Source organism: Paralichthys olivaceus, chromosome 19 (assembly GCF_024713975.1).
Source record: "Paralichthys olivaceus isolate ysfri-2021 chromosome 19, ASM2471397v2, whole genome shotgun sequence".
NCBI lineage: Eukaryota > Metazoa > Chordata > Actinopteri > Pleuronectiformes > Paralichthyidae > Paralichthys > Paralichthys olivaceus.
Genome location: NC_091111.1, coordinates 16,323,964 through 16,612,321, shown reverse-complemented (window position 1 = coordinate 16,612,321; position 288,358 = coordinate 16,323,964). Strand labels below are relative to the sequence as shown.

Sequence of the window (288,358 nt, the reverse complement as noted above, 5' to 3'; positions counted from 1 at the left end):
GGCATGTTTAAGGAGCTGAAGAGCCTCGGTGTGGTGGTGAAGGAGCTTTCCAATGAGCTCCGACAGCTGGTAAGAAGGAAACCCACCAGACAGTCTTCCTGTCTGTCTGTCTGTCTGTCTGAGTGTGTGTGTGTGTGTGTGTGTGTGTGTGTGTGTGTGTGTGTGTGTGTGTGTGTGTGTGTGTGGTTTCTGGATTGGCTCCAGCAAAGTAACAATAGAGAATTTGTACCATATATTATATTTTGGCATGATCCAGGTAGAGTGGTATTCACCAAGAAAAAAAACTTATGTCTCAACATCTGTGTTTTCTGTGTTTCTCTCTGACATCGCTCCCCAGACGGATGAAAACAAACTGATAAAATCCCACATCGACATTCACAGTGGCGTCTGCATCCACAACGGCATCGTGCACAAGAACAAAGACGAGTGGACCGTCGACGACTGCACCGAGTGCACTTGTCAGGTGAGATCTCCAGACTGCGCTTCTACCAGCTCGGCTATATTGTGCCTTAAGTTCTTCAACACACGTGTGAGGAGATGAACTGTTGTGCTCCGACTTGTCTGTGCAGGCACACACGCACTCACACACACACACACGCACGACACCACTCGACTGATCTGGTCAGTAATGAGTAGTGTGAAGGCCTGGCAGGAGACCAGCAGCCTTTAGTGCGGTAATGAGAGGTCTGTTGTCAGAAGTTAATCTCAAGTGTGGCCTAGAGGTACTTAACCACACTTAAAGTGATGCATTGCAAGTAATTAACAACAAGACCTTGGCTCTGACAATCGGAAAGAGAGGATGGACTCAAGTGCAAAATACCTGGCATGGAGGATCCAAGCATTTCACTGATAAGCTTTATTTCTTGATTTTCTCTTCTACTGAGACACTGACTGTGTTTGAAATCACCCACTCATTCACTAACCCCTATTTCACTATACAGGGACTTCTATATAGAGAAATATATAGTGAGCGCTTCAGCAAAAAAAAAAAAAAAGAAGCACGACAGCCCCAGGAATGTGAACATTACCCAGCATGCTTAGAGTCAGTTCCCAGAGTCATTCACAGTGCACCAACACAGGTTGCACTGGCATGCTGGTCTTATTTATTTGGGGCTCAGTGCCCAGTTCAGCTTCACAGTGAATCCGACTTCCATTATAATAAGACTCTGGCTTCATCCCCACCCTCCCCTGACCCAGTGGGCAGGTGGTTGTCTGCAGGGGTCTCCCTTCTCGGCCAGAACTCTGCTTTTTAGTTTTCCTGGCATGGTTTATCTGTGGAAACTCAGATGTTGAGCGAAGGATTTAATGAGTTGGTTGCACGGATATGGACTAAGACTTGGATAAAGCTTTACCACGCAGGGCTCACTAATTTAAATAGGTTCACGCAACAATCTCTGTAACAGCGCTCTGTCGTGTCTGGGGATTTAACTCAACACCTCAACAGAATTTGGAAGAAAACTGCCTCTCATCCATATATTTGAGCTCATGTTTAACAATGAATGTAATCTCCACGTTTGTGCAGAACTCTGCTACTGTGTGCCGCAAGATCTCCTGCCCCCTGATCTCCTGTGCCAACGCTACTATTCCTGATGGAGAGTGCTGCCCCCGCTGTGGAACACGTAAGCATTTCTGCTCTCTACAGCTTCCAGTTCAAATCTGCACACTTATAGGAAAGTGTGTTGTGATTGCAGTAATGTAAACCTGCATAAATGTCCCCTGTAGGATAGAGTGTACACGTTTCAACTAACAGAGAGATCATTCAAACACTGCCCCATTCACTGAGCGAGCCGCTTCTGGGTTATTTGCCATATAAAACAAAAGAGCCACAAATATTTCCCTTGATGTTAAGGTTTATATGCAAGAGAAAACATGTCAATTTTAGAGATGATTTAACTGCACTAACATCCGAGTAAATGAAAGGGTGCTTATGTGTTTGGAACACGGGCGCTTTGTGCTCCACAACATCTTTGAATCTTCAAGTTGAAATGGCTGCAATTTGCTAAATTGGTTAAAGCGCGATGGAAAATTGGTCGGCTGTTTAGTGGAGCCCATCCTCTATATGAGGAAAAGGGACATGCTCTTCATACCTATGCAAACTTGGCTGCAGTGCCTCCCTTTAACCTAAATAAACAAGGGCAGCCGCATTCATCCTGACCTCAGCCACTTGTTGAAGTCATTACATACCCAGAGCAAATCTGTTTCCTCTTCAGGAAAACACAAGTCGATGGGTCATCCCTACGTATCCCAGGGACAGTGGCTCTTTCTGTTTCCCGAGCTTCTCTCAGTGTGTTAGTCTGTGGCCTCCCTCTCTAAATCCTCACTATTAGTCCTCTGCTTTTAGAGCTTTTTCTCCTCATTTAGGCTTGGGGGTGTTTGCGTGGGGGTGCTGCCTCCCTGGAATAGCTCTTTTATTGTCTCCCTCTTCCCCTCTCACTCATATTCTCTCCCTCCTACTCAGCGAGTGACTATGCAGAGGACGGCTGGTCGCCGTGGTCTGAATGGACCCATTGTTCCGTGTCATGTGGGCGGGGCATCCAGCAGCGTGGGCGCTCCTGCGACCGTATCAATAACAACTGTGAGGGCACCTCAGTGCAGACCCGTGACTGCTACCTCCAGGAGTGTGACAAACGCTGTGAGTTAACACAACAAACCCTTAACCACACACAAACAAATAAGCAGATCCTGTGCAGCAGCCAGCCTGAGCCAAATGTATTAATCGGAGTGATTTTCTAGCCCGTCATCGTCTGTGTGACATAATGTGGGTGCCAACGATTTGTTTGCCTGATAGCTGACCTCTGACCTGTCTTTGTGGCCTTCAGTCAAGCAGGACGGTGGTTGGAGCCACTGGTCACCCTGGTCTTCCTGCTCCGTCACCTGTGGTTCTGGTGTAATCACCCACATCCGCCTCTGCAACTCCCCCAACCCTCAACTTGGCGGCAAGGACTGCGTGGGAGAGGGCCGACAAACAGAGAAATGTCAGATGGATCCGTGCCCCAGTAAGTCCCACCATGTGATGTTCACTGCCTGGTAGCATTTATGTGTTCTGTACAGCAGGGGTAGGAATTTATCATGTTTTCTTCTTGTCTCCTGCAGTCAATGGCAACTGGGGGCCGTGGTCACCATGGGACACATGCAGTCTTACCTGTGGAGGTGGTGTCCAGACTCGTAAACGCCTGTGCAATGACCCTGCACCAAAGTACGGTGGCAAAGAGTGTGTTGGTGAAGCCAAAGTCACCCAGATATGCAACAAGAAAGCCTGCCCCATCGGTGAGAGCTTCAACATATTACCTATGTCTGTACTTTATTCATTTGTTTTTTTACCGAGCATTAATACACTGCAATATTTTTGTTTTAATACTTAGCTGTACTTTAATACTATATTAGATCTCCTTTCACAAAAGGGTCAGAACTTAAATGGGATTTACCTGATTAAAAAAGGCTGCATGTGAATGACACTGAGCAGAGGATGTGATGATAATGAGACAGCGTTGTTGGTTTTAGATGGGTGTCTGTCCAATCCCTGCTTTGCTGGAGCAAAATGCACCAGTTTCCCTGATGGTTCTTGGAAATGTGGCAAGTGTCCAGCTGGTTACAGCGGCAACGGTATCAAGTGCAAAGATGTCGATGAGGTAAAAATAAATTAGCCCTCATGCTGTAATTTTTTCATCAGCTACAAATGTTTAGCGACTATTAAGTGTCTAGCTTAGTGATCACAAATTTTCTTTTTATCCGAAAAACAGTGCCAAGAGGTGCCAGACGCTTGCTTTGAGTTTAATGGTGTCCATCGCTGTGAGAATACAGAACCAGGCTACAACTGTCTGCCCTGCCCTCCTCGCTACTCAGGACCCCAGCCCTTTGGCAGAGGTGTGGAGCATGCTGCAGCTCACAAACAGGCAAGTAGAATCTTGAGTAAAAAGCAAAAGCTCTGACAGGAAGAGATACAAGTTGATGAATTGTATGATAAATAAATACTGATAACAAGAATGGTTGTGTAAGGTAAAACTTGCAGTGCTTCAGGGCAGGACCAGGCTAATTGACTGTGATGAATGCCTGCCTTTATGAGAACAGAATGCTATGAATTTGGACTATGCAAAGCCAGTTTGATTTAAACCTATTGTTCAAACTGTGGTCTCCTACAGGTGTGCACACCCCGTAATCCCTGCCTCGATGGAAGCCATGACTGTAATAAAAACGCCCGCTGCAACTACCTTGGACACTTCGCCGATCCCATGTACCGCTGCGAGTGTAGGCCCGGTTATGCTGGCAATGGCCATATCTGTGGAGAGGACACGGACCTCGATGGGTGGCCCAACGCTGACTTGGTTTGTGTGGAGAATGCCACCTACCACTGCAAAAAGGTAAGGTTGTGGTGAAGCAGTAAGGCTCTACAATCATCATGACTTATGCCTGTAGCATACGCCACTTACAGGTTAAATGTATATTTGTTCTATACTCTGAGTGCCTGACCATGTTATCTGTTATTCAGGACAACTGCCCCAACCTCCCCAACTCTGGGCAGGAAGATTACGATAAGGACGGCATTGGAGATGCTTGTGACAATGATGATGACAATGATGGCATTCCTGACGATAGGGTGAGTGAAACCTCTACAGATGTGGCCTCAACAATGAACAAGGGACTGTGTGTGGGATTTTTGCATTCATCATTCATGCTGTCTAATAAAAGGGCAGGTGGAGAGGGGGAAGGGGTGTGGAGGCTCAGCAGGAAAGCAAATGTTTCTCCCCGTGCCTGAGCCAAAACCTCAAATTCCATTAAATTCCAACACTGAGGTAGCGCTCTGAAGGAGCTGCACTGTGTGTTTGCTAAGACCAACATTAGATGTGGGACAGGGCCTAAAAATAAAGCAGCCTTTCATTCTGCACCACTTCATCCCTGTAAATAGATCCACTCACACTAAGACAGCAAATGACCACTGTTTCTCTTTCTTTCACTTTTTGAAACAGGACAACTGTCCATTCATCTTCAACCCCAGGCAGTACGATTATGATCGTGATGATGTGGGTGACCGCTGTGATAACTGCCCCTATGACAGTAATCCAGACCAGACAGACACAGACAACAATGGAGAGGGAGATGCCTGTGCTGTGGACATCGATGGAGATGGTGAGTACTGGAAACTATATTCACTGGGACGTCTACATCATTATGATTTTTTAAGAAATGTATTCTGAACTTCTGAATTGGTTTTTCATATTTCCTAAATGTTTCCATCTATTCCCTAGGTATATTAAATGAGAAGGACAACTGTCCCTATGTGTACAACGTCGACCAAAGAGACACAGATCTGGACGGAGTTGGAGACATGTGTGATAACTGCCCGCTGGAACATAATCCTGATCAGGTGTGTGGACGCTCACATATACACACCACCCTTCCCCATTTCCTTCCACTTCACCAACCAACAATACTCCACATTCATCTCCCTGCTGTTCTCTATAGCTCAGCATATATCTCTCTTTCAGTTGAGAGAGAGCCTCAGTGATTAGCTGTCTAAGCTTTATCACGCCATGTAAAGGTGGAGCAAATCCTGTGTGCAGCTCAAGGGCACATCAGTTAAATAAGGCGTGGTGGGGGGCTAGGGGTCCTTTCAATGGCCCAATGACGTTATCAGGCTAATGTGAAGGAAGAGGCCCTAGACTGGATATTACTGAGGAATGGCCCTGGGCTGTGTCCACGCTCTGTCGGTGCACCACGGCCCTGCTCAGTCCACCTGTGCCATGCTACACTGAGAAATAGGAATGTGTTCAACAACAAAATGCAGAAGGATGGGGGAAGCTGGGGAGCGTCCAAGTCCACACTGATGTGGTTTTTAAAGAGAGAATTGCACATTGCAATAAAAAGCCAACAGGGACAAGTCAAGACATGGGCCGCGCAATGCTTTCTGCTTTTACAGAGTACAAAACTACATAAAGATGCCCTCCTCAGAGTTTATGGTCTTAATGAGATCTTCAACAGCAGAACTTGCTTTCTATTAACCCCTCTGCCCCATTATTTCTTAGTGCTGCAAGGTGTGTCTAGTTCTGCCAAGTAGGGCTTACATTACTGTACCTTTCCTTGCAGATGGTGGTAATCAACAAGCAAATCAGAGTAGGAAGCGAGACAGGGTCCTTAATAGTGATGTTTGAATGTCAGCAGATAAAAAACTGCCAACAGAGCTTAGACAAATTGTGGTGGGAGGAAATATATACATGTTGGAATGTTATCACTAATGTTAGCATGCTAATACTTCACAGTCCCCTTAAGCTATACATTCAGTCATAACTAATGCCAAAACGTTGCAGGTGGATTCAGACGATGACCGTGTGGGAGACAAGTGTGACAGCAACCAGGACATTGATGAGGACGGACATCAGAACAATCTAGACAACTGCCCGTACATCCCCAATGCCAATCAGGCTGACCATGACAAAGACGGCAAGGGAGACGCCTGTGACCACGATGACGACAATGATGGCATCCCTGATGATAAGGACAACTGCAGACTGGCCTTCAACCCTGACCAACTGGACACTGATGGTGAGCAAAATGGTTAACCTTTCATACCAGCTGGGTAGCGATATGTTAAAACACAGCAAACAGAATATATAGGTCTTCATAACTAATGATTATTTAACATTTTTCAGGTGATGGCCGTGGTGATGCTTGCAAAGATGACTTCGACCAAGACAACGTGCCTGACATCTATGACGTGTGTCCCGAAAACTTTGGCATCAGCGAGACAGACTTCCGCCAGTTCCAGATGGTTCCTTTGGATCCCAAAGGCACCTCCCAGATTGATCCTAATTGGGTTGTGCGCCATCAGGGCAAAGAGCTCGTCCAGACCGTCAACTGCGACCCTGGCATTGCTGTTGGTGAGCAAAACGTGTGATTGTTAATTCAATGTACATCATTTTCTAGGCGTTTGTTAACAGTCCCCTCACTTGATTGTTCTTCTTCATCAGGGTACCATGAGTTTAATGCAGTGGACTTCAGTGGGACCTTCTTCATCAACACAGAGAGGGATGATGATTATGCCGGCTTTGTGTTTGGCTACCAGTCCAGTTCCAGGTTTTATGTGGTGATGTGGAAGCAGATTACGCAGACCTACTGGTCAAATAAACCCACCAAGGCCCAGGGGTACTCCGGCCTGTCCATTAAAGTGGTTAATTCCACTACTGGTCCTGGAGAGCACCTCAGAAACGCCCTCTGGCACACCGGGAATACCCCTGGACAGGTGAGATAAAGGGGGTCTCATCTCCTAGTCAATGTTTTTGTTATGATATTAGGGATGCGTGAAACGATAATCAAATGACTGTTTCCCTGTATTATTTGCTTTAGGTCCGCACCCTATGGCATGACCCAAAGAATGTTGGATGGAAAGACTTCACTGCTTACAGATGGCATCTGATCCACAGACCAAGAACAGGACATATTAGGTGGGTACATGATATTAAATAGTCCACAGAGAAGTATATCAGTGTCTTATGGGTTTGATGTTGAAATCCAAACTTTAATTTTTTCATTTTCCCACAGAGTTGTGATGTACGAGGGCAAGAAGATCATGGCAGATACTGGTAGCATCTATGACAAGACATACGCAGGTGGCAGGCTAGGTCTTTTTGTCTTCTCACAAGAGATGGTATACTTTTCAGACCTCAAGTATGAATGCAGAGGTAAGGATTTATTTGAATTTAAGGTGTAAGCATTTGAATTCCTAATCCTAAAATCCACATCCTTTAAATGACTGTATTCAACTCCTTATGTTGTGTCTCTCTCATTCAACAGATGCATAAATGGGTGGCGCAGGAAGTTCTGAGGAATGCACCTTTTTGTATAAAGTATGAACTTATGTATTCTGATGCAAAGTCCGGGGACCGATCTATTTCTGCGACTCTTTCTTCAGCGGCACGCACACTTGGACGGGGCAAAGGGCATGTGGTCAGCCTCAGGGTAACTTGAAGCTGGTTTGGGCAGAGCACCAACCGGCTGACTGCCAGTTGAGGATCAGAGAGCCCCCTTCTCCTCCACCCTTAGCATCCACGAGCGCAGGGAGAGCTGGGGGGAAAAGAAAGCAAGCTCTCTAGCTATACCAGTAGGACACCAACACCGTTCTATCCCAGCTCTGCCGGCCTTCTTGCTCTCTGAAAGATCTCATTCATCTCTTTGCGGGAGCAGCTCCCCATAGACAACTATGCACTTCCAAGCCTTTACATCTCTCTGTCTTTCTAGCTCACTTTACCAACCTGTGTGCCTTTCTGTTTTACCCTCTGGATGGACAGCCCAAAGAAAAAACACTGATGAAATATCCCCATTTGCTTTACCAGATCTGCCAGGATGTAGATTCTGAATGGTTCAACTTTTGAGGACTCGAAGGAGGAAGACAGCAATAATCTTTGTTGTTACGGACTTTTGGGAGTCAAGTTAGAAATAAGGGCAAGATGTTGATGTCGATGTTTGTGTTCATGCGTGTTCTGTATGTGGAAGATTGGTCATGAATGGAACAAGAAAGTGGTTTTACCCATCTACCCAAGAAGCTCTGTAGAGAGGAACTATAGAGAGGAGTAATACAAAATTTAGTTTAGGTCTTTTGAACATACAAATACGATGGGTTTTGTTGATTTTGTCTGGTTGAACAAACAACTCTCAGGGTGAGATGGAAGTGACAGTCTTCCCATATTAAACCAGTAAGAAAAAATAAAGAGGACAACATTTTACAAAGAATTCGCTCGAGCCAGTGAACTCAGCCAATATTTCCAAAGTTCTCCCTATCTCAAATTAAACCCTGGGTTACTGAAGCGATTGATCTCCCTCCATTTTAGAGGATTTCAAATTGAAATTATGTAAATATGTGTAATTTATTGACTCTTGTCTACAATGTAGGCAGCAAAGGAAATTTGAATACTTTGAAAAAGTAAAAAAAAAAATCATCCAATACCGCTATAAAAGCTGAAATCAGGGACAGTCAGATGTCAAACGCAGAATGCATGATCTTGTCAGTGTCTTATCATCTCCCGCTGCACAAAGTGAATTAGGTGTTCTTCAGATTGGTCCATTAGCATGAAGTGTTTGTGACTTGTGTGCCTTTTCTTCAGAGAGAGATGAAAACAAACAAAATCTTTGATGTACAAATATTACCTCATTGCTGTTGTATAATTTGATCGAGCAGAAACAACCTTATTCCTTTGACACGATGGACATCTTAGTGCTACTGTAGCATGAGCTGTAAATAGTTCGAAATTTCATATTAATAAAAGAACGCAACCGAGCTCCCGAACCCACGATCTACCCCAGTGAAAATGGGAGGTTTCTTTTTTATAAATAATTTTGCTTTATCATGTATGTCCAATGCTGTTCTTAGCAGATAAATTATTGCTCTGTTTTGTCCTAGCTGTTTGTGAGAGATTGATATGTATGTGTTTGTGCGATTGTGCGTACGCGTGTGTGTAGATAAATGCTATTTAAATAATTTATCAGGATTTGTTGCCTTACAAAATGGCACGTCCATCTGTATAAACGGTTTGCACACTGACGTGAGGATGTTCTGTTCTTTATGGTTTTTACCTTTATTTTGTTATTGTGTATCAATGTTACCATTATTTTTGTACAATTAGTTTGCTTGTCCGGAAACATTTTCTTAGTTGTAAAAAGCAAAAATGCTGTTTTTATTCATAGCGACTATTTTGTTACATACTTCAAGACAATAAATAGTTGTTAAAATTCTCAAGCCTGTCGATGCTTTTGTTTTTGTCAGAGTTTAAAAGTTTTTGATCAAGTGTAGAACAAAATGAAATGACGTGGAAATGCAAAGACATATTTTACATTAAACTGGTGGATGAGACTTACTATTGGCCTCAAACTGGGTTTGATTTGGTCAACACCCGACACTTGAACACACTCAGAGTCAAAGTGATCGCTCGGTTCCCCTGAGGCACAAACTGAGTTGTACTTTCAGGCCTTTCTCTCTGCAGACAGACTCACATCGTCTCTGTGATGAAGGCCACATGAGGAATGTGACACAAATGTCTGCTCCTCGGCCTGATGTGCCCGACCTCTGTGTGATCTGCACTGACCTCTTCAAAAGGTTAAACAACACAGAGAGCAAATATTAGGATGACACAAACCTTGACATTGGCTCAATAGCTTCAGAAGACACTAAAATAGCCAACTAGTGGATGAAATAACAGGGACACAACTAACTTTACTTGGCACTATAACTGGTTTTAATAAACGCCAGTCTGACAATCTTCTCTACCCAAGCAAACTTGTTATAGCAGCAGACAGCCTTCCTCGTGTCTGGTCCTGTATACTTGGAACCAAGTGAGCCTGTAATGACCTCTAATCGCTCATCTAACAGCGTGTGGTGCCTTCAAACATAGACAGAGTTTAAGTCACCTCTTTTGTTGTAGAAAGCCGTGTTGGTTACATCTCTGCTTATGCAAAAAACCCATGATAATCATTAGTTTATTATAGAAAATTATAAAATGTGAGATATTCTGTTCTTCAGACAGGTTCAATAGGAAATCTTAATGAACTGGGTGTATGATGACTCACTGTTATTCTGCAGCAATTTAAATTTAATAAATCTTTAGCCTTTTTTCATCCAGTAAGTCAGTTACATAAACTCATTCGTGATGACAGCCGAACATGAATTATCATGGATTATTAAAGTGTGGCAAACACTGACGGCCAGGCATCTTAACACCAGCTGCAGTTCTCACACGTCTATGCGAGCGGTCTGCAAACACCCACATGTTTACTCTCAGACCCTTTTTTAGGCTGCGTGTGAGGATGTGAGAGCTGCTGCATCGGTTTTAACACCATTTCCTTTTTGTTCTTCTTCCTATATTTAGTAAATTAAAATAAGGAGGAAACAAATAGCAAGAGGAAGCCATAGTTGCTGATATTCTGCCAAACGTCCAAATGATGAACAGACAACTGTTTTGAATTGCGGAGATTCTCGTCGCCTTTCCAATGTGACATATTCTTCTGCGTCCTTTATATTATAATATTTAGGGTAATCACAGTTTGTCTTGTTGCCCATCCTTTTCCCAGCAACACGATCAGGACTTCAACCTCGCAGCCCCCCCCGGTCACGACTCACGCTTACTAACCACGCACACACACTCTCAAATAATGACAGACCAAAGCTTTAAGGACCCGCTCAATTACCTCCAGCGCCTTTAATGGCTCCTCAAAAAGCACCTTTTGCAGTAAAATGATACAGACAACAGTCTTGAAGTGAGGTGACTAATGCAAAGTGCTGATGAATAGAACAAAGACCCTCCAACCTGGATTTATTTAGCTCCTGTAATCCACCCGGGGGGGGGGAGTGGAGAGGCTGCGATCCATTTGCAGAAGCCGCTGCCAAAATCGGCCTCAAACCTCAAACCTGCGACACTACATTTGATCTGGCCTCCCTCCTCCCTGTCATTCGACGCCTTTATGGTTTAACGCTGCTGTGTCTCGAGGTGTTGATGTGCCAGGTTAAGATGGAAGACCCCCCACTGAATACTGCGGCGTTTAACCACCGTCCGCCTCGGAAGCTGGAGGACGCCACCTGTACATACAGTGTGTGAGACTTAAATAGGGATAAAATAACATTTTCTTTAACAATAAAGAGTTGGTGGAAATAAGTCTGGAATGTGGTTTAGTCATGGCATTCCTGTCCATTATGGTATTAGCTGGGTGTGGAGGGTGTGATCGAGAATAAAACCTCAGTTTTATCACCTGCGCTCGATTGTTCCCAGGAGAAGCAGCTGAAGGCGTTTTGAGTTGTGAGAATCGTCTCTTTAATCGTTCGAGTTGTTACGTAACATCGAGAGTCATCTGTGCTCTTCTGTTATAGAGATCTGAAGATTAGAGGATTTGAAATTAAGATGTGGGAACTATTGATATGTCTCTCCGCCTCCTCCATGTTAGCGGATGGAACACGGACCAAACAAAAACGTCAAATGCATGTTTCTGTTATTTTAGGTAGTTTTTATCAGGTCCTGACATCTACATTACAATGTAGAGAGAAAATAGGTTTAGCATTTTAAACAATATGAAATAAGTTATTTGATCATTACTCATGTATAAAATGTCATGAAATTATCTATGTCTATCACAATTTCCCAGACCCAAGATAACTTTTTTATGTTTGTAGAAAACCCAAAAGTTCCCAGTTTGCAATTACATAAAACAGAACAGCAGCAAATCCTCATATTCAAATTTTTACTTCAGTGAAATAATCTGTTATAAAAAACTTCTGTGGACAGAGATATGTTTCACAGACTCGTTAGAGTTAATCTATCTTAGCAGAGAGGCAGAGAATTCAAACTGCTCTCCTCTCTGTCAAACTGCTAAACTGTGCAGCGGTTCATTCTTTTGAAATAAAAATATGTCAAACAGCTGGATGTTGTTGCTCTGAACGAGTTGTCAAAATATAATTACACATTTCGAGACACTTGTGTGAACACAATTGTGTGAACATAGCACTTGTCAAACCAGAGGCCTCACATCAGCCGCAAAACACAACTCGAGGTCACTCGTGGCGTCAGTCAACTCATTGTCATCTCTCAATGATGTCAGGATTGAAAACAAACAGCCACAACCACATAAAAAACTATTTTTCTATGATTTCCCTGTGTACGCTCTTATAAAATAATTCCCCATAGAGAACAGTACAGTTCCTGTGATTGTTGGCGGCTGTGATGGGATTCCTGACGAGGACGTGCTCTGACCTCTGACCCCAGGGCCTCACTGCACCTGGAGACCTCAAACAGGCAGCGATGGAAAAAGGTGACATTTATCACTTTTGATTAACAGCGACAGGTAAAGAAAAACAACCACGTCCCTCAACGTGATTATGAGGATGTCATAAATCCTCTCTCTCATGTTGGTATGTCTCCTGGGCAATAACACGACAGGTTATGAAAAGCAATTTCACAATTTAAAAACAATGCGGTGGAAAATGGTTGACGGTGCTCAAGTGTCTGGTATGAGAACCACGCATTGAGAGGAGATCACTGACATTATTTCTGGAGGTGCAGACTGAGACGTTGGCTCCCGAACCACGACACATCTGCCTGGTGTGATCTTTGCACATTACTGCTGTTTGTTTTTCCTCCGTCCTCTTCTGGACACAAGTGAGGCGGAGAGACGTTCTGAATAGAGAAAAGACAAATGTTCCAAAACAGCCCAAAGAAGAGCACGTTGGTGACGCCCGTTGTGCGACAGGAATTCCATGATGGATTCAATTCGTTTTTCTTCCCCGTTTTACAGCTTTAGAGAACAAACGCCAAACGCCTGCTCCGACTCTGCAGTGTGGAAACACCAAGTCCTGCGCTGTCCAGGTCAACCACAATGAGACAGAACCGTTTTTCATGTGTGGCTTATTAATGGTTTGTTGATTTATTAAAGTGGATCATAAAGAGCAGTCGCACAGGTTTCCGTGTCCTGCACCCATGGGTCAGAAAGTAGGATTTTCTTTCCTTTTACTCTTCAATTCAAAATAAGTGACCTAGAATTCTGCCATTACTTTATATTTTCCTAACTTTTTCCAAAATATTTTAAAACTTACTTCGACGGCTTAAATGTGTCTCAGTGATTTCAAAAACAAAAAGATTTTTATGCATATTCTAATTCTTACACTTTTCAACAGGTCTGATTTCCTTCATGGTGTAATGTAGTAGCAACACTGAAAGTATGAAGGTCACTGTCTTCTACAGACGACAGCAGAAAGAGAAAGACCCCAGACACCATAGTGTGCTATTCATTGACTGAACTGGCAGCAGATGAGACAGAGGATGGGGGAGACTGAAGGAAGAGGCAATGGCTTATAATTTCCTGAAGGGAGCACGCCCTGCTACTGCCCTACAACTCCTGTTTATCTGATGGCCTGTAATTCCTCCTGGCCTCGGCCTCATGTCAAGTTACAGACGGGGCTTCAAACACACGACATCGCTGCCACAGTGTGCCCAAAACAACATTCCTCTGCTATCTGTACCAGCACGACTCAGCTGCACATTAACATCACGGCAGTAATGGTAATGATAGGCTAAGTCTGTATCGGACTGTCCACCGCTCACAGTGTTGTTCTTTTTGTTAAAGCTTGTGCGTTCATGTGGTCTTGCAATATCATCAACATTTTAAATTAAGCCTTTCTTTTTTTTTACTCTTTGTTATCACGTAGTTATTGGAGAAATGTCAAGGTGTTGCTTAAATGCTCTTAAAGCATCTGAACAACATTTTATTTGCAGCCTTGTGTTGTTTCCACTTTCCCACTGCAGAGCACATAAACACACCGTAGTCGGAACAACGACTTCACAACTCAGGAAATGGGAGAACACACACACACTTGCAGTTCTTTTTGGTGTTGAGGTGGAGGTACAGTACATCCTATAGCCGCATCTAATAATCCGCACGTCTGAGATATGAGCAGTAGTTCAGGGCCGAGCATCAAACTTGGCTGCGGGACACAGAACAGACAGAATTCAGACATGATGTCTTCTCTTTGAACGTTCACAGCCATGACTACCGAGAGGAAGTCAAGGATCCTGTGTGTTGTTGACCACAAATCGTCCGCCCCTGCTCTCCGCACGGACGTGTGAAATATTAGAGATAGCTGTGGCAGACGGGTTTCCACACAGACACTAAACCTCCCCACAGCCCGGCGTTGCGTGAGAAACGGAGACGTAAACAGTCGAGATAGAGACACCTGTGTTTCGTTTATGTGTCGCTGCGAGGATGGATGATAGTTGAGGCTTATTTGAACGGACATATGTTATGATGGTGGAATATGGGTCACTGGCTTTTATATAAAGTGGGTCATGAGACACAGGAATGGGGCTGGATTAAATGAATCTCAATTTGTATTTTCATTTTTAAGATAAATCTTTACTTTTGCTCCGTCTCTCACTCGTCAGATATTATTGTTTATGTTGTGGTTACTTGTTGTAAGTGGATGAATGAATTATCTTTATTATCCTTGAGCTGCAATTTGGCTCAAAGTGTGGTCAACACCACGATGGTGCAGATGATAGCTGGGTATATGTTTCATTCATTCAGACCTGCTGTCGTGACTCTGGATGTTTTGTTGACTCTCAGGACACATACTGAAAAAAAACCTGCAGCCTGACCTGAATTCTCTGTTTGTGTTTGTTATCATCATCTCTGGCCTCAAGATGTGAGGCCGTGTAAATCGAGTGAACGTTTTCCGTCTGTCGCTGCTGACAACTCTGTCCCTCTGTCGCTGTCTGCCGACATCTCACTGACAGAAGCAGAGCAGATGAATAAGTGAGCCGACTTTCAGTTTCTGTCCCGTCTGAGTGATCATTAAAGTTTATGACTGTTCTCAGCTAAAGCATCTACAACACGTGCAGCTGTATGGATAGCATGTTGTCTTTAAATATGCGTCATGATGACAGACTTGTAAGAAATGCAGGTTTTTATGATTCTTGCTTTGCAAATATAGATTTTATGTTTAAGGCATTTTGAGGTGACAAGGAAAATAAATCCTCGGTGACAGTTTATCACAATCAAGAAATGTGTTTACAATTCAGCCATAGTGTGCATTTTATTTTCAAGGAAATAAGTGAAGACTTTATTTATAATAGGAAATTCTTTGCCAGCTTGCAAACCTCCCGTCTCGAGTTCCTGCCGATGCTACGACAAGGTGTACAGAGGAGTGTTATGTGAGCTGCAGGGCCAAAGCCAGCTGAGGTTTCCACTCAAGGTGCAAAAGCCTCTCGTGGGTCTGTTCCAAACTGGGGGACAGTTGAAAGTGGGGAAAGAAACACAGTGTAAATGAGTCAGACTGACAAGTGGGTGTGTGTCAGTCAGCGGGCATCACAGCAGGAAAAACAGAGACCTGAGAGATGTTTTCTGGAGCCATCGGGTCGAGGAATTTGAACAGTGAATATTCTCACACGAAGAATCACACATGCACCGATTCCAAAGTTCAGATTTGGTACCACACATATCTGATGGCAAATCTGTGTTTACCGGCAACATTCCTTCACCAAAAAAAGCTCCAGTTACGAAGCCGGGGCTGCGACTGGCCTCGGTGATATTCTGGTCCAGTGCTTTCAGAAGAGAGCTACTCAAGTGAGGGACATTCTGCTCACATTACTGGGTCGGTGGCATTGCTTTACTGCGAAGACCACCTGGGACAGTTTCAAGTGTAAGCGGGGAAATACCTATTTAAAGGTTACGGGGAAATGGTAGCGCTGTTATATCAGCTGAATGCTGATTGTTCTTGGATTAGCACGCATTTATAAAAGCAGGAATACCCACTTTTGTTTTATGAAAAAGATGCAAAGAAAACATGAAAAGTTTGAGCTTGTTTCTGTCTTTCTTTGTGAAAACTAGTTCGCCCTTTTTTTTCCCGTCTCGATGAGAAACGTGAGGTTGCGGTGTCAGGTTCCCTCCAGACCCATTTTGTGTCCTCGATCGGTGGCGCGAGACAAAAGCGCCACAGAAACCAGAGCTTGAGGTAGAGCTGCACTTTTGCCGTGAGTCAGGAGGGGGGTAGAAGAATGGAGTCTTTTCTCTGTCCGGCCCGGCTAACTGTACTGTACACCTCGGAGAAGCACTCAGAATGGAGAGAAGATGGGTTGGCTTGATAATGAACACACACACACGCACACACACACACGCACACGCCCCCTCAGCTCTGAGAGGGTTTGAGGCGTTTAGAGCTGGTGTGAATTCACCCGCTCGCTCGCTGAGTCACGACAATCACATTCGTCTGGTGGAAGCACAAACTCTGAGAGTGAGAAAAAGCAGCGTCCTCGTCTCATCTGACACTCCGGCCTTTTGTGTAAAAAGAATGAGAAGTAAACTGGCACAAAACCGGCGCTCCGAGCTGATGTAGCTATTGAGAGCAGACTCGTTTCTCTCCTCTCTTTTCTCACATGAACACAATAAAGCGCTGAGACGCAACATTCGGGAGGGAAAGCTGTGCAGACTTGAGTGAAGATCCCCAGGATCTAAACAAACGGCCCGTGCGTCAAAGAAGCTTGTAATCAGCGGAAAATGAAAATGACAAATGGCTTCAGCCTGGAGGACGATGACTCAGGTATCCAGAAGATATCCTGAGGGAATTAACTAGTTTCAAACTATCTAACCGCACACATACTTCTACTGTCAAGCAATACATCCACTAGAGGGCAGCGCAGCATCAACAGTTTTTGACAAACATCAAAAGTGGCGATGATGTTGGAGGTTCGATCAACCTATTATAATAATAATGAGCAAAAACGAAGGGAAACACAGTTAACTGTTCACTGATTCGAAATGAGGCAAAACCAAATGCAGTTAGAAGCTGATGAAATCCAAAAGCTATAAAATACTAAAAACAACATATGAAATAAGATAAAATAAAATAATAATAGTTTTGCAATAGTGTAGCTCTCGCCAAAAGGTTCCACCATCATTGGAATTTCTTCCTTGTGCCAGATACGGTCGTCTCACTTGAACTATTGGCTACGCTGCCCCCCCGCCCCGCATGATTCCTGGTGGCACTGTTCCGTTTCATCCGATTCATCCGTATCCGTAAGCTTTTAGAAAACGTGCACAGATACGGACATAATGAAAGGCAGAGTGAGAACACATCAACTCCTTTCATTTCCCTATGTGCATCTAACTTAGAGCATAAATGAGCCTTTAGGCTTCAGCAGGATTTAAAGGACACTGTCCACAGGTTTACGTTCAGTCGACTCAACTGCAGTGATGGTGTGTTTACAGGTTTATCTAAAAATCAGACAACTGCAGATTACTGAAAACTCCCAACACCAAGAAAGTGACTCATATCACTCTTCTCAGATCTTTGCTCTCTCTCAACAAATTGATGTCTAAACATTTCTGATCTACTGCGACACCATGAGCCATCCAGACCTATCAGATCATCTGGAACAGGTCTGCTTCCTGTAAACAAGGAGAAGTGGCATTCAGTTTCTCCACATATTTGAAACAGGTTCCCAGAGAACTTCTACTCTGTCCTTTTGTTCATCCACTCTGTATTTAACACCTTCATTTCTTTCTATAAGCGTCGTTCTTGGTATTTACGATTTTTCATTTCTTTTATATCTGACCACTTTGAATTGCCTTGCGTTTTAAAATATGCTGCATTAATAAACTTGCTTGGCCCATCAAGGCTTCTGTAGGATTTTTTGATTTCATGTGCACATTCCTGGCTCCGTCCAGCTCAACCTAAGCGCTGGAAGATGTAGGATTGCCTGGATCTGAAGATCCTTATCCGACGGTATGATTGAATTGCTTACGTAACCGGGAATGTGAGGAATGTTCAAATATTTTATCAAGATTTATGTGTACCTGTTGAAAGAAGACACGAGTAAAGAGCCATTGACTTCTTCACTACTCATCTCAGTTGCTGTTTTCTGTTTTTCTAGCATTAACTTTAAGACTCGATCATTACTTGTTGATTAGTTCACTGCTTGTTTGAGTTACCAATTTAAATATATATTTACTTAATACAATTATTGTCAATCCATTAAAAGCTGCAGCAACAAGTCAATTAATCTGTCTTTAATTTACGACAGTTTTAGTGGCACTAAGCAATGTCCTGATGCTAAGCTACATGCTAATGGCTGTTAGGAACAGATGCCTACTGTTCTAAACAGTATTGATGCAGCATATAGACTTCCTTTATGAGACATGGGAATCTCACTTATTACACTGTAGATAATGGCATCTGCTATATATCTCAAATTGCGTCTAGTCAACTGATGGCAGAGTATTTTTAAACTTTGGCTATGAATTTAAAATACACCATAATATGAGCCTTTTATTTCTGAATTGAGGAAACAAATTAAGCCAAATAAGTGTAATGGCTGATGTAGACCACAGGTTAACAAGAAACATTTCAAGGGCTGTGTAGCTTTAATATCCACTGAATGGTTTGGTTGCCTCAGACTCTGAACACATTTAGCAGCAAATTTATGTCTTAAATATTTACAATCTTCAATACTGATTCATAATGTTTCTATCCACCGCTAAATACTGTAACTGGTAGCTATGATGTTTGCTTTAGGGTCACAATGGAAGCAGCCCCTCAGAAAGCCGAAGCAGCGCAGACAGAGGACTTTCACACAGCGATAAAGTCTGTTTTCCTGCAGATTTCCTAAAGCTTGTGATTACTGAGCTAATTACTAACATTCCTCGGAGAACTTACAGGCTACTGCTCAGAACGTGGCGGCTTAAGAGAACAGTGGGCTCCTTATGCGCTACTGTAGCCAGACATATGCACACAGACAATATGCTGTTCTGTCTTATAAAACGTACCTTAACGAAGCCTGTATGGTTTATAAAAGAAAGAATGTAGCACAAAGAAACTCAGTTCAGGGACTGAGAGCAACATGAAGCAAGATCTTTACGTGCAAATACACCTGTCTTAACCTAAATCATGTTCTGAGGCTGCAGAGGAGAAATAAATGCTACAGATACATACAAATCAGCATTGTCAAAACTTGCCTTTCCGATAAATACTGCATTTAGATGACGTGAGGCAAATGAAAAAGCTTTTCCTATGGTTGTTTACAGTTTTACAGATCACTTTTCTAACGGGCCAGATCCAGGTGTATTTTATACACCCATGGACTATTTTTAAAAATGGCCATATAAAGATACAAATGATACATGATTTCTCGGTGCTGGTGTTCAGAGTTGTCAGTTTTAACTTTTGAACTTGCTCTGAACGGTGTAAGATCCTAATATGATCCCGATGCTGGTGAAACAGTTTTTAGCCTCAACGATTACAGCCGTTAGTTTGAGAAAGTAAAGACGATTTGAGGGGACGCAAACTATTTTATAACCATCATGCATTTCATTACAAACCCAGAGTTATGTTGCCAGTTGGAAATCAGACACCACTTCTTTCTGTAGATTGCTCTTGAAGGGATGTTTAACCAATAATATCAAATGATGAATTGCTCCAAAAATGACAGAGAAGAATCGCTGAGGCCAGTGAAGCTTCTGGCTTCCTGTCCCTCAGTTGACTGCAGCCATCACAGTTTTCTGGATGAAGAAAAACCATTGACGACTGGCTAAGCTGACCGGCTTCATCTAAAAGGTCGGGAAGTGTAAATGGTTGTGACAGAAAAATGTAACCGCTGTAAAAACATTAGCCAATCGTCTCCATCAAATGTGAATTCAGGATCGTTAGATTTCACTGTTCTGAGACTTAAGCAGTTTAAGTGACTAGACTTGGGTTTGTGGTAAAAATGTTCGCAACACGGTTCCAATACATACAGACAGTTTTATCTCAATCTCCCCCTGGGTGGTTAGCCACATAGTGGGTATATAAACCATGCCTCCTCCATGTTAGCAGATGGGACATGGATCAAACTAAAAAGTCAAAGTACACGTCAAATACATTTTTCTCAATGATTGATTTTTTAAATCTTTCCAGTAAGTTTGGTATCAGTTATTTGATGAAATATTAAGTTTGAAATGTCATGATTGATATCTGAGCATGTGTATTAGCGGGAGCTCGACACCGCAGCATGATCGAAGTGTGTGATTGCGGCGCTCGTATCCATTTATGAAGATGTGTCGTCCATCTTTATATACATTCTATGGTCCAACACAATCTAAAACACTGGCTCCAACACTTGGTCCCATTCAAGGGGGATAAACACCGTGACCTAATTTGCTACCGTCAGGTTGGCAGAATCTGAAAATGACAGGGTGACATCGGTAACAAACCTAAGACGGGTTGTAACGTTAGAATCCCGGCTGGCGTCTTTCATCTACTGTACTCTTTGGTGTTTGTGCCATCAAACGGAGGAAAAACAATCTCTGACCCTTTAAAGAAGCACTAAACTGTTTCAGCTGTCACCTGCTGGAGTGAGACACCCCTGATAATTACACGGAGGCTCTGAGGGTTTATGGCCACGTGAGGGGGGCAAGGTCGTGTCACGGCACGTCTGTTGTCATGCCAGTGGCTAAACCGAACTGTCAGTAGTTTGTCTTTAACAAATTTTAATCATGATGAATTGCAGTCCAAACTGTCTGAACATGCAATTAATCAGTCACTGTAATCGATCAATTAATTAATGACAGGGTTACATGCATTAGGTAATTTATTAAGGGGAATACTGGGGTGATAATTCATCAACCATAAACTGTATTGGCCTCAGATTACAATCAGTGGTCTAGAGAGAGAGAAGGGCAAATATTACCTGAAGTAGGTAACAGGCATCATTACACACATAAACAATGTTTTACACAGAAAATTAAGTTAATTATGAATCAACTAATAGCTGATAACTACTGATAAACATATTCATTAAGTCAAAATGTAGTTTTTGAACACAGAACATTTTATTTTCTTCCTTCCTGATCGACCAAAACAAGCAAACCAAAGCGATAACAATCAAGCTCTGGGAAACGTTTTAGAAAATGATTTGATAGTTTGAAAAATCAAAGACAAATTAAACGTCTCCTGTAATCCAATCAAACTGCATGAAATTTCACACACACACACACACACATATATGCATTAAAACGCACTCAAACGTAAGTAGATAAGATAAAATTGGCGAAGATAAGAATGTAAGAAATGTTCTGATAGTGGAAATCCTCAGTTGCAGCCCTTATCAAGGAAAAGCTGTTTGCGTGAGTATAAAATGTCTTCACTCGCTCCAATGATTGGACTTAAAAGCATTTGTTATTTTTATCTCTCATCGTTTAACATTTAACGTGTTACTCACTTAGCGGACCATGTGTTCGTGGTGTTATCTACATGGTCATTTAGGAATTAAAGAGGCCGACCACAAAAAAGAATTGCTCTAATTTTTCCATCACCTCAAAGCATGTGGGCTGCTTTCGCACGAAAACTGTGACCAAAGAGTAAACGTTGGTTTCAAACGGGTTGGTTACACAGCAACCCCGTCCCCACCCACCCCTCTAATGAAGCCATTTAAAGCACAAGGCCTGAGGAGGGTGTGTCCGCTGTAACCATCACGTCTGTAAACTTGTCCAAAGAATTTAGACTCAAACGTTTACACAGTCTTAACGAAACCGAGGAATTAGACGTAATCTACCGCAGCGATCTCGGTTTGTGATTATCCGCGTGGAAATGATCCATTTAAACGCGTAGCTGGTTCGTTCGTGTGAGGTTTGCCCCGACCTGAGCGGACCAATTTGGCGAGGGGGAGTGGGCGAACCACAAATGAGCTTGACAGGGTTTGTAAGAGCTAAAATCAAAACAGCTGTCGGTCAGAGGTGTGTGGTCCCAGCCGGCAGACAAACACGAGAGACAGTAGGTAGACTAACAAAAATATATCTTAACTACCACCCCCAAAATTCTTTAACTTTTAAATTGGTTTTATTTTTAACGCAAGTCGGTCTCAGTGGTCGATCAAGACACTTCACTCAAAACCAAACTTAGAAGAAAAATTCACTGTGCTAAGAACTACCTAAATATAAATTAAACTATCAACACATCAGTAAACGTTAATATCCTCTTCACCCCTGGAAAGAGTTAATAGATATCTGCTTGTTTGACATGTTTCGGTCTGCACACGACACCGCAGTGCGTCAGTCAACACTGCCCTCTGCACGGGGTCACCACGCTACATCAGCTTCTACTTATCTCCACTTCCACTGACATGCCCCGTTGTCGTCCCCCCCGTGTGCCTCAGCGCACAGCGGACAATGCCCCCGTCCCACGTCTCGTTCTTTTATCTTCACACTGATGGGAATTGATCAGATGCCAAAGATGTCATTAATTATCTCTTGAAATTCAATATGTGGATTAGTGTTGGTCTCATGTGTTCGAAAGGAAGGTCGGAAGGAAAAGAAATAAACAGAAGATGGGATGGAGAGTGGAAATTAGGATGGGAGACAAGGACAGATGAGGTGGGAAGCGCGGATTAAAGGATGCAACTTCACTGAACGGTGCAATACTCATGTCTTGTATGTTCAAGCCTTTTAAACGCTGTCTCTTCTCTTTCAAGTCTTTATATCATTGCTGTTTTTAAATATCGCTTTGTGTTTATATTGCACATTTATCTATTACTTTTTCAGTGATGTTTTTCTTTACTATCCACTTGGCTGCAGTAACAGCAAACTTGCCCAAAGTACAACTAATAAAGGATTATCTTATTTTATGCTGGTGCAGTCGGAAACATGGGAGAGAAAAGTAGAGGAGCCAGTAAAGGAAAACTTGAAGTAATAAAGGAAATATCTGATATGGAAGAGCAAAGGAAAGACGGAAAATGAAACTGTCCACATTAAATGAAAACTCTCACCTATACAAAGTTGTCTTTACTAAACTATACACATATATAACTACTAAGCTTTGAGTTAAAAAGGCAACGTGTTCAAGGTTTGTTCTAGATTAAAACGTCCTCACCACTAACTCTCGATTCTCCAAAGTCCTGCATATGAATATATGTGAGATTGTCCTTATTGCTCTTCAGGTAAAGTGAATTCATCAGCTCCCACTATGAAAAGGAAAACCTTGTCTCAGCACATTTAAGTTCAGCAGGTTCACCCAACAATAGTAATGCTCCACTTTAAATGAAAAGTAAGATCCGACTTGACAGCTGTTAAAGAGAAATATCCCCTGAAGACCTCCTCTTCTGCTCGCTGTCAGAGTCACGCAGACATTTACTTTTTACTGTGAGTGCATCAGTCTGTGTGTGTGTGTGTGTGTGTGAGTGTGTGTGTGTGTGTGTGTGTGTGTTCGAGGATCAAACCTGTGTATATAACAGCATTTGTGTTATTCCCCTGTGCCATTCGTATTAGTTTGCCTTTAATGGAACTGCTGCTGTCGGGCCAACTCTCTGGACGTGTCTGAGGAAACCCCTCTCCGCCAGCTACTGGACGGCCTGGATGCAATTACTGTCCAATATGAGAGAGAGAGCGAGGGGCAAGTATAACCAGGTTGTGGCTGCCGTCGCCAGATGTGAGCCAGCTCGCCCCGCTCCAGGTCTGGAGAAAACCACTTGGCTATGAATGGGATGGGAACGCCGCAAGCTCCAGGGTGTTCCAGGTGGTAAAGGGGTGCTAATAGAAATCAGAGCGACCACACCCCCCTCAAAACAAAGGTTAACCCGATTGGTTCCACACATTGAAAAACATACTACATATATATATATATATATATATACATACATACTTCTATACACAAATCTGAGGCTAAACATGGAGTAAAATATACCTTAACCCTGTGTAAACAGTGGTGAGTTTCAAACCTCAATACAATAATATGCCCACAGCACAGACAACCAGTAACTGCTCTAAATTTATCTGTGCCAGGTTTTGTAACATAAACTCCTCCTGTGATCGACTTCTACTACGGTTTAAATAACGGTTCTGCACATTTGAAAATATTATGTTTTGGCACAACTCTCCATAGTATATTTTGATTTAAAACACTGCGACTATAAAATACCAAGCTATTTGAAAACATTCAGGAAATATATTTTCAATCACGTTGTCAGAGCGATTTGTACTTTTTTACCAAATGTTTTTTATTATATGAACTAACAACAACATTCATTGATATATTCAGTTTCATTGACTTGTGCAATAACTTGTTGCCTTTTGACAGTTTTGGCTCCATACTTAAACAAGATTTGTTGTTCTTTTGTTTACTTTTTATTCTTTTTTTTAAAGATGTAATAAAAGTATAGCACTGGAAGATTTATTCAAATATTCTACATAATACCTAGCTCAAGAAGTTTGTCTATACAGCTGCTACCTGGGAAACTGTGCTACTTAAGTGAAATAAGTACTTCCCATCAGATCCTAGAAATTATTACAAATTATATTGAGAAAGCTTTGAGACTGCACTGGCTAATCCTGGATTTTAGCACACTGCCATCCATAGAGTGCTTTACGAGAATGAATCCAAACCCCTGATCTTCAGCCGGAAATGAGCAGGTTTTGGTTCGTCTGAAAAATATCCCTCTTTGTTTGTAGATTAAGGATTTAGTTTCAGGCTGCACTCGCACAGAGGCTCTCATTTTGCTAAAGAAAAAGCAGAATAAACTCCTAATTGCAGAATGCACGTCATATTAAAGGGTCCGATCGGATCCAGGCAAGACTTGACCAAATGCGGTCTCCATCGCTTCATTACACAGACCCAAGTTCACCATTAGAAGTCCGGTGGAGATTAACGATGGGATCAACTGGCTTAGCTACTGTGGTAACACAAGTAAATCTGATTGGATCCGTGGAGCGAGTAAACAAATTCATTTTTCTAAACAATTTTGAAAATACCAGTATTCATCCCTTCAACAAGAACCTCATGTAGAGAAGGAACAGGATCTACACAACTTCATTGGCATTTCAGCCTTGTTACATAAAGCGATCATCTGCTATTTAAAGCGTGGAATGCATTTCCTGATTGCATATAACCATGGAAAGGTTTAGCACGACACCTGCAGTACAGATCGTGTTGAGTTCAGAGTAGCTGGTATCTCAGTGTGACATATCATTCGTGCTTTAATTTATTTTAGTTGTCTCCACCGAGGAGGTTGTTTTGACCCCTGTCCATTTGTTGGTTGGTTGGTTGGTTGGTTGGTTTGTTTGACAGCAGGATTGAGCAAAAATAAATAAATTGATTTGAAAGAAACTTGGTGGAACGATGGGGCATGGGCCAAGAAAGGAATCATTACAATTTGGGGCGGATCTGGAAGAATCCCGCTGTGGATTTAAATGTGGTTTCATTACACAGAGACTTAACATCCACCAATGTGTTGCTGAGATAATGTGGATTCAGCTGAGTATTAACAGTTTGAAAGGACTGTTGGGCCTCGGAGGTGGTATGTCTTCTACTGAGTGAATCATTTCATGGGAACCAAGACCCAGCAGGGCTTGGAATTGGGTTACAAGTATGTTCAGTAGCATTATGGGCATATTGTTATGGCCACACCATCTGGATCGCATTAAGTTGGGCCTGGTTAGTAGTTGGATGGAAGACTTCACTGTAAATAGAGCTCAAGGTTTGAGTTTGGGAAGTAGAAAATATACGATTAATTGCAAAACTTAGATGTTAAGATGTTAACACCAGTCTTTAAGGCGAAAAGGAATCCAAACGTATCCAGCTACTTTCTCTAGTGTGCGAGATTGAGACAAAAATTTCACGAGTTTCAACAACATCCATTGTTGTCGTGTCTGAAAGACGACCTTCGGTACTCTTTGTGAAATCCAAACCAACCTCAATGCCAAGAATTCCCACACAACACATGAAAACTCACAAATGTCAGCATATGGAGAAATCAGGCCACTAATCGTCCATTGTCACCCGGCGACATTCCTGATGTTTGCCCCTGGCAACCAGGACTTAGGGAAGCGCAGAGATTTTGTTTGACAGCCGTGTCACCGAGCTTAGTGCTTCTCGGGGCGGGGCTGACCGCCTCTCATGGGGGACCCCCTATGGACTGTGTTTGGGTGAGGGGTGGAGGGGAGCATCACAACACAATGTCATCCAGCCAGAGACTCAAACATAGTTATTCTGCAAGACATCGAAAACAAGCTTAAAACTAATGAAGCTGATTTTTTTGTATCCACTTTTAAGCCAATGTTGACTGTCACATTTACGACGTGATGCCACAACACAATCAGAATATGTTCCTCACTGGAAGAACTCTTTAAAGTTTTCACATTCAAGTTCAGGAGCAGCTTTTCACTGGAGATTTGTGAGAGAGGACATGTTTTGATTTAATTTGGCTGAGGAGGTTATGTTCTCACCTCTGTCCATTGGTCTGTTGGTTGATTGATTTGTTTTTCAGGATTATGCAAAAACTTCTGAACAGATCTCCCTGAAACTCGGTGGAAAGATGGAGCATGGGCCAAAAAAGAAATTCTCTTTCTTTAACATTGTGAGATGAAAGTTGTTTTTTGACATTTTCACCAATTTCCCTGAGAATAACGCATGGACCTCATTTAAAAAGATATTTAGCGTATTTATGGGAGCTTGTGCAATTTGCTGTGAATCCAAATGAAAATCCGGAAGTAGCGGATTTTAAACTGTTTTTGTTATGAAAACACAAATCTAAATCTAATATTATAGATTCCAGATATGTTTGATTTAATTCTCAACTGGAAACAACTGCGTTGTGGTGAAATTGCTTCTAAAATGAAAAGTGTCCATTGAAAATGTGAAACTGAAAATCAAAGTACATACAGTCTTGCTGTGGTGTTCAGCTTTGATCGACTGCTGATAAATACAAAAATGTAAACTGCTGGACGACCTCTGAAAAAGCTCAAAGTTGAATGTCGACCACGCAATTTGTTTTATGACTAAATATGAAAAATATCTTGTCAGCACGTTTTCATAAAAGATTGCACAGCTGTGCTGAAAATCCTGCTGTATCAACAAGTCACTGAAAAACACGCTGAGGTCCTTGATGCCGTTTTTACAAAGTTGGTTCTGTAATTGGCAATTTTCAGAATAAAGTGGTTTTGATCCGTTGATTAGAGACGGGGTCGGTTGAAAAGCGTCTAAACTGAGCGCAGAGGTTCCTGACCCAAAATAGCTGAGTCTAACTCCAGCTCGGCTCTGACCAGCAGAGGGCTGTTTCATGTTATCCTGCCACTGGCTATTCCTGTCACATCTCCACAGGGTTCAGATAAACACTTCCACTCCACAATCCCAAAGACATAGTTAAGAGACCGCGATTATAGCCTTGGGAGTGTCGTATAAATATCTCCATTGGGAGGGAGGGGGATTCTGACAGCCACTGTTTCTCTTTCCCATTTCTGTTTAGCATGTTTCTAACAACTTTCCTCTCTGCAGCTTGTTGACCTGTAAGGTGAACCGTTTCTGCACGTGCAGAGTTTCCTTTGGACTAAAAGTAGGTCTGCAGACAGCCTGGCTCCCTGTCTGTGCCTCGGCCTCGTAATTTTAAGAGCAAAGCAGCTTTATTTATGATTGATTTGATTTATGTGTGATTGTTATATGCAACCTCTGGTATTTCTGCATCTGTTGGGATGAGACTGACAGTTTGCGTGCACCACGTACACTGTGAGAATCGAGGTAAACATCATGAAGCAGGTCCATTTTATACCCTGTGGCCTACAGCGCGGTCCGACCTTGAATCAGTATCACAGTTTGACACATTGAAGCTCGCTGTGAGCTTTAATCCAACATTATATGGTGTAACAGGGGACAAATTGTGTGAAGAAATACGACCAGAACCCCCACTGCAGCTGCCAGGTCAGAGTCTGAAACCGCGGTTGCCAGGTCCTGGAGGGAAAAACAATAGGAAGCGGCTGAGCAGTGAATGTGGTCGGCGGCAGAGAAGCCGCCGCTGTCTTTTAATGTGGCTCCTAGCTGTCTCACTGGTCGCCAGCTCCTTGCTGATTTACACCACAGCGGCAATTCACAACCCAAACAAACCCCAGACAACTAATTATGTCAGGTTGACTCTGTCAGCTTATCGTGGACGAAAAACAGAAGAGAAACTGTTGACCACAGAGGCCGACATCTCTGGAGCGTAGCTCCAGACAATGTGATGGTGCCGTCTGTTGTGGCCGGCATGGGTCTACTACTACGGAGCGTAAGCCCAGGGAGGTTTGAGGGAACTTTCATGAGGAGGGAAAGAGAGGCCCGCAGGGTAATTCACAACTCTAAGAATGTTTGTAGTATTTCAAATCATAATGGTTTTGTACATAAATTACTCAAAGTCACAGAGGAATCACCAGCTTAGAAGTCAGTGTGAAACCCAAATGCAGCTACAGTCTTATAACTCACACACTTTCTGTTGTATAGTTTCCTGAAAAGTACATGAAGTCTGGTGATACCGTGTGTGACATTCTGCATATTTAAAATCCAAAATGTTGAAATGATGCGGCTGCATTACAAAGATGAACAATATCAAGAATTAAGTGATTCTGATTGCTTTGTCTTGGGTTGAAGCTCAACTCGCTACAGTTATAAATAGCAAAGCTTTGGTCAAACAAAAAAAACAATTTACATAAAGAAATGACAACCCATCATTACCGCTGTCTAGACAAGATGCTAATTCAACATAATGACTTAAATCTTATTTAATAATCCAGTCATTTTTCACCAGAATGACTGTATTTAACGTGGCCGTCATTATGTGGTGCAGCACTCAATGTATCTGTCACACTTTTAAGGGACATTTTGATATTTTCTTTCAAGGTACATCAAGTCATATCTTTTGTACAGTAACAGCTTTCTCCAAAAAAAAAAACAGTTGGAACGAATTTTACTTGACACCCAAGTTATTCAAATACCACCACGGCTTTGCTTGATAGCTTCCTCCGTTTTTAACAGCAAAGGACGTAACATTACTGGCTCACTTTACCGATAGGTCAAGAGGTCATGCAATCAAGCTGACAATGTGCGCCCTCTACTGGATTACTGGGCAAATTACTTAATTGCAGTTCTCCCCACATTCAAATAAATGTTTGCATTTTGATTAAAATGTGACAGTTTATCTTCAACTGAAAACCTTAAAAGGTTCACTGCCGACCCCTCAATTTTAAAACTCGACTTGCAAACCTAAAGCTGTTTTATATCCACTTGAATTAGGAAACGTAGTTAAACAGGATCATAGTTTCTCTGAGGTCAAGTTCTTGGACGTTCTTCTGTCTGAGCTTTAAATCAAAAGTCCAGTCGACTGGAAGCCCCAGCCTGGTCTGCATGTATTCAGCTGTTCAGGAGCCTGACTCCCAGAGTCCTCGTGTCTGGCTCTGTATCCTCCCTGCATCTGTTTGACCCTCGTTCAATCCACCTCTCCCGCCTGTTATAAAGGCTCTTTTTTACTGCATACTTTCCTACACACTCCTCGCCACGAGGTTTACAAGTTTCCCCGTCTTAATGGCACCACCGAGGTACTTTTGGAGTCTCCAATTTTCTTTCCTCTTTAAATGGTCTCAATGAGAATTAAAAAGGTATGAGGGAGGATTTTGAGCAGATCAGAAGACTGTTCATCTCAGAACGCCTGGTTATCATCATGGCTGCAGAATATGACACATCATTTCATCCCTACGCTGGTTGATGCTCATCTCAACGTGTTGTTTTCCAAATGAAACTGGAAACACAGCACTGCAGTTCAGTGACACTCAAATACTAAAGGCACACTTGGCATTTAACAAGATCTCCACCGCAGGAACTTCGGGCATTTCCTTTGCCTCCTGCTGCCATGAAAGCAGAATTGATGATCTTCCGTCCTCTGCTTGTCCCGAAAACCAGAACAAGGACAGGCGGACCGAGGTCCTTTAGCATTAAAACTAACTGCGCTCAGTAGAGCACATACCTCCGCCAAGGCCAAACAGTTCCCTTAAATTCAATCAAGCTGCACCAAACCACATGCACTCATTTTCATCACACTTTTGCATAAAGGTCAGTGCATCACTCTCTGAGAAGTCAGAAGCAAACACAGAAGCATAAACATTGTTTTCAGAAACTTGAGAACAGGCAATGTTGGTTCCCTCAAGTCCTAAACAACCTCGCATACACAAACACTGCGTCAGTGTTTTACAGGCTGCAGACTTTGACTTGTCTTCACAATCTAGAGCACGATGAAAGGGCATGCTTGAAATGTTTTGGTTTTTATTTCGTCATGGATATCTTCGCTATGGCCTAAAATAAACTGAGGGCTTTTGTTTGTGCGGTGAAGCCTCACTGTGCCGACAGAGCAGAGAGGATGAGGATGATAACGTCACAAGTTACAGTCAAACAGTGACAGGAATACTATTGCATAAAACACATTCCCATTTACACAACATTCGGAAGTCACACAAAAAAAAGAAGAAAGTCAATTCCAAATAAACTTATGCCTGCAGAACAGATTATATTATATATCAATGAATTAGCACAGTAAATAAACTTTTTTCCTCTTCCTCCAGATAACTGACTTAGTTTCTAAGTTTCATACATTAACAGCCATCTCAATCTTTGCACATCATCCATATTTACAAATCAATTTCCTTTTTTATCTTCTAAAACAGATTTCTGAAAAAATAAATTACTGTATTTGAAATTACAGTCCCAGTCAGAAATTCCAATTTTGGAGGATTTGCCTTTTGTTAGTTTAAACCCAACATATTTCTATATGTCAGGTATATATTGCCTGCTTTGTAAACAACAGACTGTCCTGTTAAAGTTAGGGAATGTTCTGCCCTAAATCTGCTTTGCATTGGGCGAGGCTGTAAATCTCTGCGTACAGAGAAGATGTGGACGTGGTGTAAATCTTTCCCTCCCCTTTGCCCCATGGCCTCCTTCTGTGAATGGAGTCCGCTGTTCCAGTCACACCTGCTCACCTTTCGTGGTTGAGCGGAGAGGGCTGGGATGAGGAGGAGCAGGAGGAGAGGGCTGACCCTGCATACCCCGAGAAGTCACGGTAATACCACGCTCTGTACTTTGTGAGCCGCCGGTTGAAGGTTTTAGGTCATGTGCGAGGGCGCCGTCACGTGGTTAGGAAAGATTCATGACCGGTGCAGTGAAGTAGTGAATGCTGGCACACTTTGAACATGCAGTTTGCAACGGTTTAAATAAACACAGTGTACAGTGTGCAGGAGTCCTGCAGAGTGCTTTCATAAATGTGCTGCCATGTGACTGGAATGTCACTTACTCTGACATCCGAGGAAAAAGTGCCTTGTGTGCTTAAAACCACTAACAATCTCTCTCAGTGTGCAGCTATATGTACACACAACTCACTCGTTGTATTAGCCACAACATTAGCAAACAGCTCCAAAACTCCCTGAGCGCCACGTGCGGGTATTTAGGGAACTCTCAGAAAACCTGCGAAGGGAAAGGAGGATGAAAAGTTCTGTGAGAGACTGAAGTTCGGCGATAACAGAGTTGTACGAAACTGACTTTAGTTTAACGCAGAGACTCTAAAGTGTTGTTTTATGTGTCGCCAGATGCAAAGCCAAAAAGAGAAGCTACTCATTTGCCAATAGAAATAAAACAACGACACTGGAGAGCGTCCGTGACCATTAACACAGTCACACAACCTGAGCGTCTGTGACCTGGGCTCAATCAAAGCTTCTCCTCTTAATGTGAAATCCAATTCTAGAACAAGATGTGCTGAGATTTATTCTGGCTTTTAAACTTTGAAAAAATATTGGAATAATTTTGCTTATTCTGTTCTGGCCTCTTTACATTTTTATTCTTCCAGCCAGCTTTCTGAACCTACATGCAATAATTAAATCAACAATATCAAGAAACCGAACTTCACATTTCAACATTTGAGCCTGTAAATGTGTAATTTGTCTCCTTCTGTCTCTTTACGACCACAGAGCGTTTGCAGCATATTCTCCTGGTATTGCAAATTAATATATCATAACTACTGGAGGTGAGAAAAGGGCTGAAATGTTTTGAAGCATGCTCAGACTGTGAGAATATGGAAGTATGTTGAGAAGTGCAGACGATTGGCTTCACTAATGCTAACCAGGCAGTGAGAGTGGTGGGCAGAGTCCTGCTTTTCATTAGCACCAGCTCACTAACTGGCAAGTGCAGCCGGCCGAGACTTTCCAGATGCGCGTGTCCTTGTATGATCCTCCGCTGCGTTCTGAGATCTCACCTCGGGGCTGGAAAATGAGACGAGGAAACATGCGCAGCGAGGGAGCGCGCTGGGCGAGCCAGACTTGACAGAGATACTGTACGAATGCAGGAAGCTGCACAGACTGATGCCACGTTAACAACACATCGCAGCAGTGGGTGACTGGCATCACTGTCTGAAAGGATGCCAGGTTGTTTTTTTGTTTTTTTTATCCCCCTCATTTACTTAGTGAAAAAACAGGAAACAACAAGAGAAAGGATCAAGAGAAAACATTATCCCAGCAGGAGAGCTCTTCTGCTTTAAACTACCTGTTCCCATCACTACACAGTTTGAGCTGAATCAATTTTCCAAAAATGAACTTATAATTAAAATTACATTCCTGATAACAGGTTGTTCACCTGCATAAAAAACACATTCAGTTTGAATAAAAGGATTTAACAAATTCACTTTTTGAGCGAGTTAGGTTTGAGTTCTGATGGCCTTAATATTTGCACTGTCCTCTCTTGAATCGAATTGAATGCATGGATCTACCTGGGGTTGACACACACTCTCTGAACAAACATATTTAAAAGCTTGGCCGAAGCTGAATTATGGCGTGGTGCCTCCTCTTTACTGACAGAGAATGTGAGCAGTGAGCGTTCTCTTGCACTTCAGACAAAATAAAGTAATATTTTTTTGGCTCAGGCATCACAGGAGCTTATTTTTAACCCTGAACAATGTGGACAAAAAAATGTATTATTAAGTGGAGCATGTATGAACTTAAAAAGCTGTTATTCGGAATCATTAGAAGCTTTTAGAGCATCCCAGTATCCATAGCAACCAAAGTGACCTCTTATCAGCTCTGTTCCACAACAACAATGGCCAAGGTTCATGGGTATTGTAGTATTTTCAGCCATCTGCTGTAAAATAAAATAAAATGAAATAAACCATAAATCTCCAGTGTTTTTATGTTGAGGAGAATTGAGGAGTGCATTGATTTGTGAGGGAGGAAAATACTTTACACAACAGCAGTTCATCCTACATCATAACTCCATCGCCTGTCATCAGATACAGATTGAGGCTTTTGTTCTAACCGACCTCAGGTGATAGTACCTCAGAGATTCCTTTGCACATGAACTGGGGAGGTTTCACCTCATGTGCCTTCAGGTTTGCCCTCGGTTCAGTTGTCAGATATCAACATCTGCTTCTCTGTTCCCGCTGACTTTGTGGATCGTCACTGATCACTGATTTTGGATTGTTCTCATGCCAGAGAAAACAAATGCAAAGTGTTTTCTAAAGGAGACTGAAAGAAAGAAGAATTTCTTTCTCAAAGCAACATTCCCGTAACTGCTGTTAAAGTCTTAGTCTTAAACCATTCAAGCTGATTTTCGCGCTAATTGCAGATACAAATTTACATGAATTGGAAATAGCGTAAAAGAAAGAACAGATTAACACCTCGGATTTCTTACTTGACCTCATTCCTCAATCTGCGGGACTGTATGAACCGACTGTGTCCTCGCCAGCTAACTTTTTGAGAAACACCAGACGTGGATGCTGTTGTCATCCACTCCCCACTTCTATTTAGGACCACACAAACCAACCAGCCATTATCAGATGTCTCCGTGAAATCACATCCTGCTCGGATTCCCCTTGTGCCTCAGGGGGGCGGCGATCGTACCACTTTATTACACGGCACATATCCCAAAATGTTCAAAAAGGCTCTTAGTGGCACAGACAAACTGACTCACATGAGACCACACAAACACAACCAGCGAGGGACCTGTTTAAATCTGCAGGGAGATGCCAAATTCAAAGTGAAAGGAAATGGACACTGATATCACACTGAAAATAATCACAGCAGCTCCTCATACAGATGAGGGTCAAAAACATGTATCATATATATAAAAGTACAAAGTTTTGCCTTCATGCTCGGAATGAGCTGCACATCCTAAACTTAGAATCGTTACCTTCTGTGTGTGTGATTTGTCCCTGCTTGTATTTATAGTTGAAACTTTTTCTTACTTCATTGCTGCCCATCCTGACAGAAGAGGCATTGTGTTTCCACACGACCTCACTGGTTAAATAAAGGATAAATTAAATAAATACATAAAAGTTTTAGTATGAAAAGAACCAGATGTAACCAAACAAGTCCTGCTCCAAAAACACATTTCTGCTACTTTGGCATTCAGCACATGTGATAAATGGTGATAATGATCTGTTTAAACGTGTCACTGAAAGGCATCGAATATCCAGATTGTAGATATGAACTTAAACCAGCTACATTTTTCCCTGCTAGTTACGCAAGTCTGCACTTTGTCCCGATCGCGTCACATCCTCCGCTCATTGAGTCCAAAAACAAACAAAAAAGGATTGTGAAGCCGTCGGACCAAACTGAAAGCAGACAGGTGGTGTGGACTTCCCTCCATCCACGAATAAAGTATATCTAATCTAATCTAATCATCCCAGAGAAGTGGAGTTCTTGAGTTCTGCTGGAGAACTGTGAATTGATGTCCATGCTGTCACTTATCTGCCCCAACAGAGAACATCAAACATTCCTCGGTTTAATGTCATATCATCACAAAGTCCCTAGGTTGTATTAAAAAGGTCCAGGTGGTTCTTAACCCAGCTGAGCCCGACGGGGCCTTTCCCGCTAATTAAACATCATATCAGACGGAGGGCGTGCAACGCGACTGTGACGAGCGGTGAATAACAGGGCTCGCTGTCTGTGTGGGTCACTGTGGGGTTTGGGGTGGGAATGTTGAGAAGAAGCGGAGGGCTCGTCTGTCGTTCCGTCAGCCAGGCCACAGCTGGCCAGATTACAAGAGTCTGGATTAGAGGCCAGGGGCTGGGCTGGGGATGTGGTTTCTACTGATGTATAGAAACTCAAACTCACAGGCCGCACATTATTAAAGCATCAGTGTCAAGACGTCAGCTCCAAACCGTCAGAGCATCAAATTATATATATTATAAAAGGAATACAAGCTGTACAGAAAACCCTAAACACAAGAAAATGTCTCTGTTCTTAATATTGAACACCATGTCTCCATTCCTAAGATACACCTCAAACAACAGTGTCAAACAGTGGGAGACTGGAGTTCAGCAGATTAGACTCTTATGTTCTAATCTCAACGTTTGAAGAGAAAAGTGTGACTGACTTGATGCAGAGGCAAAGCTGAAGGTCTCACAGAGTCACTGTTGAATGATTCCCAGGATGTGAATCAACTCGCTGTCAACACGACAACACAAAGCTAGCAGAAGAAGCTGAAGCCACAAACATGACCGTCGGGATTCACTTCCCCACAGAGAAACGACGTTCACTCACCTGGAGCTCCGTTTGTCCCAGAGAGGATCCCGTCCACCAGGTGACGTCAGGACAGACAAACCTCTTCCTCATCTGAAAATGGCGCTTGAAGACGACAGGTGTTGTGATTGACAGCTAGTGACGACAGGTGCGCAGAAACAACGCTGCGTGCGTCAGACGTCCGCTAAGCCCCGCCCCCTGGGTACAGTTGCTAAGCTACAGCCTTTTAAAGGGGGGGGGGGGGGGGGGGGGGTTTATACATGCTGTGTACTTGTACATACGATTTTATACATAAGATTTATGTATGAATTAAGTCCCTCTAATGGTGTTATAAGAGAGATTAAATACACAAAGCAAAACTAACACAATTTCATTTTTTCATCTGACGTGCTGACAAAAACACTTTTATATCTCAGACCAGGGCTCGAGAAGCAAATTTGGTGATGTGCAGGGAAATGAAATTATCAAAATGATCTGGACGGCCAAATATTGTCGACCACTGTCTCAGACGCTGGTGTGACCTGCGATCTACCTTGGCTTTAAGTCCCTTTTATTCCAAACCAACAAGCTCTCATATTGTTTTTTTCCTCTCTTAGTCCGTCCACTGATATTTCATTGACAGGCGAGTGATTCTGAGCAGATGCTATCTTCATCTGGCTCCTCCAAGAATCTGACAGAGAAAATTAATTCATTTTCACAGGCTGGAGTCGAACTGTCCGTTCAGCAGCAATTCAATTTGCACTTGAACACGGAATGAAGGATTAGATTCACCACAACTGAGATTGCTTGAGTAAGATGCCATACAGGAAAGACAGGTGAGGAGCAGAACACATGACAGATTTTATTTTCCCTTCTTCTCGGGCTTACGGTTCTATCAACTGCTTTCTCCATGAATAATATTTTCCATGATAGCTCTATCAAACCAACATGTTATTACCTACACATCAGTGATCTGGACTGATCAACTCACAATCTGATAGAATTCATAACTAATCAATGAACGAGTGGACACCGCCAATGATTGTATTTGATGACAATGTTGATCTGAGAGGAAGGAATGCATCAGATCAAGATCACTGGATTAATCACTTGAGGGGACGTCCGTGTTTTTCATTTTTAAATTTCCAAAACATCACATGCATGCCTATAAAATCAGACTTATTCTGTGTAGTCGGGCCAGATTTGGGTTTTATCTTGAGGAGATGTGAAGCAACAAATAGACAACGAAGAGAAAACAGTGTTGGAGTCAGTGTAAAAATACATGTACGATAAAATAAATAACAAATTAAAAAACATCTGTATTGTCGTACATTGGTGTTTGGCACTTGTTAGAGATGGATAAACAGTTTGAGGCAAAATGTTTGACCAATTCACATTACAAGCTACAATTCAGTGCTGATTATAAAATTACACTAATTGGTTTATAACGTCAACAACTTGGCAACTCATGTGCAAAATTTTTCACGTTTCTGCTTCGAGGTGAGAGGACGTTCACGGGAATTTTCCCAATTTTTTTTACGACCCCACGTGGGAAGAACGAGCTAAACGGGGACGAGGAAAATACACATTCCATCCTGGCGCCTGGTTAACGAACCAGATATTAAGGCAAAGCCTCATAAACCCAACAACTTAATCCAGCGAAGAACCAGTATTTGCTTAAAATTAGTAAATTGAGTTTAGCATCGCTGCACTCTCTTCTTGTTTGTTGTGTTTCTATGATGGTTTAAAGTTCGGACCCGTCATTATGGTCAGCTGGAGCCAGGTCTTCTAACCGGGATCTGCCAAACCGTGGCCTCCCCACACAACCCAACCACCCAGCGGGTAACTGTGACTTCATCAACCACATTCTAAAAAATGCAGTCGGGAAAAAAGAAAACATCAACAAGGTTTTTACTTGTTTATTGGAAATTCCCAAAGGTTAGCGCTTGTCATGATGCAGTTCATAAATTCAAACGTGAACCCAGGGACGTGACTCACATTGACCGCAGGGTTGTGTTTACGCCACGTGACTTCTTTCTTTCCCACAACGCTTGAGGTTATTCGACTTTTAAGCTCCTTCGGGCATGAGTTTGTATGAATACCTCTTTTATATCAGCTGAAATCATTCAGTTGAAGTGTAGTTTAGAGGATCGTCAACTCGCCGCTGCTGCTGCTGTGATGTATCAGTCACGGCCGCTGGCAGAGCTCATTGTGAGAATAACACTGCGGGGAGAGCCATGTTTCCAATACTCGTCAATTGATCTTTGATATTCATGAACTTTTTATTCCATTCTAGTTTGGCCGCAATCTTATTTACTCATCATAGAGAATAACTCAGGAGCAGGTCGTCCAGTGACCAGAGGGTCGACGGTTCGATCCCAGTATAAACACAGACCACTTACAATTACAAAGTGTCGCAGCTATTTCCCTGTGTTTAGACAGTCGACCTGAAATGTGTTGATGTTTAGAAGTCAGTCTCAGCTGTCAATCATGACCTTTGACCCTTGGATAATCATCTGTGTGATAACAGCTAGCTAAAATGACAGAAACCACATTTTTGACATTAATTTTGGTCAATGTCCCATATATTGACACGGAGGAGGTATGGTTTGTCTTCGAGGAGCCGCCATGTCGTCCACCTCTATGTGCACATGCAGCTCTCTGCATCTCTGCCCATCTTTTACTTTTTTCCTTGCCAGAGATTTTCCCATCTGGGCACGGCCAAGTTTTCCAAAATAGACGTCGCAGTGCACCGCCCACAGCCAGCGTCTGTCGTCTCTGTGTCTTTCCCTTTATTGTACAGACGTTGCCCCCTGGCTCGACAAGCGGGCGGCGGCACGGTGTGTGTTTAACCGTCAGTGGGCAGGAATAGTGATTTGTTGAATTTAGGACAAGATGGGAAATGTGGTTTCCTGGAGCTGGAGAAAGGAGCAATAACAGTCATATAGTTTTATTTATATTTTCACAGTTGCACGGAACGGTTTACAACTGGTTTCAGTTTTCTTTTTTCTTTTTTTAATCTTCCAGTGGGAGCAGGAATCATGTCTCATGAGAAATGCAGAAGAACTTTGACTCCAGCAACATGATACAGAATGATCAGAGGCTCTGATGTTACAGACGTGGATGTCCTCTCTGTCGCAGGAATCTCTCACATTACATATGACCATGAATTCCTCTTATTAACCTCTGATCAGAGACAAGGACATGTGAGAGATTGATGAAAGCATCAGAGTGCTTCAAGAAATTCTTGATTTTTTATACCGTCATAGCTCTTATATGGCTGGGATGCAGAAAGTACTTACGGTATTGGGACAATTATTTTCTTGTTTCAGAAAATACTTGTTTCCCCAAACATGTACATTTGCCTGCAGGTGGAAACACATACAGCGAGCGTGGCCTTTCCATTTCATACACAGACACCACTTGCCTCCTATGGATTTGTTTTGGTAATAGGAGCAGGGCCGACAGAGGTTAATATGGCGCGTACCAGCGTGAAGCTGTTGTAGAAGGTCTCTGCAGTCAAGGCCCCCGCACCGGCGTCTGCGGAGAGAGGCCACGAGCTGCTCCGTGTTGTTACTGCAGCTGCAGCCAGACGTTTCCTGGACGTTCGGCACGTGCATCGGAAAAACACATCGCTGACCGCTTCCAATGTGAAATCCACTGCCTTTCACCAGTCCACCGAAGAATGAGAGTGACACATTGAGATCAACAGACAGACATACCTGACAGAGAATGGAAAAGCAATAACACAACGAGGACAAGTAGGATCTGGAAGATGTTTTCAGTTTCGAGAGTTGGTCACGTGACGGCCACTATGGAAAAATAAGACTCTTCTATTTTCTTTTTAGATGGAACACCTGGTCGAATGACTAATAATAAAACCATACATGGACAGTGTCACAGTGAATATGTTCAGATGCACAATGTTTTCAGTCTGAAACCAAAATGTCTTATTTTCAAGATAAATTGAATCAACATGCAAACTTTATGAAATATTCTTTGCACATTTTTTGGAGTCTAATATCTAAATATGTTTACGGCACGTTCATTTCTGTTTATCTGAACTGCTCAGGCATTTTTATCTGGTGGGGGAACCAAACCACACCACACCAGGAATATCAGTCCATATTTTTGATCGGGTGCCAAGCAGCTGGTGATGTTATCCCAGCGTTGGCTCAAGCTTCTGGCCGAGCACAGGCCCACCACATGGGTTCCCTTTAGTCAGAAATGTCCCTTCGCCCCTGACCTCTGCTGGTGATGTGGCTAATGTAACCTAATGTACCCCCCCCCCTCCCCGTCCCCTGTTTTTGAAGGCTGTCCAGAAAAACTCTTTGACCTTGAGGAGACATATTGAAGCTGTTTCTGCTCTGCAAGGTATTTTTCCTGAAACATAATCTCACAGAGAGCCTGGTGCATATGAAGGGCACTGGGAGGCACCATGTGGCACAGTGGCACAAGTGACTCTTTGTTGTGTTGTGGGTCTTACATCATCTCCAGACTTCGGTTCCTGGACCAAACGGCTGCAGGGTTTGATGGCAGCTCCCCGTGGTACGCTCGACCCTGCGTTGAACCCCGCAGCTTTTTTACGTTTCTCACAGAAGCTGACGTTAACGAGATCATAACCTGACATGTTCCCTGGCAAGATTTCCCGAACTGCTGTCAGGCCTCTCTGCTGCAATCGCACCTCCTTGTCCTGTGTCGGTGGGAGAGCTGTGTTGGATCAGGAGCGGAGGCAATGCAAGCTGGCGGGTCAAGTGGCCACAGTGTTAAAACCGCTGCTGGGCTGCACTATGGCTGCCTCTGCTGCTCCTTCTCACCCTGCCTGCCTGAGCTCAGCTTTTCCAGCCTTAAGTCATTCCCGCTAATTAGAGCAAGAGCGCTCGCCGCTCTGCGAGGGAACCACTTTCACATGGGAAGCCCTTTCTTTTAGTTTCCACCCCCCTGGTCCCCGAGCACGAGTCAGCGGTGTTTCGAGAGAAGGCTCCAACACAGACAAGAGTAATCCTCCAGCTCTTCTCTGAGGTCGCCCTCACTTTGCTGGTTCCCCTCACGTGAGCTCTGCTCGGCCAAACGCATCAACGTGAACAATGAATGGAAACAGTTGTGAGCTGCTCATCCTTCGTCCAAAAGACATGTTAACATGATCTAACCTGACACAGAAAGACTGCCAAGTGAATTATTTTCCTAAACCACAAAGTTCTACTGATGAAAACATGATGACTGTGACTTTAACGACTCATCACATCCAAACCTTTTTGCAGTTGGTCACAGTTGTGTTGTTGTAAAGTATTTGTTGGTTCATGTTCAGGTAATTTTGTTTTTCCTTTTTCACGTACAACAAAACTCACTTAGACGTGCAGCTGATTTATTGTTAATGGATTGTGATTTAACACAACAAGAGTGTATGGAGTTTATGGTATTTGAGTGTCGCAGTTTTGAGATCTTGTTTTTTTGTATTAATGTTAAATAAATGAATAAAATACAGTAAAATAATTGAATTTTGAAATATTGTAATAGCAATAATGAAATCATGACTCTAAAATAAGTATAGAGATTATCATTCAGTAAAATATTCCAGCTTTAATCAAAATTGTGTGAACAACAACAACAATAAGTTCGTCAACCCTCGTCTTTATTTCCAGCTGATAAAACCTTGGTAGCAAAAACACTGAGCCCCGAGAGCGAGACTCTGAGAGCCATGTTTTTATACGAGACACAGTGAAGTTGGTTTGTGGCAGAGAGGTGGAAATAACAAGATGGACTGATCCACTGTGAGGAGACAATGATCTGCAGCAGAAGAAGAGGAAAGAAAGAAGAAGTCGTTGTGCAGCCGTAGACGAGAAACACCATAAAACCTGGAACACAAAGAGTCTGTGCACGGTAGAAATGAAGAGGAGCATCTGTAAACAGCAGACTCCCTGCTGAGCTGCCTGCTGTTAAACGTTGTTCTCCCAGGCAACACAGTTGAGAGAGTTTAAATAAAGTTTGCAGTATTAAATCGTAGTTATCTCTGGCTGCTCCGCCCTGAAATATTCCATTTTTATTAAATAATATTCAACATGTGTACAGAGGATAATGATTATCATGCTAATGAAACAGACATTTTATGAAAAGAGTTCATGTTGACGTAAAGTCTCGTCTGACTCTTCTTGTCTCCTTTTCTAAAAACAGCTCTTGGCACACAGGAGGTGTTTCTGGCACCAGGGTGACACAGTCTATAGAGTCGGACCCTTTTTCTCTGCTGGTTGCAAACGGCCATTTGGCTCTCGACCCCCAGAATAACACATTTTCTTAAAACAGACTTCTCCCCCTGAAGCTACGCACTCGTAAATCTCCCGTACGGCTCATGGAGAGAATCCATAAATCAGCATCATGCAGCTCCGAGCCAGTGCATGTGACAGAACAACACGTGTGAAGAAGCTAACGCAGTTCAAAAGTCAAAATGTTGTTTTCAACCCACATTGAATTCTGTCACTGCACAACTCAGATGAAGTGCTTTATCATGTTTTGTCCAGCAGATGGGGTCAGAGCTCCAACCACAGGGGAGTCCTTCTGGTTGAAATGAGTTTATTCTTAATCATTCACACCAAAGTACTATTATTATTATTATTATTATTATTATTATTATTATTATTATTATTATTATTATTATTATTATTGTTTGATTTCAATTCTCCTCACCTCTCCTGTTTCCTTCCCTGTTTCCTCTCCTCTTCCTCCCCTCTCCTGTTTCCTTTCCTGGTTCCTCTACTCTTCTCTCCTGTTTCCTTCCCTGGTTCCTCTCCTCTCTGTAAATTATTAAGCCATCAGTGGAGCTGCAGACATCAGTGTGAAATGAAGATGATTGCAGAGCACGAGCCGCCCACAGATCCTGTGCTAATGAGCTCCCACTTGGACGTGACTGATCAGAACCTTCATTCATAAATTAGCAGCGAGTCCTGATGGAAGCTGCTGCTGCTCTGCTGCTGCAGGGTAAAGGTCACGCCTGCAGTTTGTGTGAATTCAAACAGTTTAAGTAGAAATAGGTTGATGGAGTTGATGATCCAGACACTTTGGCTTCACTTTTGGGAGCCGTCATCACAGCCTGATGTGTCCCTCACTCACAGAAACATCAAATCTGACCCAGATTACGTTCCTCCATGTGTCGCCTTGACCCAGGACGTATTTAAGAAGTTTGTCTTTCTGTCTCTGTGTTAATTCTAAAGTTTTTCAGTATGGGAATATGAGAGGATGAAAGAAAAAGTGGGACATGTCTGTGTGTGGCACTACTGCCCCCTATTGGCACAACAGACAGAACAGTTTTAGTTTTTGTCTATACAACTACACGAGCAGATGCATTTTATTAAATGTAATATAAATAATACAATACACACGACACATATGACCGTGTAAATCCTGCCAAAACAACAACAACACAACAATTAGATAACGAATCAACAAACAGGAGTGAGTCAGTAAATGTGCTATTTCATTTTATCTAGATTTTCTTCCTCATAAAAAACAAGTTCCCATTCAAAGATATAATATTTAAAATATAATAATACTAATAATACTTTTCTATATGTTTTTTAAGCAATTTTGTGTGTATAGTGTTTCAGAAGGTGTAGTAGAAGTAATCTACTAGTTAAAAGTCATGTTAAAGTTCACAGTGGATCGGTGGCGTGTTCGAGGACCAGGCTGTGAGCAGAATTACAGACGTGTTCGGGACCAAATGTCTGGAGCTGGAGAATAAAGAGAGAGTAAAAATATCTTATGAGCCACATTCAGATGTGATGATGAAAGTGTGACAGTGAACAGAACTGGCTCCTTCCTGTGCTAATTACTACTACAGGCAAAGCAGGAAGAAGATGGATCATCAGGTAATTGAGGAAATCAGGTAACTGTGAAGATTGATGCAGAATGTGAAGTATATCAAACAAACCCTCCTTCATAAACTACCTGCATTTGTTTGTTAATGTGAAAACAACATGTGTCCACAGCGTCAGCTTCCCTTTTGTCAACATCTTCCCTGAGAGACTGGAAAACACGTTTCTGTCCATGTTGGCTCTACATGCACACCATTTATTTGACATTCATAAATGAAAAATTTGGAAATTTCGGCGTGGTTTCATCGTGGGTAGTGGAAAATGAAAATTAACATGTTGAGTATCATGATATAAAAATAAAAATACAGCGTTTGATTGACAGGTGAAGTCTCCAGGAGAGACAGTGGAGAAATACATCGAGCGTCTCCACAGTAAATTCAGCCTGACCTCAGTCTGCTGACACTAATGATCATTGATTCTTCTCCTCATGAATTCATTACCTGAAGCTGGCAGCTTGTCTTGCTGTGAGGCCTCCAGACCTCCCGTGGACCTCAGGAGGTATTTCAACGTGGCCATTTCTTGAATTGCCACCCGACACGAACCTTGCACGAGTCCCGGAGAGCAGGAGGCGCCCGGGGCAAACATCGGCCTCCCAGAGCGATGACGCTCTGTTGCCTAAACCCCTCTGACAGGCAGAGGTCAGGTTCCTGCCCTGCGCTTCCTCCTCAGCAGAGGTCTGGACATCTGCAAGTCACCTTTCACCAGGTCTTTCTCTCATGTCATCGTTATACTTATTCTATTATGAGAGGCTGAGGTGGATGAGGGTCAGTAACTGGAGTCCCAGCTCAGCTCTGACACAACGAGAATAAGCCAAAATCTGAAAATTAAATTATTTCATTCATGTCTCAGGTTTGAGAGTTTTATTCAAGCTCAACAACAAAGTTCTGTGTGGACGACAAAAATAACACCGTTGTATGAATGTCACACTTTCACAGATGTGGTCGAGCTCCAGAGTCAAGGCGACCTGACACTGTTAATGATCACACCTGCTACACACACACACATATATTCACACCTTCACTGTTAGAGCGCGCGCACACACACACACACACTCAAACTGTAATGTCACACATTACTGTGTAAGTGGGCTTTGTTCTTTTGTGATTTGCAGATCCAGTATCGAGACTGTAATTGGGATCCAAAGTGCAGCGTAACACCCGGAGTTCAGAGGTCAGACAGATGTGTCACTTCACATCCACTCTTTCCCCCGACTGCTGCTGGCCTCATCAATTGTTAGCATGCTAACCTGCTAAACTGAGATGGTGTACATGGTTACTATCTCACGTATCAAACACTAGCCCGTTAGCATGGTCACTGTCAAGATTTTAATATACGAATTCAATATAGCCGACAGATTGCATATAAAAATTCGACCACTGCGCAAAAGTGGAGCCAAGACATCTGGATTGCCCCCTGTTGGCTGGCTGAGGTATATGTCGTAAACCTTATAGGTCATTAAAAAGAAGTTTGATTGAAATTATTTATTTGATGCTAGGAAAGCGGAGTGATACATCAAGTTTCACCGCTGAGACTCGTGATGAGACAACCTCTGAACGGTTAAATAACAATCAGTCAATTTGTGAGAAATCATTTTTGATTTTAAAATAAATTCACTTATTTCAAGTAACTGCCTAAACAGGGGAGAGAGGTTGAATGATCTTGAATTCCCTCTCCTCTGGGGTGCTTGAAATGAATTGACAGGACTTTGCTTCCATTCCCAGCGTCTCTTCACATGAACACAATCACGCCATACAATTTCCTCACACTGCACTGCCCCTCCACCCTGTGCTTGAAGTCAGCAGCGAGGGAAACAGAGAGACGCTGGACGATGGAGGCTGCTGCACAGCATCTGGGTTACCTGCTGCCTAGCAACCACGCTAATCACATCACTCTGTTCATCCAGTTATTACAAGAAGGCTAATGACTACCAAAGCAATTAAAGTCTCTAATAATTCCCTCATGCTGCATGTATTTGTAAGTCCAGTGAGTGGATTTGTTTTGAATGCATGTGTCCATTCGTCCATAATGGGTCCGTCAACCGCTTGGTGATTGATTTTGTCTAATGAAAATAAGCTCCGACTGCTGCACGATAAGAGGGAGCACGGTGAACTGTCAGATGAATGAGCCGGTCACATAATAATGTTGTTCTCAGTGAGTCTCTGTTAGTTCACAGCCTTCGAACAGCCGCAGCTGAGAGCAACATTTCATGTCATTGATTATGCACAATGCAGTTTTCATCTATGACACACCTGACCAGTCTTCAACCATTCCTCAAAAATGTAATATCCATCATGTCCTTCCTCCTACACGCTGACCTCGTCCCTCGCCTGAACGTTCCAGACATTTTCCTGCTGTTGCAAACACATCCGACCTGGACCATCTCCTTCTGCGTCCTTCATATGTGAAAGGGAAACTGTTTTCTGGACATTTTCCAGAGTCTGTGTCTGATTTGCAAAGAATATATGTAAAAACCAGTGAGAGCGATGTCTTGTGTGTCTGATACACAGAAGTTAGTCTGACCCAGCCTGCAAACAAGGGGATGTGTGAATATGAAATCATTCTCATATAAAATATATTCAAGGCCACTGTTTTTTTCAAATCGTGGTACAATTGCACGTGTCCCAGGGATTTTCCATCTTTCCCTATTTGTTTGCAGTGAGGTGACTTTCTTTCTTTCTTTCTTTCTTTTTTGTTACTGATCGAGTCCCATGATTTTGCACCACATCATTAAAATACCACTTTGCGTTGTGGACTTTTTTTCCGTAACTATAAAGACCGGAGGCGGAGTGAGGGGCAACAATGACGACACCAGTGACGACAATTCCTGCTGGGATAACAATAAACCACAGCTGATAACAAAAAGAGCCTTTGTTCTGCTGTTTTTGTTCCTCACAAAGCTCCTCATGTGCTTCTTCTTACACGGACTGAAAAGAAGATTAAACTCTATGTTTGTAGTCGGGATTTTAGCAGCTTTAATTTGTTAACATTTGTTAATATGGTGCAAATGTGATTTCTTCTGCTCGAGTCAGTTTCAGGCTGACGAAAGATGGTTTAAAAGAGAAATGTGAAATTGGGGTTTTGTTCTCACCGTGTTAGACGTTGGGTTTCACCAAGTTTCGTTTAGTGTAAGCGGTAAGCCTCTGATCTCTCATTAACATGTCTAGACGTCCACTGCCCCATCATTCGTAAACACACCACCGTTGAAACTATGGTGAAGCTATTGCTTTCTCTGAAAAGGAAAAATATCAGACCTACACACAGTAACTCTGAGTCTTTGTGTGTCAATACAATGGGGCTGTAACAAGGTGTTGACATTTAACTATAGATTTGACTTAAAAAAATGATGATAATAATAATAGAGTCTTAAAAACCGATATCAGCAGATGAGGTTGGGCCAGATGGATGTTCAAAGTTACAATTTTCCCAAACATTTGAACCTCTCACACATTTCTGGTTTAAAAAAGATTTTTATTCTTGAGCTTAGAAAAAGATACTGAAGCTGAAAAAGCTTTGCAACAGGAACTAAATGTATGAGAAGCCTGGAACTGGGAGTCTTTGTGTGGAGTCGGCATTTTCTCCCTGTGTAGGTAATGGATGGACGGATGGATCTTCTCAAAAAGATTTTTATTTGAATCAGCCTTGAATGAAGCCAGGTGAGAAATATGGGCAACGGCCAGTTTTTTCTTAAACACTCACACCAGGAAAATCAATCATCTTCCTGTTTCATGTGACACTTTAAATTTCCTACATCACTTAGGTTCGGTGTTTCGTCTGTGATGCAGATTTACCAAAGCAACCACTGTGTACCTGTCAAATAAAGTCAATACTACAGTCGTTATTTAGAACAGACGTAGAAAAACAAACTCATCAAGTTGTAGAAGTGGATGCTGTTTCCAGTCAGGCGTGACTGCTCAATTTCCTGATAAAAGCATGAGAGGGATACGGCATAGATTCAGCTTCTTTGTGGACATTGCAGGGGATTGTGGGTAGCCCCAAAGGGAGTTACAGCTTGACAAATATTTGAAGTGCAGCCCAGCTCTGTTTACCTCAGCCAAAGCCGTCAGGTTGAGGCTGCTGCTATTGAATTATGCATCACAAAGAAAACAGAGCGGACAGTGTGAGAGTGAAAAAGATAAACAAAAATGAAACTGAACATCATCTCATTGAGTCTCCAAGGATATAAAATGTCTTTCTGCCGTCATTTTCTTTATTTTACAAAGTGACTGAGCAATTGATTTTCAGGAAACCAGCAAGGAATCATTTAAAATCGATCAATTGGGTCTAAAAGATCCACGTTCTTTGTTTAAAGAAGCTCTAAACATATTTTATAACGTGTATTTGCATACTGTACATCTGCATTGTTTTATCAAATCCACTTACATTTAAAATACAAATGACGACAATGACATCTACCACATTAGAAGAAATGCAAATATTCCAAAAGTGACAATTCAGAATAAAAATTAATCCCAAATACTGAAGATAATCTTTTTGTTTTTACAGAGTGCAATCACAGCGTGTACCCATTTTACAAAATGTTGTGCTAGGAGAGTCAATATCCTCAATTATTGTCACATTATATTATCCAGTATCAGTGCATCTCTCAGCATAATTGGATTCTACACTGTCTTCATTGAACCACTGATGCCAGCTCTAATCAAAAGAGGGGGATTGAAAACAGTATCTGCTCTCAATCACGCCTTCATTGTAGAGGTCCTTAACTACGGAGCTGACTCTGCCCGGGTGCTAGGGAAGTCGGACTGTGTTGTAAATGTTTAATGTCAAATTGATTTTTGTTCCAAGAAGAAAACTGCAGGGCCTCGGGCGTCTAGATTTTGTGCAGTGAAGTGGAGACTTCTACAATGACGACTGCATCTGAGAATAAAATCGAAACAAGTCAAAAGGTTGAAATCACCCGAATGAAACTGAGCATCTCACCGAGCAGCTCCAAAGAGAGACGTCCTGTCGAGACCTGATTGACCCGTGAGGTGTCGCAGGTCGGAGGTCAGCAGGGATTCACTGGTCCACAGTGGAGATGGTGCTGACCTTATTGTTTCTGCTGATTCTCCGCTCAGGCCGAGGTCTGGGTAGTTTGGTCTGGATCAGCTCCTCGGGTGTGTTACCCAGCGGAGGCAGCAGCCTCTTCTTACTGTTCCTGGTCTCAGGTAACCACTGAGGAGGGAGCTCAAATGGTCCAAAACCAAACTGTGAAGAGTCCTCAGCGTCTGTCGGCGTCGCTGGCGCCACCTGCGATGAAGAGGTGTAAGCACACGTGTGGACCGGAGAGCTCCGTGGTGCTATGATTGCAGGAGAGCCCTCTTTGGTGATGACCAGTCCACCCCCTGTGCCCTGCAGAGGGTCCTTTTTGGTGATCACCTCCCCTCTGAGGCTACCTAGTCTCAACTGGCTCTTGAGGTCCTCTTGTGGCCCAGAGCAGTTTCCTGATCCTTGAGAAGGAATCTCGTACCCCGCATCCTCCTCTTCCTCAGAGGGTCTGAAGATCTGCTGCTGGCCAATGTTGAACATCTCCAGAAGTTGGCTCCCAGAGCGGCCGGCTGTCTCAAGTCCCACTGGCTCCCCGATCACGCCCTCTGCTGATAAAGAGGCCAGACCCCCGGAGCCGACCACGTTACGACGGCTGTAACGTCTGTGAATCCTGGCCAGCAGCTCCATCCAGCTGTGACGAGCTGAGCGGTTAACAGTCAGGAACAAGAGAGGGTTGGTGAGCAGAGACACCTTGGGGAGCCAGAGGGCCGTTAGATACAGTGAGATGGGCAGCTCCTTGGTGTCTGCCAAAATGGTGCGATAAACCACCAGGGCCCCATAGGGGGCGCTGCAGGCGAAGAAGGCTAGCACCACAGCCAGCAGAGTGGCGTGTAGCTCAGCCTCTCGCTGGGACACGTACGGGATGGAGATGCTGTTCTGTGGAGTCCGCAGTGCCGCGATGATCACCTTCTTCTTCTGGCTGGCACTGAGCGCTCTGCGGATCAGCAGCATGAAGAGGAAGACCAGGGCGAGAGGGAGGATCACCGTGGTGACGTTGTAGATCAACACGTACACCATGTGACCCAGCGAGCGGGCGTGGTCATCTGAGCAGGATGAGGTGACGTACACATCTGTCACGTTGGTCACTGCAAACACAGGGAGGCTCGCCACCACCGCATGGACCCAGATGTAGATGACCAGATCTCTGGACCTTGCATCTGAGATCTTCCTCTCCAACGGGTACAGCACAGAGTAATATCTACAGACAGAAGAACGTTTATTTCAGCATGAAGGTGACACAAAGGAGGACATTTAAGACTTCGAAGTCCAGGTCCCACCCCCTGACAAGAAGGAGGCAGAATTTAGGAGCTATAAGCAGACAAGCCTGCAGGGGGCGATCAAGATGCTTTCCAGAAGCATCGTCTTTCTTCACAGTCTATGGTTTATTTCCTGTCCTGATGTTGCTCCACTTGTGTCGTAGATATTTGTGTTTCCAAGCGTACATCTTTTGGAAACAGAATAACTTCCGCTGACTGAGATCGGCGATATATTAACGAACTGATCAGATGATCGTTTTAAACCATCCACTTCTCTCAAGTGATATTTCTAAATCCAGTGAAGTGAGTGGGATGTGCCCACAAACCTTTTATTCAAAGACAGCGGTTCTGAGCTGAAATAAAATCATCACTCATCCTACTCAGGGACAGTGAGCTCTTGTTTTCCCACTGTTTCAAGTGAAAACCACAATTATTGATCAGTTAAAAAGTATTGTCTCTGTAAAGCGTGTTTCCTGAACTGACCTGTCGAGTGCGATGGCGCTGAAGCTGAGCACGGTGGCGGAGCAGAAGAGTTTCTGGAGGAACTTGACGGCCTTGCAGAGCAGCAGCGTGTGAAGCCACCAGCAGCAGCGGGGGCTGGCTCCGAGTGCCACGTCAAAGGGAATGCACACCAGGCCGGCACAGATACCTGAGCATGCCAGGTTCTTGATGAAGCGATTGGTCACGGATTTGAAGACGCTTGTGCAGCAGGTGCACCACAACACCGTGGCGTTTCCTGAGGAGAGGGAAGAGATTCAAGAGTTTTTTATGACGTACATATCTTTCTCTGACATAAGATTAAAAGTGTTTTCTTTATTGATACGCTATTGATGCTAAACTCTTCATTGGGCACCTTGAATTTAACTGCAGGCCTGTTGTTAGACTCAACTAAAACCCATTTTTAATTTGAAAGAACATCCCCACAGTCTTATGGTTGAAGGGACAGAGGGAAGTAGAGGGAGAAGATACAGCAAGAAAATAAAAAGGAGGGAGAGAAGGATTAAATAAAACAAATACATAAAAATCACAGGGGATGATTAGTAATGAAAATACAACACGTTATTTTTATCTTTACAATATCATAAGAGGCATTCAGTCATTCAGGATTTAATGACATTATTTTCATTTCGTTTTTTAAAGTACAGATTTTGACAGGAGCTGTGTGAGTCCGACAACAAGTGAAGGTGCAATGCTGCAATGTCACACTTTCCCAGCAGTGGAAATACAAGTGACGTAGGTGGGAATCACAGTTTCTACACCATATTTAGAATTAGAAAAACATGTTGTATTACATATTTTACACCTAAACAAAGACCCAGGATGAAAAGGGACTTTGTTAGAGTCTTTACAAATGCATCGCATCATAAATGAGCATGATTGTTGATTATCCAACGTGCAATTATGATAAATGTGTCACGTCTACATAAACAAGAACACAAGTGGTTTTTGAAGGTATTATCTTTGTCTGTTTGTGCAAGTCATAGCTGTGACTGATAAATAATACACGTGTCCTCGTAAGTGTCTCCATGCAGACATCGAGACCAGGACTTTTTTTATAGTCAGAGCTTGTATTGTCTATAAAAATCACTTTGTCCTTTTGTGCCTGAAATACTCACCTGGCACTTGAGGAACACCTTGGCAACCACACACGGGAGCCAATGGGGAGAAAGAGCAAACACTAAACACGATTGCTTTTCCCACTTAACAAATGTTTGTAGCAGCATGAAAAAAACCCACAATACTTGTAATTTTTTAAAAGCTTGTCTGCTTCATGCAAATGAGAGCAAGCTGTGACGTCTCTCTGCTAATAAGCTGCAGAGAGACTCCCTCATGGTGTCGAAACACACGAGCTGTTAGAATCTAAAGTGTGAAACATCCTGAACACGCTTAGCGGCTTCATTGTTACTTTTATAGATGCTATCCTGCTTTATGAATGGTAACCCTGCAGAGGAGCACCACGTAGTTCACATAATTCCTCACAGACCCGATTACAGTTGTTGGCGAAATTAGCGTGTGCCCTGCACAGTGTGGTACATTAATCCGATTTACAGTCAAACTCTGATCTGTGCTTTATCAGAAATAATGGATAATACCCTCTTCTTAATACTGGGAATTTTATAAACTTCGGTATTTTCAGAAATACGTGTATTTGGTTTTTGCAGGAGAATTGGATGAGAGTGTGCAATAAGTATAGAGGGGACGGTAGATAAGCAAAGAGGCAGGAGAACAGTTCCCCTCATCAGCACCTCTAAAGCTCTGTAGTTTACCCACTCTATTTCTTTTGTTTTGATTGGTTATTTAATCCTGGAAAACTGTGTAACATCGTGATGTTTTTATCGGTTGGACTCATAATCCTGCCATTCACAGACACTGGTTGTTGCCAGAGTGAGACCTTTAATGTGAATGTGTGAATGACACGAGGGACGTTTCTGTTTATCTCTCTGCGTCATGGACGGGGAGCGAAGGAAAAAAGGGGAAACACAAAGAATTTATTTAGAACCGGTCACTAGTTTTTTTATGTCCATGCATCGTTTTCACATTTTTGGGACATTATTCAGCCACTCGCACAGACGGAAAGTAATCAAGACAACAAAACACAGAACAAAAACCTTTCTGATATCTCATAAATAACTCAAATCGTAATTTTTGTGTGTGAAATGATTGTATAATGATTCACTGACAATATTTTTCCATTCGACAACCCGAACAGTCTGTATCACTGGAGATGTAAAGTTCAAGTTCTCTCCTGAGACACTTATCTTATTAGCAAAGCTCAGCTTTTCCCTCAGTGATGAAGGATTGTGACTGTGTTCCTCACAGGACTTATCTACACCCCATTTTCTGGATTTCACTTGTTTTTTTCCAGTGGTTCGGTTATGTAAAGTGAAAGACCTCTGGCTCCAGCATAGCAGCCTTTAAAAATAGTAATGTGCTGTTTGAGCTCCGCTTCCCTGACCGTGGAACATCTCACTGCACAGCAGGAGGTGGTACTACGCTGCTTCCTCTGGCATCAGCAAGAAAATGCCCCTCAGACTCTCGAGGTGTTTGTTAAATAAGTGAAACTAGCTAAGCAGCACTTTCTGTACCAGCTACTCCTGATTCCATCACACCGAATAATTCATATTTGTAAGAAGACTCTAAATACGCATTATGTGTTTTTACAAATGTCCATGATTGCTTTCCGCATGTTTTCTAGGCTCCTTCTTGTGATGTCATATATACAAATTATTCACCACATAATCTCGGAGCCCATCAGCTATCGCCTCATGATGAATTAGCATCTGGGGCCAATATTTTGGAACTTCCAGCTCCAAAATCTTGTCCCTCGCTACAGATTCTGCTGATTCTGTTTATCGAGCTTAGCTTCAAACAGAACACAATTCTGACCAGGATTAAATGCACTTGGAGTTGGCTTCCAGTTAACTAAGTCATATAGTTCTCGATTCAGGTCAACTAATGACCGAGGTAGAGAGAAAGAATCACTCGCTAGGGTTTAGCACCAATAATGCCCTGGCTGGGAAATGTGCTTTAGAAACCTAGCTTAACTTTAGAGGGATAAGGAGCTCATAGAGTTTTTAACTGTTTCCTACATGTGCAGTATATAGTGTATGTACGTTTCCTTCTTGAATGGTGCAGCACAACCTCACTTCCCTATTAACCTCATGAGTGCATCCACACAAACAGCGAGGTGATAACATTACCAAAGAACTGGAGCATGTCTTCACCTCTCTATAAATTCAAAAATAACAAAAGGGCGTGCAGTGCATGCTGACTCTGACCCGTTACCTCCTAAACCATAGAAACCATTATCTAAGGGAGTGTTTACCACCTGCAGTGGGCACACAGAGGTGAGAAAGAAAGACCCCGTCCAGCAGCGCTGTGATAAATACACACCCTCCCCGTGTCGGGTAAAGTCTCAGATATTAACTCCAGTGTCACGATGACACTGTAAATAAAGATGGAAGACACATCCTGACTTTAACAGAAAAATGACCAACTTTCTACATTTTGCATGAACCATCACAGACGTCATCCTGCTGCTTCCTATGTTCACCTCATTCAGGCTCTGATGGTTGTTTGTTGGTTATTAGTTCCCTAATAACCTTCTGATTCCTTCTACCTTAAACTACTGACAAAATCTGACCTTCAAATTTGTACAAATTCCATTATTATCAAGACTCTGATATTTTCACATTTTGCAATAACCATCACAAATCTGCTGCTTGACCCAGAGGTTCATACTTTTGGAAGACGTGTTTGTTGTTTTAATCCCTACTGAGTCATTTTACCATAAAATATTTATGAGCTTGACAAACAGACCTACATGCATGTGTCTATTAAGAAAGATAATCTAAATTATTCAGTTCAATGCTTATTAAAACACTGATCTTTTCACATTTTGCTAAGAATATCACACAAACACCATCCTGCTGCTGCCTGTTCACCCAGATACGGATGATATCTATACTTCTGGAGGACTTGTTGTTGTTGTTGTTGTTGTTGTTTTTAGACCAAATGTTTTCAACAAGTTCCCCAAAAAAACTGAGCAAAGATTCATGGAAATATTGAATCACATGTGGGTTTTGTCGTGTTTTGATCCTACTTTGTTTAGACTATGCACAGACTCACCGAGCAGCGAACCTATGAGGATGAACACCTGGATGGTGGTGGTGAAGTCCCGGTAGCTTTGCTCCCGGACGAGCCGCTGCTGCTGCTCGTCCAGCCCGCCGCCCTGGGGCTCGGCGGCCGGGCTGCTGCCGCTGTCCCACCGGCCCGAAGCGTTCAGCAGATCCAGCCAGAGGTTGGCTGCCGTGACATTGGCTGCGCCGTCCCCGACCGTCGCAGCCCGGCTCCCGCTGTCCATGACGGCTCAGCCCGAGATCCAGATGTTTGTTGAGGAGGGAGGCAGGATGACAGAAGCCATCACTGGAGAGGCATCTCTGCACTTGTGATGATGGTGATGATGATGATGATGCTTTGCAAAGAAAACTACAGATCACTGAAAATATGCAGAATCACATGGATAATAGCACACCAGGGACACGCCGAGCCCAGGCTGGAGGCTCCATCATCCCTCAATGCGGATGCATGGTAGAGATCAGCCCGTGAGATCCGTGAGCAGCGAAGGGTTGGCGGCTGGATGCTGCTCTCTGATACCCGCTGCACCCGAAAACCTCACCGGCCTGCGAAATGTCCATTCCGGGAATAACGCAGTCCTGCAGAACCGAGGACCGCACGACCATCACCTGTCCTCGTCCACACACACACTGTGTCTGACAGGCTGTTTCCCTTTGTGCAGCTGCCAGTCGTGCAGTCACAGGCTGATCATTGAAAGACTGGAGCATGAGAGAGAAAACCTCACAGCGTGAGGTGAGAGACTGGAGAGGAGAAACACCCCCCCTCCTCCAACAGCACCGAGACACTCCACTCTGTCTTCTATGAATGACAAGCAGTGTGCAGGGAGAGGCCAAATCACACAGCGAGCAGTGATGGGGAATATTATATTATTATTACATTATATTATTTAATCACTACACAACAACAAATTACAAAACACAACAAATATGGGAACAATGGCAAATAAGAAAACACAACAGAAAATATGGAAACACAATCACACAACTCAGCTTTGTTTCTATACCTTTGTTCAGTTTTTTTTTTGAATTTCTGCTGTTGCATTTTCCCATCTGACATTGTTCTGCACCTCAGGGCCACCATGAAAAAAGGGATTAGAAGATTATTGTTTCAGATGTTTTTGGGTGAATGCAAGAATTTTCATTTTCAAAAAACTTAAAAATGTGAAGCAACATGTTGCAGTAACTTGACCTGATCGTCTCTTTCACATTCCTTCTGCGGCTGTTGTCTTGTTCAGTCTGTTCTCTCACAGGAGCTTGTGACATTCCTCATCGGTTTGCTGAAAATACCAAAAATAGGGCAGAGCATATCTCCATGAATCAAAGAAAAAACAAAACCCTCAGCATTTCATTATTTACTTTGTCTTAAATTACTGACAGTGAATCTGGGTTCTCTTGTGTGTCATTCACGGACCAGAATCAAGAAGTACAATTACAAAAAAATTAAAGAATGAATGGGATCACAGACTGTTTACTTTCTTTTTATGTGGAAACATCACAAGAAAAATCGTATCTCTAGACTCGCTAGATACACACAAGCATGCAGAATATATTTTATAATAATACAGCAAAAAGATAAATTACATCCCATGTTTCAATTAAGCATTCCTGTTCAGTTTAGATATGAGATCATTTATTTCAACAAAGAGGACAATTAACTTCACAAATCAGCAGTTTTATCATATTAATGATTATTTTTATATTTAAAAAAAAAACAGGAATTAACAATCTACACTTCTACAACATCTTCATGGCTTCATTTAAAAACCATTTGATTAGTGTACTGAGGCAGAATGATGAAAATTGTGTCACCGTCCAAATAGTTATGGTCTCGACAACAGTTTCTTTTTCCCACAACAGCACAAAGTGTGTTATGTTATTTTCGCAAGAGCACAATCGTGACGGCTGTGATCTATTTAGATGTGTTAGTGTAATAATTAAACAGAAAACCAAAAATACCCATTTAACTTTCGTTAAAGCCACGTTGAGTTGGCAATGTTTGTTAAATTCATTAGAAATTCCACACAAGGTGAGCATAGCTAAGGATGACCACTCTGGGATGCTTGACAAGCTTGACTCAACACTCCTTGCTAACAAGTGCTCTACTTGTCCAAGTGGCTCTTGAAGAACGCCTGGACTCGTTCCCACAGGTCCAGCTGAGCCTCAGAGTGAGCTTTTGGCTCGCCACCAAACACCACGGTGTTCCTCACTACAGCGTGAAAGCCAGACGGACAGAAAGGCATGTGAGGGACCTCCAGAAAGTGTCCCGCTTTAGGGTAAGTCACCACCTGACATGATTCTTCTTTGCCATGATTTCTCAGCGTTGCAGCAGCGTGTTGTGCAAACAAAGCACTGTTCCAGTTTTGGTCATCTTCAGAGACAGCGAACAGGAAGTGGCTGCTTGCGCGTTCAATCGGGATCAAAGATGCTTGGTTCTTCTCCAAGGTCGGGCCTGGTATGAAGTCGTGTATACAGAAAAGCCCAGAGTCAGTTATTTTAACATTCTTGGTGACAGCAGGGAGCGGAGGTATCACAATGTCTTTATAATGGAGGGGGAAAGCAGTGTTTCCAATGCAGCCATTAATACAGACGGTTGCTGTGATCCCATTTAGGAAAGAGGACATTGACAAAGCCAAAGCTCCACTGTGAGAGATGGAGATGATGCCGACCCCAGGACCTTTGACCTGTGGTGAGAGGTATAATATTAATCAGCAGATGTACCACTGATAATACGTCATATGAAATAAGATTTGATTAAATTAAATTATGCTTCAATTCTATCATAACGTATTAGTTTTCTTACTTTATCTTACTTCATTGTTTATTCTAATAAATGTTTAGTTATAACGTTGCCATCAGAAGCCATCAGATGGCGACATTGTGACTACATATCTATATATTTTACGTTCTCATTTTATTTGCTGTGAACAAATTGGACACAAACCAGTAAAGTAAATATCCAAATAAGGGAATAACATGGAGAGTATGATTATCTTTACTTTTAATCGTCAGTACTAACCTCTGGCTGGTTCTTCAGAAATGTTACAGCTTCTTCAAAGTATTCCAAATCCAGCTTTGAGGGCATTTTCGGTAAATCCTGGTAGCCATAATAAGCCAGTGCCAAAACGGCAAAGCCTTTATTTGCCAGGAGGCTTGCTCTGGGTTCACTGAGACCTCCACCCAGAGTGTACAAATCCACTATTCCAGGGAAAGGACCCTTTCCTGTCAAAAGAATGTATATGTAATGTTTAGTTTACGTAATGTACATTTATCAAGGCTACCTCAAGTTAAACACAACTAACCTGGAGGAATGAAGAGGACTCCTCGTATCCTGCCCTCTTGCACCGGAACTCTCCTCATCCCTTCTGTCATGAATCCTCGCTCCACAGTTTCAGAGATCAGCAGCTCACCAGTCTCCTGACTTACTGCTGCTATCTCCACCAGAATCGGGCTGAGCACATTCTTCTTCAGCAGTTTACTGTGCGAAGTGTCTGGAGACATGGCCCAAAACAGACCCATGGGCTCCACTCCGGTGTAGCTTCCTCCCAGTGAAGGTGCGCGGGAAACATCCACCCGGCCGGTCTCATCTGCTTTGTACGAGGCGGAAGCCTTGAAAATCATCCCTCTGTCGTCAACCAACTTCGACCTCAGTTCTACTGGTTTGAAAGGAGCAAGTCCGTCTACTTTCACCTGCACCAGTTTGTCAAAGAGACAGCGAACACTGGGGAGAATTTTCAGTCGGATCTGTGAGTGAGCCATGTCAGGACTAAGAGAGACAGTTCCTCCGAAAGGACTTTATTTCCGTCTTCTTGAGATGTCTCTGTTGTCCCCGAACCTGTTAACACGACAAACAATCAAATAAACACCAAATCTTCGACAAAGAAAAATTATACAATGACAAATATCATGCTATCAGTAAGACACATGCGGAGAATACTACCAGAACAGTGTCACACAGAAACACCTGTCGTTGGATGAAGGCCCTCCAGCTCTGAGTCACGGCCCCTGAACACACCTCTGGGGCAGTGAAACACCTGTCTTTGTTTACATAGAGCTCTTCCATGTTTGCGAGCCTAACTGGGACATGTTAGTGTGACTGGGTGAAAGGTCGTGAGACACAACTCACTGTTCTGCAGATTAAAACACTTGGCCAGCATCTTGCTGAGCAGCTACAACACCACAACCATCTTTAGTCCACTTTGCACATGAACTGGTGAGCTAGTCCTCGTTAGCATGTTTCATCGTTTCTAAAAGTTTGAGACAAACGACTACAGCTGTTATCACTTCGTCCCCCAGCAGCCAGAAAGTGACTCAAACGTATTCCTGTGCATCGGTTGCGCATTAATTGATGCGACATTCACCAAGCAGGAAGCGACAGGGAGCAACCATCTTGCCGGAAACCAGGAAGTAGGTGTGTTTCATGTTTCTCATCCGCCGCCAATTGAAAATATACTTTAAATATATTTATCTACATATTCACTGCTTTCAAATGAAAATGAATCACATGCAGTTTAAATAAAATTATAATTATTAACAATGTCCCAACTATATAAAGAACTAAAATGATGTGCGTATATAAGTAGGAAGGCAACGCCTCCACTAGAGGTCACCAGAGAGCTTTGTCACAGCGGCCATGTGCTCGTGAACACTAGTGTTACTGATCCACGTGATTAAGATTGATCACGTGATTAAGATTGATCCATTAGAAATTAATTAGAAATGAATCGAACCACTATTCAATGTATTTCATATGTATCGTCTAACGCAGTATTCGGTGTGTTCGTCGTTGTTGAGAAACAATGTGTTGAACTTCTTTTGCACCACAGTATTTATCAGCATTAATTAGCATTACAATTATTTTCATCATTACTTGGAATAGTAATATTTATCAACATAACTTGCACCACAACTATTACTTTTCAAAAAATAGAGCTTAAGTTTAAAAAGGCCCATGCCTTTTTTTAAACTGAAAACCCAGCTCTTAATTTGTATTGGCGGTGACATTGAAGCAAAAGAAAAATTCCATCTATTCTTCTTAATGGGAAAAAAAATCTGACATGTTGCTGCTTCATCTCTCAATGGAGTGACCCTTTTTTTTCAGTCTTTTCACACTGCACATTCTAGCCCTGGGCTGAGCAGAATGTAGAATAACAAACTTTTGTGGTATTGCCTGCAGAGCAATCCCACCAGTCACTGCTCGGCCAGTGCCATGACTTTAAAACACATTTTATCACCAAGGATTCTTCTGGGAGAGGAGGGGAGGGGGGGGGGTTTGATATACAAAGAGGTGAAATCAAGGCGGGGGTGTAAGAAGAGATCAGGCAGCGAGCTACATTTAACTGGAACTGGAGAAAATAAGTGGATAAATACGTGGATTAACAAGTATGTGGAATCAACATCCTGTCAACACCTCACAATCGTGTTTGTGCGGATGAAAAGAAATGTTGTGTTCTCTAAATTTTACATGTGGAGAAATATCTCCAGTTATTGTTCAGATATGAACTTCCTTCCTACTGAGCAACCTGCGTGGAGTGGACCTTTGCACCATTTACTAAATACAATAACATCACAACACGTACTGAGAAAGATTATTTGGCCTAACATATAAAGGACAATGCAGAACATATATAAAAGTAGAAGGAAAACATTGACAAAGCTGTAAATACACATATTAATGTACCAAATATTAATATCCGTGTAGTTTCTGAGAGGCTCTCTGAGCTCCACACAGCACAACGCACACAGAGGATCAAGGACAGATTACTGTATGATATGGATTATATTATTCCCACATTAAAGTCAAATCCGGTTTATCCTCCAACATTATTCTATAATAGAATCTTATTTTGATGCCATAGCTGCCCTCTATATTTCATGGATCTAGAAAATCAATAACCCATTTGTTTCTTCATAGAGCAGCTGCTCTCTGTATCTAGTGTTTGGTTTTATGACGGAGATACTTGCATTTGTGTGAACTTCTTTAGAATGTAGGAAGTGGGGGGGGGGGCTTTACAAAAAGGTGACTGCCTCTTTTGATGTTGAGTCACTGAGACACATGGTGTTCTGCGTGTGCAGAGTAACTGGAGTTGGTCTGTTGAGAGTCTTGACTTGTTTTCCCCCTGGAGTCAATTCCAGTAAATATTCCACCCACTCGTTCTTGTCTGTCTTAAATTTGCAAGTGCACTGTGTTAATAAAGCACTATACTGTTATACAATGGAATGTTCTCATTCTGTTTATTCACAAAAATAATATGTGACAATAAATGACCACCCTTCGGGTCTCATAAGGACTTGAGTGTAAATCTAATACATATGCACACTGGGTTATGTTTAGTATTCACCAGTCGTAACAGCTACAAAGAATAACCACATCAAATGATCAAAATAAAATGTTTCTTGTAAAAGCAACCACCAAACCTCTGTGTGAACCGAGAGGATTAAACAAACGCCTGAATTCTTTCCGTCTTTGTCCCTGGTGTTTATTCACACAGTCCAACATTGTCCAATATCGATGTCAAGAATTATTTATAGCTTTAAAAAAAAGGTAGAAATTTTGAATTACATGAGCAAAGATATTTAAATGAGACTTTTCTTAAACGTTAATGCACAGTTACGTTTTAGTTGATAGATTCTAAATAGGGGGGAATAATTGTATTGGCAGAAGTTCGGGTTCCTAACTGTTTGAGTACTAAGTAACCCCCCCTTTGCCAGATATAACAGCTTGCAAACGCTTTTAATAGCCACAAGCCTTTCTATTCCAGATTTAGGAATTTTCACCCACTCTCCCAACAGATCACTCCTAGTGCACAGATATTTTTAGTCGTCTTGCAGACACAGCAAGTTCTCACAGATTTTCAATGATGTTCAAGCCAGAGGCTCCCGCAGGCCACATTCCAAAAACTTCAGCTTTCGTTTCTTGAAGTGAATTTCATGGTGGAGTCAGAGGTTTGCTTTGGAACATTGTCCTGTTGTAGAAGCCAGCCTCATTTCATTTTCAGTTACTTGATGGAGTGCAGGATATTTGCACTCAGAGTTGGCTTATATTCTGTGGAATCTGCTCTTTCTCCATGTGTTTGCACACTATGTCTATGTGTTTCGTAAACCACTGGCTGCCACACAACTCCAATGTTGAATAATGCGATGAGATCAGATTCCAAAGCTCAGACGTAGACAGAGATAACTAATAAGGGTTTAAGTCAGGTTGGGTTCAGCATCATAAAAGGAGCCATGGATGCCAACATGATATTTCCACCTCATACCTCACAGTGCCCAAACTGTTGCATGCCATTACTCTTTAGTTTTTATGATATGGCACTTAAACCAGATAAGCAGAGCCCAACTGAAATGGATTTGGGGACTATCAGATGCCGCCCACATTGCCTCATGTTCTGCTGGAAGTTTTCTTCCAGTTAATGAGGGATTTTCTTCTCTCCACAGAAGCCAAAGGGCTTCTTCATTATTGGAACAGTTGGGTTTCTCTGTAATTTTTTACGGTCTTGACCTTCTATGTAAAGAGTCCTGAGATTATGATTTTGGTGCTATGTATCTAGTGTCTAGGAGATACTGGCATTTGTGTGAACTTCTTTCGAATGTAGGAGGTAGGGGGGGGCGAGTTTACAAAAATATGACTTTCTCTTTTGATGTTGATTCACTGGGACACATTGTGTTTTAACAGATGGACTCTCCCTGTCCCACTGTCTAGGTGCCCCTGAGCAAGGCACCTTACTCCCACCTTACATCTGCTCCCCGGGCGCTTTCAGTAGCTGCCCCACTGCTCCGTGTGGACGGGTTAAAGGCAGTGACTTAATTTCCCCCCATGTTGCATGTAGTTGTGTGTTGCATGATTTGTGGGACCAATTAAGGTTCATAAATCTTATTATTATTATCATAATTATATTTTCACAAAATCAACAACACGTGTTATTTAATGTGGTTGCCTCGATAGGGAACGTGTCTAGAATACAGTTGAGCGGCTTCCATTGTTTTTGTTTTAGTCTTAAATCGATAGATTCTTTTGTCTCTCCACCGAATCCCGGTGCTCTTATTTTGAAGCCTGGTCGTCGAGGCGGCGTGTGGGCCGTCACCGGACAGATCTTCGGACCCGCCCCTTTCCAGGGGTAGCCATGGAGACCGCGCGAGAGCGAGGCAGCTGGTGGAGCCGAGTGTTTCCGCTCAGCGAGACTCAAAGATCCCGAGGAGCCGAGCAGCGAGGAGCGAGGAGCGAGGAAGCACTCTCACGTTCTCCTGCCGTGTCTCACCCCCTTCTCCCCCTGGGTGTCCCCGGCGAAAACAAGCGTTCATGTCCCGAATGTGAGCGACGGAGAGGAGCTGGTCACCTTCGCGTTGGTGAGTGTTGTTGTTGTGTTTCTCTCTTTTTTCAGGCTAATCTCACACAGGCCACTACTCTCTCCCCCCCTCTCTCTCTCTCTCTCCCCCCCTCTCTCTTCACCTCCTCTTCCCTAGTTTCTTCGTAACGCGATCGCCAACAACAACAACAACAACAACCAAAATGTCGCCGACGCTCAGCTATGGCGACGCTGGACAACTCACAAGGGAAACAGGAGCGAGTTGTCAGTTCTGTGCGTTAGCGTGTAAAGTGTGTCGTTGAGCTAAGAGTACGTCTGCTGCCCTGCTGCACAAAAGAGCATAGCCTAGCTTGACACAAAGTGCTAACCATGACAGTGTAAGAGGTAAACCGGCTCCAGCAGCTAGTCGGTGCCTTTCCAGTCGCGAACAGCTGTAATGTTACATTAGGGTCACGAGAACAATAATGGTAGCTAAGAGGTTAGCTATTAAAAAAATAGAAAAGACGCATCAAATCCACGTCATTAATTGTGTATACACATCAGCCTCCAGTAGTTGTGTGTGTGTGTGTCACTTTGTTATAATGGAGTCGCTTTGTTTTTGTCTGTGTGTGTGTGTGTGTGTTGGCACCCCCCCCCCCACACACTCTTTGTTTAAATAGCTCGCAGTACAGTTGCACGTGTCGAAGCGTGTGACTCTCCCTCACTGCTGCTGTGAAGACTCCAGTAGTCCACGTTTGTGTTGCAGGGATGTATGTACCGATGAGTTGGTTTTAAGGGGTCGCACACACACACACACACTCACTCTCTCTGGCTTTTTTTTGGGTTCCAAGGGAAAGTTTGACTCGTTGGCTGTTTGTTTGGTGAAACACGTGACAGTTGCAATAGAGGAAGGGGGGCAGGGGAAGTGTAAAAGTGAGCTGATGCTTTCTCATGAAAAATTACAGTTTTGTGTAACACAGGATATCTCTGAGTGATCTCAGCTGAGCCGTGTCTCCTGTCAGGATGTGACCAATGTGTTCATCAAGTGTTGTGTACCACATGTCCGGGGTGGAGAACATAATACGTCTGCCAGCTTTTCACATTTCGCATCATTTACGTCATGGTAACAATCAATTTTATGTGGTGTCCTTTACTGTAACTACCAATTATTTTCATTATCGATTAAGCTGCAAGTTATTGTCTTGACTTATTGATCACTCGGTCTGGCCCACATCAGAAGATTTATTACACCCAAGAGTACAAGGTGATGTCATGATCAAGTTATTCCTGTGTACTTTAGTGTACATGCGTACTTGTGGCTTTGTGTAGTACCTCTGTGTTGCGTATATTGTTTTCACAATGGTTTTTATTTTGTTAGTGTATGAGGACGGTCATTTTGCTTGTTTTACATTTAAGAACTGGATCAGGACAACAGATGGAAATTAGCCTATACAGCTAACTCTGGCTCATGTATATTGCCTGTTGATCAGTGAGGACTGTCTCTTCCAAATAAAAAATTACATAAAATGCCCTGTTTTGCCCCTAAAATATGTAAATTATTTATATGTAAAATGAAGAATAACATCAAAAGTATTTTCCTTGGCATAAAATATAATGAATACAGTTAATAAATAATATATTTATGATAGACTAATCAATTAATTGTTGAATCTCTAGTTGTTCTTCCCTTTATGTAGCTTCTTACTCCATAGTTACTGTAGATTCTAGTTTCAACACAATGACCAAACAGTGTTCTGTTTACACCGAGTCATTGCTCCACTTTAAAGTGGTTTTACGTGGTGTGATGACGCTGTTTCTATTATTTCCTGGTGTTGTAATCCTATCATCTAACACCTTTGAGCTTATGATACTAATATATTAGGCCATCAACAATACCTCTTAGGTAGATGCCTTTATTTTGTAACTCACACACATTTGACTCCCTTTGTTCAAATTGCCTTCTTCAGTTTTTACATGTTGTGCATGTCCTGCTTTTCACCAGCAGCTTTCATGGTTCTCAGTTGAAAGTACATTGTGTAGTTTCATTGAAAGTTTTATGATTCCCGGTTCAGCAGGCTTTTCTGTTTAACAACGTAGCTCAGAGAAAACATCTTGTGAGTAAAGATAAGAACCTTGTTTGGCCTCAGTCCTATTTAAAAATTTTCCTACATTTCACCATTGTCAACATAAGATAGGCCTGTGTTTTCTCTCATTTTTAGTGTTCCCTTTTTTTTCGTGTCTCTCATCGTATCCTCTTTTTGCTCGTCTCCATTTTCTGTCTGTTTCTGTCCCCTTCCTTGAGGCAGTGCAGAGGGATGCTCAGGCCCTGTGGGGCTTAACACTACAAAATACTTGACAACAAAGGGTCTTTTCTGTGCTGCCATGCAGAGCCCCATCTCTGGGCTCCCTCCGCAGGCCCAGACGGGCTCTACCAGCAGGAGTAGCATTGGGGCCTATCGGGTGGAAATCTCCTCTCGGCTGTTTCTTTGGCACACTGAGCGCTCTCTGTTCCCGGACAGATGCCTCTGCTGCTGCTCTCCTTGGCTCCCTTTGCATTCCAGGAGCCCGGGGCAGCTGACAAACTGCAGTAACAGCCTGCTGGCTGGCTGGTCGTCTCAGTGCTGTCTGAAGTGCAGAGTTGCAGAGTTCTTTTCCCTTAAGTAGACAAAACCTACTAAGTATTTGTGCTGTAAAAATACAACTTAATTTCTTTCATGCAGTGGATTGAAACAGGACCAAACAACTGATAAATAACATTGCTTTTTATTGCTGCAACTCATGACAATCACAATGTTTATGGTGACCCATTAATGTTTATGATGCCCCTCATCACTGACAGGAAGTCTTCGTGTAATGTATAGGGAAGTTGTGTTGAAACAAATATCACACATGACAGTAATTGCATGTAGGATAGTCAGACACACACAGGGCTGTATTTAATGTGAAAAGGGAATGTCACATGTTTTGAATTGAGTCTTCTGGTTCATGCCTCTCTTGGATCTGTTTGCATGTGTTGGTGTATTTTATGTCTCTACATGTTTTTGTTCAATCGGTTCAATCGCTTTTTCTGTTAGAGTCCCCATTATAATGCTACTAAATATAATTAAAGTATGCAGCAATCTCAAATGACTTCGTAATGGCACTGATGGCTATTTAAACATGCACACTGATTGAACATACTGTTACCTGCACATAACTGTAAGTTGGGGAAGCTGGTGTTTGCTTCATGCATCTGCAGGCAGGAAGTGTTTGTATGTGTGGTTGGATGCAAAATCATGTTCCAGGAAACAGAGGCTAAGTCTCTTGAAGTTTAAAATAGCAGCACAGTCTCTAATGTTGGTGACACCTGACAAGAAACTCACTAAAGTTAACTTTAAGACTTGGAAGCATGTCTGTGCTTTTGCTGTGGAACTGCCGGCTGTGTTATTAATCAATACAATGCAGGAACATTAAGTCAGCACATCATAAGATCCGCAAAAGAATCCTTCAAGCCTCGGAGCTGTCTTGTTCTAACTAATTGGAACACTGTATTTTGTGGTACCTAAGCACGGAGTTAATGACTTTCTCGTTTCTCCGATGATATTGCTTGAAAGCAATTAAGCTAATTCTGCTTAAGTTTTCAGTTCTCAAACATACTGGCCATTCAGTACTCTGCCCTCAGCTCCCTCAGGAGGTCAGTGCTGCATTATAAATGCCATCCCAAGTGGTTATTTACATCCCAACAAGTGCCTTTGAAAAAAAACACGTGTTCCTTCTTGTCCTGCCGTTGACTTCTGTTTGTCCTTGTTTTGTCCCTAAGACGAGTTAATGTAAAGCCTCTCGCTAACCCAGGCCTTAGCTGCATCGCTCTGATCCCAACATGAACAAATGACAAAGCGCCTATGGGTCAAATGGCTGGCACAGGTCCCCTGCATGTGTTTCCGACTGGCTGCCCTTTGGCTCAATGCAGTAACCGAACTGTCCAGCCAAAACAGACTTGCGTCACTCTCTCCCACTGGTCTGCGCCACATGCGAGTACCATTCTCCATCCTATTGGCTCTTCGTGACACCAGAAAGGTGGCAGGCAGTATGGGACCCCTGCTGTTTGTGTCCTGGAAATCTTCTGCCAAATTAGATTGTCGTGATCTCCTGTTTTTTGAAATCTAGCCTGGTGCCGGTCACTCAAATGTGGAAGTACCAGAAATAGAATAAAATTTCTAATGGTTCCTTGTACAGAGAGTAGACATACACAATGAGTCTTACACAATTCTTACACCGCAAAATGGTCATCGGTTTATTCCAGCTTGATACTAGTACTTTCTTGTTTCTATAATTTAAAATCTGTATGCACGGAACACACTGGGGTAATTTCGTGTCCAGTGGACCCCCCCCAGAAGCTTGTGGTACTATTTGCCATCTGTGTGTGTTTGTTTACTTCCCTCAACACGGCAGATCTGCAATCAAATTTGTGTCTGTCTTAAGTGCAGCCATGCCATTACTGTAGCCATTAGCTAAGCAGCCTTGTGTGGCTGTAATGGGCCCTCGGCTGCTGCCTGCCAGTCGGCGAGTTCCCTGCAGAATGCAGCTACCGCTGCTTCATCCCAATGTCTCTGAAGCAACATAACCAATGCTGCCTGCACCTGCATCTCATTTAGGTAATGATATTGCACGTCTGGTTGTATCCTCCAATCAAACGACAAATGTGCTGAGGAAGTTAGTGAAGTCTGTGTCGTGGAGAAAGGATGTGTTCCTTCCTTCCACTGTTGTTGTTTAAAGTGTTTCACCATTGATATTGGCTATAAATTATAGTTAAGGTTTATCAACATCTCATACAGTATGTTTGGCCATGTGAGTGGTGGGGAAAAAAATAAAGGGATTTTTTCAGAAAGGGGCACCTGATCAAGTTATTATTCCATAATTTGTCCATCAAACATTATTACGGACGTGCAGCATATGGCAGAGAAGCACCACAGCTGAGCCGACCATGGAACAGCATCTGCTTTTCATTCAGCTGTAAAAATAGCGTGTCCTCCTCAGCATCACTCTTCAATAACTACATTTGGGGAATCCCTGCTTAATAAGTGTTTGTTTGTGCGCTTTTATACATTTTGAACAGATAATAGATTAACTTCTAATAATGTTTTGCTGATGAGCGACACTGGCCAAACAGTAGGGATTAGTTCCTTCCCTCACCAACAGGGTTTTCATTAAAGCTGCAGCTGTAATCACTGTTTTGTTTTTTTGCTGACTCTCCCTTGCACGCTTTTAAGCCGTCCTCCCTCTAACATTGGTACCTCATCTGCTGCAGGGATAAGGTTTCCCCGTTACATCATCTAACGGCTGATTTATTTAGTTCGATTCTGAGGCAGAGTGATGATTGAAGATTAAGGGGAAATCAAGAGAAACCCTCTGCTTGTTTTTACGTTTTGTTTGAAGATGGTATAAATAGTAGGATGCAGTTTTCAAGGAACACATGAGAAGAGGAAGTGCACCCAGTCATCCATTCAGTTATTGTTATCAACTGCAAAACAAGTGTATGACATGCAGAGACGGCCTGTGTTCAGTTTGGCTTCCTGTCTTTACACTGTGGCTCGCTCTCTATCCCCTCCTGTTTCTCTGTGTTGCTTTTGGTTACGTAATCCTCACTGAATGTTGATAGTAATCTGTGTCCTTCCTCCCCCCTCCCTCTCTATCCCCTACTCTCTATGTGGCCCTGACAGGTTAAGCCGTAGAGGACTCTCGCTGGTCGCCGGAGGAAAAGATGTGCGATGGAATGGTAGCGTTTCAGACGAGAGCCCCATCCTCCTCTTCTTCCTCCACCTCCTGCTCCTCTCGAGCCCACAGGCTGGCTGCCTCCGCGCTTCTCCTCCTCTTCACCCTGCTCCCTCATGGTCACGCATCAGGTAAGACATAGACGCTCTTTCTCTGTCTCTGTGCCCACGTGATACAAATCGACTAAACGGCCATCTTTGCCTTCTCTTGTAAATTGATTGAGTTTTTTTTTTTTTACTCGCCATGCAGGTCAGCTAGATTGAATTGATCTCCTTTACCCTCGGGTCGATCAGGTTGCTCTGCCTCCGTTAGGCAGCCGAGTGTTCAGGTGCTCCCACCCACTCTGTGAATCCATTCACTGTCATAATGAGTCAAGACAGTTTTCCTCCGCTCTTCAGTGGAAGAGAGATGATGTTGTCTGTGGTCACATTGCTGTCATAAGGTTTTAATCAGCCGTGACATTTTGTGTCCTCTGAGAGCTTTTAGCACGGCTAGCCAGCTTTGGTTATTACCCCACAACAGCCGCCACAACAGATCAGGTTTTTATTCCAGCCTGAAAATGTTAGATTATTATCTTTGAATGTGACGTTTCGGACTTAAATATTGAACTGTGGTTCACTGATAGAAGTTTCAGTAAACAGAGCTGATAACACGTATTTATCGATACCTGCAGCACAGATAAAGCCTGTGTCTTGTTTCCTTCTCAGGCACACAATGCCAGTGGCTTGTACTCGCTGAACCCCTTCACTTCTGCCAGCTTTCCTTTCACTTTAGCCCTCCGATATTCCAGTCCCCTCCCCCCACGCAAACACACTCTACCTCCACACATGCGCTACCCAGATACACCGAGACACACACACACACACACACACACACACACACACACACACACACACTCCCCACACATCGGCAGCTTGTGAAATGTGCCAGATGTCCTTGCCACAGAGAAAAGGCAGATTGTGTATGTATGAATGAGTAAATTTGTGTGTGTGTGTGTGTGTGTTGGGGGGGGGGGGGGAGTGGAACAGTTATTGGTTTGAGGGCAAATTCAAATTCACTGTAAAATTTTAGTGATTACTGTTTGAAATTTGAATTTGATTGCAGCGCTTTGAAACAATACTGTCCAGCATCAATCCGAGCAGGTGCAGAATACAACGTGGGTTTGTTTTGCATCAATGAAAACATGGCGGAAGGCAGCGCTGCATGATAGTTTTGGTTCCTGTAAACATTTAATTGATTTTCTTTTTCTTTTAAAGCCTAAACCAATAATGGATGTGTTTGTGAGGGTGAGGAACAAGAGGAGAGAAGCGAGAGAGAGAGAGAGATGGGCGGATGGGCAAGAGGGAGGGCACGGCTGATCCCATGTGTATCCTCTCTCTCTCTGTTTTTCTCTTATGTAACACACATGATTCATGTTGAGCCCAGAGGGGCTGGTATCATGCTCACGTTTTAAATCCAACACACTCACATTCACTGCCTACCAATACCAAGGAAATGTCCTCGGATGCCCACGTGCTGTCAGAGCTGTGAATGTGTGTGGATGTTGTACATAGAATAATATATGACGCTGCCCCCAGAAATCCTTTGTGTCACTATACCAAATAGCAAACCCTGCATCGACCGCGTCTGTGACAGTCGTTGAATTACACAGGGACAAATGTTCACCCAAGAATATTTTTTCAGTACCCACGATGCAACGCCAGTCGGTTGATGTAAATGGACAGATAGTTCACCACTTGGACACATTTCTGCTTTTTAAATAGACTTCATGAGTTATGAGCTAGAAAACTTTTCAGACTTGCCATCTAGTCAGCTTCAATCAAGCTATTATTAAAACACTTCTTCATGGATTCTTTTGTTTTCATCTGGGTACTGTCATTTTTATCACCATTGACCCAGTTTTCATGCAGGTGATGGAACATTCTACACCTGAGGGAACACACAGAACAAAGGTTATCTTTGGCTGCCGTCATACAGTACCTCTGTATTTTTGACATTACTTCCTTATACAGCACGGGGTGGTAGCTTGTGCTTAGTCACAGTTCATGAGTTGTAGCTCTTTAAAATAATATATTTACTAATATTTTTCTCTCTTGTATTTATAGATTATAAAATAGAATATATTTAATAATTTTAAGGTAAAATTTCATAGAATAAATACATTTCCCATAAGCTGTTAATGATGTGTGAGTGTAATATTTCATATGTCAACCAAGACGTGAGTGGCAGCATTTACTGTTTAAAAGTATGAAATTAATTCTTGATTATATACAAATTACCATTAAGGCTATGCACTCGTTTTGAGGCTTTAACATTCGACATGTTATTGCTTCTCCTCTTCTCTGGCCTCTCTCCATCTCAACATACATAATTCACATAGGTAATCCCTCGACGTGTTCCAGGATGGAGATTGCTCAGGAACTTTTCATGAATATGAAATTACATCACTGCTGACAGGCTTATTCCAGACTCTTACAAATAGCAGTGAGTTGCACGAATAGAAATGGATACTAAAAAAATACAGTGTGCAGCATTTGCATACTAGAGCTTCAGCTCCGGATACCAGAGAACAGCACAGAGCAGCGTCAAACCTCTATTTCTGCTCTGTGGAGGTTTGTGTTGCTATCAGTCTTATGTGGATATTAGTCAGTAAACTTTTATTTCATGTCAGTAGAGGGAAATTAGCTGTAAACACAGGGCGATGAACTGTGAAGGTTGAGAGTCTTTGCTCTTTCATTTGCTTCCTTTAACATAGAAAGGAAAAGCTTAAACCTCGGTATCAGTGGTTTTGTGCTCTTTGTAGAAAGGTCAGGGCAACAATTTATTTTACCTGTTATACGCTCTGATAGGACGTTGTTATAAAACCTTCCGGAGCTGAGGTATTTTTAGAACCAATCACAGTCCAGGTCGTGTCTTTTTATCTGACGTTCAGCTGTTCATTGTAAACAAGATTACCAGCAGGGTTATCGCTGGGATAATGTCAATGGCTCCCTCAACTTTGTGTTTGCGATTACTGTGTGTGATTACAAACGTGTTCATGATTCAGGACACTTTATTTTCCAAAAGTAGCAACAAGCTCAACAAAGCACCCTCTGCATTCAAGCCGAGTGTCGGTAAACACACGCACACACACACACACACACAGCTACAAAGCAGCACCTCAGTGTTTGTGTACTCAGAGGATAAATGGCATCAGTCTGGAGGATTTTCACTTGTTTCATGTCTTTTCTGAGTCTATCTGACATCCCACTGATGTTGGCTGCAAAGAGCACAGTTCCTAATGTGATGTCAGTTCTTCACAGTGAGTCTTTGTGGTTTGTTTCAGAGGAAGTTGGCCCAGACATTGAGTCAGATTGAAAAAGTAAAGATGGGAACTCCGACTGCTTTAGGGTCTATTCACATGATCATATGTGTCATATGTCAGGGGAGAAAAAACACTAACCATCCTTGTAGGTTGAGTTAAATAGATATGTGATGCACACTGAAAACCCATTGTCCTCTGTAGTTGAGTTAAAGCTGTGCATGAAAGGCGTCGGCGAGGACCAGAAGTCTCCCACAAACAAGCCTGCTGTGTGCTCTGTGAGGGAGTGACGTTTATGCATGAACATGTGTGAGAACGGGAAATAGCTTTCCCTGTGCCTGGAAGAAAAAGTGGAGTCATAGGGTAAAGAAAAAGAGCGGAGGGAAAGGGGAGGAGAGCAAGTATGGGAGCAGAGAGCTGCCTCTCTAATTTCCTTTGAGATTTTTGTTTGTTTTTGACAATCGATTGTCTATTCTTGGCTCGAGTTGAATACATCCTTCTCTGTCGGAAAAAAGGTCTATTGCAGACAGAGCCCATTGTTTTTGGCTGTTCTTGAATCAGTGTGTGTAACCAATTCAAGGATGTTTCCTAGAGTTGAGTTGCTTAAGAAAAAAAAGACTACTTCCCTTTTCTCTTTAATGATATAGGAGACTCTAGTGGCTAGCATAGCGTCACTGCTCTTACCACAGAGGAAAATATCTGAATGAGCCATTCCCTACTTCTGGCATCTTCAAACTGCTGTGGTCCTTGAAACTTGTTGCTTGCTTAGATCAGGGGGTTTCAAAGTCTGAGACTGATGGCCTCTCCTTAGACAAGGTATAGAAAAGGGTGCCCCATCATCCCACCGTAGTTAACGTATATATTTCCCTCTTGTTCTGTTAAAATATCGTTTGAATCCGACGTATTCACAACAACAATGTCCGGAACACTCAGGCGACGGGTGGTGCCTGGGTAGAGCAGCAGGAGGCAGAATACGATGTATACATTCAGCTGTGGTACTCACATGTTTTTGCCTTATCACCAAAAACTCTCAAGTTCTTCTTGTCTTTCCAAGTTGACATCTTGACATCCTTCAACATGGTTCCTCTTTTTCATCCTGAGCTATTTGTTTTCTCTGTTGCACATTAGAAACATCATCAACACGCCCACTCGCGTTGGCTGTGAATTTTCCAGACATTTTCCTGCTGTATTCTCAAATTGACTAACCTGGACATTTTACAAGGGAGTTGGCAGGAAGGTTCTGACAACTGTCTTGGACACAGCCACTGCAGAACATTTCAGGGACATGTATGGATTTCAGTGCCAAACAAAGAGCTTAAGGAAGCTGTGACATAATTTCAGACTAATCCAAATATATGAATGCATGCACAATGCATTCAGGCTTTTTCCTAAGATCTTCCTCTGATAACTAATCAGTTCTGTTCACTGAGCCTCCCCTGAAACACTTTGAAGCCTTCTCCCACTGTAAAAACCTCTCCTGTAGCCAAACAAAATGGAGCGTGCCAACAAAAAGTGACGGTGCACGAGTTGGCCTGCTCACTGTTGTGTTCCTGTTCTTACAGAAAGTTTGCTAGAAAGGCTGGGTTTACAAACAGTGAAATCCAGTGGGGATGGGGGTCCTGTGCAATTAACTATTCAGAACAGTCCCCCGAAGGCCTGTTAGCAAGGCGTTTAGAAGGCAGGGGTAAAGCAACACATTGGCTACTGGCTCGTCTCTGAAACGTGAGAACAAAGAGGGCTTTTAGGGGCAGCGTTGGAAGCCACAGACCAAACCACAGCAAGCTGCAGCTCCACTAGATCACCAGTCTGCAATTAGGACTGCTAACTCACTCTCTCTCTCTCTCTCTCTGTGCGTGTGTGTGGCTTGGTATATTGAGCACAGCACAGCCCCATTTCTATGATGTCTCTGTCCTCCCCCCTTCTCTCTCTGGCTCTCACAACCCCCCCCCCCCCCCCCCCCCCCCCCCCCCCCCTCTCTCATCGTCTTTCTTTAAGCCTCCAGTCATCATCCAGGTGCAACTGGAGCCCATTAGCGTCAGTCTGCTCCAATCGGCCGGCCTCTCTTTTTCATTACCTGCGTGTTTATCACTCGAGCCGTCACTCTCTGCTCTCTCTCTGTGTCATCAAAACTGCTCTCCCAACCAATCAAGCCCTAAAGGGAGACTTCTTTATTTTTTGAACGCCTAACCTTACAAAGAAATGCTCCATCCAAGTGGATTCTGCAGTGCAATCAGGCGATGCAAGACAATTTCTCTGACTCTGAACAGTTGACCAGACAGTTTCATTACTTTGAGAAGATCCCAGATGGCCAGGATTACAGTTATCTTCACATCGCTCCCACCTGCCTGCAAACACTAAGCTCATCGTGTGATTTTCTTTTTTTTAAATCCCTTTCAATGTTACTGCTCATTGATTTTACTGATTTTTAACATTTTCTCCTGCTACGTGCAGTGTGTGTAGTATTCTGGGCCACACGCTGATACATGTCCACTGGTGACAGGCGCTGTGTTCAAGGTTAATGAATGTCAGAGCAGGGAGTGGTGGCACTGACGGAATATTTCACACCAGCAGCCAAATCTGATAACGCACAAAACTAGAGTGGCACTCAGTAAAGCACATACCACTGCCAAGGCCCAACAGTCTCCTTGAATTCAATCAAGCTGCACCAAATTGCACAGACTCATATCAGTCCCCTAAATACACCTGACGTTTTACATCAAGTTCCATGAAGGATTCTGGGAAAACGTCTGTTAAAGAAAGTGATTTAAATAATCATGGATTCTTCCCTGACCCATACTGCGTCCTTCCACAAGTTTCCAGTTCCGTGCTAATCTGTACCAGGCTCTTACTGCTTATTTTTCATGCTCATGCCACAAATGTAATGTTAAAAGTAGTCATGTCACTTGGAGTAGTTCAGAGCTTTGTTTATTGGGGCCTGTCAACAATCTGAGGATTATTTTGAAGCTACATTAAGGCTGGGGAGAGGAGAGGCAGTTTGTAAATTATTTTCCAGTGAAATGTGTGTGGTTGTCTGAAGCAGCAGGCAGTCATACTGATTTCCAACGGGCCTCATCGGAGGGACCAGCCTGCTGAGTAGAGGACATCTCTGACTAATGAGCTGCTAAATATATCCCCCGGTCTCTCCTGTCTTCTGTTGCCTCTTCTTCTGTCCTTTCTTTCACTCTTTTATTCATATTTGCAGTATTTATCTTCCATTCTTTTTCTGTTTTATTTACCTGCGTTGTGCTGTACTTTTTTGAATTTGCAGTGTCAAGCTGCTTGTTCAGAATCTTGTCTCAATTACTGTCATTTTTTGTCTTTTTAAAAAAAATTATATTCTGTCCCAGTCTCTTCTGTCTCTGTGCCCCCCCCCCCCCCCCCCCTCCTCTCTCACTTCTTTGGTGTGTTTTTCAGGCCCACTGAAACAGTGTGGGCTGATGTCTTCGTCACACCGTTAGTCAACAGCAGCATCATGTTCAAACATGTTCATCAGCTTACACATGAGGCACACAGAGCATCCTACACACATGCTGGATTTGCCAATTGTTGAGACATCCACGCCGTGCCAGACGGTGAGCAACCACGATCATAACTCACAGAACAGTCTTGTCGTACCACATGAATTCTAGCTTCAATGATAGAGCAGCATGGTATAAGACTTATACCCTCTTATACTATAAGTGATAAACAAGTGCAGACTGATCCTTCGACGCAAAGTGCACAAAAACAACGACAAAAAAGAAAGCTCCATTTCTCAAGACTTTTGAAAACATAAACATGCTTTTTCGTTAGCTGCCTGCATGATACTGATAAGTTTAGCACAACGTCAGTTTTGCAATTTTGTCTATCAGCAAGCATGGTTATCAGCTGCTTCACTGGAGTGTAAACACATATTTTCATGACTCGACATTTCAAAGCTGTATGGAGACGGTAGAAATTTGGGGAATATTGCACTGCATCGCATAGAAGTCCTTAATCTGTAGATTCAGCTTTTACCCTTAATGCAACTTTAGCTTCATCACAAACTTGTGAAAAGATGTGCTAGTTTACTTGTTAAACAAGTTTCACAAAGTGAATGTAGGCTACTCAACCACAGCAAAAATTAAAGTTAACTACATGTACTGACAGATATGCTAACATTGAGATATGGGGAAGGGCTTTGCGATCCTGACACACTTGTGTGTCTTGTTGTCATGGGTGGAGGCGATGTGCAGCTGTTTCTCTTTAACTGACTGCAATTCTGCAGAAATGGCTCCACAACTGCTGTCTTGTTTTTTGAGGGCCATTTCAAGTTCGATAGATGCTTAGTGGAGATTTTGAATCAGGAGAAGAGAGGGGATGACATACCACAGTTCATGATTCATTCCTGATTCACCTCCAGAGAGAAGTCAGGGCATATAGTTGGATTCAGAAAAGCACCCCTGGAGGGGAGGGATTAAACGCCTCGCTAAAAGATACTTCGTTATTGTCTGATTTATAGGCCTCAACCTGGGTCCACACCAAAAGAGTCTGGCTTCCCTAAAGTCGACACAACTCATTTCATATGGCTATAATTCAGTTTTAACTGCCATTGTGTTGCACATGTCATATGGTTTAATTTTCCTGCAAGATTTTCTAAATAACACTTATTGTATCGTCTTTGTTGTCTATAGTCTCATCCCTCAAACTATCCATTCCGTTAAATGGAGTTTTGAGATGTTTAGTGGCCAGTTGGCTTATCTCCACTCAAGTTCCCTCTGTCCGTTGTACAGGCTTCACTGGCGTCCATTTGGATAATTGTGTCAGGGTTTATGAAAAGTGTGCATGTCTCTGTGTGTCTTATCTGTATTTATTCGCATATTTTTCTGTACAGTAGAGTGGAATTATACATTAATCCTTTTATTTGTATTCAGTTAAAAAAAACAAGCTATACAAGTGTTTTTTATTAATAAATGACACCAACACATATTAAAACTAGATTTGGAGGAATCTTTAATTTGTAGTTTAATTAATAACAGCTTGTTTTAAACATGTTACTGCTAACAGCTTGGGTTTGCGTGTGTGGGCTGAAGTCATATTTACCTCAGAAGTCAGTTGGCTTTGATTCAAAAATGTATTAATAACCTAGTTGACGCATTTCAAAATAACATGGACCATGTGGCATCCTTCTGATGTATTTGACTTTAGCGTTAACGAGCTACAACAATTATTTTAGTATGTATGAGTCAGTAACTGTATTGTTTTGGATACTTCTGCTTTCAGTCCTTTGAAATTACTCAAAAGTATGTGTGAAGTTACCTTGCTGTTCATGCTGGCAGGAGTCTTGTCCTGGGATTGGATGACGACAGAGTTTCACATCTATATGTGCACAAACAGTTTGTTATGTTGGAGGTCCAGCCAGCCAGTCAGTGTTATTCATAGCTGACTTGATGGTTTGTCTATGGTTTATTATGGATATTTTTGATGGTCCATCTTGTTTCGCCTGGTCCTCCTAATGGTCCATTGTCAAGTTGTTTGAGTGAGAGAGTTAAAAACAGAGCGACAGCGGGGCATGTAGGGACTGAGCGCAGGCTGACACAGTCATGGTAATTAATGGGAACCACGGCATGAACAACAAATGGCATACCTCTTCTCTCAGCAGAACAGGCTGCAAGTGTTGAACTGGCCTCTGATGCTTGGTACCATTTGTTCACTCTTGGAGCGACAGTTGCTCTATCAAAGTCCAGTTGTGCTTCATTACAATGATGATGGACACTGAGCTGCAACAATGACTGTGTTGTTGGATCATCTGGAGATGTTATTTAAAATGTAGGACAGTCTCTTGTCCTTCCTGTCTTTTTGGGTTTTGCATAATCCTGCATCCGCCTGTGTTAGCATAACAAAAAGACTATTACTATACACAAGTCTTCCTGCTCTCTACAATGTGACTGCTCCATTTCTCCCAGCCACTGTGTTGTCTGTAGTACGGTACATGCTGTGCTATTGCAGTGAACCTGTTCACCAAACAATCCAGGCGTGCCGGTTAAGATAAGTTGGCTAGAGACGAACAGCCAGCTGCAGCCTAAGCTTTTGTCTCACTGGAGTTTTTAAATTTACATTCTATTACAGCCAGATTTAACACTGTCCTCACCAGTGTCCTTGGTCCTACTGACACATCAGCATGCCAGCTCTGGTGAGCAGGGGTCGGGATTATCTCCCCAACTTTCACCTTCAGCAAATGTCCGAGGCTCTGCACTCACATCTCTGCAGGCTGGCAGGCTCAGGCTGTTGTAATATGATCAGCCCACAGTTGCATTGACAGTTTTTTAGGGGGGGTAATCTGTGTGTGTGTGTGTGTGTGTCTGAGCACATGCACGTGTGTGTAGGAGGGGTCCCACACACTCTTTTGTTTTCTTCTGAAAGCTGAGTAGAAGGAATGTCTGCCTCCCAGCTGTCCTCTGGAGTAAGGGTGATAGAGAAAAGGGGGAACTCACTGTTTGCCTCCGCTAACATCCTCCCATCTGTTAAATGAAAGCAGAAAGTGCATGCGTATGTACGCTTGTATCTTTGGGGGTTGAAGAGAGGGTCACACAATGGTGGTACTCCCCACCCTCCCCCCTGCCCTCACCCACTTTGGCCTCTTATGCATATTTAACCCTTCAAATGCAAAGTTGTCTGTTGTGCTTTTCGGGGGCACGCTGCTTAAATCTGCCATTGTGTCCCATCCCTCCGTGAGCAGGGACAATGGGGTGTAATGGCAGCACACGTGGCTTGCTAAATGCATCGCAACAGCAGGGGATGCATGGGTGGGGGAGCAGGGAGGATGTTTTTGTCTTTTTAGGGACCTTCTTCGCCGTGGGTGTATGCAGTACGTGTTTGTTCATGTGTTTCAGCTGCAGGAAAAGAAACAAGTGGTCGGCTAAATGTTCACTTTGGAGGCCCGCAGCTATTAGACTCATGTTTTGTGGCTAATTTCCTGTTTACAGTAGATGTGACGCTGTTGGCTTTGGCATCAGTGGACAATACGGACATCGCTTGGCCTTTGTGGGAGTGTGTGGTGATAACATGAGGGCCCACTGTTCTGTCTGACACTCCGATTCATCCACTGTGCCCCTAACCATTCACACAACAGAGGTTATGGGCTGTCAGTGAGTAACAAAAGCCCTGCTGTTTACAAAAGCGCCCTTTGGGACACTAGCAACCTACACTTGCTGAGTGAATAACTGTCTGCCTGCATCTGTTTGTAGTCAACGTGCCATCACCTCCATCACACTGCCTCCCTGTTCTTCATCCTCCTCGTCTTTTTTCCTACTCCTCCGTTATTCCTCTGTTCGGTCCCTTCATCTTCTCTCGGAGGTCCTGCGGATGGAACAACAGCTCCTTTTTTTTTTTTTTTATGAAAAATTGTTTTTCTGCTTCTGCATTCTGTCCACCCTACAAGTCCACCTTTTTATTTCCCACATTGTTTCAACACAGAATCCTCCAGTTGTCTTTCTTGCTTTCGCTCAGTGCTCAGCTGTTTCGAGCAGCCAGAATATGAAAGCAGATATTTCTGTGTGACTGAATGACGACCTCTAAGCCGCGCAGAGTAGAACACGACACTGGTAGTATCGCTCACCCAGACATTAAGAGTCCCATGTTACAGCCCAGCGTCACCCACCCGTGTCAGCGTATTGAGTTGTGTCACTTCATACTGTTTGAAATGTCTCACACTGAAAACTAATCTGTGATGTAAGCGTGAAAGATTGAAAGCAAGTACAGGAAACTTACTCTTTACCCACACACTCTCGCTAAATAAGTTTTGTCATAAGAGTCATGACCATATGACCTTTTATTGAAGTCTTTTATTACACACAAATCTAGTCACTTTGAACTATTCGACTTCACCTCTTTATTATCATATGCAATTTCACAAAAGATTCACAAGCCAATAAATTTTATCAAGAGGAGTGTGACTGTGAGTGTGACGTTATGTTGATGGTTGAACATCAGGGCGTTGTCGCATAAATGGTTGTGAAAGGAGCCCTTACTCAAATAAAAAAAAAACCTGCGTTTAAAAAACAAACAAAAAACACTTGTATAACTGATAATTTTGTTCTAGAAGACAAAATAGTTTTGTACCCGGTTTGATTCCATAATTTCCTGACCAGACTGTCAGCAGGTTAATAAAGGTAAAAAAAAACAAACAATTATAATAATAAAAAAGAAAATAGGATGCCCTCTCTCTCTCTTTATTTTTCCACCATCCACCAGTAGCAGAAATGAATGTGGTGAAGCGTCTTTGCAGCACCGTCCCATCGTGGGCTCTGCTGCACTGTATTGCACTCTAATAACAACAGCTTGGCTAAAAATCCCATGGATTAGAGTTAGAGAGTTTGGAACGTGGCAAAATACAAAAACACCCCTGGCCCCAAAAATGACAGCGACATCATCAAAAACAACAACAACAACGACAACAGAGGATTTGGAGAGCGGCCAGCAGAGGAACAAAAACATATTTACCGGGCCAAGAGAGCATCATCATCCCCTCGGTCTTTAGCTTAATCCAACACACAACCCCCTCTCCTGTAGCACATATTCATGCACACAAATTCCCCTGCTTCCCGACACACTCGAACATGCGCACACAGTGGGAAACACACCCCATTTTATAGCCTATTGTTCTACAGAGCGACCAAACAGCTGGCTGCAGAAGTCATCACTATCAGATCTGCTTGAGAGCGCTCCCAGCTTGTAATAGGAGGATAATTAGAAATTTTAATTTGCCCGGGCAAAAAGGGCTAAAACCCTCGTCTTCCCCACCCCGCCGTGGTTCTCCTCAATCCACCCCCACCCTCCAGCTCTTAGCGGGTGGGTGCCGTCGGTAACAGATGGGGATAGGGAGATATTCACAGCCAGGAAGACACTTCATAGTCAGGCAGGGGATTTAACGCCCCCCGTGTCCTGAGGCTCCTCCAGTGCAGCCTTAAGGCGCTGGATGTTGGGATTAGCAATCAGCCTCATGAGCGCTCTGCCCTGGCCCAGTTCTCCCACTTCAACACAAGCGTTTCTACGACCTTTTAGCATTTTAAACACTTTGATCAGCTTACAGTTGTGCGCCCAGACGATTTTTAATAGTTTATCCTTTTTATGTGTCCACTTTATTTAACTGGAGTAAAGCTTGAGTCCAGTTCCTCTGTGGTGGATATTCACCGGATAATCTCATTTAAAGCACAAGTTTACAGGATATATCTGTAATTTCTGATTTCACGCAAGTATCTTGTTCTCACCCACTTTGTACACGAGATTTCACAAGGCCCTCTCGTCTCTGTCATTGTTTTCAACACATTTCAGACTTCCCCTCCCTTCTCTTGAGCAAACTCTGAACATCAGACCAGTGGGAGAACAGCTTGTGTTTAACTGTGACTCATTCCCTTCCTCATAAGCACAAAACATGGTGTGCTGAAATCCACTCTGGCGTTGCTCATGGCTTTGATCAGGTTTTTCCCTGTGTGTTTTCTCTTTGCCAATATTCACTCTGGGCTTAGAGGGCGATGGAAAATGGAGAGACCGCGAGTTTAGACGTCTTTTACAGCTCCACTATCTCTGGATACCGAATCAGGCGTTCATTATTTCCTTTTCAACGATCTTTCAGTTATTCGCTCGCCCAGCCCACAGTGTGGTATGTGCTGGAGAAGCCTCCTCTTCCCATTGTTGTACAGAGCCTCTCCTTTTCACAGAGATCTGTTGGCTAACCTGCTAAGACACGTCTCTTTCTGGCCAGGACCACAGCGCTCCATGATTTCTCTGCACCCTCTCCCACTATTCTCCCCTCCCCCTCTCTGTTTTCTGCCTGTGTTTTTTTAAAGGATAAGCACATTTCCTGTCAGTAGTTTTATTTTATATTTTTCAGTTACTATTTTTACCTCACCTGTCATTTCTGGTTATTTGACTTCTTTCTGACAAATATAATCCAGTGGGAGACAGAGTTAAAGTAAAATTTCTTCACGGCTCTAAGTTTTACAACCATATTTCTTAATTTTTTTATTATATATTCTTCAGTTTCACTTTTTACACTGGCTTGAGTTGAGCTGTGTAAAACGGATGATTTATGATAACAAATTGGAAAATTGGGTCTGTACGTTTTCCAGAGTTTGCCTTTCACACGTGAAGAATGCAGCAGGAGATAGTCAGGGTCAGACGCGTTCACAGCAACAGGAAAACGTCCAGGGCATTCAGCATCCAGTAGGCCAGACATGATGTGTTAATTCCATCGCAAAAGAAGCATGTGTTTTAGTTTGGAGCCTCGACGCCGGCCTCGGTCCTTTGCACCAAACATTCTTGAATCTTGTTGACATCTTCCTCAACGTCATTTTCTGGATCACACCTTTTATCACTGTATTTTCACAAAGGCTCATTTGGAAATTTGACAGATATTTTACAAGGAGGCTGCCAGGACAAGTTCTGGGAAATGTCTGGAGCAACTGACTTGGACATTTGTCTTCTCACATAACAGCCTCTCTGAAAGCAGTTTTACTGTTATGATGCACTCGGCTGTGAGTGATTTTTCTAATGCCTTCGAACCACACTGTAAATGTAGGCGCCTCTATCTGTGCATTAGGTGCAAATGACATTTAGAAAACTCCAGGTCATGTGATTTTCCTTGCATGAGACGGAGAGTCTGCTTTGTTGTCTGACACAACCATGAGTTTAAAAAGGGACATTTTATTGGCTTCATGGTTTGTTTAGTTTGAGCAGACTTCAGTGTCCTCTGTGACCTGGTCTCTGGGTATGAATTAACCCTCGAGTGGGCGAAGCCTGTAAGTATATTTTAATGCTTTATCCTCAAACCACATGATGATGCAGGGAAGTTCCCTGATGACTTAACATAAACAGAGGATTTGCTTAAAGTTCCCAAAACAACTAGCTTGTATTTAAACCTCTCGTACTTGATAAAGAACTCGAGTTAAAGCCAGATTATGCTTATGCCTCTTTAGTTTTTCCTTCCTTAATATATTCTATCAAGCAGTACCTTTACATAAAGTATGTCGTCTGATGTAATCAGTGTGAAAGAACATTTTAACTGTTGAATCAGGATCTGACAGAATCCAATGTTTTAAATTCATGGTGTGTTCTTCCTTCTGGATTGCAGAGGCTTTCATGAGGCTTTATTTGTGAGGTTAAATGTGTCCATTCATGCCCATGCCTTAATCCTCGAGACAATAAACCAGTTAAAATGCTAAAGATCATGAAATACCATTAACCCTCATCAGTCTTCTACAGTTGTTATTGACTGCCTCGCAGCGCTTCACAAAAGATCATAACGGCGGCTGCTGGCTAAAGGCCTTTGTCCTAAACTGCACCCTAAGGCCTTTTTTGTCCCCTGCTGCCTCCCAGCCAGGGAGTCATCAATTCGTCTCCTTTACCACCTCCATTAGCACCATCTCCTCCTCAGAGGAGCCTGTAATCGCCCTGAAGCAGCTCAACGAGCAACTGCTCAGGTCACGCTGTCAAATGGCGTCCTGACACGCTGGCGTGCAGATTGTGTTTCTGTGTGTGAGATCAATGTTATCGATGTATTCCAGGGATAAATATTGATATTACTGTGTTTGCATGTGTGTACCTTTTACATTAACACATTAAAAAAAAAATATATATATATAATATAATAATTATAACACAGAGTAAAGCAATGCTGAAAAGCATTATATGTTTCCTTTAAGAGCCGATAGTGTTGTTTGACAATTTGGGGTTTTTACAGTGAAAAACAAAAACTGTACAAACTGTAAATTACCTCAAACTTAGGTTGGCATTTCTGTGCTGCAGTTTCTCGCTGCTCATCATTTATATGTTTAATGATGAGCAGCGAGAAACTCCCCTCCTCTTCTCTGCAGCGTATTCATATCAGCTGATTTAATCACTGTAGCTCTAATTTTGACTTTAATTGAATTAGCTGGTGTAATCTTATTTGTGAGTAGGAGATTCAACACCAGGAGATTTAAGGGTGTATGTTCTTCACTCTCCTTGGGAATAATTTGAAAATAACTAACAATGTAGATCTGAAATTTTTAATGAACACATTACCGACTTTTCATTTTAAGTCAGTTTTTAATGTGAGGAGTTTCATTTCAACTCGTTGGCTTGCATCATAAATGTAAAAGTCAATATGGACGCTGTTGGATAAAACAAGTAATGTCACTTTGAGATTTTCTTTTCTATTTAAACAACAAATCATAAATTGATTCAGGGAAATATTCAAGAGGGTTCACCAATAATGAAAGTTAGGTGGATGCAGTCATATAAAAAAATATTTTATGATTGAGAGCGATGGAATTGGAGAAGGCGGAAAGCCAACCCTCATCTCTACAGCAGGCTCGCATCTGTGGCTTTTTAGTTTATCTATAATAACCAGGTGGCAACTCCATATTTTTTTCACATGCACACACACCAAATCTGTCCCCAGCTGAATTCAATAACACACCCTTTGGTATTACATGACTTGGTCCTGGGAGTGTCTTTGTTTGTGGGAGTTGACTTTGTGTGTTTGTTTGTGTGTGTGTGTGACTCGCACATTTGAGTGTTTGCATTTTGCATTTAATCTTGTGCCGCCAGCTTAGAGCAGCATTTCTCCTGGGAGATTAGAAGATGTTAGAGGCACTGCTGTGGAAATAGTCTCTCTTTCAATCGCTAAACAGACTCGGAGGAAAGACGAAAAAGGGGCTGTTTTCAGTGTCGCTGTGTTTGTTTGTGATAAGACACCACAGTGGACCATGGCTAATATAATTTTATAAATACGCAGACCAAGGATTAAATAATCAGCGGCGTGGTCATTAGCGTTGATGGCCTTATTAATGTTCATCGCTGTGGGGGGTGTTTAAAATGTACTTATGCTCGTGCCTTGTTACTGGGGAAAGTTCACCGCACATCATATGATTTCATTTAATTAATCAAACAGAAAAGATGTAGAGATAAAAAAAAAAACCTTCTCTTGTTGTGACAGATTTAATTTATATACGATAGCCTAGAGGGATTTAAGTGTTTAGAGTCATTACTGAAAAATGTTCCAGTGAAGCCAGGACCCAAATTCTTGCATAACCACTTCACAGATTAACACGATCAGTGGTAATGAAATTTGGTCGTTAGTGTCTGTTCGGAAAATTGGTGCCGGACATTTTCCAGTTTGCCTTTCGCATATGAAGAAGGCAGCAGGAGGCAGGACATGATTTAGAATATTTTTTTTATTTACAGCACATCGACACAGGCATCTGCACTCATCCCCAAAAACTCTCAAACCCTGTCTTTCCAAGTTGGCATCTTCGTCATCGTCTTCTTCGTGTCTATGGTTCCTGTTTTTCATCCTGAGATATTTTTATTCCTCCAGTTTACTGCCTGTTGCGTGTTAGAAAAGTGATCAACTCTCTCTTGCTGTGAATTTTCCTGCTGTATTCTCAGGTGGGCTCACTCTGGCATTTTCTGGATGTTATACTAGGGGGGCTGGCAGGAAAAGATCTGCAACTGACTCGGACATGGTGACACACAGTCGCTCCAGAAAATTTCAGCAAGTCTTGACTTCAATGCTTGTTTGAAAACAGCTTAGTGCTCAAAGTAGAGTCAGCCTCCTGCTGTCCTGCTTTAGTTTACACAGGTGCTGCCTGCAATGTTATGTCAGATTGTGGATTTAGATTCTCCGCTCTTGTCAGATTTCAGCTCCAAATGTGTTTTTATATGAACATCTGCGTGTGAGTCTGTGGGGACAGAGTTTTGCAGCACAAATTCAGATAATTTGCTCTCATGCTGCAACAAACCCCACGAAGCTCGCACACCAGCAGCTGGCGTGACAACGCAAAATCATAAAAAGAGCATGGGAAGATCACAGCACAATTAACTCCAGGTTCTCTGCCCCATCCTGTCTTTAGGGCTTCAAGTCTGTCATTAGAGCCAAGTAAGGAAACCTCACTGAACATCCTGTCTCACTGCCTGAGAGCGAGAGAGAGAGAGAGAGAGAGATGCTGGTGTGGGATGAGCACAGTTTAATGAGCGGGAGATAATGATGAGAAATTAGATCTCTATGGAGCCCCCTGTGACATTTTAATCCACTGTAGGCACTAGAGATATATTCTCTGTACTGCACAGCGCGGCCTTCTCTCGCCGAACCTGTCATGTTGATACAGTGCCGTCTCCCTCACCTGTGTAAAAACCCAACCTAGTTTCACATAACAATACCTCTGAGCTTTAATTATCTGCTCAGCCTGTCAACCTGACAGTTTTCCCCTGTGAGAAGTTGTTTGACCTGATGGCAACTGCCCGTGGAGGAGTCCAGCCGACAGCGTGTGTCAGCTTAATGATAGGACATCACCATATTCCAGCAGCGCCGCATTAATGTGATATAAAATATTGTTGCTGGAAGACTATGATCGTGTCTCTGTATTTAGACTTTGACTGAGCCAACCGTAGCAAACAGTCCCTCACTGATAGTAAATACTGGGTTTATTTGACGTTATATTGGTGCATAAATCTTCAGAGAACCAGGCCACGTTTCAGATAAATTGTCCTTGTTTCCCCAGTGGGCCTTTAATACACAGAAATCCCTGCATAAATTGAAAATTAAGATGCTACACATCCTGTCTAGAGGCAGTCTTAACTCCTCTGAGGTTACTTACATAGCTTTTATAATTACCTTGTTACCTTGCATTATGAAAATATGGTTCAGAATCACATATTTTCCCAATTGTGGCTGCGAGCCTGCAGCTGGGTCGCTCCTTACACAAGCATTAATGGATCATGAGTTCAGCCGAGAGCAAGAGAAGAGAAGTGAGAAGCTTCTCATCTTACTTTTGTCTTGTTCTGACACCAAAACCTTAAAGACTTCTATCATTTAGGCCTTTAAAGCAGCCACTAATGAATTCTCTCCACTCGATTATGTTTCTTCAGGTTGTGTGCAGCCTCCTGGTGTGCAGCACGGGGACCTGCTGAACCAGACCGAAGCCAACAGGGGATCCTTTCCCCCGGGCACCTTGCTGACCTATGGCTGTGAGCCCGACTACACGGCAGATGGACCCACCACTATCATTTGTACCAGTTCTGGAGCCTGGTCCCATCAGCCCCCACGCTGCATCAGAAGCATCAGGATCAAAAATACAAACACAGGTCTATTACAAGCACACATCTTTTAGTTTTTGTTTTCATTCATTGCTTATTTTGCTCATACATCCATCTTGATTTTCTTATTGGAGATGAAATAATTTTAGCAGATAGAAATCCATCCATAGTTACTTTCAGAAGAATGAATACTGTAAAAAAGTTGTCAATTGGGCGTTTCCTCACATACAGCATCTCCAGAAACTTCAGTGCCTGTCTGAAAGCAGGTTGTTATAGATGGTTAGGTATAAAGGGTATGAAAAAAATCTGCTTTTTGGACTTACACGCACATGACTGCGTCAAAATTGAAATATCACATCAGTTCAGCGGCTCACAGTATCATAGCACAGACAGGGAGGATGTCCTTGAGAGCCAGCAGGGGACACAGACATTTCAGCATTTACTAAACCACAGGAAACAAACCTGACCACAGGTAGAAATTATGGTCCGAAGCAATTTCTGCACACAGCAGCAGCAGCCATGATGATTAAATACCTCTATTGCCTCTTCTTATTCTTCCCAGTGTGCTCACCCCCCACTGAACCAGAGAACGGTGGCTATCGCTGTCACCCGTCTCCCTGCCACCGCCTCACCCAGAAGACGGTCATCGAGTACTTCTGCGACGAGGGCTACGCTCTGAAAGGAGATTACAAGTTCCTCACCTGCCAGAACGGCGAGTGGGACGGCCCCATGCAGATCAGCTGCCGACTAACGCAAGGTCTTTCACTGCTTGATCTTTATTTGTAATTACACAACCTCATGCGGGAAATCATAGAATCTAAATCAGTGAACCACACACTCACTTCCTCTCTCTCTCTCTTCCTTGTGCCCCTCAGACAAAGAGCCGAGCTCGCCGCTGGGTATTCCGGCTCTGTCCATCGTGGCATCCACAGCTAGTTCTGTGGCTCTCATCCTGCTTTTAGTGGTGTTGTTTGTTCTTGTACAGCCCAAACTCAAGTCCTTCCATCACAGCAGGTAAGATGCACACAAATTATAATCTGTTCAGTTGTAACATTTTAGAGTTACAATCACACAGTCAGGAGATGTTAACACAGTCTTACACTGACTGTGTGTCTTCTGTAGATTTGAAGATAAAAAAAAACACACTTTGAGTTGCATGACGAAATGTTCTCCGAGTTTGTCGATGGATTCCCGGCTCCCCTGGATCTAGTGACACATTCAAGCTCAAAACATTTTGCACCATTTTGCCATGGGGGTTTTTTTTTGGGTTAAACTTGCTTGTTCAAAACGATGTGCAAATCGGGCTTTGAAGTGGGTTTTCTCTCGCTGGGTGTGTCAGAGATGTTGCTCAATCAGCAGCGACGTGTATCAACAGTAACGTGGATAATAGGAAACCCACCATCTTAAAAACAACGCAGACTCAGGAAGAAGTCAATCAAAATCAAACATGACGATTTTATTTCAGACCTCCACTTCTTCAACAACCTGCTGTTGTCAGAAACTCTTAAAGCTTTAGTTTTGTTTGCTCTTGTACTCTGCTGACCTTTTTATGTTTGGTGCTGTAAAACCACCTCCTACTATGTTACACATTAACACGGATGATTTGGCTGCTCATTATTTCCGTGGACACACCTGCTATTCAGACGTTTCGGTTATCAACTGGTTTTACAAGTCCAGTCTTAAAAACCTGAGAAATGAAAGTTAAGTTGGAAAGAGGAGTTAATCCCATAACAGTGACTACGTCTGTCTGCTGTGGCTCTGTGATTGAAAAGAGCAGAACGATTTGATCTTATGCGTAGTTGGCCTAAGGGCTAAGTGCAGCCTGCTGTAACAGGTTTGTACAATCGAAACTCATCACCTGCACTCAGAGCTCTCTGCAACATGCCTTCCAACCTGAGCCTTGGTCATGATCACACTCGTCTTCCTGTCTGTCTCACTGTCTCATATCTCCGTCCATCAGGAGGGAGCAGGGAGTCTCAGGCCAGAGTAGTTCCATCATGGTGGAGGGCGTCCAGGTGAGCCTCCCCTCCTACGAAGAGGCTGTATATGGAAACGGTGGACCATGCGCTGCATCCGATCCTCCTCCTTCTCCGCCACCTCCTGCGGCTCCTCTGGAGTCTCGAGTGCCCATCGTGCTCTCTGAGGGGCTTCCTCAGGGGGCCACTGGAGGCCAAGGCCCCAGCAGAACCCGCCACCACAGAGACTTAGACTTCTGTCTGCCATCCACCTCGTCATCCTTCTCCTCCCGCCACCATGCAGAGACAGTGCTGGTTCACCAGGTCCCCTCCTCTTCCTCCTCCTCCTCCTCTTCATCATCATGGGCTAGAGAGCACCCTGGGGGTGCATGTGCAGGCCCCCTCCCTCTCCGTAGAGACTCTGAGAGCAGCGATCAGAACAGTCTGCTTTCTGTGACCTCTACGGATGAATTTTCTGACGGTAAGAAGGAATGACTCTAAGAGTATACTGTGATACGTTTTATATCTATAGCTTCAAATTATTCCGTGATTATACCGTTATACCACTCAGCCCTAACTCCACAGCCTCTGCTTGTTTCTAATGTTTGCTGTCTCTCCCTGCAGACATCCCCCTGCTGAAGGAAGCATGAAGCCTGCCAGGCTGCTCTTGGCATCAGCAGCGGAGCCCCTCGTTCTCTCTCTCTCTCTCTTTCTCTCTCCCTCTCTCACTGCTGACTGGAACTGACTGTGGCTGACAACCTACTTCCCCCACAATGCAGTGAAAAAGACTCGAACTATGCCCCCCCCCCCCCCATCGCAACCTCTTCTACCATTGCTATCCATGCAGAGCGAAGCCAACAACAACCAACAGTCACTGTACCACGAGCAGTGACGGAGCAGCACTGGACTCAGCTACAGGATCAAACTACAGACAGAGTGGTTCTAGTTCAATATAAATCCTGTAGATCTGATGTATATGAGTAAAACATGCATACCAAGTCATGGTTGTGTCCTATAGGCTATGTATCACCATACACTTGCCTCCTCCCAGGTGTAATTATCTATATTAACATTGCTCTCAATCCAGACACATCGACTCAGTCTGGAGTTACTGCAGATATATATAAATATATTAAAAAAAACTTGAGATGTTCGCTCCTGACGCTAACGCGCTCAGAATCAGAATCGTCTTCCCGCTGTACTTGAAAAGTTGTGAGTGACGGGGCTGTTTTTTTTTGTGCGGCCCTCTTTGGTGAATGCTGCATGTTGTTTTTAGTCGTGGCTGTCACGGCACAGTCTGAACGAAGCATGAAGCCTCCTCTGTCTCTCTCTCCGTAGCTTATCTGTGCACCCGGTCGGCATTCGAGCATATGGATTGGTGGGATTGTTTTCTTTGCCGGATGCAGCCAGTGTCTGGAGGGTGCTGCCTCTGCTGCATGAGTGGGATTGATCGGTGTTTTGGTTCCAGGGCTGTGCTACACGTCGTTGCTTGTTTAAAGAGAGGGAGACACGATGCCACATTTTGTTTTGAAAGCTGACAAGAGGGTTGTGTTTGAACGTGGTGACTGGACACATGACTTAACCTAGAGGTTGTTTGTGTTTATTCCCCCCCCCACTGTATTTATTGTTTGGTGTGTGGCTCAGTTTGAGTAGTTGAATCTGAGTGTGTGCGCGCGTGTGTGCTTGTGAGCTCGGCAGGAGACGACATGTCCTCATATGGTCGTCTTCAATGCTGCCGCTTCCTGATTTGCCTCTCGTCACACCAGAGGCCGGCATCACAACGTCCCCGTCTTTCACCATAGGAAGAAATCCCTCCCAGCGTTGAATAAAGTCATGTGAACAAACCAGCGTCACTTCAGGCAACGTGTCCGCTAAACAACGTGTATTATTCATGTGCTCTCGAAACTAGAATATTTATCATTTTCTGCTGAATGGCTGGACGTCTCCGTAGAGAGGGACTCGCCCGACTTCACACTGAACTGAAGACTCTGTCTCCACTTCTGTGCATCATCGACACCACTGCAACTGGTTGCAGTGAAATAATAAAAATAATAATTAAGGTTTTGTCATTATGACAGCCCCCCCGACCCCACCCCACCACCACAATCATTCACTCCATCCCTACGATGCAGAGTGCAAAGTGAAGAATATATAAAAGAATAAGAATTTATCAAAAGTCATTTTGAAAGGAGTCGCTGTCACTTGAAAAGCATTTGGTGGTCGAGCTGGTCACCGTGGGAACAGCATGACTCTGGTTGGTTCTTGAGAATCACTTTCTGAGGTTAAAAAAACTCCACTGGTCTGAGTTTCCGTTCTCGATTTTATTTGGAATTCGTGGCTGTCTGTAAATGTCAACGGCTACATTATTCATGCAAGCAGAATGTTGCCTTAGACTTGTACATGTTCTTCTTTTTTTTTTTTTTTAAATGTATAATCGCAAGCCTCCGCGTTGGTTGCTTTTACAATACTGCAAAGTGTTCTGTTTCTTTCCAATGGCCTTACTCTGTTTTTTCTATTCTATGCATAAAACTGTCTTTCTGTATTTATCGATGACTTTTACTTCTGTTGTGGACACGACTGAACGAATGTCCGTCCTTCTTTATCCTCCCCCTAGCATTTCCAGCTACTGTGATGATGATGATGGTGGTGATGATGAACCTATGAGCACCTATGTTTCACTCTTCCTTTACTTCTCTTGCAAGGCATTAAAAATATAATGGGATTTAAAAGAAAGGAAAACACTAATTAACCTTGCATTCAGAAACACTGTTGTACGGTGTTGCGTCCCTGAAAATCACAGGTTAAACAAAGTACACATCCTGATTCTTAAGTTTCAACACTTTCAGCTTTGGTTTCTCCTCTGTACATGGCAGTGGGTGTGAAGATAGTAATTTAATATTTGTATAAAGTTTAATTTAATTTTACAGTGTGTATATAACTTTCTAATTAAAGCTTTCTTTTGAATGTGGAAGATGATGTGTCGTTTGTGTTGCCGTGTTTTTCTCACTCCCATTTTTTCTGACTGAGAGTTTCCAGTACAAACATGGACGATGTTTAACCACCTGTCAAAAATAATGTGATCCATTTTCCTTTGGATTAGATCCTGGAAGATCTGAACCAAGGAAATCCTGCTTCTGTTTAATATTTCCCAGCACTGTGTAGCCAAGATCACATTTTTAAAGCTACCTCCAGTGTGCCCAACACATATGATAGTTCAATATTAACATTATAATAAATCTTTATCCACTTGATCTGTTATGGGGTCACTTTAAAAACCCACAGTAACTTTCTCATCAGTTCACAAGTCGATCAAGTCGATCATTTACCAGTTGAAGGGGAAGTGTATGCACCTATGGACAAAGGTCATCTTCCTGTTTTTCATGTTCAACTGGTTCAAATCTGCTCTTTGACTCACGCTGATGTTGATGCGTCACCAGAATGACTGAAAGAGGAGTGAAGTTGTGTAGTTCAAAAAAACTGAGTCACGTTAAAATTTCATTTTTTTCTGTTTTTTAATTATTTCTGAATCATAAAAATGTGATTGATATTTTCCTTTTGTATTATTTATGCTACTGAACTTTACAAAGCAGCAGCTTCTCTACAAAAAGATTAGTAGTAGCAGTAGTATTGTAGTTGTAGTAGTATTGTATTAGAAGTATTAGTATTGTAGAAGTAGTATTTGTGATTGTTGTAGTATTAGCAGTATCTTTGTGTTTGAGCGACACCTCGTGGTCAGAATGGAAAACTGCACTATCTTGGCGTCTCGGTGACGTCACGTTCGTAAATCCTCGTCGGCACTCGTTTTTCCTCCCCGTCTTCTGCAGTGACGTGATACGTCACGTGACTTGCCCCCCCCCCCCCCCTCCCCCTGCTCTGTTCTCGCCTCCATTTTGTTTTATTGTGAACTCTGCAGTGACTGTGGTCAGCTGCTAAACACTGAAACATCCCGCACAGGTACGTTCACGCTCATTCAAACACTCCGCAGTGTCGTCCTGCGATTATTGTTGCGTTAAAAATCAACGTTAGCCGTCGTGTTTACGCGTCGTTAGCTTACAATTAGCCGCAGGACCCGCTCGTCGGGCCTTTTTTTCTTTAGCTGCAGGTACTAGCTAGCTTGTTAGCTACACCGCCCAGGCCTGCTAACCATGAATGCATCTTTCCCACAGTTCTGTTTTTATTGATTTAAAACCATAAACCCGCAGCGTCGCGTTGCTTAAAGAATAACTCGTGTGTGTCCTTCGTGTGAAGAAACATTTCCAGCAGCAACATGAGCGGATGTCGTATCTTCATCGGCCGCCTGAGCCCCACGGCCAGAGAGAAGGACGTGGAGAGGTTCTTCAAGGGATACGGCCGCATCCGAGACATCGACCTCAAGAGAGGCTTCGGGTTCGTGGTGAGTCCGCCGACGTCTCCGCAGTTTCCATGTTTGAATTATATCAAGTTTCCATTTTGCCTCGAGGCGACTGAATCCGAGTCGACGTCGCGGTCCTGGGACTCTGTGGGGAAACCTTTTGTTCCTCAGCATCAGAGGTGTCACACCCACCGAGCTGAGGTGGATTGTGTCTGTTGACCAGTTCAGAATCTGGAGTTTGTATAAACACCAGAGTCTTAAACTACGACACACACACACACACACACAGGAAGTCTCATCTAACTCAAACATTTAGAGCCTTTTCAATGTCACTAACTTCAGCTTGGTGGAGTCCTGACAGGTCTTTATTATTCTGGTGATATTTGTGCTGAAGCGTGTGTACAGCTGTCCGTGGACACGGCGGTGCTGCTGCTCAACACAGAGAAATCTACAAAGTTAAAACTCCTGGAACATCGTGGAGTATTTTGAAGGCTCAGCTGTTTTTTTTCGTCTGCAGGAGTTTGACGACCCCAGAGACGCTGAAGATGCCGTGTATGAGCTTGACGGCAAAGAGCTGTGCTGTGAAAGGTAGGAGTTTCTATTTTGGTAAATATAATGGGAATCAATAGAAGTCTTGATTTTACCCTTCCTGCTGACTTCTTGTCCTGTTCCATGTTAACAGTTTTTCCCCCTCTCTTGTAATTCCAGGGTGACCATTGAGCATGCCCGCGTTCGTCTGCGCGGAGGCCGTGGCAGAGGTGGCAGTAGCAGCAGCAGCGGTGGAGGGGGTGGTGGGGGTGGTGGTGGACGTTTCTCTGATCGCTATGGTCGAGGCTCCCAGAACAGTCGGAGGTAAGGCTGCTGCTCTTACTTTGGTGAAATAGTATTTAACTGCAGTTAAATTGCTCATCAGAGGTGCAGACGTTGACGCAGGTGATGTTGGAACAGATGTAAAGTAGAAGCTGTGTAAATACAAGTGAACTCACTTAAAATGCAATGCACACGCTGTGCACTGTAATGATCCTTGATCATCATTAGCATTGTTAATGAGAGCTCTTAGGTTCAGGACTGTGTTTCTCTCTGTTCCGCAATCTGCTGCATAAATTAACTGTGGTATTTTCTCGTCTCCAGTCGAAACCCTCCTCCGATGCGGACGGAAAACCGCCTGATTGTGGAGAATTTGTCCTCTCGCGTCAGCTGGCAGGTTCGTTCCATCACATGTTCATTTGAACACAAACAGCCTCTTAAAGCTGCAACACCACAAATGTTGTCACCTCCCACAGTTTGCCTCCAACAATATACACATACTATTCTAGAAGTGATGCTAAAGACAACATAGACTATTTCTGAAATGAAATCACTTTATCTTGCTAATATTTTGTATCAGTAATCTATATGAGCCCAAATTGTTATTTCAAAAATAATTTTTGATTAATCTGCATTTCATGCAGCTAAGTAATATATCAAAGAGCAATAACAACATCAAAAGATTTGAATCTGTTCCTGTTTTCAAATTTTAACCAATTCTTCACCCCTTTATTTGCCAGCCTGACTGTTGTGTCATGTGGAACAGCTCGCTTATGGTGGAGTTAACCCCTTCTGGGTCCTTCTGTCTGGGTTGAGCCTGTGGTGTCAGCCATTCTGTCCAAACTCCTAGTTGATGCCTGCTGGTCATGTGAGCGCTCGCTCTACACTAGAGGCGCTGGCGGCCCCTTCACTCACTCGCAACGCCTGGTTGTGGTTGAGAGCGAGAGAGAGGAAACAGAGAGTTGGCAGAGAGAAAGGAGAGGAAAGAGCGAGAGTCGATGGTGGTGGCGTATTGATCGATGGTTCGTTAATTTGAGGGGCTTCGATCGATCGATATCCCCCCTCCCTTCCCCCTGTGGTGTTCCCGCACATCGCGAGAGAGAGAGTGTGAATTCCTCCCAGGTGCCCATGGATATAATCTGCTGTTATCCCGATGTTATGGTGGGCTCGGAGAGCCTGCGGCCCACTCCAAAGGGGTTCGCTCTCAGGTAGTAGTTTCCTCTCTTCCACCCTGTTCACTCTCTTTACTGAGGCGGGGTGCCGAGACAGGGGCGGTCCCGGCGTGGAGCCCTGTACCCTCCTTGCCAGGGAAAATGGGGCTCTTTGTGCCAAATGCTGCCCAAGTGGCACCACTGCAGTTCAGTTCATGCAGATGGTGTTCATCTCTCTGTAGTTGTGTTGAGCAGTGGGTCCAATAATCTCAGAGCTATTTCAAATACTCTTTTCGCTACTTTTCAAAATGTTATCTAAATTGGCACACAGATGTTTTCTTTTATTGTTTCATAAGATTTCTTTGTTTAGATTTAGCTGATGGGACTTTGTCTCTGAGGTTCTTGGACTCACCCTCTTTATCTGCAGTAGCCTGTATAGTTCTGTCAAGAGATTCTAACCATCTCTCTTTTTGGGTAAATCAGTCCTGTGTATTGTCTCAGCCTGTGCTGGTGTCCCGAGCCCCTCCGTACGCTGACTGATGTTTATATGTGTAGGACCTGAAAGATTTCATGAGACAAGCTGGAGAGGTGACATTCGCAGACGCACATCGGCCCAAACTCAACGAAGGGTACGACTTTCTGTCTCTTTGTCAGTTCAGCATCCAGTTCTTGACAAGAAGTGTAACTAAGATTCCGAATATTAACACCGTCTCCTGCTGCTTTTCCAGGGTTGTTGAGTTTGCCTCTTACAGCGACCTGAAAAATGCCCTTGAGAAACTGTCTGGAAAGGAAATCAATGGCAGGAAAATCAAGCTCATAGAGGCAGCCAAGAAGAGGTGAGTTGTCTGCCGGAGCCTCTATTCACTAAAATAAAATCAATATGTATTAGAGGAGTCAGATGATTGTGGCTGAGGCCTTCCTTTTTACCCATAATTAGTCATGAGAACATGGTGGTTTCCACTTACAGCTCATGCTGCCTTTTTTAATTTGCTAGAGTGAACAGTTCAGTTGTACAGATTTGTTTGTTCGCCAACATGAAAGTAAATATTATAATTAAATATTTCTCTTTTGTCTCTTTCTCAGGTCAAGAAGTCGTTCCCGGTCTGAAAGCACCTCTCGCTCCCGTTCTCGTTCTCGCGGTCGCTCTCCCTCGCGTTCCCCCCGGCGCTCACGCAGCCCCGCCAAGGCCCACAACCGCTCCCGCTCACGCTCCCGCAGCGTCTCCCCCGCCGGCAGCCCCAAATCCCCCACCCCCAAATCCAAGGAGGCCACCAAGCGCTCCTCCAAGACGAGCAAGTCTCCCTCCCCTCGACCCGCCCAGAGAGCCTCCATATCCCGTTCCCGCTCTCGTTCCCGCTCCCGCTCTCGTTCCCCCTCTACTGACAGCCAGCGCTAAGGGCTGTGTTAACGGAATCAACTGTAGAAACACGTTGTTTCAGTCGTAGATTCAGTTTGGAGAAATTGTCACACGAGCCAATTTTTTTTGGTCTGGATTTTAAGTTTTTCACATTAAACACAAGTAAATCAGATATTTCATTGTCATTATTGGGCATTTAAGTTCCTCAGCAGATTCACATTTCCACTGGAGTATTAGCGCATATGCATGTTTACACCCAGTCACTTCTCACCCCTGAATTCATTCATCCATTACGGCTGCAGGTGCGGGCGGCGCTGCTGCGTCGCCATTTCCTCTCACGAAATCCTCCCAGCTTCCGCTTTCATTCTACACCTTGGAAAGAAACATTTCAAGAGGGAATCTGTATGTGTCCGCAGCAGCAGGATGCTTTTGACGAGTGTTGCAACCACTTTCTTTACTTGTGATACTTTTGCTCGTAGTTTGGAGATTTTTTTTTTAATCTCTTAACATATTTTTCTCTGTATCGCTCATTTCCAAAGCCTTTTCGTGTCTTTTCCCCTTTTTTCTCACCTACTGTACCCACTGCTGCTGTGATGTGTAGAACTTCGGATGCATGCATGTGCTTTTGTTTGCTCAAAATACAGAATCTCATTCAGATAATACTTTATTTGTCCTGAAAAAAACAAACATCATAACTGTCATTTGCAGCTTTAGTATCAAACACACTTGTACAAATCAGCACATTTCCCCACAGGTTAAAGAGCTGTACAGTTAATTACATCATTTCCTACAGCTTCTTGCAGTGACTGAGGCTTTTATTTTGTTGGGAGATGTTCATCCTTCTGATTTCAACACTTTAAGATAGAGCTGATGCATAAAGCAGTTAATTATAGCATTTTACTGAATGTTATTTTATCTTGTTTTTGTTAAAGGTTGTGTGTACAGCATTGGAGACTTTTGTTTTTACATAATTGTATAAATGTAATTCCAAGAAACCTTGTTGGTAATGTGACAGGTTAAAGTAACTGTGGTTCAAATGAACATTGTGGAAAATACAACATTTTTCTACTGTTGGATTGTATTTTCAGTGAAATCAAATATGATGGACGTTTGTGCGCTGTAGAAAGACGGTGGACTCAATAAGAAAAACATTTTAACAAAGTCAGAAATTTTCTCTTAATCAATGCAAATGGATTCACAGGTTGTCGAATGGCTGAAATTTTATTGAGTCATCATCCGTCTTTTTTCAGCTGGTATTAACTTTACTGGGGACGACATGAGGCATTTGGAGTGCGTCTGTCATGGTGGCACATTTGTGTTGTCCACAGTGGGCCCGGGCTCTTTTGTCTCTGCAGCTGAGACGATAAAGACGGTTAAATGAAGTTAAGAATTACTGGCTGAATAAATAGTTGATAAATAAATTGTCCCACTCACTGAACTGTGAATATTACCCATGATGCAACAAATCAAACAAAACTTTGTTTAAGTTTTCTGCTGAATATTTGGATTAAACGCTGGTTCTTAATGACTTCTCTGTTTTTTTTAATTCTAACACTGATGAACATGAAGAACAGAACCAGGCTCACGACTTCATGGATTGAATATTAAATTAATTTTATCGATGTATAATACAGTCGATGTTTTCAGCACTGTTGATCTGCTATAAAGCAAATTATCTTAAGATGAAACCAGTCCCAATAAACGTTTTTTTTTTTTTCTTCCTCGTCCATCTCCTCGTATTCAATTAACCTTTTCAAAAACCCCAGCATCAGTGCTTCCTTCCTCTTTTTTTTTGCGCGAACCTCCGGTGACACCTGAACAGCCCGATGATCACAGCAGCCTCCGTCAGCTGGAAGAACAAGAAGACCGTGGGGAACAGGAACAGGGGGCCTATCACCGCGGGAGGAAAGGCCACCTTCAGGATGATGATGCACAGCTGGATGTTCTGACAGCCTGTTTCCATAGTGATGGTCCTCTGCTCCCTGGGGCAGATTTATTCATAAATCATGGATATACATAAATAAAAGTCTCCCTGACGTTACTAATCCGACCTGTCGCACCAAACAGAGCTTTATTTAGGTGTCATGGTGCTGCTTTCTGCCCAGGCCTTAGCTGTAATTATGGATTTATTAATAGGAGATAAATAATTTACACTTTTTAGCAATCAATAAGAACCTCATTAAACATTTGGAATCTAGTTGCTGGAAGAGATTTTGTGTTTTAAATGTTTCATGAATTCTGTTTCTCTCAAACTCATAAACTACTTCATGTGATGGTTTCTCTGACAGTGCCCCCCCTCCCCGTCATAAATCATGCAAGGACAACAATGGCAAGAATAAAAAAAAAAAAATCTGTGATGGTGAGTGCGTACTGGGGCCCTCGGTGTTGTCTTCAATATGCCGCAAAGGGACAAAAGGAGGGCATTTTAGTGGTTTAACAGGCCGGCCCTGTGAGGACAGTGGGGGAGGGGAGGGAGTCTCTGCCTGGACTCATCAGTCTCTTGAAGCATAATTACAGCTTCACATGCTTTTTTTTTTTAACCACTTTTAACTCCTCTGGGTCGCAGCTAATCACAGTGTGAGTTCCCTGCAGCCTGAATGTTATGGACTGAATGGTGCCAAAACACTTCACAACTCAGGCCCATTAAGGATGTGGCAATGAGAGACATATATGTTTCTGTGAGCCCTGAAACATTTCGGGTTATTTATTACTGCACAAATAAAGCTATATGCTCTCTTGCTGTCGTCCATGAAGCTGCAGAGGCTTCACTGCAGCGGATGCATTATTGAAGGCCTTATTGTGTTGTCATCCTTTAAATAGGCTATACAGTTACCGGCCATATTGCTGGGTGACCCTGTTTGGCTCCGCCGCTGCAGGACATCCATAGTGACTCTCTGAAACAGAGGATGTGGGGTAGAATCCGCAGAGAGGACCAGAAACAAGAGGCCAAGACAGAATAGGGGGATGATCCAGACCAGCTTAAAGGTAGAGAGGCAGGGATGGAAGGATGGAGGTCAGTGCAGGTCTAAAGCTTTGTTTGTGCAGGGAGGGCAGGGTGTCGCCTGCAGCTGCTGTGGCCTCTTGACCTGCCGGAGGAACGGATGAGGCCGCTCCAAGCTTGTTTTTCTTTTTTTTTTAATTTTAACACATTGACTGATCTGCTGTTGCAGAGCAAAATAATCCACAGTGTAAGCTTCTTATCTACAGCACAATTTTGTGGAAAAGGAAGCACCAGAAGAGATTATTTGCAATTTGTCCTGTGACCAGCCCCCACGCTACATAACACAGTTTCATTTATTTATCTAATTTTACCTCTAGTGTGTATGCATAAAAAGGCTGTTGTCTATTACACGACAACAGAATACACGTTGACTTAAATTTTGTCCATATTAAAATTTAAAAAATAAGAAAACCACAAATGAAACAAGCAGATTTTTGCCTGAAAACAATTAATAATTTGTCCAAATTATTAAATAAACCAAGTAATGACATAGACAATAAGAAATAAAGAATAGTGAGTGTGTGTGTGTGTCTGTGTATATGTGTGTGTGTGTGTCTGTGTATGTGTGTGTGTGTGTGTACATGTGTGTGTGTGTGTCCATGGTGAATTCTTAAAATCCACGTGTCTCAGTCATGGCCCTATTTAGCTCCTGTGACACACAAACATGACTCAAACCTCAATTCCCATGATGCATCGGAAGGGTAAAAGACGCTTTGACGCGCTGAGCGAGCTCAATCCCTCACGGGAGTTGTAGTCCAGTAAGAAACATCGCTTCCCGTTAAATCAACATCCGCCCTGATTCGCGACATTCGCTAAACTCGCAAACTAGCACGTATTCACGTTTGCACGCGCCCGTGTCAAAACACACAAATAAACCCGGGGGCGCCAAAGCGATATCCGGGAACGACCCCGCCGCGGCGACTGCATTTCCCAGACGCCCCGGCGGTGCGGCGCATGCGCGCTGCGCTGCGGAAGTCTCGTGTGCGGAGTGTAGTCACGTGGAGACAGCGGAGTCTCGTCCAAACAGATCGTGAGCTGTTAGCAGTCAGTCCGCCGCAGCGCCGCTCGGTGCTCCACCGCTTCATGTTGTGTTTTTAGCCCCGCGTCCCTTTAACTCTGAACATTTTATCGAAGAATGAGCGATAACGATGACATCGAAGTCGACAGTGACGTGAGTATGGGCGACTTCCCGCCGCTTTTTGCCTTGTTGTTTTGCTAGCTGGCGATTTAGCTCGAGCTAGCTAGCTCGGCTAGCGTTAGCTGGCTCGGCTAGCCCCGCTTTTCTCCTTGCATCGGGGCTCTGGCTGCGTTTAACACGCAGCGCTAGTTTCCCCCCTGTAGCCCCCGAGCTTCGCCAACCAGCTAATTCAATTCACTCGCTGGTCACCTCAGCGAACAACAGTCAGATTTTGCTGAACAGTTCTGGCTACAATTGTACTTTTTGTTCTGTGTCTTTGCAGGAAGACTCACCGAGGTATCACTGTGTGGTGCGTAATGCTGGGGGGACTTGTCCAGTGTCTCACAAAATGTCTCACTGTCTTAATTTATCCATCACAAACATCTACCTCTTTATTTATTTTTTTATTTTACTGTGTGTGATCGATGGGAAGCGACTGGGTGATGCCTCTGCGCTGTGGTGGTTCTCATTTCTGCGCCAAATCGATATCCGCGCACGGCCACTTTGCGTCATTTTTGCGCACAGCCGAACTGGTTATTGGAGGATCTGTGCGCGTGCAGCGGTTGTTCCTCGGCTGCAGCGTTAGTGCACTGCAGGGTTTCCCCCCCATCCTGTGTGCGCGGCCATAGACACGACATCTATATTTAGACCAAAGCTTTATCCCGTCACCGAGGCTTTTATATCGCTCCTCCATTATTCCTGGACACGTATAACGCGTGAATCTGCAGCCGCTTCGTCGTGTCTCCCTCCTCATCGTCACGGGGGGATTCCGCTCCTGATTTGCACGTTCACACATTTAGGTCACGTCATTATGAAAGAGGGACGTTTTAATTCTGCATCCACGGTGGTGAGGAGGAGGAGGAGGAGAGGGGACCATGGCCGCGCCTGCATCCCTCGGTGCGATCCTTCGTGTCAGGAAGCTCTGCTGCGGGATGTTTTTCCTGTGATTAAAGAGCCATGTTCTCTCTCCAGGCCGCTGGCAGCCGAAATAAATGACGTATAGCTGCACCGCGAGAGAAAAAAAAAAACACCCTGCACGACAACACGACGACTTCTGCACGAAAACCACAATTCCACAATTTTAAAACCCAACACAGACGCAGTATTAAAATTTAAAGCGTTGCACGAGTTACATGCATTAATCTAGTTTGTGCTCGAGCTTCCGACTTTGGTCCCGTTATCGTTGTTTCGTTTGATTCGATGATATCGATGATGGTTAAATCCAGAAATGTGAATCTCCCCATCGCTGTTAGTGACAGCTGCTTCCATCTCTGCACATCTTGTCCTGAATGAAACAGAACGTGGCCTTAATCTGCAGATATACAGACACGGCCCAGACAACTCTGAATATAAATTGTGGCCCGGCAGTGTTCTGCAGGGTTTTCAAACTTCTAAAATGTTAATCTGAATTTAAAAGTCTTTATTTGAAATATTTAACACTAGATTTTAAATACATTTAAAGGTTCAGTGTGTAGAATTTAGTGACATCTAGTGGTGAAGTTGCATGTTGCAGCTGAAGACGTGAAGTTTAGTTTGTCCAGTTTCGGCTACTGTCAAAAACCTGCTCCTGATCTAAATATGAAGTATTTAAATATAAAAGACTCATTCTAGGGTAAAGAAAACTACAATTCATACAATTTAGATGAAACACAGTCTGATTATTTTATATTCAGTTTCTTCCAGTAGATCCCTTTCACCTAAATCCGCCACACTGGACCTTTAAGTAGGTCTCACTTCTGTTGTCCTATAATTGTTTTTTTTAAAGAGAATTGTTTTGGCAGCATGCAGAGTTTGTAATGTCTCAGTGTGTTGTAGTTCTTTCTCACCAAAACAAATATTTCTGTATAAAGACCGTCACAGTGCTGATAGATTTATCTCCCTACGCTCAGCCTGGTTGTGGGAAAGGTGATGGACACTGTCTCTGTCTGTAGTGTGAGAGATAACGTGGTGTTTCCATGGTTTTTCTCAAATCGACTAATTTGCAGTATCTTCAATTTTTGGGGGTGTGTCAGTAACTCTTGGACTCTGTTATTTACTAATATCTGTCATGGATTACTTGGATCTTAAATTTCACTCATTGTGATCTTTAAAAGGTTTTTAGAAAGACTGAAATTTAACCTACAGGAGCCCTGGTATTAATTTAATTATTTGTGGTCTGCATTGAGCAACAATTGCAATAAACATGTTTTAACTCGGATCGGGTTGAACAGTGTTGATCGCGTTTGCTGCCATTTAAAAAGAAATTACATTAGTGCTGTCTTTCATTTATATTTACGCTCGATCTCTGATTTGGGAAAGGATTCTTGGTCTTTTACAAAAAGCCAAAAAATAAATTTCTGTCTTAATGAGAAGAATTAAAGGACATTGATTGGTCCCAAATCTAAACGGGGTGTAATTGTAGTGTTTGAGTTTTTGAAACATCTCTTGAGCGTCATTAATACACAAATAACCTTTGTGAAGTGATGAATGGATTTGGGGGACTGGACCTTCCTCCAGTAGGTGGTTGATGCTTTGTTGCTCAACAAACATGTATTTGGTTGTCAGACCATCTGGTTCAACAGTACACAGCGTGCAAATATGTTCCTTTAGTTTACTTTTGAGGTCCTGACACCTCCGACCGATTGTCAGGTGTTACATCTGTAAACAGGAGAAACGTAAAGAGTCAACAGAGGCAGCGATCGTTGTTAAACTATCCAGCAAATCATACATTTGTCTTCTGTTCAGCGTCTCAGACTAACAAGTTTAACAAGTTGAAACGTAATGAGATCTTCAGTAAGGATTTTTTATTGTAGATTGTTGGTTGCATAAAACAACGATAACACAACTGTAATTAATTCAAGAGGGTTTTCCCTCTGTCTTCCACCTGCCTGGTTGAAGTGTTGGCTTTCATGCTGAGAATGTGAAACGACCCTCAGCAGCCACCAGCTCCTCCACCCGGCACCTGGAGCAGTTACATAACTTATCGTGGTCGGTTTCGAATAGATAGCAGCGCACGTCATGTCTACTCTCAGGCATCCAGCAAAAGGTATCAGTTTTATGATGAACTGATAACACTTGCACGGCCGTGGTGCATCAGATAACACGTACAGTAACTTGGGAGGCACCACAACATGTCTCAGTATAATTAGCTCGTATTTTTGTTGTGTGTAAATTGATGTAGGAAATTATTTGAATCAATCAGTGCTTGTAAGAGTTTAGTGGTTAAATTTGTTTCTCAGCCTCAAATCACAGAAATGGCTGCTATGAAAATGGCTGCCGTGCTGTGCCGTAATTACACCAGCTCAGTGTTTGTTTATGCCAGAGTTAATAGAGCGAGCGGAGGCTGTTTGTATGATACGACGAGGATCATGGTCCTGGTGGATTTGTGTCTCCTGGCTGGTCTGTGGCTCTTGTGCAACAGGAGCAGCTGTTGCCATGCCAGCCAGACTGATCACAAGATGAGAATTGTGGGAAATATTCGGTGATTATTTTTAAATATAGTTTGTCATTATGGTTTCCGTTTCACTTCCGTTCAGGATTTGGTCTGAGGTCCGTCACCTCAGAAGAATGTTTCTCCTCTTTATGTTTTCAAAGCAGCAGCTTGAGTCACGCTTTAACTTTGACCCTCCCACCAAACCTGTGACGGCGGAGGCGTGTTCTAACCTGCGTGCTGTCTCACCTGCGGCTCTGTTTGGTTTCTGTTGTGATCTGTGGACGACGTGAGTCAGATGACACCAGGTCACATGACGTGAACGTTGACTCCCATTCAGCCACATGCAGTCGTGACCGTTTTACCAACGTATCACCAGTACTTAAATCAGGCCTTTGGTTTATTGCAGAACTGGTGCCGGCGTGGATCAGTCTTTAATCAGATGTGACCTGAGGCTGGTGGTCTGGTCAAAACCAGGCAGGAAACTGATCTCCTGCCTGGTCTGGTGATCATGGCAGCCATCTTGTGCCTTTACAGTCGAATGAGTATTCAAATGATCAGTTGGATTTTGCAGCCTCTTGGACGCTGCTGCACGAGTATAAGTTAGTTATTTTTACATCTTGACACGAGACGTGGTTTGGTTTGATTCAGTGCACAGGCTGGTAATTAACGGTGGATTTTGTCTTTGTGAGGGAGACGTCATATGATTCAAGCTGTGCGATGTAAAAGAACACAGGAAACACTGAGGGACACAAAAGTTCAGAACAGAAAACAAACTCCTACACGTCACTGAGCCGCAGCCTTCTGCTTTTAAACCCTGAAACCTAAACTGCAACAAGCAAAGATACCATACTTGAAGTTTATCCTGGTAACAGTCAAAAGGACTCATCGTGCAGAAGCTGAACTTTTATGCAAATAAATAAACAAATAAGTGTTTTAAATTAGATAAATTCAAAAGGAGACATGTTTTACACCAGACTTTGTTAAATAAACACAAAAAACACTGGACACTAAAAAATGTGAAATATTGAAACGTTTACAAACTTTTTTAAACACTGAAAAAGTTATTTGAACATTTTAAGAAAAATTTTCTTGCCACTGTGCGTCACCGACACATTTTTCTCTGCACGTCACAAAGCGTCACAACAACATGTGTTAGAGGACGGGGAACTTAAACGTTCTAGCTGTTACGGTTTTTATGTTACATTGATTTTGACAGGATCATGTAAACAACAAGGTTTAAGTCCGTTTCCAGAAAGTTAAAACAGTTTTATTTCCTCATTGAGCTTTTCACCATGAGGCTATCGACTCGTTAAACTGTGACACAGTCTCTCACTAGATAAAATTAATCTGTGACCTTGATTATTATTCCTCTTTGTCTCTACCGAGCTGATGCGTGACCAACATCTGGTGCATGTGTAGTTGATGCTGAGGAACGTGTGGTTAGTTTTCGTTAGGTTCTAAACGAAAGTGATAATTTGAGAATGTCTCAGGTCTGTGAGAAAACACATCTGTCAGCATCTTTATGTTTTTCTTTGCCTGAACCATTGCACTAAACTTTAAATAGAGAAAAAGCACATTTAGTCCATGTCTTGTCTCATCACTGTGTATTTTTTATCTTTCTTGTTATACTGATATATACAAAATGTGGGTTGTAGCTTCACACATATTAATATTTTCCTGGTCTTGTCAGTTTTCTATGAATGTAAAAAAATTTTAAACACACAAATTGATTTCGCTTTGGGTTTTGGTAAAACTTTGTAAATAATCAGTTCTGCAGCTGCTGTAGTAGTTTTCCAGTGTGACTGTAAATACACCTAAAATACACCAATATTTAATCTAATGTTGATCTAATTTTCAAAACATGGGTCTAATCTTTGAAAACAAATCAATTCTCCAAGGACGACAGTTTGTAACAATCTCTTTCATCAAGGTTTTACTGATATTTCAATCTGCTGTTTGTATAATTTAGAATATTAAGATTATTAACTTAGAGAATGAGCTTCTTTTGACATATAAATGACCAGAAATGATGATTTCATCAGTGGTTCATCTGTAGCTGGAACAGAAGGTTGATGGATCACTTTGTGATCTAACAGATCAAGGAATCTGTGATGGGAATGTTTCAGAGTTCTATTTATTAATTAATCAGTAATTATTACTAGTTGGATCCCTGATGTCATCTCATTCATGACATTAGGACGTAAACATAAAAAATATTTTCCATGCAATGTTTTTTATCTTTACATATTATATTACACTTATATATCTAGGCTTGGTCACATGATCAGATCAGTGTTTGTAGACTCTGGAATAGTTCAATGATAAATAACCACACAGAATCCAGAGCGCAGTCACAGTTTGCTCGGTTAAGGCGGAGCGGGACTTGGCAGCAGAGCGGCTTGTGTAGTTTTGACCACGGACGGCTGGACACCCGCCGTCCTCTACCCACGCTGCTCTGCTGCCGGGCTGAAGGCCGTGTGACTCTTGTCATTGCAGGCAGACAAACGGGCACACCACAATGCGCTGGAGCGTAAACGTAGGGACCACATCAAAGACAGCTTTCACAGCCTGCGGGACTCTGTGCCCGCCCTGCAGGGAGAAAAGGTTGGTAACCCCCAGACTGTAAGTTCCCCAGCACTTTTCTAATCATCACACTCAAACTTATTTTTGTTGTTTTGTCTTGTGTTTGCTTGAAGTGTGTGTGTGTGTTTGTGTGTTCAACATGAAATTGACTGTTTAGAAAATGTAATAATAGAATTTGTGCCATTATGTAATTAAGACGATTTCTAGTGAATAATCAGAGATGCAGATGTCTTCACTCAATGTGTGTGTGTGTGTTTGTCAGTGGAGGGAAATAGTTGGGCTGGGAGGAGGAGGGCAGCTGGCGTAACAGAGCAGAGTGGCAGCGAGACGAGCGATGCAGTCTTAAAGACTTGGACCGATGTCAGGAAGTTATTATGAGGACATTTTTGTTGCTCTCTTCCTGTTTTGACATCCAGGACGTTTGGAGCCGCTTCAGTTACTGGCCGCTCCGTGTTTTCTTTTCCCCTAAAAGACCCGTTCAGGACGGGCGAGCAGTGTGAAGGGCGGCGGCTCGTGAGATGCTCAGAGGGAAGTGTGCTCATAATGTGTATAAAGTGTTGGGTTACAGTTCTCACAACCATACTGCTGTTGTTGCTCTGTAGGAGCAGTGAACATTAGGGCTGCGCATGAATCCGAATGTATTTACATACTGTTTGTGTTAGGAACCATGTAGTTCCTGACTAATTCTAATGATCACTTCAGTTCCTTTCCCAAAATCATAATCCCGCTCATTTGATGTAATAACTAAAGCTGATGCAACTGCTCCTTTGATTCAAAAGCCAAACACTCACCAGTTCCAGCTTCTCAGATGTAAAAACCATCTGGTTTAATCAGCGTTCTATCAAATGTTTGTTACATGCGATGAAATGTTCCGACCTTCCCTCGGTTTAAGCCGATAACCAAGACAACAGCTGATGAATCAAAAAGGAAAACAAAACTTGTCCCAGTTCTTGCTGACGTAATGAGGTGGGCTCGGTTACGTTAGGTTCCTCAGCTTTGCAGTAAATCACCACAGGGAATCCTTGTTTTGACGTAAATCATTGACGTGAATAAAGATGGACGACATGCCTCCACTTCCTCCCACTATTGAGAAATGAATACAAAAAATCCTGAATACGATGTCATGTCTTCCATCTTTATACAGACGATGATATGAATGCAGAAGTTGAGGTAAAGACTTAGTTTTAAGAAGTTTCTCATGATGATTTATATATTATTATATATTATTATATTACTGTGTTGAGGTTCTGTCGTCCTCTGACGTGATGGAACTGTCCACTAACAGGCTGCAGCAGCTTGTTTGATGTAATCGGGTCAAACACTGTGACAGTTCTGTGTCAGGGTCGTGACCTGACCCCTGGAGGTCAGACTGAAGTGCTCGTACATAGTGAGACGTTAAGAGGAGACAGATTTCCCTGCTGCTGTTTCTATGTGTGTGCGTGTGTGTGTGCATGTCTGTGTGTAGCATAACGTGCATGAATTTTTATATTAAAGACTGTATACATGCGTCATTGCTTCATTTTTGCATGTGTCACTAACAGCAGTCTACCAAACAGGCGTCTCGAGCTCAAATCCTAGACAAAGCCACAGAGTACATCCAGTACATGAGGCGAAAAAATCACACGCACCAGCAGGACATCGACGACTTGAAGAGGCAGAATGCTCTGCTGGAGCAGCAAGGTAACGACGCCACTGCATTTCACTGCTTCACTCTCATCTCCTCCCTCAGGCTCAGGGACACTTGACGTTTCTACCTATTACACCTGCGAGATAGATTCTGAGAACCTGAGGCAGCTCTGAGAATCTTTCCAGCAAATAAAAATGGCCCTGCAGTGATAGAGGGGAGGCCAAAGACAAATGCTAATGCTTTTGTGAAACGCTGTTGTTGCTCCTTCTTTGTCTTCCTGCAGTGCGTGCTCTGGAGAAAGTGAAGGGCTCCGCCCAGCTTCAGGCCAGCTACTCCTCATCCGACAGCAGCCTGTACACCAACCCCAAAGGCAGCGCTGTGTCGGCGTTCGACGGAGGCTCCGACTCCAGCTCCGAGTCGGAGCCCGAGGAGCCGCCCAACAGGAAGAAGCTGCGCGTGGAGGCCAGCTAGAAAGCCGCTCGGCTCGAAACCCGGCCGAGGTGGCGGTGGCGGGGGACAAGGGGAGGGTGAGAGCGAACGCGGCCTTCAAAGCTCTCGAGGCTCATCGAACCCTCCCCCTCATCTCTCACGACGACGACGACAACCACCGCCACCGGCCGCCCTCACTGACGTCTTCGTTCTCTCTCTCTCCTCCATCTCTGGGTGGGCTCGCACTGGAGAGTCGTGACCCCTCAAACCTCCGCCCACCACAACCCTCTCTCCCTCTTCTCGCTCCACCAGGTCTCTGCGAACAGGAGAGAGGAAGCCAGCAGGGTGGAAGACGACTGCTTCAATACATGTAGAGAGCTTCAGGTTTTTTTCCCCTCCCTACCCCCCCCCCCCCTTCTCTCCCTCTCTCCTCCTCTCTCTCCCTCTCTCCTCCTCTCTCCTCCCTGGTTCTGCGTCATTGGTATTTCCCCTCTAGCAACGTCAGCAGTCCAAAACCCAAAAAGAGGCAGCTTGGCTACTTAAAGACTTGATGCTTTTTTTGTACCCTCAATGAAGCCCCTCCTCCGACCCGGGGTTGTTTTGGAGGGGGGGGGGGCACCAGGCGTACTCCTCCAAGCACTGCTATATTATATATTTGACTTTCTTTTTGTTCATTTCTTTATTCTTGATTAAAAACCTGTTTAGAATCTACACACACACACACACACCTAGATAAATGGTCCTGGAGAAGTTTACCTTTTTTAAAAATAAAACTTAAAAAAAAGAAACCGATTTGTAGCTTAATTTTTTTCCACTAAAGAATGTGAAGGCGCTTTGAAGCAAACGTAAAAGTGATACCCACCTCAGGCCCACTGGAGCGCAGGCGTTTTCTGCCCCGACACGTTAACACGACAAAAAAGAGAAAAAAAAAGAAACCGTGACTCTGTTGAAATTGATGTTTTGAAGGAGAATATTCCTAAACTTGTATCGTATTTCGTCCTTTAGCTTGAAGTAGTGAATGACTTTAGGTGGCTGAATACGTTAGGCATCTCGTTTTATATATTATTATACAAAAAAAAAGCAATGATTGGATGTTTTCGAGTTGAAAAAAAAAAATATGTTATGCATTTTGTAGTAATCTCACGAGTCATTTGGGAAAATGCCAATTTGTCACACGTAGTTTTTCCTTAAAGGGTATGAAATAGGTATTGAATGTCAGAAGGTAGCTCCCGTCCGTCGCAGTACAAGGAAGCGGAATCGGTCCCTGTTGATGTGTTGTGCTTTACACGGTAAAATCATGTTGCTGAATCTCCCCCGAGACATAAGAAAGCATTTTGCGTGTCTAGGAAACGTGTGTGTATGTATATTGGTTCCATTTTATTTGCATTTAGGAGGATATCATTAGCGTAATAGGTCTTTGTTTGTCCGATTCCATTCCATGGAAATTACAAGTATGTTGTACATACTGCCAACAATTGTCTTGCAAGTTGAGGCCTACCTTTACTATGAGACTATAAAATAAACTATTTTATCCTTTAACATGTTCTTCGTGCCTTTTTTTTTTCATTTGACTGTCGGGCTTCAAATGTAACGAAACATGTTCCGGAAGTGTGTGTGTTAAAATCCTGCGGTGGATTTAATGACGGGTTTCATCTTCCACCTCTCTGCTGCTGTAAAGCTTTTCGTGCAGTCAAACACAAATTCAGGTTTTTCTGGTTTCCAGTGTTGCCAGCAGGTGTCTGGATAAGACCGAGGGAGACGAGTCTCTCGTGGTGGGACGTCTTTCTGCTGTGATGTCATTATGTACTTTGTCTGTTGACAGCAGCCGACAAACCCGCTTCTGTCTTTTCTGATTTAGAAGATGGATTTTGTGTTTGTTTTTAATTCCAGCCAAAGCTTGTACCAAAGTGGAAGTATCTGATATGTTTCCTATTTCATGTATTGTTTTGGCTTTGCAACTATTTAACGAGATGTCAACAGGTGATGAAAGAAACATTTTCACGGCTTCAGATTAAGATTTGCTGCAGATGTGTGTGACAGTAAATTGACAATTTCTAGTTTGCAAAGACACCAACTTAAATAACAATTTTTTAAAGATCTTCTGAGATTCAACAGATAATTTGTCTGTAATTAGAATTAGACCCAGATTAAAAAGTCCTTTTGACAAGTTATGAACAATTTTGCTTCTGGTGTAAAGAATCTTGAAATGATCTGAATTTTGTTGGTTAAAAGTTTTTTATTAGTCTAAATTCCAGGACTCCACCCAAACAATATCTAAAAGTAATCCTCTGTTTCTCAGTTGAAGCCTCGGCCCTGCTTTCACTGAGTTCTTGGTTTTTAAAACAAATATTTCAACTTTGCTTGTGCGGCTTTGATTTCCATGTGGTGTGTTATAGATTCTCGTTTGGTCTGAAATATTCCACCAACACATTCAGAAGTCATAAATCATTTTCTAACACCGTGATGAGAAGTGCTATATAAAGTTTTATTAACGTCTGTCATAACGAAACCGAACAAAGGTTCACTTTTTATTTCAGAGAAGGAAAACGAGCAAGCAAAACAAATCGGCTGTATGCAAATCTGCCGACACACGACTGTGGAGCTTCACCTCCTAAACTCCGGCTCTCGTGTCTGCCGGAGGTCCGTTATCCTGCCGGGTCCCGGGCTCGTCCTCTTTCAGGCCTGAATGTATCATCTGCTGATTCCAGTCCTTGACCTGGTTCACGTTCAGTGACGTCTCCACTGAGGACAGGGCTAGGACTGAGGGTCAGCTGATGCCGAGGCGGGGTCTGACGGCCCGTCGGCATCGGAGGCTCCAGGCTGTCTGTTGTCTTCTGGGACAGGAAGCCGGTGAAAGTGCTGCAAAGCCTGAGCCACTTTTTCGGGACAAATATTGTAAACGGGATGAGTCGGAGCCTGCAGAGAAAAAACGAGATTAATTTGACCATAGTTGATTTGAACGTCTTCTTACTCCTGAGCCTTTGTTAATGTCATTTATGTGGTCGTATTCGTGTTTAGCAGACACATAGGAATATTCTCCCAACGCGCTACAATGAACTTTACGTGAAAACTAGTTTAACGTCATTCAATATCATCGAGCCTCCAATGAATTTACTGAACCTTTTCTTTCTTAAGAAAGTGGTTAGAAGTTCTAGATACAATTAAATTTATTCAGCTGTTACCAGCTGAAAATAATCGTATCCAACAGAAATGTTGTGAATTAATCCACCCTCATCCCCCCCCCCCGTCCCCGCTGCAGCCTCACCAATCTGTTCTCCTCCTTGCCGACGATCACCTCACAATGGAGGTCCATGTTTCCAAAGTGCTGTGCTACGGAGAGGCCGCTCAGGCAGTAACACGTGTGGTAGAAATCTCTGGATCTGGACACGGGGAAATGATACATCTGAGTTAAACCACATTTAACACTTTGAACAGCAGGGAGAGTGTGTGTGTGTGTGTGTGTGTGTGAGTGTGTGTGTGTGTCTGTGTGTTGCTGGCGTTTATGCGTTGCAGCGTGTGCGTCCAGATGGTGTGGTACTGACTTGCCAGGCTTATCCAAAAGGCCCCCTGTTGGGTTCTGACAGCAGAGGAGGATGTACTCCTGCAAGGCCTGCTGCTCGAACATCCACCGCTGCCGACTCAGCTCCGACTCTCCTGCACGCACACGATTCATCAAACACAAAACTCTAATAATAGACCGATAGACAGTCTGTGACATGACGGAGACGTCGTACCTTCTTTGAATAAGGCTCGGTGGAGAAGAGGCAGGAGTCCCGCCTGCCAGAAAGAGTAGCAGCCGTCCACAAGTTTATTACAGCGGCCCTGGAATCCTCCCTCGAACCGCATCTGCCTGCTGACCACCCACCGCTGAGGACGACACACGACAAACAGAGGAAGAGAAGAGACGCCGTGTTTTAAATCATGTTTTGAAACAATCAGGAGGTTCAACTCGGATCTGCTGGTCAACAGCTGGAACTCCACGGGATCACGCAGGACCGGAGGAGGAAACGAAGAAGTAAAGTAAAGCAGCAGTGACTTAATATTTTGTAGTATTGTTGCCATGGAAACCTGCAGTCTGCTCAGCTCAGATTGGGTAATTATGGGATATTTAACAGCAGCTGGGGTCTATCCTGCTCTCTGCAGCAGAGGGAGGACGATGTTGAGCTTATTAACGTCAGCGAAGAGTTTCAGTTGACGAAGAAGAGTTAAACAAAAGAGCGGGAGGTGGAGGATGCGCAGCCTCGACGTAGCTGAGCCGCAGCACCGTGTTCTCCAGGCTCCGCAGGGTAGATGGAAGTAAACTCAAATGTAGGACAAAGGAAACACATTTCATAAATATGCATCCAAGTCTGTTTTTAGGTTCAACCTGGCCTTCACACATTTTGCACAAAGTAAAAAAAAACATTCAGTCCCCAAAATGTGCTCGATGTTTGTAAACCAGTGTCTGTGTTTCTGTGGGAAATGGGTAAAATGTTCAAATAGTCATTTTTAGGTTTGAAATAGTGAAAAACATTTTGTTGTTTTTTCCAGGTTCGCTCTCGTCTCTGCTGTTAACACTCGCCCCCCCGACTTGAATCTGTTCAATGCTAATGATTAATTCATTCTCGCAGAGATGAAACAGGAGCTGCTTTAATGCAGCGTGACTCATCCGACATCACTAGATAAAGGGCGATTTCATGAAAGATGTTTCTGTTCCAACCCACTCGAACGCTGCGTTGTTTCAAGGCAGCAAATGTTTCATATATGAATGCAGCTGAAAAATGAATTATCAATGTGCGGAATAAACCCCAGATTAAAGCTTGTACTCTCAGATGTTTCCACATTTATGTGAAATGTTTTTCTACACATCAACATGAACATGAACCACAGAGCTGAGCAGTCGAGCTGCTGTAGAAATTCTCGACCTGGTGTCGACTTACAGCCTCCGCCGCGCCCACCGGCAGCCACCTCTGCCCCACCTGGCACCTCCACTGACACTCAGGTTAAACCACGGAGACAGAAATCCATATGCTGGAGTCTCACGGGGACGCTCAGGGACACGGGACACCTCAGAGGACCTGCTCCCGTTAACCTGCGACACTGGTCGGGTTTTGAGCGACTGTTTCAAAAGAGCTACAGAGACGCTGTTTAAAGGAGGAGGGCTGTTTTTCCTTATTAATTGGAAACTGATTCCCAAGGGAATAATTCACTGATCATGATAAAACAAAACGGCGTGTTTAGGGGACTGATGTCCATGAGTGTGTGCAATTTGGTGCAGATCCACATAAAGATCTGGATCTAGCAGATTTAGGAGGGTAGAATTTTTTGTGAGGTAACAAACAGGCTTGACCCCTGAAATGAGATCTTTGTCCACACATGACGGATTTGGTTCAGATTTTTAGGGACTTGAGATGCGATTGCCATTCGAGCTGAATTCGTCGTATCTTCGTGAACAGAACGGAGGAATCTGGGATTCTCCTTTGAAACGGAGTTGTGAAAATGCTGAGGGTTGGTCTATCAGTGACACACTATCTCACTTTTTATTTCCAGATGACCTTAAGCTTCGTGTCAACAAGCATCTGCTGCTGCTGCTGCGTCTCCAGAGCTCCGGGGCTGCGGCTCTGATCCTTTCACTTTTCTGGAAGCAGCCAAATGACAAGAGAATTTCCCTACGGAGATAAAACACCATTTCCCACCGGTCACAACAAAAGCCACTGTTGTAACACTGATGGAGAAATGTGTCGAGACAACTCAAATAAAATAAAGTCAAGGTTCTGCTCAAAGCTCCAACAGGCTGACGGAGACAGAAACTGAATACACATCCAAAACCTATACAAACTTTTCTTGTGTCATATTTCTGATAAAAACGTGTGTTCAGCCGTTATGAGTTACTTTTCTTCGGGAAGTCTCGCTCCGGGTCCAAACATTGTATTCTTATTTTAGCACATCCACGTGTTTCTGCTTTGTTCCCTACAGCCGCCCATAACAGGGATGTTACTTTAGCACAAAGGCTCTGTTGTGATTCATACTGAGTCTTTTTTTTTGTTTTTAGGCGTCAGGCCAAATGAAACCTGATGTTTCTCTGGGGAAGGGGTGTGTTATGTAAGTTTGATGCTTCCTTTTGTTTAATAACCTTAAATTAAATACGCCCTGCTCCAAAAAAGGGGGATGGCTCACCAGCAAGGCTTTGAGATCCAGCATGTGTTCGTTGCCCAGGATGACGAGGGCTGCCGTGCCACAGAACGTGTAGCCGCCGTGGGCCTCCAGACCCGGCACTCCGCTGAGACCACCCTCCCAGTTCTGACACCTGGACACAGAGGAGCCAGTCAGCAAACACATCCTTGATTACAGAGAAACAGAGGAACTTCTTTAACAAGCGCATAATAATCTGAAGTAATGGTGTGTTGTACCTGAGGATCCAGGTGGTCGTGTCCTCGAACAGTTTGGGCGTGAGGATGTTTGTGAGCGATGCTACAGAAGCTGCACAGTACGCGCTCCTACGAGAGGAGGAAATAAACACCGGCGTGTTGTTGGAGGTCAACACAGAGGGATGTCTTCCTACACGCTCACATGATCTTATACAACATTTATTTAGTGCACTAACCAGAAGGTTGGCGGTTTGATTCCCTTTCTTCCCCATTACATATGCCATGTCCTTGGGCAAGATATTGAACTGCAATTCCCCCTGACGGCAGTGTATAAATAGAGAGATACAACCACAGTCTGTGTGGTAGTTTCATCGCTTATTGACATTTTCTTGCCGCTGATACTTACGATATACGTTTTTTGTTATTTGTGAAACTTATACTAATATACAACCTAACAAAATGCTCCACATTTCTCATTGTAATGCAGAAGGGGAGCTGATCTTCTGATATACCCCCCCTTTAATGACATGTAGCCTAATGCAGGCCATTCATTGGTTGGCAACAGATAATGTAGTAAAATAGTAACTGAGGCCTGAGGTTCTTTGTGAAAACATAAGACGATAATAACCTCATCCTCTGAGTAACTGAAATAATATAAATCCTCGCTGATGCAAAAGAGATATTTAAAGAGAGAGGTATTTTTCCTCTTTTCTATCAAGAGGAACAAAAGTGCATTAATAATTCAAAGGAAAGAAAGAGCAACATCATTTTTAAAAAATGTTCCTACGTATTGGATGAGAATAATCACAGCAAATATTCAGCAGTAAAATATTTTGGCTCGTGAACAAATGTCGTAAATAAATAATGTCTTATTTCTGTATGCATTTCATTCTCTGCAGTTGTTCTGTGTGGAAAAAGGCTTTTTAAAAAATGAAGGTGTAGAAGAGAGGCTGGAGGAGGCAGTGTTGTCTTCTGGCTTCTCACCTGACATCCACCTCGCCTCCAACGTGCATCACAAACGAGCCATCTGGCTGCTTCACTGACCAAAGGAAATCTAGGAGCTTCTCTCTGGAGGAGAGAGAGAGAGATAGAGAGAGAGGGAGAGAAAAAAAAGAGGGGGAGGGGTGATTAGGAAGAGGAGGAGGAGATATATGGTGAAAACGAGAAAGGGGGGGGTATCGGATGGAGGGAAAGAGATAAAGCAGAGGAGAAAAAGAGGGAGGGGTTGGCAGCAAAGTGGAATTGTGTCAGTGCTTTGCATTTAATAACGGGCTCATGCAAAGTCAGCTGCTGTTTACAGCTGCTTCATATCAATGAAACAGGATGAGAAACATTAGTAGCTTCACTCACGTGTAAATACAGAGAAAATGAAATCATGGTGACACTGCGTCTGTCATACAAATGGTTTTCATTCACTTCCTGTTACAATTACAATCTTCCAAGAGGTTTATTTAATGTTCTGCAACCGTAACAAAGTCATAGTCACAGTGATGTAGCACTGCATAAAATTACAATTACACAGAGGAGGGTTCAAATTCACCAATTAATAAATCAATGTCAAACACAACGCAGCTGCTTGATAAAAGATTTGAAATGTAAATACGGTTTTCATGATAAACACTATGTGAAAATGAGTGTGGCTGTGTGGCCAGGGCTGTACCTGTCTATAACACTGTAGGCCTCTTCTGTGCCGATGATACAGAGGGCGTTGACGGCAGCGTAGGTGGGTGCCAGGTGGGCGTGCTGCCCCGGTCCCCCGGAGAAACCGCCTGTTGGGCTCTGACAACGAGCCAGGAACTGACACACGCTGGAGAGACAAGAGCCAGAGTTTATGACGTGTAAACAAACAGACACCGTTATATAGAAAAGAGCAGCGGATTATTTGTTTGTATGTATTTGTTTTCTTACGTACTTGTTTAGTTAAGGCTGATGCTAAACATTAGACACATAGACAGAAATGGGACGGTGCCTTTCGTCCGTATTTGTGCACGTCTCCAGAAAGTTTAACGATAAAGACGAAACAGACTAAACGTGGCAAAACCACAGGAATCCACGGAGCAGTGGAGCCAATAGTTCAAGCAAGACGACCATAGGACACGAGATTTCAACAATGGCAGAACTTTATTACTTCGCACAGGCACAAAAAAAAACAGCCGCTTCTGCCTCTTCCCTGAAATTTTTTATTATTTCAACATCCTCCACAGTTGCTATGGTTGTGGTTGACAAAAGCTCGACTCTGTGCTGCCCTCTAGTGGCTGAATTTCTTCAAACCCATGGGAGCATGTGGGGATTGACGGTTACATCGTATGAATCGGACGTCTGTGTAGTCATTTGTAAAGGCAACATAAATGAGCCTTAGAGGGATAGTTTGCTATGTAAACATCAAACAGGTCAATACGTGTGCGTCTCTTCCTGTTATAAACACAATCACACGCGGGTGTGTTCACACATGAGAGCATCCTGTCTGGAAACGGTCAGTGGGATAAGCTTGAATTATCCAACAAGACATTTGGCTGCACGGTTCATTATAAAGCTGGAAGCAGCCGTCAGAAGATGGTAAACTGTGGCCTGAGACGGAGGCACAATAATCAGAGGAGCTGTGACCTTCAGACAAAGACTGATTGGAAGTAAAGAGCCCAGAATGTGACAAGAAAACTTCCCCCATGCCATCACACCAGCAGCAGCAGCAGCTCCTGGACTGTTGACACAAGGCAGGTTGGAGCCATGGATTCTTGCTGTTGATGCCAAATTCTGATCCGACCATCTGCAGCCTCAGCAGAAACCCACACTCGTCAAACATGACTGTGTTTTTCCAGTCTTCAACTGGTGTCCGCTGCGTTCCGCAATTCTTTGTCTAAAACTGAACCCGACAGACAATCTGTCGTTTGTGTCCCAACCCGAACCTGATGTTTTCCAGATTACAGCCACGTGCAGCAACAGAACCCAAATCTGAATATTACAAAAGATTTCAATCTTTTTGTCCGAACCCAACTGGCTTAGGTCGAGGACAAGATGGCAGCATTTGTATTTGTGATATTTTAGCTTCATTTCTAGATAGTTGGAGGAAGCGGACATGCATTGTTCATCTTTATATACAGTCTAGTATCTCAGACCTGCAGAGTCACAGCGGACAAAAAAATCGAACACGGCTGTGTCAGTTCCTTGTAGCTGATGTGGCAGCCACAGCTTCCTGTCTTTCCAGCCTCCGTGCATCAAGCTGCTTCTCTCACAAATGTCATTCTCATCCTCTGCCCCGTGGAGGAATCACAAAACTGAGAGCAAACCTACATCAAATTACAATCCTACGTTAACTTTGGCCGACAAGTCCGGTGCCAGTCCTGACCTGAGAACAGTTCACATTTCACAGGACAGAGAGAAGTCGGTCGTGGGTTGTCTTGTTCTAAACTCTTGGGCCTGTGTGTTTGTGTGTGTGTGTGTGTGTGTGTGTGTGTTTGTGTGTGTGTGCGTGTGTGTGTGTTTGTGTGTGTGTACACGGGTTTCACTTTGGCGCTGGGCAGTAGCAGCTGGTGTGTTGGCAAACCTCACAGTAATAATGAGAGTGTGGGCTGGCAGCCTGGCATCGCTGCACACTAAGGGGTTTGCAGAGTGTTACTTTTGACTGGCAATATTTTAATCAGGTGACATTCTGGTGGCCATGACAACAGCACTGTCTGAAGTCACGGCTGCAGCAACACGTCAGCAATATTGCACCTGATTGTTCTGCTCAATGCCGCCATCACTGCTCTTGAAAATTCAAAGCTTCTTACATGAACTCTGAGACCATCGTCAGTGAGTGTTCGACTACAGAGGAAAGTCAAGATTAATAAAGGAAACGACAGGGGAAAGAAATGATTGATGGATTGATGTAGTGCCTGAAGCTCTCACTCTAATTGGCTGCAGTTGTTCTGTTTTTTTTTCAAGGACAGTTTAGATGTAGCTGCTGCTCCTTATTATCTGTCAACAACTTTGCAATGTGCTTATTAGTAATAACGAGAACTATGCAATGGTGTTCAATAATAGAAGAAATCTGGCGATGCACAGGCTGTATTTGTCCCCTGGTAGCTGTTTAGTAGTAGAGTAGGAGTCTGTGTGTGTTCGTGTGAGACTCACTCTGAGGCGACAGCAGAGGGAATGGGCTCCTCGAGTAACTCCAGACTGTGAAGAATCCAGAAGCAAAGCCAAGGTCTGCTTGCATCCAGACACTAGACAGACACAGACACACACACACACACACACACAAAGGAAAACGAGTCATGAGACACATGGAGAAATATCAATCCACTTGTCGTCAATGGTTGTCTAGTTATGTTTATTGTTTATAACACAAACATACAGTGACGTGACGTCTGTTATGATGTTCTAATTACATAATACTAAGACTTCTGATTGAGACTTGTAGTTTCCACTGATGATTCTTCTTAGATCAACACAATACCACAGAAAAAATCATTTCTGTGACTTTTCTGGGGAGACAGAGAAAAGTTCACACCGTAATTGTTTTTGACGAGTGAATTCAGTGTTACTGTGCTTCAGGTGAACACAGGTGATTATTATTAAAACACAGGAACTAATCCAACCTCTGGTAGAAACTTAGCTTGAGGGGGAGAACTCAGCTGTTTGTGTCTTCAGCGTTTACAATACACAACAGATGTTTCTTTGCTTGCTGGAGGTGCGATACTTTACCTCGTAGGCATCTGATAAATGACGTAAGCCCTTCTTGAGATACTGGTAGTGTTGCTCACGCAACAACGTCGGTCTAAGGAAAAGAGAAGACGACAGAAATATAAATCTCAAATATGTAGTCGTGTGAAAAACAACTGCAACTTTCATCTGCATCTGTAGCTCTGTGCCAGTGTATATGTGTCAGTGAGTCAAAGACAGCTGACGATCCCACCCTCCTCAGCAACACACAACCTACCCACTTCTATTTGCCGCCTGCTCTTTGCACACAGCGTTCACTACGATGATTGTAATTACATTCTACCTACACAGGCTTAGTCACAGATCTATGCTCGTACATTTGACAGCATCAATTCTGCAGCACAACGATCAGTAAGAAGCACAGGACCAGTGCTAAGCAGCTGAAAGGGCCGGGGCCGCCCACCACGGTCATGTGAATCAGATGAGGATTCAGCTCGGCTGTTTAAATGCTGAGGGCAGACGGGGCTGCAGGCAAGTGTGAGGGAAAATGAAACCTGTAATCTCAGCCTCAAGCTGAACAGAGGAAGCATCTGGAAAAGTGAAGAGAGAGAAAAATAAAAAAAACACCTCAACTTCTTACTAAGCCCAAGAAGACAGAGCACACTGCTGCTGTCTTACCTGAACCATCTGGCTCCTTTATTCTTTTAGAACTGATTTTAAAGTCATTTTAATTACCTGCAAAGCTCTTCAGGACTTAACCCTTGTGCATCTCTGACCTTTTAATACCCTATCAACCACGAAAAGCCTCGAGACGCTCGAAAGCTGATCCTCTGATCGCACCCAAAGCACTCCACTAAAAAGAAAGGAGTGACTTTAAGAAAGAACTTACAACATACCTTTAATGGAAGTCTTTAAATAAACCCATATTTCTATGAACTTATCCCTTTGTACATTTTACAAAAATACATCCTCAATGTAAGAAATCATATTCTACAGCAAGTGTAACTTAGCAGTTGGATGAATATGAATACATGTAATCTGAAAAGAAATGCTTTGTATCGTCTAGTCAAACATCTCCCTGTGTGGGTGATTTGTCACCTCAGGATTTTTATAATCGTGGCAATTTATGGAAATTTAATTCTTGCATTTTTCTTGTCAGTGAACCTTCCTTAGCATCTGTGAAGGTAGAGTTTGAAATGTCATTGTTGTTAGAGCGGGCTGTTGGAATTAATTTAAATATGTTTAAAGAAATCAAATGTTCGCCCTTTCTAAAATATCGATGAACCCTGAATTAACCTTTGTTTTCAGCCAATTTAATCCCAAAGAACTTCAAGAGATTAAATAAAACAGCCACAAACAAGACCATTCTTTTTACTGCTTTGTCATTAGAACCACTTTTCTAAGGAGAAGTGGACTAATCAAAATTAATAGTTGAGTCTGCAGCTCAGAGTTGGAAAAGATACCTTCCATTAATTTCTGCAATTATCCTCAAAACCTCTTCTTCATTTAACTTCTAACGAATTACTGAGAGCTGACCTTTTCTCTTGTCAGCTGAACACATGTTCAGACACAAACTATCACAACCAAACACATGACTCCATTTGATTATCTTCATGATATATCATTTACCATGCACTGAATAAACATTTCCCCACTGGCTACAGTGCCGGTGACATTCAGGCCCGTGCAGTTGTCATAGAAATGAGATGAGTCAACCCATTAACGGGGACCTGATGGCAGATAGCAGCAGCAAAGCATGTGGGCTGATCAGCTCATCGTCGAGAGCAATCATACGTCTCCATGTGGCCGTGTCTCACTGGAAAACAGCAGGTGTTCTGTGAGCTGCAGCCAATGAGCAGGATTCTGGGAAATGTTCCATAATAGCTGTTTAACATTATGACAGCTCGATGAAAACACACGATCATCACTAATATGTCACATTCACAATATCTGACCAAATTATCCACTGTTGGTTTTAAAAATACGAGTTTGTCTGTGCTCAGTTTTGTCTTCTCCACTATATAGAGATTTATAATCCACTGCACTGAGGTCAGGACAATTGAATGTCCTGATTTCACATTAATATTAAACTAATATCAAACTGTACAGAGTCACATGTCTGAAGCAGCTTCATTTTCCACTTTCTACATATAAACAACACTGCAGGGTCGTAGGTGTTGTCCTCGTGGTATAAATCAAACAGCCTTAAAAATTAATATTTGAATAATTTATACATGGCATTTAGAACAGTGGTCCCCAAACTAGGGGGTCTGACCTCGGGGGGGGAAAAATCTCTGATGGGGGGGGTTAATTATTAGGAACAATCTAATGCCAGTAATTTAAAGAATTACAAAGGAGTATTTCCAGGGGGGAATGAATACTTACTGTGGTAAGCTGTGTATCTGCTGGTAAACACTGATGACTTCTTTAATGCTGCATTCCACTTTTTTCTGATGAAAAGAGACAGAACAGGTGAGAGGAGCGTGAACGGTCGTAATACAGATATATTGGTGTCTGTGTTTGCTGATAGAAGAACTTTTATTTTACAAGAGAAAAAAATATACAGAAAAATAAAATGTTTATTCCAATTCTATACATGTATCAGCATTTAACTTATTTACTCCCATCAGCCTTCTTCAGATCTGGTGAATAGTTTAATTGTCAATGATTTTTAAATATTATATTTAACAAAACAACTGAACGATTACACTGCACATTAATGGAGAATGATAATAATAGAATAGTTCGGCTTTGGTAAAATATTATTACACATTTAAGTTTAAAATAGACAATAATAGTAATGATAGTAATAGATGTTATAATGTGTTATTAAATGTGATTGTGGCCCCGGGTGAACTTATTCGATTGCATCTTCCTCCTCTGCTAACAGCTAAGTTCATTTAAACGTAATCCAATTAAACCACGATGCTAGCCACGGGGGGAAACTTGCGCTTGTTGGAAGCAGCGCGGTGTGTTAATAATAATGTAATAACAGTGTGTTCTCACTTCATCTCGGTAACAGACAGATAAAAGTATTTCAAATAAAAGTGATTCCGCTGTCACACTTTGCAAAGTCAGTGCTAGCGGCGCTAGCATTAGCCACGCGAGCTAACGGAGCCCCACCTGCTCCACCGAAGTCACCGTCTCCACCCCGTCGTCCGCGAACATCTGCGCGGCGTGGCCCTCGCCGAAGCACCGCAGTGGCGTCGTCGCAGCGTCCATGATGGAGATGCTGCGGACACGGTGACGATCCGTGGTGAAGCCGGAGCACTTTGTTTTGATTGTTCGCTCACTTTCACTTCCGGTTGAAGTCGGAGTGGGCGGAAACTACGCACACGCCCTCCACGGCAGCTCCAGAGGGACAAACTGCATTTCAACCGGAAAGCGATTGTGTGATTTTTATAATTCAACACATGGTTTTACGAGCGTGTGCACGTGAACTAAGGCCCGTCCCCATGTTGTTTCGCATCCCTGTTGCTTCAGTGGGGAAGTAGAAATGCAACCAAAAGGTTTTATTTCAAGTCAAATCAATACCACGCAAACATAAGAATACCGGATGTTGGTGTTTTTCGCTCTTCAAAATAAATCCTGAGGTAAAAACCCTGCCCCGTAACAATGGCCCCGATTGCCCTGTTTGTTTAACCTGGGGCCTCCAAGTTCCCATTGAGTGCAGGTGCAGAGAGCACAATGCAACCAGTGCTGAGAAACTACCTGGACTCTGTCTTTCAGTCTGTGGTCATGTGATGGGTCAACATTTCATTTAGGGCAATACATTATGTGACTGCAGTACAAAGTTGATCGCTATAGAGTATACAATTCACAACGAACCTCATTTCAACAGATGGATTTTCATCAAGATGGTTTCAAAACAAATTCACCAGAAACAAATATAAAAAACAAAAATGGTTACTCGGGGGGTTTGAACCCTCAGAGGCTCCAGGGCCTCAGAATAACTGCTCATACTGTAGATTTTATTCAAGTACCTTTATGTCACAAGTGGGTAAAACTGGCTTCTATAAAGTAGTAGGAGCACATAGAGCAAACTAAGCACTACTACCTTATTGTAAGGTCCCATCTTGTCGAATACAAAATACAATATAACTATAGATATAACAAAAGGAAAACAGCAATGTAAATATAGATATAAATGACATTTAATGTTTAAAAACCAGTTAAGGAAATGATTTTGAATGTTAAGTGCAGAAATAGCAGATAAATACATATAGTAAATATCCTATTGTGAATTTTTGTATATTATGTCACAATGATATTCTAAAGGAAAAAATATCCTGCATTTGTGCTATTTACCACCCAATATTCTACGTATTGAAAAAAAAAATCATCCAATATTCTTGTCACACAAATCAGTTTATGGTCTTTTATTCTGGAAAGCCCCACCGGCAGTGCTGCTCCCTGATTGGCTGTCCGCTGGTCCACCGCACCCACTGGAGGCTGGATGCTGCCCGTGAAGCTGCAGGAGCATCTCCTCTCATCTGTACCCCACCGATCAGCTCCTGCTCCAGGGAACAATACCGAGGCAGAGCCGGAGCAGACATGGGCTGCAGGCGGGGAGGGATCCTCCACCCGTGTCTGAGTTAGCTTTTCATCTGTCTTGATGTTATAAATCCAACAGCACACAGACGCACCATGGCCAAACAGTACGATGTTCTCTTCCGACTCCTGCTGCTCGGAGACTCCGGGGTTGGGAAAACATGTTTGTTGTGCAGATTCACGGACAACGAGTTTCACCCGTCTCACATCTCCACCATCGGTAAGACCCTGTCCTTCATTTCTCCCATGCATTTGTGTTTATTTGCCCCCCCCCCCCCCCCTTGTGGTCCCTGGTTGTTCTATACATACATTATTATATCAGGAGGATGTGTCATAATTTAATTAGAGACGTGGTTGCATTTGGTTAAGGAAATCCTGAGGGGGGAGATCCAACACTTGGCTGCCACCCCCATGAGTTTAATAACTATCAGTACTTGGCTCTGACTTTCACATGCATTACGGGGGGGGGGGGGGGGGGTTGTTTTGCATCAGGCTCCCAAGCTGGAGTCTGGGTCCCCTGGTGTGGGGCCCTGGATCAGAGAGATTCATTTTGTTGTTGCTATTTCCTCAAACTATTACAACAATAACAATGAAATCTAGATACAGCGATTCCGCAATAATCGATAGATTGCAAGACAATCACATGAGGACGCATCACGATATCTGTCTACCTGAAGCATGCAAAATAAAGAATCAGGTTTTACTGCCAAGCAGGTAGGTAAACACTGGAGACTGGATTGTGCAATGAGGTAAAGTGCAGGATTTCTGTATTTATTCACTGCAATTTGGTGTCAGTTTTACACAGTTAGACACAAACTAAGTTAAAACAATGAACATAAACATCAAGTCTTATGTTAGTGCCTCTTTAGTCTTTAACTAACACACTGTGACTTGTCGGTGTCCACATGTGACATCATTCCAATGTCAATTGGCAAAGAAATCTGTTTGAGGGTAAAATTTGTGAACGGGAGGCAAAGGTTCACCACTGAAACATTCCCTCTGATCCAGAACGGTCAGGCTCTAATATTTATGTGATGATCTGTACTTTGCAAGGTTGATTTTTTTTTTTTTTTACATATCCAGCCTCTTCCTTATTTGTAGAACACATTTGAAAGTAGCCCTGGAAATGGAATGAGCAAAGCTAAACCAGCCTCTCTGCTCACAGTTCTGTGAATATCTCTGTGCACAGTTTGGATTCAGAGTGTGGACCATGACAGACACATTACCATGCTTCACTTTGAGGTTAGGGAAATGAGGATGTACAGTTAACGGTGAAGTCTTATCTTCTGTATAGCACCTGGTCTGTGTGTGTGTGTGTGTGTTCACTAAATAGACATTTTCTCAGAGGATGCTCCTATTTTCTGTAAAAGCTTGTACTTCCGTCTCATTATATGGAGAAAACTAAATTCAGAAATCCCTGCAGCTCGATAAGAATTTAAAAGTCAGGAAAGGAAATGTTCATTCTGCTTGTGATGACGACATCAACAACTGACTTTTTATTGAAAAGTAATAAGGTCAAGAGAATGAATCATCCATCCATTGTCTGCACAGCTTATCCTTGGAGGGTTGCACAGAGGCTGGAGCCAATCCCTGCAGACTTTGTGCGAGAGGCCGGGTGCACAGGTTGCCAGCGTAGCACAGGGTGGACTCTGCTTTCAGACATGCACTGAACTCTGGACTTCTCCTGAAATACAAATATCTCAGGGTGTGAAAAAGGAACCATACACGTTGAAGACGCTGACGAAGATGTCAACTTGGAAAGACGAGATTCTAGAACCAAGGACCGACACCGGTGTTGATGTGCTTTGAATGAAAACATGTGATTTATACAGCATAATCTATACGTCATCCCCTGCCCCCTGGCATCATCCTTCGCCTGGATGTTCTGGAGCTTTCCCTGTTGTTGTGGACGGGTCTGACGAACCCTTGAACATGTCCAGACCCAAGTTTTCTCGACATTTGTGGGAGTTCATGTCTGTAAATGGCTCTATAGACAAAAACATTCAACCCTACAGGAAATGTAGAGTCTCCAATTAACGAAAGCTGCGTGTCTTTAGAAAATCCACGCCACCTACAACTCTGCACATCAAGGCACACGTTGGCCTTTAGGTTTGGACCCAGAGCCTTCTTCCTGTGAGACGACAGTGCTGCTCACAAGTGATAATACAACTTTCTGTGAAGATCTAAAAGCAACAACGACATTATTCAGTCATCACTTTTGACCCTTGATGTGTTCACATGGATGTTTTAATAGTAAAATCAAAGCATCTATAAATAAAACCTCATCACACTGAACCTCACCTGCTGTAGCAAGTTGTGATGCTCACGTTCTTATAGAAACTGCAGCGTGCTATTTTAAGTCATTCGCCTATAGCGCCCTAAAGTAAAGTTTTGCAGTGTAGAGACGTGCTCATGCTGTAAACAGCAAACCTTTCTGATTTCTCTCAGAGGAAACATTCAGCCTGTGTGTGCATGTTGGAAACACCAGCAGGCACTGATCTTTTTCTTCTTTTGTTGTCGTAGTTTGCAGCATCTACACAACCACCGATGCTTACAAATCAGGCTCTTGCAGCCGTGAAGGCATTTAGTCGGGATTGAATAGTTGGAGGAAGCAGACTGTGTCTAAGAGCCACGCTGGGAGGTCTTTTATGAAATAAGTCAAATCCCCTCAGACTAAACAAACCTAACCGAGTTGGGAGATCAAGAGTGACCACCGTCAGTGCTCTCATGTGGCGGATCAATAAATAATTTCCTAACCTTCACGGTGATAGAGGGATATAAATTCTCTCCCATGTCCCCCTCGTGTGCAGCTCCATTATTCATCAGTTCCTGTTACAGTCCACTCACTCGCTTTTTTGCTCGTAATTATCTCAAAAACTGTGTAAGAGTAAAAAACCAAAGGCTTCAAACAATGGGAGCTCCCACTGAACAGTGTGGTGATGAATAGAGGCTCATACAGTACGTGGACACGCAAACCTTATTTGGTTTTTGAGCAACATTTTCCAGAACCATTGGTATTCATGCTGCTGGAGCTTCCTCCAGCCTCCGAGGAAAACTTCCCATGAGATATCAGACCCTGGCTGCAGGGATTTGTTCCCATTCAGACTCGAGAACATTAGCGAGGCCTGACACTGATGTTGTAGAGATGAGGGAGAACAAAGGGTACAACTTCATTCACTGGTTCCAGCTCAGTGTAAAATAAAAGCTCAAAGAATAAAACTCAAACTGACATCACTACCAGCTCTTAATATTCCCTCGCTCTTCAGAAATCCTGTTTTATTTAAGCGGGTCACCTTGTTCCTCGTAAGATTGTCATCTGAGCCGGGAAACACACACGTCTCCGGCAAAGAGCAGCTGATTTAGTGACGCTGCTCAGTCACACCACTGAGTTTCATCTTCTTCACTGTCGCCAGACTCTTCAGAAGCGCTGGCTGTCACAGAACCTATGAAGTATGACTGTGGCCCTGCTCTATATCACAGCCCAATATGCAGCCAGTGGTGTTATGATGACTCCCAACTGTTTAGTGTGGTTTGGGATTCATGTGTGTTATGTTAGTGGTGAGTTGTGAAAGTTAAATTGTTCAGTACAGATTGATGACGAGTTCATAATTGGAAAACAAAATGTTTTGTCCTCCTGCTGTGGTCTGAAGACAGCTGTCCTCAGCTAGTCATGATGAAGAAAAGACCTTTTCTCCAGTGAGTTGTGTCTTTACTGAGTCCATCACCTACGACACACTGACACGTGTCCCCGCCTGATCCGTCCTGCACAGACGAACAATTAGTAATTAGCCGAGTCAGTTTGGGGTGTGTACCCATTAGGTTTTACATGACTTTCACACAGCTGATTGTGAAATGCTACAATGTTTAATTAACTGCTGCCTCGTCATCCTCATTGTCGCAGAAGAAGAAGAAGAAGATGGAGAGTGGCTTGGTTTTTTCAAGCTGCTGAATGTTTCTTAAAACTGGACAAATGCAAAGGCCCTCAACAGTGGAATGAGTTGGACGGTTCGGTGTCTTGGACAGAGAGAAATGTTTCCTCTTTCAATCCCACTCTTCACTCTGAACGTCCACTCTTGGTCTATGTAACGTTAAGAGGTCATTAAAAACCAGCGTTTATCTCCGATATAAACCAAGAAACTTTTGAAATATGAAGAAGCTAGCTGTCATGTCGTCCAGAGTTTAATACGGAGCTAATGCAGCTGATCGATGGCGCTGGGAGACGGCCTCAGTTTCATTAGCCTCCTCTCTCCTCTCCAGCCTCGGGCAAGTCGAGCCGCTGATTGCTATGCTGACCTTTTTACTTAGTCCTGGTCTGAATGGTCTCGAGTAAAAAAGGCAAAGGTCTCCTCATGACTTACATGAGGCCTCGCTGTCGAGTCCGTGAGCTCGAAACTCTGTGGAGTGTTTCCTCGACTCCAGCTCGTCCTGAGCAAACGCAGCCAGGCCATCTATAGTGCGCCCGTTAGCTGAGTATAGACTGTGCAGAAATGCAGCAAAAGAAACCACAGGCAGCAGTTCTTCCAGTTCTGTGAATTGATTGGACTCTGGGGCTCTCACTCTCTCTCTCTCTCTCTTTCTCTCTCTCTCTCTCTCAGTGCCGAGCTGGCTGTGAAACATGGCTGCTGCTGAGTATCCCATTAATTGGGATGAGCTGTTAATTGATTTCTCAGGGATTAGTGTGGGTCTGTAGAATCTGGAGGGTTTTTGCTTATTTATTGACTTGAGGTGGGGTGAAGAGACGATGAGGAAAAAAAAAGAACGTATCGTATCATTATTTAGGATTAGGATTAACCCTAGGTCCCTTGAGAGAATACAGGTTTCAGGCACTTCTGCATCGGCATCACTTTCTGGACCCAGAGTCTAGATCTAGTTTGTTTACAATAACAGGACAACACCAGTAAGGACCACAATTTAACATGAGCACACGGACATTCATATCAGTTCTGTCCTTGAAAAGTGAGTGAGGGGCGAGTCTTTATAGAAACAAAGAATAGTCCATGTGTGATTTTCTTTCATATGAACAATTTCACACTGAGTCATCTGAAATAAGTGAGAGATCCCTGAAGCGAGAGCGACTTCTCGCTTAGCCCTCTCCCCTTCTCAGCCCTGCTTCTTTCTGCTCGTCTGCTCGCAACCTCCTCCCTCCTTTCACCTCCCGTGTGATCGATGCAAAGGACTAAACGAGGAGGACTCGGCTCAGCGGATCATTAGTCTATTCGTCTAACAGGCTGATTATACAGGGATGATGTGGCTCTCGTTGTGTTAAGGCCTTCTATGATGTTACAAAGCTGCAGCGGACACCTCTGACCCTTCGTCTGTGACGGACAGGACGGGGTTATTGATTCCAGTCACTTCTTGGGTTTAAAAGTTCACACGTCTCTGTGAATATCCAGAACATATAGCTTCAGCAACTCAATGGTTTGGAGAAATGTCTAACACAGAATATTGTGTTCTCTGATCGTATCTTCTCTCTCTCTCTCTCACAGGCGTCGACTTCAAAATGAAGACACTACTAATAGATGGTATCAAAGTACGGACACAGATATGGTGAGATATTACAAGGTTGGACGTCCTGTACGTGAGATAAAATGTTATTAGATTTCAACAGTCCAATATTTATTTACAACAATCGTAGCTTATGTTTGTTTGACCGATCACTTTCAGAGCTGTAGCTCTAAACTCTGTATCTTTCCTGAGAAATGATGAGCATTTTGTAAACTGTGTTTAAATGTGTTTGTTTGTTCAGGGACACTGCCGGCCAGGAGAGATACCAAACCATCACGAAGCAGTACTACAGACGAGCACAGGTATTTGACCTCATGTCTCCTCCATTTATTATGTACTATTGACACACCTTGACATGACTACACAGTCGTGTACACATTAAGTTCATTACAGCTAAAAGATTAATCAAACCAAATATTTAGCACTTAATTTACTCAGTAAACCATTTAGCTCTATTAAGCTTTAAGTTAGAAGCTTCATAGCATCATTATTGAAATATAATGTGGTCAGTGTTATTATAATGTCTCTGTTCCCACATCCCCCGCTAAAGGTTGATGTAGCTCGCTCTCGGCAGCCGTGCGACCACTGCCACTCTGGCGTAGCTGCCCTGAGCTGCTAAAGAGATAAACTGGTTGAAACCCAATTGTCCATTTACCAGAAATGGCAATGAAAGTGGAATAAAAGTTCCAGCTCATCCAGCCGGCGGCTCACAGTGTATAAATGCATCATTTCCAATTTTCCAAGTGGTGGTCTGGTTAGTTTTAGGGTTATCATATCAGTGTTTCAAAATGTACTGATCTTAAAAATACTGCTTTTGAGGCTGAAGAAACCGAGAACATGTGTTTTTCTAAAAAAATCTTTTTCAACTCCTCCGCTCAGGGAATCTTCCTGGTGTACGATATCACGAGTGAGCGATCCTTCCAGCACATCATGAAATGGGCCAGCGACGTGGACGAGGTGAGTCATGGAGATCTGGGGATTTAATAATTAGATCAATCAGACGCGGTGGAGAATCAACAAGTGTTTCTTTCCCTCCGCGTTGTGAAAAGGGCAAAACTGACAAAACTACAGACGCCGAGTTGACAAAGAACAGATGTCTGACAGGGTGTGATAAAAACCAAATGCTTTGACCTGGCATTTACGCTGCATTTATTGTGTTCAGGCTTCATTCTCAAATACCTGTCATCGTTTTATGAAATGTGTTGTCATAAATATCGGAGGAGAAAATTCTTTCCTCTTGCAGTAATTTTGTGTTCTGGCTTGGAGTCTCCAGAAAGCTCTTCCCTGCTTCCCTCTGTCGTTTTCAGGACGATGTTATTCTATTAATTTAATAATTATGGACCTCATTTCCTCTGTGTGTTTATCTGAATATATACACACACATGCTTTCCACTTATCTTTAATCTAAGTGTCATTTCCTGAGCACGGTGGCTCCTGTGTTTTCTCCGGTCTGTGTTCTCTTGACATTTGAAATTTGTCTCCCTCTCCTTCCATCTGTTTAATTTTGTTTTTCACGTTCACGTGGCAAACCCCTGCAGTACGCTCCTGAAAAGGTCCAGAAGATCCTCGTAGGGAACAAGTCAGACGAGGTGGACAAACGGCAGGTGGCCACAGAGCAAGGTATCAAGGTGAGGTGATGGTGTAAATACTTAAAATCTTTTAGAATATGTCTCCTTTAAATCCATAACCAAGCTCTAACGGCTGTGATGCACCAATCTGACCTGAAGGAACCAGTGCAGACAAAGAGTGACGAACGCTTCACCTCACGTTGCCTCACATCTGTCAATAAAAGCTGCACTTGAACACACCACTGTAGCTGAGCGCCAGCAGACAGTCGTGCATATGTCATCTGTCTGTGCTCCTAAATCAAAAAGACAAGCAGACGGAAAGCTTTTCGTTTTTTATCCAGACATCTGTGTTGTCTTGTCTTGCAGTTGGCTAAGGCTTATGGAATGGACTTCTTCGAGACAAGTGCCTTCACCAACCACAACATAGCAGAGGTGAGGTGAATGTGCGGAGCCTCAGTCAGGATATTTCACGACCATGTCAGTAACAAAATCAGAGCAGCGCTGCGGTCAGAATTACAGAATGTGAGGAAATGACAGTGCAGCTAATCTCGCCACCTTTCTCCTCCCAAGACTTTCACCAGATTGTCTGAACAGGTGCTGGCGGCCAATAAAAGAGACCTGGATCTTCTCCGGATGTCGGCCAATGACGAGCTGGACCTTACCGCTCTCGAGGAAGAGGAGGGACTCTGTGACAGTGCTGCGGACGATCAACGCAAAGGCTGCTGGTGTTAAAGTGAACGTGTGGACAGCGTGTTTTTTTTTTTTTTTGGTTGAATATACGTCATCGCCACACACTTTGGACACTCTTGGAAAAAATGTCCTTTTGTAATTGGCTTCCGTGGGTCCCTCTGTTTTTCGCAGCGTCAGTTTCAAGGACATACCTTTTGCCACAAAGTGCCAAGTGTGTGGTGAATCAACCAAGTGAAGGTCCACGTGTCCAGGTTTCACCTCGGGGGCTCAGAAAGCTCATTATTTTTAAAAGCACCAGTTCCTGCTCAGCGTATCTTTGATGTAACCAAATACAATCTTCTGTCCACTAAAAAATTCAGCGGCAAACATACGGTTAAAAAGCCGAAATACAAAACGTCAAGATGAGCTGCAAACCTTCATCTTGTCTTCAGAATTTACACGGAAGTAGAGGATGTGTAGAGGATAGGGAATGACTTGAAACTGTTCACCATTGACTTGAAGTTGTTTTTCACAATGCTCTCTTCGATATGCCTTGCAAACCGACTGCATTCAGCCTTCCTCCGGCCCTTTAGTGTTTCTCCCTCATAGCCTTTCCACCAACTGAATGCATTAGATGTAGTGTAAGGAAACTACCACAAGAGGGTGCTACGCTAATTGCAGAAATGTCTCCGTGTCCAGTGTGACGTTATACCAGTGCACTGATTCTTCTTCTCTCATGTTTTTGACCTCGGTTACACTTGAAGTGGCTACTTTGAACAGCGCGAAAGGATAATTAATATATGCAGCCATTGTATTGTTTTGCATGATGTTTACATGTTGATGTCGGTGACACAGGCAGTTTGTAAAATCTCACACGCAAGAGGCCACAAGGCGACGAGAGGCGGGAGAAGTATTTCATTTCTCTGTAGCATAACTGAGGATAATTTTGAAGTTTGTAGTCTCAGAAAATATTGGTTGGGTTGTTTGATAACTGCACATCACTGCATTGTACATACCAGGTTTTTCACAGCATTGTAGATGAGGATGCATAATTTATCATTAGAGGGCTGTATTTAAAAAAGTAAAAATTCTGCAGTGGTATTCTAGATGGTATGAGATATTCCCTCTGTGAATATAATCACATCTTGGTCATTCTGTCTTCTCTGTTTTATACAGAGTCCGGTGAAGATGCCATTTCTCTTCTTTTATCCCCCATCTCAGATTTAACAAGTGACAGTTCTGCATGTGATTCAATCGTCTTTCTTTCTGTTATTGCAACTTCAGTGAAGTTAATAATCAGCTGGCCACAAAGCAAGCATAGCATTTGACCAGAGTTGCCTGTTGGAGACTTGCACCCACAAGGAACCATCGTAGGAGAAACTTTGGCTTCCTTTTGCAGTGAAATGCAACTCGAAACAACAGTTTTATGTGAAATGACTGGACTGGATGCACAATCTGTGGTTCTCAAGAACTTCTTTACCCTCTTCTCTTTTAGACTAATTGTATTTGTGGAGATATATTACATGCCACATGTTATTCCTGGAGAAAAGATGTCAGATGTTTATGAATAAATACTTGCAGATACATGACTCATGCCAGGGTGTCGTCTTTGGTTGTGCACTTCTTCATTTGGCCACTAGGTGACAGATTCAACCTGTTATCTCATTTTCCTGCAGAGTGTACTGCACTTACAATGTGTCATGGTGGGAAATGCACCATTTATAGTGTTATCTACAAAATATTTATAAATAAACTAGTCACAACTTATACATCTAATTGTCTGGTGGCCCCACATTCATAAATAGAAAGACTGCATGGTGGTTTCAGCTGAATTCAATACTTAACGTGCACTGAAACATTATAGTAACATAATGTGTGATAATCAGTCAGTGGTGGGGTTTTCTTTGTGAGGATTAGAGGAGAAAAAAGCTGTAAAGCTTTTGTTTGTCACCTCATCAGAGTTGTTAATGATGAGAACTCATTAAAGCTCTTTGGGTGAAATTAGCATAACGATGAATATGCATGTGGAACTGTTGTCTGGTTGACAGATATGACAGCTCAGTATCTGTCACAAGGCTGAGTGACACACGGACACACGTACAGAATAACAATCCAGCCCGCACACTGACACATAACACCCACCCACACACACACAAATATATTTATATATATGTATGTATGTATACAAAAAGGGAATTCAGTGTTTTTGTTGTGAGCAGAGGCCAACAATCCTCATTTTCTGCAACACAATCCCCCAACACATTACTCCAGGTCTTGCAGCTGTCTGACATGCAGCCATATGGTGTTTGTGTGTGTGTACTTGTACTTACATATTTGCAAGGACCACTTTGAGCATAGACCTTACAGAGTGAGGACATTTTGGCCTGTTTGAGGGTTAAGACTAGGATAAGGGTCGTCACTGAGCTAGAAGTACAAATGTATGTGTTTGTGTGTGTGTGTGTGTGTGTGGTGATATAACTGTACCAGTGCGTGGGATTGTGGGAAGTAGAGAGAAAGCAGAAGCAGCTCTCAGATAAGAACAGGTATAGAAGACGGTGAGCAGGGTTCATTTACGGTCACATAAGAGATGGAGCTGAATCCCCCGGATATTTACATCACACAGGTTTTGATAATATAACTTCCAGCGTCAAAATAACATTGTCCAGGTTAACCACAGGCTTCTGTAACAAGGTTAAACAAGGATTTTTATATTGCCAGAAATAAAACTACAAATCCCATAACTGCACATCAGCAAAAAAAAAACTGTTGGTTTCTCCTGTTTATAAAAATGGATGACATTACAGCTCCCAAAGCGTCTTGATCGCCACCTGGTGGCTGGCTGTACACGCCACTGTTTGTTCAATTGTTCATGTTTCTGGTGATTTTGGTTTAATTAGTTATTTAATGCTGAAATGTCATGATTGACAGCTGTTCTATAGACGGGACCTCGCTGCCGTGGCTTATTTACAAATCGAGCAGACATGGAGCAAATCCCCCTTTTCAACTGATGCGGCTCTTTTAAACTTATCAGGGCCCAGTTTTATCATTTACATGGAACATTAAATTAACCATACTGAGAAAAGTGCCGCGTATATTTAGAGACACGATCGAGACAAACAAGTGCTTCCAGCTGCTTTTACCTGGGAGGTGACGTCAAGGCCAGCAGAGGCCCTCTCTGCACACCCACTCCTGATCCTGAAATACCTGCACGGCAACTCTGATTAACTGCTGTAGCACCCCGCCGAGCCAGACCCAGAAAACAACCCCCCCTCCCCTTCCACTTGGCTCTTCCACCATCATCACCAGAGCCTCTTTTCCAAATTGAGCTGTAGATTCATTGTGATGGCTAGCCAAAAAATCAGAGGAGAAAATAGACTCAAAATCACACATTCAGATGTAGCTGTGTAGGTGGAAGGTTGCTCCTGGAGACAGATCTGACGCTGAATCATTTTGTCCTCCATCTTTTCATGCCGCCTGTGGTTCCAATGTGCTTTTTCTAAAGCTACCTGTAATTCTGAAAACCACCTACTACCTCTTAAAGAAACACAAGCCGGACTTTCTTGTCTGTCATAAGTGTCATTTTTGTATTTTTATTTTCCTGAGCTCTGACTTACTTCAAAAAGAAAAAAGGGTGCTGTCAGAGGATGGATGAGAAAAGGATCGACATTAAAAGTCGGGTTAGAATTATCTTCAGGTTCATTATTTTCTCCATTCAATAAGAAATACTATGACCCACCGAATCGACTTATGTTAAAAAGAGAAAAACCTGATTGCACTGAAGTTACACTCATTAGATTCATCCAGAAACATGTCTGCACATTTAAGCTAATTGTAATTTCTGGTTTGCGTAAAAAAGGAACTGATGCAAAGAAACGTGAATGAAACATGATATGATGATAAAAATGTCAGTATTTTGTTTAAAGCTTGTTTCCCCAAAGTTGCCAAAATTGGGTTAACGCAGGTTCGAGTCCTTAGCAAACAGTTTAGATTTCAGCATCTACACCAACATGACAACTCTGCAGTTTTCATCTGCCAATGAAAACATCACGTCACATGATTCAAACGTCCAGAGCAGCTCCTCAATAGATTTGATTTGAGATTGTTTTGTTTGCATGACTCAAGAGCGCAGCTTGGATAACTATTTTTAAACACTTCCAAAGACGACACATTGCTCGTCGGAAGCACGGTGAAAAGTGTTTTTGTTGGTGAATCACTGCATCAGCAACTTGTCTCCGAGATCAAGCCTTAATCCTGCCTTCTTCCCTTTCAATCGCGTTAGAAACACTGAGGATATGCACTGTTCTTGCATGAAAGAGGCGTGTATGGGAAGATTTCTGTTTGAAAATGAATCACACTTCCTTTCTGCTCTGTGCCATCATCATAGGAGCTGGAGCGGGGCCCAAGCAGGAGGTGGTGAACAAAATTTAATGCAGGCGTACATGCATAAGAGAGGGGCTCCACAGCATCTGAGGTGGGCACCTTTTCCTCAGCCCCCAAATCCTGTCAGAGCATATCCACACGGGGGGGTGGGGGGGGTCTTGCCTCTTCATACACCCAACCCACCAAATATGAAGTTGCAGATCAAAAACAATGCAAATCCAATGTCTCTTCAGGACAACAGGTTATTTCCAGTGTGGAAATGTTTGGTGTGTGTTTGTGCATGTGTGGTGGGGGCGGTCGGTGTGACTGCTGAGAGGCAGTGGAGGAGGAGGAATGTGTACATGTATATATATATATATATATATATATATATATATATATATATATATATATGTATGTGCACGTGCCCCTATGTGTGTTCTTGAACGGGGTCCAACTCCATGGGTGCCGTGATGTCATCCTCCCACCTCGCCGTCTCTGCTGGTGTTTTCACACCAGCGTGGGTCTCTCCTCAGGGTGTGTATACGGTGCCTAACGACATGTATTTTGAACTTGAATTCTGTCTCTGCCTCTTGAAACACATCTTATTCTCTATAGGTTCCTGTTCTCTACAAAGGGGATGCTGGGATTGTGAGGCTGAACATTGGTTTTTGACGAGCAGCTCAGATTTTAATCCCCTGAGAAAGCATCTGCTTTGTTGAGATGAGCAGAGACAGAGAACAACATATATATATATATATATATATATATATATATATATATATACGTATACACTAGATATATTCATCTCTATTCATTCAGCTCTTCATACATATCTCAGATTGGAAATGGGAGCGTGCACAGTCATAACTAATATCCTCATGGGACAGAATCTAGGTCCGACAGAAACATCACAACCTTTTCACAAACTTGACTTCTACATAGTTGTTTTTGCAGCATAGGAAAAAATCAGATACAATTAGTGAAGAAGAGAACAGTTTTGCATGCGTAGTTGATTTTATGTCTCCCACTGCCAGATTGAAAATGAACCAGCGTGAGGATTTCAAACTTTCAACAGATTCATTATCCTTGAACACTTGAAGCTGCAGCCATAAAATACACACACAGTAAATAATTGACCCTCTCTGTGCTGTGTTTGTTTCAGCAACTGTCATTCAACTTGGCGGACAGGAATTCAAGGAGTGTTCAAATAAAGCCGGTGGCACACGATTTGTAATGGAGATGTTTATTTGTCTTGCTCCAACCGTTTCCTACCAAGTAGGTCTGAGCCATAAGCCCCCAGGCAACAGCATACAAGCAGGTCTGATAATCCTCAACCTCTAACCCATCAACCATTTACAACCTGAAGTGTGAATCTCATTCAAGATCATGATCAACGAGAAATAACCGAGAAACAGTTTGATGTTCATCAAGTGACTCCACACGTTTAACGTTTTCTCTTATCTTGGTCCAAATATCAATGGTGCCGACTCAACGAATCATTGGCTGTTTTCAGACATGAACTCCAGAAAATGTCCTGGGTAGAGCAGGAGGAAACAAGACATGATGTATAAATCCTAGTGCTGATAATCAAGTGTTTTTGTCACCCGTGTTGGCTCTTATCACCAAAAGTAAGACATCTCTTTTCCATCCTGAGATATTTTCCATCCGTCATGTTTTAGAAACGTCATCAACGTGCCCACTGCCCACTCCAGATATTTTCCTGCTGTATCCTCAAAGAGCTTTAACAAGGGCGCTACTGCCCCTCTGGAAAATGTCTATAGTTCAGTGCACGTCCGCATGCAGCTCTAATGAGTTTTGTGATCCTCAGATTTATTTTTCTTGCACCACCATGAGGTTGAATCTGTTTGACTGATTTCCATGAGAATTGGCTCTGACATCCAGGTCCCCATGCAGAATAAAGTGTAATAACGTTTTGACTATAGCAAAATCATTATGTCAAAACTTTCACTTGTCTTATTAAATACTTGAAACCGAAAAAAGAAAACTGCAAAACTAAAGACACTCCCATCTGTCTCAGCTGTCGGCATTCAAGATGGTGACTGTAGCATTTAGCTCATGTTGCCTCAGAAAGCTGCTGTTGTGCCTGTGATATTTGTGTGACTTGGATTTCTCTTTTGTGCATTGGATGGTTGCACTTGTGAGTCTGTCTGGTGCAAGTGTCCACTTCGATCAAAATCTCAATCAGCCATTGACAAGATGAAGAAAAAAGACGTCAATCTGCGAGTGTTTTCTCTTTTTTTCTGAAAACAGCTGTTTCACGGACCATCATCCTTTGCTGTTCTCCTCCTCCGGCCTCTTTTAAAACTTCTCGCGCTCACTCAGCCGAGCGGACGGGCCTGCCAGTTTATCCTCACAATAACAATGTGCAACCAAACACTAATTGCACACATGCTCCAATCAAGACTGAGTCCCCTCCGCTTATGAAAAACAAGCGCATCAAATTCTGTCTATTTACAGAGCGTCCTGTCTGCATTACGCCCCTTAGTAAACGGGGACAAAAGAGCCAGTGTATGTGAAAACAACTTGTCGCCTTTCTTCATGTCAATCTCTATTAGTGTAGGAGCGCCGCTCGACTGGAACTTTGTGAATGGGGCCCATTCTTTTCATTCCTCTGCTTCCAGGGGCAACAGAGCCGGGAATTCTGCCGCTCACCCTCTCAGGGTTACCGCGGTCATGTATCTGATAGGTGGTCGCCTCATGTCTGACTTCACTGTTTGATGTCTTAATATATCTCAGACAGAACTTCACAGTCTGCTGCTGCAGCGTCACCTCGTTTGATGGTTTGATGCAAAGTGTGTTGGATACAGGGTTAAAGACGGAGCTTTAAAACAACCTCATTAATATTCCTGCTTTTCTCACAGAGCAGCCGATGAGACCACCAACAAAACACAAAAGATAATAGTGGAGTAAGAATCTAAAACTAACTAACATTGTTTTTTGTGTTTAACATTTTGAATGTCCATATTGGAAAGAATAGGAACATCTGTGGTGTGCTGTTTGGTTCCATCATACATTGCACAAAGTGAAGGAGATGCTCAGATATTTTCATTTCTGGAAAAGTCTAAAAACCATTTAACATAAATTAATTAGTAGTGGAAAGCTGTGTCCTTCTCCTAATTCCACTAAGTGTAATATGCAGTATTGAACTTTGTATACATACCTACCATGTTCTCAAGTTGTCTCTGTTTTCTGCTGCACTAGTAACAATAGTGATGCATCACTGCTTTATGTGCATAAGCAACAGGACATGTTTATAGCCATTGATTGTTGGTGATGCATCTCTTCTGTGCTTTAATCCACACTAAATTGCATTCTGTAGAAAACCCAATTAGACTACATAAACTAATCCTGAGGGAGCAGTTTTTCACCGGAGAACAATACAAGCTGCCCACACAAATATCCGCCCCATGACAGTACAGGGTGGGTAGCGCTAAGACCCGTATAGAGCGACAGGAATAAAATGGTTTTAATGATGGAAATCGCTCTCCCTTTGTCTTAATTAGATTGTTATGTAATCCCGGGTGACATATTAGAAGAATGGATGCACCGATAGAAAATGGAAGTGAAAGAAAAGGCAGAGGTAGATGTGGAGAGAATGAGAAAATGAAGATGGGGCCATGAGCTGGTGTCAGTGGAAGCAGAATGAATAATTATAGAGACAGAGTTTGAGGACAGGGAGTACAGAGAGCAAGGTTGTGATGCTCGGGTGATTATGTAGGCGGGAGACATGAACTCCTGTGACTCTCATTCTATTCAGCCACTGCTGATGCTGCTACCTGCCGAGCTGCTTTAATTAGGACAGTGCTCTTTATCTCATCTAATTAATGATTAAAGATGAAATAATTAATAAATTAATGAATGTGAGGTAAGCAAGCAGGTGGAACTTGCAAAGCTGGGTTTACAGTATTTAAATAATAATCAGTCCCTTCACAATCACACGTACAGGGAGTGTGACTTTGTTAAGGTTTTCAAATTATATATAAAATAAAAAACAAATTGATTGATTGATTGATTGATTGAATGACTGATTGGTTGATTGATTGATCGATCATGCAGTGATCACCATACTCTTGAAGCCTGACGGTTTGTGTTTTCCGCAGCTTTCCCTCTCTCTTCCTCCTCTCTTCCTCCTCTCTTCCCTCTCTTCCTCCTCTCTTCCCTCTCTTCCATCCCTCCACCAACAATCCGCTCTTCCTCTCACTCCTCTCGCGAGACTACGCGGCTTCGGGCGCGACGCCGCATCGCGAGAATGGCGCCCGGAGGAGAGGCGGTGACGTCACCGCGGCGGCGAGGCGGAGCGAGCAGCCGCAACTTTTCGGATGAGCTGAACTTCTTGCTCCGGACAAACCGGAGACCGGAGACCGGCGGAGCGAGGCGGGGGACGGACAGCACCGGGAACCTCAGAGGCGAAGCGCCACAGACGGACGGAGGTTGTTCTCCAGCTCCGGGTCTCTACCCCCGGTTCTTTACGTGTCGCTGCCGGGCCGCGGCGGCTCGTGAATGCAGGTGACGGAGCAGCGGCAGCGGTGTTTTTTCGCCTCTGGTGTCCGCCGCCGACCGGAGATCCACGGAGGTGAGTGCGCTCCTCTCCTCCGCCGACAACACCGTTACTTCTCCTCGTCCAGCCTCAGCCCCACTTGTTCGTGGTGGGTTTATCAGCTGCGTAGTGGGATTTCTGATGGTTAACGCTCGTGACATTCACGTAGAAAACTCCGCTGGAAAAAAGTTTCGCAGAGGAGCCGCAGCGTAAATATGTGGCGTGTTGATTTTTTTTAATTTATTTTCAAATTCAAGCTAACATCTGATTTAGTTTGTTTGTGGTTTAACGAGCTGCTCCGTGGTTAGCTTAACAGGTCGTTTAGCTTTTCAGCCAACATCTGCCCCCTGCGTGTCTCCCCGCGTTTCCAAGTGAAGCCTCCCAAAGAAACAGGAAACCTTGCAGAAAGATGGAAATCGGATCAGGCTGATTGTTGTTTAGTTTAGCCCCCCGTGTGGCTGCAGTGCAATTTGGGATGCTAGCTGCTCCTGTGGGCTTCCTGTCCCTTCTCGATGTCCATCTCTTACTTGATGCAAATGTCATTTTGTGATGTTCCATTTATGATTTTCTTCTGCAAGTCTTGGTCATGCGGCACATCCGCCGTCGTTTGCAGGTTTTCTTTCTTGCAGCACTTGACCCAAAGAGCTGTGAGGTGTGGATTCACACGGGCATCGTGCAGAGAGTTCAGGACTTTTCTATTGAAACCACGCATGTTTGTTGGCATATTTTTTTTAAAAGCCAGCAATAACCCAGGACTGATAGAAGCCATGCACACAGAGGCACTTGCAGCAGATGAAATTAAATCAAGTTAAAGCAGAATTCCCTCTCAATGTCGTGTGAAAACCAGTCTCATTAATCAAAATGGCCGTCTGTGTTGTCATGTCACATTTGAGTGGTGATGTACCAGTGCTTCATTTAAACAATGAAGGTGGCATGAATCCTCTGATCATCAAGGGACTTAACCACAGAATGAGGAAACTATAGTCTGAGCAAAAACCACAACTCCCTAAAGTTGGATTATTTGAAAGTTTATTGGTCCATCCTTGTGTCCTCTGCCCTAATGACACCCTGAGAAGGGTTTTTATTGTGAGTAGACCCCCTGTAGCTGCTCTGTATTCTGCTATTACTGCCATCTCCACCTGTGGAGTCTGTCCTCAGGCTACCAGCTTCAACCCTTCAGGGAGCTTAGATACACACACACGCAGACCCACTCGGCTTCCTGCATTGACAAGTCCTAAATGGACACGTCAAAGAAATCTCATCTCCATTCATCGGGTGGCCATGGTGGCTTTATATTCACAGCTTGAAACACAAGAGCAGCATTAGGCGTATGTTCCCTCTGAGATGTCGTTGTAACTTCTTTGTCTGCTTTGCTTTGGCTGCTGTGTCAAAAAAAAAAAAACCCTTCCAAAAACTCTGATGTATTAGCAGTCGAACATCTCCTGCCATCAGCCCTCCCTCGTCGCTGCCTGTGAATGCCAAGGCTGAGTGGATCTAACCGCTGTGTCGCATTTACAATATTAAGCAGGCTATTAAAATAGATTGTGTGTAGGTGGAGGCGTACATGTTCTATAACACATGTAGCTGTCTAATTAAATTTTGGGGGTGGGGTAAAGAGAAAAGGGAAAATGTCATGGTTGCTGATGGGCAGCTAATAGATTATCAAAGGGCTTTTTGGGATTTAGAGCATCCGAAACCTCTCTCTGGGTGTCCCTGGATTAAGTAGTTGGCTAAAAAGCGGTCTTCCAAAAAGGGCTTCAACCCTCCTCATCATAAGCATAGCGGGGGGATCTTATCAGGAGATTCAAATGGAGATTTTTCCAGGGCTGTAGTTCATGCCTGCTAGCAAAATGTCTGTGTTTAAATTTGTATCAGATGCACTGTGATCTGGATATGGCCACTCTTTAAAAAAGCCTCAAGTGTGTAGCTTAGATCTATCTGGGACAGCCACGGCTTTTGGCAGAGAGAGATCTGGCAAATGAAAAGTCAGGAGAAAGAGGACATTTCAATCTCAGTCTAGCCAGAGTGCACTTTGACTATCTACATGCAACACATAACTGATGGAAGCTGAAAATTCCTGTTTATCTAGTTTCATATACCTCACGCACACTAGCCCAACCAAGCCTCCCCCTCCCTTACTCGGCTACTTCCTTGCACCCCTCCTTCTGTCTCGCTTGTGTCACTTCTTCTCTGCTCCTCACTTCCCACGATTCCCTCCTCCCCTCTCCCATCACTGACGGTGCCTTTCCCTCTCATCTTCTTTCCTGTTGTGGAAGGCATGCCAGGACTCTGACATTCTCATCATCTTTCGTCCACATCCCTCACCTTATCTCTCCTTCCCTCTCCCTCCCCCTCGTCTCTACTTCATTTCTCCTTTGCCTTTTTTTCTCTTTCAGTCTCCCTCCTCCTCTTTGCTGTCCCTCTGAATGCTGGAGTTTGGAATGTGAGTTCCCTCTGTTTAAGGTCTTGGGGTGGGCTTGTCTCTTGAGGAATACCAGAGCAACAAATACTCTTCAGTAGTGAATAGATTACACTCCAGGGCAGAATGATTTAATAAAACTGCGAGGCTCCAGTAAATCAGTGCTTTTCCTGCACAGAGATGTTTAAGGTGGCCATGTCGCTCAAATGCTGTGCAGATTTATTCACTGTAACTTCAGTGTTTCCTAATAATGACCCGTTTCCAGTTCTCATAATGACGTAAAAGATCTCTCACACATTGTGTAGTGTTGCTTCATAGGAGAGCTATATGCAGTGGATCGATTCCCTCAAGCCCCTCCTTGCCCAACTGTGCTCTCTCTCTCTCTCACGCACAATTTTTGACGAATGGACCCATCTGCCAAAGGCTACATCCAAACGCATGTTTTCATTTTAACAGTAAAACGATCTCTGCCCACACGTGTGTTTTAGCTCCTCAACACTTATGATGCCTGTCCATACTAACACACTTGAAATGCATATCACTTGACAGAATACGCTTTTGTTTACTCACTCAATGAAAATACTAGGAATGAAAAACAACAACGGCGAAAAGTAAGATAGAGGGATTATTTTTCTTGCACTGATAACGTTTTGTCTTCACTTCTTGTAGTTGAACAGTGACTGAAAAGAACTGATCAGGAATAGAATGCGTGACTTCTCCATTTTTAAAACCAAAATGGTGCACGCTGTGTTTTCCGACTCCATTTCAGGTGTTTGAAAATTGAAGGAGTCTGGACAGCACATGCAAATGTAAACAGTGATTTATTTAAAAACCCAAACCCAGTAGTGTGGATGTGGCCGTAAAGGTTTTGGTGACCCTGTAATGGTTGGTCTTGTAAATTCAAACACATCTGGTTGCGGTGATGCCAAAATCATCATCCTCGTCTTCCTCATCTCTGACTCTCCCACTGAGCGACCTAGTCGTTGATCAGGCTTGCTCTATGTCCGCATATTCTATAAGTCGTTCTCATTGTTTTCATCCAAGTAACTTCTGCACTCTACTTATTGTTGCTTCTGTCTCTCAGGCAGTCAGAACTGACTTTGAAAACATTCTGCAGGCTGAAACCGCTGAAAAAATTATCAAAATGCATGTCCCATGAGGCTTTTTGACTTACTGAAGTGATTCTCTTTGAATAAGGATGCATTTTATTAGTCTTGTGTCTTGAAAACTGGGAGAATCACACAGATGTTGCACCTGTTCTTTGGGGGCTATGTTGGCATATGCTGCATCCAGTTTAAAGACTTGAGTGTAGCCCTTGTAGAAAACCTCAGTGCTCGGACAAATTTGAAGTGCAAGCCAGCGTATTGTTTTCATTTAACAAACAGCTTTTGCAGTGTTGTCTCTGATATGTGAAATTGCAGACCTCTTTTGATCCACAGCCATTTGCAAAGGATAAATCGGAAACCCCACTGAGGCTTTCAGTTGGTGATGTCAGGGCCTTTCATAGCGGTTAAGGAAAGAGCTAGAGCACAAGAAGAAGCAGTTAATTTTAGCTATTGCACCTGAAGTGAGGGCACTTAAAAGCTACATTTTCCTTGTACTGGATTCCCTTTTTCTACTCTCTGCTTGGTGAAAAAAAACTTCCTAATTAAGGATTTAAAAGTGGATTACAGCCCATGAAAGCAGTGTGGCTTACAAAAAAAAGCTTCAGTTTCAGTTGTGACAGATGAGCAAAACAAATCTCAGAAAAACACCATGAAACAATGACTAGGCAGGCTAATCCATGCAGAAGTAAACACAAGGAACATACTGTACAGATGGGAGCGAGAGAGAGAGAGAGTAGCCTAGATATTATAGGAACAATGCTTAAATGCTGTCAACAATAGCAAGGAATGCTCATTCTTCTAACAGTATAAGCCAGGATGAGCAATCAATGCCAGACAACAGCACAAAGAGGGAAAGATAAGGAATGATGCAGTTTGATGCGGCTATTTTAGGCAAAACCAACAGTTGTCTACAAAATGTTCATGTCTACAGAGACATTTATTTTAGTTGTGTTGGAAAGTTCTTGTTGGCTAGTGGCTTAGTGAAAGTGACAAATCTCCCACAGTTGACAAAAAGAACATTCTGCCACAGTACAGAAGGACATTATATTATTATTAAACCAGGCTCATTCATCCCATTTCGAATTACTTATTCATTCAGCCTTCCGCTTGACGCTGCTCAGGTATCAAAAAGTAAACAAGTCTATAATGGAAATCAGAATAATTTGGGATAAAAGTAATTGTTGGATTGATTCAACCTTGTTGGTATTTTTTCTGGCCCACCTAGCCATGAATGCAACTCTTATCAATTACAGAGATGCTCAACCTCACTTGTAAACGGTTTGTTGTTGTGTTCATTCTATATTTATCAAAAAGCAACAACAAAAAGTCCCATGTTACACCACTGCGCTCGCACCTTCACTGTGTCGAATCAGCTGCATGTACAAATATTGCAAAAATCCGTCAACAGCCGTGTCAAGTCGTAAGCTCTTCTTAGCAGATGTTTTCACGCTGAGTCGAGTATGATTGCGTGACTAAGTAGTTGTCATCAGTTTTAAAATGACCGCGACGTGACAAAGCACAGGTGCAATGTGTTCATTATCGTACATTACACGTCAGTTTGTGTCTGATCACTTTCTCAAGATGTTCTCAAATCTTCCTCTCTTTGACTCAGTGATGACATTGAACGAATGCGAACGAGCATGAGACATGTATAGGAGCTTTTATTCCCACCAACTGCCTTGCCATCTGTTTCCAAGCAGACAGAGATCTCATATTTCTGTGTCCCTTGATGACTATGAGGATGTTGCCACTCTAGTTCTGTGTCTGGGCTGGTACTAGTGAAAGAAGTGCTTAACTTCTCCTGTTAGATTTGTTAATTGCTGCTATGTCTCCTGTGGCATTATGGGAAAAATTGGTGTGAGAGTGTGGAGCTGCAACCTGAAATATAATTACTTGGCTATTTCAACACCCAAGATGTAATTTGATTGAATTTCTCACACATCCTGGGGCAATTAGTTTTAGTTGAATTATTATCGAGCAGCTTGAGCTTATTCTCCATCTTAGAATTAACTGCTATAATTTAAAATGCTAGTTGCAAATTCTTTGTAATGCTGTTGATTGCCTGCAGGTTTTGAGCGTGGCTTAGCCTTTTGTGTTTAGTTTTGAAGGTTAGAAAGTTAGCAGTTAGCAGTTTGAACTTTACATTAATTCATTACACAGAAGTACCTGTTACTTTTTGTGGAAAAACAACAAAGTGCAACACTGAATAGTTTGAGAATATATGTGCATTATCCCATATTTTATCAATATCTTTTATACCCTTTGTCTATGATAGCCTACCTTTACCTGTGGCCATTTAGAGCAGTTGCAAACACCCTTTCCTTCAGATGTAGTTAAACATATCATATACATTTTTTACATAATGAACCATCCCTTAGTAATGGATATAGCATCTTCGCGGCAGAGAAAGAGATTTCATAAACGTTCAATTTGTGCATGTGTTTGATATGTTGCCGATACTGTACAAAGTTTTAAACTCCTGGTGATAAATGTTTTTAATTCTTTTTTTAAATTTTATTGCAGGATTTGTATTCTTAATCCTGTATTCAATTATCAAATCTATTTAGGTTTAGAATTTAAAAATGGCTTTAAAAAGGGATTAATAACTTCATAGTTGAAAAGTAAAAAACATACATTGGCATTCTAAATTTTTTTTAACTCAAGTACATGTTTTATCCTTAATAGGAGATTTGTGAGACCCAGTACAGTGCGAATGTGTGAGATTTATTTAATCTATTCACATTGTTTTGTACAGTGTGAACCGTTTGTGTGTGATGCGCCAACCTGGAAACAATGTGTGTAGTGTAACAGAATACAATGTACCATCAGTTCTAAAGCAGAAATTATTCTCTGCCCAACACCAAACCTGCTGTGGTCATTCTGGAATTGTTCATCATGGTTTCATGGGTCATCATGGGGTTACCAACAACATGGGATCACATTAGCGTTAACATCAATTTTCAAATACAGTTACAGTTCTTGCTGTCAGAAGCTCTTGGCAGCTGACAGCAACAGTCGGTACACATTTCTGAAATCAAACGTCAAAAACCATGGCAACAATTCAAATAGTCCACCACATTGCAAGCTTTAAATCCAGGTCCACCTAAACTGGTCTGTAAAGTGGTGCCAGGAGCAAAATCTGGAACAATCCATCCTACTATCTGAGTTTAACAGTAATGGCCTCCAGTCGGCAAAGCTTCAGCCAGATAGGAGTACACTTTCACTTTGTAGAATAGTAAGAGAAAAATCCTGTTTTATGAACGATGAAAAGATAATGTTGCCAAGGAATTTCTATTAAGTGATTTAATTGGTAGAAGTGACCTGAGCTGAGGACACCTTGTTACTACAATTCTTTGTTTTTCAGGAGATGGACACTGATTTTATTCTCATCCAAAGCTATATCCTCGTTTTGTGTGTAGCCTGAAATGCCCTCTGTCTTTTCAGCTTGTTTGTCGGCCTTCTCATATTATTTGTTGACCTTAAACTGAAATAGTTTAGGTCATGGCCATCCAGACAACTTATTCTTTGCAAATTGTGTGGACCAGTAGCTCAGTGTCACATTATAAATTCCCTTAACACTGCATTCAAATTGAGTTCTGTGGGGTGCAATGAAAATAGTTAGTCAAATAAAAACGAATAAATCAAAGACAAGAATGTTGTGATTTCAGTGGCCTTCTCACATCATAACCAGGCTGTAAGCTGTGAATGAATGTGTAGATGTGTAAAACTTGTATTCCTAAAACTGGCTACTGATTAACTTGATTGTCATTGTCCTCACATGATGTGCTGTTAATTATGAATCACCTCGTATAATTTTGCCACAAACCATTGAAGATGACCTGTGTTCACAATCCACTTAATTTGACGCTTGAACAACTTGAGTATAAACTCCAAAATTAAAAGCATGTTCAAAACCTTGTCCCTAACTTCTCCAAATCTTGTAGGATTTGATGATGTTTATTGCTGAAGAATATCACAATATCTATATGAAGCGTATCACTGTCTTACTGTTTTACTTGTGTAACCTTCCAATTTTCTTACTTGTGTGAGTCCAGGCCAGAGAATCTGCATTACTCCAACACTTATCGGTTAAAAAGGACTCGAATGCACCAAAAATAAGATCATCATCTTGAATTACTGAATAATGTATTCATGCAGGATAAGTATGGCTGTGCAATCTCCGAGCTTTCTGAAATTATAAAAAGGAGAACTCAGAGGTTTTAATTTTTAGTTGGGTAATAATTCAACTCTGACAAGATTAGATTCTGGCAAGTTAGTATGAATTTGGATTGGATCTGCATATGTTTGCATTGAATTAACTCTATAGATGCTGTCTAGTCTTGTACCATTTGCCATAAACTGCACGTCATGATGCCGCAGACTAGTGTGACTGGTCTACTTGGTAGCATCTTGAACATGTCTCTCCGTGGCAGTACAACCACACAAAACTCACCCTCTGCCCGCTCCTACACACGAAATAGAACAGAATAGATAAATGTGTGAATAGATGCTCACAACGCATCTATAGGTTCAACTACGGAAGTTATGCAGAAGTATAAACCAGACTTTAAGGGTCAAAAATGCTTCCTTGACAGTCCCCTGCTTTTCTCATGTGCCGCTGCAGGGAAGCCGTCTCTGACGACAGTCTCACAAGTACAGGAAACAGAGGCGCAGGATTAAAGGAGGACACATCCTGGTCATTGTTCATCACTGCTGGATGGAGGTGCCTCTCTAAACTTACCACTTGAAGCTCAGAAAGCTGTCATCGGTTTGCTGTAAGTTTTCTTTTATAATCAAATGCATAAGTCCATACTTAAAGCAACTGCTTATTTTATGCGAGTAAAAACACAAAAGGGACTTTGTCTACTTCTTTGTCAAACCACAAATTGCAGATCTGCCACTGGGTTCAGAGACAAAGTTAGTCAGTTATTTCAGTAATAAATTTATATCCCAGCCTGGAAAGTGATTCATTAAGTGTGCTGTAATGGACAGACGGTGATTTCACTGTCAGTTTGAGTTCTGTTCTTTTACTGTAATGCCCCACTGAGCACAAACCAAACAGATAATCTTGTGGCCATGTTGACGTTTCTGGTAATACTTCTGCTTGGTTGGGGTTGAAATACTGGAACACATATTTCAGGCAGGGATATGTTTTGATATAGATCTCTGTCAAAAGCATTTAAGTAGAAATTTTATAAATGGATATGTGGATTTTACATGAGACAAAGGTCATCGTCCTAGGTCAATATTTATCAAAAACAAAGCTTCCAGATCAGGGCTGTTGAAATAGTTTGATGAGATTTGATTGACAGCACTGTGAATAAAAGTCCCCAGCATGCACTGTACACCCACCCAATACGTTGCAAAGGCTGCAGCCACCCATGACCTTGGAAAGAGCAATAGAAAATAGATGGATGGATTTTTCTTGCTTTAGCTGAACTGCTGCTGCTGCTGTTTGTGGTTTGCAAATAGTGATTCATGTGCTGTTTTCCACCAGCTACTGGTGGGTTCATGTTTGTGTTTATAATGTTTATGTTGTAATAAATCATAATTATATCTCAGTGAAACTGTAGCTCAGCTGATCACTGGTGGTGTATCAGTCTTATTGTACTTCACAGCCTGGGTGCAGACTTGTAGTTTAAATGCTGCTCCAATAAAAGTTTCTGTATTTGGTCAGGAAAAATAGTGACATGAAAATAAGGCTATATACATATTAACAGCATCTTCATCTCATAAAGATGTTGAATTACGCTCTGTCACTCTCCCGCTGCACCAAGTAGGAATGATCCTTATAATGAGAGACATCTTGCTGGTGTTTTTGTGGTTTCCAAGGAGGTCCTCGAGTGTGCCAGGCATGGTAAACTCGTAAATCCGTCTTGATTTACTCAACGCAGCAGCAGCTTTTGGCTGAACTCTCAGCATGCTTCCTGCTTTTCAGATCCACATACTGACAGAAAGCCAGAGATTATGCTGATTGTAGTGAATTCTTCACCAACCCTTGTTAGGAGATAATTGTTGTTGCCTCATTGCTTTGTCTGTGAAATTCCTGAAAATTCTGAAAACTGATGTATTCTCCCCCTAACAGGCCAAAACTCTTTATAGCAATATACATTATACAAAACAAATGAAAGCAACACATTTTTAATAATTTAGCATATGGCATTTTGCTGGTGAGATTATTCAGCCATTTGTTAGATGAAGGTTAATGAAGTAATCAGTTAAATGGCTAATTGTTTCAGTCATAATTCTATTTATTCCAATGCCTATTCAACAGACAGAGATAAACTGGGCTAGAGGATCAGACTAGCATAAATGGAACCATAGACAAATTTCCCTTAAACCAGAAAAATTAGGTCACAATGCCCAGGCACACAACATCTGGCTTGCAGGTGGTGGAAGCAGAAACCAAAACAGGAAGGTGGCCTGTCATGATCTGGACTGCTCATTGCAACCTCTTTGCTCTCTGAGCTCATCCAAGAGGGGGAGTGTTTTGGCGTGAAAGGTGATGGCCTTGGAAATCAGAGTAGAGTTTCTTTTAATGGCTTTGCAAAGACTAAATGTTTGGTGAAAGTGCATCAGTCTTTTCATCACAGGCTCAATGCATCATGCTTCTAGCTGAGCCACGGTTGTTCAATGGCACGCAGAGGAATGCTGTGTGTACACAATAGCGATGACCTCATCGATTCCAACTTCATCTAGGCTCCACATGCTGAAGAACAATGAATCTGCCTTCCCTGACCCCCCACCCCACTCCGTAAACTGTGTATGTGTGTGTTCATGTCCCCATCACTGAGGTGTGTGTTTACCTTCTAGTTTACGGAGGTTCGTAAAATATTTACCCAGGGCAGAACTAGTTAATGATTATTTGGAGAAGCGGGATTGGAAGTGTTAGGCTACACACTACTGGGACATTTTCTAACGTTGCAGAAAAACAACTTCAGTGGGCTTTGTTCCTGGTGTCTCCTAGCAAATAAAGTCCTAACCTCTCTGACTCTATAGATTAGAGGTGACCTTGTCTTTCAGAAAACCTTCCTTGAAAACTCTTCTTCTGCCACATGTGATTCTTCTACATCCCGCCCTGTCATCATGAACTCAAACTCAAATCGAGTGGGCTGCTCCGTGGCATTAGAAAGCTTTAAATGGTCATCAGGGGCAATTTACCACATAGTGCTTTGATCCACACCAGTGGCATTCTGACAACTTCTGGCAAATGCCTCCGCTGGGTCTCTCTAGCTGCGAGGAGGAAAGCTTGATCACTCGTTTATGGATATGACACGAGCGAGCTTAAGCAAACTGCCGTTTTTCTTTTCAGTAACAAGCAACTAGTGCATTCGGGAGGAAAGTTGAGTGCTCTAGCGGAGCTGTCTTATAACAGCAGGCCAGTTAAAAAGTAAAACTTCCTTGAGGGCTCATGGGGGTGTTGTTTATGAATGATTGCCTGAAGCCCTTTAACACCCCTTTAAAGCACTTATGGGGGGAATGACAATGGTTGGAAATAGGTTAAATGTCAGGACTCGCCGCAAACTTTCAGTCTTGTTTGTATTTTATGGTCCTTATCCTTGATAAACTGGTTTGTAGGGGCCTTTTTTGCTCTGTTTTTTTTTTCGTGAGTGAGTTCGTATCAGACCTTCACAAGATAATGAACTGACTGAAGTAAGAGAGCTGTCAAGGGGATGCTGTTGCTCTATGAATTTGAATGCATCACATTTGTGCCTGTGTTTAGGATTATGTTGTTGATTGTAAGAAGCCAGCGGCGCAGATAAAACAGGATATCAGATTTCTTGAATAGCATCATTGTTCTTGGACATCATAGTCTGTTCCCGAGATGAGTAGAGCATCTAGAGGGTTGTAGCTCAAAGCACCGCTGGTTCTCATTGCTTCCTGATATGAGATTCAGTAAGCTAATGTTGCCAGGCAACGGGTGCAATTCCACTTTTGGCAACTATTGCTTAGTAACAAAATTTGTTTCTAAGAAGTAAAGGCAGACTCAGTGGTGGGAACCTTGATGGATAATATCCTGGAGTCTAATAAGCAATTTTAGATATTTAAAGCTTTATGTTAGGTGTTGAGCCAAGTAATTACATGCTTGGGACTGATAAACCTCCACTGAAGGGAATATCTATCAAACAGGCTTTCTTACATTTTATTCACTCCAATGAATTTTAAAAACAGAGGCTGTGGGGAAAAATAAGTATGGACACAAAAGGCCTCCTGCCTGATATTGTTTGTCGGCCTAACATGAGACAGTGGACTTTATCTTACATGTTTGCGTTTTACAAAGCTCAATCCTCCACAAATATCCCCACAGGTTGTGTCAGTACTGAAGCACTCTTGTCTCACAGTGCACCTCTGCCTGCAAATAGCCAATGGTGCACTAGTGGGAGGCAGAGTAGGAGGAGAGGGGTGGTGTGAACAGGGCCTGCGGGGGTGGTGCCACGTTACATAATATCAGCTGAACCCAGCTGTGCCGTCTTGTTTAGCCCATGGGTGAAGTGGTGCCAGGCGAGCTGACTGATGTGTCCACCTGGGCTCATCAGAGTAGGTTTAGGATTAGAGGACACGTTGGTTAACAGATTGACTCTGAACAGACTGATCACATGTAGTTGATGTGGAACTGAGGGAAATTGGCGATGGGAAAAACATGAAACGTCATTGCCATCTTCTCTCCACTGGCACTGCGTTGCTATGGCAGCACAGTTGTTGTGTTATCAGAAACGTTGGAGTGTAATGATAATGCAGGGTTCTAACAATGGTAATTAGAAGCCATTCTTCTTCTTTTTCGTTCTCACAGCCAGTTTTAAGTTGAGCAATGCACTAAAAAGAAATAACCTTTCCTTGTGTTCTATAAGAACAGCTTTCACTACTTGACACCAATGGACATTATCTGCTCCCCTCATGTTGGCAGTGTGTTACCCAGTGATTATGCACAGGAACTTCTGTGAAGATTCAGTTACTGTTAATTTCCCCAGCCGGCTGGTGTGTTTCTTTTGGCAAACTCTGCAAGTAGCATAAAGCTTGAAAAAAAAAAAAAAACCTGAATAATGCATGTGCCTTTCTGTGAGAAGGAAAAAAAAAAGCCTGTATTAGAGTCATTAAAAGCTCATCATGTTGTCCTCCCAGACCTTTGTAATTAAAGGAAGAGGCATCTGTGTTGCAGTTTGAACTCTGTGTCTCTGATATGTAATCACAACTATACATACAGACAAACCAAGCTTGTCTCACATTTACATGTAGAAATCTGATTTTGTGCAAACAATAAAAGCTCTAACTTGCATAAAACCCATCAGTCTTTCATATGCATATGCTATTACAACTACAACCTGGAACTGCTGTACGAAATACTACCAGCTCCCCTGGCTTTGCTCTGTTTGTGTTGTATAGTAACCTGTGTTGTGTTATATCCTATTTGTTGTTGTTTTGACTAATATGTAATGTGATTTTTAAGTTGATTAAAGCTTGCCAGTTTGTTCAAATTGCTTTTATTTGAATAGCAGTGCAGCTGGACACCATTTATCTACATTGAGGGTGCACTACATGTAAAAAGAACATTTAACGGACCATACAGTCAGGCTTCAGGCTCTGGGTATGAGGTGATCGATTGATGGATGAAATTGTGCAGTAGCAATCTGGTAAGCTCTGCCTCACTGCCTGAAAACACTCCGGAGGAACTCAGTTTTGTTTTTTTTGCCTGAACATAGCTTCTCTTGACTTTATCCATCTTTGGCAGGTCTGACAAGGCCCACATGAAAAGCATGGTGGGGATTGGAAGGCACCTTTGGGTTTCCTGCTGTGCAAAAAGTTAAAACTTTGCTTCTGGCACTTTCTGTCTGTACCTTAATGTCTTCCTCAAAGCTCTGTTTCAGTCTAAAAATAAATGATGATACAAGGAAAAGGCTGAGACACAAGGAGATCACAGATGGTCGCAAAATTACACAGAAAAACATGAGTGGAAGCTTATAAGAAGGCATAGATATGGAGGGCTAGGAAGAAAGATCAAACTGAAAAACAATTCAGTGTAGGCTGGTTACAGTGGAGAAGAAAAAGAAAGAAGTGGAAAGGCATTTTGGGTAAAAGGAAGAGAGTAGAAAGAATTAGTAAGGAGTAGAAGTTTTCTAGTGATGAGTGCCAGGAAGAGCGAGTGAAAACCTCCAGAAGACCCACCCCCCACATATTATTGTTTTCTTTGGCTAGGAGAAGCCCCAGATGCTTGTAGTCAAGCAATGGCGTGACCTTTTCTTTGGTTGTGAGCTGTGGGGCTGAGGGCATTGCATAGACGTTTAGCAGTAGGCCTTTCATACAAAGGCCTTTGCCCCTTGGGGAGGTACAAAGCCTCATATCTGTCAAAGTGTCACAGCGCTCTGTCTGGAGCCCTGTCCTTCTCTGCTCCCATTCCTCATAACAGCGATTACCCAGGAACCCCTGCATACCATTTCTCATGGCCATTAAACATGCACTTGTCAATCTCGCTCCTCTTCTTGTGACCGATGGCCTCACTGTGTTTGCCTCTCAGTTGGATTAGGACGAATCAATACAAGTGCAGATTTTCTGCTTCACTGATTCCCCTACAATGTGCCTGCGAAAGTTATCTATACAGGGTTAAGTTTCTAACAATCCTTAAAGTTGCTTTATATTTGCTATGGTCACATAGCCAACACTAGCATTAATATTGGTTTTTATTGAGTCTCATTTTGCTTTTATTTCTATCACTTCTACTAAACTTAAAACAATAACTAGCTAGACATGGCCGATCTTGTCACCATCTAATAGCAGGTCACTGTAGAGTCCGATCTGCCCAGAAAAAGTAGCACTGCTCATACGGTGTATTACAACCTCTCGTCTTATAAACCTAAGGAAAACATGGCTGAAGCTCTTGGCAAGAAGCCATATGCGGCACAGCGGAAGAGAAAATATATGCACCTATGAGAGGATGAAGAGGATGAAAGGTTGAGAAATGATGCAAGAGGGATAGGAATTATTTCTATATGTCAGGTTACTTCTGATTGTTGCCTCATAGCCACAATTTAAAGCTTAACCTAAGATTTCTTTAAATGCAATTAAATGCTTTGTAAAAAAAATGTTTTTATTCATATGCCTAGGGCCTGAATGAACAAGCGTGAAATTGTTTGCTTCGGACGGACTTGATTTATTATTAATGATGACCAGTGAATCGATTGTGTTTTAACTTGAGCCGTCAGAAGGTGTCAGACAATGTTTTTGGCTTTGCCTGTTGATAATGATCTTTGGGACCGTGTCTGGTACTTTCAGACTATTTAGAGTGTCAGCACGACAAAGAGAAGAGTGAGAACAAGACTCTGCACTTATTGCTTTAAGTGCTGGGCTTGTGTCTTCAGCTGTCAGGATTAAATAGTATTTGCATATGATTTCTTCCCTACTTCTTTTATTTACATCAATGTTAGAGCAGTGATTCTATCGTCATCTTGTTTATAAGCTGTTAGTCACTGCCAAGTGCGTGGTTGGTAAATTTGAACACCTTTCTGGGTTGTAGCGGTTCTTTTGACGTCCTCGAATGAAATACCACGTTTGCAATACTTTATGTAATTCATAATAATAATAGTAGTATCTGATAATTCCAGAGATCAGGAGTACATACTTAATTCATCTGCTGAGTGCTCTGGCATTCAATTACAAACAGCTTTATCTAATATTACATTCAAACAAATAAAGCATCGGGTTTCATTGCACAAAAACACCACATAGTATGGAGGCTTACTGTTATTGTTATAAAATACATTATAGGTCACCTTGCAATGTAAATGTATTCAAGCATATGACTCAATAGCCGTCATTAACAAGCAAATATTTCAAGTTGGGTCTAAGTGGTGAAAATATCTTGCTAACTACAAAAAGGGACTTCTACTCACAATCACCTCGGCTACACGTTGTCCTGAGAAGACAGAGGCAAGAGTCATTGTAGAGACTTGGCTGTTCTATGGCTACCCCTTCCACTGCCGTTGTTTATAGTGTGAACGAGAAGGAAAAGAAACGACTGAGAGAAGAAACTAAAAAAAAAAAAGCATATTTTTCTTGTCAGGCTGTTGTGGGTTGGCGTTTATGAGCTTTGAGGCCTGGGATGTGGTAGCTGTGATTTATAGCTTTCATTATTAAGGTTTTACCACACTGTGCATTCCCAATAGGCACCACACAGAACTACAAAAACGCACACTTGAGATACACACTTGTGGGAGCTTGTGTTTTGCCAGACTGCGGTTACACGGAGGTGCTGAAGAGTTAAAAGTTTTTTGAGGCGCAGCGTTTACCACAGAAATTAAATGTTAACACAGCCCTCGGTCTGTATCAGGAGGTGCAGGTACGGAGGCTTTTTGAGACGGAGCACACACACAGACACATGCACTTATGAACACACATACCTACACATACTTTCCTGGCTACCTGAATCTTTGATATCCGTGCTTTTCCTGTGCTCACTGTGGAGTGCAGACACATAGCAGTCTGGAGAAGGAGGGGAAGCAAAGTAAAGGTTTTTCCAGTTGAACTTGTGAACTCAAGTTGGGACTCTACCCTTTTCTCGCTCTTCAACATCTTCATGTCTCATCTCTTATCTTTTAAATTTCTTCCTGTAACACCCTCTTGGACCCTCAACCACTCTTTTTACCCAGATGTTGCTTTATTTACACTTTTGCCTCTTGTGGTCCTCTCTCCAGCTCACTTCTCCTCTCTCTCTGTCTCTTGTCGACTTCAGGTCTGGTGTGATTTACTGTCGTAGCAGAGGATCGACTTATTCGGTCATGCTTTTCCTCCTTGCCACATTTTCTCAATTCTCTTCTTCGCACAGATGATTCCTTGACATTTTCAGGCACACACACACTTTCTCTTTTTTTCCTTTCCAGACCTTATTTATTGATTTTTTTCCACAGTGGTACTGAAACACCACAATACTGATATGACACATTTCTCTCTTCAGTACTCTTCTCATTAATACTAATTACACAAAGCTGCATGTCAACAGTCATAGGCACACACCTCTGATGGCTATTACCATGATGATAGTAAAGGATTCATGTCCATTGGTTGAATTTCTCCTGGCAAGTCCGGAGCTTCTCGACAAAGCTCACTGGCCGTCAGTGGAAGCGCAGACACACACATGCACACAGCTGAATAGCAGCAGCTAAAAGCTGGCCTAATCCAGGCCCCTTCCTGAAGAAGATTTAGCCGACAAATAGATTTGACACAGCGCCTCTGCCAGCCTGTATCCCTGTTTTCCACAGGGTTGAAGAGTGGGGGAGAGAGAACTGGAGCTTATGTCCCCATGACTGAGGAATGTGAAAAGCAGGCAGCTGAGACCCATTGGAGAATTTCAGCCAAAAATACGACAATTGATGTAGAATGGGCTGAAAGTGAGGATAGGTGGCAGAGGAACAAAGCTGCACATGCTGGCTGGTTGTGGCTTTGAAATGTCTTTGAAATCAAATCCAGAGAGAATTTGATGCTCGATGAGTTTTCATATATTCTCTGAGCTTCCGCAGACACCTTCTTGTTGCTTCATTCCGCATGCTCCTTCATACTCCCGCTGTGTGTCATGGCCTACCCCACACTTTATAGACTCACTCCTATAATGTGGGGAATTCTCTGCTTAAGGGGGTGTGAGGCTGGTATTTTTACGGGCTGTGAAAAAAGGTGTAGATTTTGAGGATGCATTAGGTTCATCTGGGAGCAATTTTTATTTTTTAACAGCTGTTACGGTAAAAATGATGATGCAAAAGAAGCTGAAAAATACAGAACTGAAAGTATTTGGACTGCTAAAGGCTCATATCAACCAACATTATCGACCAATAAATACGCTAAGGTCACATAAGCTATGCTCTGAATGTCACCAATTAATAAAATAAGACAAAGAACTAAGTTGGACTAACACAAAAACAACTAATAATGACTGAATAACCATATATTTTTAAGCCTGCCTGCACAAAAGAGTTGATTAATAAAAACCTGTACCACTTAATAGGGTGTCAAGACATCAGCCTGATGTCTGGATAACAGATGTTAACGTTAGTCCCTCAGCAGGGACAGACTAAACAAAATTGGATCCATACACTGCTCACTCGAGTTCCACAGCTTCACATTCTTTTGCCAGAGATAATATCTCTTCAACAACACAAATAGAGATTTTTTTTTTTCATCCCTTTAATACAAGGGTGGGAAATGGTCAGTGTCCATGCCGCATATAGCCCAAGAGACCATTCATAAATACAAAAAAGCAGTTCAAAAATACAGGGAAAAGTTCTCATGACAGGTATTCATTTAGAAAAGTAAGAAAATAACGTGAAAAACTAAACTGTCCTTTTGGGGTGGTCCTCTCTGGCTGTAAGCCTGTCAGGTCAGGGTCAGGGCGAATCAACACATGTAGCTTTTACATTGTCTCTGAAAAGCAGATGCGAAATTTCACGCTTTCAAAGACAAATGGACAAATGATAAAAAACATATTTTAAAGTTGAATGCATCTTAATCAGACTGAGATTAGGTGATAGATTTGGCCAGTGAAAGTTATTTCACCGCTTCAGCTCAGTCTATTACGTTTTGATGCATTTGCTTGAATCTGAGCACTCACAATGTTCCAACATACAGAATTACATTGATCTCCTTTACTTGCTCGGTCACCTTTTTACTCCTCAGGCAGCTCCCGCTCAGTTGAACTCTTCCCTAAATACAATCAGAATAAAATCCCTTTGAATTCTTTGGTACATTTGAATGGAAGCATGGTTACCAGTAGCTGACTGGGAACAGAGCTATCTCCTTAAATCGTCCTCTGCGTTCTTGTGTGTCCTGCCAGACATCTGGACATTGTCTGTTTTACGAGGCTGCAACTTGAGCTAATGCTCCGTCTGAATCCAGTATACCACAGCATGATTTGTACTGACAGGCTGTCTCCTAGAAAATCTATCCAAAGTACACATTTCCCTTAATCACAGCCCTTTTCTGTGTCATTTTGGAAGGCTAATGGCAGAAACATGCCACAAATTAACAGTAAGAATGTCTTCTTATTAGCCAACTTCAGTTTATATTTATATAAAGTTTTACATTGAATTTGAAATCGATACTTGACCTTGTGGGACATGATCTTTAAATCCAGGGTAACTTGAAGCTTAGGGGCTAAAATATGTGTTTGATACGTAAGTCTTTGTTTTTTTCAAATACATTTTTTTATTTCAAAGCACAGTCCTGTGTGTAGCAGCAGGAATTGGTGTAAACGCATCTGAATTCGCTTGAATCATTGGCTTCAGACATGAGCTTCACTGCCAGGCCTCTCTATGGCTTTATCAGCACTGACCTGTTTTGTTCCCTTCATTTTCTTACCTTGCCTTTTTCTCTCTCTGCTCTCTAAAACCTATCATCCGTCTGCTCTCCTTCTGAAACTCTACTGATTTCCCCTACCGTACTTTCCTCTCTCATAGCACTGAATATATTTTAGAACATGAACACTTAATAGTCATGAATGCCTCAACCGTGTGCTTCTTTAAAAAAACAAAAACAAAACAAGTTTACAGTTTTAAATTTCTAAACTGTCAAAGGAGTGGAGAGTATGGTTTCATATTTAACTCCCCTTGTGTCAGGTGGCTGTGATCAGACTGTGGCTACACTCTATAAATGTGGTGAGAAGGGGCTTGCAGTCATTATCTAGTAATAGAGAGCATAGCTAATGGATGAGTTCCTGTGAGGCTGTGGCCTTGCTAAGCTAATCTAAGTCAGACGATGCAGCAGCAGTCACCACCGGTGTCCCAGTGGACTGTATGTCTCATTCAGGTTTGAATACTAACTTCCATTGCATGTCTTTATCTTTAATCTCCGAAGTATGCAAGACAGGAATGTGTCAACAAACAGGTAATTTTCATTTTCCCCCCACCAAAAATCAATTCACATCCACATGGTAGCAGCTTTTTTTTCCTGTGGCGTCCTGAGTTTGTTCTCCCTTGTGTTGCTTTGACAAGGTGCTGCAGCAGTGCCACACTGAGATACAGTTGACAAATAGTTTACTGTGGATAGTGATTAAAAAGAGCGAGTGGAATGGATACTGAGGGTATATGTACACGTGTTCCTGTTTGAGTAGAAGGCTTCCCCCAGACTGACATGTACAGACCATTAGCGGGCCTCATTAGGCTGAATCCCATCATGCAGGAAAAGACTACGAAGAAGAAGTTCAAGGTCCAGGTCAGCAGTCTGTACTAATAGTCTGGCGTATGCAGATATGGCAGTGAAGCTGACTAGTTAGAAAAGACAAGATACAAATGGGTTTAGAGGAGAAAAAAAACGTCCCTCTCGAAGTTGTGCATGTTGCTTGGACTTTTGTTTCTGTCAAAATGATTGACATGGTGATAAAAAATATTCCATAGTTCTTAATGCCTCACATGAAATATTTCCTTCCTTAGATGATAATATGTCTGTTTTTGGTAATACTACTTAGCTTGGTCATATTTCCATATACATGAATTTGTCTGTGGCTGAGCTGGTTCAATTAAGCTCTCAGTCACATCAGGCCATGGTCGTACAGATTGTGTTTGTCAGATCTGTCAAACCGTACCGCCTTGAGTTGGGGCTAACAAGATAATTACTGGATTGGTGATATCTGGTGGGAAGCAAAATATTAAAGTTGATAGTCATGAGTAATGATCACAAACCAGGTCAAATCAAATGAATCCATGGAACCACACAGATGGAAAAGACAGCTACTCTGCAGTCGGCCATAATTCTCCTGGAAATCCAGGCGGCCTCCACAGAGAGGAAATTAAATACATGTGTGGTGCAAATGTAAGATGACTTGTTAGAGCTGTGAATGCACTGGACAGTGAACTCTGGTTAACCTTTGTGACCAACTGTACAATTAACATTCTTTGCTTGAAGCGTGTTTTGTTATTTTTACTACTTTGATGTCCGGCCACACAAGCCGACTATAAGAACGGTAAATGATCACTACTTTAATGGATGTCACCCTTTATGCTCATGATGATTTTCAGAGACTTGTTAGTACGTCTCGGAAGGGCCTTGAGATACAGTGTTAAAGTTGGCACGGGTATTTTCACCCCGGAGCTGATTTTAATAAGCTGAAATGTTTTGACTCACTGCATGAAAAATATGGACTGTATCTTTTTATTTGATGTTGCTTTCTTAATCAAACAGCCTTTTGAAAAGATTGCATTTGTCAGTTCATATGCCAAAGTGTAGGATCCCGCCATTTCTGATAGTCAAAATGGGATGAAATGCAAGCTATCATTAAGTCACGCACACATTCCTTGGTCACAGTTCAGAATTTTAATCTTAAAGAAAGCCAAGGCTCTGTTTTCACTGTCTCAGTCTCACAGACCGAGAAATGAGAACCCTCGCCAGGCCAAACATGTTTTTTTAATAACAGAAGAAAAAATTTACGCCAAAGAATTAAGAAGGCTCAAAAATTCTACATCATGATGCCACGGTGAAAGTTTTCTCTAAGCCACGGAATATAAGGTTTAGCAATTAATCGTACTCACTGTGATATCATGTGCCTTTTTTGCAATTATTTTTATGGATCAATATACTTTTTCAATGATAGTATTGTTTTTGTTGGCGGGTACCACCAGGCCTGCAAAAATACGAGGGGAAACACTGACGTTAATGTTTTCACTTGGCTATTGTGTATTAGTTCCGAGAGAAGGAGATATTATTCCATGAAAACATAACTGATTTTCCAGTGCTTCTGGACAGGTTTGATAATTGAGGAATATGAGAAGATGTTGAGGTTGTGCGGTACAAAATTGAAAAGCTATATTTTTTTAGATTTGGAAGTATTGATCAATCTTTACTTGTGAATCATTTTTATATTATAAAAGGGCTTTTATTAGTTTAGTATACTTGTTACCACTGCATGTTTTACTACTCAGACACAACCATTCTTTTTTTTTAAATGTATTTTTTTCCTCTTTCAGGCTGTCTCATCTGCTGTTCACTGCAAGATACTGCGATTTTCAGTGAGTATTCATCTTTCTCATTTGGGTTTAGGGTTTTAGAGTTTACGTCTGATAAGGATGTGAATATTTCTTCACCACTTTCTCATTTCCAGTTATTTTTATATCTGTCTGATGTAGTTGAACATTTAAAAAGTGACCTCCATTAAATAAAAAAATAAAAAAATGAAACTTAAAACTATTATTTTACATTCCCCCTATTTTTCCCATCCAAATGTGTTACTTGAATTGTGGGGCTCTAATGCAATGACGCTGCATAGATGGTGGGACTAGCAACTCTATGTCCAGTTGTAGCCCAAGATAGAATAATGAAATACTGAGGGAATAATATTGAGGAAGTGAGATAAATAGTGGTGAGTAGGCGACTCTTATCTATGAGATTGAAACATCATGTTTTGTTCTAGTAAATGCTTTGCCTCTCTCTCTCTCTCTGTCTAGTTATTTCCCTCTCTCTTTTTGTTCTCTCTCACCTCCTCCTCCAGCCTGCAATTTTGCTCTCCTCCCCTCCCACGCACGCACTCACACACACACACACACACACACACACACACACACACACACACACACACACACTATACCATATTCACACAATTACGAGGGGGAGAAAGGATTGAGAGATGGTGGGGAGGGGGAAAGAAAAACACACCAGGGAAGTGATACAGGGATGTTAAGTGGAAGGGAGGAATATAAATGAAATGGAAAACTAAGAACAAATATCTCATAGTTTCATCTTTCATTAGAAGCCACCAGGATCCCAAAGTCACGACAGTTGTCAATGAAGTCACCAGATAACCTCGAGCCATGGAAGTCACTCAGTCTATTTAAAAAATATATGTAATCCAAATTTGTAATATACTGTAAATGCAAGAAAATATTTAGCATTGTGTTGCTTAACAAAAACTCAAAGCTTCACTTATGTGGCTCTTTAGTACCAAAGCAGTGACCAAACGTAACCCTGACTATAAATTGAAGGTGTCTTTTTATTCTTCCATTAATTTTCAGTTGAGGAGAAAGCAGCACTGGGCAGTGGGTGTCAGCTCAGATGACAAGTCACAGACTGAGGGGAAGAACCATATAGTAATAAGAGAGAAAATTATTTAATTGATTTTCATGTGCAAGAGAGACTCCAGTTAAAACTGGATCCTGTTGCAAATGGTAATTTCTCTCAGTGGCATCAGTGGTGAACTGTTTCTCTGGGATTTTTCAAACAAACTCTTTCATCAAGCTGCGACACTGATTATATTAGGATCAATGAATGTGGATGTGAGATTTACAATAACTACAGTGTGGTGCAGTGGACAGGCTCATTAAATATTGCATGAATAGAAACAGACTATCTGTGAACAGGATACTCCCATCCAGTTCAATCCTGGTTTTCTAGATTTTGCTTTGTGCATCAACTCTACGCAGCTCTTTGATGCATCACTGGCTGTATTACAGATTTAGATATAGTTTTGCATGTCTATGATACGATTGGATGGATGGATGGATGGATGGAAAGAAGAGAATGAGGGGATAGTTGACTTTCTGTATCCATCTCTCTTCCCACTTTCAGTTACAGCATCTCATCTCCTCCCACATGCTCTCACATTGAGTGAGGAATCAATCCTTCTCACTTCCATTATCTCTCCCTAGCCTTCTCTATCACTCTCTCTGCCACTTCATTCTGGCCATTCTGTACAAATCGAATACACTTGCCACAGGCACAAATGAGTGTGTGTCTCTCCGGCCTTACCACGTCCTCATTAGGTTTATTCTGGTGGCCTGACTTATCCCGCTTCATCACTTTCCCCCTGTAATTGGGCAAAAAAGCCTCTCCCTACCTGTCAGCAGGAGCCCCAAAACAAATGCTGCAATTTCTTCTTTACTGCCACAGGGTTTATTAGCAGAGTGTAGGTTTTGACAATGGCCTCGGTGCCGTCATGGGTCACTGGTGTCCAGTGTCAGTTCCAGTAAATGGATGTATCCTGGTGAGTCAGATCTTATTCAAATGATCGCCACCACTTTTGCATTACAAACACTGATATGTATTTGCATGGATCAAATACTAAAACAAATAAACTTGACAACATACTGTTGCGTGGATACAACATTACATGCGTGGATCTGTCCGTATCGCACAACCAGTTTCTGAGTGCTTTCACTTTATTTTTCTTGGAAGATCCCTCTCACCCAGGCTTCGGTCTTGAGTGTTACTGGCTCACTCACAACCTCTGTCACTTCCTCAGGGGAAGCAGGAAGTGGCTGAGATGTGTTTCCTGCTGGAATGTGAGGGAGCTTCCTTGGCTGCAGCTCAGGCTGGCACGGCCCTGGAGCGGAAGTCAGTAGGAAGGAACAGAGTTTCTTTACTATATATTCACTGCACATGACAGCTACACCTTCGTCTAATCTTTACTTAAGTCGCACCTTTTTTACAAGGAATAAATAGTTCAGAACCGGTTATTGTGTTTCATGCATTAGGACTGGTTATGATATGATCATGAATGATAAATTATTTGTTTAATCAGCCTCAAATATCAGTAAGTATTATACCTGTTCATTTTGTGTAAGATAGGACTGACCCTAGTGTTTCCAGGACATTTCCTTTGAGAAGTTTTGTCCATTTAAACCACTAAACACCAGTAAAGAAATGGTTTGTTTGTTGTGCTTATGATGTGTTGATTTTACAGTGTGGCATTCCTGACAGAATATAGAATGTATACCGGCTACTACATTTTCTTTTTCTTTATTAGTAACTGAAACAGCCCACATCTCCTTAGGAATGGGACAAAATCAGCACCACTGAACAGCTGTGTGAGAAAACGTATTGACATTTAAAAGTCAAGGTCGAAAGTTTTAGTGTGATTAGAGAAAGTCTTAAATTTACTTCCACAGCTGATTCAATGATGGCTTATAAATACTACATCTTGTCTAGTCATCATCAAACTGCCTCATCATACAAGCTCAATCATCTCGTCTGACAAAATCACCATAATTACAGGTGAATGAGTGTGATTGGCTGTATTGACATTTAAAATAAGAGCTCACAGAGAAGGTTAGAGGTGATATAAGTTCTTAACTTTGTTGCATTGCAGAACCAGAGGCTCCATGTTTTGTGCATCTGCCCTGCTGAAGAACAGCTTCTTCCCCAGAGCTGTAGCCTCCATCTCCCCTCTCACCTGCCTCCCACCGTCCCAGAGGTTTCATCCTCCCCTACATAAAAACATGCGCAGAGACACACACCATCCCATAGTGGTCAAGGGCTGAAGACCGAAAACTATCACCAAGTTAAAACTCTTTGGTACAGCGCGCCTCCACCCCCAACTGCTGCTAATGCACTCAAGCATATCCATGCATTCTCTACCCATGCGTTCTTCATATGTATTTCGAGTTCAAGTATAAAAACATACTGCATTGTATCAATGCATTTAAATAACAAGTACCCCATTCAAGTGCCTATTATTCATTATGTATATATAGAGAGGACACTACATCTATGCTTACAAGCCTCTGTATCTAATTTCTTGTCATTTGCAACATCTTTATATTTTGCACTGTTTGCCTGCCTTATTCAGGTGCTGTTATCTAGAAGGATGCTACCTCATTTATCTTATTATTTATCTTACCTATCTTGTTTTCTATTGCTGCTGGTCTCTCGAGAGCTACCAAACATAATTTCATGTGTGTCTATGATTACAAAGCTGACTTGGTATGAAATTACCCTACTTTTAAGTCTGATGGTTCATGTAGGAATTTGTTGAATTACACATTGGCTTCATTCGTAATTCCCTTCCCTAATTTTAATTTTTAATTCCTGTCATTCCACTCTTCTTGCACGTGTAGCTATCTGTCTGTGAAGAGTGAGCTGCTTTCATTCTTACTCCCTCTTACTCCTCACTGTACTGCAGAGCTGTTCAAGCTCACTGTTGCCCACGCAGAGCAGCGCCATTTTGGGAATCTGCAGCTCTCTTATGATGGCTGTAAATCCACGGCTTTCTGTCTGCAGCTCAGTAAGTCACCTGAGCTATGAGGTGACGGATAACGTGACGTCCTTATTTACTCTTTGGTCATTTTGATTGATAAGAAACAAGTCCTATGTGCAAGCAGCTTAAAGTGAAGTTGGTATTAAGGACTTGAAATGGAGCTAGTGAGACCATGTGCTGCTGGGAAACATGTAATTATCATCTTCTTTTCTCTTCCTCCATCTCTGAACCATTGTTTCTCAGTATTATGTGGTGTATTAAATGTGTGTTCTGGTTAAGCAGCAGCCCAGATTTGATTCACATACAGGGTTGATTTGTACATAGGATCGTCCCTCTATCATGACATATGACAGAATGAGTCTGTCCATTACTAGACTTTTATTTCCTCTTTCATTTGGAAGACAGGGAAGCATTTTTGTCGCTGTCTCTTCCTCACTCTGTTTTCCTTCCTTCCAAAATGTTCCTTTCTGAAACATACCCACTCTTTAATTCACTTAATTCTCTATCTCCTCTCCATATTGTTTCTCAACGCCCTCACCTCACACGATTTCTTTATCTCTCTACAGTACATTAGCCTCCAGCCACCATGTTAATTACACCACAGTTCTTTTTCTCTATTATTCACCACTCTGCTATTTCTGTCACCTTCGCTGCCTTGCCTGCTTTTGCTACGTTGCCAGCATTTGCTCGGGTCTGCAGTGGCTGCTGATATGAGGAGGGGGTGTGTGCTGGTGCCCAATTCAACAACAAATGGCTGTTTAGCGTCATCTGATTGGCACAGATTAGAGGGCTCTCTGTGGTGGTGCGGAGGAGGCTCTTGCAAGAAGACCAGGCAGCTTCATTGCTGCTGTCTGAGCACAGCTGACTGAGCCATCCGCCCAGAACGTGTACTACTATTTTAATGAAAGTTAGCTCCATTAAATGTAATTGAATGGAAGGAGACAGAAAAAAATGGGTTAGAGGGTTCATAGGATGCCAATTTCACCTGATTACTGGTTATATTTTGAACAAAGTCACCTCAGTGCTGATTTCAGACCAGCCTTCTAACAGATGCACCAGGACACGTAATAACTTCTTAAATGCATTTCAACCCCCTATCAATAAGTTTGGTTGGCACTGATGTCCAAAACTTTTTAATAGGCGTTCAGAGAGTCCTTAATGTTATGTAGAATGTCACATGCCATTTTAATAGCTGCCCACTCGCCCCTTTATGGTTTGTTACTTTTTATATACCTCGGTGAAGGCACTTTTTCGTGAGAGTCATAGAGTACTGTTGAATTTGTGTTAAGTTTGACCAAGTTTAATTCACTTGTCTTGACAAGTGCAGTGTGGACCCTGCTAAAAATCTGCATCTTTAATAAATTATTTCATATAATTTTTTCAGTATCTGACATCTTTCGGCCTGTAGGGCACAGATATCGATACTGAGAATAAGTGCATGCACCTTCACACATGCAGCTGCAGGCAAATCCCTCTGAATCTGAGGAGCCTGTCCCCACAGTGTCCCTATAGCTTGATGCCCGGAGCTCGGTTAGTCTCAGCTGCTTATTTTTAGGCACCAAAGCACTATGGTAAATGGATTGTAACCTCTCAGATAGGACTCTCATTCAGTCTCTGTGTGTGTGTCCCTGAGTGCATGCATGTGGTCTCCGCTGTTTACTTATTTATTGTCTTATGGAAACACCCAAGAGTGAACAATGTGAGACTGTGCGTGTTTTGCAGTTTATGTCAGAAAGGGCTGGTCAGCCTTTCAACCCTGAGATTCTTAGCTAATTATTTTTCATCAGTGGAGCCCATTAGCTCCCTTGCTACTACTTATGTCTTTTATTTTTAAGCTACTATCAGTGCTGGGTTCATAGTTAATTTCTATAATTTCATACTTGATCACTGATTGGTAATAAAGCCGGTTAATGAAAACAACAGAGACTAAAGATTTGAAGTGTGTTCACAACCTCCATTTAGCACCAATGGTCTTTCTAAAATTAAACCAAATTAAAACATGTCTGCGTGTGTAAATTAAGCAGGCGCCCCTTGAGTCTTGCGCCTAATGAGATGTGCAATATTTGCTTTTTAATTACAATTTGTAGTGTAGCAGTGGGTATGGATTTCCTAAAGTTTTAAAATGTACCTTCAGTAATAGCAGCCCAGACCGGCTTTTAACAAAACAAAGTATATACAGTAATTGAATAATGGTTTAAAATGGAACTGGACCAAATTTGAGTGAAATTTCGACTTTAATTTGTACTGACCCCAGTTAAACCCACAGTTGTATAACCACAGGATTTGTGGTACTGGATTAATTGGAAATCATGTTGTGCATAATTCAGTTCATTGAGCAGCCACCTGTCTGTCTCATGGATGGGTGAACAGCCTGAACACATTTTTTTATGGGGTTTCCTCAGCAGAATGACATGGGACAGAAGATCCCAGAATAAACGGACCTTTCAGTCCCAAGTGGAATATGTTTGTTCTTCATCCAGTCAAAGACTAAAAATCATCCAATGCCTTCTGTTTTGCATGATGTTATCAGGAAGAGCATTGCTGGAAACAGTACTACAAGTGAAGACATGCTCACAGTACGACATTGCGAAAATATTGTTGACCAAATGTGAGAATAAAATCTCGAAGTGCATGATGCGTGACATTTTGAGTTGTGAGATCATGCAGGTCCACATTTACTAATCTGTAATATCAGCTTGCAGGCAAACTCACTCTTCCCATCTACCAACCATTCAACCCCAACCTTCACAAAATCGTCTGTGCTTGTCCTGAATAATATATCACTTCGTCATGAGGGCAACTGTAGACTTGATTCATCAGAACTCATATGACCCAGATACTCCTGTTCTGTGTGAATGGTTTGAAGTCAACGTGAAACTTGGTTAAAAAAAAAAAATTGTCATCGCTAAAATAACAAACATTACATTGTTCAGACCGGTGCAACAAAAACCATTAACAACCATTAAGAAATATGTGTAACTTTGTGAATGTGATGCTTCAAGGATGTTCCCTCTGAGTGAAACAGCTCTGAATAAAAATAAATGTATAACCTCATATCATAAACCATGGCAAAATCCATATATTTCACTATTGTGTGACAGCCAATTACTGTAACTATGTCACACACGCAAACATCTGGTCTATGCTCATCTACTAAGGTTGGGGCCTGTGTGCCGTTGAACGCCTTCGCAATTTCACACTCGAGAGGAAAAGACAACAGTTCAGAGCACCTAAAAAGCCCCTTTTGTGTTTCAGTGAGCCAGCGAGGAGACCCCACCCCACTGCCACGCTCCACAGAGACCAAAAACAGCGTAGCACGTTTATCTTTCCACACAATTACAATTTCACTGCGAAAGGTTCTGAGCTGTAACTCTAACACGTTGGAGCGCCTGCCGCCTGGCAGCTTTCAAAGAGAATAATGTTTGATTTCTTTCTTTTTTCCCACATTATCTTCCCTCTGTGTCTTGGGCTGCCGTTTCCTCATCTACACTTGGACAAGAAAAACTGCTTATTTTTTTTAGATTGCGGCATTTAAGAACACATGACTGTTACTATGACTTTTTGTCACACAAGAGGTTTGACATAACTGCATTCCTCTCATATTTGTCCTGGGTATGTCGTTGGTGTTGCAATTGTTGCTCCTGAGGGAAGGTTGTGGATTTCTTTTTTTTTTTTAATTCAGCTATTGTTATATTGCTATTGATGAACCTATTGCGATAATTATTATATCTATTTTATCACCTGCCCCCTGCATTACCTATTTGAAACTTTCCGTTAGTTATTTATTTTTCGGGAAGTTTGAATATGACTCCAGAGTTTCCCATCAACATTCACATAAATATTAAACCAACTGGAGCCGGTAACGCCACTGAACCTGGGAAAGATCACTTGGATCAAAACAAATAATGACATACAACATTATTCGTCATCTGGCTCTTGTTTTTGTTTTTGTGTGAGACACTTGTGGGTGCTCACTGAATTGCCTGAGTCACAATCTCGATGTTTCTCATGATTTGTGGTCCCGTGGTTCTTTGTGTTACCTGCAGTGGCTTTGCGCCCACTCGAATCCACGTGCACCTTTACGGCCACACCTATGCCCAGCAGCCTCTTGGCAGCAGGTGTTTCTACACGGCATGCTGTCAAAGTTTGAATCACTTTCTGTTTGTAATGAGCTTTCAACCACATGCAGCTCCCAAAACCGTCAAAGAATAGCAGTTCTAATTTAGATTGATTAGATTAGATTGATTTCTTTATGTCTGAAGAGTTTTCTTTTCTCTTCCTCTTCTCCTAAGAGCTTGGGCTGGGTCTAAAACGGTTTCTGTGGCCTTGTGAAATCCATTGACACATTGTTGTGTGTTGTCTGGATGAACTTAAACATGACATGACTTGACTTGACTCACCTGTCTGGGAAAACAGGTGCAATAGTGCTATTGCTTATATGGTATCAGAATTTTTTTTGTTTCCTTTACTCTACTGCTCTCATATTTCTCTCATTAAATAATAATAGTGTGATTGCAATGTGGGGATTTTCAAGAAAGACAGGCCTGGGAAAAGCTATTCATTATCTACCACTACAATACAGACTGATTAATCAATACAGAACATTGATTCACTCTGTTATTATGTAAAATTGTAAGCCTGAAGATGATACATGGGTTTAGTGTTTTTACCAGGATAAGAACACACACATACACACACATAACAACCTAATGATCACCTTTTTGTGCTCAACTTAGTAAAAAAGTAAAAAACAACAAAGTTTTCAAACTAAAATGGGGTCAACAGTGTTTCTTAAAGACTCAAAAACTAAAAGGTATTGAGATATAGTGTGAATGTAGCCTATGATTCAATCATTGTTCAGCTGTAAGTCAGTCAGCTCACCTGTTCTGTAACTCCAGGTGTGTATGACTCACTGGATCTGATTCACATTCACACAGAGCCCATACTGACACGCCTCTTCTGATAACAACCTTCAAACTGAAATAGTCTTAAGCAGCACTGTGGTTTATTTACTGTAGTTTGAACTACCGTAACCAGTGTTACAATAATGACATCATGGCGAACTGAAATCATAGCATTCAGACCTCATGACACAGTACTCACGAGTTAATTATGTCTGTCTTGACTGTAATTACTCATCATTATTTGATTATCCCATAGTTTCCTATGATTTAAGAAAAGGGGAGCTGAAATACAATCGTAAATTTTCCAAGTAAAGTAAAGTTCCAAAAAATTACTTTGAAATCAGTTAAAGCTGGTTTCTGCTGGCAGATATACAGTTCATTGTATGCGAGTAGGAAAGTTTTGATGAATATTTAGTTTGGGTTAAATTAAGCTGTAATTTCAAGGAAAAGGAGTCTTGCAAGAAAAAGTGCTAGTGCAAAAAGTGATTTCAGTTGATTTAAGAAAAAGTTCCTGTAGGTAACTTAAACTCACTGTACTATGAATTACAAGATCTGTGTATCTAATATGAACTATTACAACTAGACTTTCTGGTTTTGTTATTTCTTAATGTGCTAATGATCTGTGCCACCATCAACTGTAAGATGCAAACAGGTCCCTCTGTTCACAGTTTCCAGTTGACTGTGCCGGCAGACAATCTCAGCAGCATTTAGCTGCATTGAGCTATGATGCCACATATTTACCTCAGGAGTTGACCCCATTTAGACACTGCTAAAGGTTACTGAGTATCTGTCAGTGTAATTGGTCCTTTGCGACTGCAGAGAGGCACACTACACCACTTTCATACGATTCAATTCCCAGTCTCCCAGTCTGACACACAGTTTAATCCGCTTCCCCTCTCGCTCTCTTCTCCACTCTCACTCTCTCCAACTCTCATTAAAGAACACTGCTCAGTCGTCTTTGCAGAAAGAGAAGACACTCTGCAGGTAGTTATTTAGGACACACTATTTAGGTGTTGTTTCAGAGGGGCCAATGGGTTATAGTGGTGCCCTCCACTATAACCACTGTTGCTACTGACTCTGTACTTCAGTTGTAAATAAAGAACAAACTAGAATGTCCCTCAGGAGAGAAAATCTTACTATCTGTCTGTAACATTGTCATTCATTGATATTCTGCACATTCGTTTGTGATTAACCCTTTTGATTTGGTGTTGTGATAAGCTATATAAGATAAGATATAAGATCAAATAGTCTGATCAAAGCAATTCCACACATGGACCTTCCAGCGATTCCCAGATTTTTTTATCTTTTTCTGTGTTCCTGCTCTTTCAGTCGTAGTTCACATTCTCTTTTTAGAGGGAATTGAAATTGTTGAATTGTTACACACCTGAGAAAACTGTAGCTCCCCTGACACAACTCGCAAAACAGCTTGTGAGCTTTGAGAGAAGTTTACAGTATGTTTTCTTGTCTTTCAAATATGACCTCCAACAGAAAGCTGAAGGGCCTTTTTAGCATATCAAAAATCTTCTGACAACATCCGCTTGGAGTATGTGTCTCTCAAAAAGTGAAATCTCCTCGTCAGCCGCACATACACTCACCAACACCTCACTGTGAAATGCAAAAGACTTTTGAATTTTTACCTTTGAGCTTCTGCCTGTTTATACTTCAAACACTTACGTTGTGAAAGCCAAACTGAAACCCAGACTAGGATGTCATGCTGCTCAAACAGACCCAGAGTAGATACTGTGGTGTAATGAGGTTGCAGAATGCTACTATAAGACCCCTCTTTTTTAAAAGGCTAAAATTACATTAAAAACCTCAACAGTAACGTGTCCATACTAAAATAACGCCCTGTTCTCTCTGGGTAATACACACCGGGGTAGAGGTAGTTTGTTGCAGTAAGGTCTGCGGGAAGGGAATCAATCGCCCCATTCTCTTTCACACCCTCACACACACATACTCACAGAAGAACGCACTGTCCAAGTCCTTATCTCCATGGTGATACAAAGTGTGGTCTGGAGGAAAGAGGTAGTGCACCATTATAGACAAACCAGAAGAAAAATACACAGCAAAGCAAACTGCACTCTCTCCTCAGCTATTTCATTCATGGCTGTGAAAGAAAATAACCCTCAATTCCTTTTTGACTCACTAAGAAAAAATGTTGATGTTGCACACACACTGTTGTTCTATATTTCATTAATACCCGGAGCTTTTTATGGTAAAATCAGCTCTCTCAAGGATAGACTCATTTAAATAGTTGGTTTTGTTTGCCTGAATCAAAAACATGAGATTACAGGTCTCATTGTTTTATATTTTACAGAAATACTGTAGTTTCCTGATGTTTACTTCATAATGTTGGGTATTGCATTAATGAAATGAAGATAAGATATGATGTTGAAATGCCTCTAATGTGATTTATCTCCCATTCTTTTCTGTCCACTTCTACTTTTTCTCTCTTTTCACTACTATTCTCAGACTGAATAGTCCACTTGAATGAGACTTCAGCTGTGAGAGCTCACCATCAAAACACTTTTCCCATCAAGCTCCATCTACCAAAAGGTACAGCTTCTTGAATATAGTCTTGTGATACTGATGCAAGAATTTAACATTCTATGCATGGTTTTCACTTTATTGCTCAGTATTTGCTTTGACAACTGATTTAAAATATTTTGTGGACTTTTGTTTATTCAGTATTCATATTTGCCTTTTCTTTGCTCTCTCTGCAGCACCAAATGTGTCTTTAAGACTCTCATCACTTCACTCAGTGGGCATTATGTTGACCCTGATCTAAAGCCATCAGCACCCCATCCCTACCTTTCCTTCCCATCTTCCCCCCCTGCACCCTCTCCCATCTCCATCATGACCAGTCTGAAGCGTTCTCAGACAGAGCGCTCGGTTGGGGGCTCAGTGCCAGCCACTGATGAGTTCTACACCCGCCGTCTGCGCCTGCCCAATGGAGGGGCGCCACCACCCCGTAGTGAGAGCGCCCACATTTCCTCTTCCTCCACCACTGGCACCAACCCCGGCGTCCCCAAGATGGGGGTTCGGGCTCGTGTGGCTGACTGGCCGCCAAGGAAAGATGGGGGAGGAGGGGGTGTTTGGCATATTACCGTGGAAACCGACTCCCCCAGCTCCACCAACACCACCAGTTCATCAGGATCTGGAAGTGGAGATAGAGAAAGACTTGTTGGAGGGGGAGGAGGAGGAGGGAGTGGAAGTGGTGGTAGTGGTAGTAGTGGCAGTGGAAGTGGAGGGGTGTCAGCTGTTACAGCCCACAGCAATCTGTCAGCGAAGCTCGGCCACCTAATAAGCCCACAGGACTCATCCATGCTGCGCAACATCCACAACACGCTCAAGAATAAGATGCAAAGCAAAGGAAAAGACAATCGCTTCCTTTCACCAGATGGCTATCTGGGCTCACCTCGCAAAGGCATGAGGCGCATCCGCCAACGCAGTAACAGTGATATAACTATTAGTGAGTTGGATGCGGACGGCAATGAGGGCTGGTCTTTCTCAGGGTGGACACCCATGCACCGTGAGTATGGCAGCACTTCATCCATAGATAAACACGGAGTGTCGGGAGAGAGTTTCTTTGACATGCTAAAGGGTTACCAGTCCTCTGAGGCCCCTGATCAGCGAAGCCCAGCTCCAGAGAGGCTAACAGAGCTCCTTACAGTGGCCCCCATAAAACAGGCTGCACTTGACCTGCCAGATGGACCTTTAGGTCCAGCCAGAGGTAGTCCTGCCAGTCGGCTGAAGGAACGAGAGAAGCACTTAAAAAGGAGGTCAAAGTCAGAGACGGGAGGAGAGTCTATATTTCGTAAGCTGCGCAGTGTGAAGGTGGAGGGTGACACATCAAGGGCTGGGTCTGATGCTGAAGATGGGGGGAAAGGAGATGAAAGTGGCCCACCTCCCAAACCCTGGGTGTGCCAGAGAGGCTTTGCCCATTTTGATATTCAGTCTCTACTCTTTGACCTCAATGAGGCAATCCAAAGTCGTCAGTCTGGGGCGAAACGGAAGAACACCACAACTGGTGCCTCTGCTGCTGCTGCTGCTTCTGCCTCCGCCACATCCTCCCTCTCCTCTAATCAGAGCGGAGTGTATGGGTCACCATGTGGCTCACAAGAGGAGCTGAGCAAGGAGGGAGCAGGAGGACACAATGCTAACCCTGCCTTAGACCCTGGTGATGACAAAAGCAATGATCTGGTGCTCAGCTGCCCCTGTTTCAGGAACGAGATTGGGGGAGAGGGTGAGAGGAACATCTCTCCTGCTAAACAGGTAAGTTTTGTGCAAGAACAGGATCATCTCAAAGAAATATGCAGCTATTTGTTTTGACTCCTGAAAAAATCTCTTTGAGGCTCTTACTTTTAATCTTCAGACTGCAGCCAGCACAGTCACTTTCTGTCTTGGCATTTTGAAAGATTAGAGATAATTTCAAAGATTTCTGTGTTTAGGAGATGCACTGAAAATGAGATGTCTCTAGATAAAATGTTTGTCAGCTTACTTGCCTCACTTTACTTTATTTTTCATCCTTCAGCAGGGCAGCATAGGCAGCGGTGGAAGTTCAAGCAGTTCTTCTGGCAGTACAGAGGAAGGACCGCTGGATGCCATCCTCAGTACTCATTTTACCAACGCTGGTGTGGCAGTATTAGAGGCTCCCAAGGACGGGCCAAGTCAGCATGCTGACAGGTCCAAACGATACATCGTAGAGCATGTTGACCTCGGTGCCTATTGCTACCGGAAGTACTTCTACCTCAGAGGTAAGGACAACAGAGCAGTTTGGGCTATTTTGATTTTTCAGCAACAGAATTGAGTGTCTCAAAAGCCACGCGTTAATTATCTCTTCTTTTAACGTCAATCCTTTTTATGTATTCCTATGTCAAATTCCTCCCTTCTAACCCCCAGAACACTGGAACTATCTGGGGGTAGACGAGAACCTGGGTCCGGTGGCAGTCAGTCTGAGGAGGGAGAAGCTGGACGAACACAAGGAGCACGGCCAACAGTACAACTACAGGGTTATCTTCAGAATGAGCGAGGTGCACGAGATCCTCTGACATTTGTGTTTTATCAGCTTGATTTGTTTATTGTTGTTGTTTCATTTCACCAGGATGTAACGTGTTTATAGCTTTTCCCTGTGCAGCCTCCGATGTTCACAAATGTTATAGTGCATTCTGTACAGAGCGATGTTACCAAGCAGCTATTATGAGTTCCTATTGTGTAGGAGTGACGATATAGAATCCGTGCCTGAGCTTGTTTAAAAGAAAACAAAAAAAAAAACAGTTAGTGTCCGTTATAAAACCTTCACCTCAAGGTTGTCAGATACAGCTCAAGACCTTAGACCGCACTGCCTCCATTCATTAACTCCGCTCCAATTTATTTGTAATTTATTCTCCCATTATTCGCAATGCTTGATATCCAGTGTGGTGAGAGGGATTCTTTTGTGAATCCCTCTAGCCCTTGCTGCCATCTCCTCCTATAGAAGCTAGAGCCAAAGATCCATGTCCTCATTCCCTGAGCTGAACGCCCACCTACCATCTTTGTCAGCCTTCATGTGTGAAGGACTGAGCTGTGCCGTTTTGCAGCTAAACAAGACTAAAATAGCGCCAAAGGTATTGGAGTGTAGAAGGAAAAGCATTGCTCTTGTATTGAAGTGCACCATGAGTAATAACCCTTCCGATCTCTTGGGATGACGCACAATCTACCGTGCTATATTTTCTTCTGCCTCTCTCTCCGCTTTAATTACTATATTCAGAGCAGGGATCTAGGCAGGTATGGATATGTCCTATAATTGTGTGTCTATGTGTCAGTGAGTCAGATGAACTGATGTAGGAAGAGATAAGTCCAGTGTCCACTGAGGACAGCTATTGTCCTCTTGTCAGTGAGAGTGCTTCTGTTCCTCAGTTTGTTTAACCCTGAGGGTGTTGGCACAAATGTTGACTTGGCCAAACACTTCATGAAGACATACAAACACAAATACACAGATATGTATACATTTTTTCTTAAGAGCCATGGGACCACTATGGATATCCAGCTGTGTTTGTTTGTTCCTGGTGGATATTCAGGTCATGGTCCTTCTACTGCCTATTGATTTATTCATGGAAGTTATTCATGGAAGCCTTGAGTTTGTTTTAGCCTGAAGACCCATCTTATACTGCAAATTGAATTTAATTGCACATGCCTTTAGGTCTCACCCCAGGGTGCCTTGCAGCTTTCCAAACATAGACCTGCTATTATTCTACTTATGGATGGATGGATAGTTTTGCTTTTGTTGTTGCCAGTAACAGGGAATTTTAAACTAAATCACTTTCTGTCATAGTCACCATGTGTATGTGCACCACTGCTCGATGGAGAAACTTCTTTTTCTAGTTCCAACAGTACTGTTTTTATTCTAAGGCTCTTTTATCTGTATTTTTAATTTCCAATTTTCTTGTTATTTTCCCCCCCTTGTTGCTGTCTCCAGCTTAACACCCTGAGAGGCTCCATCCTGGAGGACGCAGTACCTTCCACATCCAAGCATGGCCTAGCTCGAGGCCTGCCTCTCAAAGAGGTGCTGGAGTACCTGGTGCCCGAGCTGAACGTTCACTGCCTGCGGCTAGCGCTCAACACACCTAAGGTCACCGAGCAGCTGATGAAGCTGGACGAGCAGGGGGTAAGGAGACATGATGAGCAAACTGAATTGTACTGGGAGAATTTGATTGATTCCAGTATCATTGAGACGTTATATTTTCCTCTTCATCACCCTAATGTTCAGCATAATGGGTAATTATTTGAACTTAATTTCCCAAGCCATTATCTTAAACTGTGAACAGCTAATTAATGTCATTTTGAGTTTAGGTTATTGGGATTTTTGCTCAGTCCCACACAGTCATAAACACACACACACACCAGCTCTTTGATACTCCATGATGCCATCATCCAAAGCTGAACCTCTGTAAATGTCATGATTTCTCTGGAAAATTGCACCTCGATCTTTGTAGAGCAACTCAAGGTGGTTATTCCAACATGAGTTCTACCTAAAATGTCAATGTGGTTATTCCGACATGAATTCTACACAGTAAAACACATGTCTTCCCTTTTGATGGCAACAATCTTTGTTCTCTTTTACAGCTGAGTTTCCAGCGGAAGGTCGGAGTGATGTACTGCATGGCGGGTCAGAGCAGCGAGGAGGAAATGTACAACAACGAATCAGCCGGTCCTGCATTGGAGGAGTTCCTACATCTGCTGGGGGAGAGGGTTCGGCTCAAAGGCTTCACCAAGTACCGAGCTCAGCTGGACACAAAGAGTATGTACACACACAGAAATTACAACCAGCAGAGCAGATAGTGTTACACTGACTGTGAACCTTAATGCCTGATCCACAGCAGGAGGGCTGATGCAGATTGACACACACTAAACAGTTCCCATTGATTTAAAGAGTCTTGAGTTCAGTTGGCATTTATCGTTCGATGGATTGAGCAACAGCCCTGACATGATGTGTATGTTTAGTGCCTTGAAAATCCAATGTAATATTCATGTTAACTGAATCACTAATTGCTGGGGACTGACGTCTGTAAGAAACTACTTCTTAGTATCTGCATCTCTTTGTTTTCTACAAACAAGGCAGATTTTTTTTCCTCCCCCTATCTGCCTGTTCAAACCTGTGGTATTCTACTCCATACTATCCTTCTATCAGTCAAATTAATCCTCGCAATGCTTTGAGAGTCAAAAAAACGGCCAGTCACTTTTTGCAGGAGATAACACAACCTTCAGGAAACTCTAGAAAATTAAATACAACAATGCTAAGCACCTCCTATTGAAGGAGAGTAATTAATGGAGATAACGCAGCTAGGTTGAGAATGGCCTTTTAAACACCTTGTGACTGCTTTGTTCTCAGAGTGCATCAATGGACTGTGTAGGTGGTGATTAACATGCAGTGGCTTTCTGTTCAACCAGAGTGTCTTTAAGGGCAAATAAATCACATCTGATCAGCATTGGCCACAGTAGAACATGGAAAACATAACGATAGAGTAGAACGGTCATTTCAAAGAGAACGCTGTGGTGTCAGTGGACCTGTTACAAACGCATCTCTATGCCTAATAGCAATAGTTGTTCATGTAAAATGGTGTTTTCTGGATTTTATTTTAGTATTTTATTGGTCATGGTGAAGCTCTTTCTCATTGGTGATAATATTCTTAAAAAACATGAAAACAGTGTATTAACTGTAGATCAGTTCTATGTTTTACAATGAGGAATTCACTTGTGGTTGCATCTCCCCCAGCTGACTCGACCGGCACACACTCCTTGTACACCACTTACAGGGACTATGAGATCATGTTCCATGTGTCTACCATGCTGCCCTACACACCCAACAATAAGCAACAGGTATGTTCATCAAAGGTTAACAAACAAACTGAAATAGTTTTTATTTATAATAGTATATAAGATTTATTTATATTCATCTTGCAATGTACATTTAAATTTAACCTTCCATCAACTTGGACTCACTTAATTCATGAGTTTGAATATTATATATAATCTAACTTTAGTTTACTTCTGCTGTTCTTGATTTTTTTTTTCCAGTTACTGCGGAAGCGCCATATTGGGAATGATATCGTCACAATCGTGTTCCAAGAACCCGGGGCACTTCCGTTCACTCCTAAGAACATTCGCTCACATTTCCAGCATGTCTTCGTGATTGTGCGGGCACACAATCCCTGTTCTGAGAACAGCTCCTACAGGTGAGATTCAAAAACCCCACATATAGTTTGCTGTATGTGCATATAGTTTAGAGACTGCAGAATTATGGGTTGTTTGATGCATCAGCAATGCTCGGCCAGTGAGTCCCTAGCTCTCCACTTGTCTGCAAGCTTTTAGATTCCATTAGTTAGAAATATATCAGAAAGCTGAAAGTGTGTTTTCTGTCTTCACCAAAAAACGAGTTGGTTCCTCCAATGTTTCATTTCCTGTTCAGGCTACTGTTATACGTACATTTTGAATAACCCTGTATAGAAACTTTTGTCATAGCTATTGTATGCACTTAACTTCTCATGACTCACTTTCCATCACTTCTGAAACAATAATGCTCTTATCTGTTGGCTCAAGTGTGTCACTGCTTTCGCAGTCGTGGCTGTTAGAGCCCTCTCTACAGCACATGATTTATGACCACCTCATCAGGGATGTGTAATATGTAATAAAATGTGCCATCCCGGAGTCACTTATAAGAAATGCCTTGCCTCCGTTTCCTGTTTAAAACTGCTCAGCTGTGAAGGACATTTCATTCTCCATTCATTCCCGCCTCTGTCTTGTTATCTAGTTTCCTGTCACTCTCTCGTATCTGGCGCCCTATGAGCCGTCCTCTATCTCCGACTAATGGCTGTTTTAATTGCTGTCTGAGCACATTGTTAGTTAGGTCTTAATCATCCCCCATGGGGCTTCTTCGTTACTGAGCAACAACACACGTGCATGAGTTCTGCAACAGAGTGACTGTGGAGAAAATACACTTAACTTCAGAGATTCACAAACGTGAGTCAAGGTTTCTCAAGTGAAAACACAATTCTCAACGCGAAAGATCGTTTTTCTAGAATTAAATTACAATTCACACTAACCACGTTGTCGGAGGGAATAAGAACACGTCCACTGAAAGAGCTTGATTTATTCCCTTTTTTTGTTTAATTAAAAGAGAAAAATGTTTTTCCCACTTTTTGGTCAGTAGGTCAAGAGATTCAAATGATTCGAGGCAGCCTGAATTCTTTCAGTCATGCATCTCGCCAAGTTCTTGATTAATCCAGCAACACACGCGAATAGGACCATTTTCTCACCAACTGTTTGTAGTGAACCAAACCACATGTTCTACATTCAGCACTGCTGGGAGAGTGTGTTTTTCTTTAAAGGAGTAAGTTGGTACTGTGTCATTGGAAACCAACACTTTAACAGATTACACCAATGCTTTAGACCACCTTAGTCATAAAATCTGCTATGCACAGTATAACATAAATGGTTTATCCTTGGATGACTACTCGTGACAAGTAGACAAAAACATGTTATTTGTACCTTCCCCACGTCCACTTTTATACACACACACACACACACACACCTGTTTCTCCCACTCCAATTGGTATTGATATGTTCTTTTTCTTGCCCTGGCGCAGTGGGCAGCAGGTTGTGGATACTGGAGGAGCAGAGCTGCCCACACAATGGATATTTATAAGACCACAAATCACTGAAACCGCAGGAATGCACTCTTTCATTTTTACTGCCAAACCTCCTGCCATGAGGATCACACAGCAGCAGCCCCGACTGCACCACACTCTCCTATATTCCCCTTTCTCCGCCTCTGTCACCCTCTTTTCTCATTCGGTCCCTCTTTTTGTTTTATCACTCTTTTTTTTTTTTTTTTTTAAATGTTATGCTCTCTCTGATTTGCTCTCCGGCTTTCACTCGCTCCATCCATCACCTCTTTTTGTCCTGCGTGAGTCACAGGTCCTTGCTTGACTGATTCACAGGTGTTTGAGTTCAGTAAAAGCACTTGTAGAGCGAATCGTACTGTGTGATGTGTTTGTAGTCACAGAGAAGAATAAGAAGAAAAGGTCACATTTTATTTTAATCATTTGTTCGACCCACTTACAACCACTTTGCTGCTGCTGCTGCTGCTCTCTGCATGATTCATTTGTCTTTGACAGTGATGCGGTCGAATATTATCTTGTGACTCGTTTACCTGTGTCGGTGCTGTCAATCTATAATTTTCAGAGATTCATTAAATGCTAGTAAAAGTCTAATACAAGCTGCTCGGTGAAAGTTGGCTGACTTTCTGTGCTTATTCCATGTGGAAAATCCAAGCAATATTTTGATATACTAGCAACTACTTGGGGAATTCCCAGCATTCATTTATCAGCACAGTGCTATAAAAGTGATGTTTTCACTCTCCGAGGCAATTTCAGCCTGGAATAAAAAATGTTTTCTCTCTTACTTTCGTCTGTCACAAATAAGGAAAGGTGGGAAATGAGGTGTCAGAAAATTTGACGGTCGGTATAATTGAACACCACACGTCCCCCGCGAGGACGGTGCGTCTCCAAGGTATGTTTAGAAGTACGTGGGAGACATATTGACTTTAGTTGCTTATTAGACAAAGCGATTAATCCCGGTGTCGGCATGTGTTCTGATGCATGTCAGCGGGGAAGCGAGTGGGACGAGGGCTTCGACATCCAGTGCTACTCTTGTCAGCTGGTAATTATCACCTGAGTGAAGATCTGGGTGAGGTTAAGACAGGTGACCCATGTACAGACACCTTGCTTCAGGCCTTATAAATGGCCTTTTCACTGCACGCTCTATTTGTTAAGTGCCTCGAAAGTATTTGAAAGATTTACACACAAATCTGTTTATCTCACACAGTGCTGTGTTTTTTCCAGAGAGCAATCATTCCTCATCGTTCTCTCCCACAGTCACGTCTTCCCCTCTCAGCCACATTTTCCTCTTTTCTCACTCTGGGTTTTCTTGGGCTCCTCTCCCTCCTCCTCCTTCTCCTCTTCTTCTCTCTTCTCCTTCCTCTCCGTGGCTGCACAGCTGAGTTCCTGACATACCAGACAGGGCAAACAGACTCAGATGGGCATTCCAGGGACTTAATGAAAGGAGAAGTGAGGTGGGGAAGAGCGAAAAAACAGGGAGGTATAGGACGTGGAAAAGAAATGAATACGTACCATAAGGAAAAGGCAGCATGTACTCATTGCCTCCAGACAACAGCATTAAGACACATAACACTTCAGGGTTTATAGAAAACATCGTCTATGTTCCACGATGTGTCTACAATTTTATTTTAATTTTTAAACTATATTTTTGAGTTGATTTACTGCTCTAAGGCATCATATCTTTGGTGTGTGAGGAGGAGAAACGCTCCTTGTTGGCAGATCTGGATCAATTATTCTCTTTTCTCCTCCATCTTTCCCTCTTCCCTCATTTTCTTCTTCTTGTCTTTCAGCGTGGCAGTCACTCGCTCCAAAGATGTGCCATCTTTCGGCCCACCAATCCCAGAGGGCGTGACCTTCCCCAAATCCTCTGTGTTCCGGGACTTCCTGCTGGCCAAGGTCATTAATGCAGAAAACGCTGCTCACAAGTCCCACAAGTTCCGTGCCATGGCCACCCGAACGCGCCAGGAGTACTTGCGTGACCTGGCTGAGCGCCACACCACAAGCACGCCCATCGACCCCTCGGGAAAGTTTCCTTTCATCTCATTGGCTCACAAGAAAAAGGAGAAGAGCCGGCCCTATGTAGGGGCGGAGCTGCGCAGCCTTGGGGCCGTGACCTGGCTGGTACACGCTGAGGATCATGGGACTGGAGGAGAACTTGAGGCTCTCCTCGCCATCTCCAATGACTTCCTCATCCTTTTGGACCAAGACGCCAAGGCTGTGGTGTTAAACTGTGCCACTAAGGACGTGATTGGCTGGATGCTGAGCAGCCCTGCGTCTTTGCGGATTTTCTATGAGCGGGGAGAAAGTGTGTCTCTGAGGAGTATCAGTAATAACACTGAGGATTTCAAAGAGGTGGTCAAACGTCTAGAGGTAAGAAGTCACACACACAATACATAACAGATGGTAGAGTCTAGAGTATGCATTAATTCTGTTGGTGTTGAGAAAACCTTCAAGAGAAATGAAATTATGTGATTTCGTCCTTGTTAGGTGGCACTACTCCTGCAGCAACATTGAACCAGACTTTTAATAAGACAAAAGAAATACTCATTCACAATGAGCAGGTGCAGAGAAACCAAATCAATGGACTTAGATGCTGTTGGCTGCCATTGATCATTTACCTGGCCCACTCACAGTCTCTCCTGCTATTCACTGTGGGCTGTCAGTCTGCCAGAACGACAACTGTGTGTGTGTGTGTGTGTGTGTGTGTGTGTGTGTGTGTGTGTGTGTGTGTGTGTGTGTGTGTGTGTGTGTGTGTGTGTGTGTGTGTGTGTGTGTGTGTGTGTGTGTGTGTGTGTGTGTGTGTGTGTGTGTGTGTGTGTGTGTGTGTGTGTCTACATGCCAAAGCTGCTGTCTCATTTCTGGTCTCTGCTTATTGAGAGAGTTTCAGTAACACCTCTGGACAACATTCTCCTAATGGCTCGTACACCTACACATACAGTGAAGTGATGCTAGCTCTTCCTTTGCTGTTTCCATGGTAACTGGTTAGAAGAAAAGGTGTTTTCTTATGTAATCGTCAGTGCTTTAGATTACATTCATTTCCTCAGCCTCTCCCCACCTCCAAACTGCGTGAGTGAGAGATGTGATGGTTTATATCATGGATTTATGTAACCTGGATTGAGTCCACCATTTTGCAAACATGCATATAAACATATTTATTTTGGCTCAGGACTCAGAAATGCATGACTTTCATGTCACATTTTATAATTCTGGCATTAATCTTCAATCATTTGGCCGTCCCTCTGTGCCAGAGAGAGGAAGGGAAGTGGCCCTGGGCCACTGGCTTTGTAGAACTTGTCTCTCTCTGTTCTTCTCTCTCAGTGAGTCTCTCTCTCTCTCTATTTCTCTCTCATATTCATTTCTTTGACCTCTTTTATTTTTTCTTGTTTGCTCTTTATCATTCTCTTTTTTTTCTTGTACTCTCTTCCTCTCCCACGCACACATTCAGAGACATCACAGAGCATCATAACAATTCCTGTCAGGTGCCAGTCTGCACAATGATTTATTCACGCTTCCCTGTGATGTTTGGCTTCTATTGAGCTTTTGCTAACACCCTGTTCAGACAGAGAAATGCACAGCACTCTGATGCTGCTGTGTGCATCAATAGAGGCTGCGAGAGAGAGGGAGAACAGAGAGTTGAGACTGACTACAGTTAAAAGTAGCTGCGATTGTGAATTGGTTTCATCCACATCCTTTGTTAATTTGTTCATTGCCTCCGTGTGCTAAGAGAAGTGATGCTAGCTGTGTCCTAAAGAACTTGGATATTTTCAACTTTTTCACCTGAGAAAAAAAAAAATCAGATCTGCAGTGCTCCTCCACACAGCCAGGGTACAAAGAGGCTCATCCTTCCATGAGTTCAAATAAGTGTTTCTCTTAAATGAAGCATCTGTCTAAAGTGTCACAGCAAGATCTGTCAAGCATGTTACGCGTGTGTGTGTATCTGGCGAGAAGTGTGCCACTAGTGGTGAAGGGCTGAAGCACTAATTCATCTTTATTTATGGCTGTAAGTCTCTCAGGATTTACCTAAATTGTTTAAAAAAGAATCTCTTCCACTTAAAAGAAGAAGAACGTGCACATATGCATTGAATATGTACACATACCTGCACACATATGCAGAGTGGATTAATCCCAGTTCAGTTATTCTATTAAAAGTTGTTCCAAACAGCCGAGGTGACACAGAGTAGGAGGATTTTGCCCTCATTTCTTTTTTCCCTTTGTTACACTTTTCCTCCTTTCTCCTCTGTTTTTGGCTGTCTTTCATCATCTATGCTCTGATCTGTACTTTCACCTTGTTCTCTCATGCTCTCGTTGTTTACCACTCTTCTCTCCTGGTGTTTAGATCCTGACTAAAGGCTGCGAGACATCAGAGATGACACTTCGTCGAAATGGCCTGGGGCAGCTTGGCTTCCATGTGAACTACGAAGGCATCGTGGCTGAGGTATCTCTCCTTACACAACCTAAATGCTCTTCTGAAAATATACCATTCATAAATTGGTGGCCTATGTTTACAAACAAACTTTGTCACTACCAGGTGGAGCCGTACGGCTACGCCTGGCAGGCAGGACTGCGGCAGGGAAGCCGATTGGTAGAAATCTGCAAAGTTGCTGTAGCGACACTGACACATGAGCAGATGATTGACCTCCTGCGGACCTCGGTGACAGTGCGTGTTGTTATTATCCCACCACATGAAGATGCCACTCCACGCAGGTAGGCGGGATGGGAGATTTTTAGAAGCTGTCATTTGTTTTCTTGAAATTCTTCTTTCTGTTTTCTAGAGAATATTTTTTGTAAAATTTCAGTGGTGTTTGTTTTCTCTCCACCAGGAAAGAAAATAAAAAGTTCCTCACTCACTGACTTCTTTCCTCCCCCTCTGCAGAGGCTGCTCGGAGCTCTATCGGATGCCTGTGTCCGAATACAAGGGCAGCAGCAGCGATAGCGGGTCCTTCGAATACAAGTTCCCCTTCCGTAGCAACAACAACAAGTGGCAGAGGACGTCCAGCAGCCCTCAGCAGTCGCTGACTGCCTCGCCTCAGCCCCACACGCCCAACCGTGCCATCAGCCTGGGTAGCTCCGTGGGGAAGACCCTGTCAGCTGAGAGGCTGGAGAGGGGCGCAGTCATCCCACGCAGTGTGAGCAGCGATGGCCGACCCCTGGACACCAAAAGGTTAGAACCTTTCTGCTTTTAATTGTGGAAGATCACAATTATAGTCTATTAGGAGGAGGGTGGGAAAGGTTTGCAATAAATAAAATAAAAACTGTAATGTAAGGATTTTCATAGGCTGTTTTCTATATTTTAAATTCTAAATAATCAATATTATCATAAATATTTACAGTGTTTTGTTTCAGTAAGCTAATGTATCATAAACCTTTAAAAGACAGCTGCTTGGTACGTAGCTGATTTTCTTCTGCAGAAGGTTTTAAGTATTCATGATGTTTTTTCATCCAGAATATGTGGGAACTGTAGAGATCAATGGAATTTCCTGTGAAGGAAATGTGGGAACATTCTTCTTGTTCAATGCTTTGCTTTGTTTATTTCATCTTCCTTGAGTTCCTTGTGCCTGTAAATCCTTAGAGTTCCTGTGTCTGTGTGTGTTTGTATGTACACCAGGATGTCTCCGGGCAGTGAGAGCTACAGCCTGGTCTCCTCCCTGGCGTTGGGTCGTTCCCCTCACAATCGAAGCTCTCCAAGCAACTTGTCTTGTTCCAGTGACGCCTCCGGAAGCTCTGCTCACTGGAGACAAAAGTCCATGCCCGAGCAGTAAGGAAGAGGAGGCAGAGGGATTGTGTTTGTTTGTGGCTTGTTTTAGACAATTTTTTATTGAAGATCATGATGTATTTAATGAAAAAAGCAAAACTCAAACATAGAAACTATATATATTGAATTTATCAGTGTATGAAAGTGTAGAAGTACATTTTTGATAATCGTAAAAGTACTGAAAGCTCATTTGTACATTTTCGCTCATTTACCAGGTTTGCAAGCAACCGCCATTCTCCGATGCCTTCGGAGAGACGGGAGGTGGTCGGCGAGGGCGGGTCCAGTGGAAAATCCACTCCCAATTGGTCAAGAATGGAGGAAGGGGGAGGAGCAGAACGGGGGTCAACAGGTGAATATATCTAGTGGAATTATTACAGTTAACATTCGGTGGATTAAAAAATGGAAATAGATTAAAACATCTTTTAGAAATGTGAATGTGTTTACTCCTGATGGTGACGGTGGGACCTCATGTTATTAATGGGAGGAACGTGAGGACACTTGACACTATTGATGGAGGGAGGGAGGAAAGAAATCATCCATATTTATCTATTTTTCTAAATCCCTGAGGTGGCAGGTATCCAGACCTGTGTGTTGTTTGTTTGTGCCTCCTCATCTGCCACTGTCACATATTTCTTTTGCAGCAGCTCCTCTTTCCTCTCCTGAGTTTCCATATCTGACAGCCTTCACGCTGCCTCTATACAGCACTTCTTCTCCTTGCCCACCTCTTCCTCCTACTCAGCTTGCTGTTAATTATATTGCCTTCATACACAGGGTCTTAATGTTTCTGTTAAGAGATAAAAAGGTGGGAGGATAATGAGACAATCAGAAACAGCACAGAGAGAATTATTGAATGGGGGGGGGGTGATCTCAATTACCAAACATGGCATTTTTTCTTGTAACTTATCTCTCTGTACTAAAGAGGAGAAAGAGAAAGGGGGGAAATTCCTTTCTTTCCTGTCAACACTCTTGGGCAAACTCCTCTTTGTGTGCCTTTCCTTCCTCTCCCTTCACTCTCTTCCTCATTCTGCCGTCTCTTTGCCTTTCATTCAGTTTTTTCTTGTACACGGGCTTTCATGTAATTATGAGTATTCTGTGTTTTGGGGAGTTTCCTCCTTGTTTTCCAGCTCGGCCTCTGAAAGCCACAGAGGCTACATGCACCCGTACGGCTCCTCTGATTCCCAGCAGGATGTCGCCTTGGTTGGTTGTTGACCAGCCTACGTCCAGCCATGTCCTCAACCTGTTTCTTACCGCCGCCTCAATCACAGAGAATGGCTGTAGTCTTTCATTTTGTGGTTGTTTGTAGCACTTATTTCTGTAATGGTCAGAGAGGAACAATGCATGCTGGGCCAGCTCAGGCGAAGTCAGCCAAATGTCCAGCCCTTCGCGGTCCACTTTGCCGTCTCTGCGGTTAAGCCTTCTGTCCTTTCCTCTTCCTCTTTTCATAGTCCTTCATCCATTTTTACCCACTTGACCCGCTAGTCTTCAGCGATGATGATGTGGCTGTGCTTTGTCCAGAGAAGTCATGCAGAGGGCAGAATACTTAGTTTTGCTCATTTTATATTTTTATTTCAGTAAAAAGCAAAACAAGACATTAACTCAGACCTTAACGGAGCCTACGCATGGTTTTGTTTTAATGTAATTACTGCATTAAGGTTCCCTGCTGCATGTACCAACACAATTGATATATCACTCACAAGTATGTAGCCTCTTGTAATGCATATATATACACAGGCATTCAAACAAGCAAGTTCCTTAATTAGTGAAGTGAGCCCTGTGGCTTTTCTATGCAGGGGGAACTATGCACAGTAATGAATATTCTATCTTAAGTGAGATAGGAGAGAGTTCAGTACATTACGAGATTCATCCCAGCAGATGTTATGATACCTCCCTTAGCGTTCCCCTAATGGTGCTCTGGTCATTAGCCGCCTTCTCTGCATCTCTTGTTGCGTAACATCTTGACAATTACACAACCGTCTCATTTATTCCCCAAGTTTTGCTTCAGGAGACACGCTCACTTTCTCTGACACGGCACAGCGTGCCCGGGAAAAATAAAGCCGACACACCGTCTGGGGACAAATTTCCGTTTGATGTGCATCTCTTTTGATGACCCGTGACGTGGGGATCTCGTTCATGAGCACAGCAGAAACAGAATGGAAAGTGTTAGTGTTATGAGTCTCTTGGAGGTGTGTGTGCTCTGTAGCAAAATACACATAAATGAGGAAAGAGGGGAACATCTCTGTCGACTCATCAACAGTTCTGTTTGCACTGCGGGGTCCATGCATGTGTCACTAACCCCAGCTGTCTGTGTGTGTATTGGTCTGTTCGTTGCAGAGGCCCCGGTCTCAAAGTCGGGTCAAGGCTACTCTGGAGCTCCTCGCATCCAGAGGCAAGAGCAGGTCATCCATCTGTCCCCAAAGAAGGGAAGCCAGGTCTGATTTTGCACTCGTCTTAAACAACTTACTTCTACTCTGACAGTGCAGTTCAAATGCCTTATAACATCTGTTTTCAAATATGTGGGCATTTTATTATTTTCTTCTAAATCTCTGTAAACAGTTCAGTTAGCATAGTAATCATTATTTTAGAAAGTCATTAATACTGTAGTCTGACATGTTAAAATAATAACCTCTGCTAGGAGGTGAAAGGGGGTTTAGTTTTCCGAGGGAACACTACGTGGATCTTCATGTAATAATAGGCACATTTAGGGAACTGATATGTGAGCATGTGAAATTTGGTGCAACTTGATTCAATTTAAAGAGATCGTTTGTCCCTGTCAGAGGTCTGTGCTCTGCTTAGTGCTCTTCTAGTTTTATAATTGGTTGCTTGGTCACTAAATGCCAGATTACAGGCTGAAAAATTGTTGTTCTTCACTGACATGGAACCTTCAACTCTCATTTTCCCTCTCTCGTCCACTCTCCGTTTTTTCTGGCAGTCGGACGGCCCTTACTCTGGCCACTCCAGCAGCAACACTCTGTCCAGCACGGCATCCAGTGGCGCTCACAGCGACAGTGATAAATGGTATGAAATGGGAGCAGGTGGAGGCTCCGGCGGTGATCAGGGCGACACGGAGCCCAACGGTCTGGGAGGAGGAGGTTATCTCCAGGGGGCGTCAGCCGACAGCGGCATCGATACCAGCTCTTATGGAGCCTCGCACCACGCCCACCCGCACTCTCATCACGGCAGCACCACTTCCCTTCTGGCTCCCAGTGGCAGCAGGGAGAGCAGGGAGCGGTCAGCCTCTCCGTGGCACAGCCCCACCGAGGGAGGCCGCAGGATGCTGGAGAGGTCACCTGCTGCTGCCGAGTCCCCGGGCCCTCCAGGAGAAAGGAGCCTGGACGGGACCGGCCGAAGCCCGCCTACTCATCTCCTCGTCAGGGATAGCAGCACCTTCAGTCTGAATGAGGCTGGATCACACTCAAGGTCTGCTTTTTTTTCTGGACTCTTCAGTGTTTGTGTCAATCGCTTTCCACTTTTTCCATCACACGTCATTCACTGGCTGTCAGAAGGGTGGTCAGGGGCCATTTCAGGGTTCAGTTTATTGCTCAAGGACATTTAGTCATGCCAACTGTAGGGTATCAAACCACCGGCGCTATGGTTGTGCTCATGCCTTTACCCCGTGAGTTTGGAAGGGAGGAGGTTTAATTGCTCTGCAAAGCTCTGAGCCACAACCTTTATTCTTGCTGGCAGATATTACTTGCTGTTTAGGGTTACAAGCCAAAGTTATTGTGAACCAGAGCTTTAAATGCACCCTGTGGTTAGAAAGCCAGGTTCACATTTTAGAGTTCAATAAAAACGAGGCCTCACAAATCAAGGTTATCCAGTCTCTTGCTCAGTCACTTGTGAATCATCTTAAAGATCCATTAACCTTGGAAGAATCAGGTAATAAGCATCTGAGGCAGATTCCTGACACAGTCAATATGTTGTAAAATACATTTTAAGTAGATATTTTGCACTGCACCCTTAGCTTGACTCCCTTTTTTTACCATTTCCGCACTGTTTTCTGCCATTATTGCTGCCAGTGGTCGACACACAGTTCACTAATGGCCACACCCACACAGCCAGTAGCGTATAAAGATCCAAAAATATGCTCAAAAATAAAAGTTGCAGGAAAATACAGTGAAATAGCCAAAAGATACACTTCCACACAAAATAATAATCATGATGAATCAAATAAAATCTGAATAATGCTTTGACTTCAGTGATGCCATCATTTAAAATGATTCCCTTCCAACTTCAGTGTTTCCATCACCTCTGCAACACGTTTCCAGTTCTCATTATTTCTCAAGCCAATGTTTCTTCACCCAAGAAGAAGACATTTCACTGGATTACCGCCCTCATAACAATTCTTTCCTGGAAACCAAGACAAGGAGTAATTCTAACTCCCTCTTATCTTTCCACATTAGGCCTCCGGAAATGTGGAACACGTGTCCAGTTGATACAGTTGAACTTGTGTCTCTTCCTGTGTGAGCAAGACTTGATTTGCGTGTTCAGATAGAGTTACAGTTCACGACCTGGATATCGTCTGTCCAGCATTCAAGCCACATTTGTTTTCTGTCATTGTGGTGGAAAGAGGGAATGAGGCTGGTGGGATTGACCCCAGGTGGTACCATGATAGAGTTTTCCATTGCCTAAAGATAGTTTTCAAACCCAGTGATAAATAATAAAGCTTTTATATATTTATATATTACACCGGTTTTTAACACCTGTGTCATTCCTCCTTCCATCAACGCCAGGCACTCAGGCCACAGCTCGCCCAGAGACGAGTCTTCATCTTCAGCCACCTCGCCGTCCTCCCAGTCCTCGGCGTCCCCTGGGCCCAAGAGCTTCTACCCCCGCCAAGGAGCTCAGTCCAAGTACCTGATTGGCTGGAGGAAGCCAGGCTCCACCATCAACTCTGTCGACTTTGGAGACACACGCAAGTAAGACTGGATGTCAGAAATAAAGTGCGACACAGAACAGTGTGTCTGTGCAGTGAGTAGACGAGTGAGCGTGAGCAGCTTACTCTGTTCTACATTTTAAAAAGCTAAAAATAATTTATAGTTTACAGTGTTACGTCAGACAACAACAGAACATTCCTATCTTTCTAATGAAAGCATTTATTGCAGTACTGCTTCATAACATTGCATCTTATCCTATTATGAGTCTTTTTGGCAAACTACTTGATTTCCCTCTTGTGGCTGAAGAGAGTATTTCATTCAAGTACTAACTCATGCAATGAATGAATGTGCTTGGCCTATAGAAGATCTGATATTGAAGCTGAATGACAACACATAATTAAAAGGTTATTTTCATTTAATTATCTGTGTGTGTGTGTGTGTGTTTAGGAAGTCTCCTGGAGAGAGTGGAGTGGAGGGTATTCCAACCCCTGCAGCCAGGCCCTCTCTTCGGGACATGCACTCACCCCAGCCTCATGCTAAATCTACTATTGAGGAAGATGTGAAGAGGCACGGGGCTCCAGACAGCCCCCCACCACCACGCAGGCATAAGGAAAAGGTGCACTTTTGTCAATCACAGAACACAGTCAGGCTCTAAAAGTTATTGGACCTCTAACTTGGCTAGCAAGGTTTATACAGCTTTTACTTGTAGTAAAAAATGAAGTCCCAGATACCCCTGGCCTCTAAACACTCACCTAGTGACATTGAAATGATTCCTCCTCCATTTCCTGTGCAGCATGGCCAGAAATCACCGTCGGGCCAACATCTCAGCCACCGTCGCTCGCTCCATCGTACCCTGTCAGACGAGAGCATCTACCGTGGACAGCGACTTCCCCCCCTGAGCGACTCGGTGGCAGAACCAGTTAGCGACGTTCTCTTCAGCTGCTCCACCCTCCCGCGCTCACCCACGACCCGCGGTGTGCCCCTTCGGCGGCCCTCCTATAAGCTCGGTGTCAAACTGCACGGTGAGATCACTGTTTGGACGATGATTTGAAAACCTGCTGGGTTTCGTGACAGATTTGATTTGGAGGATGCCTCAGATGTGAATCTGCTGTCCCCTTTTAAATTGGAAATACTCTAAGAAGCAAAAATTAAGTTTGCATTCAGTCCTTTCCCATTTCTCTTTATAGGTGACCTTTCGGCATCTGACACATCACTGGTGGATTTGGTGGAGCGACACCGTGGACCCCTCCCACAGGAGCTAATGCCCCTCCCTTCTTCAGACAGGGACAGCCCTCTGGAGTGGACACACTTGGTGGACGTGGCCAGTACCTTTGAGAGTGACAGGAACCCTCACTACGGTATAACCATTAACTTATAATCGCTCCTCTTCTGTGGGTTTCTAATCTCCAACCTTTGCTTTCAGCTGCTTCTTTATGCTCCATGATTGTGACTTTGTCTTGTTTTCACCATTTTGCTTCCAGTTCAGAGAAGTTACGTGTTCGGGGATTCAAATCACCGGAGCAGCGGCGCCTCCAGTCCACAGCAGCCTCACATCGAGCTGCAGCCAGCACCAGTGTCTCGGCCCTCATCAAGGTAACATCTCGCACCTCGGACCTGAGAGATGGTTTGAAGAAATAAACTAGAAACTCATGTGGCCTCGGGAACGCAGTGTGACTCTAATGCTGAATGTTTATGCAGTGAGTGAGTCATGATCTTCTTTCCTCTCCACAGTGAGGGTCACATAGGGCTGGAGAGGAAAGTCACTAAACTTGAGGCCATTGTGAAGATGCTCCAGGAGGACCTGAAGAAGGTGAGAGAGAAAACAAACACACATGCACTCTACACGCATGTACGAACAGAGCTCCAGTTCATTTCCAGACAGTGAACAAGATCATTTGTCTGCGTCTGCACTGAACCTCTTCTATTTTACAGTATGTTGAGCTAAAACGTGTTTTTTCGATTTTCTATTCAAGTGTCAGTGAGGATGAAAAATGAAAGGCTCTAGTTGGCTTGTTTATAATGGACCAGCGAGCCGAGGGTGTGAATAAATATTTGTTTTCAATAGAAAATACACAGTCAGCAGTGGAGTGCTGCCACCATTGTTTTGTAATCAGTCTGAGAAACTGCAGCTTTTTTCTTAACTTCAATTCACCTGGAAGGAAGTGAATGGTTCAACTTAGCTTTTATATTCTTATAAAAACCTGAGGAACTAATGTACTCAAGTGATTCTGCTCATTCACCCTTTTCCATTTAATGTTTACACTTCATTTACTTTCAATGGTCCCAGGTGAAAGGCTCAAACTCATCTTTCATGGATCCAAGCCAACGTCCCAGTGCACTAATTGATTCTAATTACTTTTATTTTATTTCGTCTTTCGCAGGAGCGTGATGAAAAGCTGCGGCTTCAGACTCAGATCAAACGGCTGTGGGAGGACAACCAGAGGCTGCAGGAGGAATCTCAGACCTCCGCCACCAAGCTCAAGAAGTTCACAGAGTGGGTTTTCAACACCATCGACATGAACTGACGTACTCCTGCACATCCTAACTTGCACACGCACCCACACGACTTCATACATCAGCACACACAGTCTGGACGGAGACGCGGAGGGGGAGACATGTTCTGAGACTCATTTAACCTGATGCCGAACCCTCCCTCCATCTTCCATCGGCTTCAAACATCAGGGGCTTTTATTGCCGACCAGTCTCTATCTCTGCAGACCCTCTGTTCAACTTCTCAGGATGAGGCCCAAGAAGAACGCGTGTTGTTTGTCAGATCATGAAGGACTGACCTCTGCCCTCCTGTGGGGCCATGAGGGCGTTGCTGAATTGAACTTTCTCTCATCTCGCTGTGCCAAAATCTTTTCAGCAAAATTACCGACAAGTGAAAACACCCTTCCTCCCTCCTCCTTTCTGAACGAGGCGACTTTGCCTCTTCCAGTTATTGCAGAGGTAAACAATGTCCTCACCCCTCTGCCCTGGTCTCCGAGTGGACACGAGTCTCTTTTCAAGGCGACTTTCTTTTTCCTCATTGTTCCTGTTTTTCAAGCACCTTTTTCAAATGTCGCCCAACTTCTCCAGAAGGTGATTTAAGTGTTTCGTGCCAAATCAGCCTCACCACAGCAGAGGGTTTGTCTCAGGCAGAGCAACGACAAACCTGCCAGCTCAGCCACTAAGTGTCCGCTGTAACACAGACGGACAAAAGAGCCACAAGACAACTGGACACGTGAGAGGATTTTGTTTCCATCACCTTTAAATGGAAAGTGAAGAGGTTAGCAACTTTTTTTTTTTCTCCCCGCGGTGGAAACCCCTGAACGTCATGGCCGTTGGTCCGTCAGCCACTGACATGACGTCGATCCGCGTCCGCGCCACAGACAAATCTGGATTTGTACAGTTTTCATTTCTTGACCTGTGTGTGAGTCAGGTCTGGATTACAACAGTCGATCTGTCTCAACAGCACAAACCAACACCTGACACAGGAGTCTATATTTAAAAGCCATTGGCAGTGGTGCCATAAAACAAGACTGATATCCAGAGTGCTTTGGTCCATCCCACTCGTTCGTGTCTTAAAAGCAATAGGAAGAAGTCGGACCTCGTGTTTTTCTCGCTCACAAAAATGAAGAGTTTGCTCTCGCAAGAAGTTTTACGTGGGATACGGTGTTTTAAAGGTCAAACTGGCAAAACACCGGCCTCTGCTGCACAAGAACCTCCAGCTTTTTCCACCGAACATCGTGTTCAGGGGAAAAAGAAAACGAGGACGCCACTCATCATTCCAATGACTGGAAAACAGAGAGCCAGCTGATAATAAATGACAGAGACATTTTGGATGAGAAAAGGTTTTTCTTTTTTTCCTCGGGTTAATTTATTTCCTTGTATTATAATTCCAATAAATAAGTTGTTCTATTCGTACAGTACAACTGACATCAGTGTTTAGTTCCTGAAGAAAAAGGGTCACTAGCTATATTATTTAAACTGCTTTCTTTCTTAATTCTGGCTAAAGCCTGACTATAATGCTTTTTATTCTGTATTCTGTTGTATTTTGTGGTGCCCAAGCCTGCTGTTGTGTTGCTTACAGTGCCCTCTAGTGATGACCAGTGGAAATGTCATGGTTATTAAATGTGCTGCCAGTCACTCTGTATTTTTCCAACGACTCTTCAGCCATCAGTCAGACACACACACACACACAACAGATCATCAGAGGCTTTGAGAGACAATCAAAGGTTGATTTTTGACGATGGGAGAGTGTGTGTCTCTGTGTGTGTCTGTGTGTGTGCGTGCTTCAGTTCAAACAGTTCTGCTCAGGTTCAGTCTTTGTTGGGAACGTGTGAGGATCTGTTCTGAAAGCAATTCAACAATAATGACATGTATGACGATATTTTAAATACCCATCCAAAAAGGGAGTCACAGTACCTGCCGTACTTGTGTGTGTTTGTTTGTGTGTGTGTGTGTGTGTGTGTGTGTGTGTGTGTGTGTGTGTGTGTGTGTGTGTGTGTGTGTGTGAGAATGTGCATCAGTCTATCCAGCCGTGCCTACAGTCACTTGTTTTGGTCATTTACTCGCAGGAAGAGCAGGGATGTGCCTTTTGAAACAGCACCTGGGAAAAGGATTAAAGGGAAAGGCTCCTCTCTGAAAAACACACACCTGATTACACACACACACACACACACACACTTACTTCACAGACGCGGCCTCATAAATGTTTGTTTGGAGAATCTGCTTCAGCCTTTCTCTTGGTCAGATGAATATTTTTATGTAACACAAACAGACCAGGCAGGGATTAGAGTGTGTGAAGTGTACGAGAAGTGTGTGTGTGTCTGTCTGTGTGTGTGTGTGTGTTTGTGTGTCTTTACATTCAGTTACATGCAGTTTATTATTCAGAGCAGCTGGTCGTTGTAATAACGAGTTTAACGTACAAGCATATTTCCCCAAAATCACAAAGCCACTTTTAACACAAGCAGATGCCACAGAGCTTTTCCCTCAGACAGGTGTTGGGTTTATTTCAGGTCACGTTGGAACTGTCGTAAGCCTTAATTTCCTGTCGCCTGCCATCAAACCGTTACGACGAGAGAACCAGTAAATCTGCATCTTAAATTGATGCAGTTCAAACCGTGCAGCAGCAAACTACACAACGGTGCCCGATTTGAATGTAAAGAGAGAATAAACAAGCCTAAAGAAATGTGATGTTTACGATAGCTGGCGTTCAGCTCTGCAGCGGTGCAGGGAGACGAGCGGACTCCTGACAGAAGGATGTAGAAGTGTCGGTTCTGTTTTAAGAATCTCGTTAGACGGACGACAGCTCGAGTGTTTGCTTGATGATGACGAAACGGTTTTTAACTGTTTAACAAGTCGGCCAGTTGTGGGAGAACACTCGTCCAATAATGTGAAATCTCTCAAATATTCAAAAAACAGCAAAGTGTAAAATCGGTTTCACTGGTTTCCTGTCCACATCATTGTCGACGCCTAAATGACGAGTGTTGGGTAACGTATTTTACTGTACATTGAAAGTGCTCTAGTTTTTTTGTATTTCAAATGGAGTATGGCCAAATGAAAAAAATGTACAGTGCAGATGTTTGAATCGCATCTTTAAAAGTGTTGGATTGTGGATGCAGATGTCAACCTTTAGACAAAGACGTAAACCCACACACACCAGTTCATGTGTGAATGAGTTATTTTACAATGCAAATTCTTTTCTTTTCCTCAGCTTTGTTTTTGTTGCTTCTTAGAAGGATACTGAAAATGTGAATGTGCAGATGTTCAAATTTTCCATTTTTGTAATGTCTTGTTTTTTTTTTTTTAGATCCTTTGCACAATGTTTTCTAAAGGGTTTGTGTTTACAGGTTTTGGATGTAAGAAGGGTTCGATCCATTCCTGGATTCTTGTCTTAATGTTGCTCTGTAGTTTTCTGGCCAGTTGCAGTTCCTGACGGAGGAGGGAGCTCAACCTCATTCACCTCGAAACAAGAAAACAAAAAAAGAAATGGAGCCGTCCTTTTCGTTAGTCATCACTGATCAGACGGGAGCAGGCTGGATGTTGTTTTTACCGGAGGGATGCAGGTTTTCGGTCGACTTGCGAGGTCAGCGAATGCATCAGGGGAGGGAAGGTTGCACGGCCTGCTGTGCCATGATTTGTTTAGTTTCCTCCTGTTGGAAAGAACAAACTTTAAAAGTCATGACTGTGTTCAGCTCTGACCGGAGATAAAGCACAACACAATTTCAAGAGAAAAATAAATACTGTTTACATCCCGGATCCATTGTCTTTGTAACATGTAAAGGTTTGAAAAAGACATTTGCAGTGATCACAGTAAGTTTCTGAAATAAATAAATGCTGTATCGATCTGCGTCGCTGTCGACTTGTTTGTGATGCATTTACATTTTTATTGTTTAGATGTTTTTGAAGCAACACTTGGCAGCTGTTTATCAATTCAGAGGCTAAATCTTTCGGAGGCTGCGTTTGAAGACTGATTGTGTCACAGCGACGAGACTGCTCCACCTCAAAGGCTCCTTCAAATGCGTCCTTTCATCCCAGACAAACAACCTATCCCAAGATTCCTTGCACTTCGATGATGAAGCGATTTTCCTGCAAGCTAATGTAACACGTTAAAAAACCATGGGGGAAAAAGGGAGGTCGTTCAGGGAATATGGATTAGACTGTCTCAATGGGTTTGGCCTTCACGGCCCAAGAAGACTGCTTTCTCCGGACGGGGCGGCCCCTGAACACGGCGTTGACAAGTTCACCAGGAATTTCACTCAAGGTCACGACTTAAAAGAATCTGTCAAAGTCAAGGTTGTCTTTATTTTAAGTCATAGTTACTATCATCCCATTGACGATAAAAATAGTCTAAATCAGTGGTTTAAGTGGGTTAGGGTTGTGATTAGGCTTAGGGATGAATACCCATTGGAGATCAAGATATTTTTGAATAACTTTTCTTCTGAAAGTTCTAGAGACTTGTGCATTTCATGATTAATAAAGGGTGGCCTGCCACACAACCACACCGAATTTCAGCACGTTTCGAGCAAGCAGTGTGGAGTTATTCCAATTAATCCCTAATATGGGTTAGGGTTGCAATTAGGGTTAGGGTTAGGGTTGCAATTAGGGTTAGGGTTAGGGTTGTGATTAGGGTTAGGGTTGTGATTAGGGTTAGGGTTAGGGTTGTGATTAGGCTTAGGGTTAGGGTTGTGATTAGGGTTAGGGTTAGGGTTGTGATTAGGCTTAGGGTTAGGGATGAATAGGGTTAGGGTTAGGGTTAGGGTTACAATTAGGGTTAGGGTTAGGGTTGTGATTAGGGTTAGGGTTAGGGGTTAGGGTTAGGGTTAGGGTTAGGGGTTAGGGTTAGGGTTAGGGTGATTAGGGTTAGGGTTAGGGTTGTGATTAGGGTTAGGGTTAGGGATGAACACCCATTGGAGCTCAAGATATTCTTCAATAACTTTTTTTCTGTAGGTCATAGAGACTTGGAAGTTGGTTCCATCTCCACTAATGTGGCTATGCCCGATCCATTGGTACCACCCCCGAGCTTCTACGACCTTTGGAAGGGGTAGGGTTAGGGTTGTGATTAGTGTTTGATTTTTTGGTTGTGATTAGGGTTAGGGTTAGGGATGAAAACCTATAGGAGTTCAAGATATTGTTCAATAACTTTTTTTCTGAAGGTCATAGAGACTTGGAAGTTGGTTCCATCTCCACTAATGTGGCTCTGCCCGATCCATTGGGACCATCCCCGAGCTTCTACGACCTTCGGAAATGGTGAAACCACCAAATCTATAAAAAAAGTACAAGATATTTTTGAATAACTTTTCTTCTGAAAGTCCTAGAGACTTGTGCATTTCATGATTATTAAAGGGTGACCTGCCACACAACCACACCGAATTTCAGCACGTTTCGAGCAAGCAGCGCGGAGTTATTCCAATTAATCCCTAATATGGGTTAGGGTTGCAATTAGGGTTAGGGTTAGGGTTGCAATTAGGGTTAGGGTTAGGGTTGTGATTAGGGTTAGGGTTAGGGATGAATACCCATTGGAGCTCAAGATATTCTTCAATAACTTTTTTTCTGTAGGTCATAGAGACTTGGAAGTTGGTTCCATCTCCACTAATGTGCCTCTGCCCGATCCATTGGGACCATCCCCGAGCTTCTACGACCTTCGGAAATGGTGAAACCACCAAATCTATAAAAAAAAAGTACAAGATATTTTTGAATAACTTTTCTTCTGAACGTCCTAGAGACTTGTGTATTTCATGATTAATAAAGGGTGGCCTGCCACACAACCACACCGAATTTCAGCACGTTTCGAGCAAGCAGCGCGGAGTTATTCCAATTAATCCCTAATATGGGTTAGGGTTGCAATTAGGGTTAGGGTTAGGGTTGTGATTAGGGTTAGGGTTAGGGATGAATACCCATTGGAGCTCAAGATATTCTTCAATAACTTTTTTTCTGTAGGTCATAGAGACTTGGAAGTTGGTTCCATCTCCACTAATGTGGCTATGCCCGATCCATTGGTACCATCCCCGAGCTTCTACGACCTTTGGAAGGGGTAGGGTTAGGGTTGTGATTAGTGTTTGATTTTTTGGTTGTGATTAGGGTTAGGGTTAGGGATGAAAACCTATAGGAGTTCAAGATATTGTTCAATAACTTTTTTTCTGAAGGTCATAGAGACTTGGAAGTTGGTTCCATCTCCACTAATGTGCCTCTGCCCGATCCATTGGGACCATCCCCGAGCTTCTACGACCTTCGGAAATGGTGAAACCACCAAATCTATAAAAAAAAAGTACAAGATATTTTTGAATAACTTTTCTTCTGAACGTCCTAGAGACTTGTGCATTTCATGATTAATAAAGGGTGGCCTGCCACACAACCACACCGAATTTCAGCACCTTTCGAGCAAGCAGCGCAGAGTTATTCCAATTAATCCCTAATATGGGTTAGGGTTGCAATTAGGGTTAGGGTTAGGGTTGTGATTAGGGTTAGGGTTAGGGTTGTGATTAGGGTTAGGGTTAGGGTTGTGATTAGGGTTAGGGTTGTGATTAGGGTTAGGGTTAGGGATGAATACCCATTGGAGCTCAAGATATTCTTCAATAACTTTTTTTCTGTAGGTCATAGAGACTTGGAAGTTGGTTCCATCTCCACTAATGTGGCTATGCCCGATCCATTGGTACCACCCCCGAGCTTCTACGACCTTTGGAAGGGGTAGGGTTAGGGTTGTGATTAGTGTTTGATTTTTTGGTTGTGATTAGGGTTAGGGTTAGGGATGAAAACCTATAGGAGTTCAAGATATTTTTCAATAACTTTTTTTCTGAAGGTCATAGAGACTTGGAAGTTGGTTCCATCTCCACTAATGTGGCTCTGCCCGATCCATTGGGACCATCCCTGAGCTTCTACGACCTTCGGAAATGCTGAAACCACCAAATCTATAAAAAAAGTACAAGATATTTTTGAATAACTTTTCTTCTGAAAGTCCTAGAGACTTGTGCATTTCATGATTAATAAAGGGTGACCTGCCACACAACCACACCGAATTTCAGCACGTTTCGAGCAAGCAGCGCGGAGTTATTCCAATTAATCCCTAATATGGGTTAGGGTTGCAATTAGGGTTAGGGTTAGGGTTACAATTAGGGTTTAGGGTTAGGGTTGTGATTAGGGTTAGGGTTAGGGTTGTGATTAGGGTTAGGGTTAGGGTTGTGATTAGGGTTAGGGTTAGGGTTGTGATTAGGGTTAGGGTTAGGGTTGTGATTAGGGTTAGGGTTAGGGATGAATACCCATTGGAGCTCAAGATATTCTTCAATAACTTTTTTTCTGTAGGTCATAGAGACTTGGAAGTTGGTTCCATCTCCACTAATGTGGCTATGCCCGATCCATTGGTACCACCCCCGAGCTTCTACGACCTTTGGAAGGGGTAGGGTTAGGGTTGTGATTGGTGTTTGATTTTTTGGTTGTGATTAGGGTTAGGGTTAGGGATGAAAACCTATAGGACTTCAAGATATTTTTCAATAACTTTTTTTCTGAAGGTCATAGAGACTTAGAAGTTGGTTCCATCTCCACTAATGTGCCTCTGCCCGATCCATTGGGACCATCCCCGAGCTTCTACGACCTTCGGAAATGGTGAAACCACCAAATCTATAAAAAAAAAGTACAAGATATTTTTGAATAACTTTTCTTCTGAACGTCCTAGAGACTTGTGCATTTCATGATTAATAAAGGGTGGCCTGCCACACAACCACACCGAATTTCAGCACGTTTCGAGCAAGCAGCGCGGAGTTATTCCAATTAATCCCTAATATGGGTTAGGGTTGCAATTAGGGTTAGGGTTAGGGTTGTGATTAGGGTTAGGGTTAGGGATGAATACCCATTGGAGCTCAAGATATTCTTCAATAACTTTTTTTCTGTAGGTCATAGAGACTTGGAAGTTGGTTCCATCTCCACTAATGTGGCTATGCCCGATCCATTGGTACCACCCCCGAGCTTCTACGACCTTTGGAAGGGGTAGGGTTAGGGTTGTGATTAGTGTTTGATTTTTTGGTTGTGATTAGGGTTAGGGTTAGGGATGAAAACCTATAGGAGTTCAAGATATTGTTCAATAACTTTTTTTCTGAAGGTCATAGAGACTTGGAAGTTGGTTCCATCTCCACTAATGTGGCTCTGCCCGATCCATTGGGACCATCCCCGAGCTTCTACGACCTTCGGAAATGGTGAAACCACCAAATCTATAAAAAAAGTACAAGATATTTTTGAATAACTTTTCTTCTGAAAGTCCTAATGACTGTGCATTTCATGATTATTAAAGGGTGACCTGCCACACAACCACACCGAATTTCAGCACGTTTCGAGCAAGCAGCGCGGAGTTATTCCAATTAATCCCTAATATGGGTTAGGGTTGCAATTAGGGTTAGGGTTAGGGTTGCAATTAGGGTTAGGGTTAGGGTTGTGATTAGGGTTAGGGTTAGGGATGAATACCCATTGGAGCTCAAGATATTCTTCAATAACTTTTTTTCTGTAGGTCATAGAGACTTGGAAGTTGGTTCCATCTCCACTAATGTGCCTCTGCCCAATCCATTGGGACCATCCCCGAGCTTCTACGACCTTCGGAAATGGTGAAACCACCAAATCTATAAAAAAAAAGTACAAGATATTTTTGAATAACTTTTCTTCTGAACGTCCTAGAGACTTGTGTATTTCATGATTAATAAAGGGTGGCCTGCCACACAACCACACCGAATTTCAGCACGTTTCGAGCAAGCAGCGCGGAGTTATTCCAATTAATCCCTAATATGGGTTAGGGTTGCAATTAGGGTTAGGGTTAGGGTTGTGATTAGGGTTAGGGTTAGGGATGAATACCCATTGGAGCTCAAGATATTCTTCAATAACTTTTTTTCTGTAGGTCATAGAGACTTGGAAGTTGGTTCCATCTCCACTAATGTGGCTATGCCCGATCCATTGGTACCACCCCCGAGCTTCTACGACCTTTGGAAGGGGTAGGGTTAGGGTTGTGATTAGTGTTTGATTTTTTGGTTGTGATTAGGGTTAGGGTTAGGGATGAAAACCTATAGGAGTTCAAGATATTGTTCAATAACTTTTTTTCTGAAGGTCATAGAGACTTGGAAGTTGGTTCCATCTCCACTAATGTGCCTCTGCCCGATCCATTGGGACCATCCCCGAGCTTCTACGACCTTCGGAAATGGTGAAACCACCAAATCTATAAAAAAAAAGTACAAGATATTTTTGAATAACTTTTCTTCTGAACGTCCTAGAGACTTGTGCATTTCATGATTAATAAAGGGTGGCCTGCCACACAACCACACCGAATTTCAGCACGTTTCGAGCAAGCAGCGCAGAGTTATTCCAATTAATCCCTAATATGGGTTAGGGTTGCAATTAGGGTTAGGGTTAGGGTTGTGATTAGGGTTAGGGTTAGGGTTGTGATTAGGGTTAGGGTTAGGGTTGTGATTAGGGTTAGGGTTGTGATTAGGGTTAGGGTTAGGGATGAATACCCATTGGAGCTCAAGATATTCTTCAATAACTTTTTTTCTGTAGGTCATAGAGACTTGGAAGTTGGTTCCATCTCCACTAATGTGGCTATGCCCGATCCATTGGTACCACCCCCGAGCTTCTACGACCTTTGGAAGGGGTAGGGTTAGGGTTGTGATTAGTGTTTGATTTTTTGGTTGTGATTAGGGTTAGGGTTAGGGATGAAAACCTATAGGACTTCAAGATATTTTTCAATAACTTTTTTTCTGAAGGTCATAGAGACTTAGAAGTTGGTTCCATCTCCACTAATGTGCCTCTGCCCGATCCATTGGGACCATCCCCGAGCTTCTACGACCTTCGGAAATGGTGAAACCACCAAATCTATAAAAAAAAAGTACAAGATATTTTTGAATAACTTTTCTTCTGAACGTCCTAGAGACTTGTGCATTTCATGATTAATAAAGGGTGGCCTGCCACACAACCACACCGAATTTCAGCACGTTTCGAGCAAGCAGCGCGGAGTTATTCCAATTAATCCCTAATATGGGTTAGGGTTGCAATTAGGGTTAGGGTTAGGGTTGTGATTAGGGTTAGGGTTAGGGTTGTGATTAGGGTTAGGGTTGTGATTAGGGTTAGGGTTAGGGATGAATACCCATTGGAGCTCAAGATATTCTTCAATAACTTTTTTTCTGTAGGTCATAGAGACTTGGAAGTTGGTTCCATCTCCATTAATGTGGCTATGCCCGATCCATTGGTACCACCCCCGAGCTTCTACGACCTTTGGAAGGGGTAGGGTTAGGGTTGTGATTAGTGTTTGATTTTTTGGTTGTGATTAGGGTTAGGGTTAGGGATGAAAACCTATAGGACTTCAAGATATTTTTCAATAACTTTTTTTCTGAAGGTCATAGAGACTTAGAAGTTGGTTCCATCTCCACTAATGTGCCTCTGCCCGATCCATTGGGACCATCCCCGAGCTTCTACGACCTTCGGAAATGGTGAAACCACCAAATCTATAAAAAAAAAGTACAAGATATTTTTGAATAACTTTTCTTCTGAAAGTCCTAGAGACTTGTGCATTTCATGATTAATAAAGGGTGACCTGCCACACAACCACACCGAATTTCAGCACGTTTCGAGCAAGCAGCGCGGAGTTATTCCAATTAATCCCTAATATGGGTTAGGGTTGCAATTAGGGTTAGGGTTAGGGTTGTGATTAGGGTTAGGGTTGTGATTAGGGTTAGGGTTAGGGTTGCAATTAGGGTTAGGGTTAGGGTTACAATTAGGGTTAGGGTTAGGGTTGTGATTAGGGTTAGGGTTGTGATTAGGGTTAGGGTTAGGGTTGTGATTAGGGTTAGGGTTAGGGATGAATACCCATTGGAGCTCAAGATATTCTTCAATAACTTTTTTTCTGTAGGTCATAGAGACTTGGAAGTTGGTTCCATCTCCACTAATGTGGCTATGCCCGATCCATTGGTACCACCCCCGAGCTTCTACGACCTTTGGAAGGGGTAGGGTTAGGGTTGTGATTAGTGTTTGATTTTTTGGTTGTGATTAGGGTTAGGGTTAGGGATGAAAACCTATAGGACTTCAAGATATTTTTCAATAACTTTTTTTCTGAAGGTCATAGAGACTTAGAAGTTGGTTCCATCTCCACTAATGTGCCTCTGCCCGATCCATTGGGACCATCCCCGAGCTTCTACGACCTTCGGAAATGGTGAAACCACCAAATCTATAAAAAAAAAGTACAAGATATTTTTGAATAACTTTTCTTCTGAACGTCCTAGAGACTTGTGCATTTCATGATTAATAAAGGGTGGCCTGCCACACAACCACACCGAATTTCAGCACGTTTCGAGCAAGCAGCGCGGAGTTATTCCAATTAATCCCTAATATGGGTTAGGGTTGCAATTAGGGTTAGGGTTAGGGTTGTGATTAGGGTTAGGGTTAGGGTTGTGATTAGGGTTAGGGTTAGGGTTGTGATTAGGGTTAGGGTTGTGATTAGGGTTAGGGTTAGGGATGAATACCCATTGGAGCTCAAGATATTCTTCAATAACTTTTTTTCTGTAGGTCATAGAGACTTGGAAGTTGGTTCCATCTCCACTAATGTGGCTATGCCCGATCCATTGGTACCACCCCCGAGCTTCTACGACCTTTGGAAGGGGTAGGGTTAGGGTTGTGATTAGTGTTTGATTTTTTGGTTGTGATTAGGGTTAGGGTTAGGGATGAAAACCTATAGGAGTTCAAGATATTTTTCAATAACTTTTTTTCTGAAGGTCATAGAGACTTGGAAGTTGGTTCCATCTCCACTAATGTGGCTCTGCCCGATCCATTGGGACCATCCCTGAGCTTCTACGACCTTCGGAAATGCTGAAACCACCAAATCTATAAAAAAAGTACAAGATATTTTTGAATAACTTTTCTTCTGAAAGTCCTAGAGACTTGTGCATTTCATGATTAATAAAGGGTGACCTGCCACACAACCACACCGAATTTCAGCACGTTTCGAGCAAGCAGCGCGGAGTTATTCCAATTAATCCCTAATATGGGTTAGGGTTGCAATTAGGGTTAGGGTTAGGGTTACAATTAGGGTTAGGGTTAGGGTTGTGATTAGGGTTAGGGTTGTGATTAGGGTTAGGGTTAGGGTTGTGATTAGGGTTAGGGTTAGGGATGAATACCCATTGGAGCTCAAGATATTCTTCAATAACTTTTTTTCTGTAGGTCATAGAGACTTGGAAGTTGGTTCCATCTCCACTAATGTGGCTATGCCCGATCCATTGGTACCACCCCCGAGCTTCTACGACCTTTGGAAGGGGTAGGGTTAGGGTTGTGATTAGTGTTTGATTTTTTGGTTGTGATTAGGGTTAGGGTTAGGGATGAAAACCTATAGGAGTTCAAGATATTTTTCAATAACTTTTTTTCTGAAGGTCATAGAGACTTGGAAGTTGGTTCCATCTCCACTAATGTGGCTCTGCCCGATCCATTGGGACCATCCCTGAGCTTCTACGACCTTCGGAAATGCTGAAACCACCAAATCTATAAAAAAAGTACAAGATATTTTTGAATAACTTTTCTTCTGAAAGTCCTAGAGACTTGTGCATTTCATGATTAATAAAGGGTGACCTGCCACACAACCACACCGAATTTCAGCACGTTTCGAGCAAGCAGCGCGGAGTTATTCCAATTAATCCCTAATATGGGTTAGGGTTGCAATTAGGGTTAGGGTTAGGGTTGTGATTAGGGTTAGGGTTGTGATTAGGGTTAGGGTTAGGGTTGTGATTAGGGTTAGGGTTAGGGATGAATACCCATTGGAGCTCAAGATATTCTTCAATAACTTTTTTTCTGTAGGTCATAGAGACTTGGAAGTTGGTTCCATCTCCACTAATGTGGCTATGCCCGATCCATTGGTACCACCCCCGAGCTTCTACGACCTTTGGAAGGGGTAGGGTTAGGGTTGTGATTAGTGTTTGATTTTTTGGTTGTGATTAGGGTTAGGGTTAGGGATGAAAACCTATAGGAGTTCAAGATATTTTTCAATAACTTTTTTTCTGAAGGTCATAGAGACTTAGAAGTTGGTTCCATCTCCACTAATGTGCCTCTGCCCGATCCATTGGGACCATCCCCGAGCTTCTACGACCTTCGGAAATGGTGAAACCACCAAATCTATAAAAAAAAAGTACAAGATATTTTTGAATAACTTTTCTTCTGAACGTCCTAGAGACTTGTGCATTTCATGATTAATAAAGGGTGGCCTGCCACACAACCACACCGAATTTCAGCACGTTTCGAGCAAGCAGCGCGGAGTTATTCCAATTAATCCCTAATATGGGTTAGGGTTGCAATTAGGGTTAGGGTTAGGGTTACAATTAGGGTTAGGGTTAGGGTTGTGATTAGGGTTAGGGTTGTGATTAGGGTTAGGGTTAGGGTTGTGATTAGGGTTAGGGTTAGGGATGAATACCCATTGGAGCTCAAGATATTCTTCAATAACTTTTTTTCTGTAGGTCATAGAGACTTGGAAGTTGGTTCCATCTCCACTAATGTGGCTATGCCCGATCCATTGGTACCACCCCCGAGCTTCTACGACCTTTGGAAGGGGTAGGGTTAGGGTTGTGATTAGTGTTTGATTTTTTGGTTGTGATTAGGGTTAGGGTTAGGGATGAAAACCTATAGGAGTTCAAGATATTTTTCAATAACTTTTTTTCTGAAGGTCATAGAGACTTGGAAGTTGGTTCCATCTCCACTAATGTGGCTCTGCCCGATCCATTGGGACCATCCCTGAGCTTCTACGACCTTCGGAAATGCTGAAACCACCAAATCTATAAAAAAAGTACAAGATATTTTTGAATAACTTTTCTTCTGAAAGTCCTAGAGACTTGTGCATTTCATGATTAATAAAGGGTGACCTGCCACACAACCACACCGAATTTCAGCACGTTTCGAGCAAGCAGCGCGGAGTTATTCCAATTAATCCCTAATATGGGTTAGGGTTGCAATTAGGGTTAGGGTTAGGGTTGTGATTAGGGTTAGGGTTGTGATTAGGGTTAGGGTTAGGGTTGTGATTAGGGTTAGGGTTAGGGATGAATACCCATTGGAGCTCAAGATATTCTTCAATAACTTTTTTTCTGTAGGTCATAGAGACTTGGAAGTTGGTTCCATCTCCACTAATGTGGCTATGCCCGATCCATTGGTACCACCCCCGAGCTTCTACGACCTTTGGAAGGGGTAGGGTTAGGGTTGTGATTAGTGTTTGATTTTTTGGTTGTGATTAGGGTTAGGGTTAGGGATGAAAACCTATAGGACTTCAAGATATTTTTCAATAACTTTTTTTCTGAAGGTCATAGAGACTTAGAAGTTGGTTCCATCTCCACTAATGTGCCTCTGCCCGATCCATTGGGACCATCCCCGAGCTTCTACGACCTTCGGAAATGGTGAAACCACCAAATCTATAAAAAAAAAGTACAAGATATTTTTGAATAACTTTTCTTCTGAACGTCCTAGAGACTTGTGCATTTCATGATTAATAAAGGGTGGCCTGCCACACAACCACACCGAATTTCAGCACGTTTCGAGCAAGCAGCGCGGAGTTATTCCAATTAATCCCTAATATGGGTTAGGGTTGCAATTAGGGTTAGGGTTAGGGTTGTGATTAGGGTTAGGGTTAGGGATGAATACCCATTGGAGCTCAAGATATTCTTCAATAACTTTTTTTCTGTAGGTCATAGAGACTTGGAAGTTGGTTCCATCTCCACTAATGTGGCTATGCCCGATCCATTGGTACCACCCCCGAGCTTCTACGACCTTTGGAAGGGGTAGGGTTAGGGTTGTGATTAGTGTTTGATTTTTTGGTTGTGATTAGGGTTAGGGTTAGGGATGAAAACCTATAGGAGTTCAAGATATTGTTCAATAACTTTTTTTCTGAAGGTCATAGAGACTTGGAAGTTGGTTCCATCTCCACTAATGTGCCTCTGCCCGATCCATTGGGACCATCCCTGAGCTTCTACGACCTTCGGAAATGGTGAAACCACCAAATCTATAAAAAAAAAGTACAAGATATTTTTGAATAACTTTTCTTCTGAACGTCCTAGAGACTTGTGCATTTCATGATTAATAAAGGGTGGCCTGCCACACAACCACACCGAATTTCAGCACGTTTCGAGCAAGCAGCGCGGAGTTATTCCAATTAATCCCTAATATGGGTTAGGGTTGCAATTAGGGTTAGGGTTAGGGTTACAATTAGGGTTAGGGTTAGGGTTGTGATTAGGGTTAGGGTTGTGAATAGGGTTAGGGTTAGGGTTGTGATTAGGGTTAGGGTTAGGGATGAATACCCATTGGAGCTCAAGATATTCTTCAATAACTTTTTTTCTGTAGGTCATAGAGACTTGGAAGTTGGTTCCATCTCCACTAATGTGGCTCTGCCCGATCCATTGGGACCATCCCCGAGCTTCTACGACCTTCGGAAATGCTGAAACCACCAAATCTATAAAAAAAGTACAAGATATTTTTGAATAACTTTTCTTCTGAAAGTCCTAGAGACTTGTGCATTTCATGATTAATAAAGGGTGGCCTGCCACACAACCACACAGAATTTCAGCACGTTTTGAGCAAGCAGCGCGGAGTTATTCCAATTAATCCCTAATATGGGTTAGGGTTGCAATTAGGGTTAGGGTTAGGGTTGTGATTAGGGTTAGGGTTAGGGATGAAAACCTATAGGAGTTCAAGATATTTTTCAATAACTTTTTTTCTGAAGGTCATAGAGACTTGGAAGTTGGTTCCATCTCCACTAATGTGCCTCTGCCCGATCCATTGGGACCAACTCCGAGCTTCTACGACCTTCGGAAATGGTGAAACCACCAAATCTATAAAAAAAAAGTACAAGATATTTTTGAATAACTTTTCTTCTGAACGTCCTAGAGACTTGTGCATTTCATGATTAATAAAGGGTGGCCTGCCACACAACCACACCGAATTTCAGCACGTTTCGAGCAAGCAGCGCGGAGTTATTCCAATTAATCCCTAATATGGGTTAGGGTTGCAATTAGGGTTAGGGTTAGGGTTGTGATTAGGGTTAGGGTTAGGGTTGTGATTAGGGTTAGGGTTAGGGATGAATACCCATTGGAGCTCAAGATATTCTTCAATAACTTTTTTTCTGTAGGTCATAGAGACTTGGAAGTTGGTGCCATCTCCACTAATGTGGCTATGCCCGATCCATTGGTACCACCCCCGAGCTTCTACGACCTTTGGAAGGGGTAGGGTTAGGGTTGTGATTAGTGTTTGATTTTTTGGTTGTGGTTAGGGTTAGGGTTAGGGATGAAAACCTATAGGAGTTCAAGATATTGTTCAATAACTTTTTTTCTGAAGGTCATAGAGACTTGGAAGTTGGTTCCATCTCCACTAATGTGCCTCTGCCCGATCCATTGGGACCAACCCCGAGCTTCTACGACCTTCGGAAATGGTGAAACCACCAAATCTATAAAAAAAAGTACAAGATATTTTTGAATAACTTTTCTTCTGAAAGTCCTAGAGACTTGTGCATTTCATGATTAATAAAGGGTGGCCTGCCACACAGCCACACCGAATTTCAGCACGTTTCGAGCAAGCAGCGCGGAGTTATTCCAATTAATCCCAAATATGGGTTAGGGTTGCAATTAGGGTTAGGGTTAGGGTTGTGATTAGGGTTAGGGTTAGGGTTGTGATTAGGGTTAGGGTTGTGATTAGGGTTAGGGTTAGGGATGAATACCCATTGGAGCTCAAGATATTCTTCAATAACTTTTTTTCTGTAGGTCATAGAGACTTGGAAGTTGGTTCCATCTCCACTAATGTGGCTATGCCCGATCCATTGGTACCACCCCCGAGCTTCTACGACCTTTGGAAGGGGTAGGGTTAGGGTTGTGATTAGTGTTTGATTTTTTGGTTGTGATTAGGGTTAGGGTTAGGGATGAAAACCTATAGGAGTTCAAGATATTTTTCAATAACTTTTTTTCTGAAGGTCATAGAGACTTGGAAGTTGGTTCCATCTCCACTAATGTGGCTCTGCCCGATCCATTGGGACCATCCCCGAGCTTCTACGACCTTCGGAAATGCTGAAACCACCAAATCTATAAAAAAAGTACAAGATATTTTTGAATAACTTTTCTTCTGAAAGTCCTAGAGACTTGTGCATTTCATGATTAATAAAGGGTGACCTGCCACACAACCACACCGAATTTCAGCACGTTTCGAGCAAGCAGCGCGGAGTTATTCCAATTAATCCCTAATATGGGTTAGGGTTGCAATTAGGGTTAGGGTTACAATTAGGGTTAGGGTTAGGGTTAGGGTTGTGATTAGGGTTGTGATTAGGGTTAGGGTTAGGGTTGTGATTAGGGTTAGGGTTAGGGATGAATACCCATTGGAGCTCAAGATATTCTTCAATAACTTTTTTTCTGTAGGTCATAGAGACTTGGAAGTTGGTTCCATCTCCACTAATGTGGCTATGCCCGATCCATTGGTACCACCCCCGAGCTTCTACGACCTTTGGAAGGGGTAGGGTTAGGGTTGTGATTAGTGTTTGATTTTTTGGTTGTGATTAGGGTTAGGGTTAGGGATGAAAACCTATAGGAGTTCAAGATATTTTTCAATAACTTTTTTTCTGAAGGTCATAGAGACTTGGAAGTTGGTTCCATCTCCACTAATGTGGCTCTGCCCGATCCATTGGAACCATCCCCGAGCTTCTACGACCTTCGGAAATGCTGAAACCACCAAATCTATAAAAAAAGTACAAGATATTTTTGAATAACTTTTCTTCTGAAAGTCCTAGAGACTTGTGCATTTCATGATTAATAAAGGGTGACCTGCCACACAACCACACCGAATTTCAGCACGTTTCGAGCAAGCAGCGCGGAGTTATTCCAATTAATCCCTAATATGGGTTAGGGTTGCAATTAGGGTTAGGGTTACAATTAGGGTTAGGGTTAGGGTTAGGGTTGTGATTAGGGTTGTGATTAGGGTTAGGGTTAGGGTTGTGATTAGGGTTAGGGTTAGGGATGAATACCCATTGGAGCTCAAGATATTCTTCAATAACTTTTTTTCTGTAGGTCATAGAGACTTGGAAGTTGGTTCCATCTCCACTAATGTGGCTATGCCCGATCCATTGGTACCACCCCCGAGCTTCTACGACCTTTGGAAGGGGTAGGGTTAGGGTTGTGATTAGTGTTTGATTTTTTGGTTGTGGTTAGGGTTAGGGTTAGGGATGAAAACCTATAGGAGTTCAAGATATTGTTCAATAACTTTTTTTCTGAAGGTCATAGAGACTTGGAAGTTGGTTCCATCTCCACTAATGTGCCTCTGCCCGATCCATTGGTACCACCCCCGAGCTTCTACGACCTTTGGAAGGGGTAGGGTTAGGGTTGTGATTAGTGTTTGATTTTTTGGTTGTGATTAGGGTTAGGGTTAGGGATGAAAACCTATAGGAGTTCAAGATATTTTTCAATAACTTTTTTTCTGAAGGTCATAGAGACTTGGAAGTTGGTTCCATCTCCACTAATGTGGCTCTGCCCGATCCATTGGGACCATCCCCGAGCTTCTACGACCTTCGGAAATGCTGAAACCACCAAATCTATAAAAAAAGTACAAGATATTTTTGAATAACTTTTCTTCTGAAAGTCCTAGAGACTTGTGCATTTCATGATTAATAAAGGGTGACCTGCCACACAACCACACCGAATTTCAGCACGTTTCGAGCAAGCAGCGCGGAGTTATTCCAATTAATCCCTAATATGGGTTAGGGTTGCAATTAGGGTTAGGGTTACAATTAGGGTTAGGGTTAGGGTTAGGGTTGTGATTAGGGTTGTGATTAGGGTTAGGGTTAGGGTTGCGATTAGGGTTAGGGTTAGGGTTGTGATTAGGGTTAGGGTTAGGGATGAATACCCATTGGAGCTCAAGATATTCTTCAATAACTTTTTTTCTGTAGGTCATAGAGACTTGGAAGTTGGTTCCATCTCCACTAATGTGGCTATGCCCGATCCATTGGTACCACCCCCGAGCTTCTACGACCTTTGGAAGGGGTAGGGTTAGGGTTGTGATTAGTGTTTGATTTTTTGGTTGTGGTTAGGGTTAGGGTTAGGGATGAAAACCTATAGGAGTTCAAGATATTGTTCAATAACTTTTTTTCTGAAGGTCATAGAGACTTGGAAGTTGGTTCCATCTCCACTAATGTGGCTCTGCCCGATCCATTGGGACCATCCCCGAGCTTCTACGACCTTCGGAAATGCTGAAACCACCAAATCTATAAAAAAAGTACAAGATATTTTTGAATAACTTTTCTTCTGAAAGTCCTAGAGACTTGTGCATTTCATGATTAATAAAGGGTGACCTGCCACACAACCACACCGAATTTCAGCACGTTTCGAGCAAGCAGCGCGGAGTTATTCCAATTAATCCCTAATATGGGTTAGGGTTGCAATTAGGGTTAGGGTTGCAATTAGGGTTAGGGTTAGGGTTGTGATTAGGGTTAGGGTTAGGGATGAATACCCATTGGAGCTCAAGATATTCTTCAATAACTTTTTTTCTGTAGGTCATAGAGACTTGGAAGTTGGTTCCATCTCCACTAATGTGGCTATGTCCGATCCATTGGTACCACCCCCGAGCTTCTACGACCTTTGGAAGGGGTAGGGTTAGGGTTGTGATTAGTGTTTGATTTTTTGGTTGTGATTAGGGTTAGGGTTAGGGATGAAAACCTATAGGAGTTCAAGATATTGTTCAATAACTTTTTTTCTGAAGGTCATAGAGACTTGGAAGTTGGTTCCATCTCCACTAATGTGCCTCTGCCCGATCCATTGGGACCATCCCCGAGCTTCTACGACCTTCGGAAATGGTGAAACCACCAAATCTATAAAAAAAAAGTACAAGATATTTTTGAATAACTTTTCTTCTGAACGTCCTAGAGACTTGTGCATTTCATGATTAATAAAGGGTGGCCTGCCACACAACCACACCGAATTTCAGCACGTTTCGAGCAAGCAGCGCGGAGTTATTCCAATTAATCCCTAATATGGGTTAGGGTTGCAATTAGGGTTAGGGTTAGGGTTGCAATTAGGGTTAGGGTTAGGGTTGTGATTAGGGTTAGGGTTAGGGATGAATACCCATTGGAGCTCAAGATATTCTTCAATAACTTTTTTTCTGTAGGTCATAGAGACTTGGAAGTTGGTTCCATCTCCACTAATGTGGCTATGACCGATCCATTGGTACCACCCCCGAGCTTCTACGACCTTTGGAAGGGGTAGGGTTAGGGTTGTGATTAGTGTTTGATTTTTTGGTTGTGATTAGGGTTAGGGTTAGGGATGAAAACCTATAGGAGTTCAAGATATTGTTCAATAACTTTTTTTCTGAAGGTCATAGAGACTTGGAAGTTGGTTCCATCTCCACTAATGTGCCTCTGCCCGATCCATTGGGACCATCCCCGAGCTTCTACGACCTTCGGAAATGGTGAAACCACCAAATCTATAAAAAAAAAGTACAAGATATTTTTGAATAACTTTTCTTCTGAACGTCCTAGAGACTTGTGCATTTCATGATTAATAAAGGGTGGCCTGCCACACAACCACACCGAATTTCAGCACGTTTCGAGCAAGCAGCGCGGAGTTATTCCAATTAATCCCTAATATGGGTTAGGGTTGCAATTAGGGTTAGGGTTAGGGTTGTGATTAGGGTTAGGGTTAGGGTTGTGATTAGGGTTAGGGTTAGGGTTGTGATTAGGGTTAGGGTTAGGGATGAACACCCATTGGAGCTCAAGATATTCTTCAATAACTTTTTTTCTGTAGGTCATAGAGACTTGGAAGTTGGTTCCATCTCCACTAATGTGGCTATGCCCGATCCATTGGTACCACCCCCGAGCTTCTACGACCTTTGGAAGGGGTAGGGTTAGGGTTGTGATTAGTGTTTGATTTTTTGGTTGTGATTAGGGTTAGGGTTAGGGATGAAAACCTATAGGAGTTCAAGATATTGTTCAATAACTTTTTTTCTGAAGGTCATAGAGACTTGGAAGTTGGTTCCATCTCCACTAATGTGCCTCTGCCCGATCCATTGGGACCATCCCCGAGCTTCTACGACCTTCGGAAATGGTGAAACCACCAAATCTATAAAAAAAAAGTACAAGATATTTTTGAATAACTTTTCTCCTGAACGTCCTAGAGACTTGTGCATTTCATGATTAATAAAGGGTGGCCTGCCACACAACCACACCGAATTTCAGCACGTTTTGAGCAAGCAGCGCGGAGTTATTCCAATTAATCCCTAATATGGGTTAGGGTTGCAATTAGGGTTAGGGTTAGGGTTGCAATTAGGGTTAGGGTTAGGGTTGTGATTAGGGTTAGGGTTAGGGATGAATACCCATTGGAGCTCAAGATATTCTTCAATAACTTTTTTTCTGTAGGTCATAGAGACTTGGAAGTTGGTTCCATCTCCACTAATGTGGCTATGCCCGATCCATTGGTACCACCCCCGAGCTTCTACGACCTTTGGAAGGGGTAGGGTTAGGGTTGTGATTAGTGTTTGATTTTTTGGTTGTGATTAGGGTTAGGGTTAGGGATGAAAACCTATAGGAGTTCAAGATATTGTTCAATAACTTTTTTTCTGAAGGTCATAGAGACTTGGAAGTTGGTTCCATCTCCACTAATGTGCCTCTGCCCGATCCATTGGGACCATCCCCGAGCTTCTACGACCTTCGGAAATGGTGAAACCACCAAATCTATAAAAAAAAAGTACAAGATATTTTTGAATAACTTTTCTTCTGAACGTCCTAGAGACTTGTGCATTTCATGATTAATAAAGGGTGGCCTGCCACACAACCACACCGAATTTCAGCACGTTTCGAGCAAGCAGCGCGGAGTTATTCCAATTAATCCCTAATATGGGTTAGGGTTGCAATTAGGGTTAGGGTTAGGGTTGTGATTAGGGTTAGGGTTAGGGTTGTGATTAGGGTTAGGGTTAGGGTTGTGATTAGGGTTAGGGTTGTGATTAGGGTTAGGGTTAGGGATGAATACCCATTGGAGCTCAAGATATTCTTCAATAACTTTTTTTCTGTAGGTCATAGAGACTTGGAAGTTGGTTCCATCTCCACTAATGTGGCTATGCCCGATCCATTGGTACCACCCCCGAGCTTCTACGACCTTTGGAAGGGGTAGGGTTAGGGTTGTGATTAGTGTTTGATTTTTTGGTTGTGATTAGGGTTAGGGTTAGGGATGAAAACCTATAGGAGTTCAAGATATTGTTCAATAACTTTTTTTCTGAAGGTCATAGAGACTTGGAAGTTGGTTCCATCTCCACTAATGTGCCTCTGCCCGATCCATTGGGACCATCCCCGAGCTTCTACGACCTTCGGAAATGGTGAAACCACCAAATCTATAAAAAAAAAGTACAAGATATTTTTGAATAACTTTTCTTCTGAACGTCCTAGAGACTTGTGCATTTCATGATTAATAAAGGGTGGCCTGCCACACAACCACACCGAATTTCAGCACGTTTCGAGCAAGCAGCGCGGAGTTATTCCAATTAATCCCTAATATGGGTTAGGGTTGCAATTAGGGTTAGGGTTAGGGTTGCAATTAGGGTTAGGGTTAGGGTTGTGATTAGGGTTAGGGTTAGGGATGAATACCCATTGGAGCTCAAGATATTCTTCAATAACTTTTTTTCTGTAGGTCATAGAGACTTGGAAGTTGGTTCCATCTCCACTAATGTGGCTATGCCCGATCCATTGGTACCACCCCCGAGCTTCTACGACCTTTGGAAGGGGTAGGGTTAGGGTTGTGATTAGTGTTTGATTTTTTGGTTGTGATTAGGGTTAGGGTTAGGGATGAAAACCTATAGGAGTTCAAGATATTGTTCAATAACTTTTTTTCTGAAGGTCATAGAGACTTGGAAGTTGGTTCCATCTCCACTAATGTGCCTCTGCCCGATCCATTGGGACCATCCCCGAGCTTCTACGACCTTCGGAAATGGTGAAACCACCAAATCTATAAAAAAAAAGTACAAGATATTTTTGAATAACTTTTCTTCTGAACGTCCTAGAGACTTGTGCATTTCATGATTAATAAAGGGTGGCCTGCCACACAACCACACCGAATTTCAGCACGTTTCGAGCAAGCAGCGCGGAGTTATTCCAATTAATCCCTAATATGGGTTAGGGTTGCAATTAGGGTTAGGGTTAGGGTTGTGATTAGGGTTAGGGTTAGGGTTGTGATTAGGGTTAGGGTTAGGGTTGTGATTAGGGTTAGGGTTAGGGTTGTGATTAGGGTTAGGGTTAGGGTTGCAATTAGGGTTAGGGTTAGGGTTGTGATTAGGGTTAGGGTTAGGGTTGTGATTAGGGTTAGGGTTAGGGTTGTGATTAGGGTTAGGGTTAGGGATGAATACCCATTGGAGCTCAAGATATTCTTCAATAACTTTTTTTCTGTAGGTCATAGAGACTTGGAAGTTGGTTCCATCTCCACTAATGTGGCTATGCCCGATCCATTGGTACCACCCCCGAGCTTCTACGACCTTTGGAAGGGGTAGGGTTAGGGTTGTGATTAGTGTTTGATTTTTTGGTTGTGATTAGGGTTAGGGTTAGGGATGAAAACCTATAGGAGTTCAAGATATTGTTCAATAACTTTTTTTCTGAAGGTCATAGAGACTTGGAAGTTGGTTCCATCTCCACTAATGTGCCTCTGCCCGATCCATTGGGACCATCCCCGAGCTTCTACGACCTTCGGAAATGGTGAAACCACCAAATCTATTAAAAAAAAGTACAAGATATTTTTGAATAACTTTTCTTCTGAACGTCCTAGAGACTTGTGCATTTCATGATTAATAAAGGGTGGCCTGCCACACAACCACACCGAATTTCAGCACGTTTCGAGCAAGCAGCGCGGAGTTATTCCAATTAATCCCTAATATGGGTTAGGGTTGCAATTAGGGTTAGGGTTAGGGTTGTGATTAGGGTTAGGGTTAGGGTTGTGATTAGGGTTAGGGTTAGGGTTGTGATTAGGGTTAGGGTTAGGGTTGTGATTAGGGTTAGGGTTAGGGATGAATACCCATTGGAGCTCAAGATATTCTTCAATAACTTTTTTTCTGTAGGTCATAGAGACTTGGAAGTTGGTTCCATCTCCACTAATGTGGCTATGCCCGATCCATTGGTACCACCCCCGAGCTTCTACGACCTTTGGAAGGGGTAGGGTTAGGGTTGTGATTAGTGTTTGATTTTTTGGTTGTGATTAGGGTTAGGGTCAGGGATGAAAACCTATAGGAGTTCAAGATATTGTTCAATAACTTTTTTTCTGAAGGTCATAGAGACTTGGAAGTTGGTTCCATCTCCACTAATGTGCCTCTGCCCGATCCATTGGGACCATCCCCGAGCTTCTACGACCTTCGGAAATGGTGAAACCACCAAATCTATAAAAAAAAAGTACAAGATATTTTTGAATAACTTTTCTTCTGAACGTCCTAGAGACTTGTGCATTTCATGATTAATAAAGGGTGGCCTGCCACACAACCACACCGAATTTCAGCACGTTTCGAGCAAGCAGCGCGGAGTTATTCCAATTAATCCCTAATATGGGTTAGGGTTGCAATTAGGGTTAGGGTTAGGGTTGCAATTAGGGTTAGGGTTAGGGTTGTGATTAGGGTTAGGGTTAGGGATGAATACCCATTGGAGCTCAAGATATTCTTCAATAACTTTTTTTCTGTAGGTCATAGAGACTTGGAAGTTGGTTCCATCTCCACTAATGTGGCTATGCCCGATCCATTGGTACCACCCCCGAGCTTCTACGACCTTTGGAAGGGGTAGGGTTAGGGTTGTGATTAGTGTTTGATTTTTTGGTTGTGATTAGGGTTAGGGTTAGGGATGAAAACCTATAGGAGTTCAAGATATTGTTCAATAACTTTTTTTCTGAAGGTCATAGAGACTTGGAAGTTGGTTCCATCTCCACTAATGTGCCTCTGCCCGATCCATTGGGACCATCCCCGAGCTTCTACGACCTTCGGAAATGGTGAAACCACCAAATCTATAAAAAAAAAGTACAAGATATTTTTGAATAACTTTTCTTCTGAACGTCCTAGAGACTTGTGCATTTCATGATTAATAAAGGGTGGCCTGCCACACAACCACACCGAATTTCAGCACGTTTCGAGCAAGCAGCGCGGAGTTATTCCAATTAATCCCTAATATGGGTTAGGGTTGCAATTAGGGTTAGGGTTAGGGTTGTGATTAGGGTTAGGGTTAGGGTTGTGATTAGGGTTAGGGTTAGGGTTGTGATTAGGGTTAGGGTTAGGGTTGTGATTAGGGTTAGGGTTAGGGTTGTGATTAGGGTTAGGGTTAGGGATGAATACCCATTGGAGCTCAAGATATTCTTCAATAACTTTTTTTCTGTAGGTCATAGAGACTTGGAAGTTGGTTCCATCTCCACTAATGTGGCTATGCCCGATCCATTGGTACCACCCCCGAGCTTCTACGACCTTTGGAAGGGGTAGGGTTAGGGTTGTGATTAGTGTTTGATTTTTTGGTTGTGATTAGGGTTAGGGTTAGGGATGAAAACCTATAGGAGTTCAAGATATTGTTCAATAACTTTTTTTCTGAAGGTCATAGAGACTTGGAAGTTGGTTCCATCTCCACTAATGTGGCTATGCCCGATCCATTGGTACCACCCCCGAGCTTCTACGACCTTTGGAAGGGGTAGGGTTAGGGTTGTGATTAGTGTTTGATTTTTTGGTTGTGATTAGGGTTAGGGTTAGGGATGAAAACCTATAGGAGTTCAAGATATTGTTCAATAACTTTTTTTCTGAAGGTCATAGAGACTTGGAAGTTGGTTCCATCTCCACTAATGTGCCTCTGCCCGATCCATTGGGACCATCCCCGAGCTTCTACGACCTTCGGAAATGGTGAAACCACCAAATCTATAAAAAAAAAGTACAAGATATTTTTGAATAACTTTTCTTCTGAACGTCCTAGAGACTTGTGCATTTCATGATTAATAAAGGGTGGCCTGCCACACAACCACACCGAATTTCAGCACGTTTCGAGCAAGCAGCGCGGAGTTATTCCAATTAATCCCTAATATGGGTTAGGGTTGCAATTAGGGTTAGGGTTAGGGTTGCAATTAGGGTTAGGGTTGTGATTAGGGTTAGGGTTAGGGATGAATACCCATTGGAGCTCAAGATATTCTTCAATAACTTTTTTTCTGTAGGTCATAGAGACTTGGAAGTTGGTTCCATCTCCACTAATGTGGCTATGCCCGATCCATTGGTACCACCCCCGAGCTTCTACGACCTTTGGAAGGGGTAGGGTTAGGGTTGTGATTAGTGTTTGATTTTTTGGTTGTGATTAGGGTTAGGGTTAGGGATGAAAACCTATAGGAGTTCAAGATATTGTTCAATAACTTTTTTTCTGAAGGTCATAGAGACTTGGAAGTTGGTTCCATCTCCACTAATGTGCCTCTGCCCGATCCATTGGGACCATCCCCGAGCTTCTACGACCTTCGGAAATGGTGAAACCACCAAATCTATAAAAAAAAAGTACAAGATATTTTTGAATAACTTTTCTTCTGAACGTCCTAGAGACTTGTGCATTTCATGATTAATAAAGGGTGGCCTGCCACACAACCACACCGAATTTCAGCACGTTTCGAGCAAGCAGCGCGGAGTTATTCCAATTAATCCCTAATATGGGTTAGGGTTGCAATTAGGGTTAGGGTTAGGGTTGTGATTAGGGTTAGGGTTAGGGTTGTGATTAGGGTTAGGGTTAGGGATGAATACCCATTGGAGCTCAAGATATTCTTCAATAACTTTTTTTCTGTAGGTCATAGAGACTTGGAAGTTGGTTCCATCTCCACTAATGTGGCTATGCCCGATCCATTGGTACCACCCCCGAGCTTCTACGACCTTTGGAAGGGGTAGGGTTAGGGTTGTGATTAGTGTTTGATTTTTTGGTTGTGATTAGGGTTAGGGTTAGGGATGAAAACCTATAGGAGTTCAAGATATTGTTCAATAACTTTTTTTCTGAAGGTCATAGAGACTTGGAAGTTGGTTCCATCTCCACTAATGTGCCTCTGCCCGATCCATTGGGACCATCCCCGAGCTTCTACGACCTTCGGAAATGGTGAAACCACCAAATCTATAAAAAAAAAGTACAAGATATTTTTGAATAACTTTTCTTCTGAACGTCCTAGAGACTTGTGCATTTCATGATTAATAAAGGGTGGCCTGCCACACAACCACACTGAATTTCAGCACGTTTCGAGCAAGCAGCGCGGAGTTATTCCAATTAATCCCTAATATGGGTTAGGGTTGCAATTAGGGTTAGGGTTAGGGTTGTGATTAGGGTTAGGGTTAGGGTTGTGATTAGGGTTAGGGTTAGGGTTGTGATTAGGGTTAGGGTTAGGGATGAATACCCATTGGAGCTCAAGATATTCTTCAATAACTTTTTTTCTGTAGGTCATAGAGACTTGGAAGTTGGTTCCATCTCCACTAATGTGGCTATGCCCGATCCATTGGTACCACCCCCGAGCTTCTACGACCTTTGGAAGGGGTAGGGTTAGGGTTGTGATTAGTGTTTGATTTTTTGGTTGTGATTAGGGTTAGGGTTAGGGATGAAAACCTATAGGAGTTCAAGATATTGTTCAATAACTTTTTTTCTGAAGGTCATAGAGACTTGGAAGTTGGTTCCATCTCCACTAATGTGCCTCTGCCCGATCCATTGGGACCATCCCCGAGCTTCTACGACCTTCGGAAATGGTGAAACCACCAAATCTATAAAAAAAAAGTACAAGATATTTTTGAATAACTTTTCTTCTGAACGTCCTAGAGACTTTTGCATTTCATGATTAATAAAGGGTGGCCTGCCACACAACCACACCGAATTTCAGCACGTTTCGAGCAAGCAGCGCGGAGTTATTCCAATTAATCCCTAATATGGGTTAGGGTTGCAATTAGGGTTAGGGTTAGGGTTGTGATTAGGGTTAGGGTTAGGGTTGTGATTAGGGTTAGGGTTAGGGTTGTGATTAGGGTTAGGGTTAGGGATGAATACCCATTGGAGCTCAAGATATTCTTCAATAACTTTTTTTCTGTAGGTCATAGAGACTTGGAAGTTGGTTCCATCTCCACTAATGTGGCTATGCCCGATCCATTGGTACCACCCCCGAGCTTCTACGACCTTTGGAAGGGGTAGGGTTAGGGTTGTGATTAGTGTTTGATTTTTTGGTTGTGATTAGGGTTAGGGTTAGGGATGAAAACCTATAGGAGTTCAAGATATTGTTCAATAACTTTTTTTCTGAAGGTCATAGAGACTTGGAAGTTGGTTCCATCTCCACTAATGTGCCTCTGCCCGATCCATTGGGACCATCCCCGAGCTTCTACGACCTTCGGAAATGGTGAAACCACCAAATCTATAAAAAAAAAGTACAAGATATTTTTGAATAACTTTTCTTCTGAACGTCCTAGAGACTTGTGCATTTCATGATTAATAAAGGGTGGCCTGCCACACAACCACACCGAATTTCAGCACGTTTCGAGCAAGCAGCGCGGAGTTATTCCAATTAATCCCTAATATGGGTTAGGGTTGCAATTAGGGTTAGGGTTAGGGTTGTGATTAGGGTTAGGGTTAGGGTTGTGATTAGGGTTAGGGTTAGGGATGAATACCCATTGGAGCTCAAGATATTCTTCAATAACTTTTTTTCTGTAGGTCATAGAGACTTGGAAGTTGGTTCCATCTCCACTAATGTGGCTATGCCCGATCCATTGGTACCACCCCCGAGCTTCTACGACCTTTGGAAGGGGTAGGGTTAGGGTTGTGATTAGTGTTTGATTTTTTGGTTGTGATTAGGGTTAGGGTTAGGGATGAAAACCTATAGGAGTTCAAGATATTGTTCAATAACTTTTTTTCTGAAGGTCATAGAGACTTGGAAGTTGGTTCCATCTCCACTAATGTGCCTCTGCCCGATCCATTGGGACCATCCCCGAGCTTCTACGACCTTCGGAAATGGTGAAACCACCAAATCTATAAAAAAAAAGTACAAGATATTTTTGAATAACTTTTCTTCTGAACGTCCTAGAGACTTGTGCATTTCATGATTAATAAAGGGTGGCCTGCCACACAACCACACCGAATTTCAGCACGTTTCGAGCAAGCAGCGCGGAGTTATTCCAATTAATCCCTAATATGGGTTAGGGTTGCAATTAGGGTTAGGGTTAGGGTTGTGATTAGGGTTAGGGTTAGGGTTGTGATTAGGGTTAGGGTTAGGGTTGTGATTAGGGTTAGGGTTAGGGTTGTGATTAGGGTTAGGGTTAGGGATGAATACCCATTGGAGCTCAAGATATTCTTCAATAACTTTTTTTCTGTAGGTCATAGAGACTTGGAAGTTGGTTCCATCTCCACTAATGTGGCTATGCCCGATCCATTGGTACCACCCCCGAGCTTCTACGACCTTTGGAAGGGGTAGGGTTAGGGTTGTGATTAGTGTTTGATTTTTTGGTTGTGATTAGGGTTAGGGTTAGGGATGAAAACCTATAGGAGTTCAAGATATTGTTCAATAACTTTTTTTCTGAAGGTCATAGAGACTTGGAAGTTGGTTCCATCTCCACTAATGTGCCTCTGCCCGATCCATTGGGACCATCCCCGAGCTTCTACGACCTTCGGAAATGGTGAAACCACCAAATCTATAAAAAAAAAGTACAAGATATTTTTGAATAACTTTTCTTCTGAACGTCCTAGAGACTTGTGCATTTCATGATTAATAAAGGGTGGCCTGCCACACAACCACACCGAATTTCAGCACGTTTCGAGCAAGCAGCGCGGAGTTATTCCAATTAATCCCTAATATGGGTTAGGGTTGCAATTAGGGTTAGGGTTAGGGTTGTGATTAGGGTTAGGGTTAGGGTTGTGATTAGGGTTAGGGTTAGGGTTGTGATTAGGGTTAGGGTTAGGGATGAATACCCATTGGAGCTCAAGATATTCTTCAATAACTTTTTTTCTGTAGGTCATAGAGACTTGGAAGTTGGTTCCATCTCCACTAATGTGGCTATGCCCGATCCATTGGTACCACCCCCGAGCTTCTACGACCTTTGGAAGGGGTAGGGTTAGGGTTGTGATTAGTGTTTGATTTTTTGGTTGTGATTAGGGTTAGGGTTAGGGATGAAAACCTATAGGAGTTCAAGATATTGTTCAATAACTTTTTTTCTGAAGGTCATAGAGACTTGGAAGTTGGTTCCATCTCCACTAATGTGCCTCTGCCCGATCCATTGGGACCATCCCCGAGCTTCTACGACCTTCGGAAATGGTGAAACCACCAAATCTATAAAAAAAAAGTACAAGATATTTTTGAATAACTTTTCTTCTGAACGTCCTAGAGACTTGTGCATTTCATGATTAATAAAGGGTGGCCTGCCACACAACCACACCGAATTTCAGCACGTTTCGAGCAAGCAGCGCGGAGTTATTCCAATTAATCCCTAATATGGGTTAGGGTTGCAATTAGGGTTAGGGTTAGGGTTGTGATTAGGGTTAGGGTTAGGGTTGTGATTAGGGTTAGGTTTAGGGTTGTGATTAGGGTTAGGGTTAGGGATGAATACCCATTGGAGCTCAAGATATTCTTCAATAACTTTTTTTCTGTAGGTCATAGAGACTTGGAAGTTGGTTCCATCTCCACTAATGTGGCTATGCCCGATCCATTGGTACCACCCCCGAGCTTCTACGACCTTTGGAAGGGGTAGGGTTAGGGTTGTGATTAGTGTTTGATTTTTTGGTTGTGATTAGGGTTAGGGTTAGGGATGAAAACCTATAGGAGTTCAAGATATTGTTCAATAACTTTTTTTCTGAAGGTCATAGAGACTTGGAAGTTGGTTCCATCTCCACTAATGTGCCTCTGCCCGATCCATTGGGACCATCCCCGAGCTTCTACGACCTTCGGAAATGGTGAAACCACCAAATCTATAAAAAAAAAGTACAAGATATTTTTGAATAACTTTTCTTCTGAACGTCCTAGAGACTTGTGCATTTCATGATTAATAAAGGGTGGCCTGCCACACAACCACACCGAATTTCAGCACGTTTCGAGCAAGCAGCGCGGAGTTATTCCAATTAATCCCTAATATGGGTTAGGGTTGCAATTAGGGTTAGGGTTAGGGTTGTGATTAGGGTTAGGGTTAGGGTTGTGATTAGGGTTAGGGTTAGGGATGAATACCCATTGGAGCTCAAGATATTCTTCAATAACTTTTTTTCTGTAGGTCATAGAGACTTGGAAGTTGGTTCCATCTCCACTAATGTGGCTATGCCCGATCCATTGGTACCACCCCCGAGCTTCTACGACCTTTGGAAGGGGTAGGGTTAGGGTTGTGATTAGTGTTTGATTTTTTGGTTGTGATTAGGGTTAGGGTTAGGGATGAAAACCTATAGGAGTTCAAGATATTGTTCAATAACTTTTTTTCTGAAGGTCATAGAGACTTGGAAGTTGGTTCCATCTCCACTAATGTGCCTCTGCCCGATCCATTGGGACCATCCCCGAGCTTCTACGACCTTCGGAAATGGTGAAACCACCAAATCTATAAAAAAAAAGTACAAGATATTTTTGAATAACTTTTCTTCTGAACGTCCTAGAGACTTGTGCATTTCATGATTAATAAAGGGTGGCCTGCCACACAACCACACCGAATTTCAGCACGTTTCGAGCAAGCAGCGCGGAGTTATTCCAATTAATCCCTAATATGGGTTAGGGTTGCAATTAGGGTTAGGGTTAGGGTTGCAATTAGGGTTAGGGTTAGGGTTGTGATTAGGGTTAGGGTTAGGGATGAATACCCATTGGAGCTCAAGATATTCTTCAATAACTTTTTTTCTGTAGGTCATAGAGACTTGGAAGTTGGTTCCATCTCCACTAATGTGGCTATGCCCGATCCATTGGTACCACCCCCGAGCTTCTACGACCTTTGGAAGGGGTAGGGTTAGGGTTGTGATTAGTGTTTGATTTTTTGGTTGTGATTAGGGTTAGGGTTAGGGATGAAAACCTATAGGAGTTCAAGATATTGTTCAATAACTTTTTTTCTGAAGGTCATAGAGACTTGGAAGTTGGTTCCATCTCCACTAATGTGCCTCTGCCCGATCCATTGGGACCATCCCCGAGCTTCTACGACCTTCGGAAATGGTGAAACCACCAAATCTATAAAAAAAAAGTACAAGATATTTTTGAATAACTTTTCTTCTGAACGTCCTAGAGACTTGTGCATTTCATGATTAATAAAGGGTGGCCTGCCACACAACCACACCGAATTTCAGCACGTTTCGAGCAAGCAGCGCGGAGTTATTCCAATTAATCCCTAATATGGGTTAGGGTTGCAATTAGGGTTAGGGTTAGGGTTGTGATTAGGGTTAGGGTTAGGGTTGTGATTAGGGTTAGGGTTAGGGTTGTGATTAGGGTTAGGGTTAGGGATGAATACCCATTGGAGCTCAAGATATTCTTCAATAACGTTTTTTCTGTAGGTCATAGAGACTTGGAAGTTGGTTCCATCTCCACTAATGTGGCTATGCCCGATCCATTGGTACCACCCCCGAGCTTCTACGACCTTTGGAAGGGGTAGGGTTAGGGTTGTGATTAGTGTTTGATTTTTTGGTTGTGATTAGGGTTAGGGTTAGGGATGAAAACCTATAGGAGTTCAAGATATTGTTCAATAACTTTTTTTCTGAAGGTCATAGAGACTTGGAAGTTGGTTCCATCTCCACTAATGTGCCTCTGCCCGATCCATTGGGACCATCCCCGAGCTTCTACGACCTTCGGAAATGGTGAAACCACCAAATCTATAAAAAAAAAGTACAAGATATTTTTGAATAACTTTTCTTCTGAACGTCCTAGAGACTTGTGCATTTCATGATTAATAAAGGGTGGCCTGCCACACAACCACACCGAATTTCAGCACGTTTCGAGCAAGCAGCGCGGAGTTATTCCAATTAATCCCTAATATGGGTTAGGGTTGCAATTAGGGTTAGGGTTAGGGTTGTGATTAGGGTTAGGGTTAGGGTTGTGATTAGGGTTAGGGTTAGGGATGAATACCCATTGGAGCTCAAGATATTCTTCAATAACTTTTTTTCTGTAGGTCATAGAGACTTGGAAGTTGGTTCCATCTCCACTAATGTGGCTATGCCCGATCCATTGGTACCACCCCCGAGCTTCTACGACCTTTGGAAGGGGTAGGGTTAGGGTTGTGATTAGTGTTTGATTTTTTGGTTGTGATTAGGGTTAGGGTTAGGGATGAAAACCTATAGGAGTTCAAGATATTGTTCAATAACTTTTTTTCTGAAGGTCATAGAGACTTGGAAGTTGGTTCCATCTCCACTAATGTGCCTCTGCCCGATCCATTGGGACCATCCCCGAGCTTCTACGACCTTCGGAAATGGTGAAACCACCAAATCTATAAAAAAAAAGTACAAGATATTTTTGAATAACTTTTCTTCTGAACGTCCTAGAGACTTGTGCATTTCATGATTAATAAAGGGTGGCCTGCCACACAACCACACCGAATTTCAGCACGTTTCGAGCAAGCAGCGCGGAGTTATTCCAATTAATCCCTAATATGGGTTAGGGTTGTGATTAGGGTTAGGGTTAGGGTTGTGATTAGGGTTAGGGTTAGGGATGAATACCCATTGGAGCTCAAGATATTCTTCAATAACTTTTTTTCTGTAGGTCATAGAGACTTGGAAGTTGGTTCCATCTCCACTAATGTGGCTATGCCCGATCCATTGGTACCACCCCCGAGCTTCTACGACCTTTGGAAGGGGTAGGGTTAGGGTTGTGATTAGTGTTTGATTTTTTGGTTGTGATTAGGGTTAGGGTTAGGGATGAAAACCTATAGGAGTTCAAGATATTGTTCAATAACTTTTTTTCTGAAGGTCATAGAGACTTGGAAGTTGGTTCCATCTCCACTAATGTGCCTCTGCCCGATCCATTGGGACCATCCCCGAGCTTCTACGACCTTCGGAAATGGTGAAACCACCAAATCTATAAAAAAAAAGTACAAGATATTTTTGAATAACTTTTCTTCTGAACGTCCTAGAGACTTGTGCATTTCATGATTAATAAAGGGTGGCCTGCCACACAACCACACCGAATTTCAGCACGTTTCGAGCAAGCAGCGCGGAGTTATTCCAATTAATCCCTAATATGGGTTAGGGTTGCAATTAGGGTTAGGGTTAGGGTTGTGATTAGGGTTAGGGTTAGGGTTGTGATTAGGGTTAGGGTTAGGGTTGTGATTAGGGTTAGGGTTAGGGTTGTGATTAGGGTTAGGGTTAGGGATGAATACCCATTGGAGCTCAAGATATTCTTCAATAACGTTTTTTCTGTAGGTCATAGAGACTTGGAAGTTGGTTCCATCTCCACTAATGTGGCTATGCCCGATCCATTGGTACCACCCCCGAGCTTCTACGACCTTTGGAAGGGGTAGGGTTAGGGTTGTGATTAGTGTTTGATTTTTTGGTTGTGATTAGGGTTAGGGTTAGGGATGAAAACCTATAGGAGTTCAAGATATTGTTCAATAACTTTTTTTCTGAAGGTCATAGAGACTTGGAAGTTGGTTCCATCTCCACTAATGTGCCTCTGCCCGATCCATTGGGACCATCCCCGAGCTTCTACGACCTTCGGAAATGGTGAAACCACCAAATCTATAAAAAAAAAGTACAAGATATTTTTGAATAACTTTTCTTCTGAACGTCCTAGAGACTTGTGCATTTCATGATTAATAAAGGGTGGCCTGCCACACAACCACACCGAATTTCAGCACGTTTCGAGCAAGCAGCGCGGAGTTATTCCAATTAATCCCTAATATGGGTTAGGGTTGCAATTAGGGTTAGGGTTAGGGTTGCAATTAGGGTTAGGGTTAGGGTTGTGATTAGGGTTAGGGTTAGGGATGAATACCCATTGGAGCTCAAGATATTCTTCAATAACTTTTTTTCTGTAGGTCATAGAGACTTGGAAGTTGGTTCCATCTCCACTAATGTGGCTATGCCCGATCCATTGGTACCACCCCCGAGCTTCTACGACCTTTGGAAGGGGTAGGGTTAGGGTTGTGATTAGTGTTTGATTTTTTGGTTGTGATTAGGGTTAGGGTTAGGGATGAAAACCTATAGGAGTTCAAGATATTGTTCAATAACTTTTTTTCTGAAGGTCATAGAGACTTGGAAGTTGGTTCCATCTCCACTAATGTGCCTCTGCCCGATCCATTGGGACCATCCCCGAGCTTCTACGACCTTCGGAAATGGTGAAACCACCAAATCTATAAAAAAAAAGTACAAGATATTTTTGAATAACTTTTCTTCTGAACGTCCTAGAGACTTGTGCATTTCATGATTAATAAAGGGTGGCCTGCCACACAACCACACCGAATTTCAGCACGTTTCGAGCAAGCAGCGCGGAGTTATTCCAATTAATCCCTAATATGGGTTAGGGTTGCAATTAGGGTTAGGGTTAGGGTTGTGATTAGGGTTAGGGTTAGGGTTGTGATTAGGGTTAGGGTTAGGGTTGTGATTAGGGTTAGGGTTAGGGATGAATACCCATTGGAGCTCAAGATATTCTTCAATAACTTTTTTTCTGTAGGTCATAGAGACTTGGAAGTTGGTTCCATCTCCACTAATGTGGCTATGCCCGATCCATTGGTACCACCCCCGAGCTTCTACGACCTTTGGAAGGGGTAGGGTTAGGGTTGTGATTAGTGTTTGATTTTTTGGTTGTGATTAGGGTTAGGGTTAGGGATGAAAACCTATAGGAGTTCAAGATATTGTTCAATAACTTTTTTTCTGAAGGTCATAGAGACTTGGAAGTTGGTTCCATCTCCACTAATGTGCCTCTGCCCGATCCATTGGGACCATCCCCGAGCTTCTACGACCTTCGGAAATGGTGAAACCACCAAATCTATAAAAAAAAAGTACAAGATATTTTTGAATAACTTTTCTTCTGAACATCCTAGAGACTTGTGCATTTCATGATTAATAAAGGGTGGCCTGCCACACAACCACACCGAATTTCAGCACGTTTCGAGCAAGCAGCGCAGAGTTATTCCAATTAATCCCTAATATGGGTTAGGGTTGCAATTAGGGTTAGGGTTAGGGTTGCAATTAGGGTTAGGGTTAGGGTTGTGATTAGGGTTAGGGTTAGGGATGAATACCCATTGGAGCTCAAGATATTCTTCAATAACTTTTTTTCTGTAGGTCATAGAGACTTGGAAGTTGGTTCCATCTCCACTAATGTGGCTATGCCCGATCCATTGGTACCACCCCCGAGCTTCTACGACCTTTGGAAGGGGTAGGGTTAGGGTTGTGATTAGTGTTTGATTTTTTGGTTGTGATTAGGGTTAGGGTTAGGGATGAAAACCTATAGGAGTTCAAGATATTGTTCAATAACTTTTTTTCTGAAGGTCATAGAGACTTGGAAGTTGGTTCCATCTCCACTAATGTGCCTCTGCCCGATCCATTGGGACCATCCCCGAGCTTCTACGACCTTCGGAAATGGTGAAACCACCAAATCTATAAAAAAAAAGTACAAGATATTTTTGAATAACTTTTCTTCTGAACGTCCTAGAGACTTGTGCATTTCATGATTAATAAAGGGTGGCCTGCCACACAACCACACCGAATTTCAGCACGTTTCGAGCAAGCAGCGCGGAGTTATTCCAATTAATCCCTAATATGGGTTAGGGTTGCAATTAGGGTTAGGGTTAGGGTTGTGATTAGGGTTAGGGTTAGGGTTGTGATTAGGGTTAGGGTTAGGGATGAATACCCATTGGAGCTCAAGATATTCTTCAATAACTTTTTTTCTGTAGGTCATAGAGACTTGGAAGTTGGTTCCATCTCCACTAATGTGGCTATGCCCGATCCATTGGTACCACCCCCGAGCTTCTACGACCTTTGGAAGGGGTAGGGTTAGGGTTGTGATTAGTGTTTGATTTTTTGGTTGTGATTAGGGTTAGGGTTAGGGATGAAAACCTATAGGAGTTCAAGATATTGTTCAATAACTTTTTTTCTGAAGGTCATAGAGACTTGGAAGTTGGTTCCATCTCCACTAATGTGCCTCTGCCCGATCCATTGGGACCATCCCCGAGCTTCTACGACCTTCGGAAATGGTGAAACCACCAAATCTATAAAAAAAAAGTACAAGATATTTTTGAATAACTTTTCTTCTGAACGTCCTAGAGACTTGTGCATTTCATGATTAATAAAGGGTGGCCTGCCACACAACCACACCGAATTTCAGCACGTTTCGAGCAAGCAGCGCGGAGTTATTCCAATTAATCCCTAATATGGGTTAGGGTTGCAATTAGGGTTAGGGTTAGGGTTGCAATTAGGGTTAGGGTTAGGGTTGTGATTAGGGTTAGGGTTAGGGATGAATACCCATTGGAGCTCAAGATATTCTTCAATAACTTTTTTTCTGTAGGTCATAGAGACTTGGAAGTTGGTTCCATCTCCACTAATGTGGCTATGCCCGATCCATTGGTACCACCCCCGAGCTTCTACGACCTTTGGAAGGGGTAGGGTTAGGGTTGTGATTAGTGTTTGATTTTTTGGTTGTGATTAGGGTTAGGGTTAGGGATGAAAACCTATAGGAGTTCAAGATATTGTTCAATAACTTTTTTTCTGAAGGTCATAGAGACTTGGAAGTTGGTTCCATCTCCACTAATGTGCCTCTGCCCGATCCATTGGGACCATCCCCGAGCTTCTACGACCTTCGGAAATGGTGAAACCACCAAATCTATAAAAAAAAAGTACAAGATATTTTTGAATAACTTTTCTTCTGAACGTCCTAGAGACTTGTGCATTTCATGATTAATAAAGGGTGGCCTGCCACACAACCACACCGAATTTCAGCACGTTTCGAGCAAGCAGCGCGGAGTTATTCCAATTAATCCCTAATATGGGTTAGGGTTGCAATTAGGGTTAGGGTTAGGGTTGTGATTAGGGTTAGGGTTAGGGTTGTGATTAGGGTTAGGGTTAGGGTTGTGATTAGGGTTAGGGTTAGGGTTGTGATTAGGGTTAGGGTTAGGGATGAATACCCATTGGAGCTCAAGATATTCTTCAATAACGTTTTTTCTGTAGGTCATAGAGACTTGGAAGTTGGTTCCATCTCCACTAATGTGGCTATGCCCGATCCATTGGTACCACCCCCGAGCTTCTACGACCTTTGGAAGGGGTAGGGTTAGGGTTGTGATTAGTGTTTGATTTTTTGGTTGTGATTAGGGTTAGGGTTAGGGATGAAAACCTATAGGAGTTCAAGATATTGTTCAATAACTTTTTTTCTGAAGGTCATAGAGACTTGGAAGTTGGTTCCATCTCCACTAATGTGCCTCTGCCCGATCCATTGGGACCATCCCCGAGCTTCTACGACCTTCGGAAATGGTGAAACCACCAAATCTATAAAAAAAAAGTACAAGATATTTTTGAATAACTTTTCTTCTGAACGTCCTAGAGACTTGTGCATTTCATGATTAATAAAGGGTGGCCTGCCACACAACCACACCGAATTTCAGCACGTTTCGAGCAAGCAGCGCGGAGTTATTCCAATTAATCCCTAATATGGGTTAGGGTTGCAATTAGGGTTAGGGTTAGGGTTGCAATTAGGGTTAGGGTTAGGGTTGTGATTAGGGTTAGGGTTAGGGATGAATACCCATTGGAGCTCAAGATATTCTTCAATAACTTTTTTTCTGTAGGTCATAGAGACTTGGAAGTTGGTTCCATCTCCACTAATGTGGCTATGCCCGATCCATTGGTACCACCCCCGAGCTTCTACGACCTTTGGAAGGGGTAGGGTTAGGGTTGTGATTAGTGTTTGATTTTTTGGTTGTGATTAGGGTTAGGGTTAGGGATGAAAACCTATAGGAGTTCAAGATATTGTTCAATAACTTTTTTTCTGAAGGTCATAGAGACTTGGAAGTTGGTTCCATCTCCACTAATGTGCCTCTGCCCGATCCATTGGGACCATCCCCGAGCTTCTACGACCTTCGGAAATGGTGAAACCACCAAATCTATAAAAAAAAAGTACAAGATATTTTTGAATAACTTTTCTTCTGAACGTCCTAGAGACTTGTGCATTTCATGATTAATAAAGGGTGGCCTGCCACACAACCACACCGAATTTCAGCACGTTTCGAGCAAGCAGCGCGGAGTTATTCCAATTAATCCCTAATATGGGTTAGGGTTGCAATTAGGGTTAGGGTTAGGGTTGTGATTAGGGTTAGGGTTAGGGTTGTGATTAGGGTTAGGGTTAGGGTTGTGATTAGGGTTAGGGTTAGGGTTGTGATTAGGGTTAGGGTTAGGGATGAATACCCATTGGAGCTCAAGATATTCTTCAATAACTTTTTTTCTGTAGGTCATAGAGACTTGGAAGTTGGTTCCATCTCCACTAATGTGGCTATGCCCGATCCATTGGTACCACCCCCGAGCTTCTACGACCTTTGGAAGGGGTAGGGTTAGGGTTGTGATTAGTGTTTGATTTTTTGGTTGTGATTAGGGTTAGGGTTAGGGATGAAAACCTATAGGAGTTCAAGATATTGTTCAATAACTTTTTTTCTGAAGGTCATAGAGACTTGGAAGTTGGTTCCATCTCCACTAATGTGCCTCTGCCCGATCCATTGGGACCATCCCCGAGCTTCTACGACCTTCGGAAATGGTGAAACCACCAAATCTATAAAAAAAAAGTACAAGATATTTTTGAATAACTTTTCTTCTGAACGTCCTAGAGACTTGTGCATTTCATGATTAATAAAGGGTGGTCTGCCACACAACCACACCGAATTTCAGCACGTTTCGAGCAAGCAGCGCGGAGTTATTCCAATTAATCCCTAATATGGGTTAGGGTTGCAATTAGGGTTAGGGTTAGGGTTGTGATTAGGGTTAGGGTTAGGGATGAATACCCATTGGAGCTCAAGATATTCTTCAATAACTTTTTTTCTGTAGGTCATAGAGACTTGGAAGTTGGTTCCATCTCCACTAATGTGGCTATGCCCGATCCATTGGTACCACCCCCGAGCTTCTACGACCTTTGGAAGGGGTAGGGTTAGGGTTGTGATTAGTGTTTGATTTTTTGGTTGTGATTAGGGTTAGGGTTAGGGATGAAAACCTATAGGAGTTCAAGATATTGTTCAATAACTTTTTTTCTGAAGGTCATAGAGACTTGGAAGTTGGTTCCATCTCCACTAATGTGCCTCTGCCCGATCCATTGGGACCATCCCCGAGCTTCTACGACCTTCGGAAATGGTGAAACCACCAAATCTATAAAAAAAAAGTACAAGATATTTTTGAATAACTTTTCTTCTGAACGTCCTAGAGACTTGTGCATTTCATGATTAATAAAGGGTGGCCTGCCACACAACCACACCGAATTTCAGCACGTTTCGAGCAAGCAGCGCGGAGTTATTCCAATTAATCCCTAATATGGGTTAGGGTTGCAATTAGGGTTAGGGTTAGGGTTGTGATTAGGGTTAGGGTTAGGGTTGTGATTAGGGTTAGGGTTAGGGATGAATACCCATTGGAGCTCAAGATATTCTTCAATAACTTTTTTTCTGTAGGTCATAGAGACTTGGAAGTTGGTTCCATCTCCACTAATGTGGCTATGCCCGATCCATTGGTACCACCCCCGAGCTTCTACGACCTTTGGAAGGGGTAGGGTTAGGGTTGTGATTAGTGTTTGATTTTTTGGTTGTGATTAGGGTTAGGGTTAGGGATGAAAACCTATAGGAGTTCAAGATATTGTTCAATAACTTTTTTTCTGAAGGTCATAGAGACTTGGAAGTTGGTTCCATCTCCACTAATGTGCCTCTGCCCGATCCATTGGGACCATCCCCGAGCTTCTACGACCTTCGGAAATGGTGGAACCACCAAATCTATAAAAAAAAAGTACAAGATATTTTTGAATAACTTTTCTTCTGAACGTCCTAGAGACTTGTGCATTTCATGATTAATAAAGGGTGGCCTGCCACACAACCACACCGAATTTCAGCACGTTTCGAGCAAGCAGCGCGGAGTTATTCCAATTAATCCCTAATATGGGTTAGGGTTGCAATTAGGGTTAGGGTTAGGGTTGCAATTAGGGTTAGGGTTAGGGTTGTGATTAGGGTTAGGGTTAGGGATGAATACCCATTTGGGCTCAAGATATTCTTCAATAACTTTTTTTCTGTAGGTCATAGAGACTTGGAAGTTGGTTCCATCTCCACTAATGTGGCTATGCCCGATCCATTGGTACCACCCCCGAGCTTCTACGACCTTTGGAAGGGGTAGGGTTAGGGTTGTGATTAGTGTTTGATTTTTTGGTTGTGATTAGGGTTAGGGTTAGGGATGAAAACCTATAGGAGTTCAAGATATTGTTCAATAACTTTTTTTCTGAAGGTCATAGAGACTTGGAAGTTGGTTCCATCTCCACTAATGTGCCTCTGCCCGATCCATTGGGACCATCCCCGAGCTTCTACGACCTTCGGAAATGGTGAAACCACCAAATCTATAAAAAAAAAGTACAAGATATTTTTGAATAACTTTTCTTCTGAACGTCCTAGAGACTTGTGCATTTCATGATTAATAAAGGGTGGCCTGCCACACAACCACACCGAATTTCAGCACGTTTCGAGCAAGCAGCGCGGAGTTATTCCAATTAATCCCTAATATGGGTTAGGGTTGCAATTAGGGTTAGGGTTAGGGTTGTGATTAGGGTTAGGGTTAGGGATGAATACCCATTGGAGCTCAAGATATTCTTCAATAACTTTTTTTCTGTAGGTCATAGAGACTTGGAAGTTGGTTCCATCTCCACTAATGTGGCTATGCCCGATCCATTGGTACCACCCCCGAGCTTCTACGACCTTTGGAAGGGGTAGGGTTAGGGTTGTGATTAGTGTTTGATTTTTTGGTTGTGATTAGGGTTAGGGTTAGGGATGAAAACCTATAGGAGTTCAAGATATTGTTCAATAACTTTTTTTCTGAAGGTCATAGAGACTTGGAAGTTGGTTCCATCTCCACTAATGTGCCTCTGCCCAATCCATTGGGACCATCCCCGAGCTTCTACGACCTTCGGAAATGGTGAAACCACCAAATCTATAAAAAAAAAGTACAAGATATTTTTGAATAACTTTTCTTCTGAACGTCCTAGAGACTTGTGCATTTCATGATTAATAAAGGGTGGCCTGCCACACAACCACACCGAATTTCAGCACGTTTCGAGCAAGCAGCGCGGAGTTATTCCAATTAATCCCTAATATGGGTTAGGGTTGCAATTAGGGTTAGGGTTAGGGTTGTGATTAGGGTTAGGGTTAGGGTTGTGATTAGGGTTAGGGTTAGGGTTGTGATTAGGGTTAGGGTTAGGGTTGTGATTAGGGTTAGGGTTAGGGATGAATACCCATTGGAGCTCAAGATATTCTTCAATAACTTTTTTTCTGTAGGTCATAGAGACTTGGAAGTTGGTTCCATCTCCACTAATGTGGCTATGCCCGATCCATTGGTACCACCCCCGAGCTTCTACGACCTTTGGAAGGGGTAGGGTTAGGGTTGTGATTAGTGTTTGATTTTTTGGTTGTGATTAGGGTTAGGGTTAGGGATGAAAACCTATAGGAGTTCAAGATATTGTTCAATAACTTTTTTTCTGAAGGTCATAGAGACTTGGAAGTTGGTTCCATCTCCACTAATGTGCCTCTGCCCAATCCATTGGGACCATCCCCGAGCTTCTACGACCTTCGGAAATGGTGAAACCACCAAATCTATAAAAAAAAAGTACAAGATATTTTTGAATAACTTTTCTTCTGAACGTCCTAGAGACTTGTGCATTTCATGATTAATAAAGGGTGGCCTGCCACACAACCACACCGAATTTCAGCACGTTTCGAGCAAGCAGCGCGGAGTTATTCCAATTAATCCCTAATATGGGTTAGGGTTGCAATTAGGGTTAGGGTTAGGGTTGTGATTAGGGTTAGGGTTAGGGATGAATACCCATTGGAGCTCAAGATATTCTTCAATAACTTTTTTTCTGTAGGTCATAGAGACTTGGAAGTTGGTTCCATCTCCACTAATGTGGCTATGCCCGATCCATTGGTACCACCCCCGAGCTTCTACGACCTTTGGAAGGGGTAGGGTTAGGGTTGTGATTAGTGTTTGATTTTTTGGTTGTGATTAGGGTTAGGGTTAGGGATGAAAACCTATAGGAGTTCAAGATATTGTTCAATAACTTTTTTTCTGAAGGTCATAGAGACTTGGAAGTTGGTTCCATCTCCACTAATGTGCCTCTGCCCAATCCATTGGGACCATCCCCGAGCTTCTACGACCTTCGGAAATGGTGAAACCACCAAATCTATAAAAAAAAAGTACAAGATATTTTTGAATAACTTTTCTTCTGAACGTCCTAGAGACTTGTGCATTTCATGATTAATAAAGGGTGGCCTGCCACACAACCACACCGAATTTCAGCACGTTTCGAGCAAGCAGCGCGGAGTTATTCCAATTAATCCCTAATATGGGTTAGGGTTGCAATTAGGGTTAGGGTTAGGGTTGTGATTAGGGTTAGGGTTAGGGTTGTGATTAGGGTTAGGGTTAGGGTTGTGATTAGGGTTAGGGTTAGGGATGAATACCCATTGGAGCTCAAGATATTCTTCAATAACTTTTTTTCTGTAGGTCATAGAGACTTGGAAGTTGGTTCCATCTCCACTAATGTGGCTATGCCCGATCCATTGGTACCACCCCCGAGCTTCTACGACCTTTGGAAGGGGTAGGGTTAGGGTTGTGATTAGTGTTTGATTTTTTGGTTGTGATTAGGGTTAGGGTTAGGGATGAAAACCTATAGGAGTTCAAGATATTGTTCAATAACTTTTTTTCTGAAGGTCATAGAGACTTGGAAGTTGGTTCCATCTCCACTAATGTGCCTCTGCCCAATCCATTGGGACCATCCCCGAGCTTCTACGACCTTCGGAAATGGTGAAACCACCAAATCTATAAAAAAAAAGTACAAGATATTTTTGAATAACTTTTCTTCTGAACGTCCTAGAGACTTGTGCATTTCATGATTAATAAAGGGTGGCCTGCCACACAACCACACCGAATTTCAGCACGTTTCGAGCAAGCAGCGCGGAGTTATTCCAATTAATCCCTAATATGGGTTAGGGTTGCAATTAGGGTTAGGGTTAGGGTTGTGATTAGGGTTAGGGTTAGGGTTGTGATTAGGGTTAGGGTTAGGGTTGTGATTAGGGTTAGGGTTAGGGTTGTGATTAGGGTTAGGGTTAGGGATGAATACCCATTGGAGCTCAAGATATTCTTCAATAACTTTTTTTCTGTAGGTCATAGAGACTTGGAAGTTGGTTCCATCTCCACTAATGTGGCTATGCCCGATCCATTGGTACCACCCCCGAGCTTCTACGACCTTTGGAAGGGGTAGGGTTAGGGTTGTGATTAGTGTTTGATTTTTTGGTTGTGATTAGGGTTAGGGTTAGGGATGAAAACCTATAGGAGTTCAAGATATTGTTCAATAACTTTTTTTCTGAAGGTCATAGAGACTTGGAAGTTGGTTCCATCTCCACTAATGTGCCTCTGCCCAATCCATTGGGACCATCCCCGAGCTTCTACGACCTTCGGAAATGGTGAAACCACCAAATCTATAAAAAAAAAGTACAAGATATTTTTGAATAACTTTTCTTCTGAACGTCCTAGAGACTTGTGCATTTCATGATTAATAAAGGGTGGCCTGCCACACAACCACACCGAATTTCAGCACGTTTCGAGCAAGCAGCGCGGAGTTATTCCAATTAATCCCTAATATGGGTTAGGGTTGCAATTAGGGTTAGGGTTAGGGTTGTGATTAGGGTTAGGGTTAGGGATGAATACCCATTGGAGCTCAAGATATTCTTCAATAACTTTTTTTCTGTAGGTCATAGAGACTTGGAAGTTGGTTCCATCTCCACTAATGTGGCTATGCCCGATCCATTGGTACCACCCCCGAGCTTCTACGACCTTTGGAAGGGGTAGGGTTAGGGTTGTGATTAGTGTTTGATTTTTTGGTTGTGATTAGGGTTAGGGTTAGGGATGAAAACCTATAGGAGTTCAAGATATTGTTCAATAACTTTTTTTCTGAAGGTCATAGAGACTTGGAAGTTGGTTCCATCTCCACTAATGTGCCTCTGCCCAATCCATTGGGACCATCCCCGAGCTTCTACGACCTTCGGAAATGGTGAAACCACCAAATCTATAAAAAAAAAGTACAAGATATTTTTGAATAACTTTTCTTCTGAACGTCCTAGAGACTTGTGCATTTCATGATTAATAAAGGGTGGCCTGCCACACAACCACACCGAATTTCAGCACGTTTCGAGCAAGCAGCGCGGAGTTATTCCAATTAATCCCTAATATGGGTTAGGGTTGCAATTAGGGTTAGGGTTAGGGTTGTGATTAGGGTTAGGGTTAGGGTTGTGATTAGGGTTAGGGTTAGGGTTGTGATTAGGGTTAGGGTTAGGGATGAATACCCATTGGAGCTCAAGATATTCTTCAATAACTTTTTTTCTGTAGGTCATAGAGACTTGGAAGTTGGTTCCATCTCCACTAATGTGGCTATGCCCGATCCATTGGTACCACCCCCGAGCTTCTACGACCTTTGGAAGGGGTAGGGTTAGGGTTGTGATTAGTGTTTGATTTTTTGGTTGTGATTAGGGTTAGGGTTAGGGATGAAAACCTATAGGAGTTCAAGATATTGTTCAATAACTTTTTTTCTGAAGGTCATAGAGACTTGGAAGTTGGTTCCATCTCCACTAATGTGCCTCTGCCCGATCCATTGGGACCATCCCCGAGCTTCTACGACCTTCGGAAATGGTGAAACCACCAAATCTATAAAAAAAAAGTACAAGATATTTTTGAATAACTTTTCTTCTGAACGTCCTAGAGACTTGTGCATTTCATGATTAATAAAGGGTGGCCTGCCACACAACCACACCGAATTTCAGCACGTTTCGAGCAAGCAGCGCGGAGTTATTCCAATTAATCCCTAATATGGGTTAGGGTTGCAATTAGGGTTAGGGTTAGGGTTGCAATTAGGGTTAGGGTTAGGGTTGTGATTAGGGTTAGGGTTAGGGATGAATACCCATTGGAGCTCAAGATATTCTTCAATAACTTTTTTTCTGTAGGTCATAGAGACTTGGATGTTGGTTCCATCTCCACTAATGTGGCTATGCCCGATCCATTGGTACCACCCCCGAGCTTCTACGACCTTTGGAAGGGGTAGGGTTAGGGTTGTGATTAGTGTTTGATTTTTTGGTTGTGATTAGGGTTAGGGTTAGGGATGAAAACCTATAGGAGTTCAAGATATTGTTCAATAACTTTTTTTCTGAAGGTCATAGAGACTTGGAAGTTGGTTCCATCTCCACTAATGTGCCTCTGCCCGATCCATTGGGACCATCCCCGAGCTTCTACGACCTTCGGAAATGGTGAAACCACCAAATCTATAAAAAAAAAGTACAAGATATTTTTGAATAACTTTTCTTCTGAACGTCCTAGAGACTTGTGCATTTCATGATTAATAAAGGGTGGCCTGCCACACAACCACACCGAATTTCAGCACGTTTCGAGCAAGCAGCGCGGAGTTATTCCAATTAATCCCTAATATGGGTTAGGGTTGCAATTAGGGTTAGGGTTAGGGTTGTGATTAGGGTTAGGGTTAGGGTTGTGATTAGGGTTAGGGTTAGGGTTGTGATTAGGGTTAGGGTTAGGGATGAATACCCATTGGAGCTCAAGATATTCTTCAATAACTTTTTTTCTGTAGGTCATAGAGACTTGGAAGTTGGTTCCATCTCCACTAATGTGGCTATGCCCGATCCATTGGTACCACCCCCGAGCTTCTACGACCTTTGGAAGGGGTAGGGTTAGGGTTGTGATTAGTGTTTGATTTTTTGGTTGTGATTAGGGTTAGGGTTAGGGATGAAAACCTATAGGAGTTCAAGATATTGTTCAATAACTTTTTTTCTGAAGGTCATAGAGACTTGGAAGTTGGTTCCATCTCCACTAATGTGCCTCTGCCCGATCCATTGGGACCATCCCCGAGCTTCTACGACCTTCGGAAATGGTGAAACCACCAAATCTATAAAAAAAAAGTACAAGATATTTTTGAATAACTTTTCTTCTGAACGTCCTAGAGACTTGTGCATTTCATGATTAATAAAGGGTGGCCTGCCACACAACCACACCGAATTTCAGCACGTTTCGAGCAAGCAGCGCGGAGTTATTCCAATTAATCCCTAATATGGGTTAGGGTTGCAATTAGGGTTAGGGTTAGGGTTGTGATTAGGGTTAGGGTTAGGGATGAATACCCATTGGAGCTCAAGATATTCTTCAATAACTTTTTTTCTGTAGGTCATAGAGACTTGGAAGTTGGTTCCATCTCCACTAATGTGGCTATGCCCGATCCATTGGTACCACCCCCGAGCTTCTACGACCTTTGGAAGGGGTAGGGTTAGGGTTGTGATTAGTGTTTGATTTTTTGGTTGTGATTAGGGTTAGGGATGAAAACCTATAGGAGTTCAAGATATTGTTCAATAACTTTTTTTCTGAAGGTCATAGAGACTTGGAAGTTGGTTCCATCTCCACTAATGTGCCTCTGCCCGATCCATTGGGACCATCCCCGAGCTTCTACGACCTTCGGAAATGGTGAAACCACCAAATCTATAAAAAAAAAGTACAAGATATTTTTGAATAACTTTTCTTCTGAACGTCCTAGAGACTTGTGCATTTCATGATTAATAAAGGGTGGCCTGCCACACAACCACACCGAATTTCAGCACGTTTCGAGCAAGCAGCGCGGAGTTATTCCAATTAATCCCTAATATGGGTTAGGGTTGCAATTAGGGTTAGGGTTAGGGTTGTGATTAGGGTTAGGGTTAGGGATGAATACCCATTGGAGCTCAAGATATTCTTCAATAACTTTTTTTCTGTAGGTCATAGAGACTTGGAAGTTGGTTCCATCTCCACTAATGTGGCTATGCCCGATCCATTGGTACCACCCCCGAGCTTCTACGACCTTTGGAAGGGGTAGGGTTAGGGTTGTGATTAGTGTTTGATTTTTTGGTTGTGATTAGGGTTAGGGTTAGGGATGAAAACCTATAGGAGTTCAAGATATTGTTCAATAACTTTTTTTCTGAAGGTCATAGAGACTTGGAAGTTGGTTCCATCTCCACTAATGTGCCTCTGCCCGATCCATTGGGACCATCCCCGAGCTTCTACGACCTTCGGAAATGGTGAAACCACCAAATCTATAAAAAAAAAGTACAAGATATTTTTGAATAACTTTTCTTCTGAACGTCCTAGAGACTTGTGCATTTCATGATTAATAAAGGGTGGCCTGCCACACAACCACACCGAATTTCAGCACGTTTCGAGCAAGCAGCGCGGAGTTATTCCAATTAATCCCTAATATGGGTTAGGGTTGCAATTAGGGTTAGGGTTAGGGTTGCAATTAGGGTTAGGGTTAGGGTTGTGATTAGGGTTAGGGTTAGGGATGAATACCCATTGGAGCTCAAGATATTCTTCAATAACTTTTTTTCTGTAGGTCATAGAGACTTGGAAGTTGGTTCCATCTCCACTAATGTGGCTATGCCCGATCCATTGGTACCACCCCCGAGCTTCTACGACCTTTGGAAGGGGTAGGGTTAGGGTTGTGATTAGTGTTTGATTTTTTGGTTGTGATTAGGGTTAGGGTTAGGGATGAAAACCTATAGGAGTTCAAGATATTGTTCAATAACTTTTTTTCTGAAGGTCATAGAGACTTGGAAGTTGGTTCCATCTCCACTAATGTGCCTCTGCCCGATCCATTGGGACCATCCCCGAGCTTCTACGACCTTCGGAAATGGTGAAACCACCAAATCTATAAAAAAAAAGTACAAGATATTTTTGAATAACTTTTCTTCTGAACGTCCTAGAGACTTGTGCATTTCATGATTAATAAAGGGTGGCCTGCCACACAACCACACCGAATTTCAGCACGTTTCGAGCAAGCAGCGCGGAGTTATTCCAATTAATCCCTAATATGGGTTAGGGTTGCAATTAGGGTTAGGGTTAGGGTTGTGATTAGGGTTAGGGTTAGGGTTGTGATTAGGGTTAGGGTTAGGGTTGTGATTAGGGTTAGGGTTAGGGTTGTGATTAGGGTTAGGGTTAGGGATGAATACCCATTGGAGCTCAAGATATTCTTCAATAACGTTTTTTCTGTAGGTCATAGAGACTTGGAAGTTGGTTCCATCTCCACTAATGTGGCTATGCCCGATCCATTGGTACCACCCCCGAGCTTCTACGACCTTTGGAAGGGGTAGGGTTAGGGTTGTGATTAGTGTTTGATTTTTTGGTTGTGATTAGGGTTAGGGATGAAAACCTATAGGAGTTCAAGATATTGTTCAATAACTTTTTTTCTGAAGGTCATAGAGACTTGGAAGTTGGTTCCATCTCCACTAATGTGCCTCTGCCCGATCCATTGGGACCATCCCCGAGCTTCTACGACCTTCGGAAATGGTGAAACCACCAAATCTATAAAAAAAAAGTACAAGATATTTTTGAATAACTTTTCTTCTGAACGTCCTAGAGACTTGTGCATTTCATGATTAATAAAGGGTGGCCTGCCACACAACCACACCGAATTTCAGCACGTTTCGAGCAAGCAGCGCGGAGTTATTCCAATTAATCCCTAATATGGGTTAGGGTTGCAATTAGGGTTAGGGTTAGGGTTGTGATTAGGGTTAGGGTTAGGGTTGTGATTAGGGTTAGGGTTAGGGATGAATACCCATTGGAGCTCAAGATATTCTTCAATAACTTTTTTTCTGTAGGTCATAGAGACTTGGAAGTTGGTTCCATCTCCACTAATGTGGCTATGCCCGATCCATTGGTACCACCCCCGAGCTTCTACGACCTTTGGAAGGGGTAGGGTTAGGGTTGTGATTAGTGTTTGATTTTTTGGTTGTGATTAGGGTTAGGGTTAGGGATGAAAACCTATAGGAGTTCAAGATATTGTTCAATAACTTTTTTTCTGAAGGTCATAGAGACTTGGAAGTTGGTTCCATCTCCACTAATGTGCCTCTGCCCGATCCATTGGGACCATCCCCGAGCTTCTACGACCTTCGGAAATGGTGAAACCACCAAATCTATAAAAAAAAAGTACAAGATATTTTTGAATAACTTTTCTTCTGAACGTCCTAGAGACTTGTGCATTTCATGATTAATAAAGGGTGGCCTGCCACACAACCACACCGAATTTCAGCACGTTTCGAGCAAGCAGCGCGGAGTTATTCCAATTAATCCCTAATATGGGTTAGGGTTGCAATTAGGGTTAGGGTTAGGGTTGCAATTAGGGTTAGGGTTAGGGTTGTGATTAGGGTTAGGGTTAGGGATGAATACCCATTGGAGCTCAAGATATTCTTCAATAACTTTTTTTCTGTAGGTCATAGAGACTTGGAAGTTGGTTCCATCTCCACTAATGTGGCTATGCCCGATCCATTGGTACCACCCCCGAGCTTCTACGACCTTTGGAAGGGGTAGGGTTAGGGTTGTGATTAGTGTTTGATTTTTTGGTTGTGATTAGGGTTAGGGTTAGGGATGAAAACCTATAGGAGTTCAAGATATTGTTCAATAACTTTTTTTCTGAAGGTCATAGAGACTTGGAAGTTGGTTCCATCTCCACTAATGTGCCTCTGCCCGATCCATTGGGACCATCCCCGAGCTTCTACGACCTTCGGAAATGGTGAAACCACCAAATCTATAAAAAAAAAGTACAAGATATTTTTGAATAACTTTTCTTCTGAACGTCCTAGAGACTTGTGCATTTCATGATTAATAAAGGGTGGCCTGCCACACAACCACACCGAATTTCAGCACGTTTCGAGCAAGCAGCGCGGAGTTATTCCAATTAATCCCTAATATGGGTTAGGGTTGCAATTAGGGTTAGGGTTAGGGTTGTGATTAGGGTTAGGGTTAGGGTTGTGATTAGGGTTAGGGTTAGGGTTGTGATTAGGGTTAGGGTTAGGGTTGTGATTAGGGTTAGGGTTAGGGATGAATACCCATTGGAGCTCAAGATATTCTTCAATAACGTTTTTTCTGTAGGTCATAGAGACTTGGAAGTTGGTTCCATCTCCACTAATGTGGCTATGCCCGATCCATTGGTACCACCCCCGAGCTTCTACGACCTTTGGAAGGGGTAGGGTTAGGGTTGTGATTAGTGTTTGATTTTTTGGTTGTGATTAGGGTTAGGGTTAGGGATGAAAACCTATAGGAGTTCAAGATATTGTTCAATAACTTTTTTTCTGAAGGTCATAGAGACTTGGAAGTTGGTTCCATCTCCACTAATGTGCCTCTGCCCGATCCATTGGGACCATCCCCGAGCTTCTACGACCTTCGGAAATGGTGAAACCACCAAATCTATAAAAAAAAAGTACAAGATATTTTTGAATAACTTTTCTTCTGAACGTCCTAGAGACTTGTGCATTTCATGATTAATAAAGGGTGGCCTGCCACACAACCACACCGAATTTCAGCACGTTTCGAGCAAGCAGCGCGGAGTTATTCCAATTAATCCCTAATATGGGTTAGGGTTGCAATTAGGGTTAGGGTTAGGGTTGCAATTAGGGTTAGGGTTAGGGTTGTGATTAGGGTTAGGGTTAGGGATGAATACCCATTGGAGCTCAAGATATTCTTCAATAACTTTTTTTCTGTAGGTCATAGAGACTTGGAAGTTGGTTCCATCTCCACTAATGTGGCTATGCCCGATCCATTGGTACCACCCCCGAGCTTCTACGACCTTTGGAAGGGGTAGGGTTAGGGTTGTGATTAGTGTTTGATTTTTTGGTTGTGATTAGGGTTAGGGTTAGGGATGAAAACCTATAGGAGTTCAAGATATTGTTCAATAACTTTTTTTCTGAAGGTCATAGAGACTTGGAAGTTGGTTCCATCTCCACTAATGTGCCTCTGCCCGATCCATTGGGACCATCCCCGAGCTTCTACGACCTTCGGAAATGGTGAAACCACCAAATCTATAAAAAAAAAGTACAAGATATTTTTGAATAACTTTTCTTCTGAACGTCCTAGAGACTTGTGCATTTCATGATTAATAAAGGGTGGCCTGCCACACAACCACACCGAATTTCAGCACGTTTCGAGCAAGCAGCGCGGAGTTATTCCAATTAATCCCTAATATGGGTTAGGGTTGCAATTAGGGTTAGGGTTAGGGTTGTGATTAGGGTTAGGGTTAGGGTTGTGATTAGGGTTAGGGTTAGGGTTGTGATTAGGGTTAGGGTTAGGGTTGTGATTAGGGTTAGGGTTAGGGATGAATACCCATTGGAGCTCAAGATATTCTTCAATAACTTTTTTTCTGTAGGTCATAGAGACTTGGAAGTTGGTTCCATCTCCACTAATGTGGCTATGCCCGATCCATTGGTACCACCCCCGAGCTTCTACGACCTTTGGAAGGGGTAGGGTTAGGGTTGTGATTAGTGTTTGATTTTTTGGTTGTGATTAGGGTTAGGGTTAGGGATGAAAACCTATAGGAGTTCAAGATATTGTTCAATAACTTTTTTTCTGAAGGTCATAGAGACTTGGAAGTTGGTTCCATCTCCACTAATGTGCCTCTGCCCGATCCATTGGGACCATCCCCGAGCTTCTACGACCTTCGGAAATGGTGAAACCACCAAATCTATAAAAAAAAAGTACAAGATATTTTTGAATAACTTTTCTTCTGAACGTCCTAGAGACTTGTGCATTTCATGATTAATAAAGGGTGGCCTGCCACACAACCACACCGAATTTCAGCACGTTTCGAGCAAGCAGCGCGGAGTTATTCCAATTAATCCCTAATATGGGTTAGGGTTGCAATTAGGGTTAGGGTTAGGGTTGTGATTAGGGTTAGGGTTAGGGTTGTGATTAGGGTTAGGGTTAGGGATGAATACCCATTGGAGCTCAAGATATTCTTCAATAACTTTTTTTCTGTAGGTCATAGAGACTTGGAAGTTGGTTCCATCTCCACTAATGTGGCTATGCCCGATCCATTGGTACCACCCCCGAGCTTCTACGACCTTTGGAAGGGGTAGGGTTAGGGTTGTGATTAGTGTTTGATTTTTTGGTTGTGATTAGGGTTAGGGTTAGGGATGAAAACCTATAGGAGTTCAAGATATTGTTCAATAACTTTTTTTCTGAAGGTCATAGAGACTTGGAAGTTGGTTCCATCTCCACTAATGTGCCTCTGCCCGATCCATTGGGACCATCCCCGAGCTTCTACGACCTTCGGAAATGGTGAAACCACCAAATCTATAAAAAAAAAGTACAAGATATTTTTGAATAACTTTTCTTCTGAACGTCCTAGAGACTTGTGCATTTCATGATTAATAAAGGGTGGCCTGCCACACAACCACACCGAATTTCAGCACGTTTCGAGCAAGCAGCGCGGAGTTATTCCAATTAATCCCTAATATGGGTTAGGGTTGCAATTAGGGTTAGGGTTAGGGTTGTGATTAGGGTTAGGGTTAGGGTTGTGATTAGGGTTAGGGTTAGGGTTGTGATTAGGGTTAGGGTTAGGGATGAATACCCATTGGAGCTCAAGATATTCTTCAATAACTTTTTTTCTGTAGGTCATAGAGACTTGGAAGTTGGTTCCATCTCCACTAATGTGGCTATGCCCGATCCATTGGTACCACCCCCGAGCTTCTACGACCTTTGGAAGGGGTAGGGTTAGGGTTGTGATTAGTGTTTGATTTTTTGGTTGTGATTAGGGTTAGGGTTAGGGATGAAAACCTATAGGAGTTCAAGATATTGTTCAATAACTTTTTTTCTGAAGGTCATAGAGACTTGGAAGTAGGTTCCATCTCCACTAATGTGCCTCTGCCCGATCCATTGGGACCATCCCCGAGCTTCTACGACCTTCGGAAATGGTGGAACCACCAAATCTATAAAAAAAAAGTACAAGATATTTTTGAATAACTTTTCTTCTGAACGTCCTAGAGACTTGTGCATTTCATGATTAATAAAGGGTGGCCTGCCACACAACCACACCGAATTTCAGCACGTTTCGAGCAAGCAGCGCGGAGTTATTCCAATTAATCCCTAATATGGGTTAGGGTTGCAATTAGGGTTAGGGTTAGGGTTGCAATTAGGGTTAGGGTTAGGGTTGTGATTAGGGTTAGGGTTAGGGATGAATACCCATTTGGGCTCAAGATATTCTTCAATAACTTTTTTTCTGTAGGTCATAGAGACTTGGAAGTTGGTTCCATCTCCACTAATGTGGCTATGCCCGATCCATTGGTACCACCCCCGAGCTTCTACGACCTTTGGAAGGGGTAGGGTTAGGGTTGTGATTAGTGTTTGATTTTTTGGTTGTGATTAGGGTTAGGGTTAGGGATGAAAACCTATAGGAGTTCAAGATATTGTTCAATAACTTTTTTTCTGAAGGTCATAGAGACTTGGAAGTTGGTTCCATCTCCACTAATGTGCCTCTGCCCGATCCATTGGGACCATCCCCGAGCTTCTACGACCTTCGGAAATGGTGAAACCACCAAATCTATAAAAAAAAAGTACAAGATATTTTTGAATAACTTTTCTTCTGAACGTCCTAGAGACTTGTGCATTTCATGATTAATAAAGGGTGGCCTGCCACACAACCACACCGAATTTCAGCACGTTTCGAGCAAGCAGCGCGGAGTTATTCCAATTAATCCCTAATATGGGTTAGGGTTGCAATTAGGGTTAGGGTTAGGGTTGTGATTAGGGTTAGGGTTAGGGATGAATACCCATTGGAGCTCAAGATATTCTTCAATAACTTTTTTTCTGTAGGTCATAGAGACTTGGAAGTTGGTTCCATCTCCACTAATGTGGCTATGCCCGATCCATTGGTACCACCCCCGAGCTTCTACGACCTTTGGAAGGGGTAGGGTTAGGGTTGTGATTAGTGTTTGATTTTTTGGTTGTGATTAGGGTTAGGGTTAGGGATGAAAACCTATAGGAGTTCAAGATATTGTTCAATAACTTTTTTTCTGAAGGTCATAGAGACTTGGAAGTTGGTTCCATCTCCACTAATGTGCCTCTGCCCGATCCATTGGGACCATCCCCGAGCTTCTACGACCTTCGGAAATGGTGAAACCACCAAATCTATAAAAAAAAAGTACAAGATATTTTTGAATAACTTTTCTTCTGAACGTCCTAGAGACTTGTGCATTTCATGATTAATAAAGGGTGGCCTGCCACACAACCACACCGAATTTCAGCACGTTTCGAGCAAGCAGCGCGGAGTTATTCCAATTAATCCCTAATATGGGTTAGGGTTGCAATTAGGGTTAGGGTTAGGGTTGTGATTAGGGTTAGGGTTAGGGATGAATACCCATTGGAGCTCAAGATATTCTTCAATAACTTTTTTTCTGTAGGTCATAGAGACTTGGAAGTTGGTTCCATCTCCACTAATGTGGCTATGCCCGATCCATTGGTACCACCCCCGAGCTTCTACGACCTTTGGAAGGGGTAGGGTTAGGGTTGTGATTAGTGTTTGATTTTTTGGTTGTGATTAGGGTTAGGGTTAGGGATGAAAACCTATAGGAGTTCAAGATATTGTTCAATAACTTTTTTTCTGAAGGTCATAGAGACTTGGAAGTTGGTTCCATCTCCACTAATGTGCCTCTGCCCAATCCATTGGGACCATCCCCGAGCTTCTACGACCTTCGGAAATGGTGAAACCACCAAATCTATAAAAAAAAAGTACAAGATATTTTTGAATAACTTTTCTTCTGAACGTCCTAGAGACTTGTGCATTTCATGATTAATAAAGGGTGGCCTGCCACACAACCACACCGAATTTCAGCACGTTTCGAGCAAGCAGCGCGGAGTTATTCCAATTAATCCCTAATATGGGTTAGGGTTGCAATTAGGGTTAGGGTTAGGGTTGTGATTAGGGTTAGGGTTAGGGTTGTGATTAGGGTTAGGGTTAGGGTTGTGATTAGGGTTAGGGTTAGGGTTGTGATTAGGGTTAGGGTTAGGGTTGTGATTAGGGTTAGGGTTAGGGTTGTGATTAGGGTTAGGGTTAGGGATGAATACCCATTGGAGCTCAAGATATTCTTCAATAACTTTTTTTCTGTAGGTCATAGAGACTTGGAAGTTGGTTCCATCTCCACTAATGTGGCTATGCCCGATCCATTGGTACCACCCCCGAGCTTCTACGACCTTTGGAAGGGGTAGGGTTAGGGTTGTGATTAGTGTTTGATTTTTTGGTTGTGATTAGGGTTAGGGTTAGGGATGAAAACCTATAGGAGTTCAAGATATTGTTCAATAACTTTTTTTCTGAAGGTCATAGAGACTTGGAAGTTGGTTCCATCTCCACTAATGTGCCTCTGCCCGATCCATTGGGACCATCCCCGAGCTTCTACGACCTTCGGAAATGGTGAAACCACCAAATCTATAAAAAAAAAGTACAAGATATTTTTGAATAACTTTTCTTCTGAACGTCCTAGAGACTTGTGCATTTCATGATTAATAAAGGCTGGCCTGCCACACAACCACACCGAATTTCAGCACGTTTCGAGCAAGCAGCGCGGAGTTATTCCAATTAATCCCTAATATGGGTTAGGGTTGCAATTAGGGTTAGGGTTAGGGTTGTGATTAGGGTTAGGGTTAGGGTTGTGATTAGGGTTAGGGTTAGGGTTGTGATTAGGGTTAGGGTTAGGGTTGTGATTAGGGTTAGGGTTAGGGATGAATACCCATTGGAGCTCAAGATATTCTTCAATAACTTTTTTTCTGTAGGTCATAGAGACTTGGAAGTTGGTTCCATCTCCACTAATGTGGCTATGCCCGATCCATTGGTACCACCCCCGAGCTTCTACGACCTTTGGAAGGGGTAGGGTTAGGGTTGTGATTAGTGTTTGATTTTTTGGTTGTGATTAGGGTTAGGGTTAGGGATGAAAACCTATAGGAGTTCAAGATATTGTTCAATAACTTTTTTTCTGAAGGTCATAGAGACTTGGAAGTTGGTTCCATCTCCACTAATGTGCCTCTGCCCGATCCATTGGGACCATCCCCGAGCTTCTACGACCTTCGGAAATGGTGAAACCACCAAATCTATAAAAAAAAAGTACAAGATATTTTTGAATAACTTTTCTTCTGAACGTCCTAGAGACTTGTGCATTTCATGATTAATAAAGGGTGGCCTGCCACACAACCACACCGAATTTCAGCACGTTTCGAGCAAGCAGCGCGGAGTTATTCCAATTAATCCCTAATATGGGTTAGGGTTGCAATTAGGGTTAGGGTTAGGGTTGTGATTAGGGTTAGGGTTAGGGTTGTGATTAGGGTTAGGGTTAGGGTTAGGGTTACAATTAGGGTTAGGATTAGGGTTGTGATTAGGGTTAGGGTTAGGGATGAATACCCATTGGAGCTCAAGATATTCTTCAATAACTTTTTTTCTGTAGGTCATAGAGACTTGGAAGTTGGTTCCATCTCCACTAATGTGGCTATGCCCGATCCATTGGTACCACCCCCGAGCTTCTACGACCTTTGGAAGGGGTAGGGTTAGGGTTGTGATTAGTGTTTGATTTTTTGGTTGTGATTAGGGTTAGGGTTAGGGATGAAAACCTATAGGAGTTCAAGATATTGTTCAATAACTTTTTTTCTGAAGGTCATAGAGACTTGGAAGTTGGTTCCATCTCCACTAATGTGCCTCTGCCCGATCCATTGGGACCATCCCCGAGCTTCTACGACCTTCGGAAATGGTGAAACCACCAAATCTATAAAAAAAAAGTACAAGATATTTTTGAATAACTTTTCTTCTGAACGTCCTAGAGACTTGTGCATTTCATGATTAATAAAGGGTGGCCTGCCACACAACCACACCGAATTTCAGCACGTTTCGAGCAAGCAGCGCGGAGTTATTCCAATTAATCCCTAATATGGGTTAGGGTTGCAATTAGGGTTAGGGTTAGGGTTGTGATTAGGGTTAGGGTTAGGGTTGTGATTAGGGTTAGGGTTAGGGATGAATACCCATTGGAGCTCAAGATATTCTTCAATAACTTTTTTTCTGTTGGTCATAGAGACTTGGAAGTTGGTTCCATCTCCACTAATGTGGCTATGCCCGATCCATTGGTACCACCCCCGAGCTTCTACGACCTTTGGAAGGGGTAGGGTTAGGGTTGTGATTAGTGTTTGATTTTTTGGTTGTGATTAGGGTTAGGGTTAGGGATGAAAACCTATAGGAGTTCAAGATATTGTTCAATAACTTTTTTTCTGAAGGTCATAGAGACTTGGAAGTTGGTTCCATCTCCACTAATGTGCCTCTGCCCGATCCATTGGGACCATCCCCGAGCTTCTACGACCTTCGGAAATGGTGAAACCACCAAATCCATAAAAAAAAAAGTACAAGATATTTTTGAATAACTTTTCTTCTGAACGTCCTAGAGACTTGTGCATTTCATGATTAATAAAGGGTGGCCTGCCACACAACCACACCGAATTTCAGCACGTTTCGAGCAAGCAGCGCGGAGTTATTCCAATTAATCCCTAATATGGGTTAGGGTTGCGATTAGGGTTAGGGTTAGGGTTGTGATTAGGGTTAGGGTTAGGGTTGCGATTAGGGTTAGGGTTAGGGTTGTGATTAGGGTTAGGGTTAGGATTGTGATTAGGGTTAGGGTTAGGGATGAATACCCATTGGAGCTCAAGATATTCTTCAATAACTTTTTTTCTGTAGGTCATAGAGACTTGGAAGTTGGTTCCATCTCCACTAATGTGGCTATGCCCGATCCATTGGTACCACCCCCGAGCTTCTACGACCTTTGGAAGGGGTAGGGTTAGGGTTGTGATTAGTGTTTGATTTTTTGGTTGTGATTAGGGTTAGGGTTAGGGATGAAAACCTATAGGAGTTCAAGATATTGTTCAATAACTTTTTTTCTGAAGGTCATAGAGACTTGGAAGTTGGTTCCATCTCCACTAATGTGCCTCTGCCCGATCCATTGGGACCATCCCCGAGCTTCTACGACCTTCGGAAATGGTGAAACCACCAAATCTATAAAAAAAAAGTACAAGATATTTTTGAATAACTTTTCTTCTGAACGTCCTAGAGACTTGTGCATTTCATGATTAATAAAGGGTGGCCTGCCACACAACCACACCGAATTTCAGCACGTTTCGAGCAAGCAGCGCGGAGTTATTCCAATTAATCCCTAATATGGGTTAGGGTTGCAATTAGGGTTAGGGTTAGGGTTGCAATTAGGGTTAGGGTTAGGGTTGTGATTAGGGTTAGGGTTAGGGATGAATACCCATTGGAGCTCAAGATATTCTTCAATAACTTTTTTCTGTAGGTCATAGAGACTTGGAAGTTGGTTCCATCTCCACTAATGTGGCTATGCCCGATCCATTGGTACCACCCCCGAGCTTCTACGACCTTTGGAAGGGGTAGGGTTAGGGTTGTGATTAGTGTTTGATTTTTTGGTTGTGATTAGGGTTAGGGTTAGGGATGAAAACCTATAGGAGTTCAAGATATTGTTCAATAACTTTTTTTCTGAAGGTCATAGAGACTTGGAAGTTGGTTCCATCTCCACTAATGTGCCTCTGCCCGATCCATTGGGACCATCCCCGAGCTTCTACGACCTTCGGAAATGGTGAAACCACCAAATCTATAAAAAAAAAGTACAAGATATTTTTGAATAACTTTTCTTCTGAACGTCCTAGAGACTTGTGCATTTCATGATTAATAAAGGGTGGCCTGCCACACAACCACACCGAATTTCAGCACGTTTCGAGCAAGCAGCGCGGAGTTATTCCAATTAATCCCTAATATGGGTTAGGGTTGCAATTAGGGTTAGGGTTAGGGTTGTGATTAGGGTTAGGGTTAGGGATGAATACCCATTGGAGCTCAAGATATTCTTCAATAACTTTTTTTCTGTAGGTCATAGAGACTTGGAAGTTGGTTCCATCTCCACTAATGTGGCTATGCCCGATCCATTGGTACCACCCCCGAGCTTCTACGACCTTTGGAAGGGGTAGGGTTAGGGTTGTGATTAGTGTTTGATTTTTTGGTTGTGATTAGGGTTAGGGTTAGGGATGAAAACCTATAGGAGTTCAAGATATTGTTCAATAACTTTTTTTCTGAAGGTCATAGAGACTTGGAAGTTGGTTCCATCTCCACTAATGTGCCTCTGCCCAATCCATTGGGACCATCCCCGAGCTTCTACGACCTTCGGAAATGGTGAAACCACCAAATCTATAAAAAAAAAGTACAAGATATTTTTGAATAACTTTTCTTCTGAACGTCCTAGAGACTTGTGCATTTCATGATTAATAAAGGGTGGCCTGCCACACAACCACACCGAATTTCAGCACGTTTCGAGCAAGCAGCGCGGAGTTATTCCAATTAATCCCTAATATGGGTTAGGGTTGCAATTAGGGTTAGGGTTAGGGTTGTGATTAGGGTTAGGGTTAGGGTTGTGATTAGGGTTAGGGTTAGGGTTGTGATTAGGGTTAGGGTTAGGGTTGTGATTAGGGTTAGGGTTAGGGATGAATACCCATTGGAGCTCAAGATATTCTTCAATAACTTTTTTTCTGTAGGTCATAGAGACTTGGAAGTTGGTTCCATCTCCACTAATGTGGCTATGCCCGATCCATTGGTACCACCCCCGAGCTTCTACGACCTTTGGAAGGGGTAGGGTTAGGGTTGTGATTAGTGTTTGATTTTTTGGTTGTGATTAGGGTTAGGGTTAGGGATGAAAACCTATAGGAGTTCAAGATATTGTTCAATAACTTTTTTTCTGAAGGTCATAGAGACTTGGAAGTTGGTTCCATCTCCACTAATGTGCCTCTGCCCGATCCATTGGGACCATCCCCGAGCTTCTACGACCTTCGGAAATGGTGAAACCACCAAATCTATAAAAAAAAGTACAAGATATTTTTGAATAACTTTTCTTCTGAACGTCCTAGAGACTTGTGCATTTCATGATTAATAAAGGGTGGCCTGCCACACAACCACACCGAATTTCAGCACGTTTCGAGCAAGCAGCGCGGAGTTATTCCAATTAATCCCTAATATGGGTTAGGGTTGCAATTAGGGTTAGGGTTAGGGTTGTGATTAGGGTTAGGGTTAGGGTTGTGATTAGGGTTAGGGTTAGGGTTGTGATTAGGGTTAGGGTTAGGGATGAATACCCATTGGAGCTCAAGATATTCTTCAATAACTTTTTTCCTGTAGGTCATAGAGACTTGGAAGTTGGTTCCATCTCCACTAATGTGGCTATGCCCGATCCATTGGTACCACCCCCGAGCTTCTACGACCTTTGGAAGGGGTAGGGTTAGGGTTGTGATTAGTGTTTGATTTTTTGGTTGTGATTAGGGTTAGGGTTAGGGATGAAAACCTATAGGAGTTCAAGATATTGTTCAATAACTTTTTTTCTGAAGGTCATAGAGACTTGGAAGTTGGTTCCATCTCCACTAATGTGCCTCTGCCCGATCCATTGGGACCATCCCCGAGCTTCTACGACCTTCGGAAATGGTGAAACCACCAAATCTATAAAAAAAAAGTACAAGATATTTTTGAATAACTTTTCTTCTGAACGTCCTAGAGACTTGTGCATTTCATGATTAATAAAGGGTGGCCTGCCACACAACCACACCGAATTTCAGCACGTTTCGAGCAAGCAGCGCGGAGTTATTCCAATTAATCCCTAATATGGGTTAGGGTTGCAATTAGGGTTAGGGTTAGGGTTGTGATTAGGGTTAGGGTTAGGGTTGTGATTAGGGTTAGGGTTAGGGTTAGGGTTACAATTAGGGTTAGGATTAGGGTTGTGATTAGGGTTAGGGTTAGGGATGAATACCCATTGGAGCTCAAGATATTCTTCAATAACTTTTTTTCTGTAGGTCATAGAGACTTGGAAGTTGGTTCCATCTCCACTAATGTGGCTATGCCCGATCCATTGGTACCACCCCCGAGCTTCTACGACCTTTGGAAGGGGTAGGGTTAGGGTTGTGATTAGTGTTTGATTTTTTGGTTGTGATTAGGGTTAGGGTTAGGGATGAAAACCTATAGGAGTTCAAGATATTGTTCAATAACTTTTTTTCTGAAGGTCATAGAGACTTGGAAGTTGGTTCCATCTCCACTAATGTGCCTCTGCCCGATCCATTGGGACCATCCCCGAGCTTCTACGACCTTCGGAAATGGTGAAACCACCAAATCTATAAAAAAAAAGTACAAGATATTTTTGAATAACTTTTCTTCTGAACGTCCTAGAGACTTGTGCATTTCATGATTAATAAAGGGTGGCCTGCCACACAACCACACCGAATTTCAGCACGTTTCGAGCAAGCAGCGCGGAGTTATTCCAATTAATCCCTAATATGGGTTAGGGTTGCAATTAGGGTTAGGGTTAGGGTTGTGATTAGGGTTAGGGTTAGGGTTGTGATTAGGGTTAGGGTTAGGGATGAATACCCATTGGAGCTCAAGATATTCTTCAATAACTTTTTTTCTGTTGGTCATAGAGACTTGGAAGTTGGTTCCATCTCCACTAATGTGGCTATGCCCGATCCATTGGTACCACCCCCGAGCTTCTACGACCTTTGGAAGGGGTAGGGTTAGGGTTGTGATTAGTGTTTGATTTTTTGGTTGTGATTAGGGTTAGGGTTAGGGATGAAAACCTATAGGAGTTCAAGATATTGTTCAATAACTTTTTTTCTGAAGGTCATAGAGACTTGGAAGTTGGTTCCATCTCCACTAATGTGCCTCTGCCCGATCCATTGGGACCATCCCCGAGCTTCTACGACCTTCGGAAATGGTGAAACCACCAAATCCATAAAAAAAAAAGTACAAGATATTTTTGAATAACTTTTCTTCTGAACGTCCTAGAGACTTGTGCATTTCATGATTAATAAAGGGTGGCCTGCCACACAACCACACCGAATTTCAGCACGTTTCGAGCAAGCAGCGCGGAGTTATTCCAATTAATCCCTAATATGGGTTAGGGTTGCGATTAGGGTTAGGGTTAGGGTTGTGATTAGGGTTAGGGTTAGGGTTGCGATTAGGGTTAGGGTTAGGGTTGTGATTAGGGTTAGGGTTAGGGTTGTGATTAGGGTTAGGGTTAGGGATGAATACCCATTGGAGCTCAAGATATTCTTCAATAACTTTTTTTCTGTAGGTCATAGAGACTTGGAAGTTGGTTCCATCTCCACTAATGTGGCTATGCCCGATCCATTGGTACCACCCCCGAGCTTCTACGACCTTTGGAAGGGGTAGGGTTAGGGTTGTGATTAGTGTTTGATTTTTTGGTTGTGATTAGGGTTAGGGTTAGGGATGAAAACCTATAGGAGTTCAAGATATTGTTCAATAACTTTTTTTCTGAAGGTCATAGAGACTTGGAAGTTGGTTCCATCTCCACTAATGTGCCTCTGCCCGATCCATTGGGACCATCCCCGAGCTTCTACGACCTTCGGAAATGGTGAAACCACCAAATCTATAAAAAAAAAGTACAAGATATTTTTGAATAACTTTTCTTCTGAACGTCCTAGAGACTTGTGCATTTCATGATTAATAAAGGGTGGCCTGCCACACAACCACACCGAATTTCAGCACGTTTCGAGCAAGCAGCGCGGAGTTATTCCAATTAATCCCTAATATGGGTTAGGGTTGCAATTAGGGTTAGGGTTAGGGTTGCAATTAGGGTTAGGGTTAGGGTTGTGATTAGGGTTAGGGTTAGGGATGAATACCCATTGGAGCTCAAGATATTCTTCAATAACTTTTTTCTGTAGGTCATAGAGACTTGGAAGTTGGTTCCATCTCCACTAATGTGGCTATGCCCGATCCATTGGTACCACCCCCGAGCTTCTACGACCTTTGGAAGGGGTAGGGTTAGGGTTGTGATTAGTGTTTGATTTTTTGGTTGTGATTAGGGTTAGGGTTAGGGATGAAAACCTATAGGAGTTCAAGATATTGTTCAATAACTTTTTTTCTGAAGGTCATAGAGACTTGGAAGTTGGTTCCATCTCCACTAATGTGCCTCTGCCCGATCCATTGGGACCATCCCCGAGCTTCTACGACCTTCAGAAATGGTGAAACCACCAAATCTATAAAAAAAAAGTACAAGATATTTTTGAATAACTTTTCTTCTGAACGTCCTAGAGACTTGTGCATTTCATGATTAATAAAGGGTGGCCTGCCACACAACCACACCGAATTTCAGCACGTTTCGAGCAAGCAGCGCGGAGTTATTCCAATTAATCCCTAATATGGGTTAGGGTTGCAATTAGGGTTAGGGTTAGGGTTGTGATTAGGGTTAGGGTTAGGGATGAATACCCATTGGAGCTCAAGATATTCTTCAATAACTTTTTTTCTGTAGGTCATAGAGACTTGGAAGTTGGTTCCATCTCCACTAATGTGGCTATGCCCGATCCATTGGTACCACCCCCGAGCTTCTACGACCTTTGGAAGGGGTAGGGTTAGGGTTGTGATTAGTGTTTGATTTTTTGGTTGTGATTAGGGTTAGGGTTAGGGATGAAAACCTATAGGAGTTCAAGATATTGTTCAATAACTTTTTTTCTGAAGGTCATAGAGACTTGGAAGTTGGTTCCATCTCCACTAATGTGCCTCTGCCCAATCCATTGGGACCATCCCCGAGCTTCTACGACCTTCGGAAATGGTGAAACCACCAAATCTATAAAAAAAAAGTACAAGATATTTTTGAATAACTTTTCTTCTGAACGTCCTAGAGACTTGTGCATTTCATGATTAATAAAGGGTGGCCTGCCACACAACCACACCGAATTTCAGCACGTTTCGAGCAAGCAGCGCGGAGTTATTCCAATTAATCCCTAATATGGGTTAGGGTTGCAATTAGGGTTAGGGTTAGGGTTGTGATTAGGGTTAGGGTTAGGGTTGTGATTAGGGTTAGGGTTAGGGTTGTGATTAGGGTTAGGGTTAGGGATGAATACCCATTGGAGCTCAAGATATTCTTCAATAACTTTTTTTCTGTAGGTCATAGAGACTTGGAAGTTGGTTCCATCTCCACTAATGTGGCTATGCCCGATCCATTGGTACCACCCCCGAGCTTCTACGACCTTTGGAAGGGGTAGGGTTAGGGTTGTGATTAGTGTTTGATTTTTTGGTTGTGATTAGGGTTAGGGTTAGGGATGAAAACCTATAGGAGTTCAAGATATTGTTCAATAACTTTTTTTCTGAAGGTCATAGAGACTTGGAAGTTGGTTCCATCTCCACTAATGTGCCTCTGCCCGATCCATTGGGACCATCCCCGAGCTTCTACGACCTTCGGAAATGGTGAAACCACCAAATCTATAAAAAAAAAGTACAAGATATTTTTGAATAACTTTTCTTCTGAACGTCCTAGAGACTTGTGCATTTCATGATTAATAAAGGCTGGCCTGCCACACAACCACACCGAATTTCAGCACGTTTCGAGCAAGCAGCGCGGAGTTATTCCAATTAATCCCTAATATGGGTTAGGGTTGCAATTAGGGTTAGGGTTAGGGTTGTGATTAGGGTTAGGGTTAGGGTTGTGATTAGGGTTAGGGTTAGGGTTGTGATTAGGGTTAGGGTTAGGGTTGTGATTAGGGTTAGGGTTAGGGATGAATACCCATTGGAGCTCAAGATATTCTTCAATAACTTTTTTTCTGTAGGTCATAGAGACTTGGAAGTTGGTTCCATCTCCACTAATGTGGCTATGCCCGATCCATTGGTACCACCCCCGAGCTTCTACGACCTTTGGAAGGGGTAGGGTTAGGGTTGTGATTAGTGTTTGATTTTTTGGTTGTGATTAGGGTTAGGGTTAGGGATGAAAACCTATAGGAGTTCAAGATATTGTTCAATAACTTTTTTTCTGAAGGTCATAGAGACTTGGAAGTTGGTTCCATCTCCACTAATGTGCCTCTGCCCGATCCATTGGGACCATCCCCGAGCTTCTACGACCTTCGGAAATGGTGAAACCACCAAATCTATAAAAAAAAAGTACAAGATATTTTTGAATAACTTTTCTTCTGAACGTCCTAGAGACTTGTGCATTTCATGATTAATAAAGGGTGGCCTGCCACACAACCACACCGAATTTCAGCACGTTTCGAGCAAGCAGCGCGGAGTTATTCCAATTAATCCCTAATATGGGTTAGGGTTGCAATTAGGGTTAGGGTTAGGGTTGTGATTAGGGTTAGGGTTAGGGTTGTGATTAGGGTTAGGGTTAGGGTTACAATTAGGGTTAGGATTAGGGTTGTGATTAGGGTTAGGGTTAGGGATGAATACCCATTGGAGCTCAAGATATTCTTCAATAACTTTTTTTCTGTAGGTCATAGAGACTTGGAAGTTGGTTCCATCTCCACTAATGTGGCTATGCCCGATCCATTGGTACCACCCCCGAGCTTCTACGACCTTTGGAAGGGGTAGGGTTAGGGTTGTGATTAGTGTTTGATTTTTTGGTTGTGATTAGGGTTAGGGTTAGGGATGAAAACCTATAGGAGTTCAAGATATTGTTCAATAACTTTTTTTCTGAAGGTCATAGAGACTTGGAAGTTGGTTCCATCTCCACTAATGTGCCTCTGCCCGATCCATTGGGACCATCCCCGAGCTTCTACGACCTTCGGAAATGGTGAAACCACCAAATCTATAAAAAAAAAGTACAAGATATTTTTGAATAACTTTTCTTCTGAACGTCCTAGAGACTTGTGCATTTCATGATTAATAAAGGCTGGCCTGCCACACAACCACACCGAATTTCAGCACGTTTCGAGCAAGCAGCGCGGAGTTATTCCAATTAATCCCTAATATGGGTTAGGGTTGCAATTAGGGTTAGGGTTAGGGTTGTGATTAGGGTTAGGGTTAGGGTTGTGATTAGGGTTAGGGTTAGGGTTGTGATTAGGGTTAGGGTTAGGGTTGTGATTAGGGTTAGGGTTAGGGATGAATACCCATTGGAGCTCAAGATATTCTTCAATAACTTTTTTTCTGTAGGTCATAGAGACTTGGAAGTTGGTTCCATCTCCACTAATGTGGCTATGCCCGATCCATTGGTACCACCCCCGAGCTTCTACGACCTTTGGAAGGGGTAGGGTTAGGGTTGTGATTAGTGTTTGATTTTTTGGTTGTGATTAGGGTTAGGGTTAGGGATGAAAACCTATAGGAGTTCAAGATATTGTTCAATAACTTTTTTTCTGAAGGTCATAGAGACTTGGAAGTTGGTTCCATCTCCACTAATGTGCCTCTGCCCGATCCATTGGGACCATCCCCGAGCTTCTACGACCTTCGGAAATGGTGAAACCACCAAATCTATAAAAAAAAAGTACAAGATATTTTTGAATAACTTTTCTTCTGAACGTCCTAGAGACTTGTGCATTTCATGATTAATAAAGGGTGGCCTGCCACACAACCACACCGAATTTCAGCACGTTTCGAGCAAGCAGCGCGGAGTTATTCCAATTAATCCCTAATATGGGTTAGGGTTGCAATTAGGGTTAGGGTTAGGGTTGTGATTAGGGTTAGGGTTAGGGTTGTGATTAGGGTTAGGGTTAGGGATGAATACCCATTGGAGCTCAAGATATTCTTCAATAACTTTTTTTCTGTAGGTCATAGAGACTTGGAAGTTGGTTCCATCTCCACTAATGTGGCTATGCCCGATCCATTGGTACCACCCCCAAGCTTCTACGACCTTTGGAAGGGGTAGGGTTAGGGTTGTGATTAGTGTTTGATTTTTTGGTTGTGATTAGGGTTAGGGTTAGGGATGAAAACCTATAGGAGTTCAAGATATTGTTCAATAACTTTTTTTCTGAAGGTCATAGAGACTTGGAAGTTGGTTCCATCTCCACTAATGTGCCTCTGCCCGATCCATTGGGACCATCCCCGAGCTTCTACGACCTTCGGAAATGGTGAAACCACCAAATCTATAAAAAAAAAGTACAAGATATGTTTGAATAACTTTTCTTCTGAACGTCCTAGAGACTTGTGCATTTCATGATTAATAAAGGGTGGCCTGCCACACAACCACACCGAATTTCAGCACGTTTCGAGCAAGCAGCGCGGAGTTATTCCAATTAATCCCTAATATGGGTTAGGGTTGCAATTAGGGTTAGGGTTAGGGTTGTGATTAGGGTTAGGGTTAGGGTTGTGATTAGGGTTAGGGTTAGGGTTAGGGTTACAATTAGGGTTAGGATTAGGGTTGTGATTAGGGTTAGGGTTAGGGATGAATACCCATTGGAGCTCAAGATATTCTTCAATAACTTTTTTTCTGTAGGTCATAGAGACTTGGAAGTTGGTTCCATCTCCACTAATGTGGCTATGCCCGATCCATTGGTACCACCCCCGAGCTTCTACGACCTTTGGAAGGGGTAGGGTTAGGGTTGTGATTAGTGTTTGATTTTTTGGTTGTGATTAGGGTTAGGGTTAGGGATGAAAACCTATAGGAGTTCAAGATATTGTTCAATAACTTTTTTTCTGAAGGTCATAGAGACTTGGAAGTTGGTTCCATCTCCACTAATGTGCCTCTGCCCGATCCATTGGGACCATCCCCGAGCTTCTACGACCTTCGGAAATGGTGAAACCACCAAATCTATAAAAAAAAAGTACAAGATATTTTTGAATAACTTTTCTTCTGAACGTCCTAGAGACTTGTGCATTTCATGATTAATAAAGGGTGGCCTGCCACACAACCACACCGAATTTCAGCACGTTTCGAGCAAGCAGCGCGGAGTTATTCCAATTAATCCCTAATATGGGTTAGGGTTGCAATTAGGGTTAGGGTTAGGGTTGCAATTAGGGTTAGGGTTAGGGTTGTGATTAGGGTTAGGGTTAGGGTTGTGATTAGGGTTAGGGTTAGGGTTGTGATTAGGGTTAGGGTTAGGGATGAATACCCATTGGAGCTCAAGATATTCTTCAATAACTTTTTTTCTGTAGGTCATAGAGACTTGGAAGTTGGTTCCATCTCCACTAATGTGGCTATGCCCGATCCATTGGTACCACCCCCGAGCTTCTACGACCTTTGGAAGGGGTAGGGTTAGGGTTGTGATTAGTGTTTGATTTTTTGGTTGTGATTAGGGTTAGGGTTAGGGATGAAAACCTATAGGAGTTCAAGATATTGTTCAATAACTTTTTTTCTGAAGGTCATAGAGACTTGGAAGTTGGTTCCATCTCCACTAATGTGCCTCTGCCCGATCCATTGGGACCATCCCCGAGCTTCTACGACCTTCGGAAATGGTGAAACCACCAAATCTATAAAAAAAAAGTACAAGATATTTTTGAATAACTTTTCTTCTGAACGTCCTAGAGACTTGTGCATTTCATGATTAATAAAGGGTGGCCTGCCACACAACCACACCGAATTTCAGCACGTTTCGAGCAAGCAGCGCGGAGTTATTCCAATTAATCCCTAATATGGGTTAGGGTTGCAATTAGGGTTAGGGTTAGGGTTGCAATTAGGGTTAGGGTTAGGGTTGTGATTAGGGTTAGGGTTAGGGATGAATACCCATTGGAGCTCAAGATATTCTTCAATAACTTTTTTCTGTAGGTCATAGAGACTTGGAAGTTGGTTCCATCTCCACTAATGTGGCTATGCCCGATCCATTGGTACCACCCCCGAGCTTCTACGACCTTTGGAAGGGGTAGGGTTAGGGTTGTGATTAGTGTTTGATTTTTTGGTTGTGATTAGGGTTAGGGTTAGGGATGAAAACCTATAGGAGTTCAAGATATTGTTCAATAACTTTTTTTCTGAAGGTCATAGAGACTTGGAAGTTGGTTCCATCTCCACTAATGTGCCTCTGCCCGATCCATTGGGACCATCCCCGAGCTTCTACGACCTTCGGAAATGGTGAAACCACCAAATCCATAAAAAAAAAAGTACAAGATATTTTTGAATAACTTTTCTTCTGAACGTCCTAGAGACTTGTGCATTTCATGATTAATAAAGGGTGGCCTGCCACACAACCACACCGAATTTCAGCACGTTTCGAGCAAGCAGCGCGGAGTTATTCCAATTAATCCCTAATATGGGTTAGGGTTGCAATTAGGGTTAGGGTTAGGGTTGTGATTAGGGTTAGGGTTAGGGTTGTGATTAGGGTTAGGGTTAGGGTTGTGATTAGGGTTAGGGTTAGGGTTGTGATTAGGGTTAGGGTTAGGGATGAATACCCATTGGAGCTCAAGATATTCTTCAATAACTTTTTTTCTGTAGGTCATAGAGACTTGGAAGTTGGTTCCATCTCCACTAATGTGGCTATGCCCGATCCATTGGTACCACCCCCGAGCTTCTACGACCTTTGGAAGGGGTAGGGTTAGGGTTGTGATTAGTGTTTGATTTTTTGGTTGTGATTAGGGTTAGGGTTAGGGATGAAAACCTATAGGAGTTCAAGATATTGTTCAATAACTTTTTTTCTGAAGGTCATAGAGACTTGGAAGTTGGTTCCATCTCCACTAATGTGCCTCTGCCCGATCCATTGGGACCATCCCCGAGCTTCTACGACCTTCGGAAATGGTGAAACCACCAAATCTATAAAAAAAAAGTACAAGATATTTTTGAATAACTTTTCTTCTGAACGTCCTAGAGACTTGTGCATTTCATGATTAATAAAGGGTGGCCTGCCACACAACCACACCGAATTTCAGCACGTTTCGAGCAAGCAGCGCGGAGTTATTCCAATTAATCCCTAATATGGGTTAGGGTTGCAATTAGGGTTAGGGTTAGGGTTGTGATTAGGGTTAGGGTTAGGGTTGTGATTAGGGTTAGGGTTAGGGATGAATACCCATTGGAGCTCAAGATATTCTTCAATAACTTTTTTTCTGTAGGTCATAGAGACTTGGAAGTTGGTTCCATCTCCACTAATGTGGCTATGCCCGATCCATTGGTACCACCCCCGAGCTTCTACGACCTTTGGAAGGGGTAGGGTTAGGGTTGTGATTAGTGTTTGATTTTTTGGTTGTGATTAGGGTTAGGGTTAGGGATGAAAACCTATAGGAGTTCAAGATATTGTTCAATAACTTTTTTTCTGAAGGTCATAGAGACTTGGAAGTTGGTTCCATCTCCACTAATGTGCCTCTGCCCGATCCATTGGGACCATCCCCGAGCTTCTACGACCTTCGGAAATGGTGAAACCACCAAATCTATAAAAAAAAGTACAAGATATTTTTGAATAACTTTTCTTCTGAACGTCCTAGAGACTTGTGCATTTCATGATTAATAAAGGGTGGCCTGCCACACAACCACACCGAATTTCAGCACGTTTCGAGCAAGCAGCGCGGAGTTATTCCAATTAATCCCTAATATGGGTTAGGGTTGCAATTAGGGTTAGGGTTAGGGTTGTGATTAGGGTTAGGGTTAGGGTTGTGATTAGGGTTAGGGTTAGGGTTGTGATTAGGGTTAGGGTTAGGGATGAATACCCATTGGAGCTCAAGATATTCTTCAATAACTTTTTTCCTGTAGGTCATAGAGACTTGGAAGTTGGTTCCATCTCCACTAATGTGGCTATGCCCGATCCATTGGTACCACCCCCGAGCTTCTACGACCTTTGGAAGGGGTAGGGTTAGGGTTGTGATTAGTGTTTGATTTTTTGGTTGTGATTAGGGTTAGGGATGAAAACCTATAGGAGTTCAAGATATTGTTCAATAACTTTTTTTCTGAAGGTCATAGAGACTTGGAAGTTGGTTCCATCTCCACTAATGTGCCTCTGCCCGATCCATTGGGACCATCCCCGAGCTTCTACGACCTTCGGAAATGGTGAAACCACCAAATCTATAAAAAAAAAGTACAAGATATTTTTGAATAACTTTTCTTCTGAACGTCCTAGAGACTTGTGCATTTCATGATTAATAAAGGGTGGCCTGCCACACAACCACACCGAATTTCAGCACGTTTCGAGCAAGCAGCGCGGAGTTATTCCAATTAATCCCTAATATGGGTTAGGGTTGCAATTAGGGTTAGGGTTAGGGTTGTGATTAGGGTTAGGGTTAGGGTTGTGATTAGGGTTAGGGTTAGGGTTGTGATTAGGGTTAGGGTTAGGGTTGTGATTAGGGTTAGGGTTAGGGATGAATACCCATTGGAGCTCAAGATATTCTTCAATAACTTTTTTTCTGTAGGTCATAGAGACTTGGAAGTTGGTTCCATCTCCACTAATGTGGCTATGCCCGATCCATTGGTACCACCCCCGAGCTTCTACGACCTTTGGAAGGGGTAGGGTTAGGGTTGTGATTAGTGTTTGATTTTTTGGTTGTGATTAGGGTTAGGGTTAGGGATGAAAACCTATAGGAGTTCAAGATATTGTTCAATAACTTTTTTTCTGAAGGTCATAGAGACTTGGAAGTTGGTTCCATCTCCACTAATGTGCCTCTGCCCGATCCATTGGGACCATCCCCAAGCTTCTACGACCTTCGGAAATGGTGAAACCACCAAATCTATAAAAAAAAAGTACAAGATATTTTTGAATAACTTTTCTTCTGAACGTCCTAGAGACTTGTGCATTTCATGATTAATAAAGGGTGGCCTGCCACACAACCACACCGAATTTCAGCACGTTTCGAGCAAGCAGCGCGGAGTTATTCCAATTAATCCCTAATATGGGTTAGGGTTGCAATTAGGGTTAGGGTTAGGGTTGTGATTAGGGTTAGGGTTAGGGTTGTGATTAGGGTTAGGGTTAGGGATGAATACCCATTGGAGCTCAAGATATTCTTCAATAACTTTTTTTCTGTAGGTCATAGAGACTTGGAAGTTGGTTCCATCTCCACTAATGTGGCTATGCCCGATCCATTGGTACCACCCCCGAGCTTCTACGACCTTTGGAAGGGGTAGGGTTAGGGTTGTGATTAGTGTTTGATTTTTTGGTTGTGATTAGGGTTAGGGTTAGGGATGAAAACCTATAGGAGTTCAAGATATTGTTCAATAACTTTTTTTCTGAAGGTCATAGAGACTTGGAAGTTGGTTCCATCTCCACTAATGTGCCTCTGCCCGATCCATTGGGACCATCCCCGAGCTTCTACGACCTTCGGAAATGGTGAAACCACCAAATCTATAAAAAAAAGTACAAGATATTTTTGAATAACTTTTCTTCTGAACGTCCTAGAGACTTGTGCATTTCATGATTAATAAAGGGTGGCCTGCCACACAACCACACCGAATTTCAGCACGTTTCGAGCAAGCAGCGCGGAGTTATTCCAATTAATCCCTAATATGGGTTAGGGTTGCAATTAGGGTTAGGGTTAGGGTTGTGATTAGGGTTAGGGTTAGGGTTGTGATTAGGGTTAGGGTTAGGGTTGTGATTAGGGTTAGGGTTAGGGATGAATACCCATTGGAGCTCAAGATATTCTTCAATAACTTTTTTCCTGTAGGTCATAGAGACTTGGAAGTTGGTTCCATCTCCACTAATGTGGCTATGCCCGATCCATTGGTACCACCCCCGAGCTTCTACGACCTTTGGAAGGGGTAGGGTTAGGGTTGTGATTAGTGTTTGATTTTTTGGTTGTGATTAGGGTTAGGGTTAGGGATGAAAACCTATAGGAGTTCAAGATATTGTTCAATAACTTTTTTTCTGAAGGTCATAGAGACTTGGAAGTTGGTTCCATCTCCACTAATGTGCCTCTGCCCGATCCATTGGGACCATCCCCGAGCTTCTACGACCTTCGGAAATGGTGAAACCACCAAATCTATAAAAAAAAAGTACAAGATATTTTTGAATAACTTTTCTTCTGAACGTCCTAGAGACTTGTGCATTTCATGATTAATAAAGGGTGGCCTGCCACACAACCACACCGAATTTCAGCACGTTTCGAGCAAGCAGCGCGGAGTTATTCCAATTAATCCCTAATATGGGTTAGGGTTGCAATTAGGGTTAGGGTTAGGGTTGTGATTAGGGTTAGGGTTAGGGTTGTGATTAGGGTTAGGGTTAGGGTTGTGATTAGGGTTAGGGTTAGGGTTGTGATTAGGGTTAGGGTTAGGGATGAATACCCATTGGAGCTCAAGATATTCTTCAATAACTTTTTTTCTGTAGGTCATAGAGACTTGGAAGTTGGTTCCATCTCCACTAATGTGGCTATGCCCGATCCATTGGTACCACCCCCGAGCTTCTACGACCTTTGGAAGGGGTAGGGTTAGGGTTGTGATTAGTGTTTGATTTTTTGGTTGTGATTAGGGTTAGGGTTAGGGATGAAAACCTATAGGAGTTCAAGATATTGTTCAATAACTTTTTTTCTGAAGGTCATAGAGACTTGGAAGTTGGTTCCATCTCCACTAATGTGCCTCTGCCCGATCCATTGGGACCATCCCCAAGCTTCTACGACCTTCGGAAATGGTGAAACCACCAAATCTATAAAAAAAAAGTACAAGATATTTTTGAATAACTTTTCTTCTGAACGTCCTAGAGACTTGTGCATTTCATGATTAATAAAGGGTGGCCTGCCACACAACCACACCGAATTTCAGCACGTTTCGAGCAAGCAGCGCGGAGTTATTCCAATTAATCCCTAATATGGGTTAGGGTTGCAATTAGGGTTAGGGTTAGGGTTGTGATTAGGGTTAGGGTTAGGGTTGTGATTAGGGTTAGGGTTAGGGTTGTGATTAGGGTTAGGGTTAGGGATGAATACCCATTGGAGCTCAAGATATTCTTCAATAACTTTTTTTCTGTAGGTCATAGAGACTTGGAAGTTGGTTCCATCTCCACTAATGTGGCTATGCCCGATCCATTGGTACCACCCCCGAGCTTCTACGACCTTTGGAAGGGGTAGGGTTAGGGTTGTGATTAGTGTTTGATTTTTTGGTTGTGATTAGGGTTAGGGTTAGGGATGAAAACCTATAGGAGTTCAAGATATTGTTCAATAACTTTTTTTCTGAAGGTCATAGAGACTTGGAAGTTGGTTCCATCTCCACTAATGTGCCTCTGCCCGATCCATTGGGACCATCCCCGAGCTTCTACGACCTTTGGAAATGGTGAAACCACCAAATCTATAAAAAAAAAGTACAAGATATTTTTGAATAACTTTTCTTCTGAACGTCCTAGAGACTTGTGCATTTCATGATTAATAAAGGGTGGCCTGCCACACAACCACACCGAATTTCAGCACGTTTCGAGCAAGCAGCGCGGAGTTATTCCAATTAATCCCTAATATGGGTTAGGGTTGCAATTAGGGTTAGGGTTAGGGTTGTGATTAGGGTTAGGGTTAGGGTTGTGATTAGGGTTAGGGTTAGGGTTGTGATTAGGGTTAGGGTTAGGGATGAATACCCATTGGAGCTCAAGATATTCTTCAATAACTTTTTTTCTGTAGGTCATAGAGACTTGGAAGTTGGTTCCATCTCCACTAATGTGGCTATGCCCGATCCATTGGTACCACCCCCGAGCTTCTACGACCTTTGGAAGGGGTAGGGTTAGGGTTGTGATTAGTGTTTGATTTTTTGGTTGTGATTAGGGTTAGGGTTAGGGATGAAAACCTATAGGAGTTCAAGATATTGTTCAATAACTTTTTTTCTGAAGGTCATAGAGACTTGGAAGTTGGTTCCATCTCCACTAATGTGCCTCTGCCCGATCCATTGGGACCATCCCCGAGCTTCTACGACCTTCGGAAATGGTGAAACCACCAAATCTATAAAAAAAAAGTACAAGATATTTTTGAATAACTTTTCTTCTGAACGTCCTAGAGACTTGTGCATTTCATGATTAATAAAGGGTGGCCTGCCACACAACCACACCGAATTTCAGCACGTTTCGAGCAAGCAGCGCGGAGTTATTCCAATTAATCCCTAATATGGGTTAGGGTTGCAATTAGGGTTAGGGTTAGGGTTGTGATTAGGGTTAGGGTTAGGGTTGTGATTAGGGTTAGGGTTAGGGTTGTGATTAGGGTTAGGGTTAGGGTTGTGATTAGGGTTAGGGTTAGGGATGAATACCCATTGGAGCTCAAGATATTCTTCAATAACTTTTTTTCTGTAGGTCATAGAGACTTGGAAGTTGGTTCCATCTCCACTAATGTGGCTATGCCCGATCCATTGGTACCACCCCCGAGCTTCTACGACCTTTGGAAGGGGTAGGGTTAGGGTTGTGATTAGTGTTTGATTTTTTGGTTGTGATTAGGGTTAGGGTTAGGGATGAAAACCTATAGGAGTTCAAGATATTGTTCAATAACTTTTTTTCTGAAGGTCATAGAGACTTGGAAGTTGGTTCCATCTCCACTAATGTGCCTCTGCCCGATCCATTGGGACCATCCCCGAGCTTCTACGACCTTCGGAAATGGTGAAACCACCAAATCTATAAAAAAAAAGTACAAGATATTTTTGAATAACTTTTCTTCTGAACGTCCTAGAGACTTGTGCATTTCATGATTAATAAAGGGTGGCCTGCCACACAACCACACCGAATTTCAGCACGTTTCGAGCAAGCAGCGCGGAGTTATTCCAATTAATCCCTAATATGGGTTAGGGTTGCAATTAGGGTTAGGGTTAGGGTTGTGATTAGGGTTAGGGTTAGGGTTGTGATTAGGGTTAGGGTTAGGGTTGTGATTAGGGTTAGGGTTAGGGATGAATACCCATTGGAGCTCAAGATATTCTTCAATAACTTTTTTCCTGTAGGTCATAGAGACTTGGAAGTTGGTTCCATCTCCACTAATGTGGCTATGCCCGATCCATTGGTACCACCCCCGAGCTTCTACGACCTTTGGAAGGGGTAGGGTTAGGGTTGTGATTAGTGTTTGATTTTTTGGTTGTGATTAGGGTTAGGGTTAGGGATGAAAACCTATAGGAGTTCAAGATATTGTTCAATAACTTTTTTTCTGAAGGTCATAGAGACTTGGAAGTTGGTTCCATCTCCACTAATGTGCCTCTGCCCGATCCATTGGGACCATCCCCGAGCTTCTACGACCTTCGGAAATGGTGAAACCACCAAATCTATAAAAAAAAAGTACAAGATATTTTTGAATAACTTTTCTTCTGAACGTCCTAGAGACTTGTGCATTTCATGATTAATAAAGGGTGGCCTGCCACACAACCACACCGAATTTCAGCACGTTTCGAGCAAGCAGCGTGGAGTTATTCCAATTAATCCCTAATATGGGTTAGGGTTGCAATTAGGGTTAGGGTTAGGGTTGTGATTAGGGTTAGGGTTAGGGTTGTGATTAGGGTTAGGGTTAGGGTTGTGATTAGGGTTAGGGTTAGGGTTGTGATTAGGGTTAGGGTTAGGGATGAATACCCATTGGAGCTCAAGATATTCTTCAATAACTTTTTTTCTGTAGGTCATAGAGACTTGGAAGTTGGTTCCATCTCCACTAATGTGGCTATGCCCGATCCATTGGTACCACCCCCGAGCTTCTACGACCTTTGGAAGGGGTAGGGTTAGGGTTGTGATTAGTGTTTGATTTTTTGGTTGTGATTAGGGTTAGGGTTAGGGATGAAAACCTATAGGAGTTCAAGATATTGTTCAATAACTTTTTTTCTGAAGGTCATAGAGACTTGGAAGTTGGTTCCATCTCCACTAATGTGCCTCTGCCCGATCCATTGGGACCATCCCCGAGCTTCTACGACCTTCGGAAATGGTGAAACCACCAAATCTATAAAAAAAAAGTACAAGATATTTTTGAATAACTTTTCTTCTGAACGTCCTAGAGACTTGTGCATTTCATGATTAATAAAGGGTGGCCTGCCACACAACCACACCGAATTTCAGCACGTTTCGAGCAAGCAGCGCGGAGTTATTCCAATTAATCCCTAATATGGGTTAGGGTTGCAATTAGGGTTAGGGTTAGGGTTGTGATTAGGGTTAGGGTTAGGGTTGTGATTAGGGTTAGGGTTAGGGTTGTGATTAGGGTTAGGGTTAGGGATGAATACCCATTGGAGCTCAAGATATTCTTCAATAACTTTTTTTCTGTAGGTCATAGAGACTTGGAAGTTGGTTCCATCTCCACTAATGTGGCTATGCCCGATCCATTGGTACCACCCCCGAGCTTCTACGACCTTTGGAAGGGGTAGGGTTAGGGTTGTGATTAGTGTTTGATTTTATGGTTGTGATTAGGGTTAGGGTTAGGGATGAAAACCTATAGGAGTTCAAGATATTGTTCAATAACTTTTTTTCTGAAGGTCATAGAGACTTGGAAGTTGGTTCCATCTCCACTAATGTGCCTCTGCCCGATCCATTGGGACCATCCCCGAGCTTCTACGACCTTCGGAAATGGTGAAACCACCAAATCTATAAAAAAAAAGTACAAGATATTTTTGAATAACTTTTCTTCTGAACGTCCTAGAGACTTGTGCATTTCATGATTAATAAAGGGTGGCCTGCCACACAACCACACCGAATTTCAGCACGTTTCGAGCAAGCAGCGCGGAGTTATTCCAATTAATCCCTAATATGGGTTAGGGTTGCAATTAGGGTTAGGGTTAGGGTTGTGATTAGGGTTAGGGTTAGGGTTGTGATTAGGGTTAGGGTTAGGGTTGTGATTAGGGTTAGGGTTAGGGATGAATACCCATTGGAGCTCAAGATATTCTTCAATAACTTTTTTTCTGTAGGTCATAGAGACTTGGAAGTTGGTTCCATCTCCACTAATGTGGCTATGCCCGATCCATTGGTACCACCCCCGAGCTTCTACGACCTTTGGAAGGGGTAGGGTTAGGGTTGTGATTAGTGTTTGATTTTTTGGTTGTGATTAGGGTTAGGGTTAGGGATGAAAACCTATAGGAGTTCAAGATATTGTTCAATAACTTTTTTTCTGAAGGTCATAGAGACTTGGAAGTTGGTTCCATCTCCACTAATGTGCCTCTGCCCGATCCATTGGGACCATCCCCGAGCTTCTACGACCTTCGGAAATGGTGAAACCACCAAATCTATAAAAAAAAAGTACAAGATATTTTTGAATAACTTTTCTTCTGAACGTCCTAGAGACTTGTGCATTTCATGATTAATAAAGGGTGGCCTGCCACACAACCACACCGAATTTCAGCACGTTTCGAGCAAGCAGCGCGGAGTTATTCCAATTAATCCCTAATATGGGTTAGGGTTGCAATTAGGGTTAGGGTTGTGATTAGGGTTAGGGTTAGGGTTGTGATTAGGGTTAGGGTTAGGGATGAATACCCATTGGAGCTCAAGATATTCTTCAATAACTTTTTTTCTGTAGGTCATAGAGACTTGGAAGTTGGTTCCATCTCCACTAATGTGGCTATGCCCGATCCATTGGTACCACCCCCGAGCTTCTACGACCTTTGGAAGGGGTAGGGTTAGGGTTGTGATTAGTGTTTGATTTTTTGGTTGTGATTAGGGTTAGGGTTAGGGATGAAAACCTATAGGAGTTCAAGATATTGTTCAATAACTTTTTTTCTGAAGGTCATAGAGACTTGGAAGTTGGTTCCATCTCCACTAATGTGCCTCTGCCCGATCCATTGGGACCATCCCCGAGCTTCTACGACCTTCGGAAATGGTGAAACCACCAAATCTATAAAAAAAAAGTACAAGATATTTTTGAATAACTTTTCTTCTGAACGTCCTAGAGACTTGTGCATTTCATGATTAATAAAGGGTGGCCTGCCACACAACCACACCGAATTTCAGCACGTTTCGAGCAAGCAGCGCGGAGTTATTCCAATTAATCCCTAATATGGGTTAGGGTTGCAATTAGGGTTAGGGTTAGGGTTGTGATTAGGGTTAGGGTTAGGGTTGTGATTAGGGTTAGGGTTAGGGTTGTGATTAGGGTTAGGGTTAGGGTTGTGATTAGGGTTAGGGTTAGGGATGAATACCCATTGGAGCTCAAGATATTCTTCAATAACTTTTTTTCTGTAGGTCATAGAGACTTGGAAGTTGGTTCCATCTCCACTAATGTGGCTATGCCCGATCCATTGGTACCACCCCCGAGCTTCTACGACCTTTGGAAGGGGTAGGGTTAGGGTTGTGATTAGTGTTTGATTTTTTGGTTGTGATTAGGGTTAGGGTTAGGGATGAAAACCTATAGGAGTTCAAGATATTGTTCAATAACTTTTTTTCTGAAGGTCATAGAGACTTGGAAGTTGGTTCCATCTCCACTAATGTGCCTCTGCCCGATCCATTGGGACCATCCCCGAGCTTCTACGACCTTCGGAAATGGTGAAACCACCAAATCTATAAAAAAAAAGTACAAGATATTTTTGAATAACTTTTCTTCTGAACGTCCTAGAGACTTGTGCATTTCATGATTAATAAAGGGTGGCCTGCCACACAACCACACCGAATTTCAGCACGTTTCGAGCAAGCAGCGCGGAGTTATTCCAATTAATCCCTAATATGGGTTAGGGTTGCAATTAGGGTTAGGGTTAGGGTTGTGATTAGGGTTAGGGTTAGGGTTGTGATTAGGGTTAGGGTTAGGGATGAATACCCATTGGAGCTCAAGATATTCTTCAATAACTTTTTTTCTGTAGGTCATAGAGACTTGGAAGTTGGTTCCATCTCCACTAATGTGGCTATGCCCGATCCATTGGTACCACCCCCGAGCTTCTACGACCTTTGGAAGGGGTAGGGTTAGGGTTGTGATTAGTGTTTGATTTTTTGGTTGTGATTAGGGTTAGGGTTAGGGATGAAAACCTATAGGAGTTCAAGATATTGTTCAATAACTTTTTTTCTGAAGGTCATAGAGACTTGGAAGTTGGTTCCATCTCCACTAATGTGCCTCTGCCCGATCCATTGGGACCATCCCCGAGCTTCTACGACCTTCGGAAATGGTGAAACCACCAAATCTATAAAAAAAAAGTACAAGATATTTTTGAATAACTTTTCTTCTGAACGTCCTAGAGACTTGTGCATTTCATGATTAATAAAGGGTGGCCTGCCACACAACCACACCGAATTTCAGCACGTTTCGAGCAAGCAGCGCGGAGTTATTCCAATTAATCCCTAATATGGGTTAGGGTTGCAATTAGGGTTAGGGTTAGGGTTGTGATTAGGGTTAGGGTTAGGGTTGTGATTAGGGTTAGGGTTAGGGTTGTGATTAGGGTTAGGGTTAGGGATGAATACCCATTGGAGCTCAAGATATTCTTCAATAACTTTTTTTCTGTAGGTCATAGAGACTTGGAAGTTGGTTCCATCTCCACTAATGTGGCTATGCCCGATCCATTGGTACCACCCCCGAGCTTCTACGACCTTTGGAAGGGGTAGGGTTAGGGTTGTGATTAGTGTTTGATTTTTTGGTTGTGATTAGGGTTAGGGTTAGGGATGAAAACCTATAGGAGTTCAAGATATTGTTCAATAACTTTTTTTCTGAAGGTCATAGAGACTTGGAAGTTGGTTCCATCTCCACTAATGTGCCTCTGCCCGATCCATTGGGACCATCCCCGAGCTTCTACGACCTTCGGAAATGGTGAAACCACCAAATCTATAAAAAAAAAGTACAAGATATTTTTGAATAACTTTTCTTCTGAACGTCCTAGAGACTTGTGCATTTCATGATTAATAAAGGGTGGCCTGCCACACAACCACACCGAATTTCAGCACGTTTCGAGCAAGCAGCGCGGAGTTATTCCAATTAATCCCTAATATGGGTTAGGGTTGCAATTAGGGTTAGGGTTAGGGTTGTGATTAGGGTTAGGGTTAGGGTTGTGATTAGGGTTAGGGTTAGGGTTGTGATTAGGGTTAGGGTTAGGGATGAATACCCATTGGAGCTCAAGATATTCTTCAATAACTTTTTTTCTGTAGGTCATAGAGACTTGGAAGTTGGTTCCATCTCCACTAATGTGGCTATGCCCGATCCATTGGTACCACCCCCGAGCTTCTACGACCTTTGGAAGGGGTAGGGTTAGGGTTGTGATTAGTGTTTGATTTTATGGTTGTGATTAGGGTTAGGGTTAGGGATGAAAACCTATAGGAGTTCAAGATATTGTTCAATAACTTTTTTTCTGAAGGTCATAGAGACTTGGAAGTTGGTTCCATCTCCACTAATGTGCCTCTGCCCGATCCATTGGGACCATCCCCGAGCTTCTACGACCTTCGGAAATGGTGAAACCACCAAATCTATAAAAAAAAAGTACAAGATATTTTTGAATAACTTTTCTTCTGAACGTCCTAGAGACTTGTGCATTTCATGATTAATAAAGGGTGGCCTGCCACACAACCACACCGAATTTCAGCACGTTTCGAGCAAGCAGCGCGGAGTTATTCCAATTAATCCCTAATATGGGTTAGGGTTGCAATTAGGGTTAGGGTTAGGGTTGTGATTAGGGTTAGGGTTAGGGTTGTGATTAGGGTTAGGGTTAGGGTTGTGATTAGGGTTAGGGTTAGGGATGAATACCCATTGGAGCTCAAGATATTCTTCAATAACTTTTTTTCTGTAGGTCATAGAGACTTGGAAGTTGGTTCCATCTCCACTAATGTGGCTATGCCCGATCCATTGGTACCACCCCCGAGCTTCTACGACCTTTGGAAGGGGTAGGGTTAGGGTTGTGATTAGTGTTTGATTTTTTGGTTGTGATTAGGGTTAGGGTTAGGGATGAAAACCTATAGGAGTTCAAGATATTGTTCAATAACTTTTTTTCTGAAGGTCATAGAGACTTGGAAGTTGGTTCCATCTCCACTAATGTGCCTCTGCCCGATCCATTGGGACCATCCCCGAGCTTCTACGACCTTCGGAAATGGTGAAACCACCAAATCTATAAAAAAAAAGTACAAGATATTTTTGAATAACTTTTCTTCTGAACGTCCTAGAGACTTGTGCATTTCATGATTAATAAAGGGTGGCCTGCCACACAACCACACCGAATTTCAGCACGTTTCGAGCAAGCAGCGCGGAGTTATTCCAATTAATCCCTAATATGGGTTAGGGTTGCAATTAGGGTTAGGGTTGTGATTAGGGTTAGGGTTAGGGTTGTGATTAGGGTTAGGGTTAGGGATGAATACCCATTGGAGCTCAAGATATTCTTCAATAACTTTTTTTCTGTAGGTCATAGAGACTTGGAAGTTGGTTCCATCTCCACTAATGTGGCTATGCCCGATCCATTGGTACCACCCCCGAGCTTCTACGACCTTTGGAAGGGGTAGGGTTAGGGTTGTGATTAGTGTTTGATTTTTTGGTTGTGATTAGGGTTAGGGTTAGGGATGAAAACCTATAGGAGTTCAAGATATTGTTCAATAACTTTTTTTCTGAAGGTCATAGAGACTTGGAAGTTGGTTCCATCTCCACTAATGTGCCTCTGCCCGATCCATTGGGACCATCCCCGAGCTTCTACGACCTTCGGAAATGGTGAAACCACCAAATCTATAAAAAAAAAGTACAAGATATTTTTGAATAACTTTTCTTCTGAACGTCCTAGAGACTTGTGCATTTCATGATTAATAAAGGGTGGCCTGCCACACAACCACACCGAATTTCAGCACGTTTCGAGCAAGCAGCGCGGAGTTATTCCAATTAATCCCTAATATGGGTTAGGGTTGCAATTAGGGTTAGGGTTAGGGTTGTGATTAGGGTTAGGGTTAGGGTTGTGATTAGGGTTAGGGTTAGGGTTGTGATTAGGGTTAGGGTTAGGGATGAATACCCATTGGAGCTCAAGATATTCTTCAATAACTTTTTTTCTGTAGGTCATAGAGACTTGGAAGTTGGTTCCATCTCCACTAATGTGGCTATGCCCGATCCATTGGTACCACCCCCGAGCTTCTACGACCTTTGGAAGGGGTAGGGTTAGGGTTGTGATTAGTGTTTGATTTTATGGTTGTGATTAGGGTTAGGGTTAGGGATGAAAACCTATAGGAGTTCAAGATATTGTTCAATAACTTTTTTTCTGAAGGTCATAGAGACTTGGAAGTTGGTTCCATCTCCACTAATGTGCCTCTGCCCGATCCATTGGGACCATCCCCGAGCTTCTACGACCTTCGGAAATGGTGAAACCACCAAATCTATAAAAAAAAAGTACAAGATATTTTTGAATAACTTTTCTTCTGAACGTCCTAGAGACTTGTGCATTTCATGATTAATAAAGGGTGGCCTGCCACACAACCACACCGAATTTCAGCACGTTTCGAGCAAGCAGCGCGGAGTTATTCCAATTAATTCCTAATATGGGTTAGGGTTGCAATTAGGGTTAGGGTTAGGGTTGTGATTAGGGTTAGGGTTAGGGTTGTGATTAGGGTTAGGGTTAGGGTTGTGATTAGGGTTAGGGTTAGGGATGAATACCCATTGGAGCTCAAGATATTCTTCAATAACTTTTTTTCTGTAGGTCATAGAGACTTGGAAGTTGGTTCCATCTCCACTAATGTGGCTATGCCCGATCCATTGGTACCACCCCCGAGCTTCTACGACCTTTGGAAGGGGTAGGGTTAGGGTTGTGATTAGTGTTTGATTTTTTGGTTGTGATTAGGGTTAGGGTTAGGGATGAAAACCTATAGGAGTTCAAGATATTGTTCAATAACTTTTTTTCTGAAGGTCATAGAGACTTGGAAGTTGGTGCCATCTCCACTAATGTGCCTCTGCCCGATCCATTGGGACCATCCCCGAGCTTCTACGACCTTCGGAAATGGTGAAACCACCAAATCTATAAAAAAAAAGTACAAGATATTTTTGAATAACTTTTCTTCTGAACGTCCTAGAGACTTGTGCATTTCATGATTAATAAAGGGTGGCCTGCCACACAACCACACCGAATTTCAGCACGTTTCGAGCAAGCAGCGCGGAGTTATTCCAATTAATCCCTAATATGGGTTAGGGTTGCAATTAGGGTTAGGGTTAGGGTTGTGATTAGGGTTAGGGTTAGGGTTGTGATTAGGGTTAGGGTTAGGGTTGTGATTAGGGTTAGGGTTAGGGATGAATACCCATTGGAGCTCAAGATATTCTTCAATAACTTTTTTTCTGTAGGTCATAGAGACTTGGAAGTTGGTTCCATCTCCACTAATGTGGCTATGCCCGATCCATTGGTACCACCCCCGAGCTTCTACGACCTTTGGAAGGGGTAGGGTTAGGGTTGTGATTAGTGTTTGATTTTTTGGTTGTGATTAGGGTTAGGGTTAGGGATGAAAACCTATAGGAGTTCAAGATATTGTTCAATAACTTTTTTTCTGAAGGTCATAGAGACTTGGAAGTTGGTTCCATCTCCACTAATGTGCCTCTGCCCGATCCATTGGGACCATCCCCGAGCTTCTACGACCTTCGGAAATGGTGAAACCACCAAATCTATAAAAAAAAAGTACAAGATATTTTTGAATAACTTTTCTTCTGAACGTCCTAGAGACTTGTGCATTTCATGATTAATAAAGGGTGGCCTGCCACACAACCACACCGAATTTCAGCACGTTTCGAGCAAGCAGCGCGGAGTTATTCCAATTAATCCCTAATATGGGTTAGGGTTGCAATTAGGGTTAGGGTTAGGGTTGTGATTAGGGTTAGGGTTAGGGTTGTGATTAGGGTTAGGGTTAGGGTTGTGATTAGGGTTAGGGTTAGGGATGAATACCCATTGGAGCTCAAGATATTCTTCAATAACTTTTTTTCTGTAGGTCATAGAGACTTGGAAGTTGGTTCCATCTCCACTAATGTGGCTATGCCCGATCCATTGGTACCACCCCCGAGCTTCTACGACCTTTGGAAGGGGTAGGGTTAGGGTTGTGATTAGTGTTTGATTTTTTGGTTGTGATTAGGGTTAGGGTTAGGGATGAAAACCTATAGGAGTTCAAGATATTGTTCAATAACTTTTTTTCTGAAGGTCATAGAGACTTGGAAGTTGGTTCCATCTCCACTAATGTGCCTCTGCCCGATCCATTGGGACCATCCCCGAGCTTCTACGACCTTCGGAAATGGTGAAACCACCAAATCTATAAAAAAAAAGTACAAGATATTTTTGAATAACTTTTCTTCTGAACGTCCTAGAGACTTGTGCATTTCATGATTAATAAAGGGTGGCCTGCCACACAACCACACCGAATTTCAGCACGTTTCGAGCAAGCAGCGCGGAGTTATTCCAATTAATCCCTAATATGGGTTAGGGTTGCAATTAGGGTTAGGGTTAGGGTTGTGATTAGGGTTAGGGTTAGGGTTGTGATTAGGGTTAGGGTTAGGGTTGTGATTAGGGTTAGGGTTAGGGATGAATACCCATTGGAGCTCAAGATATTCTTCAATAACTTTTTTTCTGTAGGTCATAGAGACTTGGAAGTTGGTTCCATCTCCACTAATGTGGCTATGCCCGATCCATTGGTACCACCCCCGAGCTTCTACGACCTTTGGAAGGGGTAGGGTTAGGGTTGTGATTAGTGTTTGATTTTTTGGTTGTGATTAGGGTTAGGGTTAGGGATGAAAACCTATAGGAGTTCAAGATATTGTTCAATAACTTTTTTTCTGAAGGTCATAGAGACTTGGAAGTTGGTTCCATCTCCACTAATGTGCCTCTGCCCGATCCATTGGGACCATCCCCGAGCTTCTACGACCTTCGGAAATGGTGAAACCACCAAATCTATAAAAAAAAAGTACAAGATATTTTTGAATAACTTTTCTTCTGAACGTCCTAGAGACTTGTGCATTTCATGATTAATAAAGGGTGGCCTGCCACACAACCACACCGAATTTCAGCACGTTTCGAGCAAGCAGCGCGGAGTTATTCCAATTAATCCCTAATATGGGTTAGGGTTGCAATTAGGGTTAGGGTTAGGGTTGTGATTAGGGTTAGGGTTAGGGTTGTGATTAGGGTTAGGGTTAGGGTTGTGATTAGGGTTAGGGTTAGGGTTGTGATTAGGGTTAGGGTTAGGGATGAATACCCATTGGAGCTCAAGATATTCTTCAATAACTTTTTTTCTGTAGGTCATAGAGACTTGGAAGTTGGTTCCATCTCCACTAATGTGGCTATGCCCGATCCATTGGTACCACCCCCGAGCTTCTACGACCTTTGGAAGGGGTAGGGTTAGGGTTGTGATTAGTGTTTGATTTTTTGGTTGTGATTAGGGTTAGGGTTAGGGATGAAAACCTATAGGAGTTCAAGATATTGTTCAATAACTTTTTTTCTGAAGGTCATAGAGACTTGGAAGTTGGTTCCATCTCCACTAATGTGCCTCTGCCCGATCCATTGGGACCATCCCCGAGCTTCTACGACCTTCGGAAATGGTGAAACCACCAAATCTATAAAAAAAAAGTACAAGATATTTTTGAATAACTTTTCTTCTGAACGTCCTAGAGACTTGTGCATTTCATGATTAATAAAGGGTGGCCTGCCACACAACCACACCGAATTTCAGCACGTTTCGAGCAAGCAGCGCGGAGTTATTCCAATTAATCCCTAATATGGGTTAGGGTTGCAATTAGGGTTAGGGTTAGGGTTGTGATTAGGGTTAGGGTTAGGGTTGTGATTAGGGTTAGGGTTAGGGTTGTGATTAGGGTTAGGGTTAGGGATGAATACCCATTGGAGCTCAAGATATTCTTCAATAACTTTTTTTCTGTAGGTCATAGAGACTTGGAAGTTGGTTCCATCTCCACTAATGTGGCTATGCCCGATCCATTGGTACCACCCCCGAGCTTCTACGACCTTTGGAAGGGGTAGGGTTAGGGTTGTGATTAGTGTTTGATTTTATGGTTGTGATTAGGGTTAGGGTTAGGGATGAAAACCTATAGGAGTTCAAGATATTGTTCAATAACTTTTTTTCTGAAGGTCATAGAGACTTGGAAGTTGGTTCCATCTCCACTAATGTGCCTCTGCCCGATCCATTGGGACCATCCCCGAGCTTCTACGACCTTCGGAAATGGTGAAACCACCAAATCTATAAAAAAAAAGTACAAGATATTTTTGAATAACTTTTCTTCTGAACGTCCTAGAGACTTGTGCATTTCATGATTAATAAAGGGTGGCCTGCCACACAACCACACCGAATTTCAGCACGTTTCGAGCAAGCAGCGCGGAGTTATTCCAATTAATCCCTAATATGGGTTAGGGTTGCAATTAGGGTTAGGGTTAGGGTTGTGATTAGGGTTAGGGTTAGGGTTGTGATTAGGGTTAGGGTTAGGGTTGTGATTAGGGTTAGGGTTAGGGATGAATACCCATTGGAGCTCAAGATATTCTTCAATAACTTTTTTTCTGTAGGTCATAGAGACTTGGAAGTTGGTTCCATCTCCACTAATGTGGCTATGCCCGATCCATTGGTACCACCCCCGAGCTTCTACGACCTTTGGAAGGGGTAGGGTTAGGGTTGTGATTAGTGTTTGATTTTTTTGGTTGTGATTAGGGTTAGGGTTAGGGATGAAAACCTATAGGAGTTCAAGATATTGTTCAATAACTTTTTTTCTGAAGGTCATAGAGACTTGGAAGTTGGTTCCATCTCCACTAATGTGCCTCTGCCCGATCCATTGGGACCATCCCCGAGCTTCTACGACCTTCGGAAATGGTGAAACCACCAAATCTATAAAAAAAAAGTACAAGATATTTTTGAATAACTTTTCTTCTGAACGTCCTAGAGACTTGTGCATTTCATGATTAATAAAGGGTGGCCTGCCACACAACCACACCGAATTTCAGCACGTTTCGAGCAAGCAGCGCGGAGTTATTCCAATTAATCCCTAATATGGGTTAGGGTTGCAATTAGGGTTAGGGTTAGGGTTGTGATTAGGGTTAGGGTTAGGGTTGTGATTAGGGTTAGGGTTAGGGTTGTGATTAGGGTTAGGGTTAGGGATGAATACCCATTGGAGCTCAAGATATTCTTCAATAACTTTTTTTCTGTAGGTCATAGAGACTTGGAAGTTGGTTCCATCTCCACTAATGTGGCTATGCCCGATCCATTGGTACCACCCCCGAGCTTCTACGACCTTTGGAAGGGGTAGGGTTAGGGTTGTGATTAGTGTTTGATTTTATGGTTGTGATTAGGGTTAGGGTTAGGGATGAAAACCTATAGGAGTTCAAGATATTGTTCAATAACTTTTTTTCTGAAGGTCATAGAGACTTGGAAGTTGGTTCCATCTCCACTAATGTGCCTCTGCCCGATCCATTGGGACCATCCCCGAGCTTCTACGACCTTCGGAAATGGTGAAACCACCAAATCTATAAAAAAAAAGTACAAGATATTTTTGAATAACTTTTCTTCTGAACGTCCTAGAGACTTGTGCATTTCATGATTAATAAAGGGTGGCCTGCCACACAACCACACCGAATTTCAGCACGTTTCGAGCAAGCAGCGCGGAGTTATTCCAATTAATCCCTAATATGGGTTAGGGTTGCAATTAGGGTTAGGGTTAGGGTTGTGATTAGGGTTAGGGTTAGGGTTGTGATTAGGGTTAGGGTTAGGGTTGTGATTAGGGTTAGGGTTAGGGATGAATACCCATTGGAGCTCAAGATATTCTTCAATAACTTTTTTTCTGTAGGTCATAGAGACTTGGAAGTTGGTTCCATCTCCACTAATGTGGCTATGCCCGATCCATTGGTACCACCCCCGAGCTTCTACGACCTTTGGAAGGGGTAGGGTTAGGGTTGTGATTAGTGTTTGATTTTTTGGTTGTGATTAGGGTTAGGGTTAGGGATGAAAACCTATACGAGTTCAAGATATTGTTCAATAACTTTTTTTCTGAAGGTCATAGAGACTTGGAAGTTGGTTCCATCTCCACTAATGTGCCTCTGCCCGATCCATTGGGACCATCCCCGAGCTTCTACGACCTTCGGAAATGGTGAAACCACCAAATCTATAAAAAAAAAGTACAAGATATTTTTGAATAACTTTTCTTCTGAACGTCCTAGAGACTTGTGCATTTCATGATTAATAAAGGGTGGCCTGCCACACAACCACACCGAATTTCAGCACGTTTCGAGCAAGCAGCGCGGAGTTATTCCAATTAATCCCTAAAATGGGTTAGGGTTGCAATTAGGGTTAGGGTTAGGGTTGTGATTAGGGTTAGGGTTAGGGTTGTGATTAGGGTTAGGGTTAGGGTTGTGATTAGGGTTAGGGTTAGGGATGAATACCCATTGGAGCTCAAGATATTCTTCAATAACTTTTTTTCTGTAGGTCATAGAGACTTGGAAGTTGGTTCCATCTCCACTAATGTGGCTATGCCCGATCCATTGGTACCACCCCCGAGCTTCTACGACCTTTGGAAGGGGTAGGGTTAGGGTTGTGATTAGTGTTTGATTTTATGGTTGTGATTAGGGTTAGGGTTAGGGATGAAAACCTATAGGAGTTCAAGATATTGTTCAATAACTTTTTTTCTGAAGGTCATAGAGACTTGGAAGTTGGTTCCATCTCCACTAATGTGCCTCTGCCCGATCCATTGGGACCATCCCCGAGCTTCTACGACCTTCGGAAATGGTGAAACCACCAAATCTATAAAAAAAAAGTACAAGATATTTTTGAATAACTTTTCTTCTGAACGTCCTAGAGACTTGTGCATTTCATGATTAATAAAGGGTGGCCTGCCACACAACCACACCGAATTTCAGCACGTTTCGAGCAAGCAGCGCGGAGTTATTCCAATTAATCCCTAATATGGGTTAGGGTTGCAATTAGGGTTAGGGTTAGGGTTGTGATTAGGGTTAGGGTTAGGGTTGTGATTAGGGTTAGGGTTAGGGTTGTGATTAGGGTTAGGGTTAGGGATGAATACCCATTGGAGCTCAAGATATTCTTCAATAACTTTTTTTCTGTAGGTCATAGAGACTTGGAAGTTGGTTCCATCTCCACTAATGTGGCTATGCCCGATCCATTGGTACCACCCCCGAGCTTCTACGACCTTTGGAAGGGGTAGGGTTAGGGTTGTGATTAGTGTTTGATTTTTTGGTTGTGATTAGGGTTAGGGTTAGGGATGAAAACCTATACGAGTTCAAGATATTGTTCAATAACTTTTTTTCTGAAGGTCATAGAGACTTGGAAGTTGGTTCCATCTCCACTAATGTGCCTCTGCCCGATCCATTGGGACCATCCCCGAGCTTCTACGACCTTCGGAAATGGTGAAACCACCAAATCTATAAAAAAAAAGTACAAGATATTTTTGAATAACTTTTCTTCTGAACGTCCTAGAGACTTGTGCATTTCATGATTAATAAAGGGTGGCCTGCCACACAACCACACCGAATTTCAGCACGTTTCGAGCAAGCAGCGCGGAGTTATTCCAATTAATCCCTAATATGGGTTAGGGTTGCAATTAGGGTTAGGGTTAGGGTTGTGATTAGGGTTAGGGTTAGGGTTGTGATTAGGGTTAGGGTTAGGGTTGTGATTAGGGTTAGGGTTAGGGATGAATACCCATTGGAGCTCAAGATATTCTTCAATAACTTTTTTTCTGTAGGTCATAGAGACTTGGAAGTTGGTTCCATCTCCACTAATGTGGCTATGCCCGATCCATTGGTACCACCCCCGAGCTTCTACGACCTTTGGAAGGGGTAGGGTTAGGGTTGTGATTAGTGTTTGATTTTATGGTTGTGATTAGGGTTAGGGTTAGGGATGAAAACCTATAGGAGTTCAAGATATTGTTCAATAACTTTTTTTCTGAAGGTCATAGAGACTTGGAAGTTGGTTCCATCTCCACTAATGTGCCTCTGCCCGATCCATTGGGACCATCCCCGAGCTTCTACGACCTTCGGAAATGGTGAAACCACCAAATCTATAAAAAAAAAGTACAAGATATTTTTGAATAACTTTTCTTCTGAACGTCCTAGAGACTTGTGCATTTCATGATTAATAAAGGGTGGCCTGCCACACAACCACACCGAATTTCAGCACGTTTCGAGCAAGCAGCGCGGAGTTATTCCAATTAATCCCTAATATGGGTTAGGGTTGCAATTAGGGTTAGGGTTAGGGTTGTGATTAGGGTTAGGGTTAGGGTTGTGATTAGGGTTAGGGTTAGGGTTGTGATTAGGGTTAGGGTTAGGGTTGTGATTAGGGTTAGGGTTAGGGATGAATACCCATTGGAGCTCAAGATATTCTTCAATAACTTTTTTTCTGTAGGTCATAGAGACTTGGAAGTTGGTTCCATCTCCACTAATGTGGCTATGCCCGATCCATTGGTACCACCCCCGAGCTTCTACGCCCTTTGGAAGGGGTAGGGTTAGGGTTGTGATTAGTGTTTGATTTTTTGGTTGTGATTAGGGTTAGGGTTAGGGATGAAAACCTATAGGAGTTCAAGATATTGTTCAATAACTTTTTTTCTGAAGGTCATAGAGACTTGGAAGTTGGTTCCATCTCCACTAATGTGCCTCTGCCCGATCCATTGGGACCATCCCCGAGCTTCTACGACCTTCGGAAATGGTGAAACCACCAAATCTATAAAAAAAAAGTACAAGATATTTTTGAATAACTTTTCTTCTGAACGTCCTAGAGACTTGTGCATTTCATGATTAATAAAGGGTGGCCTGCCACACAACCACACCGAATTTCAGCACGTTTCGAGCAAGCAGCGCGGAGTTATTCCAATTAATCCCTAATATGGGTTAGGGTTGCAATTAGGGTTAGGGTTAGGGTTGTGATTAGGGTTAGGGTTAGGGTTGTGATTAGGGTTAGGGTTAGGGTTGTGATTAGGGTTAGGGTTAGGGATGAATACCCATTGGAGCTCAAGATATTCTTCAATAACTTTTTTTCTGTAGGTCATAGAGACTTGGAAGTTGGTTCCATCTCCACTAATGTGGCTATGCCCGATCCATTGGTACCACCCCCGAGCTTCTACGACCTTTGGAAGGGGTAGGGTTAGGGTTGTGATTAGTGTTTGATTTTTTGGTTGTGATTAGGGTTAGGGTTAGGGATGAAAACCTATACGAGTTCAAGATATTGTTCAATAACTTTTTTTCTGAAGGTCATAGAGACTTGGAAGTTGGTTCCATCTCCACTAATGTGCCTCTGCCCGATCCATTGGGACCATCCCCGAGCTTCTACGACCTTCGGAAATGGTGAAACCACCAAATCTATAAAAAAAAAGTACAAGATATTTTTGAATAACTTTTCTTCTGAACGTCCTAGAGACTTGTGCATTTCATGATTAATAAAGGGTGGCCTGCCACACAACCACACCGAATTTCAGCACGTTTCGAGCAAGCAGCGCGGAGTTATTCCAATTAATCCCTAAAATGGGTTAGGGTTGCAATTAGGGTTAGGGTTAGGGTTGTGATTAGGGTTAGGGTTAGGGTTGTGATTAGGGTTAGGGTTAGGGTTGTGATTAGGGTTAGGGTTAGGGATGAATACCCATTGGAGCTCAAGATATTCTTCAATAACTTTTTTTCTGTAGGTCATAGAGACTTGGAAGTTGGTTCCATCTCCACTAATGTGGCTATGCCCGATCCATTGGTACCACCCCCGAGCTTCTACGACCTTTGGAAGGGGTAGGGTTAGGGTTGTGATTAGTGTTTGATTTTATGGTTGTGATTAGGGTTAGGGTTAGGGATGAAAACCTATAGGAGTTCAAGATATTGTTCAATAACTTTTTTTCTGAAGGTCATAGAGACTTGGAAGTTGGTTCCATCTCCACTAATGTGCCTCTGCCCGATCCATTGGGACCATCCCCGAGCTTCTACGACCTTCGGAAATGGTGAAACCACCAAATCTATAAAAAAAAAGTACAAGATATTTTTGAATAACTTTTCTTCTGAACGTCCTAGAGACTTGTGCATTTCATGATTAATAAAGGGTGGCCTGCCACACAACCACACCGAATTTCAGCACGTTTCGAGCAAGCAGCGCGGAGTTATTCCAATTAATCCCTAATATGGGTTAGGGTTGCAATTAGGGTTAGGGTTAGGGTTGTGATTAGGGTTAGGGTTAGGGTTGTGATTAGGGTTAGGGTTAGGGTTGTGATTAGGGTTAGGGTTAGGGATGAATACCCATTGGAGCTCAAGATATTCTTCAATAACTTTTTTTCTGTAGGTCATAGAGACTTGGAAGTTGGTTCCATCTCCACTAATGTGGCTATGCCCGATCCATTGGTACCACCCCCGAGCTTCTACGACCTTTGGAAGGGGTAGGGTTAGGGTTGTGATTAGTGTTTGATTTTTTGGTTGTGATTAGGGTTAGGGTTAGGGATGAAAACCTATACGAGTTC

The 288,358-nt window shown here is 42.8% G+C and overlaps 9 protein-coding genes across 19 annotated transcripts in view; 6 read left to right on the top strand and 3 right to left on the bottom strand.

Moving 5' to 3' along the window:
* Nucleotides 1-9,720, top strand: part of thbs1b (thrombospondin 1b) — an 11,604-nt gene extending 1,884 nt beyond the window's left edge. The window contains exons 6-23 of the mRNA XM_020097754.2: nucleotides 1-69; nucleotides 338-463; nucleotides 1,523-1,619; nucleotides 2,459-2,632; nucleotides 2,820-2,996; nucleotides 3,094-3,267; nucleotides 3,502-3,629; nucleotides 3,741-3,893; nucleotides 4,140-4,358; nucleotides 4,487-4,594; nucleotides 4,965-5,124; nucleotides 5,244-5,362; nucleotides 6,303-6,537; nucleotides 6,645-6,872; nucleotides 6,963-7,234; nucleotides 7,339-7,436; nucleotides 7,534-7,673; nucleotides 7,786-9,720. The exon at nucleotides 1-69 is cut by the window's left edge and continues 41 nt beyond it. Coding sequence (XP_019953313.1) covers nucleotides 1-69; nucleotides 338-463; nucleotides 1,523-1,619; nucleotides 2,459-2,632; nucleotides 2,820-2,996; nucleotides 3,094-3,267; nucleotides 3,502-3,629; nucleotides 3,741-3,893; nucleotides 4,140-4,358; nucleotides 4,487-4,594; nucleotides 4,965-5,124; nucleotides 5,244-5,362; nucleotides 6,303-6,537; nucleotides 6,645-6,872; nucleotides 6,963-7,234; nucleotides 7,339-7,436; nucleotides 7,534-7,673; nucleotides 7,786-7,793 — 2,685 coding nt within the window. The 3' untranslated portion in view covers nucleotides 7,794-9,720. The remainder of the gene's footprint in view (nucleotides 70-337; nucleotides 464-1,522; nucleotides 1,620-2,458; nucleotides 2,633-2,819; nucleotides 2,997-3,093; nucleotides 3,268-3,501; nucleotides 3,630-3,740; nucleotides 3,894-4,139; nucleotides 4,359-4,486; nucleotides 4,595-4,964; nucleotides 5,125-5,243; nucleotides 5,363-6,302; nucleotides 6,538-6,644; nucleotides 6,873-6,962; nucleotides 7,235-7,338; nucleotides 7,437-7,533; nucleotides 7,674-7,785) is intronic.
* Nucleotides 9,721-47,226: 37,506 nt separating this feature from the next.
* gpr176 (G protein-coupled receptor 176) lies at nucleotides 47,227-55,344 on the bottom strand. Its single transcript, XM_020097466.2, has 3 exons — nucleotides 54,551-55,344; nucleotides 50,405-50,657; nucleotides 47,227-49,863 (listed from the first exon to the last, which is right to left on the bottom strand). Exons 1-3 carry the CDS (start codon nucleotides 54,783-54,785, stop codon nucleotides 48,636-48,638), a joined length of 1,716 nt encoding a protein of 571 aa, XP_019953025.2. The 5' UTR covers nucleotides 54,786-55,344; the 3' UTR covers nucleotides 47,227-48,635.
* A 676-nt stretch (nucleotides 55,345-56,020) lies between these two features.
* acot20 (acyl-CoA thioesterase 20) lies at nucleotides 56,021-58,970 on the bottom strand. 3 transcript variants are annotated; one of them, XM_020097445.2, is made up of 4 exons: nucleotides 58,520-58,970; nucleotides 57,858-58,390; nucleotides 57,575-57,777; nucleotides 56,021-57,239 (listed from the first exon to the last, which is right to left on the bottom strand). In XM_020097445.2, exons 2-4 carry the CDS (start codon nucleotides 58,312-58,314, stop codon nucleotides 56,658-56,660), a joined length of 1,242 nt encoding a protein of 413 aa, XP_019953004.2. In that variant the 5' UTR covers nucleotides 58,315-58,390; nucleotides 58,520-58,970; the 3' UTR covers nucleotides 56,021-56,657. The 3 variants fall into 3 exon arrangements, with proteins under 3 accessions (XP_019953004.2, XP_019953005.2, XP_019953003.2); XM_020097446.2 differs by having other exon boundaries at nucleotides 58,682-58,970; XM_020097444.2 differs by having other exon boundaries at nucleotides 58,496-58,969.
* Nucleotides 58,971-62,644: 3,674 nt separating this feature from the next.
* Nucleotides 62,645-91,854, top strand: susd6 (sushi domain containing 6). The gene is made up of 7 exons (XM_020097703.2): nucleotides 62,645-62,901; nucleotides 68,540-68,722; nucleotides 86,761-86,976; nucleotides 87,491-87,685; nucleotides 87,804-87,942; nucleotides 88,889-89,364; nucleotides 89,508-91,854. Exons 2-7 carry the CDS (start codon nucleotides 68,581-68,583, stop codon nucleotides 89,531-89,533), a joined length of 1,194 nt encoding a protein of 397 aa, XP_019953262.1. The 5' UTR covers nucleotides 62,645-62,901; nucleotides 68,540-68,580; the 3' UTR covers nucleotides 89,534-91,854.
* Nucleotides 91,855-92,695: 841 nt separating this feature from the next.
* On the top strand, nucleotides 92,696-98,074 carry srsf5b (serine and arginine rich splicing factor 5b). The gene is made up of 8 exons (XM_020097649.2): nucleotides 92,696-92,837; nucleotides 93,132-93,276; nucleotides 93,752-93,822; nucleotides 93,943-94,086; nucleotides 94,366-94,438; nucleotides 95,748-95,821; nucleotides 95,921-96,028; nucleotides 96,276-98,074. The coding sequence occupies exons 2-8, from the start codon at nucleotides 93,151-93,153 to the stop codon at nucleotides 96,586-96,588; spliced, it is 909 nt and encodes a 302-aa protein (XP_019953208.2). The 5' UTR covers nucleotides 92,696-92,837; nucleotides 93,132-93,150; the 3' UTR covers nucleotides 96,589-98,074.
* A 2,436-nt stretch (nucleotides 98,075-100,510) lies between these two features.
* Nucleotides 100,511-110,317, top strand: max (myc associated factor X). 8 transcript variants are annotated; one of them, XM_020097608.2, is made up of 5 exons: nucleotides 100,532-100,721; nucleotides 101,011-101,037; nucleotides 106,636-106,743; nucleotides 108,279-108,402; nucleotides 108,633-110,317. In XM_020097608.2, exons 1-5 carry the CDS (start codon nucleotides 100,686-100,688, stop codon nucleotides 108,818-108,820), a joined length of 483 nt encoding a protein of 160 aa, XP_019953167.1. In that variant the 5' UTR covers nucleotides 100,532-100,685; the 3' UTR covers nucleotides 108,821-110,317. The 8 variants fall into 8 exon arrangements, with proteins under 8 accessions (XP_019953165.1, XP_019953167.1, XP_019953164.1 ...); XM_020097605.2 differs by having other exon boundaries at nucleotides 100,536-100,721; nucleotides 108,264-108,402; XM_020097604.2 differs by having other exon boundaries at nucleotides 100,536-100,721; nucleotides 106,636-106,761.
* Nucleotides 110,318-111,242: 925 nt separating this feature from the next.
* On the bottom strand, nucleotides 111,243-123,102 carry fntb (farnesyltransferase, CAAX box, subunit beta). The gene is made up of 12 exons (XM_020097600.2): nucleotides 122,890-123,102; nucleotides 122,152-122,216; nucleotides 119,809-119,881; nucleotides 119,236-119,327; nucleotides 116,786-116,932; nucleotides 116,110-116,193; nucleotides 115,168-115,254; nucleotides 114,935-115,064; nucleotides 112,513-112,645; nucleotides 112,321-112,432; nucleotides 112,044-112,158; nucleotides 111,243-111,694 (listed from the first exon to the last, which is right to left on the bottom strand). The coding sequence occupies exons 1-12, from the start codon at nucleotides 122,986-122,988 to the stop codon at nucleotides 111,533-111,535; spliced, it is 1,299 nt and encodes a 432-aa protein (XP_019953159.1). The 5' UTR covers nucleotides 122,989-123,102; the 3' UTR covers nucleotides 111,243-111,532.
* A 1,116-nt stretch (nucleotides 123,103-124,218) lies between these two features.
* On the top strand, nucleotides 124,219-133,648 carry rab15 (RAB15, member RAS oncogene family). Its single transcript, XM_020097448.2, has 7 exons — nucleotides 124,219-124,537; nucleotides 129,804-129,864; nucleotides 130,064-130,124; nucleotides 130,702-130,779; nucleotides 131,361-131,450; nucleotides 131,757-131,822; nucleotides 131,961-133,648. Exons 1-7 carry the CDS (start codon nucleotides 124,414-124,416, stop codon nucleotides 132,120-132,122), a joined length of 642 nt encoding a protein of 213 aa, XP_019953007.2. The 5' UTR covers nucleotides 124,219-124,413; the 3' UTR covers nucleotides 132,123-133,648.
* Nucleotides 133,649-140,874: 7,226 nt separating this feature from the next.
* sipa1l1 (signal-induced proliferation-associated 1 like 1) lies at nucleotides 140,875-196,793 on the top strand. 2 transcript variants are annotated; one of them, XM_069514837.1, is made up of 26 exons: nucleotides 140,875-141,015; nucleotides 149,129-149,279; nucleotides 162,438-162,479; nucleotides 173,815-173,898; nucleotides 174,066-175,617; nucleotides 175,880-176,099; nucleotides 176,245-176,375; nucleotides 177,800-177,988; nucleotides 178,447-178,621; nucleotides 179,597-179,700; nucleotides 179,899-180,056; nucleotides 183,290-183,869; nucleotides 185,836-185,934; nucleotides 186,028-186,203; nucleotides 186,373-186,660; nucleotides 187,105-187,254; nucleotides 187,467-187,600; nucleotides 189,583-189,680; nucleotides 190,181-190,668; nucleotides 191,982-192,167; nucleotides 192,573-192,741; nucleotides 192,919-193,147; nucleotides 193,313-193,483; nucleotides 193,607-193,718; nucleotides 193,857-193,935; nucleotides 194,507-196,793. In XM_069514837.1, the coding sequence occupies exons 5-26, from the start codon at nucleotides 174,199-174,201 to the stop codon at nucleotides 194,648-194,650; spliced, it is 5,499 nt and encodes a 1,832-aa protein (XP_069370938.1). In that variant the 5' UTR covers nucleotides 140,875-141,015; nucleotides 149,129-149,279; nucleotides 162,438-162,479; nucleotides 173,815-173,898; nucleotides 174,066-174,198; the 3' UTR covers nucleotides 194,651-196,793. The 2 variants fall into 2 exon arrangements, with proteins under 2 accessions (XP_069370938.1, XP_069370937.1); XM_069514836.1 differs by having other exon boundaries at nucleotides 175,877-176,099.
* The last annotated feature ends 91,565 nt before the right edge of the window (nucleotides 196,794-288,358 follow it).

Coding starts and splice junctions, on each gene's coding strand:
- fntb (XM_020097600.2), bottom strand. CDS start 122,988: ATGGACGCTGCGACGACGCCACTGCGGTGCTTCGGCGAGGGCCACGCC. Junction 112,646..114,934: donor TGGATCTCAAAGCCTTGCTG/GTGAGCCATCCC, acceptor TGTCGTCCTCAG/CGGTGGGTGGTCAGCAGGCA. Junction 112,433..112,512: donor CCGAGCCTTATTCAAAGAAG/GTACGACGTCTC, acceptor GTGTGCGTGCAG/GAGAGTCGGAGCTGAGTCGG.
- sipa1l1 (XM_069514836.1), top strand. CDS start 174,199: ATGACCAGTCTGAAGCGTTCTCAGACAGAGCGCTCGGTTGGGGGCTCA. Junction 176,100..176,244: donor GAAGTACTTCTACCTCAGAG/GTAAGGACAACA, acceptor TCTAACCCCCAG/AACACTGGAACTATCTGGGG. Junction 192,168..192,572: donor GACTTTGGAGACACACGCAA/GTAAGACTGGAT, acceptor GTGTGTGTTTAG/GAAGTCTCCTGGAGAGAGTG.
- rab15 (XM_020097448.2), top strand. CDS start 124,414: ATGGCCAAACAGTACGATGTTCTCTTCCGACTCCTGCTGCTCGGAGAC. Junction 130,125..130,701: donor AGTACTACAGACGAGCACAG/GTATTTGACCTC, acceptor TCCTCCGCTCAG/GGAATCTTCCTGGTGTACGA. Junction 130,780..131,360: donor GGGCCAGCGACGTGGACGAG/GTGAGTCATGGA, acceptor AAACCCCTGCAG/TACGCTCCTGAAAAGGTCCA.
- srsf5b (XM_020097649.2), top strand. CDS start 93,151: ATGAGCGGATGTCGTATCTTCATCGGCCGCCTGAGCCCCACGGCCAGA. Junction 94,439..95,747: donor CCTCTCGCGTCAGCTGGCAG/GTTCGTTCCATC, acceptor TTATATGTGTAG/GACCTGAAAGATTTCATGAG. Junction 95,822..95,920: donor CGGCCCAAACTCAACGAAGG/GTACGACTTTCT, acceptor CTGCTTTTCCAG/GGTTGTTGAGTTTGCCTCTT.
- susd6 (XM_020097703.2), top strand. CDS start 68,581: ATGTGCGATGGAATGGTAGCGTTTCAGACGAGAGCCCCATCCTCCTCT. Junction 68,723..86,760: donor CCCTCATGGTCACGCATCAG/GTAAGACATAGA, acceptor ATGTTTCTTCAG/GTTGTGTGCAGCCTCCTGGT. Junction 87,943..88,888: donor AAGTCCTTCCATCACAGCAG/GTAAGATGCACA, acceptor TCCGTCCATCAG/GAGGGAGCAGGGAGTCTCAG.
- acot20 (XM_020097445.2), bottom strand. CDS start 58,314: ATGGCTCACTCACAGATCCGACTGAAAATTCTCCCCAGTGTTCGCTGT. Junction 57,778..57,857: donor AGTCCTCTTCATTCCTCCAG/GTTAGTTGTGTT, acceptor TTCTTTTGACAG/GAAAGGGTCCTTTCCCTGGA. Junction 57,240..57,574: donor TTCTGAAGAACCAGCCAGAG/GTTAGTACTGAC, acceptor CTCTCACCACAG/GTCAAAGGTCCTGGGGTCGG.
- gpr176 (XM_020097466.2), bottom strand. CDS start 54,785: ATGGACAGCGGGAGCCGGGCTGCGACGGTCGGGGACGGCGCAGCCAAT. Junction 50,658..54,550: donor CCTCATAGGTTCGCTGCTCG/GTGAGTCTGTGC, acceptor CCCTCTCCTCAG/GAAACGCCACGGTGTTGTGG. Junction 49,864..50,404: donor AGCGCCATCGCACTCGACAG/GTCAGTTCAGGA, acceptor TTCTGTCTGTAG/ATATTACTCTGTGCTGTACC.
- max (XM_020097601.2), top strand. CDS start 100,686: ATGAGCGATAACGATGACATCGAAGTCGACAGTGAC. Junction 100,722..101,010: donor ACATCGAAGTCGACAGTGAC/GTGAGTATGGGC, acceptor GTGTCTTTGCAG/GAAGACTCACCGAGGTATCA. Junction 108,403..108,632: donor TGCTCTGCTGGAGCAGCAAG/GTAACGACGCCA, acceptor GTCTTCCTGCAG/TGCGTGCTCTGGAGAAAGTG.